General features: G+C 38.4%; 1 protein-coding gene across 4 annotated transcripts; it reads left to right on the top strand.

Annotated features, from left to right (window-relative positions):
* Positions 1-107727: 107727 nt before the first annotated feature.
* On the top strand, positions 107728-267887 carry LOC128656891 (chitin synthase chs-2-like). Of its 4 annotated transcripts, none has more exons than XM_053711059.1 (19): positions 107728-107792; positions 204954-205095; positions 205416-205598; positions 206210-207219; positions 208517-208606; positions 218694-218861; positions 219681-219861; positions 223171-223248; positions 229396-229537; positions 229748-229948; positions 230326-230610; positions 238935-239114; positions 250329-250713; positions 253346-253422; positions 259949-260013; positions 261384-261494; positions 263353-263570; positions 264416-264476; positions 266027-267886. In XM_053711059.1, exons 1-19 carry the CDS (start codon positions 107752-107754, stop codon positions 266174-266176), a joined length of 3768 nt encoding a protein of 1255 aa, XP_053567034.1. In that variant the 5' UTR covers positions 107728-107751; the 3' UTR covers positions 266177-267886. The 4 variants fall into 4 exon arrangements, with proteins under 4 accessions (XP_053567034.1, XP_053567033.1, XP_053567032.1 ...); XM_053711058.1 differs by lacking the exon at positions 107728-107792 and adding an exon at positions 128879-128962; XM_053711057.1 differs by lacking the exon at positions 107728-107792 and adding an exon at positions 172094-172193.
* Positions 267888-288358: the final 20471 nt, after the last annotated feature.

Raw genomic sequence — 288358 nt, 5'->3', positions numbered from 1 at the left:
AGCCAATCAGATTGAGCTCGCATTCTATTGGCTTTTCCGATCATGGATCCGCGTCGCCTGCTTCAAGATGGACCCGCTCCGCACCGGATGGAAGAAGATTGAAGATGCCGCTTGGAGAAGATGTTTGCCGGTCCGGATGTCCTCTTCTTGCCGGATAGGAGGAAGACTTTGGAGCCTCTTCCTCTTCTAACGCTCACTTCAGAAATGACTCTAAATACCGGCGTTAGAAAGATCCCATTGAAAAGATAGGATACGCAAATGGCGTAGGGGGATCTGCGGTATGGAAAAGTCGCGGATGAAAAATGAGCGTTAGACCCTTTAATCACTGACTCCAAATACCAGCGGGCGGCCAAAACCAGCGTTAGGAGCCTCTAACGCTGGTTTTGACGGCTACCGCCGAACTCCAAATCTAGGCCTAAGTTTCTAACATCAGATACTGCAGTATGATCTAATTGCATTTTCATAAATGCTTATTCCACAACTCTAGTAGTTAAAGGAAGTACATCTTCCAGCTGCAATGAAATAAAATGTGCTACATTCTTATAAGCTATAAGAAAATCAGAATCAAGCTTAGGATGCTGAACTAATTCTAAGTGCACTCTTTTACCATTTATTTTTACTTGTGCATTATATGAGGGATAAATACCTTCACCTTTTAAAGTCTGTATAGTTATATTGCCCAGTACATCTTCTTTTAACATATCTGATTGTACTAAAGATATTTATGCTGGTGTATCTAAATACCCCTCATAAGTCTCTCCCCCATATTCTACTGTTAATTTTACTTCATTCACCTTTAGACTCTTCTGGGATGTCTGCTAGTGATTTCTTTATTTTCCTTTCTTTTTTAGTATTAGCTGGGGCAACTGAAATTTCACCCCTTTCAGTAGAACGAATCTCACGCTCCTGATATCTATCCTGACCCCTGTACCTTTTCCTCTATATCTTACACTACCATCTCCAAATCCATACCGATCTGGAGTTTTTTTTTAAAAAAATGGTCTCAATATCCTGCGAGGAAATTCCTCATAAGGCAAATCTGAAGATTTGCTCTAAATAGTTATAAACTGATTTTCATTGGTGTAAGATGGTGGTGCTTGGGAGTAAGGTTGTGGAGGGTTAAATTTAGTTTGTTTTTGTGGATATTGTTCTCTTGCATTCTTTTTTACAAACTGAGCTCTGTTATTCTTTTGCTGGAAAATCTTTTCTCCTTTCCTTTCCTTTTCTCTGCTATTTGAAGTTACTAGTGCATCTCCAGTCAGGTCCTTACCTACAAGTGTATAAGTATGTCTTAATATATATCAGGAATTTGTTTAGGTCTCTCAGCAATAGGTACAGAGAGTATTTGTCTCTCTATATCCAAAATTAAGCCTTGTCCTTTAACATTTGGCTTTAAACAACCCCATACCATGTCGTGATTATTTTAATTGTAAATCTCAGCTCTAATAAATATGCTGCTACAATGCCACTATTTATATTCATCATTCCTAAAATATCAACAAGTGAAGCCAAAGTATCTTTACCTTGTGTCTTTACATGATATGCATAAATCACTGAATTCCACTTCCTTGCCTCAAATATAAAAACACACAAACCAGAGAATAAAATAGCATTAACTAACGTTCTATTTTGTGGAAGATAACAAGTTGGATAAACTCCAGCTAATGCATGAACTCTGTCATTTAACCACAAAGCTATGTCCTTCGGATTGTGTGGTATCACTCCAAATGTTGTTTTTATATTTCATTTAGGAATTCCTGCAGCTTCAGCAAAAAAAAACAAAAAAATTTGCTTTATGCCTGACACTCCAGACATTTTCACTATTTAAAACCTGAGCTTACATATAACCTAAAAATTGTATCACATTAAAAAGGTTTTCCCTCTCAGCTTGCTCATATTCTGCAGCTGGTATTATTTATTTTCCCTTTACTGGACTGTACAAACTAGATCTAGGAGTACCCCACATCTCAATTCTAGCTAAAGCCTTTAGGGCAATGTCTTTGTATTCCTGTAGCAATAACAGGAGGTCTGCCTAAAATCTCTACTATACCATCATAAGAAACATTTGTATTTCTATTTGTTGCAGGATCAAAATTTGCATCTATGGTGTGATATATAGGTTGTTGCAAAACTACTCCAGCAGCATTAGCAAAGTTTAAATGAATTAAACCATAACTGTATCTCCAAAGCAATAACCTCATAATTTCCAATGACTCTACCATTCTGCATTTTAAACACATAATTGAGATTTAAAAGATTCTGCAAATCCTGATTAGCCATGATATTGTAGCACCTTCCCTTACGTATAAGGGGACCCAGGTAAAATTATAATAATTATTATAAAACATATATTATCTCTCAAAACACCCAGGGATGCCAATTGTAGTGGTTCACACCTAATTCACTTATAAGGTCTTAAAGCACAGTTATATTGAAATATGAATTCCAAGCACTGACCTTTAAATATTATATCAGTGAAACAGGTCTCATTTCTTACAAAGAAAGTTTCTGAGTACAATGAAAAGAAATGGTATTTGAGTAGATAACATTGTTTAAAAATAAATTTTTATTATACAGAAAAATCAGCTTACAGAAGTAATATAAAATTAAATTCATTTAAATCCAAAGTACACACAGAGTTAAAAGACTATCAGTTAAACTTGCTTTCTATAACAATTGTTACATACCACTCAAAATGACTTCTTTGCAACCAAATCTTATCCTTAGAAATGCTCTATAATATCCTGTCAGAGTCACCTGCCTCATGTTTACAACAAGGTGTATTTATAGTTTTTTATTTGGATGACGTCATCATTTATTGTTTTCTTTTTATATGTATTTTTAGCATCATTTTAATATCAACAAAACTTGTCTAACTTGTTTTAGGAACGTGGCCTTGAAAATCTGTTATACAAGAGTTTAGACATACGCACTTGAAATTGCAATGAGCATCCATTTTAGAGCTATAAATTCAAGGTTGAATAAACCTCCATTTTAAATCACATAGCATCTTATGTTAAAACTAGTTAATTGGTTAGTATGTTAGCAGACAGATAATAAAAACCTTTTATATTGTAAAAGACTTGTTTAAACATATAAAAGTATACAGTTATACATTGTAAACATTGTAGAAGTACATCATTTAAACATATATTTGAATATAGTCATATACTTCATATATTGCAAAATAAGCATATTAAAGATTATATTTTTCACAATTTATGTGAACAGGCTCTTATAACAAGGTACAGTCTTTATGTATAGAATCTGTACATGATAGATTTAAAAGAAATCTATCATTTATAGTAAGTTATAAGTGTCTTGCTGAAAGAATGTATTTCTTACTGTTGGCATATTTATCAAGTGAATAGCAATATTAATTTGCAATCTAACATTTACATAGCAGCTTTTATTGAGACAAGCATGCTATAAACAAAGTTTATTTGCAAAGTTATGCATTGTTAACTAAAAATTACATTTACAAGCACAGGTGTATCACAGGGTTAATGAAAGCCTGTTACAGTCTATACGGCCTGCCTGATTACCCTCACCAAATATAACAACAAGGCATGCAGTCTGGGACCCATGGTAACTAGGTTGTGTTTATATTAGTACTATTCTTGGCACTTTAATCCCTTTCACTCCCCTTATCGGGGGAGGTCTATACGGCCTGCCTTATTACCCTCACCAAATATAACAACAAGACATGCGGTCTGGGACCCATGGTAACTAGGTTGTGTTAAGTCTTTACGGCCTGCCTGATTACCCTCACCAAATATAACAACAAGACAAAGTTATGCATTGTTAACTAAAAATTACATTTACAAGCACAGGTGTATCACAGGGTTAATGAAAGCCTGTTACAGTCTATACGGCCTGCCTGATTACCCTCACCAAATATAACAACAAGACATGCAGTCTGGGACCCATGGTAACTAGGTTGTGTTTATATTAGTACTATTCTTAGCACTTTCATCTCTGTAACTCCCCCTATCGGGGGAGGTCTATACGGCCTGCCTGATTACCCTGACCAAATATAACAACAAGACATGCGGTCTGGGACCCATGTTGACTAGGTTGTGTTTATATTAGTACTATTCTTAGCACTTTAATCCCTTTTACTCCCCCTATCGGGGGAGGTCTATACGGCCTTCCTGATTACTCTCACCAAATATAACAACAAGACATGCGGTCTGGGACCCATGGTAACTAGGTTGTGTTAAGTTGTACTATTCTTAGCACTTTAATCCCTTTAACTCCCCCTATCGGGGGAGGTCTATACGGCCTGCCTGATTACCCTCACCAAATATAACCACAAGACATGCGGTCTGGGACCCATGGTAACTAGGTTGTGTTAAGTAGTACTGTTCTTATTAGTTTAATACCTGTTACTCTCTCTATCGGGGGAGGTCTATATGGCCTGCATGATTACCCTGACAAAATATAATAATAAGACATGGGGTCTGGGACCCATGGTAACTAGGTTGTGTTTTAAGTAGTACTATTCTTAGCACTTTAATCCCTGTTACTCCCCCTATCGGGGGAGGTCTATATGGCCTGCATGATTACCCTGACAAAATATAATAATAGGAAGGTTGTGACATTTTTGTGCAAGATGTGCTTATCTCTCCTTTGCAGGGCTGAAGTGCCATACTAGCTCTGTGCCCCTCCATTCCCATTGGCACTGTGCATCCTATTAGTATAGGTTGATACATTGTCCTAATAACCTTGAGCCCCCTACAAGTGACAGCTTCAAGTACTAATGACCCCCCATACTTTGTCACTGACAGATTCATTGCTAAACAGACCTTCAGACAACTGAGCTAAATATATCCAAGGAGAAATCACACCAGATCTGCAGAGTATTATGCAGATGAATAGATCTTCAGGGTACTGTTCCTTTTTTTTTTTTTTTTTCAAATTTTTTTATTAATAAAAGTAAAAAAAAAACCCACTACATTATCGTGAGAACAGGTATACATAGTGCATTATAACATCATTTTCATTTTTAAACATTTCCATCTTTTTTTTTCAGATCTAATTCTACTAGTTTGAATGGCTAATTATGTCTTCAAAAGAGTACTAATCTATCTTTCTTTCACCTACAGCTCTTGAGTAAAAATCTTTGTAGGTAGGGGAATAAGACAATGAGAGAGAGAGGGGGATTAAAAAAAAAATATATATATAATGAAATATAATAGACTCATTTGACCTCTCTATTCTGTTCCTCTCCCCCTCCTTCCACTCATCATGCTATAGAATTCCATTCACCTCTAATTTGTGCTTCCAAAAAGTATTCCGTATTCCTAAAGGGTTTTAAAATTTCCTTTTGAGATTCTGTTGATTGATTTTTTACATAGAGAGACCATTTTTCAAAAAATATTCCAATTCTATTATTTACATCTGCCATGTATCCGATCTTTCTATATTAATCTGTTGCAATATAGTTTTCTTTAAGTGTCTGATCGTAGGTTTCTTTCTTTTTTCTATCCAAAATTTGAATATTAACTTTCTTGACAGTAATATAATCATTGTTATTAATCTAGTTTCTTCTTTTTTTATTTCTGCAGGTGTCTTAAAGATCAAAATGTTCTCTACTTCCAGGGTTATTTTTTTTTTAACGATTTGTGATATAAGTGTTGCTACTTGATACCAAAATTGTCTAATCTTTGGGCAAAGCCAGATATAATGTATTATATCCGGTATGTTTTTATTACATTTTATGCATATTGGTCCTACTATCCCATTTTGCTCTCCTTGTGGGTGTAATATAGTCATGATGCAATAATCTTACATTAGACTCTCTTATCCCCATATCCAGTGTTGATTTCTTCACTATCTTTATGCAGTTTGATATTTTTTCTTCCCCTATATCTATATTAATGGTCCTGCCCCATTTCCCTGTTATATTCTTTATACACAATTTTAATTCTTTCTTTATTAGTTGCTTATATAGAGTTGATCATTTGTATTTTGATTTTCTACTTCTTTCAATGATGCTCTCCATTATGTTTTCTGTTGTATTTCTCCCTAGCTTCTCTTATATTTTAATAAAGTGTTTGATTTGTAAGTAAGGTAAGGTCTGTCCCTTAAAGATGTCTATTGTGTTAGATAGTTCCGTTAATGTTTTGATTTTTCCTTCCACTTTGTTCATTACATCTTTCACTTGTCTAATTGTTGGGCTGCCATCTTTTCTTTTAAAAGGGAAGTAATTTCCTGGTTCAAATCTGGGATTACCCTGTATTGGCATATACTTTATGATCTCACTTCTTGTTTCTAATTGTTTGTTAATTTTTTTCCATGCCCATAGCGTGTCTTTTATCATAACATTATTCTTTTGTTCCTTCGTTAGTTCCCTTGCCGAGGCAAATAGTAAAAAGGATAGCTTCATTGGATTAGCGAATTTCTGTTCTAATTCTGTCCATACTGTCTGGCCCTTACCCGTAATCCATTCTATTGCGTATTTTAATAAAATTGCCCAATTATAATACTGTATATTAGGAACTCCTGCACCTCCTAGTTCTTGAGAAGCCTGCAGTTTCTTTAAACTTATCCTTGGTTTTTTATCTTTCCAAATTAAGTTTTTAATTATTTTATTTATATTTAATAAATCCACCTTTTTTTATTAAAAATGGTAACATTTGCATTGGGTATAATAACCTTGGTAGTATCATCATTTTAATTAGCTGTATTCTACCTGTCAAGTTCAAATATAATTTACTCCATATTCCTAGATCTCTTTTTATTTGTGTAATAAGCGGGTGGTAATTTATCTTATATGTCTTTGTTGGGTCATTGTTTATTTTTATACCCAGGTATGTTATATAGTCGTCTTCGACTTCGAATGGGTATTTCCTATTATCTTTTCCTCTATATAGCCAGTAGATTTTGGATTTTGCTATGTTTATTCTATAACCCGACAATTCTCCATATTGTTCTATATTTGAAATAATCTGGCTTATATTTTTTTGTGGGTTTGAGACGAACAACATAAGGTTGTCTGCGTATAGAGCTGCTTTTATCTCTAGATCTTCGATTATCCTGACAAAATATAATAATAAGACATGCGGTCTGGGACCCATGTTAACTAGGTTGTGTTAAGTAGTACTATTCTTAGCACTTTAATCCCTGTTACCCCCCCTATCGGGGGAGGTCTATATGGCCTGCATGATTACCCTGACAAAATATAACAACAAGACATGCGGTCTGGGACCCATGGTAACTAGGTTGTGTTTAGTAGTACTATTCTTAGCACTTTAATCCCTGTAACTCCCCCTATCGGGGGAGGTCTATACGGCCTGCCTGATTACCCTCACCAAATATAACCACAAGACATGCGGTCTGGGACCCATGGTAACTAGGTTGTGTTAAGTAGTACTGTTCTTATTAGTTTAATACCTGTTACTCACCCTATCGGGGGAGGTCTATATGGCCTGCATGATTACCCTGACAAAATATAATAATAAGACATGCGGTCTGGGACCCATGGTAAGTTACTCCCCCTATCGGGGGAGGTCTATATGGCCTGCATGATTACCCTGACAAAATATAATAATAAGACATGCGGTCTGGGACCCATGGTAACTAGGTTGTGTTAAGTAGTACTATTCTTAGCACTTTAGTCCCTGTTACTCCCCTATCGGGGGAGGTCTATATGGCCTGCATGATTACCCTGACAAAATATAATAATAAGACATGCGGTCTGGGACCCATGGTAACTAGGTTGTGTTAAGTAGTACTATTCTTAGCACTTTATTCCCTGTTACTCCACCTATCGGGGGAGGTCTATATGGCCTGCATGCTTACCCTGACAAAATATAACAACAAGACATGCGGTCTGGGACCCATGGTAACTAGGTTGTGTTTAGTAGTACTATTCTTAGCACTTTAATCCCTGTAACTCCCCCTATCGGGGGAGGTCTATGCGGCCTGCCTGATTACCCTCACCAAATATAACAACAAGACATGCGGTCTGAGGTTCTGACCCTGCATTATGGCTGCACCTCTCCCTAAAAGAGGGATCTGTTACAGAGTCTGTGGGCCTGTATGCAAAGAGCTAGCCTGCCTGAAAGGAGCAGTAAGGCAGAGGGATCGATTCATGCCTATAAGAAACCAGTGGGCATGATACCTGCTGGAAGTGTGCAGTGAGGCAGAGGGATCTATTCCTGCCTAGAAGCAGACAGGCAGAGGGGATGCTACCTGCCTGGGAGCCCACTGAGACCAGCCCAGCTGGGGGAGATACAGCCGCTGGCTTGACCCCGGTCTCAGCCACGATAGCCCTGGTCCCACTATTTGGAGGCAGAGGGATCAATTCCTGCCAAGAAGCAGCCTGGAAGGTGGATTTATTCCTGCCTAGAAGCAGACAGGCAGAGGGGACGATACCTGCCAAGAAAGAGCTGCAGTGCAGAGAGGATGCTACCTGACTGTGAGTCCACTGAGACCAGCCCAGCTGCGGGAGATACACCCGCTGGCTTGACCCCGGTCTCAGCAACTATATCTCTGGTCCCACTCTATGGTGGCCACCCCTGGGTTTTGACAGAGGAAGGGAGACCCCCTAGTGGAGTAACGCTACATCTGGGAGATGCAAAAAGATGCTTGGACCCCCAGTACAGGTCGGTCTCCTTCAGCCTTTTTAGACAAGGGTCCCCGACCCTCAACATAAACAACAGCATGAAACACCACATATGCCATCCTTTAGCACAATAGAGTACAGGGATGGCATCGATTTTAGGAACCCAGAGATAATTTTTAGGAACCGGGAGATGGAAAAAGATGCTTGGACACCCAGTACAGGTCGTTCTCCTTCAGCCTTTTTATACAAGTGTCCCAGACCGTCAACAGAAACAACAGCATGAAACACCACATATGCCATCCTTTTGAATAATCCAGTACAGGTATGGCATCGATTTTATGAACCCGGACATAATTTTTAGGAACCGGTAGATGGAAAAAGATGCTTGGACACCCAGTACAGGTCGTTCTCCTTCAGCCTTTTTATACGAGTGTCCCGGACCATCAACAGAAACAACAGCATGAAACACCACATATGCCATCCTTTTGAATAATCCAGTACAGGTATGGCATCGATTTTAGGAACCCAGAGATAAATTTTAGGAACCCGGAGATGGAAAAAGATGCTTGAACAGTACACCCAGTACAGGTAGTTCTCCTTCAGCCTTTTTAGACGAGGGTCCCGGACCCTCAACAGAAACAACAGCAGGAAACAGCACATATGCCATCCTTTTGCACAATAGAGTACAGGTATGGCATCCATTTTAGAAACCCGGAGATAATTTTTAGGAACCAGGAAATTGAACAAAAAAAATGATTGGACACCCAGTACACTTCGTTCTCCTTCAGCCTTTTTATACGAGGGTCCCAGACCCTCAACAGAAACAACAGCAGGAAACACCACATATGCCATCTGTTAGGGGTAATATGAACCTGATGGCAGCCATCTTGTTTCTCGCAGCCATCTTGTTCCTAGTAGCCATTTTGTAATGAGTAAACTTTATTATACTGGGTTATGATGTAGTGAGAACTATATGCATGTTATGATAGTTTCCTTAGCTGTCCGGCCTTGCCAATGTACCCTGGCCCTACGCCCAGAAATAAGATAGAATAAGATAATGTAAACAAGATGGTTCAGAAACCTTGTTGTCTCTGCAGATGGTAGTTTGTTATGACTCTGTAAGTATTGTTATGAGAAACTCATATTCCAGCTTTTCCTTGTACTTTGCTCTGTATAACTGTGTAAGATGACGCGGTCCTAACGTGTCATCCCTTTAACCCTGTATGTCACTATAAGAAAGGCTTGCACTGTGCAATAAACAGATTTGGCTTTCGATCATAATGCTGCGTGGTCTGAGTCATTCTAAGGGGCCCTTATCAGGTAATCTACATATGCCTCAGGTGGTACACTGGCCCCGTGGCTTCGGCCTGACCTGACACTTACCCCCCTGGGGGGACACCTAACAATTTTGGCGTCAGTTTGTGGGATTCGCAGTGAGTAAGTATGAGTGCTTTTACCATGCTTTCCTTCTGTGAATCTGAACCTAAATTTAGTCTGGTAATAGGTGTTGATAATATATGATAAAGGGTTAAAGGGGTTCCTGTGGTTGAAGCACAGGTTTGCAGAGGTTATAGTCCTGCCGGCAGTTGTGATACCCCTCCAGACAGGTGTAGAGTCCTGTGCTGGGATACGACAGGTATTGTGAGTCCTGTCTGTGATAAGCGCGCAAGAAATATATGAATGCCAGTTGACGGAGAGCTTTTAAGATAAGCTCCTCCGGGCAAAGGTGGCAGTGAGTGAGTCTCATGTATGTTAAAGTTTCCCATATTCATTCCCATAATAGAGTTTTGTTACCCACCTGAAGCTCATGTTGATATCTGATGCTTGCTTTGCTTTGTTTTGTTTGTGTTTTTTGATGCTGTGCGTAGAAAATATTAAGTGGCTATGCATGTTATTATTGTGGCTATTATTGTGTTGAGAAATGGGAACTGCTCATAGATAAGATTGCACAGAGAAAATTACATGTATAAGGTAAAAGAAAAGAAGAGTTAATAGTTTCTGCAAAAGACAGAAATATTTTTAAAACACTGTCAGTGAGTACTGCTGTGTGATAAATAGAGAAATTTCTGTGTGAAAGAATGTAGCAGGCAAAGAAGGGGGGCCACCACTGAGCGCGCACATAGATCAGAAGAAAAAAAAAAAAAAAAAAGACAGGAGAAACTGTTACAGCAGCTCCGTTTGTAAGACTTCTTGTTCGCTTGCAGTAAGGAAATTGGTATATTGAGATGCATAATGTGTGATGGTCTGTAGGTTCTCACTGTGGTATGCGTATAACAGATTTGCTTTAAACCAAAAACAGAATGTATTATTTGAAAATGATTGTCTCAAGCCGTGCAAAAGTGGCCATTTTGCAGGGTTTCGGAAAAAAAAAAAAGAATACATTTTGGACTTGGTGACAGGTTAATCTGGTAAATTTTATATGTATGTCGTACGCTATGAAATAGATGTTTTTCTGAGAAAGAAAAAAAGGGAGTGAATCTCTGGTATACGAGATGAAATGAGCTTGTCTGTATCGCTGTACAAATGAAACTGTTTCTTTCTGTTTCCCTGCTGGGAAATCAGACGTTTTAAGGAGATATTCGGTAATGTTATTTTATATACCTGTATTTTAAAGTCACCAGCATGTTTTAAGTAGGTGGTATTCATATGCAGTTTTAGTTTTAAGTGATAATTGTTTTTCGGCATGTAAAGATATGATATTGTTTTTGCAAGTGAAGTAACGGCTTTGAAAGTGCGATGGTGTGTGTGATTTTTTGTCACGCTCTGGTAAATATGAAATTGTTTCTGGTATGATTAATGGGTTAACGTATGTTGTATTTGTAAGGTCTGTGCACAGAGTTGGTGCACCCAATGACATATAGCTATAAGCTGTAATTGAAATTTTTTTTAAAAGTGTGTCCGTTTTTGTTGCAAGTAAATTAATCTGCAGGTCATGCTACAGTACAGAGGTGAAATTTGTGTTGTAAATCATACAAGAAGCCTAAATTATGGTTGGGATATACATATGTAATTTATGTGATGAATGGTTAGTCCTTAAAGGGACAGTCCACTGTAACAAGGTGTTGCTATTAATGTATTGTCCATGACTTGTGATACAAGCTGCATAGTATAACATATAGGAGAGATTGCATTTGCAAGTTTGTTTGTATATATATGAAGTAGCTGGTTTTATGCTTTCAAAACACAGTTGATTGCAATGGGTTGAATTTTAGATAATAAGAATATCTCATTATCTTATATTGGTCTGTAAACTCAGAGCTCAGTGCGTAGACGGAGCAATAGAAAATTGTCATTTTCTTATTTAAAGAACCAGTGCAATAACACTGTATTAGTAGTTTGCTAAATATATTTTAAGAGACTTTTCTTTGTAAATAGTTATTTTAAATCTGCCGTTTAGATAGCAGATATTTCTTTTTGCAGCATAACTTAATTCTCTCTGTAATGCAAACTGAAGTGATAAGTTGTCTACAATTTTAGTGTAGGGATCCGGGAGACTAGCGGACAGAAAAGAAAAAAAAAACGAGAAAAAACAGAGGAGTGAAAATATTTAAAGGGATACAGGAAAACTGATATAACATCTGAGAATTTAAGGGAATATTTACATAGAAGACGATGAGGTTTACTGTAAGCCTAACACTAGTATATTTCACTGTGTTAGCAGTTTCAATTAAAGATTATTTTTAGTTTGGTTAAAATGTCCCTTTAACTAGCCTGCATCCCACTGTGAGTGCGTTCTTATGCTGCTTATGCTTGTTTAGGCTATTTAATGAACGACAGTATGCATTTTTATTATAAGGATCATTGGGAATAATTTAAAGGGGAAATTGTATTAGTATTCTTTTTCAGAAAGCTTATTTTTTTGTGTTATATGCGGTTGTTATATTTGGCTGGACAACTGCAGAATGGTGAATATCAAATTATATACAACGTTAAATCCAATAATTTTGTTGTGGTTAAACTAATTAGCATTTATCAAGTTTTAGTGTGAATTTTATATTTTTAAGCAGTAAACAGTGTTTCTCCTTTAAGTAGAAATGAAACTTTGAGCTTGCCTCACTATCCTTGAGAAGAATGATAACACTGTGCATGTTTTGGTTTTCTTTAAAAAAAAGTTTCTCTGTTTGGCTTTGTTGCAGAGAGAACGATTTGCACTTTACATTTAAAGCGGCAGTACTGGTGTTCTATGTTATAAAAAATGATAACTATAAATTGCTCACTACAAAGAAACAAGTATTTATGTTATATTCTGTCACAGAATATATCTTAAAAATGATAATTTTATTTCTGTGGCTGTCAAACTGTATCTCACAGATATAACTCTTTGTTATTTAAAATAACCCCCACTGCGTTCAATAAATAAATGAGATATTATTTAATGAAGTGATTTCAGTGACACTTTAAAATATATATAGTTATTCGGTTATTAACTAGTCTACCACTGTTATTGCAATGACTTTGATTGCTGCTTACCAGCTAAGTTGTGGTCTATAAGGTGTCTACAAATAAACACCCCTAAAACAAATGATGCACATTTTATCTGATTCTACTGCATTTATATAATTTGCTAATTTATCTGATCACAGTTTTAGTTTTATTTATATGGCTTACGTGTATTTTGTATCTTGGGGTTGTAATGAGATTTACAGCCTGTGATAAGAGGCAGCCCTCAAAGGTTTAAAATTAGCATATGAGCCTACCTATGTTTGGTTTAATCTAGGAAGGTTGGTTAAAATTAAAAGTCCTATCTGAATAATGAAATTTTCATGTATACTGCAATGTCCCTTTAACAGTGGCTACCGTGGTTATCTGATCGTTCCCAAATAAGCGCAATTTTATTTGTATAATCTGCAACTGAAGTTTCTTGTGCATCTGCCGTGTTTGTACATAGTGGATGTTTATAATTGTTTGTAGTGTTCTGAGAGTGTTGTATTTCAGTGACTGTCAGAATATGTGTTGCATTCTAAGTTAATTGTGGTTGTTTGAAATTTGTGTCAGCAGCTAATGTTTTGTTTTGTGAAAGACAAGAACGATTGGTTTTCACTGTTTGTTATGTTTTTCTCTTTTGTGACTACATGTGGAAGCGTGCTGTATGGACAGCATATTGAATAGTGAAGTGTATTTCATTTTTGCTTGCTATTGAGAATTGTCTCTGCATGAGTGGAGTGCATGATTTGCCGTTTAGTTTCTTGTTATCTTGTATTTGCGTGTCACATGAGATGTTTCACGCAAACATGGGGGAAGTATTGATGAGTATTGATGAATATCTTTATGTAATGGGGGTGATTGCTTTTAGGAGGTGAACCTAAAACGTTTTGAATCTCCTCGTACAATGTTATTGTCTAACCACCAGCTGTGCCCTAAAATTTCCTTGTCTTACCCCTATGCAGGATGCACTACGTCCCTAGGATTGTCTAGAACTTTCCTTCATTGGGAATCTGGCCACGGAAAAGCATCTACCTTGCTGGCCACCCCGGTCGTAGCCTGTACACCCACACCCCACTCTTTTTTTTCCCTCCCTGGTGGATTAGATCTTTTTATTGTCTTTCTGTGTTTTATTTTGCTCTCATATTTCAGATGCCTAAAATGTTTTATTTTTCTATTTGGTTCTTAACATATTTGTATTTGCAGGATGAGAGTATGCTGTCTTCAGAGATTGAAACACACTAACTGAATTATTTTTGAGTTTCCATATTTAGGTAAAATCTGTACAGGCAAAATTCCATAAGTGCACTCTTCAAAAGATTAAAGATTGAAAGCAAGTAAACCTTTAAAGAAAGAAAAGATAAAGATGAAAGACCTTTTGTCAAGCTTGTTTTAACCACCATACTGCAGTAAAAAAAAAAGTTGCTGAACTATCTTTGGATCCATTCTTTGCTTTGCATGCTGGTACCAGCCCCAGAACTGGACTCTGGGTAATCCATGACTGTTTCCTCTGATGTGTGTCTTCAGGACATAAAGACTATCCTTCTCTGGACTGTGCCTTACCGCTCGATATGGAGGTCCTGTTATGCTGTTACAGGGTCAACCAATTAAATTAGGGGAGTATTGTTTTAACTCAATTCCTTAAGTTGCTTGTTTTGTATTCTCTTGTATTTGTTTTATTTTTTTGATCATATTGGGTATAAGACATCATATGCTTCATTGGTATTAGTGCACATTGTAGTTTATGTGCTTAACATAGTAACTCTTTAGATAAATGTAACTGTCAACTTCGCAGTATTGTACCCTATTGAATGGCCCACTGAGTATAAGAAAATAGGTTTAAGGAAAATGCTGCAACATAGCATAATATTTTAGACCCTTCACCCTCTAGAACATAAGGAGGACACGTCTAAGCTAGAAGTTTATAGTAAATATACAGAGAAATGTTTGTTCAGGGAATAGCATAATTATAGGTTATGAAAGCAAATGTATTTTTCCCTTTTATTAATTAGTATGGTATCTGCAAAGTGAATTTGGTCATTCCTGATGTTTGTCAAAGAGAGTAATTCTTACCATAAAGATGTGTTTACCTTCAAAAGAACTTGTAGTTTTAAATGATGTTCTGTTTGTATGCTTTCCTCATACAGGAGTGTGAGAGAATTTAGGTTGGAGAATTATAAACATTTGTAACGATTAATTCTTCCCCTAAATTTGAGAGAAATAGTGGAAGATAAGGACCTCAGCTGCAGGTTAATTATTTATGTGTTGGATGGGTGATGGAGAGCACTTCCCACATAGGTAAATTGGAATGTGGTAACTGTGGTGTCTCTACAATCCCCTTTCATATACTATACGGTAATGCTGCTTTCACATCTGAGATGGGAGAATATTATTTCTTTGCACAGGGTGAAAAACAGTTTAACCGGTAATTGAGTAAATGGTGATGATAACAAAGAATAAGGTATGGAAGCCCTAAGGTACTTGCAAGTAAATTAATTAATATATATGTATCGTAGAATTTCCTTACTAAGCTAGGAGAAATCTCTTTGTCAGTTATCTGGTTAAATATTATGTTATAAACAGTTGGTAATTTAGTCACATCTAGTATCCAGTAATAGCCGTTAAAGAACTTATGTAGAATGATTCCCCAAGATACATATATTATTTCAGCTGAGCTCCAGTATGATTTTCTAAATATAACTCTGTCATGTCGCTTACCGGTAAGGACGAGTTTAGTAAGTGGATAAAGTCCAGTTGAATTTAGTAGAGTTGTCTGCTGCGAGATGCGGCTAACAGGTATGCTCAGAGACGATGTCGAGTGCACTTCCGGTGGCGTGTGACGTCACACGATAGTTGCTGGGAGCAGTAGTTCAGAGAGATTCCGAATCTAAGAATGGCTTGAAGCTTGAGTGCAGTTGCTTAGAGTAGGCGGCACAAATACCAAGCAATTAGATAAGGGTAAGTTCATCCTTTATAGGAAGGTGGAAGTAGGTGTGTCGATATAGGTGCAAGAGCAAAGGGAACAAACGATACTAAAAGAACAAGACCATTCATAAAAATATGACAGGATCCCCCCCCAAATGATCAACTCCGGTGATCAGGAGCAGGACGGTCAGGATGGCGGCTATGAAACTGGGCAAGGAGTCGGGGAGCTGAGAGGTTAGCAGCCGGTTCCCAAGAATCCTCAGAGTCGGGGTAACCCTTCCAATGTATCAAATACTGTAGAGAGCCTCTGAGTAGACGAGAGTCAAGGATACTGTGGACCTCATACTCGTCTGGGGGCAGAGGCAATGAAGGTAGATGAAGATCCTGTATAGAATGTTGACGGAGAGCGCGATAAGGCTTGAGGAGGGAAACATGGAAGGTAGGATGAGTCCTCATATGAGATGGTAAGGTCAAAGTCACAGCGTTCGCATTCACTATTCTAGCAATGGGGAATGGTCCTATATAAGTAGAGGAGAGCTTCTTGGAAGGAAAAGGTAGACGAAGGTTACGAGTAGAAAGCCAAACGTAGTCACCCAGTCGGTATTCTGGGGATGGTGAATGTCTTTTGTCATAGTGGCGTTTATATCTTTCCTTGGCAAGCTTTATATTTTCAGTTGTTAATGAAAAAGCATCTGAGATAGTGTTTACCAGTTCATTCACCACTGGACAGGTGTTTTGGTTAGAGTTTTGCCAATGGAAAGTGGGATGGAATCCGTAGTTGATAAAAAATGGAGATGCTTTGGTGGAACTGTGGTAGGTGTTGTTGAAAGCGAATTCAGCAGGAGGTAGTAGGTCTACCCAATTATCCTGTCGAGCTGAAATGAAACAGCGGAGGTATTGCTCAATCCATTGATTAGTCCTTTCTGTTTGACCGTTAGTCTGTGGGTGAAATGAAGTACTGAGGCGGCTGGTGATACGGAGAGTGCGGCATAATTCCTTCCACAGTCTGCTGGTGAATTGAGTCCCTCTATCAGAGGTTATAGTTGTAGGAAGTCCATGTAACTTGAAGACATGAGAGAGTAGTAAATTGACTGTTTCAAGAGTAGTAGGAGGTTTATGGAAGGGTATAAAATGAGCCATCTTACTAAATAGATCTACAACTACTAGGATAGTGTTCTGTCTCTTGGAAATTGGTAGATCGACAATGAAGTCAATGGCAATTTCTGACCAAGGACGTTCCGGAGTGGGTAGGGGTATTAATTTCCCCGTAGGTGAGGTCCTGGAGGATTTTGAGACAGTACAAACCTTGCAAGTCCTTACAAAATTGGCTGTGTCTGATAAAAGATTAGGCCACCAGAAAAAGCGAGAAAGGAGTTCTTGAGTCTTGTTGATGCCTGGATGTCCAACCAGTAGTGACTCATGAAGAGTGCTTAAGACTTGTTCTCTAAGGACGGGGGGTACGTAAACCTTGTCATGATGATAGTATAACCCGTCGGAATATTGGTTCAAGGCAGTTTTGGGTAGTGTGGCATCTTTCATTTGTTCATCTCTGAAAAGTTTAGTATGTTTTACAGAGAGTCCTATAAAACGTTCTAGAGGGATTAAAGAAGATTCTTCAGGATGGATAAGTGGTTGAGGAAATTGGCGAGAGAGAGCATCAGCCTTTTTATTCTTAGAAGCAGGTCTATAGGTGATGAGATAGTTAAAACGGGCAAGGAATAAATTCCAACGTACCTGTCGTGAAGAGAGAGTCCGATTGCTTTTGAGGTACTCCAAATTTTTGTGATCAGTATATATCAAGATTGGTATTTCAGTACCCTCGAGTAAGTGTCCCCAATGTTCCAATGAAGCCTTAATTGCCAATAGTTCCTTATCCCCTATCGGGTAGTTCAATTCAGGAGAGGTCATAACCCTGGAGTAGAAGGCAACTGGATGTAGGGGTTCGGTGCTAGTTTGTCTTTGGGACAATATAGCTCCAAGTGCATAATTTGAGGCGTCTACCTCAAGAACAAACTGGAGTTTAGGATCTGGAAATCGTAGAATTGGAGCTGATGTAAATGCAGATTTTAAGAAGTCAAAGATTTGTTGTAATTGTTCATTCCATATGAACGTTCCCTCCTTTTTAGTGAGGTTAGTTAGTGGTCTGGTTAGGGCAGCAAAATCTTTTACAAATTTGCGATAGAAATTAGCAAAGCCCATAAACCTCTGAACATCCCTCTTAGTGGTCGGAGCTGGCCATTTGAGAATAGCAGCTACCTTATTACCTTCCATTTGTATACCATCTGGGGTTATTTCATAACCCAGGAAATTGATCCTTTTTGAGTGGAAAATACACTTTTCTAATTTCACATACAGGGAATTTTCTCTAAGACGTGTTAAGACAATTTTGACGTGCTTTATATGCTCCTCAAGAGTGGGAGAATATATCAGAATGTCATCGAGGTAAATTACTACGAAGAGATCTAGTAAGTCTCTGAATATATCATTGATAAAATATTGAAATGTGGCAGGGGCATTACATAGACCAAAAGGCATTACTGTGTATTCATATAAACCGTAGCGAGTACGGAAAGCTGTCAACCATTCATGTCCTGATTTGATTCTAACTAAATTATAGGCACCTCTGAGGTCTAATTTAGTGTAGAAAGAAGCATCTTTCAATCTGTCTATTAGTTGAGGGATTAAGGGTAGAGGGTATCTGTTTTTTATGGTACGTTTGTTTAGTTCCCTGTAGTCAATGATAGGTCTGAGAGATTGGTCTTTGTTTCTAACAAAGAATATCCCCGCACCTGCAGGAGAGGTAGAGGGACGTATGAATCCCTTTTCTAAGTTTTCTTTCAAGTAAGTTTTGAGATGTTGTAGTTCAGAATCAGACAAAGGAAATATATGGCCATATGGTATGTCTACACCGGGTAGTAGGTCTATGGGACAGTCATATGCCCTATGGGGTGGTAGAACCTCTGAGTCCTTTTTGCTAAAAACATCAGAGAATTGGTTGTATTCTTGAGGTACAGGGACAGGTTCTGTGAGTAGCAGCTGTTCATGGAAGAGGCAATTGTCCTTACAGTAGGAGGAATTAAATGTGACAGTCGAGTTAGACCAAATAATAGTGGGATCATGTTTTTTGAACCATTGAATCCCTAAGATTACAGGGAAAAGGGGTGAAGGTATTACATCAAAAGTAGCAAATTCAGTATGATGTGTATCAGTGGTTATGCGTAGTGGAATGGTATGATGTGTTATTGGACCAGTGGAAATTTCTTTACCATCTACAAAACGAAGGAGACTTGGGTTTAACTTTTTAAGTAACGGTATTTTATTTAAGTGTACATAGTCAAAGTCAATGTAGTTGTGGCTGGCACCAGAATCAAGTATTGCTTGGGTCTGCAGTCGCTGATGTTCCCACTGCAACAGAATAGGTAAAGAGCAATGGTTAGTTTGTGAATGTTTTAGGGAAAAACATATTTGTACTTTCCTATGCTTACCATTCTTACGTTGCAATTGAGTACATTCCTTGATGGTATGGTCTAATCCCCCACAGTACATGCATAAGTCGTTAGCCTTACGCCTGAGTTTTTCCTGTGGGGTTAAAGGTCCTCTTATAAAGCCAAGTTCCATTGGAACTGATGATGACTTGATGGTAGATTTGGATGGCAGTGTGGGGGTGTGGTAGACTTGTGGGTGTTTTTGTACTGTGTCTGGGTAACGTCTTTCAGATCGTCGTTCTCTAATACGTCTATCTAAGGTTATGGATAGATCTATAAGTTGGTCAAGGGTGTCAGGTAATGGTTGTCTGGCAAGTTCGTCCTTAAGGGCGTCAGACAAGCCCAAGCGAAATTGATTTCGCAAGGACAAGTCATTCCAGAGGGTATCAGCGGAGTATTTTTTAAAATCCGTTATATATTCCTCGACTTTTCTCTTATTTTGGCGTAGGGAGCGCATAGCTGTTTCAGCTGAGAGCTGCTTAAAAGGGTCGTCATAGAGTTGTGCCATAGCTTTAAAGAATTGTTCAAGTGAATAAAGAATTGGGTCATCAGTCTCAAAGAAAAAGTTAGCCCATATGCGTGGTTCTCCCCATAATATGAAATGGTGGTGAGAACCTTTAAGTGGTCGTTGGGATAGGTTTTTGGTTTTAACTGAAAGTATAGGTAACAAGAATTTTTAAATTCTCTAAATTCATTGCGGTTACCTGAGAAAGGTTGAGGGGGGTTGGGCTGTGGCTCATGGGTACTTAAAGTAACCTTAAGTGTGTCTATTTTGTCATTAATATACTGTTTAAGAGAAGTGTTCTCTGTTTGTAAGGCAGTCATTCCCTTAGTTAAATTCTCTACAGTCAGGGTGAGTGCCTCCACATGGCTGATTAATCCTGCTGGGTCCATATTCAAAGGCTTGGTATTAGTGTAACGATTAATTCTTCCCCTAAATTTGAGAGAAATAGTGGAAGATAAGGACCTCAGCTGCAGGTTAATTATTTATGTGTTGGATGGGTGATGGAGAGCACTTCCCACATAGGTAAATTGGAATGTGGTAACTGTGGTGTCTCTACAATCCCCTTTCATATACTATACGGTAATGCTGCTTTCACATCTGAGATGGGAGAATATTATTTCTTTGCACAGGGTGAAAAACAGTTTAACCGGTAATTGAGTAAATGGTGATGATAACAAAGAATAAGGTATGGAAGCCCTAAGGTACTTGCAAGTAAATTAATTAATATATATGTATCGTAGAATTTCCTTACTAAGCTAGGAGAAATCTCTTTGTCAGTTATCTGGTTAAATATTATGTTATAAACAGTTGGTAATTTAGTCACATCTAGTATCCAGTAATAGCCGTTAAAGAACTTATGTAGAATGATTCCCCAAGATACATATATTATTTCAGCTGAGCTCCAGTATGATTTTCTAAATATAACTCTGTTATGTCGCTTACCGGTAAGGACGAGTTTAGTAAGTGGATAAAGTCCAGTTGAATTTAGTAGAGTTGTCTGCTGCGAGATGCGGCTAACAGGTATGCTCAGAGACGATGTCGAGTGCACTTCCGGTGGCGTGTGACGTCACACAATAGTTGCTGGGAGCAGTAGTTCAGAGAGATTCCGAATCTAAGAATGGCTTGAAGCTTGAGTGCAGTTGCTTAGAGTAGGCGGCACAAATACCAAGCAATTAGATAAGGGTAAGTTCATCCTTTATAGGAAGTTGGAAGTAGGTGTGTCGATATAGGTGCAAGAGCAAAGGGAACAAACGATACTAAAAGAACAAGACCATTCATAAAAATATGACAACATTATAGATAGCAGCCATCCAGAATAAAGCAACACGAGGTTCTTTTATTTTTTAGAAGCGCAAAGTGACAGTGTAAAGAAATTCATTTATTTTCATTGACTGTTTTCTTTTTTCCATTCTTACTACAGGGCAGGCCTTAGCATAAGTTTTAGCATAACCATTCAGGCCCTTCATGAAGTCTAACAGGTTTTCACTTGCGTAGTATTCAAGAAGTATCATTTAAAAGTGTATAGAGAAGTTGTAAATTATTCTCTGAGAAATGTCAATGTATTTAGTTTGTATTATATATCAACAATGTTTTGTTTGATTTTAAATGACATAGGATGAAAGTGACGTTTTATTTGGACATAATTGTGATTGTATTGCGGTGTGTACTCATCCTGTACTGTTTCTGTTTGCTTCCTAGACTCCCTGTGACTCGAGTGTTTGCTTGCCATGGGTATCCACTGGTTGCCTTGTCTACCCCATGAACAAACCATCAGATTTCCAGTATCTCCCTGCGGAAGAACCGTGGATAAGCACCCCTACTGTAAATGAACTGTTGGAGAACTGTATTATAGCAAAGTGTCAAGGTGCAGCGCTCTCAAATGGACAAAGACTGTTCTTAAAGTGATCAGAGGCCACCTAGAGACAGTTGTGCTGTTGCTATGTCATGCTTTACTGTGGAAAAGGAACTGTTGGAAATATTGGGGGGTGCTAGCAATGCAGGTGGAGAGATAGACGATGCAGCATTGTTTGGGGGTAGATGGGGGGCTGGTTGGGTCTCTGTGCCGGTGGACCGGTAGTTTTGGGAAGGCTGGAAGATAGATGGAATGTATTGGAGGGATTGTACCTATATGCAGTGACAATTAGTCTATAAAAGTATATCACGACATAGGAATATTTTTCGCTTTAGTATTCTTATAGAGTTCTGTTACCATAATATAAGGCTTTACTAACTTTCTATGCCAGTCTATTTTTATGTTATTCTGTTAGTATAAAAGGATGGTATGTTAGGGGTAATATGAACCTGATGGCAGCCATCTTGTTTCTCGCAGCCATCTTGTTCCTAGTAGCCATTTTGTAATGAGTAAACTTTATTATACTGGGTTATGATGTAGTGAGAACTATATGCATGTTATGATAGTTTCCTTAGCTGTCCGGCCTTGCCAATGTACCCTGGCCCTACGCCCAGAAATAAGATAGAATAAGATAATGTAAACAAGATGGTTCAGAAACCTTGTTGTCTCCGCAGATGGTAGTTTGTTATGACTCTGTAAGTATTGTTATGAGAAACTCATATTCCAGCTTTTCCTTGTACTTTGCTCTGTATAACTGTGTAAGATGACGCGGTCCTAACGTGTCATCCCTTTAACCCTGTATGTCACTATAAGAAAGGCTTGCACTGTGCAATAAACAGATTTGGCTTTCGATCATAATGCTGCGTGGTCTGAGTCATTCTAAGGGGCCCTTATCAGATAATCTACATATGCCTCAGGTGGTACACTGGCCCCGTGGCTTCGGCCTGACCTGACACTTACCCCCCTGGGGGGACACCTAACACCATCCTTTTGAATAATCCAGTACTTATATGGCAACGATTTTAGAAACCCGGAGATAATTTTTAGGATCCGGGAAATTGAAAAAAAAAACATGATTGGACACCCAGTACACTTCGTTCTCCTTCAGCCTTTTTATACGAGGGTCCCGGACCCTCAACAGAAACAACAGCAGGAAACACCACATTTGCCATCCGTTTGAATAATCCAGTACAGGTATGGCATTGATTTTAGAAAACCGGAGATAATTTTTAGGCACCGGGAGATGGAAAAAGATGCTTGGACAACCTGTACACTTCGTTCTCCTTCAGCCTTTTTAGACGAGGGTCCAGGACCCTCAACAGGCACAACAGCATGAAACACCACATATGCCATCCTTTTGAACAATCCAGTACAGGTATGGCATCGATTTTAGAAACCCGGAGATAATTTTTAGGAACCGGGAAATTGAACAAAAAAAATGATTGGACACCCAGTACACTTCGTTCTCCTTCAGCCTTTTTATACGAGGGTCCCAGACCCTCAACAGGAACAACAGCAGGAAACACCACATATGCCATCCTTTTGAATAAACCAGTACAGGTATGGCATTGATTTTAGAAACCCGGAGATAATTTGTAGGAACCGGGAGATGGAAAAAGATGCTTGGGCAACCAGTACACTTCGTTCTCCTTCAGCCTTTTTAGACGAGGGTCCAGGACCCTCAACAGGCACAACAGCATGAAACATCACATATGCCATCCTTTTGAACAATCCAGTACAGGTATGGCATCGATTTTAGAAACCCAGAGATAATTTTTAGGAACCGGGAGATGGAAAAAGATGCTTGGACAGTACACCCAGTACAGGTCGTTCTCCTTCAGCCTTTTTAGACGAGGGTCCAGGACCCTCAACAGAAACAACAGCAGGAAACAGCACATAGGCCATCCTTTTGAACAACAGAGTACAGGTATGGCATCCATTTTAGAAACCCGGAGATAATTTTTAGGAACCAGGAAATTGAAAAAAAAAACATGATTGGACACCCAGTACACTTCGTTCTCCTTCAGCCTTTTTATACAAGGATCCCGGTCCCGGACCCTCAACAGAAACAACAGCAGGAAACACCACATATGCCATCCTTTTGAATAATCCAGTACAGGTATGGCATTGATTTTAGAAACCCAGAGATAATTTTTAGGAACCGGGAGATGGAAAAAGATACTTGGACAGTACACCCAGTACAGGTCGTTCTCCTTCAGCCTTTTTAGACGAGGGTCCAGGACCCTCAGCAGAAACAACAGCAGGAAACAGCACATATGCCATCCTTTTGAACAATAGAGTACAGGTATGGCATCCATTTTAGAAACCCGGAGATCATTTTTAGGAACCCGGGAAATTGAACAAAAAAAATGATTGGACACCCAGTACACTTCGTTCTCCTTCAGCCTTTTTATATGAGGGTCCCGGACCCTCAACAGAAACAACAGCAGGAAACACCACATATGCCATCCTTTTGAATAATCCAGTACAGGTATGGCATCGATTTTAGAGACCCGGAGATAATTTTTAGGAACCGGGAGATGGAAAAAGATGCTTGGACAGTACACCCAGTACAGGTCGTTCTCCTTCAGCCTTTTTATAAGAGGGTCCAGGACCCTCAACAGAAACAACAGCAGTAAACACCACATATGCCATCCTTTTGAACAATAGAGTACAGGTATGGCATCCATTTTAGAAACCCGGAGATCATTTTTAGGAACCGGGAAATTGAACAAAAAACATGATTGGACACCCAGTACACTTTGTTCTCCTTCAGCCTTTTTATACGAGGGTCCCGGACCCTCAACAGAAACAACAGCAGGAAACACCACATATGCCATCCGTTTGAATAATCCAGTACAGGTATGGCATTGATTTTAGAAACCCGGAGATAATTTTTAGGAACCGGGAGATGGAAAAAGATGCTTGGACAACCAGTACACTTCGTTCTCCTTCAGCCTTTTTATAAGAGGGTCCCGTACCCTCAACAGAAACAACAGCAGGAAACACCACATATGCCATCTTTTTGAACAATAGAGTATAGGTATGGCATAGATTTTAGAAACCCGGAGATAATTTTTAGGAACCGGGAGATGGAAAAAGATGCTTGGACACCCAGTACAGGTCGTTCTCCTTCAGCCTTTTTATAAGAGGGTCCAGGACCCTCAACAGAAACAACAGCATGAAACACCACATATGCCATCCTTTTGCACAATAGAGTACAGGTATGGCATCCATTTTAGGAACCCGGAGATAATTTTTAGGAACTGGGAGATGGAAAAAGATGCTTGGACAACCAGTACACTTCGTTCTCCTTCAGCCTTTTTATAAGAGGGTCCCAGACCCTCAACAGAAACAGCAGGAAACACCATATATGCCATCCTTTTGAACAATAGAGTACAGGTATGGCATCGATTTTAGAAACCCGGAGATAATTTTTAGGAACCGGGAGATGGAAAAAGATGCTTGGACACCCAGTACAGGTCGTTCTCCTTCAGCCTTTTTATAAGAGGGTCCCGGACCCTCAACAGAAACAACAGCATGAAACACCACATATGCCATCCTTTTGCACAATAGATTACAGGTATGGCATCCATTTTAGGAACCCAGAGATAATTTTTAGGAACCGGGAAATTGAACAAAAAATGTGCTTGGACACCCAGTACAGGTCGTTCTCCTTCAGCCTTTTTATACGATGGCTCACGACCCTCAACAGGCACAACAGCATGAAACACCACATATGCCATCCTTTTGCACAATAGATTACAGATATGGCATTGATTTTAGGAACCCGGAGATAATTTTTAGGAACCGGGAATATTGAACAAAAAACGTGCTTGAACACCCAGTACAGGTCATTCTCCTTCAGCCTTTTTATACGATGGCCCACGACCCTCAACAGGCACAACAGCATGAAACACCACATATGCCATCCTTTTGCACAATAGATTACAGATATGGCATTGATTTTAGGAACCCAGAGATAATTTTTAGCAACCGGGAATATTGAACAAAAAACGTGCTTGGACACCTAGTACAGGTCGTTCTCCTTCAGCCTTTTTATACGATGGCCCACGACCCTCAACAGGCACAACAGCATGAAACACCACATATGCCATCCTTTTGCACAATAGATTACAGATATGGCATTGATTTTAGGAACCCGGAGATAATTTTTAGGAACCGGGAAATTGAACAAAAAAACATGCTTGGACACCCAGTACAGGTCGTTCTCCTTCAGCCTTTTTATACGATGGCCCACGACCCTCAACAGGCACAACAGCATGAAACACCACATATGCCATCCTTTTGCACAATAGAGTACAGATATGGCATTGATTTTAGGAACCCGGAGATAATTTTTAGGAACCGGGAGATGGAAAAAGATGCTTGGACAACCAGTACACTTCGTTCTCCTTCAGCCTTTTTATAAGAGGGTCCCGGACCCTCAACAGAAACAGCAGGAAACACCATATATGCCATCCTTTTGAACAATAGAGTACAGGTATGGCATCGATTTTAGAAACCCGGAGATAATTTTTAGGAACCGGGAGATGGAAAAAGATGCTTGGACACCCAGTACAGGTCGTTCTCCTTCAGCCTTTTTATAAGAGGGTCCCGGACCCTCAACAGAAACAACAGCATGAAACACCACATATGCCATCCTTTTGCACAATAGATTACAGGTATGGCATCCATTTTAGGAACCCAGAGATAATTTTTAGGAACCGGGAAATTGAACAAAAAATGTGCTTGGACACCCAGTACAGGTCGTTCTCCTTCAGCCTTTTTATACGATGGCCCACGACCCTCAACAGGCACAACAGCATGAAACACCACATATGCCATCCTTTTGCACAATAGATTACAGATATGGCATTGATTTTAGGAACACAGAGATAATTTTTAGGAACCGGGAATATTGAACAAAAAACGTGCTTGGACACCCAGTACAGGTCGTTCTCCTTCAGCCTTTTTATACAATGGCTCACGACCCTCGACAGGCACAACAGCATGAAACACCACATATGCCATCCTTTTGCACAATAGATTACAGATATGGCATTGATTTTAGGAACCCGGAGATAATTTTTAGGAACCGGGAATATTGAACAAAAAACGTGCTTGAACACCCAGTACAGGTCATTCTCCTTCAGCCTTTTTATACGATGGCCCACGACCCTCAACAGGCACAACAGCATGAAACACCACATATGCCATCCTTTTGCACAATAGATTATAGATATGGCATTGATTTTAGGAACCCAGAGATAATTTTTAGGAACCGGGAATATTGAACAAAAAACGTGCTTGGACACCCAGTACAGGTCGTTCTCCTTCAGCCTTTTTATACGATGGCCCACGACCCTCAACAGGCACAACAGCATGAAACACCACATATGCCATCCTTTTGCACAATAGATTACAGATATGGCATTGATTTTAGGAACCCGGAGATAATTTTTAGGAACCGGGAAATTGAACAAAAAAACATGCTTGGACACCCAGTACAGGTCGTTCTCCTTCAGCCTTTTTATACGATGGCCCACGACCCTCAACAGGCACAACAGCATGAAACACCACATATGCCATCCTTTTGCACAATAGAGTACAGATATGGCATTGATTTTAGGAACCCGGAGATAATTTTTAGGAACCGGGAAATTGAACAAAAAACATGCTTGGACACCCAGTACAGGTCGTTCTCCTTCAGCCTTTTTATACGATGGCCCACGACCCTCAACAGGCACAACAGCATGAAACACCACATATGACATCCTTTAGCACAATCGAGTACAGGTATGGCATCGTTTTTAGGAAACCATAGATAATTGTTCGGAACCGTGAGATTGAAAAAGATGCTTGGTCGGTCCTCCTACTTGAAATTTGGGGCACTGCGCGTGCAATCTACTGTGCCACCAGATATGAGTGGTGTGTTAATGACTGAGTACTATTCTTAACAGTTTCATCACTGTTATGTGCCGTTTTTCGGTTTGGGTTTTGTAGCCACAGTGCAGCACCAGAGGCCAGAAAAATTAGGCATGTCCAAATGCCTGAAAAATTCAGTGCTGTAGCAGCAGCCAGAAAAATTGATGTTTGTAAAACAGTTAGAAAGTGCCCTAAAACCTTGCGGCTTGAACACTAGTTGTTGGCGGATAAGTCACGCAAGTCATCCTGCATTCTAAGAAAAAAAAAGCCAGCGTGTGTACCATTTGTAGCCCAAGGCAGCTCATCTCATCATCAGGCCTTTTTTACTCAAATGTATCGCCCAATGTCAGTCCCTTTGGGATCCATCCCTCATTCATTTTAATAAAGGTGAGATAATCAAGACTTTTTTTCACCTAGGCGACTTCTCTTCTCAGTGACAAAACCTCCTACTACACTGAAGGTCCTTTCTGACAGGACACTTGAAGCAGGGCAGGCCAGAAGTTTGATTGCAAATTGGGATAGCTCAGGCCACAGGTCAAGCCTGCACACCCAGTAGTCAAGGGGTCCATCGCTCCTCAGAGTGTCGAGATCTGCAGTTAATGCTAGGTAGTCTGCTACCTGTCGGTTGAGTCTTTCTCTGAGGCTGGATCCCGAAAGGCTCTGGCGATGCATAGGAGTTAAAAAGGTCCGCATGTCCTCCATCAACAACACGTCAGGAAAGCGTCCTGTCCTTGCCGCCGTTGTCGTGGGAGGAGGAGGAGGATTACTTTCATCTCTTCCCCTGTTAGATTCCCGTTGTGCTGTGACATCGCCCTTATACGCTGTGTAAAGCATAGTTTTTAATTTATTTTGGAACTGCTCCATCCTTTCCGATTTGCGGGAATTTGGTAACATTTCAGGCACTTTATGCTTATACCGGGGGTCTAGTAGCATGCACACCCAGTACAGGCCGTTCTCCTTCAGCTTTTTTATACGAGGGTCCCTCAACAGGCACGACAGCATGAAAGACCCCATTTGCACAAGGTTGGATGCCGAGCTAATCATGCCCCGTTCCTCATCCTCACTGATGTCACTGAAGGTATCTTCTTCCCCCCAGCCACGTACAACACCACGGGTACCAGATAGGTGACAACAACGAGCACCCTGGAATGCCTGTTGTGCTTGGTCTTCCTCCTCCTCTTCAAAGCCACATTCCTCCTCTGACGCCTCTTCCTCACAATCCTCTTCCTGCGTTGCCGCAGGTCCAGCAAGCGATGCTGATTAGGCTGTTTCTGGTGGTGATGGACACCACAACTCTTCCTCTTCACGCTCATCTACGGCCTGATCCAGCACTCTTTGCAGGGCACGCTCCAGGAAGAAAACAAATGGTATGATGTCGCTGATGGTGCCTTCGGTGCGACTGACAAGGTTTGTCACCTCCTCAAAAGGACGCATGAGCCTACAGGCATTGCGCATGAGCGTCCAGTAATTTGGCAAAAAAATCCCCAGCTCCCCAGAGGCTGTCCTAGCACCCCGGTCATACAAATACTCATTAACAGCTTTTTCTTGTTGGAGCAGGCGGTCGAACATTAGGAGTGTTGAATTCCAACGTGTCGGACTGTCGCAAATCAAGCGCCTCACTGGCAGGTTGTTTCGACGCTGGATATCGGACAAGTGCGCCATGGCCATGTAGGAACGCCTGAAATGGCCACACACCTTCCTGGCCTGCTTCAGGATGTCCTGTAAGCCTGGGTACTTATGCACAAAGCGTTGTACAATCAGATTACACACATGTGCCATGCACGGCACATGTGTCAACTTGCCCAATTTCAATGCCGCCACCAAATTACTTCCATTGTCAGAAACAACCTTGCCAATCTCCAGTTGGTGCGGAGTCAGCCACTGATCCACCTGTGCGTTCAGGGCGGACAGGAGTGCTGGTGCGGTGTGACTCTCGGCTTTCAGGCAAGTCAACCCCAAGACGGCGTGACACTGCCGTATCCAGGATGTTGAATAGTACCTGGGGAGCTGGGGGGGTGCCGTTGATGTGGAGCAAGACGCAGAAGCAGAAGAGGACTAAGCCGAGGAAGAGGTTATGGAAGAAGATGGAGTAGGAGGTAGCAGAAGGCCTGCCTGCAAGTCGTGGCAGTGTCACCTGACTGTGGGCAGATGACCAGGAACTGCTACGTAAGAGAGACTCCGTGGAGGATGGTTGAGAGGGGGCAAGGAGGACAGCAGTGGTTGACGTGGCTGAAGATGCTGGAGCAGGAGGAGGAGGGCGGCTTTGAGTTTGTGTGCTGCTTCTACTCATGTGTTCTTCCCATCGGCGTTTGTGATGTGAGACCATGTGCCTTGTACCTAGGTGGGTGTTGGACTTCCCATGACTCAGTTTCTTTTGGCACAAGTTGCAAATGGCATCGCTGTTGTCAGAGGCAGACACACAAAAAAAATGCCACAATGCTGGGCTCTGCGATGACGGCATTCTGGTGGTGGCAACAGCATGCGTTGATTGGTGTCGGTGTGCTGTCTGGCTGACCCGGGGTGCCGATGCATGCTGTCTGACTGGGCCACTAGCTCCTTGCGACGACCTCCACCTGCTTCCAACTCGTCTCCTCCTCCTCCTCTCTGTCTCCCCATCTGAACTTTCCCCCTCTTCTTCTTCTCTTCTAGCAGGCACCCACGTGACATCCACCGACACATCATCATCAACCACTTCACTTGTATCCGACACATCAACAAAGGAAGCATCAGCGGGTACAACATCATCATCATCATCATCATCACACCGTACCTCCATGTCTGTAATGCTGCCTGACTGAGACATATCACTGTTATCTACATCCTCTGTCAATGATGGTTGCACATCACTCATTTCTTCCAACTGATGTGTCAATAACTCCTCTGACAGATCAGGTGAAGCGGCTGTGGTGCTAGTGTTGGTGGTGGAGACAGGCGGGCGAGTGGCACTGGTCACTTGAGAGGTGTCCAAAGCACAGCTGGAGGTGGATGGTGCGTCAAGGTTAGGACTAGGAGTGGAAGCTGTAGAAGATTGGGTGTCCTGTGTTAGCCATTCAACTAGATCCTCCTCAGAACTTTTCGCGTCCCTGGCACCTGGCCTCTGAACAATGTGCATATTTGTAGGGTCTAAAGGAATCACAGCACCACGACCACAACGGCACCTCCGGGGTGGCCTGCCTCTGCCTGCCATTTTTTTTAAAATGTACACTTACAATACTATTAAACAAATTATGAGTGGTGGCACTGGGCAAGTGGGCACAGTATACACTGTGAGCCTGACACAAAAAAACAGACTGATGTTTCAAAGTCAAAAATGTTTATTTTTTAAATATTAAAAGTACTGTGACAACAAATATGATTGGTGGCACTAGTTGTCAAGTGGGCCTGGCACACACGCTGGGAGGAAGGCAACTGCAATTAGATTACACTAGCTGACTGATGCTTCACAGTAAAAAAAGTTTTTTTTTAAATATTTAAAATACTGTTATAACAAATATGATTGGTGGCACTCGTTAGCAAGTGGGCCTGGCACACGCGCTGGCAGGCAGGAAACTGCAATTCAATTGCACTAGCAGACTGATGATTCACAGTAAAAAAAAATAATATTTTAAATATTTTCAAAACTGTTATAACAAATATGATTGGTGGCACTAGTTGGCAAGTGGGCCTGGCATACATGCTGGGAGGAAGGCAACTGCAATTAGATTACACTAGATGACTGATGTTTCACAGTCAAAAAAGTTTTTATTTAAAATATTTACAATACTGTTACAACAAATATGATTGGTGGCACTAGTTGGCTAGTGGGCCTGGCACACACGCTGGCAGGCAGGAAACTGCAATTCAATTGCACTAGCAGACTGATGATTCACAGTCTAATTTTTTTTTATTTTAAACATTTACAATACTGTTATAACAAATATGATTGGTGAAACTAGTTGGCAAGTGGGCCTGGCACACACGCTGGCAGGCAGGCAGGCAACTGCAATTCAATTGCACTAGCAGACTGATGATTCACAGTCAAAAAAGTTTTTATTTAAAATATTTACACTACTGTTATAACAAATATGATTTGTGGCACTAGTTGGAAAGTGGGCCTGGCACACACGCTGGCAGACAGGCAACTGCAATTAAATAACAATAGCAGACTGATGTAAAAGTTTGTTTTTAAAAAAGTTACACTAATGTTACAACAGATAGGAGTGATGGCACTCAGGATAGAAGTAGGCACAGTATGTGCTGGCTGCCTGACACACAGGCTGGCACTAGTGGCAGGCTGGCCTGGCAACTAAAATTAAATAACACTAGAAGACTGATGTAAAAGTTTTTTTTTACAAAATTTAAAATAATGTTACACCAGATAGGAGTGGTGGACTGGCACTGAGGATGGAAGTAGGCACAGTATATGCTGGCAGCCTGACACACAGGCTGGCACTAATGGCAGCCAGGCTGGCCTGGCAACTAATATTAAATAACACTAGAAGAGGACTGATGTAAAAAAAAATTTAAAAAAATTTACACTAATGTTACACCAGATATAAGTGGTGGAAAAAAAGCTATTAATCACACTATATGATGTGGGCCTGACACACAGGCCTGATAGAAAATGAATTTAGATTACACTAGCAAAATGATTTAAAAGTTTTGTTGTTTAAATTTACACTAATGTTAAGCAGATATGAGTGGTCGCTGCCTGGCTGGCACAGAGCAATTAACCACAGTATATGCTGTGTGAGCCTGAGACACAGGCCTGATAGAAAATGAAATTAGATTACACTAGCAAAATGATTTAAAAGTTGTTGTTTTTTAAATTTACAATAATGTTAAGCAGATATGAGTGGTGGCTGCTGGCACAGCAATTAACCACAGTATATGCTGTGTAAGCCTGACACACAGGCCTGATAGAAAATGAAATTAGATTACACTAGCAAAATGATTTAAAAGTTTGGTTGTTTAAATTTACACTAATGTTAAGCAGATATGAGTGGTGGCTGCTGGCACAGAGCAATTAACCACAGTATATGCTGTGTGAGCCTGAGACACAGGCCTGATAGAAAATGAAATTAGTTTACACTAGAAAAATGATTTAAAAGTTTTTTTTTTTTAATTTAAAATAATTTTAAGCAGATATGAGTGGTGGCTGCTGGCACAGCAATTAACCACAGTGTATGCTGTGTAAGCCTGACACACAGGCCTGATAGAAAATGAAATTAGATTACACTAGCAAAATGATTTAAAAGTTTTGTTGTTTAAATTTACACTAATGTTAAGCAGATATCAGTGGTGGCAATAATCACAGTATATATATGCAAATAAAAATTACAAATAATAATAAAAAAAAAAAACGACTGAAGTTCTAACCCTAAAAAGGGCTTTTTGGGGTGCTGTCCTTACAGCAGAGATTAGATGAGTCCTTCAGGACTGTAGTGGACACTAAATACACTAGCCTAGCTATCTATTTCCCTATAATGTCAGCAGCAGCAACACTAAAGCTCCTCTCACTAAGAAAGCAAGATCGTAATGAATCTAAAATGGCTGCTGCCCAGGAGCTGGGAGGGTCTGTCAGGGAGTGTCTGCTGCTGATTGGCTCAAATGTGTCAGAAGGCTGTGAGATACAGGGTCAAAGTTTCCTCAATGATGACAAATAGGGGGCGGATCGAACATCGCATATGTTCACCCTCAGCGGCGAACGCGAACAAGCTATGTTTGCCGGGAACTGTTCGCGACATCACTACATAAGAATAATGTAATCAAACAACTGTGACTTAAATGGGAAATATCTATTTTACAGAGGTATTTAGATAATAAAATGATTCCAAGGGGATTAAGATTAAGGAAGAGACCAGGAAATAATTTAAACAACCCTCTCACTGAAAACTTTAAAACTAAATGGGAAAAACATCTCTCTGACTGTTCTTTTAATTTAATGAAATTGATTTTGAATGAGAACCAATTGAAACTCGACTTAATTGTTAAACAAATAGAGGAATCAGAGAAAGCATTTGACAAATGGGCCTCTAGTTATCAAGCCGTCAACCTCAAATACGCTGGAATTCCGCAGCGTATTTGTGGCGAGGCTGATTCGCCTTAGTTATCAAGCCCTAGATACCGGCAAAAGTAGAATTTTGTGACGTAAACTTCGATCCGCCGGACTCAGTCCGACACAGATCGATTCTTACGTCACTCCAGATGTTCCGCACACAAGTGCGGCACAATCTGACTACTTTTGCTAGTTATCAAAAAACTAGCAGGTACGCTCGGCACTTTTACGGCCCAGCGTACCTGGTTTTCAAACCGCCACCCTGGAGGCGGCGGATCCCATAGGAATCAATGGGAGTCTGACCATAGCGAAAGTACAAGTTCGCTGCTGCCAGACATCCCATTGATTCCTATGGGAGCTGTTTGCACCTAACACCCTAACATGTACCCCGAGTCTAAACACCGCTAATCTGTCCCCCCTACACTGCCGCAACTAAATAAAGTGTTTAACCCCTAAACCGCCGCTCCCGGAGCCCACCGCAAGCTACTCTATACATATTAACCCCTAAACCGCCGCTCCCGGAGCCCACCGCAACTATAATAAATGTCTTAACCCCTAAACCGCCACTCCCGGAGCCCACCGCCACCTACATTATACCTAGTACCCCTATCCTGCCCCCCCTATACCGCCGCCCTCTATAATAAAGTTATTAACCCCTATCCTGCTGATCCCGCACCTCGCCGCAAATAAATAAATAGTTTAACCCCTAAACCGATGCTCCCTGAACACGCCGCAACCTATATTAAATTTATTAACCCCTATCCTGCCCCCCCTACACCGTCGCCACCTATAATAAATTTATTAACCCCTATCCTGCCCCCCCTACACCGTCGCCACCTATAATAAATTTATTAACCCCTATCCTGCCCCCCACTACACCGCCGCCACTGTAATAAAATTATTAACCCCTAAACCTAAGTCTAACACTAACCCTAACTCCCCCCTAACTTAAATATTAATTAAATAAATCGAAATAATATTTCTCTTATTAACTAAGTTAATCCTATTTAAAACTAAATACTTACCTGTAAAATAAACCCTAATATAGCTACAATATAAATAATAATTATATTGTAGCTATCTTAGGATTTATTTTTATTTTACAGGTAACTTTCAATTTATTTTAACTAGGTACAATAGCTATTAAATAGTTATTAACTATTTAATAGCTTACCTAGCTAAAATAAAGAGAAATGTACCTGTAAACTAAAAACTAACCTAAGTTACAATTACACCTAACACTACACTATACTTTAATAAATTATTCCTATTTAAAACTAAATACTTACCTGTAAAATAAACCCTAAGATAGCTACAATATAATTAATAATTACATTGTAGCTATCTTAGGATTTATATTTATTTTACAGGTAACTTTGTATTTATTTTAGCTAGTTAGAATAGTTATTAAATAGTTATTAACTATTTAATAACTACCTAGCTAAAAGAAATACAAAATTACCTGTAAAATAAATCCTAACCTAAGTTACAATTAAACCTAACATTACACTATCATTAAATAAATTAAATAAACTACCTACAAATAACTACAATTAAATACAATTACATAAACTAACTAAAAAAGTATAAAAAATAAAAAAGCTAAGATACAAAAAATAAAAAAACTAAGTTACAAACATTTTAAAAATATTGCAACAATTTTAAGCTACTTACACCTAATCTAAGCCCCCTAATAAAATAACAAACCCCCCCAAAATAAAAAAATGCCCTACCCTATTCTAAATTAAAAAAGTTCAAAGCTCTTTTACCTTACCAGCCCTTAAAAGGACCTTTTGTGGGGCATGCCCCAAAGAAAACTGCTCTTTTGCCTGTAAAAGAAAAATACAACCCCCCCAACATTAAAACCCACCACCCACATACCCCTAATCTAACCCAAACCCCCCTTAAAATAACCTAACACTAATCCCCTGAAGATCATCCTACCTTGAGTCGTCTTCACTCAGCCGAGCAGCGATAGAACCGAAGTGGACATCCGGAGCGGAAGAAGTTATCCTCCAAGCGGCGCTGAAGAAATCTTCCATCCGATGAAGTGATCCTCCAAGCGGCGCTGAAGAAGTCTTCGATCCGGGCGATATCATCTTCCAAGAGGCGCTGAAGAAGTCTTCTATCCAGGCGATGTCATCTTCCAAGCCGGGTCTTGAATCTTCATCCCGCCGACGCGGAACATCCTTCTTTACCGACGGACTACCGACGAATGAAGGCTCCTTTAAGGGACTTCATCCAAGATGGCGCCCCTTTAATTCCGATTGGCTGATAGGATTCTATTAGCCAATCGGAATTAAGGTAGGAAAAATCTGATTGGCTGATTGAATCAGCCAATCAGACTCAAGTTCAATCCGATTGGCTGATCCAATCAGCCAATCAGATTGAGCTCACATTCTATTGGCTGTTCCGATCAGCCAATAGGATGCGAGCTCAATCTGATTGGCTGATTGGATCAGCCAATCTGATTGAACTTCAATCTGATTGGCTGATTCAATCAGCCAATCAGATTTTTCCTACCTTTGCTATGAAAAAAGAAGTATCCGAGATACTTCTTTCATAGCTTGGGGACTGTGAGTCCCACCCTGATAATTGACATATGCCACTGTTGTGATATTGTCTGTCTGAAAACAAATGAACGGTTCTCTCTTTAACAGAGGCACAAACTGAAGAGCTGTGAGAATTGCACGGAGTTCTAAAATATTTATTAGTAATCTCGCCTCTTGAGATTTCCAAACCCCTTGTGCTGTCAGAGATCCCCAAACAGCTCCCCAACCTGAAAGACTCGCATCTGTTGTGATCACAGTCCAGGTTGGCCGAACAAAAGAAGCCCCTTGAACTAAACGATGGTGATCTATCCACCATGTCAGAGAGTATCGTACATTGGGATTTAAGGATATTAATTGTGATATCTTTGTATAATCCCTGCACCATTGATTCAGTATACAAAGCTGTAGAGGTCTCATGTGAAAATGAGCAAAGGGGATTGCGTCCGATGCTGCAGACATGAGACCTAAAACTTCCATGCACAAAGCCACTGAAGGGAATGACTGAGACTGAAGGTGCCGGCAGGCTGCAACCAATTTTAAACGTCTCTTGTCTGTTAGAGACAGAGTCATGGACACTGAATCTATCTGGAAACCTAAAAAGGTGACCCTTGTCTGAGGAATCTAGACACTTTTTGGTAAATTGATCCTCCAACCATGTTTCTGAAGAAACAACACTAGTTGATTCATGTGAGATTCTGCAGTACGTAAAGACTGAGCTAGTACCAAGATATCGTCCAAATAAGGAAACACCGCAATACCCTGTTCTCTGATTACAGAGAGTAGGGCACCCAGAGCCTTCAAAAAGATTCTTGGAGCTGTTGCTAGGCCAAATGGAAGAGCAACAAATTGGTAATGCTTGTTTATAAAAGAGAATCTCAGAAACTGATAATGTTCTGGATGAATCGGAATATGAAGGGATGCATCCTGCAAGTCTATTGTGGACATATAATGTCCTCGCTGAACAAAAGGCAGAATAGTCCTTATAGTCACCATCTTGAAAGTTGGTACTCTTACATAATGATTCAAAATTTTCAGATCCAGAACTGGTCTGAATAAATTTTTCTTCTTTGGGACAATGAATAGATTTGAATAAAACCCCAAACCTTGTTCCTGAAGAGCAACTGGCATGATTACCCCTGAAGACTCCAGGTCTGAAACACACTTCAGGAAAGCCTGAGCTTTTAATGGATTTGTTGGGATACGTGAGAGAAAAATCTTCTCACAGGAGGTCTTACTCTGAATCCTATTCGATACCCTTGAGAGACAATGCTCTGAATCCATTGATTTTGGACAGATTTTATCCAAATATCCTTGAAAAACCTTAATCTGCCCCCTACCAGCTGAGCTGGAATAAGGGCCGCACCTTCATGCGGACTTAGGGGCTGACTTTGGTTTCCTAAATGGCTTGGATTTATTCCAATTTGAGGAAGGCTTCCAATTGGAAGCAGATTCCTTGGGGGGGGGGGATTAAGTTTTTGTTCCTTATTCTGACGAAAGGAACGAAAACGGTTAGAAGCCTTAGATTTACCCTTAGGTTTTTTTATCCTGAGGCAGAAAAACTCCCTTTTCCCCAGTGACAGTTGAAATAATAGAATCCAACTGAGAACCAAATAAATTATTACCTTGGAAAGAAAGAGATAATAATCTAGATTTAGATGTCATATCAGCATTCCAAGATTTAAGCCACAAAGCTCTTCTAGCTAATATAGCTAAAGACATGGATCGAACATTAATTTTGATAATATCAAAAATGGCATCACAAATAAAATGATTAGCATATTGCAGTAAGTGAATGATGCTAGATAAGTCAGAATCCAATTCCTGTTGCGCAAAATTCTCCAACAAGAAAGTTGATGAAGCCGCAACATCAGCCAAAGAAATTGCAGGTCTAAGAAGATGACCTGAATATAAATAGGCCTTTCTTAGATAAGATTCAAGCTTCCTATCTAAAGGATCCTTAAAGGAAGTACTATCTTCCATAGGAATAGTGGTACGTTTAGCAAGAGTAGAAATAGCCCCATCAACTTTGGGGATTTTTTCCCAAAATTCTATAGATTTTGCTGGTAAAGGATACCATTTTTCAAACCTTGAAGAAGGAATAAAAGAAGTACCTGGCTTATTCCATTCCTTAGAAATCATATCAGAAATAGCCTCAGGAATAGGAAAAAAAAACCCTGGAGAAACCACAGGAGGTTTAAAAACAGCATTTAAACGTTTATTAGACTGAACGTCAAGAGGACTGGTTACCTCAATATCCAAAGTAATTAACACTTCTTTTAATAAAGAACGCATATACTCTATTTTAAATAAATAAGTAGATTTGTCAGTGTCAATATCTGAGGAAGGATCTTCTGTATCAGATAGATCCTCATCAGAAGAGGATAAATTATTATGTTGTTGGTCATTTGAAATTTCATCAACTAAATGAGAAGTTTTAAAAGACCTTTTACGTTTATTAGAAGGTGGAAATGCAGACAAAGCCTTCAAGATAGAATCAGAAACAAATTCTTTAAAATTTACAGGTATATCATGCACATTAGAAGTTGAAGGAACTGCAACTGGCAATGTACTATTACTGATAGATACACTATCTGCATGTAAAAGTTTATCATGACAACTATTACAAATGACATTCGGTGAAATAATTTCAACAATTTTACAACAAATGCACTTAGCTTTGGTAGAACGGAAGTCAGGCAGCAATGTTCCAGCAGAAACTTCTGAGGCAGGATCAGATTGAGACATCTTGCAAAATGTAAGAGAAAAAATAACATATAAAGCAAAAGTATCTATTTCCTTATATGACAGTTTCAGGAATGGGAAAAAATGCAAATAGCATAGGCCTCTGATAGAGAAAAAAGCAAGAGGCAAACATCAATGGGGTATTGAAATAATGAAAAAGTTTGGCGCCAAGTATGACGCACAATGTAACGTAAACTTTTTGGCGCCAAAAATAACTGGAAATGACACACTCGCGTCACTAATGACGCAACCGTGTGAAAGGTCTCGGCATCAAGTATGACGCCGGAAATGACGAAGCTGCGTCATAGACGTATTTTCGCGCCAAAAATATTTTCGTGCCAAGAATGATGCAATAAAGTTTAGCTTTTGACGCACCCGCGGGCCTAATGCTGCCCGCAATTTGCAAGAAGTAGTCAATTGAAAAAAGACTAAACCCAGGTAAGAAAAAAATTTCTTTAAAAGATGTTAATATTTCCCAAATATGAAACTGACAGTCTGCAGAAGGAAATACATGAACCAGACTCAAGGCAAATATAAGTACAATACATATATTTAGAACTTTATATAAATGCATAAAGTGCCAAACCATAGCTGAGGTGTCTTAAGTAATAAAAAACATACTTACCAAAAGACACCCATTCACATATAGCAGATAGCCAAACCAGTACTGAAACAGTTATCAAAAATGAACATATCCCAATAAAGTGATATAAAAGAGCGCTGATATTTAAAATATAAAAAAGCAATATTCAATATAAAACCAGGTAATACACTTAAAGTATAGTAGATCAAGTCTACAGTATTAGTCCTGTTTATTGTCCATAAACTGGTGGTAAATTGAAGGGATAAAGGTATCCTCCTGTTTCGTGAGTAGGGCTGCTCCTCTTGATCCCAGAGAGTGTGGAACAACTGTTAAAATAGAAAGTAGAAAGAGGGCGCCACAATAGCGTGATACCGTCTGGATATGTAGGTATAGATATAAGTAAGTATTATGCTTACCAGATGGTGTGACACTGTACTGTGACCAGTGCAAGAAAGCAGGCTAGCACTTATCAGTGGCTAGTACACTGTGGAAGCCAAGCTCCAAAGGCACTTGTCCTAGTTGAAACTCTGAGTGTGTCTCCTGTTGGCTGGACTTCAGGTGCTGCAAAGGTGTAATCTTTTGTGTGTTGTTCAGTTGGTATTGATAAACCACAACACAGACAACTTCAAATAAAATGGCTTTTAATACTTATGACGCGTTTCTCAACCTCAAACAGGTTGTTTCATCAGATAAAAAAGTGAATGCCATCATTAACAATTGTTAACAATTTATGCACATTTGTGTGTCAAAAGAGGAAGTTGTCATCATATGTGTAATCCAATAGAAAAACATTTGTGTGCATTCAGCTGTGGAAACCAAAAGAGGCTCCCAGCTGTTACAATTTAAAAATTAGACAGAGTAACAAGGTTTGAATAGGGTGTGTATAAATGTAAGAATCTAAACTTTTAACCTATTGGTTACATTGTGAAAATGAATGAACAAATAAAACAATCTTATCACTTTGTTTTCATTAAAAGTTATTACATATATAACCTCACTTAATCATTTATTGTGATAGACACAATCCTTTGGAAAAAAAATATGTATAATTTAAAATGAGTGTATGTATGGAAAATACACAGTTCATTAAGTAATCAGGATCTGAATAGGAGTCTAAACTTTTAACCTATTGTTTGCATGGTGAAAGTGATGATTTAAGAAAAAATGTTATTATTAGGTTTTTGTAGAAGATAGATACTTGTATAGCCTCAATATAGTTTGTTATAATGGCTTGAAACATATTTCACCTCAATAATAGTTTGTTATAGTAAACATAATCTATTTTAAAAGGAAAATATCACTTTGTTTTCATTAGAAGTTGTTGCCTATGTAACCTCACTTAGTAGTTTATTGTGATGGACACAATTCTTTTGAATATGAAAAAATATGTTTAATTGTAAAAAAGTGTGTGTATGTATAAAAGTGTGATTCATTAAATAATAAAGATATAGATAGGAATCTTGACCTTTAACCTGTTGTTTGCATTATAAATATGAAGAATTAAAAAAGTGTTATTACTTGGTTTATGTTGAAGATAAATACTTGTATAGCCTCAATATAGTTTGTTATAGTGAATTAATGTATATATAACCTCAAAAAAAACGAGTTTGTTATAATATACACAATCTTTTTTGTAATATAAAAAGGTGTGTTTGTACATAGGGATGTGTATGTATGAAATGAGTTGTTCAACATAAACCAAGTAATAACACTTTTTTAATTCTTCATATTTATAATGCAAACAACAGGTTAAAGGTCAAGACTCCTATCTATATCTTTATTATTTAATGAATCACACTTTTATACATACACACACTTTTTTACAATTAAACATATTTTTTCATATTCAAAAGAATTGTGTCCATCACAATAAACTACTAAGTGAGGTTACATAGGCAACAACTTCTAATGAAAACAAAGTGATATTTTCCTTTTAAAATAGATTATGTTTACTATAACAAACTATTATTGAGGTGAAATATGTTTCAAGCCATTATAACAAACTATATTGAGGCTATACAAGTATCTATCTTCTACAAAAACCTAATAATAACATTTTTTTTAAATCATCACTTTCACCATGCAAACAATAGGTTAAAAGTTTAGACTCCTATTCAGATCCTGATTACTTAATGAACTGTGCATTTTCCATACATACACTCATTTTAAATTATACATATTTTTTTTTCCAAAGGATTGTGTCTATCACAATAAATGATTAAGTGAGGTTATATATGTAATAACTTTTAATGAAAACAAAGTGATAAGATTGTTTAATTTGTTCATTCATTTTCACAATGTAACCAATAGGTTAAAAGTTTAGATTCTTACATTTATACACACCCTATTCAAACCTTGTTACTCTGTCTAATTTTTAAATTGTAACAGCTGGGAGCCTCTTTTGGTTTCCACAGCTGAATGCACACAAATGTTTTTCTATTGGATTACACATATGATGACAACTTCCTCTTTTGACACACAAATGTGTATACATTGTTAACAATTGTTAATGATGGCATTCACTTTTTTATATGATGAAACAACCTGTTTGAGGTTGAGAAACGCGTCATAAGTATTAAAAGCCATTTTATTTGAAGTTGTTTGTGTTGTGGATTATCAATACCAACTGAACAACACACAAAAGATTACACCTTTGCAGCACCTGAAGTCCAGCCAACAGGAGACACACTCAGAGTTTCAACTAGGACAAGTGCCTTTGGAGCTTGGCTTCCACAGTGTACTAGCCACTGATAAGTGCTAGCCTGCTTTCTTGCACTGGTCACAGTACAGTGTCACACCATCTGGTAAGCATAATACTTACTTATATCTATACCTACATATCCAGACGGTATCACGCTATTGTGGCGCCCTCTTTCTACTTTCTATTGAAACAGTTACCAGTAGAGGTAATGGTAAATTGAGAGTATATCGTCGATCTGAAAAGGGAGGTAGGAGATGAATCTCTACGACCGATAACAGAGAACCTATGAAATAGACCCCCGTTAGGGAAATCATCGTATTCAATAAGTGATACTCCCTTCACGTCCCTCTGACATTAGCTGTACTCTGAGAGGAATCGGGCTTCAACAATGCTGAGAAGCGCATATCAACGTAGAAATCTTAGCACAAACTTACTTCACCACCTCCATAGGAGGCAAATTTTGTAAAACTGAATTGTGGGTGTGATGAGGGGTGTATTTATAGGCATTTTGAGGTTTTGGAAACTTTGCCCCACCTGGTAGGATTGTATATCCCATATGTCACTAGCTCATGGACTCTTGCCAATTACATGAAAGAAAAGATAACAAATAGACTAGAAGTCTTCCTGAAATATTTAGTAGCTTCAACATAATATTTCAAAGCTCTTACCACATCCAAAGAATGTAAGGATCTCTCCAAAGATTACTTAGGATTAGGACACAAGGAAGGGACAACAATTTCTCTATTAATGTTTTTAGAATTAACAACCTTAGGTAAGAATTTAAATGAAATCCACAAAACCGCCTTATCCTGATGAAAAATCAGAAAAGGAGATTCACAAGAAAGAGCAGATAATTCAGAAACTCTTCTAGCAGAAGAGATGGCCAAAAGGAACAACACTTTCCAAGAAAGTAGTTTAATGTCCAAATAATGCATAGGCTCAAATGGAGGAGCCTTTAAGAACTTTTTCTACCAAAATGGTTTCTTAAATCGCTTGTATTTATTCCAATTTGAAGAAGGTTTCCAACTGGAAACAGATTCCTTCGGGGAAGGATTAGGTTTCTGTTCCTTAATTTGTCGAAAGGAACGAAAAACGGTTAGAAGCTTTAGATTTACCCTTAGGTCTTTTAGCCTGAGGTAAAAAAAACTCCCTTCCCTTTAGTCACAGTTGAAATAATCGAATCCAAATGAGAACCAAATAACTTATTACCTTGAAAAGAAAGAGATAGCAATCTAGATTTAGAAGTCATGTCAGCATTCCAAGATTTAAGCCACAAAGCTCTTCTAGCTAAAATATCTATAAGACATACGGCTAGATTTAGAGTTCTGCGGCCAAAGGGGTGCGTAGCTAACGCATGCTTTTTTCCCCCCCCCGCACCTTTTAAATACCGCTGGTATTTAGAGTTCACAGAATGGCTGCGTTAGGCTCCAAAAAGGGAGCGTATAGCATATTTACCGCCACTGCAACTCTCGATACCAGCGGTGCTTACGGACGCGGCCAGCTTCAAAAACGTGCTTGTGCACGATTCCCATATAGGAAACAATGGGACAGTTTGAGCTGAAAAAAAACCTAACACCTGCAAAAAAGCAGCGTTCAGCTCCTAACGCAGCCCCATTGTTTCCTATGGGGAAACACTTCCTAAGTCTGCACCTAACACCCTAACATGTACCCCGAGTCTAAACACCCCTAACCTTACACTTATTAACCTCTAATCTGCTGCCCCCGCTATCGCTGACCCCTGCATATTATTATTAACCCCTAATCTGCCTCTCCGTACACCGCCGCAACCTACATTATAGTTATGTACCCCTAATCTGCTGCCCCTAACACCGCCGACCCCTATATTATATTTATTAACCCCTAATCTGCCCCCCACAACGTCGCCGCCAGCTACCTACAATTATTAACCCCTAATCTGCCGACCGGACCTCGCCGCTACTCTAATAAATTTATTAACCCCTAAAGCTAAATCTAACCATAACCCTAACACCCCCCTAAGTTAAATATAATTTTATTTTAACAAAATAAATTAACTCTTATTAAATAAATTATTCCTATTTAAAGCTAAATACTTACCTGTAAAATAAATCCTAATATAGCTACAATATAAATTATAATAATATTGTAGCTATTTTAGGATTTATATTTATTTTACAGGCAACTTTGTATTTATTTTAACCAGGTACAATAGCTATTAAATAGTTAATAACTATTTAATAGCTACCTAGTTAAAATAATTACAAAATTACCTGTAAAATAAATCCTAACCTAAGTTACAATTAAACCTAACACTACACTATCAATAAATTAATTAAATAAAATACCTACAATTACCTACAATTAAACCTAACACTACACTATCAATAAATTAATTAAATACAATACCTACAATTAAATACAATTAAATAAACTAACTAAAGTACAAAAAATAAAAAAGAACTAAGTTACAAAAAATAAAAAAATATTTACAAACATTAGGAAAATATTACAACAATTTTAAACTAATTACACCTACTCTAAGCCCCCTAATAAAATAACAAAGCCCCCCAAAATAAAAAATGCCCTACCCTATTCTAAAATTAAAATAGAAACGCTCTTTTACCTTACCAGCCCTTAAAAGGGCCCTTTGCTGGGCATGCCCCAAAGAATTCAGCTCTTTTGCCAATCAGATTCAAGTTCAATCCAATTGGCTGATTGGATCAGCCAATCGGATTGAGCTCACATTCTATTGGCTGATCGGAACAGCCAATAGAATGCGAGCTCAATCTGATTGGCTGATTGGATCAGCCAATCGGATTGAACTTGAATCTGATTGGCTGATTCCATCAGCCAATCAGAATTTTCCTACCTTAATTCCGATTGGCTGATAGAATCCTATCAGCCAATCGTAATTTGAGGGACGCCATCTTGGATGACGTCCCTTAAAGGAACCTTCATTCATCGTCTAGTCGTCGGAAGAAGAGGATGGATCCGCGCTGGAGGTCTTGAAGATCAGCCGGTCGTCATCGGATGGAAGAACATAGAAGATGCGGCTTGGATGAAGTTGTTTGCCGGTCCGGATGTCCTCTTCTGCCCGCTTGGATCAAGACTTCAGCCGGAGGATGGATGTCTTCAGCCCCCTCTTGGGCTTGGATCAAGACATCGGAGGCTCTTCTGGACAGATCAGGACCCGGTGTGGTGAAGACAAGGTAGGGAGATCTTCAGGGGCTTAGTGTTAGGTTTATTTAAGGGGGGTTTGGGTTAGATTAGGGGTATGTGGGTGGTGGGTTATGTTGGGGGGGGTATTGTATGTTTTTTTTTACAGGCAAAAGAGCTGAATTCTTTGGGGCATGCCCCGCAAAGGGCCCTTTTAAGGGCTGGTAAGGTAAAAGAGCTTTTCAATTTTAATTTTAGAATAGGGTAGGGCATTTTTTTATTTTGGGGGTCTTTGTTATTTTATTAGGGGGCTTAGAGTAGGTGTAATTAGTTTAAAATTGTTGTAATATTTTTCTAATGTTTGTAAATATTTTTTTATTTTTTGTAACTTAGTTCTTTTTTATTTTTTGTACTTTAGTTAGTTTATTTAATTGTATTTAATTGTAGGTATTGTATTTAATTAATTTATTTATAGTGTAGTGTTAGGTTTAATTGTAACTTAGGTTACGATTTATTTTACAGGTAATTTTGTAATTATTTTAACTAGGTAGCTATTAAATACTTATTAACTATTTAATAGCTATTGTACCTGGTTAAAATAATTACAAAGTTGCCTGTAAAATAAATATTAATCCTAAAATAGCTACAATATAATTATAATTTATATTGTAGCTATATTAGTGTTTATTTTACAGGTAAGTATTTAGCTTTAAATAGGAATCATTTATTTAATAAGAGTTAATTTATTTCGTTAGATTTAAATTATATTTAAGTTAGGGGGGTGTTAGGGTTAGACTTAGCTTTAGGGGTTAATAAATTTATTAGAGTAGCGGTGAGGTCTGGTCGGCAGATTAGGGGTTAATACTTGAAGTTAGGTGTCGGCAATGTTAGGGAGGGAAGATTAGGGGTTAATACTATTTATTATAGGGTTTTTGAGGTGGGAGTGAGGCGGATTAGGGGTTAATACATTTATTATAGTAGCGGTGAGGTCCGGTGGGCAGATTAGGGGTTAATAAGTGTAGGTAGGTGGAAGCGATGTTGGGGGCGGCAGATTAGGGGTTAATAAATATAATATAGGGGTCGGCGGTGTTAGGGGCAGCAGATTAGGGGTACATAGGGATAACGTAGGTGGCGGCGGTGTGCGGTCGGCAGATTAGGGGTTAAAATATTTTAATAGAGTGGCGGCGATGTGGGGGGACCTCGGGTTAGGGGTACATAGGCAGTTTATGGGTGTTAGTGTACTTTAGAGCACAGTAGTTAAGAGCTTTATGAACCGGCGTTAGCCCAGAAAGCTCTTAACTCCTGACTTTTTTCTGCGGCTGGAGTTTTGTCGTTAGATTTCTAACGCTCACTTCAGCCACGACTCTAAATACCGGCGTTAGAAAGATCCCATTGAAAAGATAGGATACGCAATTGACGTAAGGGGATCTGCGGTATGGAAAAGTCGTGGCTGGAAAGTGAGCGTTAGACCCTTTCCTGACTGACTCCAAATACCAGCGGGCGGTAAAAACCAGCGTTAGGAGCCTCTAACGCTGGTTTTGACGGCTACCGCCAAACTCTAAATCTAGCCAATAGATTTAACATCAATTTTGATGATATAAAAATGGCATCACAAATAAAATGATTAGCATGTTGAAGCAAGCGAACAATGCTAGACAAATCAGAATCCAATTCTTGTTGCGCTAAATTTTCCAACCAAAAAGTTGATGCAGCTGCAACATCAGCCAAAGAAATTGCAGGCCTGAGAAGATGACCAGAATATAAATAGGTTTTCCTTAGATAAGATTCAAGTTTCCTATCTAAAGGAGCTTTAAAAGAAATACAATCTTCCATAGAAATAGTAGTACGTTTCACAAAAGTAGAGATATCCCCATCAACTTTGGGGATCTTTTTCCAAAACTCCAATGTAACTGCTGGCAAAAGAAACAATTTTTTAAACCTTGAAAAAGGAATAAAAGAAGTACCAGGCCTATTCCATTCCTTAGAAATCATATCAGAAATAGCATCAGGAACTGGAAAAACCTCTGGAGTAACCACAGGAGGTTTATAAACAGAATTTAAACATTTACTAGTTTTAGTATCAAGAAAACTAGTTTCCTCAATATCCAATGTAATCAACACTTATTTTAACAAAGAACAAATATACTCCATTTTAAATAAATAAGTAGATTTGTCAGTGTCAATATCTGAGGAAGGATTTTCTAAATCAGATAGATCCTCATCAGAGGAGGATAATTCAGTATGTTGTCGGTCATTTGAAATGTCATCAACTTTATGAAACGTTTTAAAAGACCTTTTACGTTTATTAGAAGGCGGGATGGCAGACAAAGTCTTCTGAATAGAATCGGCAATAAATTATTTTAAATTCACAGGTATATCTTGTACATTAGATGTTGGAGGAACAGCAACAGGCAATGTACTATTACTGATGGACACATTCTGTGCATGTAAAAGTTTATCATGACAACTATTACAAACCGCAGCTGAAGATATAATCTCCACAAGTTTACAACAGATGTACTTAGCTTTGGTAGAACTGTTATCAGGCAGCAGGGTTCCAACAGTGATTTTTGAGACAGGATCAGATTGAGACATCTTGCAAATGTAAGGGAAAAAACAACACAGGAGGTTTAAAAACAGCATTTAAACGTTTATAAGACTGAACGTCAAGAGGACTGGTTACCTCAATATCCAAAGTAATTAACACTTCTTTTCATAAAGAACGCATATACTCTATTTTAAATAAATAAGTAGATTTGTCAGTGTCAATATCTGAGGAAGGATCTTCTGTATCAGATAGATCCTCATCAGAAGAGGATAAATTATTATGTTGTTGGTCATTTGAAATTTCATCAACTAAATGAGAAGTTTTAAAAGACCTTTTACGTTTATTAGAAGGTGGAAATGCAGACAAAGCCTTCAAGATAGAATCAGAAACAAATTCTTTAAAATTTACAGGTATATCATGCACATTAGAAGTTGAAGGAACTGCAACTGGCAATGTACTATTACTGATAGATACACTATCTGCATGTAAAAGTTTATCATGACAACTATTACAAATGACATTCGGCGAAATAATTTCAACAATTTTACAACAAATGCGCTTAGCTTTGGTAGAACGGATGTCAGGCAGCAATGTTCCAGCAGAAACTTCTGAGGCAGGATCAGATTGAGACATCTTGCAAAATGTAAGAGAAAAAACAACATATAAAGCAAAATTATCAATTTCCTTATATGGCAGTTTAAGGAATGGGAAAAAATGCAAACAGCATAGCCCTCTGATAGAGAAAAAAGGCAAGAGGCATATAGGAATGGGGTTTAAAATAATGAAAATATGTGGCGCCAAGTATGAAGCACAACACAAACAGAAAAAAAAAAATTGGCGCTAACAACATCCGGAAATGACACACTCGCGTCATTGAAGACGCAACCTTGTGAAAGGACTCAGCGTCAACTAAGATGCCGTAAGTGACGAATTTGCGCCATCAAACGTAACTTTGCGCCCTCTCGAGACTAATTCTGCCCTCAAATTTAAAATGACAGTCAATTGAAAAAGACTATACCCCAGGTAAGAAATAAATTTTTCCTAAAAAATGCATTTCCCAGATATGAAACTGACAGTCTGCAAAATAAAATATACTGAAACCTGAATCATGGCAAATATAAGTACAATACATATATTTAGAACTTTATATAAATACATAAAGTGCCAAACCATAGCTGAGAGTGTCTTAAGTAATGAAAACATACTTACCAAAAGACACCCATCCACATATCGCAGATAGCCAAACCAGTACTGAAACGGTTATCAGTAGAGGTAATGAAATATGAGAGTATATCGTCGATCTGAAAAGGAAGGTAGGAAATGAATCTCTACAACCGATAACAGAGAACCTATGAAATAGATCTCCCGTGAGGAAAACCAATGCATTCAATAGGTGATACTCCCTTCACATCCCTCTGACATTCACTGTAGTCTGAGAGGAATCGGGATTCAAAATGCTGAGAAGCGCATATCAACGTAGAAATCTTAGCACAAACTTACTTCACCACCTCCATAGGAGGCAAAGTTTGTAAAAATGAATTGTGGGGGAAAATTGTATGCTCTGACGCTCCTGGTTCCGGTGGAGGAGGAGCAAGCAGGTGAAGCTGAGCTCCAATCTCCAGTCCCTCAGCTGCTGGCGGTGATTTTTCGCGCCTCTCCCTAGGTTGGGAGTCCGCTTACAGGACAGTAATTGGCACCACTCAAGGAACCCCTATTGCGGCATTACACCCCGCTGAGCAAACAAGCAAGCTGCTAGTCATATGTTACAAATAGTTTCATATGAAAAAATCTAAGTATTGCTGCTCACATTTATCTATGCTGAGAATGCCTATTACATTGCACACCGGCTTCTCTACCTAAAGACAAAAAAGGAAAATCTGTTTGCGCTCCCACATACTCAAAAGCCATCTACTTGTATACCCTGAGCTCCCTGGAAGGCTACTCCCTTATTCTTTCCATTCTGAAACCCCTCACCTGTATCCTCCTTTCCACCTGTGTTGGTAGGTGACTCCTTGCAGCGGACTTCAACCGGATCGTGAAGAGCCATTCCCTCCCTGCTCCGCGATCACTGTGCGGTCTGACCTGGCTCCTGGCGACGCCCCCCCCCCTTCTCCCACCGGTGCTGCGTGAGAGGGGTACAAGGGGATCTTGCAAAGGCACTTGAAAGGAGGGAAACAACCTAGATTGTGAACCGGTTTAAACGGACTTACTGCCGGGGCCCCTCCTCCCTCCTCTCCCACCGTTGTTGCGTGAGAGGAGGCAGACTACAGAAACCGAGAAGGAACGCTGCGGGGGAACTTCCTGGAAGTACGGCAGCAAGTGAGTCTCCTGGCAGAAGCTTTCCGAGAAGGACCTATGGCAGCACAGTGGTGAAGGAGGTGGTGAGTTTGAAAATCTGACATTGGGAGAGGGCACAGGGAGAGACTCCTTAGTCGGGGACTATTGCGGTGGAATATTGAGCTTAAAGGGAAAGGAGCAAGAGAGAAAGCTGATAGAAAAGAAATAAGGAAAAAGTTAATTTGAACGAGCTCCAAGGAAAGCGGAGGACATTAATTCATAATAATAACTACTCTGTTGAAAACAACAGTAGGTAAAAGACTCATACAATAATACAGAACGGTATGATATTAAGCTAGTAGGAAAACTAGCTACTAAAAAGGACAATTTTGTTCTTTTTTTGTTGGGGGGGGTTCTGCTTTCCTTTGTCTGTTTCAACCATTGTTACTTTTTCCCCTCTTCCCCTCTCTTCTGGTGCAAGTTACTTAAGATAAAGGCTATAAACTGAACTAAAAAGAAGAAACTACGGTTATTTAGCTCAATGGAATAAGTTTTTGTACTCAAGAAATGAGTTTATTATACTGGCACTGAACGATGATTTTCCAGTAGAGGGGAAATTTTGTGTCTTCCTTATCCTTAACTGCCATATCCTGTGTCAGAAAACTTGTTTAGCTTCTATACAAAATGAATCTTTGGGATGTCTTATAAATAACAAGTAAACACCTACTGGGTTAAAAGCTGAAACAGTGTAGAATGTTTTCTGTCTCTCAATAGAAACAAAGTAGGCTGTTATATAATTGACACAAATATCATTACACAGGGAGACCCAAGAGGTTACTTACTGGCCTAATATAGAGACTGGGTTTCTCAGAGAACGCATCATATTATGTTAAATTGCTCTAGGGAAGATGATTTAAGCATACATTTTGAAAGGCTTTTTTCCTGTTTTTCATATAAGAATAACCCAAAGAAAATGAATATTATGAAGGGGATACAAAGTTAACTATTAAGAACTGATCTAAAAGCCCTTCTACTGCTTATGAGCTATGATTTCTTGGAGCTTTGGCTCCTGGGGCTTGTACATTTCTTTTCTTCTCTTTATTACAATTCTGTTTTTCACAAAGAGAAATAATTTCTTTCGCCTAGAGAAATATGTGCTGCAACTTGTGAAAAGTATAGAAGGTTGTTAAGATATAATAAGGGTAATAGCACACCCTGGGGTGACCAGTGAATTAGTAACACAATGCTAAATTGCCTATTTGGAAAGAGTTAAGTGTATTTACTAGTCAAAGGGTATTGCTTACGAGCTATGATACTTTGGCGCTTTTGCTGCAGGGGCTTGTACATTCCTGTTTATTATAAGAGTAATAACCTCTTTCGTTTAGAGAAATTTCTACTGCAACTTGTGAAAACTTCAAAAGGCTGTTAAAACATAATATGGGTAATAGCACACCCTAGGGCGATTAGTGAATTAGCAACATAACGTTGTACTGCCTAACTGGAAAGAGTTAAGTGCACTCATTATTCAAAAGGCTATTTGAGATAAGGAAATTGAGTCCTTATCTTATCTTGTAGATTTTTTTATAATTATAACACTATCACTTATGGTAAACCTTGCAATTTAAACTAGAGTAGTGAAGAAAGTAAAATTGCAACTGAAATAGAAATAATAGAGGCTCAATTATAAACTATTTCTATTGATAAACAAAAAATAAGCCCTGCAGAAGGGAGACTAATATTATAACCTTGAGATTTAAATAGTTAAAGAATACAAGTCCTAAAGACTTAAAATCTAGAAAACAGAAGAAATTTTTACAAGAGTGACAGTTGTTCGCTTTGACATAAGTTTGTACTATTTTACAGCTGCAGCGAGGGGGAAAGAACCCACGAAATTTACACTATTTACACTACCTACACAAGGTATAACTTACACTTCACGAAATTAACTCAGAAACACTTTTCTTTTCTCCTTTTTTTTTTTTTGTTGTTGTGCACAATTGGCTACAGGCACAAAATTACCACTTTAATATCCTATAACCTTTCCACTAGCCTACACCCCACGAATTTATATTAGAACCACCTCTTATAACACCTACACGTCTAAGACCCATGTAAGAGGGTTTTTTTTTTTTCTCCACAAATACACTATAACTTTACATAACACACTACTTATACACATGGACAAATACCTTCACAACCACTCGAAAAATTCCCCTCTAGCTATGGCTGGAAGACAGAGAGATAAAAAAAATAAAGCGACCTACGAAACTTCAACAGAAGTACACACACTTTTTACTAATCCTTCTCTAGGGGAATCATTAGATATCCAAACTATAGTAAGCAAGATCTCCGATGCCCTAGCTCCTAAATTTGAGGCTTTAAAAGTAAAGATTAAGCAAGATATAGCATCCTTAACAAATGAGGTAAAACAATTTTCTCAGAGACTCTCTGAAGTGGAGCAAAGGATCTCACACCTAGAGGACACTAACATGACCTACAAAAATAGCCTTGACGCCCTAAACATAACAGTTTCTAAAATGCAGAGCAAAATAGAAGATCTGGAGAACAGATCTAGAAGGAATAATCTGAGAATCATTGGAGTCCCTGAAGAAAAACAATATGAAAACCTAGATAAATTTCTTACGGAGACATTACCCAGACTACTTCAAATTCCAGACTCCTATCCCAAGATAGTAATTGAAAGGGCTCATAGGATAGGCACACTTACACTAAATAAAAACAATCCGAGATTAAGGCCCATAATTGCTAAGGTTTTGAATTTCCAGCATAAAATGGCAATTCTCCAAGCTTATCGCAAGCATCAACCTATTCTATTAGGTGATGTAAAAATTCTTATTTTTCAAGACTACTCAGCAGAAGTAGCATCAAAAAGAAGGGAGATTGCCCCAATATGCTCAAGGTTCATAAACCAAGGTATACGGGCAACCTTACTCTACCCAGCAAAATTAAAAATACAGAGGGAGGGATGCACATTCTTTTATGACTCAGCGCAGGACGCAGCTAAATTCTTTGAGGAGATATTCCCTTCGGGGAATGATTAAAAATAAACAAAATAATTTAGATAAATTCGACATTCTCTGTACCGCATACTGATTAGAGTATTAGAAAACAAAGGGAAGGAGGGAAGTTGGGGTAAACTTCCTCTAGCAGCTTGTTTAAAATGGTATTATGCTATATGTATGATTGTAATTTTTTTTTTTTCTCCTCTCTGAACGTCTTAATATCTCTATGTTTTAATGGCTACCGACAATAAATTTAAATTAATCTCCTGGAACATAGGAGGTCTCACCTCACCCATTAAACGAAAGGCAATATTATCCTATCTGAGGAAGAATCATGTTGATTTAGCCTTCTTGCAAGAAACTCATTTAAAAGCTGAAGAAGTGCTTAAATTGAAGACCTCTTGGGTTAAAGAAGTTTTATTTTCTGCTTCTTCAAATAGAAAGAGCGGAGTGGCGATCCTCCTGGGGAAAAAACTCTGCTTTGAGATTCTACATGTAGATACAGATCAAGAAGGAAGGTACATAATTGCAAAGATTAAAATAAATAAAATTCTTTATACCTTCTGCAATGTTTATGCTCCAAATGTTTTTAATTCTTCCTTTTGGGATATCCTCCAAAATAGGCTCATGTTATGTGCAGAGGGTTATCTAGTTCTCGGTGGCGATTTTAACATGGCCCCAATGCACCTTTTAGATAGATTAAGACAGAGCTCTCACACTAGAAAAACTAAGAGAGATAATTTGGAAACAAAATTATTTATTAAAATTTCAAATAATTTGAAGGTCTCTGACATCTGGAGACTTCAAAACCCTAAGGCTAGAGATTTCACTTGTCATTCAAGGGCCCATAAATCACTATTGCAGATAGATCTTTTTTTGCTCGATGATAGGCTCTTTAAGTCTAATGTTATCGCAGAAATCTCTTCATTTCCAGCTAAGCCCTATCTCTCCAAGAAACACGGGCTTCCGGTTTCCTTGTTTTCTAGCTACAGATATTAAGTTAAAAAATTGGCTTGTAGCCAAATATTGCGAATTCGTAGTATTTAACCGTGAGCATATCACTAAACCTGCTATTTTCTGGGAGTCAGCTAAGGCGGTCCTGCGAGGTGATATCCTAGCATATACTATAGCAAGGACAAAAAAACTTAAGGTAAGAGAAAAGGAATTATTGAAATCATTTACAAATGCTTATAACCAATATATTCTCTTGAAATCACCCGAGAACTGGATGAGGTACACAACTGCTTTAGTAGAAAGAGACTCGTTTCTTCTTTATCAAACATCTCAGAAAGATCTTAGAATACAGGCGAAATTATACCGCTTCGGGAGTAAAACTGGGAAGCTTCTTGCAAACCTGGTTAGTCGTGACAGGGCCTCTCCGTTAATAAATTCAATACGATATGAAGGTAAAACTTATAAGACAGCCGAGGAACTTCTCGGCATCTTTACGGATTACTATAAATCCACTTATGCACACAAGACCTCCGATCTTAAACAACGAGAGGAATTTTGGGGGAAAATGGAATACCCAAAGATAACCTCTGAAATGTTGGACCAGATATGTGCTCCGATAACAGAGACTGAAGTATCTGCCTCAATTAAGAAACTCGCTCTCAATAAAACCCCGGGACCGGATGCCCTTCCAAATGAATTTTATAAGATTCAAATGCCCAAAATAACACCACATCTAACTTCACTTTTTAATGATCTCTACATTAAAGGTAACACCCCTTCCTCTGACTTTGTGGCCTCATTTACTTCTCTTATTCTTAAAAAAGGCAAAGATCCAGCCGAAAAAGAGTCCTACAGACCAATCGCGCTTCTCAACACGGATTACAAACTTTTATCAGCAATATTGGCGCATAGGCTCCAATCTCATTTGTCCACTATCATACAGGAGGACCAAGCTGGCTTTTTGATGAAACGTAATTCTTCAGCCAAAATAAGAGAAGTGTTCCTTGCAATAGATTACTTCAAAGCAGGGGAGGGGCAGCGAGAGGCGGGCAGAGAGGATTCTTCAGACCTGGCAATTATATCAATAGACACAAGCAAGGCATTCGACTCAGTTCACCATGATCATATAGCATTCACTTTACAACAATTTGGGCTTACGGGCCACTTTCTGAGTTTTTTTAATAATCTATATAAGAATGCCTACACGAGAATAATAGTCAATGGCTCCCTTACTCAGGTTATAAAATTGGAGAAAGGTACAAGGCAGGGCTGCCCTCTCTCCCCGCTTCTATTTGATTTGGCTATCGAACCTTTCGCAAATCAAATTCGCCAGCAAATAGAGGGGATCAAGATTAATAGAAAAGTCCTGCAAACAGCACTTTATGCTGATGATGTACTAATATATATGTCAAACACTCATAGAAACATTCCAAAGCTTCTTTCTATAATCCAAACATTTGGATCGTTCTCAGGGTACAGTGTCAACCCTGCAAAATCAGAGCTTCTTTGGATTAAACAAACCCAGGACTCATCCACATCTATCCCCTTTAATGTTGTTCAGGACTCTTTTAAATATCTAGGCATTTGGATATCACCTAACCCTGACAACTGGTACTATTTGAACATACTTCCGGTTTTAGCCAGTGTTAAGGAAATGCTAAAAAACTGGCAGAATCTCCCACTTTCAATGTCGGGTCGTATAGCCTTATACAAAATGTCCCTCCTCCCTAGAATTCTCTATGTTCTTCAGAACACCCCTCTGCTTCTTAGATCAAAAGATGTTACATCATTTAACTCTGCTTTGCGAGCATTTATTTGGCAGAAGAGAAAACCGAGAATTTCGTTAGCCAGACTAGTTTAGGGTTTTCTCTCCCCGATCTACGTTCATATAATCAAGTATTTCTGGCACGAATTGCAGCAGATTGGTTTACCAATAGTAATTATATTATGAACGGGGAACTAGAGAGTAATATGGTACACCCATACTCATTGCTAGCATTGATCCATTGTAATAGTAAAACAATTCCTAATGAAATAAAGAAGATGAGCTCCATCCATAACCCAATCTCCATCTGGAGAAAGATTGGTCTTGCTCTTCACATAAACACTGAGGTCTCAGGACATGTTCCAATATCGAATAATCCCCAGTTTTCAGCAGGGGTACAGTCAGTTTTATTCTCCAAATGGGCATCATTGGGCCTGGTAAAACTCGAACAATTTTTAGATTTCGAGAGGAGATGCATTAAGTCTTTTGATCTCCTTAGACAGTTCCACATCCCAAATAAAAATGTCTTTGCCTATTTGCAGGTGAGACACTTTGCTCTTAAACAGACTGCTGATTATGGGTGGGTATGGTCTCTTGGAGAGCTAGAGAAGTGGCTGATATTATTTAAAAATGGGCTTACATCAATTTCTTTTATTTATCAAACTCTGACTGCTTCCAAAGGCTCTGCTACCCTGGAGAAACTCCACTCCAAATGGTCCTCAACGCTTCAACAGGACTCCTTAGATCCAGCTTTTCTTACTTTCTCGATTCAGGAGACCCTTCGAGTCACTCTCTCAGCTACTTGGAGGGAGTCACACTTAAGGCTTCTTCATATGACCTATTTCACCCCAGAAAAAGGTTCTAAATCCAGAAATGTGGGGTTCAATAAATGCCCCAAATGCTCATTTCCATCCGCTGGCCTAATGCACATGATGTGGGACTGTCCAAAAATTCATAACTTTTGGTTAAAAGTCCAATTTTGGCTTAATAATATAGTCAGGGTTCCTTCTTTTACATTTACTCCCAGGAGGATAGTCTTCCTTGCTGATAATCTCACCCCTCTACACCACACTAGCAAAATTATAAGCATGGCTATTTTAGCGGTTAGATATTTGATTCTAAAGAAATGGAAACTAAAAGCCACTCCGAGCTTAATTGAAGTCAAAAACTGCCTAAAGAAGCAATGTATCATTGAACAACTCGACACTAATTTACAAAATGATAAAGACATAAAGAACTTCTTTTCCAAATGGTCACAATTTATCAAAGCACTAACCACTAGTGAGATTGAGTATATAATCTATCCTTTTAAGGATAGTGAACTTATCCTACTAGGGATATGGTAAATCCCAAATCTAGCTCATTTCTCTTGGAACTGACGTAGCCCACCCCCCTGTTTTGTCTTGTTTTTTATTATTTTCATTATGGTTCTGTTTGTTTCTGTCATTTGTTTGTGTTAAAGTTCTACTTTGGTAGGAATTCTTGGTTTTGCTTTATGTAGTTGTGATCGACTTTGTTATATTAAGGAACCTTGCACGATCACAACTGTTTGTCTGGAAAAAAAAAATGTTTGGTTCCCGGCAAGGGGTAAATAAGATGAGCTCCAGGTTCTATGTTAGGCTATAAGGTTTTTATTTGCCAGAACTAGTGACAGACATAACCTGGTTTAAACCTTTTTTTTTTCGTTGTCTTTTTTTCAAGGGGAGAGCTCACTATGAAGTATTCATAAGTTTACAAAATGACCTTGAAAAAGGTTTTGAACTTTGTTCTTTCTTTCTATTCTTACTTTTTTTTTTTTTTCTTGGAAGCTTGACTTGTAATATACCCCCTATTTTGTAAACAATGTGTTAAACCCTGTTCTTCTTTTTGTACCCCGAACTGGATTACCAATAAAAGAATATAATTTAAAAAAAAAAAAAATTGTGGGTGTGGTGAGGGGTGTTTGGGAAACTTTGCCCCTCCTGGTAGCATTGTATATCCCATACGTCACTAGCTCATGGACTCTTGCCAATTACATGAAAGAAAACTGAAGGACTGGGCAAATAGATGGAATCTGAAATTTAATATTTCCAAGAGCAAAATTATGAATAAAGGATCCAAAAATCCAAAGGCCAATTATAATTTCAATGTTACATTATTGACTGTAACTAAAAAGTAACGGGACTTTATTTTATTATTTCAGATGCATTGGGAGAGGTATTGGTAGCATAAGTACCAATTTTCTTATGCCACTTTACAGATCATTAGTTAGGCCACATCTGGAATATTGTGTAAAGTTCTGGAGACCATGGGGCTGGTTTATTATTGCCTGCAGCGTATCATGTCCGCTAGACATCGCTGAATGCAGACAGCGTACGCTGTTCGCATTCAGCATTGCACAAGCAGTTCTGGTGAACTGCTTGTGCAATGCTGCCTCCTGCAGATTTGTCAATCAACCCGATCGTATAGGATCGGGTTGATTGCTGTACGCCACTCAGAGGCGGCGGATACAGTTAAGATCGGGCGGATTGATGTCTGCAGCCTCAGAGCAGGTAGACCAGTTAAGGAGCAGCAGTCTTAAGACCGCTGCTTCATAACTGCTGTTTACAGCAAGCCTGAAGGCTCGCGCAGAAACAGGGCGAGATGGCCAGATTCGGGACTTGTTCTATCGGCCCTGCATATCTTTAGAAGTATGTAAATAAACTAGAAACTGTCCAAAGGAGGGCTACTAAAATTGTTCACAGTCTAAAATATAAAGAAAGAATACAAAGAAATACTCTATGTAAAGGAATTTAAAAATGCCTGGGACATGCATGAGGCTATCCTAAGGAAAAAGTAACATGTAATAGGGGTAGACTTGATGGGCCTTTTTGGTTCTTATCTACCATCAAATTATATAATTTTATGTTTCTATGTCTACAGACTCCTGAATGTGTAATGGTTCATTTCATATGCTGGTGAGGGGGAACGTGTCTGCCCTCCCTACTTTCCCAACCTTTTTCAGTGGGTGTCTCAGCCTAACCTCATCAGCAGTGCTAAACTGGGAGCTTCTAAGTAAGTTTTTAAAAGATTGTATACTGTATTTTTACATCAGAATCTGTGCATATTCTTCATATGGTAGGGTCTATTACATGCAGTTATATAAAATGGGTTAATACTGTCCCTTTAATACAAAAGTAAGATGTGCTTAATATCCTTTTATGATGAACAGTATAAGTTTCAGAATAAGGGTACTACACATATTTCTATTTTATCTATGCCACAATACTAGCCAATATACCTGGGGTGAACATCTTTTGCTTTATAGCTGTCAGCATTAGGAACTTGAAGAAAAATAAAGAAGGAAATAGCTATGGCTTTCAAAAATTCAAAGACTGTTACAACTATGTTCATTTCTTAAAGGCATATGATATGTCTGTTTCATTGTTGTAATGAAAAAGTGCTAGGCTGTGGCGAATACTTAAAGGGACAGTCTACACCAGAATTATTATTGTTCAAAAAGATAGATAATCCCTTTATTATCCATTCCTCTGTTTAGTATAACCAACACAGTTATATTAATATATGTTTTACCTCTGTGATTACCTTGTATCTAAGCCTCTGCAAGACTGCCCCCTTATCTCAGTTCTTTTGACAGACATGCAGTTTAGCCAATAAGTGCAGACTCCTAAATAACTCCACGGGAGTGAGCACAATGTTAACTATATGATACACATGAACTAGTACTGTCCAACTGTGAAAAACTCTCAAAATGCTCTGAGCTAAGAGGCGGTTTTCAATGGTTTAGAAATCAGTTTGAGCCTACCTAGGTTTAGCTTTTCAAAAATACCACCAAGGGAACAAAGCAAATATAATGAGAAAAGTCAATTGGAAAGTTGTTTAAAATGGCATGCCCTATCTGAATCATGAAACTTTAATTTTAACTAGAGATAAAAAAGAGGGCGCCACATAGGGTGATATTGTTGGATCAAAGTTCAAATGGGTAATTATTATCGTCGCTTACCGGAAAACGATGCACCGTATTGTAACCGGTGCTGACAGACAGGCTAACACTTTCAGTGGTTAGCACACTGGGTGGCCTCCGGCAGGTTGTACACAGCTGGTACTCAGCGTTCACTTGATTGGTGTGCGTCTGTGCAGCTGCAGCTCACGAGTCAGACACTGTGGTGAATCAGACAATTTCAAACCTTTGTCAGGGAGGAAGCACTGCAGTGGATCAAACACTTAGACACCTTAACCAGGAAGGCTCAAAAGAGAACAGAGGACAACTTCCGTATATAAAATAAATGAATTTTATTCCAAACAAACTGCTACGCGTTTCTAGACCTACACCGGTCTTTTCATCAGGCATACAAACAATGGATACAAATTTCTTAAAATAACAATCTAATATACAATTAAAAACAATTAAAAACGGAAGTTGTCATAGTTTTCAGCAGCAACCAATGGGCTGCAAATGGATACTCTGTATCCCATTTGTGCTAATTAGGCTTGGTCACCTGTAAATATCATTAACCTTTACATTATAAATCATAAAAAACCCATAAGTATAAATGAATAAAAATAAAATAAAACCATTTCTACATCAGTTTAAAGCGTCTCATAACAATCTGCTGCAATTATCGCTGATGTGTTGGAGTAAACCTACATGAACATTTTGCAATATAATGAGTGATTCGCATATCTAAATGAAAAATAAATAAAAAGTAAAACCATTTCTAACAGGTTAGGACAATTTAAAGAGTCTCATCACAATTTGCTGCAATTAACACTGAAGTGTTGGAGTCGGCATCCATAAACATTTGCAATAAAATGTGTGATTCGCATATCTAAATGAAAATTAGATAGTATATGGTTTTGTTTTAACCGGGTTTATCTTCATATCAAACATGGGTTAAATTAAAATTTAAAATGGTCAAACAACCACTGACTGAATGACTCATGTTTAATCACTTCAGGGGTTTTTCGTTTTAGTCTTATTCTGAAACAGTAATGATAGTAACACAACATAAAACGAGCTGATGTATGTGTGAGTGTATGTAAAAAATGTGATGTGTGTTATATCTAAATTAGAATTAGAAATGTTATTTTAAACAAACAAATACAGTGATGTGTGTGTGTGTATGTGTAAGTAAAGTGTATACCCAACTAAAATTGGTTTTATGAATGGTATATAGAAAAAAAGGTGATTACCAATATTGTAATATATAGATCGTGTTCTATTAATTCAACATTCAATTTGGTATAATACACTCGATCTTATAGTGTAATGAAATTAATAACTAGAATGTAGTGCGACCCCCAACTGTGGATGGTAATACACAGAGGTTTTTTGGATGTGACTGCTATAAAATGAACAACCATGTTCATAAAACCACTAGTGTTTCATAAACAAACTCGTATTTTTGTTTCAATGTGTGTATATAATCAAACACATCTTTAGTGAATGGTTATATCATAGACCATTCATTCTTTTGCTTATTTTATTATTTGGTTGGATTTAATCCTATGATGTCTAAACTTTTGTGATCAAAGTCAGCGGATGGAAAACTCTTGTGTTTCATTCTTTTATTGGGGGAATTAATTTTAGTTGGTATTTGCAAGTTTATAAAATTATAGTGTATCTGATATGGCTAGTAAGCCGTAATTAATCATACGGTGATGCCCAATAGGATTGTTATTGGTGAAATGATAATATTATTAGTGTTTTACTTGTGTTGTTTTTTTGAAATGTATTATTGGTATTTGTGAAAAAATTATAAGAATTGTTTTATGAGTCTATGAAATCAATTTTATATTATAGATACTGGGTATATGGACTGCTTGCAGATGTTGAAATCGTATTGATGTATTTCAGAAGACCCGTATATAAACGTTATTAGGACTGGTTCAGTGTACTGTATGAATGTTCAAGCAAACAAATTCTTAGGTTAAGTTATTAGTTGAATGCTGCTAAATCTAAGTTTGCATTTAAGCCATCAGGAAAAAGTGTTTTTAACTTAAAAATCCAAAAGGTTTCTCGTTGTCTGAGTTTGTTTGTTCTATAGATTTTATCCCCAGGTCTGTAGATTACAATAGAACAAACAAACTCAGACAACGAGAAACCTTTTGGATTTTTAAGTTAAAAACACTTTTTCCTGATGGCTTAAATGCAAACTTAGATTTAGCAGCATTCAACTAATAACTTAACCTAAGAATTTGTTTGCTTGAACATTCATACAGTACACTGAACCAGTCCTAATAACGTTTATATACGGGTCTTCTGAAATACATCAATACGATTTCAACATCTGCAAGCAGTCCATATACCCAGTATCTATAATATAAAATTGATTTCATAGACTCATAAAACAATTCTTATAATTTTTTCACAAATACCAATAATACATTTCAAAAAAACAACACAAGTAAAACACTAATAATATTATCATTTCACCAATAACAATCCTATTGGGCATCACCGTATGATTAATTACGGCTTACTAGCCATATCAGATACACTATAATTTTATAAACTTGCAAATACCAACTAAAATTAATTCCCCCAATAAAAGAATGAAACATCCGCTGACTTTGATCACAAAAGTTTAGACATCATAGGATTAAATCCAACCAAATAATAAAATAAGCAAAAGAATGAATGGTCTATGATATAACCATTCACTAAAGATGTGTTTGATTATATACACACATTGAAACAAAAATACGAGTTTGTTTATGAAACACTAGTGGTTTTATGAACATGGTTGTTCATTTTATAGCAGTCACATCCAAAAAACCTCTGTGTATTACCATCCACAGTTGGGGGTCGCACTACATTCTAGTTATTAATTTCATTACACTATAAGATCGAGTGTATTATACCAAATTGAATGTTGAATTAATAGAACACGATCTATATATTACAATATTGGTAATCACCTTTTTTTCTATATACCATTCATAAAACCAATTTTAGTTGGGTATACACTTTACTTACACATACACACACACACATCACTGTATTTGTTTGTTTAAAATAACATTTCTAATTCTAATTTAGATATAACACACATCACATTTTTTACATACACTCACACATACATCAGCTCGTTTTATGTTGTGTTACTATCATTACTGTTTCAGAATAAGACTAAAACGAAAAACCCCTGAAGTGATTAAACATGAGTCATTCAGTCAGTGGTTGTTTGACCATTTTAAATTTTAATTTAACCCATGTTTGATATGAAGATAAACCCGGTTAAAACAAAACCATATACTATCTAATTTTCATTTAGATATGCGAATCACACATTTTATTGCAAATGTTTATGGATGCCGACTCCAACACTTCAGTGTTAATTGCAGCAAATTGTGATGAGACTCTTTAAATTGTCCTAACCTGTTAGAAATGGTTTTACTTTTTATTTATTTTTCATTTAGATATGCGAATCACACATTATATTGCAAAATGTTCATGTAGGTTTACTCCAACACATCAGCGATAATTGCAGCAGATTGTTATGAGACGCTTTAAACTGATGTAGAAATGGTTTTATTTTATTTTTATTCATTTATACTTATGGGTTTTTTATGATTTATAATGTAAAGGTTAATGATATTTACAGGTGACCAAGCCTAATTAGCACAAATGGGATACAGAGTATCCATTTGCAGCCCATTGGTTGCTGCTGAAAACTATGACAACTTCCGTTTTTAATTGTTTTTAATTGTATATTAGATTGTTATTTTAAGAAATTTGTATCCATTGTTTGTATGCCTGATGAAAAGACCGGTGTAGGTCTAGAAACGCGTAGCAGTTTGTTTGGAATAAAATTCATTTATTTTATATACGGAAGTTGTCCTCTGTTCTCTTTTGAGCCTTCCTGGTTAAGGTGTCTAAGTGTTTGATCCACTGCAGTGCTTCCTCCCTGACAAAGGTTTGAAATTGTCTGATTCACCACAGTGTCTGACTCGTGAGCTGCAGCTGCACAGACGCACACCAATCAAGTGAACGCTGAGTACCAGCTGTGTACAACCTGCCGGAGGCCACCCAGTGTGCTAACCACTGAAAGTGTTAGCCTGTCTGTCAGCACCGGTTACAATACGGTGCATCGTTTTCCGGTAAGCGACGATAATAATTACCCATTTGAACTTTGATCCAACAATATCACCCTATGTGGCGCCCTCTTTTTTATCTCTAATTACAGATATCTCCTTTCCGAAGACCAGAGGAGCTTTTGCCGCCAGTATATTTGAGTGCAAGATTCAGCACTATCAACTCATATGAACTTTATGGTTTGTTTTTAGACCAATATCACGTATTAATCTTTTTTCAGCGCACCCCGCACACGGTTCCCCTAGGGGTTCCCTTCTCATGACTGTTTAGTTTTCCTTTTGGTACTTTTTCGGGGTTTAGCAGCTGTTCACTACTACAACAATTGAACTATTGATTATATGAGTTGTAGTAAGTCTTTCCTTCAGACCACAGATTGTTATTTTTACCAAATTTCTTACAAATATTTTATAAATTGTTTGCACGTACGTTTGTTTATAAGTTTACTCTAATAATTGTTTTTTTCAACTGTCACAGGGCACTTTTTCCACTTTATGACACACCAGTTTAGTTTAGTTCTCTTCTCACATAAAAAAAAGAGGGCTATACACCAATCAGAGAACAAACAGGTTGGCACATTTCTTGCTATAATATTACGTCGTGCTCATGTTTATATGTTAGTACGAATTTTGCCCTACAGTTTTTTGCGAGACAAATTTTGTGTTTGAGTCACATATAATTCAGTTTATCATTTGTTCCATTAGAGATTTTTAACATAATTAACATATTATACTTCTTATATTGCACCAATACACTGGGAGCTAGCAGCACAAGAGTAATAGGGTACACACCATCAGAGGCCAAATAGGTTTGCACACTTATTTATTCAGTAGATTGTTTGTTCAATCAGAGATTATTAACACCTTTAACACACAACACCCTTTTTTTATTGCATCAATACACTGGGAGCTAGCAGCACAATATCACACATTTATCATATACAGACTTACATCTACCATTCACACATTCCTATTTTATATTAACAAGACCCCCACATTTAGAACATCAACTATAATACTGACCCATCAGGTCACATTCAAAACTTTCACATACACTGATTTTTATTAGAACACCCCATCAATCTTAGGATACCATTTCATCAATCCTACACAGTTTCACTATATATATATATTATGCAATCCAAGGAGGAACGTAGTTCTAAAAGACTTAGTTTCAATCTTTCAAAAGAAAATAACATCTCAGACACCATATTGGAAAGCAATGAAATCAAACCCATGAGAGACCTCTTCTATTTATTAGAGGAAGAAATAAACAAAGAACACCGACATTGGTGGGACCTCACAGCTTTGGAGAAATACACAGAGGTTAAATACATCCCTAGAGGTCTTAGGATTTTAAAACATTGTTCATTCAAAGATGATCCGTCACTTTTAAAAAAATGGTATGAAGCACTCAATGAGTGCTCCTTTAGTCTAATAAAAATCCTAATAGAACACAGACGCCAACTCTATAGCCAGAGCAGTACCAATATAGAAAAAATACAAACAGACCTTAGAGTCTACCAGCAGAATCCAGATTATAATAAGATCTTGAAAGAAATTAATGAACGTACAGACAGGTTTCAGGAAAACATTGTTCTAACTAAAAATAAAAAATTACAAAGGGACCATGAAGATTACATTAATGATAGTGTATACACTTTTAACCGCAAAGAGAAATTTTCTTCAACATATGACCATCAGGAACCTAGACCAATACAACACAATAGGAGTAATAACAATTATAGACCTTCTCATTCCTTCCAAAACCGATCAAATTCACATCATCACACACATTACATTCGACCACACCACAAAATAACTCAATCTGACATGGAGCAAACAACACATAATGAAGACCAACACAGATCCCACTGGGTTCCATTCAACAACAGAGCACAACACAACCAATATCCTACCCCCAAGGGCCCATACCAATCACACTCATACAATTCACAACATTATCACCAATCTTTGAATAGAGAGCATGTGCCTCATAATAACAGAGAGTTCAAATTTAGGCACAACAATAACAAGGATTCATATAACATGTCCTACCAGACAGCTCAAACATATCATCACAAAGGTTCCTATCAAGGAAATAATAGAAATCAAAATGGTAATTATAGATTCCAATCTGAAAATTCCAGTAGACATGACTACAATAGTCAGAATGACATAACACATCAGTCTAGACGACCACCAATTAACCCATCATCTAACCAGTTTTGGGTTAACAATGAGAACCCACATACCCCAACCACACCATATGACCAATACGAACAACATAATAGATTTAGTCCGCTCTTAACTATAAGAGATGACGAAAGTCCTAGTACCAGTAGCAATCCACCACCACCTTTTTTAGGAATAGGTCACAACAGAAAAATGGAAAATTTTCCAACCAGACCAGCAAAAAGACCCCACATAACAGAAAACGAGGCAGGAGGGGCAGAGGCCTTACCGCCAAGAAAGCGGAATTATCCAGATTAGACCAGGGCCTCTTCAACTTATCATCACATACATTAACTGTAGAGGAAAAAAGAGTACTCAAGAAAGGCCTTTCCTTTTGTCCACCCAATACTCCAAATATTTTCAACCTATTTGTCGATATTAACAATTTCACACGAAAGTTATCCTTACAGAAGTATTTCGCAAATAAAAAATTAGTTAAAGACCAATTTCATAACCACAATTCACAAATAATATTAACTGACAACATGTCGTCTGATAAATCAACACCATGTATCATAACAAATATTGAAGACATAACTGATCACCTTTTTGAAGGATATATACATACCAATGTGAAAAATAAATCAAATTTCAATCCCAATATTAGCAATAACAAATACATAGAATTATATCAAAATATGGTTCTAGAAGATTGTGAAAAATTACTAAAAACAACAGCTAAAAAAAACAATTATTCATTTCACAGACACAAAAAAGCTTTACATAGTTTACAAAACAATCCTAACATCATTATTCGTGATGCGGACAAGGGGGGGGGTATTATCATTCAAGATTACAAGGATTACATCAAAGAAGCAGAAAGAATCCTGGGTGATTCTAATTACTATAGAATTCTACCTAGAGATCCGACTCCTATTTTTAAACTAACGTATCAGAAATTAATAGACAAAGGCGCACTACAGGGTATTTTAAATAAAGAAGAAAGAGAATTTTTGAAAACAGAGTACCCCAGCATAGCACATTACTATCATCTTCCAAAAATCCATAAGGATAAAAATAACCCCCCCCGGACGTCCTATCATAGCAGGGATTGGCAATTTGACTTATAATTTATCCTTTTATATTGACAAATTTTTACAAAAATTTGTTACCATACTTCCCTCGTACATCAGAGACAGCACTCATCTTTTACAATTATTACACAATCTTACTCTCACTAATGATAAAAAATTTTGGATTACATGTGATGTCAGTTCACTTTATTCAAATATCACTCATGATTTAGGAATACTGGCAGTATCTCATTTTTTAGAACAGGATCCTTTTTTACCTGAGGACCAAAGAACATTCATTTTGGAATGTATCAAATACATTTTACAACATAATTATTTTTTATTTCTGGATCGATATTATTTACAGACAAAGGGAACGGCCATGGGTACCAGGTTCGCCCCAAGTTTCGCGAATCTCTTCATGGGTTTTTTTGAGGAGATCCATATACATCAAGCGAACCTTGGGGAGAGCCTGGTATTCTATGGCCGGTACATAGACGATCTCATTCTTATTTGGAGTGGTAGTTTAGAAGCAGCAGAAACTTTTATAACACAACTTAATGACAATAACATGGGGATCACGTTCACAGCTAACATCCAACCAGATTCAATAGAATATTTAGATTTGATACTCAGTTGGGGTCCTAATTGGTCTATCACATCAAAAACATTTTTTAAAGATGTTGATAGTAACAGCTATTTAGAATACCATAGCAACCATCACAGAAGTTGGATTAACAACGTACCGTATAGTCAGTTCAGACGCATTAGGAGAAATTGTTCGGATTATAACATCTTCCTTGAGCAAAGTCAGATTATTTATAATAGATTTATAGAAAGGAATTACCCAGTCCATATTTTAGATAACGCACTAACAAGAACGAAAAGATTAAACAGAAATGAGATATTATCTGATAACAACAAAAACAAAAGAACAAATAAGAGTTCAATTAACCAAGATGAGACTATGTTCATTACACAATACAACAACAGTTTTCAAAAAATTAATCAGATAATACTCAAACATTGGCACGTTATTCAAAGGGATCCGGTATTAAAAAACATTGTACAAGACAGACCTAAGATAGTTTACAGGAGGGCACCCACCTTGAGAAGTAAACTAGCACCAAGCAAAATAGTCAAACATGTACAACACAGATTCAATAACAATACACAAACCAAAAATGGCATATTTGGTCTACAAGGAACATACAAATGTGGAAAAACCAGTTGTAACTCTTGTCAATACATCAAACATGGCAGTAAATCTTTCAGGTCCCACACCACTGGTGACACATATCCGATTCAGGGCTTTTACAACTGTAATTCTTCCTTTGTAGTTTACCTATTGGAGTGTATATGCGGCCTACAATATGTAGGCCGCACCTGTAGAAAAGTCAAAACAAGGTGGGGAGAACACCTACGTAATTGTAAAAACTGTAAGAAAACAAAAGTAAAACACAGTGTGCCAAATCATTGCCTAAACAAACATCAAGGCAATCCATATACTTTCAAATATACACCTATAGATTTTATCCCCAGGTCTGTAGATTACAATAGAACAAACAAACTCAGACAACGAGAAACCTTTTGGATTTTTAAGTTAAAAACACTTTTTCCTGATGGCTTAAATGCAAACTTAGATTTAGCAGCATTCAACTAATAACTTAACCTAAGAATTTGTTTGCTTGAACATTCATACAGTACACTGAACCAGTCCTAATAACGTTTATATGCGGGTCTTCTGAAATACATCAATACGATTTCAACATCTGCAAGCAGTCCATATACCCAGTATCTATAATATAAAATTGATATCATAGACTCATAAAACAATTCTTATAATTTTTTCACAAATACCAATAATACATTTCAAAAAAACAACACAAGTAAAACACTAATAATATTATCATTTCACCAATAACAATCCTATTGGGCATCACCGTATGATTAATTACGGCTTACTAGCCATATCAGATACACTATAATTTTATAAACTTGCAAATACCAACTAAAATTAATTCCCCCAATAAAAGAATGAAACACAAGAGTTTTCCATCCGCTGACTTTGATCACAAAAGTTTAGACATCATAGGATTAAATCCAACCAAATAATAAAATAAGCAAAAGAATGAATGGTCTATGATATAACCATTCACTAAAGATGTGTTTGATTATATACACACATTGAAACAAAAATACGAGTTTGTTTATGAAACACTAGTGGTTTTATGAACATGGTTGTTCATTTTATAGCAGTCACATCCAAAAAACCTCTGTGTATTACCATCCACAGTTGGGGGTCGCACTACATTCTAGTTATTAATTTCATTACACTATAAGATCGAGTGTATTATACCAAATTGAATGTTGAATTAATAGAACACGATCTATATATTACAATATTGGTAATCACCTTTTTTTCTATATACCATTCATAAAACCAATTTTAGTTGGGTATACACTTTACTTACACATACACACACACACATCACTGTATTTGTTTGTTTAAAATAACATTTCTAATTCTAATTTAGATATAACACACATCACATTTTTTACATACACTCACACATACATCAGCTCGTTTTATGTTGTGTTACTATCATTACTGTTTCAGAATAAGACTAAAACGAAAAACCCCTGAAGTGATTAAACATGAGTCATTCAGTCAGTGGTTGTTTGACCATTTTAAATTTTAATTTAACCCATGTTTGATATGAAGATAAACCCGGTTAAAACAAAACCATATACTATCTAATTTTCATTTAGATATGCGAATCACACATTTTATTGCAAATGTTTATGGATGCCGACTCCAACACTTCAGTGTTAATTGCAGCAAATTGTGATGAGACTCTTTAAATTGTCCTAACCTGTTAGAAATGGTTTTACTTTTTATTTATTTTTCATTTAGATATGCGAATCACACATTATATTGCAAAATGTTCATGTAGGTTTACTCCAACACATCAGCGATAATTGCAGCAGATTGTTATGAGACGCTTTAAACTGATGTAGAAATGGTTTTATTTTATTTTTATTCATTTATACTTATGGGTTTTTTATGATTTATAATGTAAAGGTTAATGATATTTACAGGTGACCAAGCCTAATTAGCACAAATGGGATACAGAGTATCCATTTGCAGCCCATTGGTTGCTGCTGAAAACTATGACAACTTCCGTTTTTAATTGTTTTTAATTGTATATTAGATTGTTATTTTAAGAAATTTGTATCCATTGTTTGTATGCCTGATGAAAAGACCGGTGTAGGTCTAGAAACGCGTAGCAGTTTGTTTGGAATAAAATTCATTTATTTTATATACGGAAGTTGTCCTCTGTTCTCTTTTGAGCCTTCCTGGTTAAGGTGTCTAAGTGTTTGATCCACTGCAGTGCTTCCTCCCTGACAAAGGTTTGAAATTGTCTGATTCACCACAGTGTCTGACTCGTGAGCTGCAGCTGCACAGACGCACACCAATCAAGTGAACGCTGAGTACCAGCTGTGTACAACCTGCCGGAGGCCACCCAGTGTGCTAACCACTGAAAGTGTTAGCCTGTCTGTCAGCACCGGTTACAATACGGTGCATCGTTTTCCGGTAAGCGACGATAATAATTACCCATTTGAACTTTGATCCAACAATATCACCCTATGTGGCGCCCTCTTTTTTATCTCTAATTACAGATATCTCCTTTCCGAAGACCAGAGGAGCTTTTGCCGCCAGTATATTTGAGTGCAAGATTCAGCACTATCAACTCATATGAACTTTATGGTTTGTTTTTAGACCAATATCACGTATTAATCTTTTTTCAGCGCACCCCGCACACGGTTCCCCTAGGGGTTCCCTTCTCATGACTGTTTAATTTTAACTAGACTGTCCCTTTAATTTATATCATTGCAATATGTAGCATCTATAATTTTAAAATGATTTAACCTTTTATTTCTTTTTTTTTTTTACTTGATTTGTGCAGTGTCCATTACTTCCTTTCACAGCCCTACAGGAAGGCATATGTAGCTTGATGTCATAAATCGTTTAGAGTAACATGAGCTGGTTTACCAGTCAGTGAAAATTAGAGAGACAGCTCAGAGACAGCCCAGGCTAAGAATAAAACCTAAGTTCTCAGCATGTCTGGTAACTTATCGAGTTGTAGGCAGAGGCTACTTTGAGAATTTCTAAGAGCTCATTTTGCAAGAAAACAAGTAAGATATTTGCTGTTTTTAACAGAATCTGTTTATTTGAGTTAACATATATATATATATACATATATATATATATATATATATATATATATATATATATATATATATATATACAAAACACGGAAGGGAACTGCACTCTCATACCGGACCGGGTACACATCCCATGACCCTGCAACATGCTCAGCCCTGTGCACCCTTCCCTTGTTTTCAGTTTGTTTGGATTTGAAAGCTTGCATTGTGTGGCTGTTTTAGGGTCTCAGGTATTGGAGAGGACCTTGACGTGGTACCTGAGCTTGTCCCATTTGGCCAGATGCGGTGACTAACCTTTCCATTTTTGCTTTTAAATCTTAGCTGAGAGCTTGTAAGTGAGTGCTGGGTTTTCTCTGTGTGTTATATATATATATATATGTGTGTGTGTGTGTGTGTGTGTGTGTATGTATTCGTAACTAAAGGGGCACAGTTTCATATTCCTTTAAAGACATAAAATGACATGTTTTATTTGATTCCCAAAATTCTAAAAATATCACAATAAAGTGGTTCTAACACAAAAAGTGTATAAGTGTAAAAAAAATAAAATGTAAAAGGAACCTTACACTAAAACAATACAGACTAAACCAAATCAGAACTCATTGAATGGTGAAAGTCATTTTTTATTGAGGCATCGATACAGTCTTTTGCAAGGGTTATCCACAAAGAAATTCCTCAAAAAGAAAGACAAAACCATACTGGATAATGTGTTTAATGTAATAATCAAATCAATACAGGATAAAATGTGATCACAGAAAGTAACATTTATTAAAAACAAAGTAACCAGCTTAAAAAGATCATTAAAGGGACACTGAACCCAAATTTTTTCTTTCATGATTCAGATAGATCTTAAGCAACTTTCTAATTTACTCCTATTATCAATTTTTCTTCGTTCTCTTGCTATCTTAATTTTAAAAGCAGGAATGTAAATCTTAGCAGCCAGCCCATTATAGGTTCAGCACCATGGATAGCGCTTGCTTATTGGAGGCTTACATTTACCCACCAATAAGCAAGCATAACCCAGGTTCTCAACCAAAAATGGGCCGGCTCCTATGCATCACATTCCTGCTTTTTAAATAAAGATAGCAAGAGAATGAAGAAAAAATGATAATAGGAGTAAATTTGAAAGTTGTTTAAATTTGCATGCTCTATCTGATTCACGAAATAAAAAAAATTGGGTTTAGTGTCCCTTTAAGGGTTTGCAGCACAATTAAGCAATAACACTATTAGTGTGTAGCAGTCTGTATCTTCCATACAGCATATGTTTCAGCCACTGCTGTAAGGTTAGTCCAACCCTTCCTTCTAATCAGCCAGTAATACGGTGGTATCACCAACATACATTTCCCTATTACAGCATAGTGTTTCATGTATATAAATAAAGACACTACAAGCTGTTAGTGTGAGGAATCATATTGAACTAAAGAACTACATCCAGGTCAGAGGTATGAACAGGAAACAGGAAGTATAAAGCAATGCAATATTACCATAAACAAACAGAGTCACAGTATTTGCATAATAACTCCATAACATCTCCCCTTTTTATATTCAATCCAAAAATTGCTAACAATTTACCTAAAACAGATCCTGATCAGTCTTAAACATAACATACTACATTACTGGTAGATACACTACAGATTGAGTCTATCTGGTGGTCTTGAAACTCGACCACTACGCAAGGCCACAGGGATTTTTCCTGGGTGAAGTTGTTCAGCTCCAGAAGGTGTTAAGGAGCTGCCCTCTTTCCCTGCTGGTGTGTTTGGCACGGAAGAACTTGCTGGTATAAGAGGCTGCATTATGGCATCCTCATTGTATCCTTCTGATATGACAGCAGTATTGTCTCTGCCTTGCTTATGTGGTCCAGTAGGACTAGGTGCATTGAGAACCTCGGAATGCTCAAGTGCTGGATGCTTATAGGCTTGTGTGGTGAGATGTTCTGCCACTCACAGGTCCACTCGGTTGCGGCGGTAGAGACTGCCTTCCACATCCACAAGATATGAGCGAGGAGCAACCCTCTGAACACAGGTACCCAGTCTCCAGCGACCAGTCCTGTCACCAGGGAGCGGCTTCATACGGATTGGCTCTCCAATACTTAGTTCAGGTAAGTCTTTGGCAGACACATCATATGTCAGTTTGGAGATCTGTTTCCTCCATCGCAGTTTCTCCAGTACCCCTGTTACCACACAAGGTTCAAGTAATTTTTTTGCCACTGGCAATGAAGTCTTCAGCCTCCTTGACATCAAGTGCTGTGCAGGACTGCTGTCCACGCCTTCAGTTGGGGAGTTCCTCCAATGTAGAATGGCTGTCCATGGGTCATTACCTTCATACTTGGCCTTTTTGCAAAGATTCTTCACTATCTTTACAACTGATTCTGCTTTGCATTAGCTTGAGGGTGCCACGGGGAAGAGGTAAGATGCTCAAACCCCCAATCTGTAGAGAACCATCTGAATTGCTCACATGCAAACTGAGGTCCATTATCTGAGATTACCCTGTCTGGCTGTCCATGACGTGCAAACTGTCTTTACAACGCTTGATTGTAGTTTCAGCAGACAGGTCGGGAAGAAGCTCAATCTCCCAAAAGTCAGAATAGTGATCAACGATTAGTAGAAAATCTTGCCCAGCATAATTCAGTAAATCCATGCTTACAATTTGCCAAGGCCGTGTGGGCAGCACATGTGACATCATTGGTTCTTTCTGTTGTGCCTGCGCATATTCATTGCATGCTGAACAACGGCTAACAAAGTCTTTAATCTCATTTTGCATGTTAGGCCAATATAGGGTATCTCGTGCCTGTCTATAGCATACTTCACCACCAATGTGACTGGCATGAATACGCGTCAACAACATCTCCGATCTTAATGATTTAGGAATGATGACCCTTAACCCCTTGTACAGTACACCATCCTGAATGCTGATTTCGTCTTGGAAAGTCCAATATTCTCTTACAATTAATGGCACCTCTGCCTTTGAATCTGGCCAACCATTCAGAACAACATACTTAAGTGCTTGCAAACTCTCGTCAATTTCTGTGTGCTGTCTTATCTGAAGCAATCTTTGGTCTGTGACGTTTAAATAGTCTGAATGATTAATCTGTGACAGGACATCCAGGTCCTGTTGAACACTGCAAACTGTGTGTTGTGCACTCTCAGGTGAACCACTTGCTGCTGTAGCTCTGCTAAGAGTGCCACTAATGTACATTTCAGGTCCAGGTTTATAGACAACATTTAGGCAATAATTTTGTAACGTGAGCAACATGCTCTGTAGACATTTTGGTGCACACAAAAGTAGTTTCTTGAAAATAGATATCAGAGGCTTATGGTCAGTTTCTGTAGTGATCTCGTCACGACCATAGAGGTAGTGATGAAAGCGCTGGCAGGCAAACACAATACTCAGACATTCCTTTTTGATTTGTGCATAGTTTTGCTCAGTAAGGGTCAGTGCCCTTGAAGCAAAAGCGATAGGCTGGTCAGCTTGCAATAGGCAACACCCTAGTCCACTTTTGCTTGCATCACTTTGAATAGTTACAGGTTTTGTCACATCATAGTACTTCAGGACAGGCGTATCTGTGACCAAACGTTTGATGTCCTGCACTGCATTATCATGCTTAGGAAGCCAATGCCAAACTGCATCCTTGTCCAGAAGCCTTCTCAATGGCTCACAAACCTCTGAGAGGTGTGGTAGGAATTTTGATAGGTAGGTAACAAATCCTATGAAGCGCTGCAGGGATTTCACATTCGCCGGCTGTGGCATATCCAGTATAGCTCTGATTTTTTCTGGGTCAGCCTTCAAACCCTCAAAGGATAGTATGTGTCCATGGAAGCGGACCTCTTTTACCTTGAATTGCAGTTTTTTCATGCCAAGTCTTAGTTTCACCTGCCTACAACGATTCATTAAATCCAATAGTTTGCCATCATGATCTTGTTCTGCTTCCCTATCTGTGTCCCCACAGCCAACCACAAGGATGTCATCAACTATTGATTCAATACCACTGAGTCCAGCCAATAGTTCATGTTGTTTACGTTGATACATCTCTGGTGCAACTGATACTCCAAAAGGCAACTTGAGCCATCTTTTTCTGCCCCAGGGAGTCCAGAAGGTTGTCATGTAGCTACTTGCATTATCCAACTTACATTGTAAAAATGCATCACGGGCATCAACAAGCGTGAACAGACGTTCCTTAGGCAGCTTGTAAAAAACATCCTCGAGAGTTGGCATGATGTAGTGAGATCGCCTCAGTGCCTGATTCAAGAATTTGGGATCTATGCATATTCTTAACTTATCAGGCTTCTTTACAATCACCATGTTATTTATCCAATCAGTTGGTTCAGACACTGTTGCTAAATGTCCATCAGCCTCATACTGGTCAAGCTGCGCCTTAACTGCCTGTTTTATGGCCACTGGCACATTGCGCGGTGCGCATTGTACTGGAGGGACACTCATGTCAAGGTCAAAATGAACTTCCCCTGGTACAGATTCTACTGGCCCAGTAAAAACATCACTAAATTCCTTTAATAGCAAATGTTTTGTCAAGGGCCCTTTGAATTGATTGTCCATCACATTGAGCTCTGCGGGGATAGAGAAATGCATCAGCCCTAGACGCTCACAGGTTGAGCCGGATAACAGTGGCTTTTGGCAGGCTTCCACAATTTCAAACTCTAGCTTGTGTGTCCTTCCACGTATGACACATTCTGTCCTGAAGAGTCCTAGATATTTCATAAGCTCACCTGAGTATAACTTTAGTCTGGTGTCACTTTGCAGTAGACGTACTTCTTGTGCTAACATCATTTTGTCTCTCAAACACATTACATCACATGTTGCTCCTGAATCAAGCTGGCAGGATTGGGGCTTATTATTTAAATTTAAAGTGACAAACCATTTCTTTCCTCTGGCTTGCACAGTACCGATCACTTCACTACTGTATATAACTTCAGCGGAGTGTGGCTCTTCCTCATATGCAGATTTGTTCTCAATGGTGTGTAACTTTCCTAGTGATGGCTGTCTTTTACTTGACAAACAAACATTAGCAAAGTGATTTGTTCTTCCACAAGACCTACAAGACTTCCCATAAGCTGGACATTGCTCTTTAATTCTTTGATGAACAGTCCCACAATATTTGCATGCTGTGGGGTTTGTAGCATTTGTGCTAAACAGGCGGTGTTGTTGCTGTGGTTTGCTTATTTGTTGTTGCTGCATTGCAATGTTTATGCTGTCAGTCTGCTGTCTGTCCTGTACCATAACTTTCAGACGTCTGTCAGTGAGCTCTGCTGTACGGCATGTTTCAATGGCTGTGTTTAAAGTTAAGTCATGTTCTCTTAGTAGACGCCTGTGTGTGCTCTCACTAGCTACACTGAGAACAATTTTGTCCCTTATTAATTCATCCCTTAGAGTACCATATTCACAAGTTGCTGCCTTTTCTCTCAAGCGTGACAAAGTTTTCAAGAGATTCTCCCTCTTCTTGTTTGCAGTATCCAAACACATACCTTTCATATATAACATTTTTAGCAGGTTTAAAATAAGCTTCCAGTGCATCTAAAATGGCTGTAACATTCTCTTGCTGCTCTGCTGTGAGGGTCAGATTATGCTTATACACATGCCTGCATTCACTGCCCATGACTCTTCTCAGAGTTGCTGCCTGCACTGCTGCAGATTTCTCATTCAACCCTGTAGCCAGGGAATAATCTTCAAATTCAGCTCTGAAAGTTTCCCAATTGCTGCTGCAATCCCCACTGATTCTCATTCCCTCTGGGGGAGGTATGCAATTCATGGCAGTCATATTGTCTTTAAGTCTCTAAGCTCTCGAATATCATAAAAAAACGTTTTAGGCTGTAACTCACAAAGCTGTGCTGTATCTTAAAGCTGCTGTGCTCCAAGCAAGAGGCTCAGTCCTGATTCTAGTTACTTCTGACACCATGTTTCATGTGTAGAAATAAAGACACTACAAGATGTTAGTGTGAGGAATCATATTGAACTAAAGAACTACATCCAGGTCAGAGGTAGGAACAGGAAACAGGAAGTATAAAGCAATGCAATATTACCATAAACAAACAGAGTCACAGTATTTGCATAATAACTCCATAACACATAGCTTTTTCAAGGATACTTTATCACATCTGTTCTTTCCTGTTTAAAGTCCAAAACTGTCACTGATTGGATGTCTGCTTTAACCATTGATATTTCCTCAGATTGCTCGGTTTAAATTTAACGGCTCTGCAGTGCAGTAACCATTTTCTCAAGCAGGGAAGGAGCTCTCAAGGGGAGATGTCAATAAGGAATGTTGGTGGCCTAATGGGCAGCACTCCCAGGCTTTATGGGAATGCTGGTGACATCACAAAGGAGCTGAACCTGGATGCACCGGTAGCTGCTAGGGAGCTGGATGGGGTAGGTTCTTCAAACCCCTCGATCTCAGTTCTCTTTGCTGCTACAAACCTACAAGGCCCTTCATTTGAAAAAGCATTGCCTGCTCTTTCATATGGCAGTGATCTTGGAGCAGTATTAGAAAGCAGATGGTTTAAAACTAAATTAAAAAACCACAGGGATTTGCTTAGGGATGTTACATTATATGCACAATAAAAAAATGTATATTTAGAGACCCCTAATAAAGTTTATTTTCAAGTAGACAAGTCCCTCTCTTAAAAGGTTTATCATAATTGTCCTGAAATAGTGTTCAGCCTCTTTTAACCAGTAGCAATGGGTCCTCCTCTTGTTGATCTTCATCTGGTCTGGCCACCCAAACTAAAGTCCTGGAGCCACATCTGGTCCTCCAAGGGTTTTTGTATGGCCCTCAGTATCACTAAACCAAAAACAGACATTAGTTGTATACATTTGAATAGTATGGAAGGTAAAATTAAATGAATTAGAAGTAACTAATTTCCTGTGTAACCTTTTTAACTAATATCAGTTTATAATATATTTTATTTTATCATAAATATGTATAATGTGATGTGGCCCCTGGTCAATCCCATCATTAGTAACAAGGGGATCTGGCCTCAATTTATAAAACATTTTTTAACTTGTGAATGCTGACCCAGGTTTTTGGAGAGGTGGATGATCTGTTAAAACTGAGCCTGTCCACTCTTGATAATAACATTAATCCTGGCATTGAGGGTATTTGCAGTGGGAGTGGTTGAGATTAGGATAGCAGAATTGAGGTTGATTGGGTTAGTTATTAGGGTTTGCAGAGGTTAGGTTTAATGAACTAAATAGCCAACAACTATATACCAGGCACCAAAATCAATGTGATTAGGATCAAACTCGCCCTGAAGTGTAGTTATACCATCCACCAGAAGCCAGAATTTAGTGAGCCGTATTTGACAAGCTGTAATAATAAAAAATAGCTATGCTAGTAGGTTTAGGTTGCTTAAATAAAACTGTTTTTGCAAGATTGTTTTCATAGCAGCTCCATTATAGTGAATTGCATAGGATCTTGTCCAATGATTTGGGAAATATTTCTTTTCACGAGGGAACAGATGTGACATGACTGGAATTAGGGCCTTGGAATAGTCTGTAAAATCAGCTTTTGGTAATTCCAGAGATATTGTTACTCTGTTTGTTGTTCTTGAGACATTTTACATCCTCTTATTTTAAAGGCCTATTATAATAATTTGCTATAAAAGGGTTAATCAAAAGTTCAATTGAGGCATGAAAATTCATCAATATACACCTATTAAAGGAAATCTAAAGGATTAAAGATAGTGTTCTTATAATTTTTTATTGATTCCTGTGCCCACTTAAATTGCCATTTCCAGATCCAATTATCCTCAGAGTTGCATGACCGACATGGAGGTAAAAGCATGCGCATTCTAGCATTCATTCAGCTCTTCTCACTGATTTTTCTAAAGCGCAGGCGGCAACGCTTCCGTGTGTGATCAGCAAGACAATGCTGACTGGACATGAGAAAAGAGGGAAAACAAATGTCCATTTCTTGGGGCGTTTTGGAAAAGATGGTCAAGAGACTATTTTACCTACTTTGAGGTACCATTTAGGGTATTAGAAATACTAATTTTTAAACCAAAACTAGGTGAGTGCATTAAAAATAACTAATATAATTTAGTTGTATACACAATAGGGTAATATATTATGGACCTTTAATTTCTGGTGCTAAATAAAACAGAAAGTGAATTTTATTGCTGGGTCACCGTGATGGAGTTTGGTGTGGATAAAACATGTTGACAATAAGGGGGGTAGTTATCAAGCCGTCAACCTCAAATACGCTGGAATTCCGCAGCGTATTTGTGGCGAGGCTGATTCGCCTTAGTTATCAAAGGCTAGAGACTGGCAAAAGTAGAATTTTGTGACGTAAACTTCGATCCGCCGGACTCAGTCCGACACAGATCGATTCTTACGTCACTCCAGATGTTCCGCACACAAGTGCGGCACAATCTGACTACTTTTGCTAGTTATCAAAAAACTAGCAGGTACGCTCGGCACTTTTCCGGCCCAGCGTACCTGGTTTTCAATCCGCTGCCCTGGAGGCGGCGGATCCCATAGGAATCAATGGGAGTCTGACCATAGCGAAAGTACAAGTTCGCTGCTGACAGACATCCCATTGATTCCTATGGGAGCTGTCTGCACCTAACACCCTAACATGTACCCCGAGTCTAAACACCGCTAATCTGCCCCCCCTACACCACCGCAACTAAATAAATGTATTACCCCCTAAACCGCCGCTCCCGGAGCCCACCGCAAGCTAATCTATACATATTAACCCCTGAGCCCACCGCAACTATAATAAATGTCTTAACCCCTAAACTGCCGCTCCCTGAACCCGCCGCAACCTATATTAAATTTATTAACCCCTATCCTGCCCCCCTACACCGTCGCCACCTATATTAAATTTATTAACCCCTATCCTGCCCCCCCTACTCCGTCGCCACCTATATTAAATTTATTAACCCCTATCCTGCCCCCCCTACACCGCCGCCACTGTAATAAAATTATTAACCCCTAAACCTAAGTCTAACACTAACCCTAACACCCCCTAACTTAAATATTAATTAAATAAATCTAAATAATATTTCTCTTATTAACTAAGTTAATCCTATTTAAAACTAAATACTTACCTGTAAAATAAACCCTAATATAGCTACAATATAAATAATAATTATATTGTAGTTATCTTAGGATTTATTTTTATTTTACAGGTAACTTTCAATTTATTTTAACTAGGTACAATAGCTATTAAATAGTTATTAACTATTTAATAGCTTACCTAGCTAAAATAAAGAGAAATGTACCTGTAAACTAAAAACTAATCTAAGTTACAATTACACCTAACACTACACTATACTTTAATACATTATTCCTATTTAAAACTAAATACTTACCTGTAAAATAAACCCTAAGATAGCTACAATATAATTAATAATTACATTGTAGCTATCTTAGGATTTATATTTATTTTACAGGCAACTTTGTATTTATTTTAGCTAGTTAGAATAGTTATTAAATAGTTATTAACTATTTAATAACTACCTAGCTAAAAGAAATACAAAATTACCTGTAAAATAAATCCTAACCTAAGTTACAATTAAACCTAACACTACGCTATCATTAAATAAATTAAATAAACTACCTACAAATAACTACATTTAAATACAATTACATAAACTAACTAAAATACAAAAATTAAAAAAAGCTAAGTTACAAAAAAAAAGTTACAAACATTTTAAAAATATTACAACAATTTTAAGCTACTTACACCTAATCTAAGCCCCCTACTAAAATAACAACCCCCCCCAAAATAAAAAAAATGCCCTACACTATTCTAAATTAAAAAAGTTCAAAGCTCTTTTACCTTACCAGCCCTTAAAAGGGCCATTTGTGGGGCTTGCCCCAAAGAAAACTGCTCTTTTGCCTGTAAAAGAAAAATACAACCCGCCCCCAACATTAAAATCCAACACCCACATACCCCTAATCTAACCCAAACCCCCCTTACAAAAACCTAACACTAATCCCCTGAAGATCATCCTACCTTGAGTCGTCTTCACTTAGCCGAGCAGCGATGGAACCGAAGTGGACATCCGGAGCGGAAGAAGTTAATCCTCCAAGCGGCGCTGAAGAAATCTTCCATCCGATGAAGTGATCCTCCAAGCAGCGCTGAAGAAGTCTTCGATCCAAGCGATGTCATCTTCCAAGAGGCGCTGAAGAAGTCTTCTATCCGGGCGATGTCATCTTCCAAGCCGGGTCTTGAATCTTCATCCCGCCGACGCGGAACATCCTTCTTTACCGACGGACTACCGACGAATGAAGGCTCCTTTAAGGGACGTCATCCAAGATGGCGTCCCTTCAATTCCGATTGGCTGATAGGATTCTATCAGCCAATCGGAATTAAGGTAGGAAAAATCTGATTGGCTGATTGAATCAGCCAATCAGATTCAAGTTCAATCCGATTGGCTGATCCAATCAGCCAATCAGATTGAGCTCGCATTCTATTGGCTGTTCCGATTGGCTGTTCCAATTAATAAAATATATAATTTCCCCAGTGCACAGCCTCCATACTAGCGAGTGAAGGTATAGCCAAGCAGCCGGTAGTAGTATTGCGCAGTGACTGTCTCTCAGGAAGACAAGACATTACAAGACATTGTGACTACTCACAGATCCACTGTATTTTAGTTTCGTCCTGGGATGAAACTGCAGGTACCCAGGGGCAATGTTCCCTCTAAGGTCTTCCTTCTCTGTGTAGTGCAAGCAGCACATCAGGCCGCACAACAGAAGAGGGATGTGAAAAGTTCATTATTTTTTTCCAACAGTGCTGACCACTGGGCAGCATGACGGCAGTTAGAGCCATAATGTAAACAAAACACTTTTCACATCCCCCTGTGCACTGCCTAAACGGACCTAAACTGACTGACAGCTGTGTGCATAAATAACACAGCGCTGTCAGGGACCTGAGAATTTAAAACACGGAGAGCAGCAGACACAAAGCAGTAAATAATGACAGCCACTTCCAGCAAACAAGAATGTCATAGCAAAGAAGAAGAACTGTCCTCAATACAGCAGACACCAGAAGCAGCCGAGTAGGTGAGGTTTTTTTTCTCTCAATTCAGCATTCTTTCAAGAAAACAAAAACATGCAGAACACTATTTAACCCCATGGCTACCAAGGAGGATAGCAGTGTATTCCAGTAGAATGCACTGTAGCCCTTTTTGGCAGGCATGGGGTTAAATTATGCTCAGCTGTAAGGAGGTGAGGAGGTTATGCAAAAGATGCTGCTCTGTGTCACAAGCTGAGAGTTTTTATATATTTAGGGCAACTATATCTTTAGTACTAAATTTTTCTGAATATTTTCTTTTAAAAGAATTGATTTAGGGCCACGGCGATTTTGTTAAAAAACAAAAAACAAACGTACTTGCATTCGCTGAAAAGAAAAATAAAATTAGTCCATGTTACTACAATATGTGTTTGTATGTGATGAGAGAAGTGAGAGAGAAGTGAGAGAGAGAGAGAGAGAGAGAGAGAGGGAGACGTGTGTGAGAGAGAGAAGTGTGTGAGAGAGAGAAGTGTGAGGGAGAGAGAGAGAAGTGTGAGGGAGAGAGAGAGAAGTGTGTGAGAGAGAGAGGTGTGAGAGAGAAGTGTGAGAGAGAGAGAGAGAAGTGTGAGAGAAGTGTGAGAGAGAGAGAAGTGTGAGAGAGAGAGAAGTGTGTGAGAGAGAGAAGTGTGAGAGAGAGAGAGGTGTGAGAGAGAGAGCGAGAGAGAAGTGTGAGAGGGAGAGAGAGAGAAAAGTGTGTGTGAGAGAGAGAGAAGTGTGTGTGAGAGAGAGAGAGGTGTGAGAGCGAGAGAGAAGTGTGAGAGAGCGAGAGAGAAGTGTGGGAGAGAGAGAGAAGTGTGAGAGGGAGAGAGAGAGAAGTGTGAGAGGGAGACAGAGAGAGAAGTGTGAGAGGGAGAGAGAGAGAAGTGTGAGAGGGAGAGAGAGAGAGAAGTGTGAGAGAGAGAAGTGTGTGAGAGAGAGAGAAGTGTGAGAGAGAGAGAAGTGTGAGAGAGAGAAGTGTGAGAGAGAGAGAGGTGTGAGAGAGAGAGCGAGAGAGAAGTGTGAGAGGGAGAGAGAGAGAAGTGTGTGTGTGAGAGAGAGAGAAGTGTGTGTGAGAGAGAGAGAGGTGTGAAAGCGAGAGAGAAGTGTGAGAGAGCGAGAGAGAAGTGTGGGAGAGAGAGAGAAGTGTGAGAGGGAGAGAGAGAGAGAAGTGTGAGAGGGAGAGAGAGAGAAGTGTATGAGAGAGAGAGAGAGAAGTGTGTGTGAGAGAGAGAAGTGTGAGAGAGAGAGCGAGAGAGGTGTGTGTTTGTGAGAGAGAGAGAGAAGTGTGTGTGTGAGAGAGAGAGAGAAGTGTGAGAGGGAGAGAGAGAGAAGTGTGAGAGGGAGAGAGAGAGAAGTGTGAGAGGGAGAGAAGTGTGAGAGGGAGAGAGAGAGAAGTGTGAGAGGGAGAGAGAGAGAGAAGTGTGAGAGGGAGAGAGAGAAGTGTGAGAGGGAGAGAGAAGTGTGTGTGAGAGAGAGAGAGAGAGAGGTTGTGTGAGAGCGAGAGAGAAGTGTGAGAGAGAGAGCGAGAGAGAAGTGTGAGAGAGAGAGCGAGAGAGAAGTGTGAGAGGGAGAGAGAGAAGTGTGAGAGGGAGAGAGAGAAGTTTGAGAGGGAGAGAGAGAAGTGTGAGAGGGAGAGAGAGAAGTGTGAGAGGGAGAGAGAGAAGTGTATGAGAGAGAGAGAGAGAAGTGTATGAGAGAGAGAGAAGTGTGAGAGAGAGAGAGAGAGAGAAGTGTGAGAGAGAGAGAGAGAAGTGTGAGAGAGAGCGAGAGAGAAGTGTGTTTGTGAGAGAGAGAGAGAAGTGTGTGTGAGAGAGAGATACGAGAGAGAGAGAGAGAAGTGTGTGTGAGAGAGAGAGAAGTGTGTGAGAGAGAGAAGTGTGTGAGAGTATATATATATGTGTGTGTGTGTATATACATATATATATGTATGTATATGTATGTATATATATATATATATATTGTGTGTGTTTATGTGTGGGACTGGCACCTGTGGGACTGGCACCTGTTGGATCTTCTGAATCGCTGACCCTCTTGGAGCTGGTCTAGGGGAGACTAGACCAGCTCCAAGAGGGTCAGCGATTCAGAAGATAATCAAGGTAGGAAGCAAGTGAGGAAATAAATATATCTTTAAAAATTTATTAAAATAGTAAAAACATATGCAACGCGTTTCTCAGTGTGACACACTGTTTCATCAGGCTGTATGTTTTTACTATTTTAATAAATTTTTAAAGATATATTTATTTCCTCACTTGCTGCCTACCTTGATTATCTTCTGAATCGCTGACCCTCTTGGAGCTGGTCTAGTCTCCCCTTTAGTCACTTGAGGTGTGGGACTGGCCACTGTTGGATTCCTTTTTGCTGACTGACACCTGCCCCAAGGCGTCCCTGGACTCTCCCTAGTGAGACGAGGATTCGCCCCTGTGATCATATCCATTTGGTCTACCGGACGACAAGTGGTTCCGGACTGCTGGTATTGCACATCTGTGCTCTACATTTCGTGAGTAGGATTCTTTTGTCCTCCTTAGCCTGTAATATCATTTACCATCTGATCTGCACCATGTGGCGCCCTCTATTTTGATTTTTCTAGATTCCTTATCCTTGTGTCGTGGCATGACACTCTAGAGGAGCGGCCCTCCCGTCTGGAACATTTTTCTCTGGAACTTTACATTACGGATATTAAGGACTTTGCCGTCACATACCATCCCATTTTGGATGACAGTTTGTACATTATAGATATTATTGTCCTATCTTGCTTATAGTCATTTTAAAGATTTTTGCATTTATTTACTTTACCTGTTTCTGTTTGGTACTCCTAGGCGCCTCTTTCAAGTACCTTAGTGATATTAGTTGTCACTAGAGTACTAGTTTGTTTATAAATAGATATGTAGCATGGGTAGCCTATAATTAAAACTAAGGATGATAATTATAAAATAAGTAATTGGAAGTGCAAAAATACACAGACTTACTATAAAATGGGAACATTATAATTTAAAAAAAAAATTGAAATTATTTTTTTATAGTGATAATGTTCATGCAAGGGGAGCAAAATAAACATTTATGCTGCAATTATGTGGGTGCACTAAAATATATAAGACAGAGAAGCACTATAATGTGGCACCAATCCAACTGACATGAAAGGGAATAGCTCTAAATGCTGTTTAGCAGAGCTGCTGCCTTTCATGCTGTGCCTGCTTGTAATTTATAAAGACAATAGTGCACGTCTGAGGAGGGAGTCACGTGCACATGCAAGGGGGGGTGACGTGCACACTCTGGGGGCTCACGTGCACACTCACATGCACACAATGGGGAAAAAAATGCAAATAGGCTAATCTTGGATTGGAAGATACAATTTGTCACTCACAGTGAGCCCATCCTCCTCTAGGCATGGGAGGTGGACAAGCCTCAGAACAATTGGTAAAACAGACAGGAGAAAAGTAAGTTTTATAATAATTTTACTATCTAAGGCCTAGATTTGGAGTTCGGCGGTAGCCGTCAAAACCAGCGTTAGAGGCTCCTAACGCTGGTTTTAGGCTACCGCCGGTATTTGGAGTCATTGATTAAAGGGTCTAACGCTCACTTTTCAGCCGCGACTTTTCCATACCGCAGATCCCCCTACGCCATTTGCGTATCCTATGTTTTCAATGGGATCTTTCTAACGCTGGTATTTAGAGTCGTTTCTGAAGTGAGCGTTAGAGCTCTAACGACAAAATTCCAGCCGCCTGAAAATAGCAGGAGTTAAGAGCTTTCTGGCTAACGCCGGTTCATAAAGCTCTTAACTACTGTACCCTAAAGTACACTAACACCCATAAACTACCTATGTACCCCTAAACCGAGGTCCCCCCACATCGCCGCCACTCGATTAAAATTTTTAACCCCTAATCTGCCGACCGCCACCTACGTTATACTTATGTACCCCTAATCTGCTGCCCCTAACCCCGCCGACCCCTGTATTACATTTATTAACCCCTAACCTGCCCCCCACAACGTCGCCGCCAGCTACTTAAAATAATTAACCCCTAATCTTCCGACTGCAAATCGCCGCCACCTACGTTATCCCTATGTACCCCTAATCTGCTGCCCTAACATCGCCGACCCCTATATTATATTTATTAACCCCTAATCTGCCCCCCTCAACGTCGCCGACACCTGCCTACATTTATTAACCCCTAATCTGCCGAGCGGACCTGAGCGCTACTATAATAAAGTTATGAACCCCTAACCCGCCTCACTAACCCTATCATAAATAGTATTAACCCCTAATCTGCCCTCCCTAACATCGCCGACACCTAACTTCAATTATTAACCCCTAATCTGCCGAGCGGAGCTCACCGCTATTCTAATAAATTGATTAACCCCTAAAGCTAAGTCTAACCCTAACACTAACACCCCCCTAAGTTAAATATAATTTTTATCTAACGAAATAAATTAACTCTTATTAAATAAATGATTCCTATTTAAAGCTAAATACTTACCTGTAAAATAAATCCTAATATAGCTACAATATAACTAATAGTAACATTGTATCTAGCATAGGGTTTATTTTTATTTTACAGGCAAGTTTGTATTTATTTTAACCAGGTACAATAGCTATTAAATAGTTAAGAACTATTTAATAGTTACCTAGTTAAAATAATAACAAATTTACCTGTAAAATAAATCCTAACCTAAGATATAATTAAACCTAACACTACCCTATCAATAAAATAATTAAATAAACTACCTACAATTACCTACAATTAACCTAACACTACACTATCAATAAATTAATTAAACACAATTCCTACAAATAAATACAATTAAATAAACTAGCTAAAGTACAAAAAATAAAAAAGAACTAAGTTACAGAAAATAAAAAAATATTTACAAACATAAGAAAAATATTACAACAATTTTAAACTAATTACACCTACTCTAAGCCCCCTAATAAAATAACAAAGCCCCCCAAAATAAAAAATTCCCTACCCTATTCTAAATTAAAAAAGTTACAAGCTCTTTTACCTTACCAGCCCTGAACAGGGCCCTTTGCGGGGCATGCCCCAAGAATTTCAGCTCTTTTGCCTGTAAAAGAATAAATACAATACCCCCCCCCCCAACATTACAACCCACCACCCACATACCCCTAATCTAACCCAAACCCCCCTTAAATAAACCTAACACTAAGCCCCTGAAGATCTTCCTACCTTGTCTTCACCATCCAGGTTCACCGATCCGTCCTGAAGAGCTCCTCCGATGTCCTGATCCAAGCCCAAGCGGGGGCTGAAGAGGTCCATGATCCGGTCAAAGTCTTCATCCAAGCGGGGCAGAAGAGGATCTTCCATCCGATTGAAGTCATCATCCAGGCGGCATCTTCTATGGTCTTCCATCCGGAGCGAAGCGGCAGGATCCTGAAGACCTCCAGCGCGGAACATCCATCCGGACCGACGACTGAACGAAGAGTGACTGTTCCTTTAAGGGACGTCATCCAAGATGGCGTCCCTCGAATTCCGATTGGCTGATAGGATTCTATCAGCCAATCGGAATTAAGGTAGGAATTTTCTGATTGGCTGATGGAATCAGCCAATCAGAATCAAGTTCAATCCGATTGGCTGATCCAATCAGCCAATCAGATTGAGCTCGCATTCTATTGGCTGTTCCGATCAGCCAATAGAATGCGAGCTCAATCTGATTGGCTGATTGGATCGGCCAATCGGATTGAACTAGATTCTGATTGGCTGATTCCATCAGCCAATCAGAAAATTCATACCTTAATTCCGATTGGCTGATAGAATCCTATCAGCCAATCGGAATTCGAGGGACGCCATCTTGGATGACGTCCCTTAAAGGAACAGTCATTCGTCGTTTAGTCGTCGGTCCGGATGGATGTTCCGCGCTGGAGGTCTTCAGGATCCTGCCGCTTCGCTCCGGATGGAAGACCATAGAAGATGCCGCCTGGATGATGACTTCAATCGGATGGAAGATCCTCTTCTGCCCCGCTTGGATGAAGACTTTGACCGGATCATGGACCTCTTCAGCCCCCGCTTGGGCTTGGATCAGGACATCGGAGGAGCTCTTCAGGACGGATCGGTGAACCTGTATGGTGAAGACAAGGTAGGAAGATCTTCAGGGGCTTAGTGTTAGGTTTATTTAAGGGGGGTTTGGGTTAGATTAGGGGTATGTGGGTGGTGGGTTGTAATGTTGGGGGGGGGGCTATTGTATTTATTCTTTTACAGGCAAAAGAGCTGAAATTCTTGGGGCATGCCCCGCAAAGGGCCCTGTTCAGGGCTGGTAAGGTAAAAGAGCTTGTAACTTTTTTAATTTAGAATAGGGTAGGGAATTTTTTATTTTGGGGGGCTTTGTTATTTTATTAGGGTGCTTAGAGTAGGTGTAATTAGTTTAAAATTGTTGTAATATTTTTCTTATGTTTGTAAATATTTTTTTATTTTCTGTAACTTAGTTCTTTTTTATTTTTTGTACTTTAGCTAGTTTATTTAATTGTATTTATTTGTAGGAATTGTATTTAATTAATTTATTGATAGTGTAGTGTTAGATTAATTGTAGGTAATTGTAGGTAGTTTATTTAATTATTTTATTGATAGGGTAGTGTTAGGTTTAATTATAACAGGTTAGGATTTATTTTACAGGTAAATTTGTTATTATTTTAACTAGGTAACTATTAAATAGTTCTTAACTATTTAATAGCTATTGTACCTGGTTAAAATAATTACAAAGTTGCCTGTAAAATAAATATTAATCCTAAAATAGCTACAATATAATTATAATTTATATTGTAGCTATATTAGGATTTATTTTACAGGTAAGTATTTAGCTTTAAATAGGAATCATTTATTTAATAAGAGTTAATTTATTTCGTTAGATGTAAATTATATTTAAGTTAGGGGGGTGTTAGTGTTAGGGTTAGACTTAGCGTTAGGGGTTAATCCATTTATTAGAATAGCGGTGAGCTCCGCTCGGAAGATTAGGGGTTAATAATTGAAGGTAGGTGTCGGCGATGTTAGGGAGGGCAGATTAGGGGTTAATACTATTTATGATAGGGTTAGTGAGGCGGATTAGGGGTTAATAACTTTATTATAGTAGCGCTCAGGTCCGCTCGGCAGATTAGGGGTTAATAAGTGTAGGCAGGTGTCGGCGACGTTGAGGGGGGCAGATTAGGGGTTAATAAATATAATATAGGGGTCGGCGATGTTAGGGCAGCAGATTAGGGGTACATAGGGATAACGTAGGTTGCGGCGGTTTACGGAGCGGCAGATTAGGGGTTAAAAAAAATATGCAGGGGTCAGCGATAGCGGGGGCGGCAGATTAGGGGTTAATAAGTGTAAGGTTAGGGGTGTTTAGACTCGTGGTACATGTTAGAGTGTTAGGTGCAGACGTAGGAAGTGTTTCCCCATAGGAAACAATGGGGCTGCGTTAGGAGCTGAACGCTGCTTTTTTGCAGGTGTTAGGTTTTTTTCCAGCTCAAACAGCCCCATTGTTTCCTATGGGAGAATCGTGCACGAGCACGTTTTTGAGGCCGGCCGCGTCCGTAAGCAACTCTGGTATCGAGAGTTGCATTTGCGGTAAAAATGCTCTACGCTCCTTTTTTGGAGCCTAACGCAGCATTTGTTTGAACTCTCGATACCAGAGTTAATTTTATGGTGCGGCCAGAAAAAAGCCCTTGGAGCGTTAACAGCCCTTTTACCGCCAAACTCCAAATCTAGGCCTAAGTTTTTATTTTGAATGCTGATATACATTATAAACTTAATCCTCTATGTGGCTGTATATTTATTTTGGTTTTGGTTTTGTGTTTTCTGCTGTGTTTACTGGTCCTTTAAACAAAGAATAATTGAAGAATTAGGCTAATTAAATAATAGAAGTAAATTGGAATGTTGTTTAAAAATGTATTCTCTATCTGAAAAATAAAAAAAAAACATTTTGGGGTTTAATGTCCCTTTAATTGAGAACTTCTAAGTAAATGTTTTATACAGGATTTTTAGATCAGTATCTGTGCATATTATTCTTTATAGTTGTGTCTATTTCATGTAGTTATAGGAAAATTGGTGTATACTACCCCTTTAACTACTTATGACTCATTCCACAAACAGTACTGCTTCTGGAACCATGTGCCTGTGGCCCCCTGACAGTTGTAAATAAGAAAAATTATCATCCATTGCTATTTTAAATTTGGCAGAAATAACATAAAAGTACATTTCAAGGGGCAGAGCCTAGCCACGGAGCTGAATGGCGGTGTAAGTCTTGAGCTCTTAGGCCCGGCGATACAGATGGGCTAATAATAACAATCAGGGGCGATAATACTTATAAAAATAGGCTACCGCAATAGTGAGGGAACTTGAGAGGACAAAGTGCGAGCACCAGAGAGGAAGTACAAGAGCGAGGAGCCGCTTAAACTAACTGCCGTTAAGGGCCGCAGGCGCCGTCCATGTGGCGTAAGGCAGCGATACTAGGAGAACAGTGGCGTGAGCAAGACTCTTGGCGGTCATAAGGCTTCAAAATCTCCCGACACAGCACACAAAGCTAAGATACCCACCAGATCACTGTGAGTAACTTATACTGAACAGGGTGTCATCCTGGGGAAAAGGGCTAAAATAAGGGCCTAGTAATACCTCAGGGCCATATTTCAAACCCCTCAAAGGACTTTCCTAGCACGCAGCCCTTATATAAATACCAAAGACTTGTGCATCTCAATAGACAACCCTAATCTACAGACTCCTGCCACTTTATACTTAAAAACACTGAACCGGGCAGAAAGCCTTATAGCAGAGAGACCACATGGAGGAGATAGAACACTCAGTACTTTCGCTGTGAACTTTTACACGCAGTTCCTCACCTCTACCCCCCATGTGGATATCGGGCAGCAGTGAGTTGATAATAACCAACAACACCAAGAATATACCCAGTGGGGGCAGGGAGCATATAACCCTATCAACTATGCCACAGAAGAAGAGTCAAAAGATGGAGAAAAGCATAGTGACCAAAACTATGGGCCAGTATTTAAGGCCAGTTGAACAAGCTGCACCAGCTCAACAAGATGCAGCAGAGAAAAGACATCTCACAACAGACACACCTCAGCATAGCACTGACCACTTGCCTACTGACTATGTCACTAAAGCAGATCTCAGTTTGTTATCCTCAAAAGAAGATATTAGGGTGGCTATGCACGAGGTGAGGGCCCTATATAAAGATTTGCAAAAATATTTGACAACCATTACAGTAGAAACCCAAAACAGGTCACAATCAACTGAATTAAAACAAATCTCTGCCACAGTATCATCTCAAGAGGTGACAATAGAAACTCTAAACGAAAAAATAGAGGATCTAGAAAACCGAAGTCGTCGGAACAATCTGAGAGTCAGGGGAGTACCAGAATCGGTAAACCCACCAGCAATTGCAGGATATCTGCAGGACTTATTCAGAACCATTAAAGGAACACCCTCTGCACCTGAAATCTCCATTGAGAGAGCACATAGGGCGTTAAGAACCAAACCCCCCACCCCCCAAAGCCCCTCCAAGAGACATAGTTGTAAAACTACTTCACTTTCCTGATAAAGAGGACATTTTGAGAACCTCGAGAGCAAAACAACCGATTCAGCATGCCGGAATCCACATACAAATATTAAGTGACCTTAGCCCTACGACGCTGCAAAAACGTAGATCTCTTTCCTTCCTCACCTCTGTACTACAGACCCACAGGATCTCCTATAGGTGGGGATTTCCCGTATCTATCATTGCCACAAAAGACAATAAGAATGTGATCTACAGAACAGAGGAAGATCTCCAGCACTTTTGTTCCCAGCTTTCTATCGAAGTTCCTGCCCCTCCTGGATTCGTAGAAGACATATCATATCGCACACAAACATCAAGGAGAGAAGATCCTACTTCTCAACCACAGGCCACTAGTGGCCCTAGAGAAGCTGGTGATTAATAACAAGAAGGGACTTATTACCTCCCAAGGACTGAATATAGTGGAAGTGCTATCATACATGGGGCACGCAAGTATTTTTCTAATGTCACATAAGTATTAACCAATTGGCCCAAAATATAAGAAAAGTTGGGAGATGTGAAAATTGTAATGGTTGATAAATTGTGTGGTTTTTATTTTGCCATGCCGGAATGAAAAGAATACCAAATATATGTTGAATAACATGTAATTATTTAATAAATATGATGTATGTGCAAATAAATGTTTTTGTTTAACTTTGAACATGAGGTTGCAGTATTGTGCTAAAACCGTCATTAATTAAATATTTAAATTAGCTATTGAGCTATAAAAGTGGTGTCATCACCACATACAAGCTTCCGATGAAGCCCTAAAGTCAGCCCACTAAGGGGAGGGGCGAAACGCGTCATGCCGGACGTTTTAAGCAGCGGCAAGTGTTTGAAGTGGAGTGCTTATTTCCTGGCAGCTGGTCTAAAGTGTACCGAGTTACTATGATGTGGTTCTAACAACTGACAAGCATACAGCAGTCTTGAATAGAAGTTCTGGTTCTGTAAATACAAGGAGACATTAACCGCATATGAGCCTTTACACAAACTGCTTTGTTTGGAGAATTACCAAGGATCCGGCATGAGGCATATGCAAGGTTTGGAGTGGATCAAGTGGTAATTATACAAGCTGGTTTTGGATGATACACTGGAACTTTGTACCGCGAATGTGGTGAGGCTGCTTGCTCAGTAATTCAATTTCAAGTTGGTTTTCCAATCAGTAACGCTGGAACTGCTTCTTTGTAACATATTTCAATTACAGAGCGTGTGCTTCACACTAAGTGCTCTGTTATTAAACGGACATTTGTTATTCTGTGTCTTATTGAAAAATTGTTGCAATAATTTATCTTTCATATATTTGTTTGTAACAGCGGAAAGTTACTGTCATGATTTGTTACATAACAACAAACAATAATTTGTATGAACCGTAGTTTTACGGTGTTGTGTTAGATGTAAGGTACTCACCAGGCCTGGTTTATATATGTCACTCCTTTTACTTATACTATGGGTTTTGGTAATTTTGTTTTTGACATGTGTAGGTTTAGCAAATAAACCACTTGTTATTTATGCAATTTGAGTCCTGCCTTGTCATTCTTTTTCACAGCTTTTATTTCTAGCTTTGACTACTCTCTTTTATATTATTTTAATACTAAATTATGACTGCTAGCACCAAAAATTGATTTTGTTTGTAACCAAGATAGAGTGCACACAATTAATTCATTTGTAGTATTAACCAATACTGTGTTTAGTTAATTAGAATTTATAAAAGCTGCAGCATGTGATAGATGTTTTCGTTCATATATAACTGCTCAGAGTTCAGGAATCTTTGGTTAATTGTTTTGACCGACTTGTTATGTCTCAAGGTAGATAAACTACATATATACAGATATACAGATAAGATAATTACTTGAATGGTAACATTTTTACATGCATTTAATAGACCAATCTTTCAAATGCACAAATGTATTCTTGTCACCTCGAAAAATGTGGTTTCTCTGGAATGACATGTCATTTCTACCCATTGCATTACTGCTAGCTACATAACAAGATCACCACTAATCAGAGCGGGGTAATCCCTCCACATTTTATTTAAGCTTAGCACATTGGAATGATAAGATCATTTACTGCAATCACCATAACTGAGCAAATTTACATTTAAGGGAAAGAGCCATCACACACACAGACAGTCCCTAAGGTCGAGGGGGCAGTTTCTACTCTAAACAAGCGCACTACTATTCCTATCGAGGATAGTTGTGCTTTCAAAGATCCTATGGATAAAAAATTGAAAGGTTTGCTTAAAAAGATTTTTGTACAGCAAGGTTACCTTCTACAACCCATTTCGTGCATTGTTCCTGTCACTACAGCAGCGTGGTTCTGGTTCGAGGAACTAGAAAAGTCGATCAGTAGAGAGACTCCATATGAGGAGGTTATGGACAGAGTTCACGCACTTAAGTTGGCTAACTCTTTTATTTTAGATGCCGCTTTGCAATTAGCTAGATTAGCGGCGAAAAATTCAGGGTTTGCTTTGTTACAGCAATGTAACAAAGCATGCAAAAAAGCAATCAAATTAGCCAAAATTGAATATGAAAAATTAATTGCCAAGGATTCTAAGTCTAACCCTAAAAGGTTCTTTAAGTACATAAATAGCAAAAAAATCTAAGAAGGATAATATAGGTACATTAAAATGTGTGGAGGGTAGCATGATAAATAATGACAGGGAGAAGGCTGAGGTACTAAACCAGTTTTTTTCTTCAGTATACACAAGAGAGGAACCATTGAATGATACTTTGGAACAGAATAGAACATGCCAGTCCATACCACTAACTGGGTTTTGTTTAGAGGATATCAGGAAAAAACTAAAAAATATTAAGGTAAATAAAACTCCAGGCCCAGATGGAATACACCCAAGGGTGTTAAGGGAACTTAGCACTGTTATAGACAAACCTTTACTCTTAATTTTTCAAGACTCATTATCCTCAGGCATGGTACCCCAGGATTGGCGTAAAGCTGATGTGGTGCCACTCTTCAAAAAGGGAAGCAGGGATGATCCAGGAAGCTATAGACCAGTTAGTCTGACATCAATAGTGGGGAAGATATTTGAAGGGATTATAAGGGATTATATTGATGAGCATATTCGTGTAAACAAGATTATGAGTTCTAATCAGCATGGCTTTAGGAGAAATAGATCATGTCAAACTAATCTAATTAGATTCTACGAGGAAGTAAGTAAAAATATAGATAAAGGGGAATCAGTTGATGTGATATACTTAGATTTTGCAAAGGCATTTGATACAGTGCCACATGAGAGATTAATGCACAAAATTAAGGGACTGGGAATAGCTGAAAATGTTAGCTCATGGATAAATAACTGGATAAAAGATAGGGAGCAACGAGTAGCAGTAAATGGATCATACTCAGATTGGACAAAGGTAATCAGTGGCGTCCCCCAGGGATCAGTACTGGGCCCTGTTCTTTTTAATATTTTTATAAATGACTTGGAGCAAGGATTAAATAGCGACATCTCTATTTTTGCAGATGATACTAAGTTAAGTAAGGTCATTAGGTCAGAGCAGGATGAACTCTCTTTGCAAAGGGATTTGCTAAAATTAGAACTATGGGCAATTGAATGGAAAATGAGATTTAATACGGAAAAATGTAAGGTTCTACATTTTGGAAGTAAAAATAAGCAGGCTATGTATTTTTTAAATGGGACAAGACTTAGCCAAACACAGGAGGAAAGGGATTTGGGAGTAGTAATAGATAACAAGCTAAAGATGAGTGCACAATGCAGGGCAGCGGCTTCAAAGGCTAATAAGATACTAGCATGTATTAAAAGAGGCATTGATTCAAGGGAGGAAAGCATAATTCTGTCATTATATAAAGCCCTGGTAAGACCTCACCTTGAGTTTGGAGTGCAGTTCTGGGGACCGATTGCTAAAAAAGATATTGCAGAACTAGAAAAAGTTCAGAGAAGGGCCACAAAGCTAATAAGGGGATTGGAGAAATTAACCTATGAGGAGAGGCTAGCCAAACTGGGTCTGTTCTCTTTAGAAAAAAGGCGCTTGAGAGGTGACATGATTACTTTATATAAATATATTCAAGGCCCATATACAGAGATGGCAGAAGCTCTTTTTATTCCAAGAAAATTGGTTCTGACAAGAGGTCATAATTTAAGGTTGGAGGAAAGGAGATTTAATCTCCTGCAACGGAAACGTTTTTTCACTGTAAGAGCAATAAAATTGTGGAACTCATTACCAAAGGAGGTAGTGAATGCCAATACCATAGATACATTTAAAAATAGTCTGGATAAATTTCTGTATATAAACAAAATTCATGGATATGATTGCTAGTATTAAATGGGTCACATTTTAATGGGGTTATTTAAGCTTAACTGGAGCTTTTTGTAAGTATTTTAGATTTGTATAGGTTGAACTCGATGGACTTCAGTCTTTTTTCAACCTTATCTACTATGTTACTATGTTACTATGTTACATAGGACACACAAGTATTTTTCTAAAGTCACATATGTATTAACCAATAGTGAGAGTAGCTAGTCAGAATTTATAAAAGATGCAGCATGTGACAGATGGTTTCGTTCATATCTAACTGTTTAGAGTTTAGGATTTTTTTTAGTTAAGTATTTTAATATGCATTGATTTGTTATGCCCAAATGTAGATAAACCTTAGGTGAGGCGCAGTATATTTTGATGGATAATTATGTGTATAGTAACATACTAACATGTATTCAATATGCCAACCTTACAAATGCACAAATGTATCCTTATTATGTTTAAAAATGCGGTCTCTCAGGAGTGATGTCTCACCTTCTACCCACTGCACTACCAGTAGCTGCACAACATGATCACCACCAGTCAAAGGGGGGTATCTCCTCCACATTTTATTTAGCCCTGCACATTGATACAATAGGATCACTTGCTGCAGTCAACAAAGCCAAGCAAATTTACATCTTCACCAATGCAACTGATCACCTACTCCTGCGATCATTGAAATAACAATTTAGGCCTATCTGTGCCGCCGGGACACATCCCCATTAGTGTACTAAACCTAATAAGTACATATAAGTAGAGAGATACTCTTACTATCACTCGTATCACTCTACATTTCACATAATTAAACCTAGACCTGTATTTTGGGTCTAGAAACATTTTAGGTATAGGTATCTGTTGATCCTATACTTACGTTAATCTTACTTTTTCCAAGTCTTACTTTTTCTTTCCCCTCTTTTCTCCTCTTTTGCCCCACTCTTCTTCCTCCTCTCCCCCCCCTTTAAATAACTCTCCCCCCCCCCTTTTTTTTCCCTTCCCACTCCCTCCTACCCTATCACAAACACAAGATGAGCAATAGGTACTCTTGCAGACCAAACCATAGTATAACGCTAACGACAGTTAATGTACACGACCTCAATAGTCCGAACTACCTTTTTTGCCTCGGGCCCCTACAAAAAAAATGGGGTGGGCATTTTGATGCATAGCACCATAGCTTTTCAACTGACAACACAACATAAAGACCCAGACGGCAGATACATACTCCTTACGGGCCTCCTATTTGGGAGACCAATCACGTTGCTCAACATCTACGCCCCCAACACCCAGCAACACAAATTTTTCAAAAAAATAGCGAGACTGCTACTTGATCACGCAAAAGGCCCAATAATGATGGGAGGTGACTTTAATGTCCCAATGTGCCCTTCTTTGGACACCTCTAATTCAGGGTCTAGCGTCTCCAAGGCTATATTGAAATCCATAAAAAATACCCTCGCAGAGCTAAACCTACACGACGTGTGGAGAACATTACACCCAACAAGTAGGGATTATACTTACCTATCTAACGTGTATCATAAATATTCTCGTATAGATTACTGGTATACAGATTCTATAAGTCTCCCAATAGTTCATTCTTGCGAGATTGGCACGATATCATGGACGGATCACGCCCCAGTTGTGTGCAAAGTGGTCTGGCCAAAGGCCCCCTTAACAGACCTGATCTGGAAGCTAGATGATTATATATTATATGACCCAACAATAGTGTCATCTATTAATGCTACACTATCAGAATACTTTTCACTCAATAGATACACAGACACTTCCCTTCCCATAACCTGGGAGGCGCATAAGTGCGTCGTCCGAGGTGAGCTAATAAAAATCAAAGCCAAAATAATGAAAGAAAAAAGGGCCAAATACGAACAAACCCACTCGCTGATTCGCGACCTAGAGGACTTACACAAACAAGACCCCACTAACCACAAAGTCTCACAGGACTTACAACAGGCTAAGGGAGACCTGAAGAACATACTGGACACAGACTCAGAAAGACAAGCTTTTAACCTAAGACAAAAATACTATGACCAGGGGAATAAACCGGGCAGATTGCTGGTGAGGGCGACAAAACGTAAAAGACTTAAATCATTCATACATTCCCTTAACGATACTAACGGAGAAGAGACAAAAGACAGCAAGGGTATAGCGCGAATATTTCAGCAATATTACCGCAACTTATATAATTTAGGCATCTATGCATCGCCACCACATGCACAGGAACATGCACACACAAAAGAAGCGCTCACTATAGACTACTTAGAGAACCTCAAATTGACACAACTATCGGACGAGGACTCGGAGTCCTGGGACTCCCCTGTCACGTCTGAGGAAATCACTAAAGCAATAAAAGATCTCCCGTCTGGAAAAATCCCAGGTCCAGATGGTTTGACCCCCAGATATTATAACATCTTTCAGAATACCCTGGTTCCCCACATGCAAGCTCTATTTAATGATTTATTTACCACTAAATCACTCCCACCCTCAATGCTGGAAGCACATGTCACTGTTTTGCCAAAACCGGGCAAAACGCCGGACAGACCAAGTAATTTTAGGCCTATATCCCTCTTAAATACGGATGTGAAAGTATTAGCAAAAATATTAGCATATAGACTTAACAAATTCCTCCCAGACTTAGTTTCCATGGATCAGGCCAGCTTTGTTCCGGGCCGAGAGGCCAGAGATAATACCCTGAGAGTTCATCAAATCATCAGCCACGCCAAACATAGAGCAATTCCTATAGCTTTATTCTCGTCGGACGCCGAAAAGGCGTTCGACAGGGTAGATTGGCATTTCCTTAGGAAAGTAATGGAAAAAATGAATTTCGGCTCCCCATTTCTAAATCTGATTTTCTCCCTCTATTCACAGCCAAATGCAAGAGTCAGAGTTAATGGAACCCTTTCAGACTCATTTGCCATAACAAATGGAACACGGCAGGGCTGCCCCTTGTCCCCTCTACTATTTGTATTATCCATAGAGGCCCTGGCGGTGAAAATAAGATCAACACACTCCATATCGGGCATCACAATAGGAGATAGGGAACATAAGATGATAATGTACGCTGATGACATTCTGTTTGTCATGACCAAAGTAGAGACCACACTTCCAGATATATTAACCAAACTATCAGACTACGGCAAGGTCTCAAACTTTCATCTTAATATCACCAAGTCGGAGCTCCTAAATATAACATCCCCTACTTCGGTTGTCTCCCAGCTGGAGAAAACACTCCACATTAGTATAGCCAGGAAAAAAATGAAATACTTGGGGATTAATCTTACAAGTAATGATAATGACCTTTTCCAATTCAACTTTCAGACACTTAAAACAGAAATAACACGAGATCTCCAGTCCTGGTGCAATAAACCCATATCCTGGTTGGGGAGAATGAGTACAATCAAGATGAATATCCTCCCACGGGTGTTATACCTCTTGCAAGCTCTACCCATGCCGCTACCCACCTCTTACCTGACCGCATTACAAAATACCACAGACAGCTACATCTGGAAGGGGAAGCATAGTAGAATAAATAAACAGACTTTACACTTACCAAAGCACCGAGGTGGAATAGGCCTCCCAAATCTCCAATTATATCGTAGAGCGATCTTTTTGCAACACATTATAGATTGGAGTCATAATTCCGCACAAAAGGCCTGGGTACATTTAGATAACCAAATATTCAACAAAGGAAACACAGCAACATTGGCATGGTTAGAACCACGCCTTAGACTAGCCACATTGAAATACTACCCCATAGTAAATGAAACACTACGAGTATGGGACAGAGTAATCACCACAACCCAACACATCTCTACGAGATACTCACCACTTACTCCCATTAGGGAACATCCAGCGATACCATTAGCTCACGCCGGTGTGGCCAATAGACATCCGTACAGCATGAGGGAGGGAGTTCTATGCTTTGCGCTAGAGGCAGGTGACATAGCACCACTGACAACACTGCAGAAATGGGACGAGATCCTCTTTTCAACATGGTTCTCGCGCTCACAAATCGAGCACTTCATCACAACACACAAACACAAAAATGACATGAATAGAGATCTAACCCCTTTTGAACAACTGTGTGTCCAGCAGGCGCCCCCCCCCCCCCCCCGACACACAATATCCCTAATATTTAAATTACAGTTGGTACCGGACGAAGAAACATTACCTTCTTACACAAAAGCATGGGATAGGGAGATGGGCACAGACATACCCCCACTGGAATGGAAGAGAGCATTCCTAATAGCGACTAAGGCATCATCCTCCGCTGTAATACAGGAAATGCATTTCAAACTACTTAGTAGGTGGTATCTTACCCCGACTCGATTGCACAGGTCTAACCCACATATTCCCACAACATGCTGGAGGGGATGTGGGTAAGAAGGGACGATGTACCATATCTGGTGGACATGTCCAATCATAGCTCCCTTTTGGGAGGGCGCTTTCGCAGCAATGTCAAAGATAATAGGAATAGACCTGGCTCCGAGGATGCATATACTGTTATTTTTGCACATCCCAAAAATACAAAACAAAGTTTTAAAATCTCTCCTGATGCTAATGATAAATGGAGGCAAAAAACTTGTCCCGCTAGGATGGAGATCGGCAACTCCTCCTACAATATCAGACTGGCATAACCAGATAGAAGACCTCCTTTCTTTGGAAAAATACCATTACATGACAATAGATAAATTGGATATACATAGCCTCATGAGGGAAGCATGGGAACAATATAGATACCCACGCACCACACACACAGCAGACCAGGACTCAACAGACCTCACATGAGATATGACAGTCAACGGGGGGGGGCAAAGATGAAGCCTCTCCCCCAATCATCTGATTGGTTCTGGGGACCGGGCTCGAGGTAATACTCGAAACAAATTCCATTAAGTAAGAACAGCATGTTGCAAGCCCATGCCCCTGCCGTTGCTCTGTCCTCTAATAGCGCTAACCTCCACTTGCCTCACAATTGCACAAGCCATCCTTTTACCTCTTCCTCTTCCCCTCCCCCCCTTTTTTTTTTTTTTCCCCCCCCTGCCGCCCTTTTTCACCCCATCCTTTATTCTCATAATCTCATTCCCCCTCCTTTCTCGACCCCCATTTCCCCCACTGTTTCTTAAACTATTTACACATTCTCATCTTCTAGCTTAACCCACTTTTGTTTCACTTGTCAAACAAAAGGTATATAATACTTATTATTTACCACTCATTCAAAAATGCTTAATGTTGGACCGCTGGATTTAGAAGGAAGGAGCCATATATATATTGTAATGTGGTCAATCCTATGATTTAGGACTTTACAGCTTACCGCATATAAATAAGAGAAATGTAGATGGCATTGTCTATCAATATGAGTAGCCTTTATGAATAACAGAAAATGCCTCTTCTACGTTATATGTTCTCTAGGTAAATATTCTGTATAATTGTTTGGCGCATAGAGAAAATTTTATGCCTTAATTTTGTTTGCCTTCTGTTGTAAAACTGAAACTTTCAATAAAAAAGTAATAAATAAAAAAAAAGTAAATTTCAAGTTTCCACAGTAAAGAAACAACATGTATTACCTTCTTTCTAAATTTATCAGGTTTTAAAAAGTTCTCTATCACACAGAGATTTGAAAATGGCTTTGATTAGTTAAAGGGACATTAAACCCATTTTTTTCTTTCTTTCATGATTCAGATAGAGAATACCATTTTAAACAACTTTCTAATTTACTTCTTTTAACTATTTTGCTTCATTCTCTTGATATTCTTTCCTGAAAAGCATATCTAGATATGCTCAGTAGCTTCTGATAGGTAGCTGCACATAGATGCCTCATGTGATTGGCTCACCAATGTGCATTGATATTTATTTAACAAACAATATCTAAAGATTGCAGCAAATTAGGTAATAGAAGTAAATTGGAATGTTGTTTAAAATTGTATTCTCTATCTGAATCATCATTAATACATTTCCCCTACAGAAAAAATTGGCATTTCTCTTGTAAGGTGTATCCAGTCCACGGATTCATCCATTACTTGTGGGATATTCTCCTTCCCAACAGGAAGCTGCAAGGGGACACCCACAGCAGAGCTGTCTATATAGCTCCTCCCCTAACTGCCACTCCCAGTCATTCTCTTGCAGCTCTCTACAAGAAAGGAAGTATCAAGAGATATGTGGTGAATTAGTGTAGTTTATCTTCAATCAAAAGTTTGTTATTTTAAAACGGTACCGGCGTTGTACTGTTTTTACCTCAGGCAGAAATTAGAAGAAGAGTTCTGCCTGAGGTTTTTGATGATCTTAGCAAGTTGTAACTAAGGTCCACTGCTGTTCTCACACATAACTGAAGAGTATGGGAAAACTTCAGCTGGGGGAATGGCCAGCAGGATTACCTGCTCTGAGGTATGTTCAGTATATTTTTTTCTAGAGAGATGATAAGGTCTAGAAAATGCTGACAGTGCCTGATATATTTAAGGTAAGCCTGATTACAGTGATTTAACAAACAATTCATGCTTGCAGTAAAGGGTAATATTCATGTTTATGGCTCTTATTACTTAGTATGTAAAACGTTTGCATGAGATATAAAAAACGTTTTTTACTGAAGGTGATAAATCTTCATTTGGGGCCTAGTTTTCCACATGGCTGATTAGATTTCTCAAAGAAGTAGTTATTTATGGCCCTTTCACTTTGAGTGCATGGTGGGAGGGGCCTATTTTTGCGCTCTAATTGCGCAGTAGTTTTTGCAGTCTGAGACATCCAGCTTCCCTGAAGGAGTCCCCTGACATATAGGACCTCTGTAAAGGGTTTTTGTTGCTACAAAAGTCGTTTTAAGGGCAGGTAGGAGCCACAGTAGAGCTGTGGCAGTTTGCTGTGACTGTTTATAACGGTTTTACCATTTTTCTGATTCGTTTTTGAGCCTGAGGGGTTAATCATCCATTTGCAAGTGGGTGCAATGCTATTTTAGTCTATTATACACACTGTATACTGTTTTCAAGCTTGCTGGTCTCATTACTAGTCTGTTAAACATGTCTGACATAGAGGAAACTCCTTGTTCATTATGTTTAAAAGCCATTGTGGAACCCCCTCATAGATTTGTCCCCTCTACTAAATCTGGATCAAGAGACCAGGGATTCTCTTCTCTGGTGGCTATCTCGGGACCATCTGTCCAAGGGTATGACCTTCTGCAGGCCAGATTGTACAATAGTAACGACAGATGCCAGCCTTCTGGGCTGGGGTGCAGTCTGGAACTCCCTGAAGGCTCAGGGCTCGTGGACTCAGGAGGAGGCACTCCTTCCGATAAACATTCTGGACCTAAGAGCGATATTCAATGCTCTTCAAGCTTGGCCTCAGCTTGCTGCGGTCAGGTTCATCAGATTTCAGTTGGACAATATCACGACTGTAGCCTACATCAACCATCAAGGGGGAACAAGGAGTTCCCTAGCAATGTTGGAGGTTTCAAAAATAATTCTATGGGCAGAGGTTCACTCTTGCCATCTATCAGCTATCCATATCCCAGGAGTAGAGAACTGGGAGGCGGATTTTCTAAGTCGGCAGACTTTTCATCCGGGGGAGTGGGAACTCCATCCGGAGGTATTTGCACAGTTGATTCAACTTTGGGGCAAACCAGAACTGGATCTCATGGCATCTCGTCAGAACGCCAAGCTTCCTTGTTACGGATCAAGGTCCAGGGATCCCAAGGCAGCGCTGATAGATGCTCTAGCAGCGCCTTGGTCCTTCAACCTGGCTTATGTGTTTCCACCGTTTCCTCTGCTCCCTCGTCTGATTGCCAAGATCAAGCAGGAGAGAGCTTCTGTGATTTTGATAGCACCTGCGTGGCCACGCAGGAATTGGTATGCAGATCTGTTGGACATGTCATCCCTTCCCCCATGGACTCTGCCGCTGAGGCAGGACCTTCTACTTCAGGGTCCTTTCAACCATCCAAATCTAATTTCTCTGCGTCTGACTGCTTGGAGATTGAACGCTTGATTTTATCAAAGCGGGGTTTCTCTGAGTCGGTCATTGACACCTTAATTCAGGCTCGAAAGCCGATCACTAGGAAAGTCTATCATAAGATATGGTGTAGATATCTTCATTGGTGTGAATCCAAAGGTTACTCATGGAGTAAGGTCAGGATTCCTAGGATATTATCTTTTCTCCAAGAAGGATTGGAGAAGCGATTGTCAGCTAGTTCCTTAAAAGGACAGTTTTCTGCTCTGTCTATTCATTTGCACAAGCGTCTGGCTGATGCTCCAGATGTTCAGGCATTTTGTCAGGCTTTAGTTAGAATCAAGCCTGTGTTTAAACCTGTTGCTCCACCATGGAGTTTAAATTTAGTTCTTAAGGTTCTGCAAGGGGTTCCATTCAAACCTTTGCATTCCATAGATATTAAGCTTTTATCTTGGAAAGTTTTGTTTTTAGTAGCTATCTCCTCGGCTCGAAGAGTTTCGAAGTTATCTGCTTTACAATGTGATTCCCCTTATCTCATTTTCCATGCAGATAAGGTAGTGTTACGTACCAAACCTGGTTTTCTTCCTAAGGTAGTATCTAATAAAAATATCAATCAGGAGATTGTTGTTCCTTCACTATGTCCTAATCCTTCTTCAAAGAAGGAACGTCTATTACACAATCTTGATGTGGTTCATGCTTTAAAATTTTATTTACAAGCTACGAAGGATTTTCGTCAAACATCTGCTTTGTTTGTGGTCTACTCTGGACAGAGGAGAGGCCAAAAGGCTTTGGCAACTTCTCTTTCTTTTTGGCTAAGAATTATAATCCGCTTAGCTTATGAGACTGCTGGCCAGCAGCCTCCTGAATGGATTACAGCTCATTCCACTAGAGCGGTAGCTTCCACATGGGCTTTTAAGAATGAGGCTTCTGTTGAACAGATTTGTAAGGCGGCGACTTGGTCTTCGCTTCATACATTTTCTAAATTCTACAAATTTGATACTTTTGCTTCTTCGGAGGCTATTTTTGAGAGAAAGGTCTTACAGTCAGTGATGCCTTCCATTTAAGCGCCTGCCTTGTCCCTCCCTTCATCCGTGTCCTATAGCTTTGGTATTGGTATCCCACAAGTAATGGATGAATCCGTGGACTGGATACACCTTACAAGAGAAAACAAAATTTATGCTTACCTGATAAATTTATTTCTCTTGTGGTGTATCCAGTCCACGGCCCGCCCTGTCATTTTAAGGTAGGTGTGTTTTATTTTTAAACTACAGTCACCACTGCACCCTATAGTTTCTACTTTCTCTTGCTTGTCTTCGGTCGAATGACTGGGAGTGGCAGTTAGGGGAGGAGCTATATAGACAACTCTGCTGTGGGTGTCCTCTTGCAGCTTCCTGTTGGGAAGGACAATATACCACAAGTAATGGATGAATCCGTGGACTGGATACTCCACAAGAGAAATAAATTTATCAGGTAAGCATAAATTTTGTTTTTTATCTCTATAAGAGTGTGAGCACAGAATTTTCTTCTACTTATTGTGATTTATATTGGGCTCTAGCTTAAGAAGGATATGAAACAGTCTGTTTAATTGCTGTAATTAAAAAAAAAAGCACTAAGCAGTGGTTATACTTATGATAAATCATTGCAATACGTGTCAGTCATCATTTTAAATGGATTACACCTGTTATTTCTTTTTTTAAACTTAATTTGTGCCATTACTTCCTGTCACAGGCTGGGACCTCTGCAGGAAGGAATTTATAGCTTGATGTAATAAAACTTCTAGGGGCCCATTTATCAAGCTCCGTACGGAGCTTGTGGGCCCGTGTTTCTGGTGAGTCTTCAGTCTCGCCAGAAACACAAGTTATGAAGCAGCGGTCTAAAGACTGCTGCTCCATAACCCTGACCGCCTGCTCTGAGCAGGCGGACAGGAATCGCCGGAAATCAACCCGATCGAGTACGATCGGGTTGACTGACAGCTCCCTGCTGGCAGCCCATCGGCCGCGAGTATGCAGGGGGTGGCGTTGCACCAGCAGCTGTTGTGAGCTGCTGGTGCAATGTTAAATGCTGAGAGCGTATTGCTCTCCGCATTCAGCGAGGTCTTGCGGACCTGATCCGCACTGTCGGATCAGGTCCGCAAGACCTTTAATAAATATGCCCCTTAGAGTAACATGAGTTGGTTTAGTGGGACTAAGTCGGCAGGCATAACTCCCACTAAAACCCAAACTGGAGTAAATGGAAGCACACACAGTCATCCTTTAGGTGTGAGGAGTTTGCAATAAGTGCACTATTTAAAGGGACACTCAAGTGAAAATCAACTCTTACGATTCAAATTAAACATGCAGTTTTAAGACACTTTACTTTTAGACAAGATCCTACTGAGAATGTGCGCAAGCTCACAGGGTATACGAGTCTGTGATTGGCTGATGTCTGTCACATGATACAGGGGGCTGGACAATGGGAAAAAAAATAAATTTGTCATAAATAAATCTACTGCTTATTTGAAATTCAGAGTAGGTGTAAAATCATTGTCTTGTTATTATGCCATTTTTCATTAGGCAATTCTACTGCATTTAGTGGTCCTTAGGTTTTTCTTTGCTGAAGCCCCTGTTCCAGTTGCTATCTTAGCTCAGACTTCCTGTTGCTGATTTTTACCTTGCTCCTGTCTATGAGTTAGGATTGTTATTTTGTGCTTCTGCTGCCCAGCTACTGCTTAATTGGATCCTGTTTTTGTCTTTTGTTGCCTGTTTGACAACTCTACCCTCCTGCCAGCTACAGAGGTACATGCCTCAAGCTTACCTGCTACATAGGTAGCTGCCTCCTGCCAGCCAGCTACCTTCCTCGCTGTGGTTCCATACACAGTCCTGCCTACTTGAGGAATCTATCACAGACCAGCTTACTAGTGCACCTCTCAAAATATATATAAGAATTATTTCTGTCATATAAACAATACAATTATGGATTTGTAACCATAGAAATTAGGTTCTTTAAAATCAACTAAGATACCTTCAGATAAGAAAGCAATAGCATCCTTTCTTCCTTATCTATATTATTTTTTACGCCTGGAGTAACCTCTATGTTTGCTATGAGGCATGAAATTTTGCATACTGTTACTACAGAATGAGATCTGACTTTGCGTGTTTCTAAGACACAGTTGGCAAATAAACTTCTTTTCTCAATGTCTACTGATCTGTATTATTTCCCTATCAGTGTTATGAAGAAGGGAAAAATAAACATTTTTGTAAATCCCTTCCTACATTCAAAGCCAAACCCTTTTCATGTAAAGTACTGTTAAAGATGCTCTAAGGAAAGGTAAACCAACCTACAAACAATATGTATAATGTAATAGGCGTGATGTTTATAGACTTCCTTCTATTGTGTCTTTAAAAGGTGACCCTGAAGGCAAAATGAAATTAGTTTTCTCTTTCAAGCAAAGAACGCTGAAAAAGACAAACATAACCATGGCTTATAACAGAGACACTACTAGGGAAGATGAAGATAAGTATGTATCTATTGATTTATGTGTTAGCTTATTATTTATTTATTTATTTATTTGTCTATCATCTCATTTATATATATAATACACATTATATTTTTATATATATAAAAATGTCTGTCTCTTTTCTTATTCATATATATATATAAATATATCTTACAGGTACCAGCACTCACTCCTTCCAGCACAGCATTCGGGGTGCACTGTAAAAACGTACAAATATCCAAAAGCTACTCTCTGGTATTAAACAATGATAATCCTTTAATAAATTACTTATTAAAGGATTATAACTGTTTAATACTGGAGAGTGCCTGTGTTGCTTTTGGATATATATATATATATATATATATATATATATATATATATATATATATATATATATATATATATAAATATTCAATAATATTTTAAAAATGATTTATTTTTTTTATTTTTTTAAATCCTTATCTCTGCCTGTTTATTGTATACATTTTTGTTTTGTTTTTACTTTTAAAATGCAAATACTAGTATTTTTTATTTAAACCGACTATTACCTTTCTGATTACATTACTGTACTATCTTTCTGAAGGTACTCTGTATACAAAAGTATTTATGATATTGAACTACCATTAAGTTGCATGTATAAGCTGTATTATGACATGTAAATAGTGCGTAAATGACAATATTAAGATATTGTGTTCAAGCTGTGCGATTTTACAGATGCAAATTTACAAATATTCTGAGATCCAAACTACTTCGAAATCCAACCCTTTTAGTGTCACAAGCAGTTTGGATAAAATGTTTTTTCATCTATCTGTGTGTAAAAATATCTATATTTATTTTCATATATCTATTAATATGTAACAAAAGTTTCCATAAATACATAAAACTATTAAGCCAGATATGCAAATTTAATCACTGCATGCATATCAAAATAGATACTGATAGATAGGTAGCCAGTTCAAACAACTTTAATTTATGAGCTATATATTTAATTATATTTACTTACATTTATCTAAATTTATTCTGGTAAAATTTACCATTTTAGTTTAACTGTAAAATGTATCATGTTAGCAAAAATGCTTCCAGTTTAAAACCACATAAGCATCCTGATAATATTTAAATGTTAACTCAGTGCTCGACAAATCGGTTTAAAAATTAGGAGCCAGTAACAATATTTAGGAGCCAGACATATTTTTAGGAGCCAGACAGAAGTAATTGCATATAGATATATGGAGAATAACTCAAAAAGTTAGGAGCCAGGGATACAATTCTAGGAGCCAGTGGCTCCTGGGTTTGTCGAGCCCTGTGGTATATATTATTCCATCAGCATAAAGAAAAACAAATTGAAAAAGTTATTAAATTCTCAAGTAGGTGTAAGACTAATCTTGTGTGTACTTTCATAACATTGAATATAGATAGATTACAACTTATCAGAAAAAAAAATATTATGTGTAACTTGGAAGAAGCGGGGGGACAAGGGATCCATATTTAAAATGCATTCAAGAATTTCACATTGTACAGAACTTAAACAAACTGTTACTGTAAGAACAAAAGGAATATACAATTAGGCTATTTTAGCTTTTAAAAAACAGTCTAAAGCTCTCTGGGCTGGTGAGAATTCTTGACAACGCTTCTATTTCCATGGTGGAATTATCTAAAACAACTTTTTTCCCTTGAAAACAGTGTGTCTCGCTAACGGGCGTATACCGCATTTTCGTATAGAAAGGAGATGCATACATTACAATAGTGCACAACTAAATTTGTAATTTAAAAATAATAGGAAATGAATAATTAAACCATTCACATAAAAATACCCAGGAAAAAATGTATTGTTCAAGTGCATCAGTAATCGTAACAAAATTCTTCACCAAAAATCGTATGTATCAAAAATGAGAAATAAATCGTAATAAATATGCACAGTGTAAAACATCATTTAAAGGGACACTAAACCCAAATTATTTTCTTTAGTGATTCAGATAGAGCATGCAATTTTAAGCAACTTTCTAATTTACTCCTATTATCAATTTTTCTTCGTTCTCTTGCTAACTTTATTTGAAAAAGCTAAGGAGCCAGCCAATTTTTGGTTCAGATAGGGTAATTTGAACAATCTAACTCACTCCAGATATAGCCTCCTTCACTAGTGTAGTCTTCTCACAGGTGACTACACCAAAAGTTTTTGAAAAAAAGAGATTATAGTGGGGTAGGAAGGGGCGCTGGACCGCAATCTGGAAATGTATATAACTAAGACCTTTGCATTAATTTATATTTAGTTGGGGTCGAGAATACCAATATTAAATCTTATATGAGGTGTGATGGTAAAATAAAATAATATAATATAATATAATAATCTTCTGTCTTTTAGTTGGGGTAGAGAATACCAATAATATGAGGTTCAAGGTGTGATGATAAAAAAAATTGGTATAATAATCTTCTATCTTTGCAGTGATAATACAAAGTGTGCTGCGTAGAAAGCTACTTAGTGAAAGTGTTAATGAAAGTGTTAATCTTTTAGTTAGGGTAGAGAATACCAATATAAGGTTCAGGTGTGATGATAAAAATAATATACAATAGTATAATAATCTTCTATCTTTTCAGTGATAGTATAAAGTGTGCTGCGTAGAAAGCTACTTAGTGAAAGTGTTAATAAAATTTAAAACATGCTAATTTCTCCTTGTTTATGTAGGGCAAAAGATTATATTCAATCGTGAGAGTAAATAGGTGTGAAATTATTGTTACAGCAGTATAAGTTTAAAGTGACTCTATGTCACCAGGTAGATCTTCTGTGTATATAGTATACGTGCGGTGGGGATGATAATTGTTGTAGTGAAAAGTTGAGGTGCATAAAAATAAATATAGTTAAATATAGTTATGAGTAAATTAGTAATGAGAACTAGGGATTCCTCACAAGTTTTAGATTTGGAGTAGAAAATATGGATCCTGATTTAAAAATGAAAAAAGGGATAGTAAGCAGATCAATGTAATAATGTTAATTTATTAAGTGAGTTCATACTAAGAAATAAAAATTCCTTACAAACACTAGTAGCAGTTAAAATATTAAACAACAGTAATGTTCTAAAAAATTAGATTCTAAAAACTTAATAACACCGGTGTTACAAATGCATTAAAAACTACAATTCTAATTTAAAACTACAATTATGATTGAAAAGACTCCAATAACTACTAATATGTTAGAAGATGGACATACAATAAAGTGAAAACTAGTAGAGGCATAGGTTGATACAGTAACAATAAACCACTTATCAATCTGCAGTGGTTTATTGTTACTGTATCAACCTATGCCTCTACTAGTTTTCACTTTATTGTATGTCCATCTTCTAACATATTAGTAGTTATTGGAGTCTTTTCAATCAGAATTGTAGTTTTTAATGCATTTGTAACACCGGTGTTATTAAGTTTTTAGAATCTAATTTTTTAGAACATTACTGTTGTTTAATATTTTAACTGCTACTAGTGTTTGTAAGGAATTTTTATTTCTTAGTATGAACTCACTTAAAAAATTAACATTATTACATTGATCTGCTTACTATCCCTTTTTTCATTTTTAAATCAGGATCCATATTTTCTACTCCAAATCTAAAACTTGTGAGGAATCCCTAGTTCTCATTACTAATTTACTCACAACTATATTTAACTATATTTATTTTTATGCACCTCAACTTTTCACTACAACAATTATCATCCCCACCGCACGTATACTATATACACAGAAGATCTACCTGGTGACATAGAGTCACTTTAAACTTATACTACTCTAACAATAATTTCACACCTATTTACTCTCACAATTGAATATAATCTTTTGCCCTACATAAACAAGGAGAAATTAGCATGTTTTAAATTTTATTAACACTCTCACTAAGTAGCTTTCTACGCAGCACACTTTATACTATCACTGAAAAGATAGAAGATTATTATACAAATTTATTTTATCATCACACCTTGAACCTCATATTATTGGTATTCTCTACCCCAACTAAAAGACAGAAGATTATTATATTATATTATATTATATTATTTTATTTTACCATCACACCTCATATAAGATTTAATATTGGTATTCTCGACCCCAACTAAATATAAATTAATGCAAAGGTCTTAGTTATATACATTTCCAGATTGCGGTCCAGCGCCCCTTCCTACCCCACTATAATCTCTTTTTTTTAAAAAATTTTTGGTTCAGCACCCTGGACAACAATTGTTTATTGGTGGGTGAATTTATCCACCAATCAGTAAGAACAACGCAGGTTGCTCACTAAACGTACATTCTTGCTTTTCAAATAAAGATTCCAAGAGAAAGAAGAAAAATTGATAATAGGAGTAAATTATAAAGTTGCTTAAAATTGCATGCTCTATCTGAATCACAAAAGAAAAAAATTGGGTTCAGTGTCTCTTTAAGTACACTGGATGTACAAAATTTTACTTATAAGTACAAAATACAAAGTGTTATTGTTGTTTCTTTGAAAAATGTGCTGAACTAGGGAGTTCCAGGGGCGTATATGAAATTGTCACTCAAATCCCAGCATAATTCTGTAAAGATTTTTGAACTGCAGATCTCACAGTTTTTTCCTCACCAGTTATAAGGTTATTCCTTAATAGAAAAACACATGCATATGAAACTATAAGTGATTGTATGATGCTATACACAGAAATCAGAGTAATTTTATTTATATTGGCTGCAGGAATTAATTTTGAAAGTGCACCGCCCTGCTTCCTGCTCACTTCGTTCTATGGTTTAAGTGTCACATTTATATAGAAGCTTTCTCGCCACTCGCAGGGACTGCCCTTTTTTTTACAATAATTCCACCATGGAAGTCCCTGCGAGGGTCAGAGTGAAAAACCATATCTGGAGAGGTTTCGATAATAAGCCCCTAGATGTTTTGTTGGCAAAGTAGCATATACAGAGATATAATATTTTGTATTGACAGCATTGTATGGTAGTTTGTAGATCCAAGGAGAAATCTGGTCACCACTTAGTTAAGGAGGAATCTTTTCAGGCGCAATTGGAAATCACTTCAGGATTTTTTTTAAATTATTTTTTATATAAAAAAAGGAATATAAATGTAATGAAGTTAAAGATCATGGATGAATTTACCAGGCAGCAAGTAGAGTAGTTGAGTATGTCAGAGTTATAGACATTATGAATAGTAGCAGAAAATCAGATTCCAAACAGTCTAAATTCAACATGGGTCATACACAGGATATCAGAAGCAAATGCCGAAATCCTAATCCAAAACATAGCCCATGTTCAAAGGAGAGAAATGCTGTGACTTTGAAGTAAAAGAAAAAACAAAGTAAGAAAATGCAAATTAAAGGTGTTAACTGAGTATTTTTCCACTCATAGAAAAACTCTTACTTTAATGCATATAGCCTAAAGGTTTACTAGTATATGTCAGCAGAACTCAGCATTTTACATATTTGCAAGGTCAGAAGCCAAAATAACATAGTCTATTGCCACAACACATTCTATGTTTTGTTTAGCAGGCTTTAAAGGGTCAGTCAAGTCCAAAAACAACTTTCATGTTTCAAATAGGGCATGTAATTTTAAACAACTTTCCAATTTACTTTTATCACCAATTTTGCTTTTTACTCTTGGTATTCTTAGTTGAAAGCTAAACCTAGGAGGTTCATATGCTAATTTCTTAGACCTTGAAGGCCGCCTCTAATCTAAATGCATTTTGATAGTTTTTCACCACTAGAGGGCATTAGTTCACGTGCTTCATATAGATAATATTGAGCTCATGCACGTGAATTTACCATGGAGACAGCTCTGATTGGCTAAAATGCAAGTCTGTCAAAAGAACTAAAATAAGTGGGCAGTCTGCTGAGGCTTAGATACAAGGTAATTACAGAGGTAAAACGTGTATAATTATAACTGTGTTGGTTAGGCAAAACTGGGGAATTGGTAATTAAGGGATTATCTATCTTTTAAAACAACAACAATTCTGGTGTTGACTGTCCCTTTAATGTTTCAAATATTATCTTTTTATTAATACACTATATTTTTACATTGATTTTGTTTATTAGTAGTTGTAGATGAATTTAGTATGACGATTTAATGTTTTGTTTATTTTTTTATTTTTTAAACAGTAAAATAACTCAGATGAAAGGCTTTTGTAATTAAATGGAATATAAGGCTATAGTTTGTCTATACTAAGAATTTCCTACATTATCTTGTTAACAAGGACAGACACACATTAAATACTTCAAAGAAATGTGATGTCTGTTTCTTTAATAGACCTCTATATTGCCACTCAACTATAAATATACTTAGCAAACTACAGAAATGGTTTTGCTTTAACAGAATTAGTTGAATGTAACATATGGACTGTTTTCATGTGTCCGTGTTATTATTTTATATTTTTTACTATCTTTATGTTGTTATATGGAGCCCCTCTGCTGTGTCTCTGCAAAAAAAACAAACGTTCCCCCGATGAAATATACTGTGCTAGTATGCAAATACGTTATTTTAAACACTTACCACGATTTAACTATTTAATGCACACAAAATAAGTGTTCCCAACATTGCAGTTCATTCGTGCACATGTTATAACTGTATAATTAGGACAGCTGGTTGACTCCTTCTGTAGGCGTGTCATTGCGCAATATTGCGAGAAGTACCACGTGACCACCGCCTATGGAAGAGGAAGAACCTGCGGCCCAGGCTCCCCACGTACAAAAGAAAGAACCAGTGGCCCTAAGTATACAGTTTGATCGTGTGCACAATTAACTATTTAATGAGCACAATTTAACTGTAACATTGGCAATACTTAACTATTTTGTGCGCAAGCAACTATCAGTAAGGCGTGCACACAAAATAGTTAAATAGTGGTAACTGCTTAATATAATGTGCTCCCAATGTACAACATTGTGATCATGGTATATTACAGTAGGGGAACATTATGATTTTTATTTGCAGAGTGACACCAGAAGGGCTCTGTATAGTTATAATAGCAATGTTACCTCAACTTTTAAAGCTTTAAAGAAAATAACATTTAAATAAAATGTTTTTAAACAATTTGTCATGTTATATCTTTACCTGGTTATACAGATAAACTGTTTATGTACGTAAAATACATGCATTAAATACATTTATTGACAGCAACATTATTCTGTTACACAATTAAAAAAATAATGTATTATTTTGACTTGAGTGTCCCTTCAATTCCAAATAAAATGTATGATTCAGATAGAGCAGCAGTTTTAAGACACTTTCCAAATTACTTCCATTATCAAACTTTGCAGTCTTTTTAAACATACACTTTCTGGTGAACAAGATCCTACTGAGCATGTGCACAAGCTCACAGGGTATATGTTTACTAGTCTGTGATTGGCTGATGTCTGTCACATGATACAGGGGGCTAGAAAATGGTAGAAAAAAATATTTTATCATAAATATTTTGGGGTAGATTTATCAATGTCTGTCCGACATGATACGCTGTAGGGTATCATGTCTGACAGACATCGCTGAATGCGGACAGCTAGCATATTCTAGTGATCTGCTTTTGCAATGCCGCCCCCAATCAGCCGCTAGCAGGGGGTGTCAATCAACCCGATCGTATTCACACATATTAAAGGGACATTAAACACTAAATACATGCTAGATAGAATGATACATTCAAAGAAAAGATTAGTCCATGAGTAACATGTAGATGTATTTTTTAAAGTTTCATTAGTTGTTTAAAAAGTGACAAAACAAGTGTAAAGCTTTAGTGTCTATAAAACACTGGGAGCTGCCATATTGTAACTTGTGTTACCTTCTCTGCTGTGGCCAATTAGAGACAGTTATAAATAGGTCACTAGAGTGTGCAGCCAATGGTTGTGCTGGATTTAACAGTGTTCTGCACTTCCATTTCTAACGGGAACTAAAAAGCTCACAATTTCAGAATGGAATTACAGGCAAAGAGGACAAAATAAATAATGAAAGTATATTGCAGAGCTGTTTTATATATACACAATTGATCTTTTTATATTACCATCTCAAAGTGTTTAATGTCCCTTTAATTATGCAATTCTACTACACTGAGTGGTCCTTTAACTTGTCTAGAAGGAATCAGAATCACATAACAGGTGGGGATGTTGCCTTCAGTAGCCAGGGTTATTGAAGATTAATTATTAATTTTGGAATATAATATTTATATTAATAATAATAATAATAATAATAATAACTATTATTTATGAAAGAATTTGCTTGTGAGAAAGACAGCTTAATATAACAACGTTATTAGTCACAGCACCCAAAATCTTAGATCACACAATATAATATTCTATGCTTCTTTATATGATACCATTAATATGAGTTACATTAAATACATTACATAAAACACATTGACATAACTGCATACAATTTCTTACATCAAATGTAAACAGACATAAAAACAACCTTATAGCTATAAAGTAAATAAGTGCATAATATAATTACCTCTGGGCCCAGTAAGATGTTGTCTACTTGTCTCCTTTCTTCTCTCCCCTCTCTTCCTTCTCCCTATACCTTATATACCTTTTAAATGATAAGCCTCTTCAGCTAATACTTCCCAAAATGGATAATGGTGGGTATCCATTTTGGGTTAGTCTTTGAATGTGATTGGTTAGTATAATTCTGAGATATATTTTTGTATTTCTGCACTTCTATCTATTTCTGACTTTTGGACAGCTGCGCACATGGATTCTGGACTTTTTCACTAAACTATTTTAACTAAAGGATTTTACTGCTTTATTCTTGTCCATGATGAACAGGTGTGTCCTTGAGAAACTTTCAGCAAGCTGAACACTAAGCATTTACATCACACACATACATACATATATATATTTATATATACACTCACAAATACATATATAAATGTTGATCATATTTAGCAAATTACTCATACTGTAACAGTCCCGCCCTTGTGGCCATGAGAAATTTTTGGATTGGCCACACATTATGAGAGTAATTGCTTGTATCTTATCTGTTGAAATCCTAAATTATTATTTATTTATGAGTTTCGCTATCTAAATTATTAAAAGAAAATTACAAAACTAACAATGATCTATTTTATATATATAAACCAATGGTAATGTGTTCATGTGAGGTGAAGAAATAATTTAGCATAGAAACTGGACACGACAGACCCATATAGGCCTCTTTCTCATGTTTGGCAAAAACACTTTAGCTTCTGTAATACTTCTCATAAGTCATTGACCATGGCACCTGGAAAATGGTAATGTTCTTTTCTTTCATGTAATTAGCAAGAGTCCATGAGCTAGTGACGTATGGGATATACATTCCTACCAGGAGGGGCAAAGTTTCCCAAACCTTAAAATGCCTATAAATACACCCCTCACCACACCCACAAATCAGTTTTACAAACTTTGCCTCCTATGGAGGTGGTGAAGTAAGTTTGTGCTAGATTCTACGTTGATATGCGCTCCGCAGCAGGTTGGAGCCCGGTTTTCCTCTCAGCGTGCAGTGAATGTCAGAGGGATGTGAGGAGAGTATTGCCTATTTGAATGCAATGATCTCCTTCTACGGGGTCTATTTCATAGGTTCTCTGTTATCGGTCGTAGAGATTCATCTCTTACCTCCCTTTTCAGATCGACGATATACTCTTATATATACCATTACCTCTGCTGATTTTCGTTTCAGTACTGGTTTGGCTTTCTACAAACATGTAGATGAGTGTCCTGGGGTAAGTAAATCTTATTTTCTGTGACACTCTAAGCTATGGTTGGGCACTTTTTTATAAAGTTCTAAATATATGTATTCAAACATTTATTTGCCTTGACTCAGGATGTTCAACATTCCTTATTTTCAGACAGTCAGTTTCATATTTGGGATAATGCATTTGAATCAATTATTTTTTTCTTACCTTAAAAAATTTGACTTTTTCCCTGTGGGCTGTTAGGCTCGCGGGGGCTGAAAATGCTTCATTTTATTACGTCATTCTGGCGCGGACTTTTTTGGCGCAAAAAATCTTATCTGTTTCCGGCGTCATACGTGTCGCCGGAAGTTGCGTCATTTTTTTGACGTTCTTTTGCGCCAAAAATGTCGGCGTTCCGGATGTGGCGTCATTTTTGGCGCCAAAAGCATTTAGCCGCCAAATAATGTGGGCGTCTTATTTTGGCGCTAAAAAATATGGGCGTCGCTTTTGTCTCCACATTATTTAAGTCTCATTTTTCATTGCTTCTGGTTGCTAGAAGCTTGTTCCTTGGCATTTTTTCCCATTCCTGAAACTGTAATTTAAGGAATTTGATCAATTTTGCTTTTTATGTTGTTTTTTCTCTTACATATTGCAAGATGACTCACGTTGCATCTGAGTCAGAAGATACTTCAGGAAAATCGCTGTCTGGTGCTGGAACTACGAAAGCTAAGTGTATCTGCTGTAAACTTTTGGCAGCTGTTCCTCCAGCTGTTGTTTGTACTAATTGTCATGACAAACTCGTTAATGCAGATAATATTTCCTTTAGTAATGTACCATTACCTGTTGCAGTTCCATCAACATCTAATGTTCAGAGTGTTCCTGATAACATAAGAGATTTTGTTTCTGAATCCATCAAGAAGGCTATGTCTGTTATTCCTCCTTCTAGTAAACATAAAAAATCTTTTAAAACTTCTCTTTATACAGATGAATTTTTAAATGAACATCATCATTCTGATTCTAATGACTCTTCTAGTTCAGAGGATTCTGTCTCAGAGGTTGATGCTGATAAATCTTCATATTTATTTAAAATGGAATTTATTCGTTCTTTACTTAAAGAAGTACTAATTGCTTTAGAAATTGAGGATTCTGGTCCTCTTGATACTAAATCTAAACGTTTAGATAAGGTCTTTAAATCTCCTGTGGTTATTCCAGAAGTTTTTCCTGTTCCTGGTGCTATTTCTGAAGTAATTTCCAGAGAATGGAATAATTTGGGTAATTCATTTACTCCTTCTAAACGTTTTAAGCAATTATATCCTGTGCCGTCTGATAGATTAGAATTTTGGGACAAAATCCCTAAAGTTGATGGGGCTATTTCTACACTTGCTAAACGTACTACTATTCCTACGTCAGATGGTACTTCGTTTAAGGATCCTTTAGATAGGAAAATTGAATCCTTTCTAAGAAAAGCTTATCTGTGTTCAGGTAATCTTCTTAGACCTGCTATATCATTGGCTGATGTTGCTGCAGCTTCAACTTTTTGGTTGGAAACTTTAGCGCAACAAGTAACAGATCATGATTCTCATAATATTATTATTCTTCTGCAACATGCTAATAATTTTATCTGTGATGCCATTTTTGATATTATCAGAGTTGATGTCAGGTTTATGTCTCTAGCTGTTTTAGCTAGAAGAGCTTTATGGCTTAAAACTTGGAATGCTGATATGTCTTCTAAATCGACTCTACTTTCCATTTCTTTCCAGGGTAACAAATTATTTGGTTCTCAGTTGGATTCTATTATCTCAACTGTTACTGGTGGGAAAGGAACTTTTTTACCACAGGATAAAAGATCTAAGGGTAAAAACAGGGCTAATAATCGTTTTCGTTCCTTTCGTTTCAACAAAGAACAAAAGCCTGATCCTTCTTCCTCAGGAGCAGTTTCAGTTTGGAAACCATCTCCAGTCTGGAATAAATCCAAGCCTTCTAGAAAAGCAAAGCCAGCTTCTAAGTCCACATGAAGGTGCGGCCCTTATTCCAGCACAGCTGGTAGGGGGCAGGTTACATTTTTTCAAAGAAATTTGGATCAATTCTGTTCACAATCTTTGGATTCAGAACATCGTTTCAGAAGGGTACAGAATTGGTTTCAAGATAAGACCTCCTGCAAAGAGATGTTTTCTTTCCCGTGTCCCAGTAAATCCAGCGAAAGCTCAAGCATTTCTGAAATGTGTTTCAGATCTAGAGTTGGCTGGAGTAATTATGCCAGTTCCAGTTCTGGAACAGGGGCTGGGGTTTTATTCAAATCTCTTCATTGTACCAAAGAAGGAGAATTCCTTCAGACCAGTTCTGGATCTAAAAATATTGAATCGTTATGTAAGGATACCAACATTCAAAATGGTAACTGTAAGGACTATCTTGCCTTTTGTTCAGCAAGGGCATTATATGTCCACGATAGATTTACAGGATGCATATCTGCATATTCCGATTCATCCAGATCACTATCAGTTCCTGAGATTCTCTTTCCTGGACAAGCATTACCAGTTTGTGGCTCTGCCGTTTGGCCTAGCTACAGCCCCAAGAATTTTTACAAAGGTTCTCGGTGCCCTTCTGTCTGTAATCAGAGAACAGGGTATTGTGGTATTTCCTTATTTGGACGATATCTTGGTACTTGCTCAGTCTTTACATTTTGCAGAATCTCATACGAATCGACTTGTGTTGTTTCTTCAAGATCATGGTTGGAGTATCAATTTACTAAAAAGTTCATTGATTCCTCAGACAAGGGTAACCTTTTTGGGTTTCCAAATAGATTCAGTGTCCATGACTCTGTCTTTGACAGAAAAGAGACGTCTAAAACGGATTTCAGCTTTTCGAAACCTTCAGTCACAATCATTCCCTTCGGTAGCCTTATGCATGGAAATTCTAGGTCTTATGACTGCTGCATCGGACGCGATCCCCTTTGCTCGTTTTCACATGCGGCCTCTTCAGCTCTGTATGCTGAATCAATGGTGCAGGGATTACACAAAGATATCTCAATTAATATCTTTAAAACCGATTGTACGACACTCTCTGACGTGGTGGACAGATCACCATCGTTTAATTCAGGGGGCTTCTTTTGTTCTTCCGACCTGGACTGTAATTTCAACAGATGCAAGTCTTACAGGTTGGGGAGCTGTGTGGGGGTCTCTGACGGCACAAGGAGTTTGGGAATCTCAGGAGGTGAGATTACCGATCAATATTTTGGAACTCCGTGCAATTTTCAGAGCTCTTCAGTCTTGGCCTCTTCTGAAGAGAGAATCGTTCATTTGTTTTCAGACAGACAATGTCACAACTGTGGCATACATCAATCATCAAGGAGGGACTCACAGTCCTCTGGCTATGAAAGAAGTATCTCGAATTCTGGTTTGGGCGGAATCCAGCTCCTGTCTAATCTCTGCGGTTCATATTCCAGGAATAGACAATTGGGAAGCGGATTATCTCAGTCGCCATACGTTGCATCCGGGCGAATGGTCTCTTCACCCAGAGGTATTTCTTCAGATTGTTCAAATGTGGGAACTTCCAGAAATAGATCTGATGGCTTCTCATCTAAACAAGAAACTTCCCAGGTATCTGTCCAGATCCCGGGATCCTCAGGCGGAGGCAGTGGATGCATTATCACTTCCTTGGAAGTATCATCCTGCCTATATCTTTCCGCCTCTAGTTCTTCTTCCAAGAGTAATCTCCAAGATTCTGAAGGAATGCTCGTTTGTTCTGCTGGTAGCTCCGGCATGGCCTCACAGGTTTTGGTATGCGGATCTTGTCCGGATGGCCTCTTGTCAACCGTGGACTCTTCCGTTAAGACCAGACCTTCTGTCGCAAGGTCCTTTTTTCCATCAGGATCTCAAATCCTTAAATTTAAAGGTATGGAGATTGAACGCTTGATTCTTGGTCAAAGAGGTTTCTCTGACTCTGTGATTAATACTATGTTACAGGCTCGTAAATCTGTATCTAGAGAGATATATTATAGAGTCTGGAAGACTTATATTTCTTTCTGTCTTTCTCATCATTTTTCCTGGCATTCTTTTAGAATTCCGAGAATTTTACAGTTTCTTCAGGATGGTTTAGATAAAGGTTTGTCCGCAAGTTTCTTGAAAGGTCAAATCTCTGCTCTTTCTGTTCTTTTTCACAGAAAGATTGCTAATCTTCCTGATATTCATTGTTTTGTACAAGCCTTGGTTTGTATAAAACCTGTCATTAAGTCAATTTCTCCTCCTTGGAGTTTGAATTTGGTTCTGGGGGCTCTTCAAGCTCCTCCGTTTGAACCTATGCATTCTTTGGACATTAAATTACTTTCTTGGAAATTTTTGTTCCTTTTGGCCATCTCTTCTGCCAGAAGAGTCTCTGAATTATCTGCTCTTTCTTGTGAGTCTCCTTTTCTGATTTTTCATCAGGATAAGGCGGTGTTGCGAACTTCTTTTGAATTTTTGCCTAAGGTTGTGAATTCCAACAACATTAGTAGAGAAATTGTGGCTCCTTCATTATGTCCTAATCCTAAGAATTCTAAGGAGAAATCGTTGCATTCTTTGGATGTTGTTAGAGCTTTGAAATATTATGTTGAAGCTACTAAGTCTTTCCGAAAGACTTCTAGTCTATTTGTTATCTTTTCCGGTTCTAGAAAAGGCCAGAAAGCTTCTGCCATTTCTTTGGGATCTTGGTTGAAATCTTTAATTCATCATGCTTATGTCGAGTCGGGTAAAACTCCGCCTCAAAGGATTACAGCTCATTCTACTAGGTCAGTTTCTACTTCCTGGGCGTTTAGGAATGAAGCTTCGGTTGATCAGATTTGCAAAGCAGCAACTTGGTCTTCTTTGCATACTTTTACTAAATTCTACCATTTTGATGTGTTTTCTTCTTCTGAAGCAGTTTTTGGTAGAAAAGTACTTCAGGCAGCGGTTTCAGTTTGAATCTTCTGCTCTTTTTTTCAATAAGCTTTATTTTGGGTGTGGATTATTTTCAGCAGGAATTGGCTGTCTTTATTTTATCCCTCCCTCTCTAGTGACTCTTGCGTGGAAAGATCCACATCTTGGGTAGTCATTATCCCATACGTCACTAGCTCATGGACTCTTGCTAATTACATGAAAGAAAACATAATTTATGTAAGAACTTACCTGATAAATTCATTTCTTTCATATTAGCAAGAGTCCATGAGGCCCGCCCTTTTTGTGGTGGTTATAATTTTTTGTATAAAGCACAATTATTCTTATATACTTTTTTCTTATCACCCCACTTCTTGGCTATTCGTTAAACTGATTTGTGGGTGTGGTGAGGGGTGTATTTATAGGCATTTTAAGGTTTGGGAAACTTTGCCCCTCCTGGTAGGAATGTATATCCCATACGTCACTAGCTCATGGACTCTTGCTAATATGAAAGAAATGAATTTATCAGGTAAGTTCTTACATAAATTATGTTTTCTTCCTTTTCTTTTTGCAAGGCTTTCCTTCTTGATAATGTCTGTAATCACCCGTGTCACAGAGGCTCTTTCTCACTGTTGGCAGCAACAAATAAACTTCTGTAACCCGTATTTTCACGTTTAATAAAGCATAAAGTGGGAATGTCCTTTTACTTTTCAGAAAGCTTTTCTCCTTAATGACTTCCGTAGTTTCACAAAGGCTCTTGTTGATGCAGCAATTATATTGGAAACTTCTCTCACCTACAGTTGGTCTGGGCTTTTCTTCTAAGTCTTTACCCAGTTAATGTGCTTCCCTCTTGTGCAGATGGTGAGGACTTTGATTTGCAGGCAGCATCCTTTTGAAACAATCTCTTACTTTGGGCATTGCAGTCATCTTTTTGGAGTAGCTTATTGCTTGTTGCTGGTAGTAGACTTCTCTCTGGTCTGTGGTTGCTTGTTGCCACTACTGGCAGTACACTACTCTCTTATATGGAGCTGGTCTGTGCATTTCTTGTTGTCGCTGCTGGCAGTACACTTCTCTCTGGTCTGGAGCTGGTCTGTGGGTTTCTTGTTGTCACCATTTTGAAGGCTGATGGATGAGCATCTACTGTCATAATAGTGGAAAACTTGTGAGAAATATTTTTCTTTATCAGCAAAAGATTGAGGATTATATTTGAATGTGGTGTCAGAGTCTATGTGGCCAATGTTAGGGTAGAAAAACCCTATATTTTTCTCCTGAGAATTTCCTAGTCTCATTCACCTCATTCCTAATTTAGGATTGAACAGAACACCATTTGGTACTCTACAGAAACTGTATAAATCAAACACATACATTCATGCATATATCCTGTACCTAAATAGACACCAGTTAATAATTACAATAGAGTCTATTTAATGCCTACACTAATATCCCTACATCTACATACTGTATATCTTATTTTTCTGAAGTGGGAATTATTGCATCTTTAACACTGACTGATTTCCATTACATATGATTGCCATATATATTCAGCCGTTACTGAGAAATACCAGGTAAATAGCTTAACATAATATTTAACAGGACTGTAGCAATGATGATTTAAAAGGATACCCTTCTTGAATTAAATAAGCAAGAAATAATTACCAATTTTAAAACTATGTTGTTTAATTATTTTATCTTAAGACCTAGAAATTCTAAAGATAAAATAATAATCTGTAAATTTAGACTATTAAACTATAGGGTATATCATTCTGCTTAGTTTACCTGAGTCCTGTTAGCACCTATTGTGATTTTACATGGAATAGTATGATGAACAATGAAAACCTGCAGGGGTAATACTATGGTACCATATACATTTTGTAAAAATATATATTTACATATAAGAACAGTAGTTTAATCATCATAGATATGTGAGAGTTTTCAGTAAATGCTGGAACAAGGATTAATTGACTCATTGTAAAGGTACTTGTTAGTAACCTTTATATGGTTATGTTCTATTACAAACTAAATTATAGCAATCAGCTTTAGTTCTGTTATTTTAAGATGAAGATTCTCTAGATGCAATTGTGCCTCTGGTATCTGATGTCAGTCATGGCTCTGCTTTTTGCTTTTGGTATCAGTCATTCCTTATTTGTAATACCTGTTAAACAAAAATATAAAATGTAAATCTACATATAATATATACATTAAACTAACTTGGGGTTTGGTCTGTCCTGTATCTGTCTTACAAAATAAAATGGTGTTTGAATGGCCTAAGTTTTACAATACTCAATTCAGGTACAGACTATTTTGTTGTTAACATTTAGCAAATAAGAGTGCCCAAATGGGAACACTCTGTTTCAAGTAAGTGACCCTCTCCCCCCCATGGGCACGATTGTTGCTTAAAACAATTTTCTTTAAAGAAATGGGGATAGCTAACTATATTTGGGACCAAATGGTATATTACTATCAGGAATGACAACAATATCAATGCACTCACCGTAGTTGAAGGCATACTTCCTATTTCTTTTATGTCCGTAGATGAGCGTTTGCAGTGCCTGTGCTGCTGTTTCATTCCATTTCCTGAGTGTTTTTCATACTTTCTAGGGCAGACAGTTTAGTGAGAATGATCTTATATTCTGCATTTAATTCTGGGTGACCATGTGATACATCCAAGCACCAAGTGTATTTTTGTGTATCCAAAGAATGTAGAAAAATACACTCACAGTGTGGATAGTGTTTACACAGCATCAGTGTAAAACCATTGACTGTGTCCATTATGTTTACCCATTTGTTGCTCTGTAAATCATTTTTTAAAGCATTTAGCTCTAGAGGATTTGACATTTCTAGGCCTTTTTCTGGTGGATTATTTGCATTTTTGACATTTGCAGAATTGTTGGTTGTTTTAGGGGATTGTGTGTCAAAGGTTTGAAAATGAGTCAGGCATGCTGTTAGCTGTCTCACACTTATATTTTCTAACTGTGTATTCTGACCACCAGTAGGAGGACACACAGATATTACAACAGCAGGGGATTTATTTATGTTTTTAAATTCTCCATTGCCACTATATACTGTATCCATAATAATGGAACAGTCCCCTGTGAGTTTGCTATTGGCTTTACTTGTGGCAAGAGGTAAATCATAGCTGAATTGGCTAAATGAAATGCATTCCCCACCACTCCTTACTGTGTCATTATTGTCTGTTAAACATGCAAATGTGAAGGTGGAGGAATCATCATTATTTTTAGCACAAATAACTGAAGTGCTTGGCTGCAGCACATTAAAGCACTTGGAATTTTCAGCAGAATTCCCCAATTTTATATTTTCCAATTCATTTTGTACCACAGAATATGCATTACATATTTGATCCTTTTCTTTTTCTGTTTCTGTCTTTGCAAATCTCTAATTCTTTTTCTGCATTTAAGCAGTTTTTATCACTCTCCTGTTTGGATTTGTTAATTTCACAATTGAGGGATGTTAGAGATTGCACTTGAATTTCTAATTTGTCAATCTCTTTTTCTTTTTTGTTTATTATATTTTTGGAACTTTGCAGTTCATTTTTCAATGCTTCTATTTTGGCATTCATTGCCAAGCATGCTACAAACATACTTGCAACTGCTTTTCCTTTTGTCTTTTTGGACTTTTGTGAGATATTAATCTCTTTTTCAAATACATCCTGGACATATTTCCAGGGATTCTCTTTGTCATAAACATCACAAGCATAATCATTACTTTTATGGCTTGTGATGTATGTAGCTACAGAGCTTTCCAAAGCAGATGATAATGTAGCCATCTTGAGTAAAAAAAAAACTTAAAATAAAAATTATTGATTCCCTTTTTCTTTGTTTGTATATCCTCCCCAGTAAGTTGGCCGGCACTTACAGGTTCTTCTAATATACTTATATGCTTTAAAATATTATTTGGGAAATTTTACTTTTCAGTGTAGATTCTCTCCCTTATGTTCACTAGTCGTAAGGGTTACTCTAATCAAACACTTTTTAAACAAAGAACTATATCGTGATTTTGTTAGCGTGGGGTAGGTTTTTAAATCCTTTCCATCACCTAATATTCTATCCGTTAGGTTTTCTTCCTTACCGAGATAGGCGTTGTTCAAAATTATGCTTAATTTCTCACAGACTAAATTATTTATTAGAACAGTTTCAAAACAGCAAATCACATAATATACAATACTTTAGGCATATATATTAATGCAATAGTAATTGTTTTATTTCAAGGTGACAATTTAGCGTATGTCCACAAGATTTTAACTATTTATTTACATAGCTTCCTGTGGCTCATTGGAAAAATTAACAATTCAATACTAATTAATCCAGAAGTATATACATACAGTACATGACCATGCATGATATAACTATATAAATTCTGGCTTATTGTTTTAATTAGAGGGGCCGCAATACAATATTTCTATAGTATGGGACTAGATATTTCTATATCAAAGCAACATGTGCAGCTTACAAGTAAAATGACTAGAATTTTATTCCACACAAATGTGTGACTATTGCATAAACATATATAAATGTATATTTAAACCCAAATAAATATTGTATTAAAATAAATATTATAACCAAATTTAATCTGTGAGGATTCTTTGAATAGAAGTAATCGTTCCAAAAAGATATAACTTACTATTAGAACAATAAGCAGAATATGCTATGATTCTGTTATTGGTGATGACTGAAAACAGCCCAAAACCTCTAATAGCCTCATCATATGTATAAAACATACATGCCGGATCTTATACCTTAATGGACACGACAAGTTCTAATACCCGAGTGGTCTCCAATTATTGAAGATTAATTATTAATTTTGGAATATAATATTTATATTAATAATAATAATAATAACTATTATTTATGAAAGAATTTGCTTGTGAGAAAGACAGCTTAATATAACAACTTTATTAGTCACAGCACCCAAAATCTTAGATCACACAATATAATATTCTATGCTTCTTTATATGGTACCATTACTATGAGTTACATTAAATACATTACATAAAACACATTGACATAACTGCATACAATTTCTTACATCAAATGTAAACAGACATAAAAACAACCTTATAGCTATAAAGTAAATAAGTGCATAATATAATTACCTCTGGGCCCAGTAAGATGTTGTCTACTTGTCTCCTTTCTTCTCTCCCCTCTCTTCCTTCTCCCTATACCTTATATACCTTTTAAATGACAAGCCTCTTCAGCTAATACTTCCCAAAATGGATAATGGTGGGTATCCATTTTGGGTTAGTCTTTGAATGTGATTGGTTAGTATAATTCTGAGATATATTTTTGTATTTCTGCACTTCTATCTATTTCTGACTTTTGGACAGCTGCGCACATGGCTTCTGGACTTTTTCACTAAACTATTTTAACTAAAGGATTTTACTGCTTTATTCTTGTCCATGATGAACAGGTGTGTCCTTGAGAAACTTTCAGCAAGCTGAACACTAAGCATTTACATCACACACATACATACATATATATATTTATATATACACTCACAAATACATATATAAAAGTTGATCATATTTAGCAAATTACTCATACTGTAACAGGGTGGGCAGTCAGTCAGTACTGCAGTAATTAGCGTTAGGGCAGGGAAGCAGACACAGATTTACAAACACCAATACTATTTTACCCCAGGGGTAAATACCATATGCAATATATCAGAATTTAGACTGGAATTCTTTAAAATGTGTTACAGCTCAAGTGAAACCTAATGTCTTTTTTCATGATTCAGATAGAGCATACCATTTTAAACAACTTTCCAATCGTTTATCAATTTTGCAACATTCTCTTGGTATCATTTATTGAAGAAGCAGAAATGCACTGCTGGGAGTTAGCTGAACACGTTAGTAAGCCAATAATAAAAGGTATATATGTGCAGCCGCCAATCAGCAGCTAGATCCCACCTCATGAGCCTACCTAGGTATAGTTTTCAACAAAGGATACAAAGTGAACAAAGCAAATGAGATAATAGAAGAAAATTGGAAAGATGTTTAAAATGGTATTCTCTATTTGAATCATGAAATATTTTGGGGGGAATTTCATGTTCCTTTAACTATGTGCAGACTATCTATCCTTAGCATTTAGTCACTTTTTCTCCTATTTTAGCAATCTCTTCCTTTGAAAAAATGTCTCTTCTATAATTCTCCCCTCACAACATATCTCTCATCTACCTCCTTCCATCTCTGTAAGGTTATATTTTATACATTTAAGTTTTATGTAAACTTATTTTTTATTACGTATATAACTATGTTAGTCCATAAACTTACAAAAAAGTCAGCAGCGAATAAGTTCGTTATGAGAATAAAGGAACATAAAAATACAATTTGAAATGAGCTTTGTGAAGTTGGCACCCCATGTAAATACAATGGCCCATATTTATCAAGCACCGTACGGATCCCTTCCTGCATTCAAAGCCAAACCCTTTTCATGTAAAGTACTGTTAAAGATGCTCTAAGGAAAAGTAAACCAACCTACAAACAATATGTATAATGTAATAGGCGTGATGTTTATAGACTTCCTTCTATTGCGTCTTTAAAAGGGGACCCTGAAGGCAAAATGAAATTAGTTTTCTCTTTCAAGCAAAGAACGCTGAAAAAGACAAACATAACAATGGCTTATAACAGAGACACTACTAGGGAAGATGAAGATAAGTATGTATCTATTGATTTATGTGTTAGCTTATTATCTATCTATTTGTCAATCATCTCTCTGTTTTCTCATTTATATATATAATACACATTATATTTTTATATATATAAAAATGTCTGTCTCTTTTCTTATTCATATATATATATATATAAATATATCTTACAGGTACCAGCACTCACTCCTTCCAGCACAGCATCCAGGGTACACTGTAAAAACTTACAAATATCCAAAAGCTACTCTCTGGTATTAAACAATGATAATCCTTTAATAAACTACTTATAAAAGGATTATAACTGTTTAATACTGGAGAGTGCCTGTCTGCTTTTGGATATATATAAATATTCAATAATATTTTAAAAATGATTTATTTTTATTTTTTTTAAAATCCTTATCTCTGCCTGTTTATTTGATACATTTTTGTTTTGTTTTTACTTTTAAAATGCTAATACTAGTATTTTTTATTTAAACCGACTATTACCTATCTGATTACATTACTGTACTATCTTTCTGAAGGTACTATGTATACAAAAGTATTTATGATATTGAACTACCATTAAGTTGCATGTATAAGCTGTATTATGACATGTAAATAGTGCGTAAATGACAATATTAAGATATTGTGTTCAAGCTGTGCGATTTTACAGATGAAAATTTACAAATATTCTGAGGTCCAAACTACTTCGAAATCCAACCCTTTTAGTGTCACAAGCAGTTTGGATAAAATGTTTTTTCATCTATCTGTGTGTAAAAATATCTATATTTATTTTCATATATCTATTAATATGTAACAAAAGTTTCCATAAATACATAAAACTATTAAGCCAGATATGCCAATGTAATCACTGCATGCATATCAAAATAGATACTGATAGATAGGTAGCCAGTTCAAACAACTTTATTTTATGAGCTATATATTTAATTATATTTACTTACATTTATCTAAATTTATTCTGGTAAAATTTACCATTTTAGTTTAACTGTAAAATGTATCATGTTAGCAAAAATGCTTCAAGTTTAAAACCACATAAGCATCCTGATAATATTTAAATGTTAACTCAGTGCTCGACAAATCTGTTTAAAAATTAGGAGCCAGTAACAATATTTAGGAGCCAGACATATTTTTAGGAGCCAGACAGAGGTAATTGCATATAGATATATGGAGAATAACTCAAAAAGTTAGGAGCCAGGGATAAAATTCTAGGAGCCAGTGGCTCCTGGGTTTGTTGAGCCCTGTGGTATATATTATTCCATCAGCATAAAGAAAAACAAATTGAAAAAGTTATTAAATTCTCAAGTAGGTGTAAGACTAATCTTGTGTGTACTTTCATAACATTGAATATAGATTACAACTTATCAGAAAAAAAAAATATTAAGTGTAACTTGGAAGAAGCGGGGGGACAAGAGATCCATATTTAAAATGCATTCAAGAATTTCACATTATACAGATCTTAAACAAACTGTTACTGTAAGAACAAAAGGAATATACAATTAGGCTATTTTAGCTTTTAAAAAACAGTGTAAAGCTCTCTGGGCTGGTGAGAATTCTCGACAACGCTTCTATTTCCATGGTGGAATTATCTAAAACAACTTTTTACCCTGAAAACAGTGTGTCTCGCTAATGGGGCGTATACCGCATTTTCGTATAGAAAGGAGATGCATACATTACAAAAGTGCACAATTAAATTTGTAATTTAAAAATCATAGGAAATGAATAATTGAACCATTCACATAAAAATACCCAGGAAAAAATTGTATTGTTCAAGTGCACCAGTAATCGTAACAAAATTCTTCACCAAAAATCGTATGTATCAAAAATGAGAAATAAATCGTAATAAATATGCACAGTGTAAAACATCATTTAAAGGGACACTAAACCCAAATTATTTTCTTTCGTGATTCAGATAGAGCATGCAATTTTAAGCAACTTTCTAATTTACTCCTATTATCAATTTTTCTTCGTTCTCTTGATAACTTTATTTGAAAAAGCTAAGGAGCCAGCCAATTTTTGGTTCAGAACCCTGGACAACAATTGTTTATTGGTGGGTGAATTTATCCACCAATCAGCAAGAACAACCCAGGTTGCTCACTAAATGTGGGCCGGCATCTAAACGTACATTCTTGCTTTTCAAATAAAGATACCAAGAGAAAGAAGAAAAATTGATAATAGGAGTAAATTATAAAGTTGCTTAAAATTGCATGCTCTATCTGAATCACAAAAGAAAAAATTTGGGTTCAGTGTCTCTTCAAGTACACTGGATGTACAACATTTTTTACTTATAAGTACAAAATACAAAGTGTTATTGTTGTTTCTTTGAAAAATGTGCTGAACTAGGGAGTTCCAGGGGCGTATATGAAATTGTCACTCAAATCCCAGCATAATTCTGTAAAGATTTTTGAACTGCAGATCTCACAGTTTTTTCCTCACCAGTTATAAGGTTATTCCTTAATAGAAAAACACATGGATATGAAACTATAAGTGATTGTACGATGCTATACACAGAAAGCAGAGTAATGTTATTTATATTGGCTGCAGGAATTAATTTTGAAAGTGCACCGCCCTGCTCCCTGCTCACTTCGTTCTATGGTTTAAGTGTCACATTTATATAGAAGCTTTCTCGCCACTCGCAGGGACTGCCCTTTTTTTTACAATAATGCCACCATGGAAGTCCCTGCGAGGGTCAGCGTGAAAAACCATATCTGGAGAGGTTTAGATAATAAGCCCCTAGATGTTTTGTTGGCAAAGTAGCATATACAGAGATATAATATTTTGTATTGACAGCATTGTATGGTAGTTTGTAGATCCAAGGAGAAATCTGGTCACCACTTAGTTAAGGAGGAATCTTTTCAGGCACAATTGGAAATCACTTCAGGATTTTTTTTTAAATTATTTTTTATATAAAAAAAAGGAATATAAATGTAATGAAGTTAAAGATCATGGATGAATTTACCAGGCAGCAAGTAGAGTAGTTGAGTATGTCAAAGTCATAGGCCTAGATTTAGAGTTTGGCGTTAGTCGTGAAAACCAGCGTTAGAGGCTCCTAACGCTGGTTTTAGGCTACCGCCGGTATTTGGAGTCACTCAAAATAGGGTCTAACGCTCACTTTCCAGCCGCGACTTTTCCATACCGCAGATCCCCTTACGTAAATTGCGTATCCTATCTTATCTGGTATTTAGAGTCGTGTCTGAAGTGAGCGTTAGAAATCTAACGACAAAACTTCAGCCGCAGGAAAAAAGTCAGTAGTTAAGAGCTTTCTGGGCTAACGCCAGTTTCTAAAGCTCTTAACTACTGTACTCTAAAGTACACTAACACCCATAAACTACCTATATACCCCTAAACCGAGGTCCCCCCACATCGCCGACACTCGAAATTTTTTTTTTAACCCCTAATCTGCCGACCGCCACCTACGTTATCCTTATGTACCCCTAATCTGCTGCCCCTAACACCGCCGACCCCTGTATTATATTTATTAACCCCTAATCTGCCCCCCTCAACGTCGCCTCCACCTGCCTACACTTATTAACCCCTAATCTGCCGACCGCAAAGCGCCGCCACCTACGTTATCCTTATGTACCCCTAATCTGCTGCCCCTAACACCGCCGACCCCTATATTATATTTATTAACCCCTAATCTGCCCCCCACAACGTCGCCTCCACCTGCCTACACTTATTAACCCCTAATCTGCCGACCGGACCTGAGCGCTACTATAATAAAGTTATTAACCCCTAATCCGCCTCACTAACCCTATCATAAATAGTATTAACCCCTAATCTGCCCTCCCTAACATCGCCGACACCTAACTTCAATTATTAACCCCTAATCTGCCGACCGAATCTCGCCGCTATTCTAATAAATGTATTAACCCCTAAAGCTAAGTCTAACCCTAACACTAACACCCCCTTAAGTTAAATATAATTTAAATCTAACAAAATAAATTAACTCTTATTAAATAAATTATTCCAATTTAAAGCTAAATACTTACCTGTAAAATAAATCCTAATATAGCTACAATATAAATTATAATTATATTATAGCTATTTTAGGATTTATATTTATTTTACAGGTAACTTTGCATTTATTTTAACCAGGTACAATAGCTATTAAATAGTTAAGAACTATTTAATAGCTAAAATAGTTAAAATAATTACAAATTTACCTGTAAAAGAAATCCTAACCTAAGTTACAAATAAACCTAACACTAGACTATCAATAAATTAATTAAATAAACTACCTACAATTACCTACAATTAACCTAACACTACACTATCAATAAATTAATTAAATACAATTGCTACAAAGAAATACAATTAAATAAACTAGCTAAAGTACAAAAAATAAAAAAGAACTAAGTTACAAAAAATAAAAAATTATTTACAAACATAAGAAAAATATTACAACAATTTTAAACTAATTACACCTACTCTAAGCCCCCTAATAAAATAACAAAGCCCCCCAAAATAAAAAAATGCCCTACCCTATTCTAAATTACTAAAGTTCAAAGCTCTTTTACCTTACCAGCCCTGAACAGGGCCCTTTGCGGGGCATGCCCCAAGAAATTCAGCTCTTTTGCCTGTAAAAAAAACCATACAATACCCCCCCCCAACATTACAACCCACCACCCACATACCCCTAATCTAACCCAAACCCCCCTTAAATAAACCTAACACTAAGCCCCTGAAGATCATCCTACCTTGTCTTCACCATACCAGGTTCACCGATCGGTCCAGAAGAGCTCCTCCGAGGTCCTGATCCAAGCCCAAGCGGGGGGCTGAAGAGGTCCATGATCCGGCTGAAGTCTTCATCCAAGCGGGCCAGAAGAGGTCTTCCATTCGATTGAAGTCTTCATCCAAGCGGCATCCATCCGGAGCGAAGCGGCAGCATCCTGAAGACCTCCACCGCGGAACATCCATCCTGGCCGACGACTGAACGACGAATGACGGTTCCTTTAAATGACGTCATCCAAGATGGCGTCCCTCGAATTCCGATTGGCTGATAGGATTCTATCAGCCAATCGGAATTAAGGTAGGAATATTCTGATTGGCTGATGGAATCAGCCAATCAGAATCAAGTTCAATCCGATTGGCTGATCCGATCAGCCAATCAGATTGAGCTCGCATTCTATTGGCTGTTCCGATCAGCCAATAGAATGCAAGCTCAATCTGATTGGCTGATTGGATCAGCCAATCGGATTGAACTTGATTCTGATTGGCTGATTCCATCAGCCAATCAGAATATTCCTACCTTAATTCCGATTGGCTGATAGAATCCTATCAGCCAATCGGAATTCGAGGGACGCCATCTTGGATGACGTCATTTAAAGGAACCGTCATTCGTCGTTCAGTTGTCGGCCAGGATGGATGTTCCGCGGTGGAGGTCTTCAGGATGCTGCCGCTTCGCTCCGGATGGATGCCGCTTGGATGAAGACTTCAATCGGATGGAAGACCTCTTCTGGCCCGCTTGGATGAAGACTTCAGCCGGATCATGGACCTCTTCAGCCCCCCGCTTGGGCTTGGATCAGGACATCGGAGGAGCTCTTCTGGACCGATCGGTGAACCTGGTATGGTGAAGACAAGGTAGGATGATCTTCAGGGGCTTAGTGTTAGGTTTATTTAAGGGGGGTTTGGGTTAGATTAGGGGTATGTGGGTGGTGGGTTGTAATGTTGGGGGGGGTATTGTATGTTTTTTTTTACAGGCAAAAGAGCTGAATTTCTTGGGGCATGCCCCGCAAAGGGCCCTGTTCAGGGCTGGTAAGGTAAAAGAGCTTTGAACTTTAGTAATTTAGAATAGGGTAGGGCATTTTTTTATTTTGGGGGGCTTTGTTATTTTATTAGGGGGCTTAGAGTAGGTGTAATTAGTTTAAAATTGTTGTAATATTTTTCTTATGTTTGTAAATAATTTTTTATTTTTTGTAACTTAGTTCTTTTTTATTTTTTGTACTTTAGCTAGTTTATTTAATTGTATTTCTTTGTAGCAATTGTATTTAATTAATTTATTGATAGTGTAGTGTTAGGTTAATTGTAGGTAATTGTAGGTAGTTTATTTAATTAATTTATTGATAGTCTAGTGTTAGGTTTATTTGTAACTTAGGTTAGGATTTCTTTTACAGGTAAATTTGTAATTATTTTAACTATTTTAGCTATTAAGTAGTTCTTAACTATTTAATAGCTATTGTACCTGGTTAAAATAAATACAAAGTTACCTGTAAAATAAATATAAATCCTAAAATAGCTATAATATAATTATAATTTATATTGTAGCTATATTAGGATTTATTTTACAGGTAAGTATTTAGCTTTAAATTGGAATAATTTATTTAATAAGAGTTAATTAATTTCGTTAGATTTAAATTATATTTAACTTAGGGGGGTGTTAGTATTAGGGTTAGACTTAGCTTTAGGGGTTAATACATTTATTAGAATAGCGGCGAGATTCGGTCGGCAGATTAGGGGTTAATAATTGAAGTTAGGTGTCGGCGATGTTAGGGAGGGCAGATTAGGGGTTAATACTATTTATTATAGGGTTAGTGAGGCGGATTAGGGGTTAATAACTTTATTATGATAGCGGTGCGGTCCACTCGGCAGATTAGGGGTTAATAAGTGTAGGCAGGTGGAGGCGACGTTGTGGGGGGCAGATTAGGGGTTAATAAATATAATATAGGGGTCGGCGGTGTTAGGGGCAGCAGATTAGGGGTACATAGGGATAATGTAAGTAGCGGAGGTTTACGGAGCGGCAGATTAGGGGTTAATAATAATATGCAGGTGTCAGCGATAGTGGGGGCGGCAGATTAGGGGTTAATAAGTGTAAGGTTAGGGGTGTTTAGACTCGGGGTACATGTTAGAGTGTTAAGTGCAGATGTAGGAAGGGTTACCGCATAGCAAACAATGGGGCTGCGTTAGGAGCTGAACGCGGCTTTTTTGCAGGTGTTTGGTTTTTTTTCAGCTCAAACAGCCCCATTGTTTCCTATGGGGGAATCGTGCACGAGCACGTTTTTGAGGCTGGCCGTGTCCGTAAGCAACTCTGGTATCGAGAGTTGAAGCTGCGTTAAAAATGCTCTACACTCCTTTTTTGGAGCCTAACGCAGCCTTTATGTGGACTCTCGATACCAGAGTTATTTTTATGGTGCGGCCAGAAAAAAGCCGGCGTTAGTTTTTCGGGTCGTTACCGACAAAACTCCAAATCTAGGCCATAGAAAGTATGAATAGTAGCAGAAAATCTTAATCCAAAACATAGCCCATGTTCAGAGCAGAGAAATGCTGTGACTTTGAAGTAAAAGAAAAAACGAAGTAAGAAAATGCAAATTAAAGGTGTTAACTGAGTATTTTTCCACTCATAGAAAAACTCTTACTTTAATGCATATAGCCTAAAGGTTTACTAGTTTACGTCAGCAGAACTCAGCATTGTACATATTTGCAATGTCAGAAGCCTAAATAACATACGCCTAGATTTAGAGTTCTGCGGCCAAAGGGGTGCGTTAGCTACGCTGGCTTTTTTCTGGCCGCACCTTTTAAATACCGCTGGTATTTAGAGTTCACAGAATGGCTGCGTTAGGCTCCAAAAAAGGAGCGTATAGCATATTTACCGCAACTTCAACTCTCGATACCAGCGGTGCTTACGGACGCGGCCAGCTTCAAAAACGTGCTCGTGCACGATTCTCCCATAGAAAACAATGGGGCAGTTTGAGCTGAAAAAAAACCTAACACCTGCAAAAAAGCCGCGTTCAGCTCCTAACGCAACCCCATTGTTTCCTATGGGGAAACACTTCCTACGTCTGCACCTAACACTCTAACATGTACCCCGAGTCTAAACACCCCTAACCTTACACTTATTAACCCCTAATCTTCCGCCCTCGCTATCGCTGACCCCTGCATATTATTTTTAACCCTTAATCTGCCGCTCCGTACACCCCCGCCACCTACATTATCCCTATGTACCCCTAATCTGCTGCCCTAACATCGCCGACCCCTATATTATATTTATTAATCCCTAATCTGCCGCACCCAACGTCGCCTCCACCTAACTACACTAATTAACCCCTAATCTGCTGACCGGACCTGAGCGCTACTATAATAAATGTATTAACCCCTAATCCGCCTCACTCCCGCCTGAATAACCCTATAATAAATAGTATTAACCCCTAATCTGTCCTCCATAACATTGCTGACACCTAGCTTCAAGTATTAACCTCTAATCTGCCGACAGGAGCTCACCGCTACTCTAATAAATTTATTAACCCCTAAAGCTAAGTCTAACTTTAACCCTAACACCCCCCTAAATTAAATATAATTTAAATCTAACGAAATAAATTAACTCTTATTAAATAAATTATTCCTATTTAAAGCTAAATACTTACCTGTAAAATAAACCCTAATATAGCTACAATATAAATTATAATTATATTATAGCTATTTAAGGATTTATATTTATTTTACAGGTAACTTTGTATTTATTTTAACCAGGTACAATAGCTATTAAATAGTTAAGAACTTTTTAATAGCTAAAATAGTTAAAATAATTACAAAATTACCTGTAAAATAAATCCTAACCTAAGTTACAATTAAACAACACTACACTATCAATAAATAAATTAAATAAACTACCTACAATTAAACCTAACACTACACTATCAATACATTAATTAAATACAATACCTACAAATAACTACAATTAAATAAACTAAAGTACAAAAAATAAAAAAGAACTAAGTTACAAAAAAATAATAAAATATTTACAAACATTAGAGAAATATTACAACAATTTTAAACTAATTACACCTACTCTAAGCCCCCTAATAAAATAACAAAGACCCCCAAAATAAAAAAATGCCCTACCCTATTCTAAATTTAAAAAGTTCAAAGCACTTTTACCTTACCAGCCCTGAAAAGGGCCCTTTGCGGGGCATGCCCCAAAGAATTCAGCTCTTTTGCCTGTAAAAAAAACACATACAATACCCCCCACCAACATTAACGCACCACCCACATACCCCTAATCTAACACAAACCCCCCTTAAATAAACCTAACACTAAGCCCCTGAAGATCTTCCTACCTTATCTTCACCTCACCGGGTATCACCGATCGGTCCTGGCTCCAAAATCTTCATCCAACCCAAGCGGGGGCTGGCGATCTATAATCCTGCAGCTGAAGAGGTCCAGAAGAGGCTCCAAAGTCTTCATCCTATCCGGGAAGAAGAGGCGATCCAGACCGGCAACCATCTTGATCCAAGCGGCATCTTCTATCTTCATCCGATGAGGAACGGCTCCATCGTGAAGACCTCCAGCGCGGATCAATCTTCTTCCGACGACGTCCAACTGAAGAATGACGGTTCCTTTAAGGTACGTCATCCAAGATGGCGTCCCTCGAATTCCGATTGGCTGATAGGATTCTATCAGCCAATCGGAATTAAGGTAGGAAAATTCTGATTGGCTGATGGAATCAGCCATTCAGAATCAAGTTCAATCCGATTGGCTGATCTGATCAGCCAATCAGATTGAGCTCGCATTCTATTGGCTGTTCCGAAAAGATAGGATACGCAATTGACGTAAGGGGATCTGCGGTATGGAAAAGTCGCGGCTGAAAAGTGAGCGTTAGACCCTTTAATGACTGACTCCAAATACCAGAGGGCGGTAAAAACCAGCGTTAGGAGCCTCTAACGCTGGTTTTGACGGCTACCGCCCAACTCTAAATCTAGGCCATAGTCTATTGCCACAACACATTCTATTTTTTGTTTAGCAGGCTTTAAAGGGTCAGTCAAGTCCAAAAAAAACTTTCATGTTTCAAACAGGGCATGTAATTTTAAACAACTTTCCAATTTACTATTATCACCAATTTTGCTTTTTACTCTTGGTATTCTTAGTTGAAAGCTAAACCTAGGAGGTTCATATGCTAATTTCTTAGACCTTGAAAGCCGCCTCTAATCTAAATGCATTTTGATAGATTTTCACCCCTAGAGGGCATTAGTTCACGTGCTTCATATAGATAACATTGAGCTCATGCACGTGAATTTACCATGGAGACAGCTCTGATTGGCTAAACTGCAAGTCTGTCAAAAGAACTAAAATAAGGGGGCAGTCTGCTGAGGCTTAGATACAAGGTAATTACAGAGGTAAAACGTGTATAATTATAACTGTGTTGTTTATGCAAAACTGGGGAATTGGTAATAAAGGGATTATCTATCTTTTAAAACAACAACAATTCTGGTGTTGACTGTCCCTTTAATGTTTCAAATATTGTCTTTTTATTAATACACTATATTTTTACATTAATTTTGTTTATTAGTAGTTGTAGATGAATTTAGTATGACGATTTAATGTTTTGTTTATTTTTTTATTTTTTAAACAGTAAAATAACTCAGATGAAAGGCTTTTGTAATTAAATGGAATATAAGGCTATAGTTTGTCTATATCCGATCAGCCAATCAGATTGAGCTCGCATTCTATTGGCTGTTCCGATCAGCCAATAGAATGCAAGCTCAATCTGATTGGCTGATTGGATCAGCCAATCGGATTGAACTTGATTCTGATTGGCTGATTCCATCAGCCAATCAGAATATTCCTACCTTAATTCCGATTGGCTGATAGAATCCTATCAGCCAATCGGAATTCGAGGGACGCCATCTTGGATGACGTCATTTAAAGGAACCGTCATTCGTCGTTCAGTTGTCGGCCAGGATGGATGTTCCGCGGTGGAGGTCTTCAGGATGCTGCCGCTTCGCTCCGGATGGATGCCGCTTGGATGAAGACTTCAATCGGATGGAAGACCTCTTCTGGCCCGCTTGGATGAAGACTTCAGCCGGATCATGGACCTCTTCAGCCCCCCGCTTGGGCTTGGATCAGGACATCGGAGGAGCTCTTCTGGACCGATCGGTGAACCTGGTATGGTGAAGACAAGGTAGGATGATCTTCAGGGGCTTAGTGTTAGGTTTATTTAAGGGGGGTTTGGGTTAGATTAGGGGTATGTGGGTGGTGGGTTGTAATGTTGGGGGGGGTATTGTATGTTTTTTTTTACAGGCAAAAGAGCTGAATTTCTTGGGGCATGCCCCGCAAAGGGCCCTGTTCAGGGCTGGTAAGGTAAAAGAGCTTTGAACTTTAGTAATTTAGAATAGGGTAGGGCATTTTTTTATTTTGGGGGGCTTTGTTATTTTATTAGGGGGCTTAGAGTAGGTGTAATTAGTTTAAAATTGTTGTAATATTTTTCTTATGTTTGTAAATAATTTTTTATTTTTTGTAACTTAGTTCTTTTTTATTTTTTGTACTTTAGCTAGTTTATTTAATTGTATTTCTTTGTAGCAATTGTATTTAATTAATTTATTGATAGTGTAGTGTTAGGTTAATTGTAGGTAATTGTAGGTAGTTTATTTAATTAATTTATTGATAGTCTAGTGTTAGGTTTATTTGTAACTTAGGTTAGGATTTCTTTTACAGGTAAATTTGTAATTATTTTAACTATTTTAGCTATTAAGTAGTTCTTAACTATTTAATAGCTATTGTACCTGGTTAAAATAAATACAAAGTTACCTGTAAAATAAATATAAATCCTAAAATAGCTATAATATAATTATAATTTATATTGTAGCTATATTAGGATTTATTTTACAGGTAAGTATTTAGCTTTAAATTGGAATAATTTATTTAATAAGAGTTAATTAATTTCGTTAGATTTAAATTATATTTAACTTAGGGGGGTGTTAGTATTAGGGTTAGACTTAGCTTTAGGGGTTAATACATTTATTAGAATAGCGGCGAGATTCGGTCGGCAGATTAGGGGTTAATAATTGAAGTTAGGTGTCGGCGATGTTAGGGAGGGCAGATTAGGGGTTAATACTATTTATTATAGGGTTAGTGAGGCGGATTAGGGGTTAATAACTTTATTATGATAGCGGTGCGGTCCACTCGGCAGATTAGGGGTTAATAAGTGTAGGCAGGTGGAGGCGACGTTGTGGGGGGCAGATTAGGGGTTAATAAATATAATATAGGGGTCGGCGGTGTTAGGGGCAGCAGATTAGGGGTACATAGGGATAATGTAAGTAGCGGAGGTTTACGGAGCGGCAGATTAGGGGTTAATAATAATATGCAGGTGTCAGCGATAGTGGGGGCGGCAGATTAGGGGTTAATAAGTGTAAGGTTAGGGGTGTTTAGACTCGGGGTACATGTTAGAGTGTTAAGTGCAGATGTAGGAAGGGTTACCGCATAGCAAACAATGGGGCTGCGTTAGGAGCTGAACGCGGCTTTTTTGCAGGTGTTTGGTTTTTTTTCAGCTCAAACAGCCCCATTGTTTCCTATGGGGGAATCGTGCACGAGCACGTTTTTGAGGCTGGCCGTGTCCGTAAGCAACTCTGGTATCGAGAGTTGAAGCTGCGTTAAAAATGCTCTACACTCCTTTTTTGGAGCCTAACGCAGCCTTTATGTGGACTCTCGATACCAGAGTTATTTTTATGGTGCGGCCAGAAAAAAGCCGGCGTTAGTTTTTCGGGTCGTTACCGACAAAACTCCAAATCTAGGCCATAGAAAGTATGAATAGTAGCAGAAAATCTTAATCCAAAACATAGCCCATGTTCAGAGCAGAGAAATGCTGTGACTTTGAAGTAAAAGAAAAAACGAAGTAAGAAAATGCAAATTAAAGGTGTTAACTGAGTATTTTTCCACTCATAGAAAAACTCTTACTTTAATGCATATAGCCTAAAGGTTTACTAGTTTACGTCAGCAGAACTCAGCATTGTACATATTTGCAATGTCAGAAGCCTAAATAACATACGCCTAGATTTAGAGTTCTGCGGCCAAAGGGGTGCGTTAGCTACGCTGGCTTTTTTCTGGCCGCACCTTTTAAATACCGCTGGTATTTAGAGTTCACAGAATGGCTGCGTTAGGCTCCAAAAAAGGAGCGTATAGCATATTTACCGCAACTTCAACTCTCGATACCAGCGGTGCTTACGGACGCGGCCAGCTTCAAAAACGTGCTCGTGCACGATTCTCCCATAGAAAACAATGGGGCAGTTTGAGCTGAAAAAAAACCTAACACCTGCAAAAAAGCCGCGTTCAGCTCCTAACGCAACCCCATTGTTTCCTATGGGGAAACACTTCCTACGTCTGCACCTAACACTCTAACATGTACCCCGAGTCTAAACACCCCTAACCTTACACTTATTAACCCCTAATCTTCCGCCCTCGCTATCGCTGACCCCTGCATATTATTTTTAACCCTTAATCTGCCGCTCCGTACACCCCCGCCACCTACATTATCCCTATGTACCCCTAATCTGCTGCCCTAACATCGCCGACCCCTATATTATATTTATTAATCCCTAATCTGCCGCACCCAACGTCGCCTCCACCTAACTACACTAATTAACCCCTAATCTGCTGACCGGACCTGAGCGCTACTATAATAAATGTATTAACCCCTAATCCGCCTCACTCCCGCCTGAATAACCCTATAATAAATAGTATTAACCCCTAATCTGTCCTCCATAACATTGCTGACACCTAGCTTCAAGTATTAACCTCTAATCTGCCGACAGGAGCTCACCGCTACTCTAATAAATTTATTAACCCCTAAAGCTAAGTCTAACTTTAACCCTAACACCCCCCTAAATTAAATATAATTTAAATCTAACGAAATAAATTAACTCTTATTAAATAAATTATTCCTATTTAAAGCTAAATACTTACCTGTAAAATAAACCCTAATATAGCTACAATATAAATTATAATTATATTATAGCTATTTAAGGATTTATATTTATTTTACAGGTAACTTTGTATTTATTTTAACCAGGTACAATAGCTATTAAATAGTTAAGAACTTTTTAATAGCTAAAATAGTTAAAATAATTACAAAATTACCTGTAAAATAAATCCTAACCTAAGTTACAATTAAACAACACTACACTATCAATAAATAAATTAAATAAACTACCTACAATTAAACCTAACACTACACTATCAATACATTAATTAAATACAATACCTACAAATAACTACAATTAAATAAACTAAAGTACAAAAAATAAAAAAGAACTAAGTTACAAAAAAATAATAAAATATTTACAAACATTAGAGAAATATTACAACAATTTTAAACTAATTACACCTACTCTAAGCCCCCTAATAAAATAACAAAGACCCCCAAAATAAAAAAATGCCCTACCCTATTCTAAATTTAAAAAGTTCAAAGCACTTTTACCTTACCAGCCCTGAAAAGGGCCCTTTGCGGGGCATGCCCCAAAGAATTCAGCTCTTTTGCCTGTAAAAAAAACACATACAATACCCCCCACCAACATTAACGCACCACCCACATACCCCTAATCTAACACAAACCCCCCTTAAATAAACCTAACACTAAGCCCCTGAAGATCTTCCTACCTTATCTTCACCTCACCGGGTATCACCGATCGGTCCTGGCTCCAAAATCTTCATCCAACCCAAGCGGGGGCTGGCGATCTATAATCCTGCAGCTGAAGAGGTCCAGAAGAGGCTCCAAAGTCTTCATCCTATCCGGGAAGAAGAGGCGATCCAGACCGGCAACCATCTTGATCCAAGCGGCATCTTCTATCTTCATCCGATGAGGAACGGCTCCATCGTGAAGACCTCCAGCGCGGATCAATCTTCTTCCGACGACGTCCAACTGAAGAATGACGGTTCCTTTAAGGTACGTCATCCAAGATGGCGTCCCTCGAATTCCGATTGGCTGATAGGATTCTATCAGCCAATCGGAATTAAGGTAGGAAAATTCTGATTGGCTGATGGAATCAGCCATTCAGAATCAAGTTCAATCCGATTGGCTGATCTGATCAGCCAATCAGATTGAGCTCGCATTCTATTGGCTGTTCCGAAAAGATAGGATACGCAATTGACGTAAGGGGATCTGCGGTATGGAAAAGTCGCGGCTGAAAAGTGAGCGTTAGACCCTTTAATGACTGACTCCAAATACCAGAGGGCGGTAAAAACCAGCGTTAGGAGCCTCTAACGCTGGTTTTGACGGCTACCGCCCAACTCTAAATCTAGGCCATAGTCTATTGCCACAACACATTCTATTTTTTGTTTAGCAGGCTTTAAAGGGTCAGTCAAGTCCAAAAAAAACTTTCATGTTTCAAACAGGGCATGTAATTTTAAACAACTTTCCAATTTACTATTATCACCAATTTTGCTTTTTACTCTTGGTATTCTTAGTTGAAAGCTAAACCTAGGAGGTTCATATGCTAATTTCTTAGACCTTGAAAGCCGCCTCTAATCTAAATGCATTTTGATAGATTTTCACCCCTAGAGGGCATTAGTTCACGTGCTTCATATAGATAACATTGAGCTCATGCACGTGAATTTACCATGGAGACAGCTCTGATTGGCTAAACTGCAAGTCTGTCAAAAGAACTAAAATAAGGGGGCAGTCTGCTGAGGCTTAGATACAAGGTAATTACAGAGGTAAAACGTGTATAATTATAACTGTGTTGTTTATGCAAAACTGGGGAATTGGTAATAAAGGGATTATCTATCTTTTAAAACAACAACAATTCTGGTGTTGACTGTCCCTTTAATGTTTCAAATATTGTCTTTTTATTAATACACTATATTTTTACATTAATTTTGTTTATTAGTAGTTGTAGATGAATTTAGTATGACGATTTAATGTTTTGTTTATTTTTTTATTTTTTAAACAGTAAAATAACTCAGATGAAAGGCTTTTGTAATTAAATGGAATATAAGGCTATAGTTTGTCTATACTAAGAATTTCCTACATTATCTTGTTAACAAGGACAGACACACATTAAATACTTCAAAGAAATGTGATGTCTGTTTCTTTAATAGACCTCTATATTGCCACTCAACTATAAATATACTTAGCAAACTACAGAAATGGTTTTGCTTTAACAGAATTAGTTGAATGTAACATATGGACTGTTTTCATGTGTCCATGCTATTATTTTATATTTTTTACTATCTTTATGTTGTTATATGGAGCCCCTCTGCTGTGTCTCTGCAAAAAAAACAAAAAAAATCAAAACGTTCCCCCGCTGAAATATACTGTGCTAGTATGCAAATACGTTATATTAAACACTTACCACTATTTAACTATTTAATGCACACAAAATAAGTGTTCCCGAGGCGCGGCGAGCAGCCGACCAAGATGGCTGCAACACACTGAAGCTCTGTGAAAGAGCTGGATATGAGAGAGACTAAGGACTGTTACAATTGCGACAGATGGATGCAGGGCAGCTAATTTAAGCCCGGAGCACTAGTGGAGCATTTCCATATACCTGTTTACAGTTTGCCTTAACCTTGAGCACAATTCTGAGGCCATACGGGGGAACTCTGAACTCTCGATAACTGTGCCACGCAAGCCGCGTGAGAAGGACAGGACAACTTTTGATTCCCACAAGCTACATGCTTAGCGCCAACAGAAGGAGACAGAAGGTGTATAACATAGCAGCGCAAGCAGAAGAGACACAGCAGCTTGCCTCCACGCGGTATCCCTTGCCGTTTTGAGGTCCGGCTACTTCCAGGACTGTGCAGGCTGAGGCGGTTACCGACATATTGTGGCAGAATCGCAGGGACTTATGTGAGTACACCGTGCATAAATACAAGCAGCTTACTTGTGCACACTCTCTCTAGCTTGGCCCCAATTGGGATACGCTATGGCTGACACTGACCCCTGCACAGGCAAGACACGATAAATAACTACGCCCTCCACAGCACCCCAGTTGCCTATACTCGGGCCTCTCTCCATCTGCATTGGTTTTAAACTACCAGCTAAATCGCTGAATCACATCTAGAACCGAGGGATACAGAACTTTTGTACATGCTTATCATAGTTTAACGCTCTTACAACAAATATTACCAACAGATTCCAAGCAGGATACACACTCCCCCTCCCTTTCCCACTACTCCTTGTGGTAGTGGGTCATATCCAATCTCCTTTTACCGTTATCGCTCTGTGAAAGCAAAAGGCCCTGGGGAGTGTTGTATACACCATATCTGCGGCTATTTTTCACACACTGGAAAGCCTTCCTAACCTCTAAATATGTCACAAAGGAAGTTAACAAGAAACGAGAAGTCACTGAAGATATCCTCAGGGAATCAGGGGGCTGTAAACTCCTTTTTTAAACATGCTGGGAAAAATAAGCCTAGCACAGACTCTGAATTTACCCAAGTCTCACAAGATGATAGCTCATGTGATGCGGCCGATACCATATCAAACCCACCAACAGCACCATTAGAAGCAGGCAAAGAAGACCCTATCACTTATGGCGCAATAGAGGCTCTTATTGAGCAGGTCAAATCTTGCATTAAAGATGAGTGCGCAGACATCAAAAAAGACATCTCTGAGCTATGCCATAGGGTCGACTCTCTGGAAGAACACGAGTATGTGATATCACAAAAATTAGCAGGTTTAACCGCCAAAACTTCCCAACACCAGCAAAACCTAACAGCTCTAGAAGACAAGTTAGACGACTTGGAAAATCGCTCAAGAAGGAGCAATCTAAGGTTTAGGGGGATTCCCGAATCGGTTCTTAACAATGAGATACAAGACTACCTGCAGGCTTTCTTTATAGAGCTGGCGAAGAATAACTCCTCGGACCCCCAGGACATAATCCTGGATAGAGCCCACAGATCTCTACGACCTAAACCTGCTGATGGATCACCACCCAGTGATATCATTGTTCATTTCCAGTGCTTCAAGCATAGAGAGGAAATATATAATTATTCTAGGAAACAACAAGCAACTTCGTTTCAAGGTCAACGAATACAAGTGTTCCAAGATCTATCAGCGCGGACCCTCCAGAAGCGTAGGGAACTTTCTATGCTAACTTCTCATCTTCGTATGCTGCGGATTCCATATCGATGGGGTTTTCCAACATCTGTGATAGCAGTTAAAGATGGCAGGAAAATTGAGTGCTCCTCTCCATTAGACATTGAACACTTTTGCCAGTCTATGAATATTTCAGCACCTGAAACACAGGACATTCCGCCACAATCTTCATCTTCAACAAGACAAGACATCCCCAAGCCTCAAAGGCGACCATGGCTGGAATCGTCGATGAAACAAAACAAGAGAAGACAAACCAACCAGACTAACGAAGATATTAATCCACCTTGACCAGGGACACGTAAATATATTACTTTTATTTGTCATTTTACTAAGTTTAGCTGTGGACATTACAATATGTTTCTCAATCTGGGCTGTATGCCCACAGTTCGTTAACCCACACTGAATTGTTAAAGAGACTCATGGCCCTCAAGAGATGCACACTTTTGTTAAGATATATTATAGTTATGCACTCTAGACTTGTTTTTGAATTGTTTTTATGTTTATGTTTAGCTCTTCATATATTAAATGAATATATGTCACCTGTTTTGTAACCTAAACAAACTATATACCATCCATAGCCTTTAATTAATCTCTACTGGGTACTAATCAATTGATATGCAGGCCCGCTTTAAAGTTGTGAGAGAGTCCAGGTCTTCAATACTTACTTTTAACTACTTAAATATAATGTGGTTATTGATGTTAAAATTATTGCTCTAGACTTCCGGTGGGCGGGCCAAGCGAGCAGTCGACTCCACACAGAGCTCCACTGGTCGGACCATAATTGAGTCAAAATCGGGCATTTTGCTGCCGGGCCCCGCACGCCAGACTTGCTGGGCTTACAGGTGAGGCAGAGTACCAGCTGTCTAAAATAGTGCGCAGAGCATATTCCACCCGCTCCGGAAAACCGGAGGCCACAAACTGTTAGACGCCATTACCAGCCAGCTCCATCTTGGAGTTCCCCCAGACGCAGGTAACATCGGCGGGGACCGAGAGGGGAAAGGAGAGATAAAGGCTGATCCTCACAGCATTCTTCTATACAGATCGCAGTAAATACCGTGCTGGAAGCGGTGGGGAAACATCTAGTGACAAGCCACACGCGGAGAGAAGAGGGGAGTCAGACAAGGAACCGGGTATTGTAACCATGCTGCATCGGAGCTTGTACGCACTTTACTGTTAAGGGGATTAAGTGAGACTGCGTGGGCAGTTCTGCTGGCATAATAGACCACTTGGGACTTTATAAATACTACATGGAGACTGCAGCTATCACTTATTCTTAGTCTGCACCAGACAATTAGACCCACGTAGCAGCGCTTCCATGCTAGAACTGTGTTGTAGTAGTAAAAGCACACATGGACCAAAAGCAACAAACAAGCAGCCCATAAGCATTTATATATCCCTGCTCCCCACGCACACCGCAGTGGTTCTACACAATCTACTGTAAAAAACGTCTAGACATTACTTCTTGGCAGGTGTGTCAGCATATTTGCCCCCCGGCACTCCAGCCAGCCGCTAATAAACTGCCTAGGTTAAAGAGACGTCTGCCTGCACAAATCCATCCAATACTGCAGGTATAGGTTTGAACCTACAGACACTGTACCTGACTTGTTGGCATCTACAAAGATCCCCTAGCCCCCCCCCCACTCTAATGAAAGTAGATAAGTACTTCTATAAGCTGTCTCCTGCTATCAAACCTGATATGACCCACAGATCAAAAACCAATGAAAAGAGGCTGAAACACTCTGCTGACTTACAACCAGAAACCTCGACCTTGTCGGATCATGGAGGGGTCTTAGACCCTGACTCACAATCTTCTCTTTTACAAGAATTGAAATCTTTTTTCCTCCCCAAAATGGACTCTCTGCAATCAGGGGTAGACACGCTAACAAGCGAGGTGCGGCAGTTCTCTTCCCGACTCACCCAAGCTGAAACCCGTATCTCTGATGTAGAAGACAGGCAAGTTGCCTCAGCAACTACAATCAAGCAATTGGTAAAGAAAACCCAAACACTCCAAGATCGCATAGATGATTTGGAGAATAGAAGTCGTCGCAACAATTTGCGTATTGTAGGAGTCCCAGAGTCCATCAAAGGCAAAGACTTGCTTGAATTTATGGCACTCAAATTTCCGAAGATGCTGAGCCTACACCCTGATATATTACTGATAGATGTGGAGCGGGCCCATCGTGTGGGTCCAGAGAGAGCCTTGGATCAGGCAGGAACAAGACCTAGACAGGTCATATTCAAGTGTCTAAACTTTCAAGAAAAACTGAAAATTTTAAGGGCCTACCGCTCCCACAAAGAACTTCTGTATGAAGGTTCGAAATTGCTCCTATTTCAGGACTTTTCCATGGATGTCTCCAGACAGAGGAAGGAATTTGCCCCACTATGTACCCAACTACATGAACAGGGAAGGCAGGTGGCACTGCTGTTCCCTGCAAAGTTACGTCTTCAAACCCAATATGGCGTAAAGATCTTTCATTTACCTCAAGCTGCGAGAAGCTACTGAAAATCAACGTCCACCAACCTGAGGAGTCCAGGCCGGGAGGCTGGACGATTGTTTTCTCCGCTATAGGACTCAAAGGCTAGGAAATGGCGGAATCTCTTTTTTGCTTCACTCCCTCTGGGAATGGAGGGGACTATTGCCCTGAGGGGCTTCTGGACTCCGGTAGGAGGCTGGACGATGCCTCTTGGGTAATGTTGAATATTGACATGTTCTACTGGTTCTATTTGTTATTTGCTTTGTTTGCTAAGTTATTTGTATTTAGAAGGTTCTTAATGTTGTCATTATGTAGTACTGTCAGGTTAACACCTCAACCACTTATGGTCAAGCATGCAACTCCTCATTGTGTGGGGCTATTCATTGGTAATGCCCACAGACCACTTGGCCGGATTACACATGGATGGCCCATGACTCTGAACACAGGCACTTACTGGAGCTGCCTTGTAATACTATACATAGTGATTACTTAAATCTTTGCTGGAAAATATCACTACTATAAATGCCCCGGTGTACTTGCCACTTCCACAACCACCACTGGTTTGCATGCCCCCCATTTAAACATGTCTGGTAGTCTGGTGCCCCCAACATCCTTGGCACAGTCATCCACTTCACCCCTGGGCGCTGATATAGAACGACTAGGTATCATTGGGGGGGGGATTCACATTCGCATTCATATGCTGTTGAACACTGCAGTATTCAATCTAGGCTGTGATGTCATGTGCACATCACATCACTTTATGTATTTTATATTAGATCTACACTTTATCGATGATTTTGATATGTTTTGTTTGTTTTACCTGTTATTTATGTGGTTTAGCAAGCTGTCTGCATTTAGAAGGTATTCAAGGCTGCTATTATCTGGCATTGCTGGGTTAAAGCTCCAACTACTTGAGATTAATTATGCAACACCGCACTATGCGGGGATAGCCATTGGGGGGGTATCAGACCATTTGGTGGGTTTACATATAGATGGCCCATAGTTCAGAAAGCAAGCATTTACTGGCGCTACCTTATAATACCTTATAGACTGGTTACCTTAATATTTGTTAGAAAATGTCACTATAGCAATTGCCCCGGTGTACTTGCCGGTAACACGCATATCCCTAACTTGAATGCCCGTCATCTACATACGCCTAGTAGCCTAGTGCCCCTGACACCCTTGGCACAGTCCCACACTTCGCACCTGGAGTCTGGTATAGAACGATTAGGTATTACTGAGGTGGGGACCCACATTATGTTGAGTACTTCTGTACTTAAACCAGATTGCTACATCATGTGTGTATTACATCATCATATATATTTTATACTGGATCTATGCCTTCTTATATGTCGAGCGCAGCTTTGTTATATGTTATATTATTGTGCTGGTACCCCACCTCCGTCCTTGCTCTTTCCCTCTTCCCTCTTCACCTCCCTCCAAAACAACCTCCTTTTTTTTTTTTTTTTTTTTTTTCTCGTTTTGTTGCTGGTATACTCTTTATAGCTTGACATGTCTCTAAAAATAGTGACCTGGAATGTGGGAGGTCTTCACTCCCCTATAAAGCGTAAGTCAATTCTCACACATCTTAGGAAATTGGGAACTGACATTGCCTTGTTACAAGAGACACATTTAACAGACGTAGAACATCAGAAGTTACAGAGGGATTGAGTGGGACATATAGTATTCCTATCACATACTAGTGCCAGTCGCGGCTTGGCCATTGCATTTGGAAAGAAAGTTTCAGTCAAGGTGGATAATTCCTACTTTGATAGGGACGGTTGATATATGATAGTACAGGCTGTGGTAAATTCAGAGAGATATGTATTTTGCAATCTCTATGCCCCTAATCATAGAGCGATGGGCTTCTGGACAGACCTGACACGACATCTAGCTCCGCATATAGGCTCAAATCTGATAATTGGGGGGGATTTTAATATTTCGCCCACACACACTTTAGACAGACTTTGGCTGGAACCACACTCTTTACGGGATCCCAAAACAAACTACAAAGCTAGGTATGAAACAAAAATCTTTGGTATGCTGGAGGCTGACCTGGGGGTATGTGACATTTGGAGGTTGCAAAACCCTGAGGGAAAAGATTATACATGCTTGTCCAAAGCTAAACACACATTATTATTATACCTTTTTATGACGGCCTGTAACTTAATCACCCACATTCACATGTGTAAAATACATAACATCCTGTTATCAGACCATGCACCTGTGGAGCTAACACTTGGAACCCGGGGGCCACAGTCCAATAGTAACATACTTAGATTTCCCACATACTTATCTACTTCAGAGGCATTTTCTACATTCTTGCGACACACTTGGACAGACTTCGCTACAGACAACGCTGCTCATGCAGATGACACACAGCTTTTTTGGGAGACGGCGAAAGCGGTGTCTGCAGGGGCCATAATCTCTTATGTTTCGAAACTGCAACATAACACACAATATAGATATAGAACCCTGCAGAGACAGTTGGGACTGACTTACCAGTCCTACCTACAAGCTAAGACAAAAACAAACTATGAGACCTATATAGCGAGTAAAGCAGAGCTAGAGGCCTTTATGAAGCAACAAACAGCGTCTGGGCTACTAAAGACAGTGGGTAGATATTACAGATTCGGGAGCAGAGCAGGTACGATGCTAGCGTCTTTGACAAGACCGCAGACATCTAGGACCAACATAGCAGCAATAAGATCACAAGGCGTGACATACACTAAGCCTGCTGACATAGCACAATGCTTTGCACATTTTTACGCAGAATTATACACAAAGCAAGACAGAGCCCCGTAGGGCATCTAGGCTCAGTTCTGGCAATCGGTACAACTCCCTCAAATAACACAAGAGCAGAGTGATGCACTAAATGCCCCCATAACTGTGGAGGAGTTGACATCTACCCTGAGATCTCTGCCGACGGGCAAGGCGTCGGGCCCTGATGGCCTACTGGCTGAATTCTATAAGTTGCTTCAGCCTCAGATCGCACCCACCTTGACCAGTCTGTACAATGCTTTCCTACATACGGAAGCATCTCCCTCCAATAATTTCACGGCGGCACACATTACACTTATTCCCAAGCCAGGGAAGGATCTCTCCTTACCAGGGTCTTACAGGCCAATATCGCTGCTGAACACGGATTACAAGCTGTTTATGAAGATCCTAGCGAACAGGCTAAAAGTAATCCTACCAGACATAATACACCCTGATCAAACGGGTTTTGTGTTCAAACGTTCCTCGTGGTGAATCTCCGCAGTGTGCTGCAGGTAATAGAGCACTATTGGGTAAAGGGACAGGAGAGAACTGATGGGGTCATATCGGAGGCCTTCCTGCTATCCTTGGATGCAGAGAAGGCCTTCGACAGGGTGGAGTGGCCTCACCTATTAGATTCCATGTACAAATTCGGCTTCAGGGGTCCATTCCTAGAGATCATAAACAAAATGTATCAACACCCAGCAGCACGGGTTATGGTAAATGGGCTTTTCTCATCAGATTTCCAGTTACAGAGGGGCACCAGACAAGGGTGCCCTTTGTCGCCGTTGCTTTTTAACCTGGCATTGGAGCCCTTGGCATTGAAATTGCGGCAAATCTTTCCAGGAATAACGATAAAAGGGATCCCTCTACACTTGGCGTTATACGCCGATGACATGCTGCTCTTTGTGGATACACCATCCACGCATATACCCCATATACTATGCACGATCACGGACTTTGGCACCTTCTCGGGCTACAGAATAAACACCGCTAAGTCGGAGGTTTTGTGGCTGCAGAGACGCCAGAATGTGAACCACTCCTATACGTTTGTAGAGATGTCGGGAGGACTTACCTACCTGGGTATTAAATTGCACCGGGACCCGTCCAAAATGTATGACCTAAATATATCTACCAAGTGCTCGGAGCTGGTCTCCCTGCTGACGAATTGGGCCAACCTCCCTTTGGGCTTATCAGGTCGTATCAGTCTGACTAAAATGACGATCCTACCCAAGATCTTGTATCCCCTACTCATGTTACCATTCCTGGTCACAAAAAAGGATTTAAAGATCCTCTCCCATGCAGTGTCACGATTCATATGGAGGGGTGGCAAGTCACGGATCGCTACAGACAAATTACACCTCCCATTCCAGGGTGGAGGTTTGGGTCTTCCAAATCTAAAGCTTTACAACTGGGCGGCACTGGCCAGACTGGTAACTGACTGGCAACTAACTACGAGTCACTTTTCCGAGCCGGTTCTGGAGGAAACGATTCTCGCACCTTTGAAGCCGACCTACCTTCCGTATGCAAAATTATCATCCTTGCCACCTGCAATTGCCAGTAGTGTACTATACCGAGACCCGCTGAGAGCATGGCATTTGATTCACAAGTTCTTGGGGGTGGCCAGCCCTCCCCCTAAATATATACCCATTGCCGGGAATGCGGACTTCCCAGCAGGAAGCGAGCATGAACCATTTCTTATATGGAGAACCCTCGGTATCAGAGTTTTGGGGGATGTTCTGGACCCCCTGTTCCGCACTATACGCTCCTTTCAGGAGCTACAGGCTAAATACCGGATCCCGCACCGGCATTTTTATGCATATCTCCAATTGCGACACTATGCAACGTCCCTACAGGCATCCAACGCTGGTTTCTGGGACCCATCACCCTTTGCCATAGCGCAGACACTATTCCAGGTGGGGAGATTTTCTCTATCGCACTTCTACGCCCGCATAGTGAGACAAACGGAGACTCTAATTCAAACTAATATGCTGACGAGACTGGTCCCGGACCTCCCCATGGCGGTGACGGTACAAGACTTAACGGACAGCCTGGATCTTACAAGATGGGCTACAATTGTGATTACTCTTAGGGAGGCGCAGGTCAGACTGCTACACAAAGATTACATCACGCCTCATAGACTATCAAAATGGAATGATCGGTACCCCAATCAATGCATTAAATGTAGTAGTGTATCCCCTTCTTTCCTACACTACTGGTTTGCCTGCCCGATTGCTAAACGCTTTTGGGGCCATATGCAATATTGGGTCAAAACCACGTTTAATATAGAGATCACAACAGCGGAAATTTACCTTAAGTGGGGTGACGCACATAAACGGCACCATCAGATACTAACATTATGCATGTTGCTGGCGAGGAAGTGCATCCTATCTAGATGGATTTCCAAACAACCTCCAACAATAGCTCAGTTTAAACACTTGCTGATCAGACAGCTATACATAGAGCAATATGATGCACGGTTAGATACGATGCGTAGACTAAGGCCATTTTGGAAAAAATGGTGTCCGCTTATAAACACCCTGCACAGGGATCTAAAAGACCAAATCCTAAAACCGTTCTTGCAATCCGAAATATTACCCTTACTCAATTTAGGTGAGGGCGGTAATGCCTTGATAGTACAACCCGATCCTCCCAATGAGCACGCTAGTAGCGCGTCACTCCCAACGGAGATTATGCTCTTTTAAAAAAAAAAAATCCCCTCTCTGCCTCCCCTCCCTTTTTCTCTTTTTCCTTGTCCCTCTCCCATAAGGGGTAACCTCGTGGTAAAGTTAAGGCCTTGTTGTTAGTATGTTATGTTATGTTTTGTTTAAATGTTTTAAAATAAGGGCAGATATGACGGACTCCAACTTGTGATTGCAAAGAGACTTTATTGAGATGCATCAAGGTTGAAAGAGACATTCTCTGGAGCACGACCTACTACTCATCATCAAGTCTAACTTTGTTAGCGCGCCCCTCCATGTCGTGCTTTAGGAACCTGTATCACTATGATGTACTTGTTACCATGTATCATGCATTTGCCATTGACCTCGCATCTGAATGTTCCGTTTGTTTCTGACTAATAAAAAAGAATAAAAAAAAAATTATTGCTCTAATGTTATATGTTCTGTGACTTCTACACTGTTTTAATTGTTGGCTTGGTCTGCCCTGCTCAATTATCGTCCCACCCGCCTTTGGTGAGATGACGACAGTATGTTGCCACCTGGAAAATATCAGCCCACATTAGTTAACGGACTGGTTAAGCAAGCTAGACTTCGACTTCCCTCAAGCTATCAAAAATTTAAGGTATGCCTAGTTAGCAAAATTGTCCTGTATGCCAGCACTCCTTTTCATACTAAATGATCTTTTCTCTCATTCTTTTCACGCACCTACCTCAATGCTATAGAAGACCTCACACTAAATTTTTAGCGCCTTATCACAACTTAGCAAAGCTACAGATTATCCTCCACTTAGAAGTACCTGCATCCACCTTTTTCTCCCTAGGTACCTTTTACTTTACAGTCAATTTGCTGTCAATCTTGTATCCAGCTCTCCTAGCAGCCTCATATCTTACACTACTTTCAAATGTCTATCTTTAGATAACAAACATATTCTGCATTTTTCTACTTAATAGATCTATTCAGGAGCCTTTTCCCGCCTCTTACCCCTCCAACTCCCGTCAGCCCCAACCCTTCTCATTAGCCTCTCTGTGTTTTACTACTTAATTTTACCCTGACCAAACACCCACTTGTTACCGTAGAAATGACTTCTTCACCGCACGAAGGCACTATACAGATCGCAACACAGAATGTTAAAGGGTTTCTGTCAGCAGAAAAGCGGTCTATAGCACTGCACGACTTTCACACAAAAAAATTGGACATTGTAATGCTCCAAGAGACCCATTTCAAGAAAACTCACGAACCAAAACTTCCATCTAGATACTATGATCGGCATTATTTGAATTCAGGCCCTACTAAGCATAATGGAGTTTGTACATTATTTAGACGCAACACACCATTTGACCTACTGCAACAATTTAGTGACTCAGAAGGCAGGATCCTAATACTAGTAGGGCTCTACTATGGCAGACCCATTACTTTGGCGAACTGCAGATGTGTTTTTGAGAAAAAGACTGTTAGTGGGTGACTCTATTTTGAGGAATGTGTATTTAGGTGAAAGTAAAGGAGAAACAAAGGAGGTTAGATGTCTTCCAGGAGCTACTGCTCACAGGGATAAGAATCGTATTTTGAGAATTGTTAAGGCAGCAGGAAAGGGAAGTGAGTTAGATGTGATTGTTCATTTAGGAACAAATGATCTGGCTAGTAATCATGTTGCTGCTGTTCAGAAAGAGTTTTGTGACCTAGGTAATCATTTAGAGACTGTGGCATCAACTCTATCATTTTCTGCTATTTTACCTGTGTATGACCAGGAAGCAGGAAAGATGGAGCGGATAACAACATTTAATTCTTGGTTAGATAAGTGGTGCAGGGAACGAGGATTTGGTTTTATTGGCCATTATAGCTCTGTTTGGAAAGATACTAGGTTATTTAGGAGAGATGGCTTGCATTTGGATGCTAAAGGAACAGAGTATCTGGGAGAGGAGTTCAAATACTTTATTAGAAATCATTTAAACTAATAAAGGGGGGGTAGCATTAATATATCCACCTGCCCCCCACAGCATGACAAAAATGTTAGTCCAAGTAACAATTCTAGAAATTCTAGTAGAAAAATTCTTCGTGCCATGAGCACAAATGCTCGCAGCTTAGGAAATAAATTACCTGAACTCATTTCAATAATGACTAGGGACAACTTGGATTTAGTAGCTATAACAGAAACATGGTACAATGATTTGCATGACTGGGACATAGTCATACCTGGATACAGGTTATTTAAAAAGAACAGAGTAGGAAAGAAAGGTGGAGGAGTTGCTTTGTATGTAAATGAAAATATAAAGGTTACTGAAATTGTAGGAACAAATGATGAGGTGGAAAGTATTTGGGTGACTTTGGAAATTGGAGATAAAAATGTTTTTAGAATAGGGGTTGTATATAGGCCTCCATTGCAGGATGAAAAACTGGACAATCTGTTATTAGATGAAATAACCAAAATGACCATGAAGGGTAAGGTTATAGTACTGGGGGACTTTAATTTGCCAGATATAGACTGGAAGATTCCTTCTGCTAGATCGGCTAGAAGCAGGTATATTCTTGAATCTCTGCTAGGGGAATCACTTGAACAATTAGTCAAGGAACCAACTCGTAAGGAAGCTATATTAGATCTAATACTTACAAACAGTGATACAGTTTCAGATGTGTCTGTAGGTGAGAACTTAGGATCCAGTGATCATCAATCTGTTTGGTTTAGTATTCATGTTCAGGAACTGTCCACCCAGACTAAAACAAAAGTTTTAGACTTTAGGACGGCAGATTTTTCATTAATGGGAGAATACCTAAAATACTATTTAAAGGGGAAAACTCTTATTACAGGGGTTCAAGAACAGTGGGAATTTGTGAAAGGTGCCATTTTAGATGCAACCGCACACTGTATTAGACATGTCTGTAAAAGTAAAAGAAAGCGGAAACCAATTTGGTTTTCCAAAGAAGTAGCACATGCTGTAAAGACAAAAAAGATAGCTTATAAAAATTACAGACACACACAAGCAGATGATGATATGAAAATATGGAGACTCCAACAAAAAAAGACTAAGCAGTTAATTAGGAAGGTTAAAGCTCATGCAGAAGAGAAGATAGCACAGTCAGTAAAACATTGGGACAAAACATTCTTTAGATATATCAGTGAAAGAAGAAAAAATAAGGTAGGAATAGTAAAATTGAAATCAGTTGATGGTAGAATAATAGAAGGAGATAAGCAGATTGCAGACTGTCTCAATGATTACTTCTGTTCTGCTTTCACTAAAGATTGTGAAGATACAATGTCTACATTAAGGGATGCTACGCAAAATAGAAACAAGCTTAGCAGTAATCTTTTTACAGAGGATGAGGTTTTGTTAGCATTATCAAAAATAAATGTTACAAAGGCAGTGGGTCCTGATAATATTCATCCAAAGGTTTTAAAAGAACTTCGATCAGTGCTAACTGTCCCATTAACTGATCTGTTTAATCAGTCACTATTAACAGGAGCTGTCCCAGATGATTGGAGAATAGCAAATGTAATACCTCTTCATAAAAAGGGCAGTAGAGAAGAATCTGGCAACTACAGGCCAGTTAGTTTAACTTCAGTAGTAGGTAAATTAATGGAAAGCCTCTTAAAAGAAAGAATTATGACTTACATAAAGACAAACAATTTAGAGGACCAAAATCAGCATGGTTTTACTTCAGGGAGATCATGTCAGACTAATCTTATTAACTTCTTTGATTATGTAACAAAAGTATTAGACAATGGAGGAGCAGTTGATGTAGCATATCTAGATTTCAGCAAAGCATTTGACACCGTCCCACACAATAAACTTATTCACAAACTATATCTCCTTGGTCTAGATTCAAAAATTGTGAACTGGGTGGAATGCTGGCTTAAGGACAGAAAACAAAGTGTCTTAGTAAATGGAGTTCATTCAGCAGAGGGGGCTGTTACTAGTGGTGTTCCTCAGGGGTCAGCTCTGGGGCCTGTTTTGTTTAACATATTTATCTGCGATATCAGCAAAGGGCTACAGGGGAAAGTATGTCTCTTTGCAGATGATACAAAAATTTGCAACAGAGTGGATGTTCCAGGGGGGGTAGACAAAATGAGAAGTGATATACAACAATTGGAGGATTGGACAAACGACTGGGATCTAAAGTTTAACACAGCAAAGTGTAAAATAATGCATTTAGGGAAGAAAAATCCAAATGTTAATTACAGACTCAATGACACTTTACTGACTGTTACAGACGAGGAACAGGACTTGGGAATTATTATTTCAGATGATTTAAAACTTAGTAAACAATGTAGTAATGCAGCGAGTAAGGCTAGCAGAATGCTTGGATGTATTGGTAGAGATATTTGCAGCAGAAATAGTAAGGTTCTTATGCCACTTTATAGATCATTAGTTAGGCCTCATCTTGAGTATTGTGTGCAGTTCTGGAGACCATATCTTCAGAAGGATATTAACAAACTTGAATCTGTGCAAAGGAGGGCTACCAAAATGGTACATGGTCTAAAAAATAAAACTTACCAGAATAGGCTCAATGACCTAAATATGTATAGCTTAGAGGAGAGAAGGGAAAGAGGTGATATGATAGCAACTTTCAAGTACATTAAAGGGTTTAGTAAAACTGAGGATGTGGGTATTTTACATAAAATGGAAAATTCAAGAACAAGGGGTCATGAGCTCAAGCTAAAGGGTAGTAGATTCAGGAGTAATTTGAGGAAGCACTTCTTTACAGAAAGAGTGATTGATTTATGGAATAAACTTCCTCAAGAGGTAGTAGCAACAAACACTGTGGGGGACTTTAAAAATGCATGGGACAAGCATAGAACTATCCTACGAACTAGATAAGTTTATACTGTTAGGTAAGGTCGGGCAGACTTGCTGGGCCTATGGCTCTTATCTGCCGTCAATATCTATGTTTCTATGTTTCTATGAATATTTATGCACCGATCAAGCCTACCCATAATTTCTTCCGCAAGGTTATTAATAAACTTCTTGATATTGCCAAAGGTCCGATTGTAGTTGGTGGAGATTTTAACTTCCCATTAAACCCAGCCCTTGACACATCGACAGGCAAGTCATACCTCAGAAACACCCAGATTAAGAGTAACGTTGAGTTGTTGCAATCACTTACACTGATGGATACGTGGAGAACAGCCCACCCTACCACTAGGGACTATACCTTTTTTTCCTACCCACAACACACCTACTCAAGGTTGGACTATATACTATGTGATCAAGCATTCCTCACTAGTCTAGTAGATTCTAAAATCTCACACACATCATGGTCAGATCATAGCCTAGTCAAAACTACCCTCAGTTGGTCAACTAAACCCAGACACAGACTAAACTGGAGAATTAATGAACGGATACTTACAGATAACGACATTCTAGACCAAATAGCCAAATACACAGACGAATACTTTTCCTTTAACAAATCCAGCAACACCACAGTTATGAACAATTGGGAATCATATAAGTGCTATGTAAGAGGAATTATAATACAGCTCTCAGCAAAGCTTAATAAGCAAAGATCAACATTATATAATTCTTTAACCACCACCCTCTCAAAAATAGAGTACTCTCACAAACAAAACCCACAATCCACTCAATTACTCAACGAGTTAAAAGAAGCCAGAGAAAACCTTAATAAATTCTTGATAGAAAATGCAAATTTACGAGCTATGACCTCTAGAACCAAAGTCTTTGCTGATTCTAATAAAGCTGGCCGCATGTTAGCCAGATCTCTAAAAAAACAGAGGCTTAGCTCTTACACTCACTCCATCAAGCATCACTCGGGGGTAATTCATACCAAAAATGAAGACATAGCCAATGACTTCGCCTTATACTATTCCTCATTATATAATCTTAATACGGTAAATGACCAAGAGAAACACGCTAAAATGACAGCTTATCTAGACTCCATAGAGGTCCCCGAAATTCAAGAGGAGGACTTGAAAATATTAGACTCCCCGATAACATCACAGGAGATAATAAATACCATCAAATCTCTCCCCTCTGGCAAGTCACCCGGCCCGGATGGCCTTACAACAAAATTTTATCAACTACTTATAGGAAACATCTGCCCGCACTTATTAGAGCTATTTCAATATATCGATCAGGGACAATCTTACTCCCAACCTTTATTAGACGCTATGATTACGGTTTTACCCAAACCTGACAAGCCTAAAGATATAGTCAGTAATTACAGACCCATATCATTGTTAAATGTAGATATCAAGGTCTACGCCAAAATATTAGCTAATCGTCTAAGTCCCATACTTCCAAAAATTATCCATCCGGACCAAGTCGGGTTTGTGGGGGGGCGCGAAGCCAAAGATAATACTACAAGAGTACTTCACACATTATATACCTCACATAATAATAAAAACCCCTTAATTCTCCTTTCCACAGATGCCGAGAAGGCATTCGACAGGGTCGACTGACACTTCATGTGGGCGACTCTGTCGAAGTTTGGTCTCTTGGACAAATTTATCAACAGAGTGCAGGCCCTTTACAACAATCCACTAGCCAAGGTCAAAGTGAACAACACGTTATCCCAACCTTTTCAGATTTCGAATGGCACTCGCCAGGGGTGCCCCCTTTCCCCCCTGCTATTTGCCATTACTGTAGAGATTTTAGCAATCAAGATAAGAGAAAATGTGAAGATAGTGGGTATACCGTTTGGGAATATAACACAAAAATGCCTCCTATTCGCGGACGACATTATCTTTTCGTTGCAATCACCATCAATCTCCATACCGACGCTTTCACATGAACTAGAAGCATATAAACAATTTTCCAATTATTCAATAAACATGAATAAGTCGAGTATAGTGCATACTCACCTTGATAAAGTGGATGCGGAATACCTCACATGTAATACTCCTTTCCAAATTTCAAATTCTCTTAGATATCTGGGTCTGACCATCCCAAAGAACCCCCGAGACCTATTCCATGAAAACTTTGTAAAACTTCAAACTAATATATATACTTTATTACATAATTGGCATAAACAGGGTCACCTATCTTGGATGGGCAGAATTAATACGATAAAAATGATGGTGATCCCCAAATATCTGTACTTATTCCAAGCACTGCCTATCTCAGTCCCGAAAAATTACTTGTTTACCCAACAACGTATGTTGGAGTCATTTATCTGGGCTTATAAAAAACCGAGAGTATCCCGTAATACTTTGTACCTAGATAAAGACGAAGGAGGGTTAAATATGCCGAACCTACTTCTGTACCATCAGGCGGTACATCTTACATGAATAATAGCCTGGAACCACGGCTCACCATTTAAGCTGTGGGTCCAAATGGAAGCCACTCTAATTCAACAACAAACTATGAGAGACGTTTGTTGGATACCCAGGCCGCATAGAACCCCCTTAACCGCCGAAAATGAATGCATTAAAACGACATTAATGATTTGGGACAAACTTATTCAGCGACCTAATAAACTCTCTACCCCAGTCTCACCCATGACTCCTTTATTAAACAACACATTGTTCTTTAGCCAACACCAATTTCAATATAGTTCTGACAACATACAGCACAAAAATTTACCCATATACATGCTGACGGAATCTTTACAAATAAAAGACAGGCTAACTCTAAGGGACACACTGGGCCCTCCATTCCATAGCTGGTTCTCCTACCTTCAAATAAGACATGCAATAGTGGAATGCACATATAAAAATGATTGTCTGCGCATGCTTTATCCCTTTGAACAACTGTGTACAAATATAGATATTGGAAGAGCGCACCTATCCATCTCATATAGAATACTAAAAAACTCTACCCTTCACGAGCTTCCCACATTTACCCAGCTATGGGAGTGCGAACTTCAAACCCAACTCCCAAGAGAGGCTTGGAGGAGAGCCTTCCGCTTAACTCATACAGCCTCTATCTCTCTAACTATAGCAGAATCAAATTATAAAATTCTCTCACGGTGGTATCTGACCCCACATAGATTACACGAGATATTCCCGGGGGCAAACTCGGGCTGCTGGAGACGATGTGGCGAGGTTGGTACTCCATCCCACATATGGTGGTCTTGCCCAGTGCTCTTACAATTTTGGTCTGAACTCGAAAGAAGCATTAATCACACACTAAGCACACAATTAGCCCTCTCGGCCCCTATGATTCTACTTAACCATATTTCCAATGTGGGATGTGCATTTCGTAAAAAAATATTACAAATTCAGCTTACATGTGCCAAACGCATTATCCCTAGACTATGGAAACAGCAGCAACCACCCACACTTCAATAATGGGAAGCCGAGGTGGACTATGTCTTGTCTCTGGAAAAAAGACATTCATGCTTTGCAGGCAAAAAAGATTTTATACTTAATGTTATCTTTCTTTGGGAACAAAGGACGAGACAATAAATGACTATCAGGTGAATCTAAACCTAATAATAAGCAATCAGACTTTACACAGAGAGGTTTCCCCCTTCCCTCCCTCCCGACCCTTTCCCTAAGACTCCTCTACATTTCTGTTTCTATTCCTAACTTTATACATCTTTACTATACACAACAAACTTATTTAACGGTCAGTTAATGAGTAAACAGTTGACCTTATTTCCAATCATCCTTTTTTATAACAAATTCCCCCAGTAATGATAATTAAAGGGAAATTGCAACGCAAATTGATAATAGACAGGCTATGTTTACCCTTATGTCTTTGTTATATGAGAATTTGTATGTTTGCATAAGTTGTTATGGAATATGTTAAGAAAATTTCAATAAAAATTATTTAAAACAAAAAAAATAAGTGTTCCCAACATTGCAGTTCATTCGTGCACATGTTCTAACTATATAATTAGGACAGCTGGTTGACTCCTTCTGTAGGCGTGTCATTGCGCAATATTGCGAGAAGTACCACGTGACCATCACCTATGGAAGAGGAAGAACCTGCGGCCCAGGCTCCCCACGTACAAAAGAAAGAACCGGTGGCCCTAAGTATACAGTTTGATCGTGTGCACAAATTAACTATTTAATGAGCACAATTTAACTGTAACATTGGGAATACTTAACTATTTTGTGCGCACGCAACTATCAGTAAGGCGTGCACACAAAATAGTTAAATAGTGGTAACTGCTTAATATAATGTGCTCCCAATGTACAACATTGTGATCATGGTATATTACAGTAGGGGAACATTATGATTTTTATTTGCAGAGTGACACCAGAAGGGCTCTGTATAGTTATAATAGCAATGTTACCTCAACTTTTAAAGCTTTAAAGAAAATAACATTTAAATAAAATGTTTTTAAACAATTTGTCATGTTATATCTTTACCTGGTTATACAGATAAACTGTTTATGTACGTAAAATACATGCATTAAATACATTTATTGACAGCAACATTATTCTGTTACACAATTAAAAAAATAATGTATTATTTTGACTTGAGTGTCCCTTCAAATCCCCAAAAAATGTATGATTCAAATAGAGCAGCAGTTTTAAGACACTTTCCAATTTACTTCCATTATCAAACTTTGCAGTCTTTTTAAATATACACTTTCTGGGTAACAAGATCCTACTGAGCATGTGCACAAGCTCACAGGGCGTATGTTTACTAGTCTGTGATTGGCTGATGTCTGTCACATGATACAGGGGGCTAGAAAATGGTAGAAAAAAATAATTTATCATAAATATTTTGGGGTAGATTTATCAATGTCTGTCCGACATGATACGCTGTAGCGTATCATGTCTGACAGACATCGCTGAATGCGGACAGCTAGCATATTCTAGTGATCTGCTTTTGCAATGCCGCCCCCAATCAGCCGCTAGCAGGGGGTGTCAATCAACCCGATCGTATTCACACATATTAAAGGGACATTAAACACTAAATACATGCTAGATAGAATGATACATTCAAAGAAAAGATTAGTCCATGAGTAACATGTAGATGTATTTTTTAAAGTTGCATTAGTTGTTTAAAAAGTGACAAAACAAGTGTAAAGTTTTAGTGTCTATAAAACACTGGGAGCTGCCATATTGTAACTTGTGTTATCTTCTCTGCTGTGGCCAATTAGAGACAGTTATAAATAGGTCACTAGAGTATGCAGCCAATGGTTGTGCTGGATTTAACAGTGTTCTGCACTTCCATTTCTAACGGGAACTAAAAAGCTCACAATTTCAGAATGGAATTACAGGCAAAGAGGACAAAATAAATAATGAAAGTATATTGCAGAGCTGTTTTATATATACACAATTGATCTTTTTATATTACCATCTCAAAGTGTTTAATGTCCCTTTAATTATGCAATTCTACTACACTGAGTGGTCCTTTAACTTGTCTAGAAGGAATCAGAATCACATAACAGGTGGGGATGTTGCCTTCAGTAGCCAGGGTTATTGAAGATTAATTATTCATTTTGGAATATAATATTTATATTAATAATAATAATAATAATAATAACTATTATTTATGAAAGAATTTGCTTGTGAGAAAGACAGCTTAATATAACAACGTTATTAGTCACAGCACCCAAAATCTTAGATCACACAATATAATATTCTATGCTTCTTTATATGGTACCATTAATATGAGTTACATTAAATACATTACATAAAACACATTGACATAACTGCATACAATTTCTTACATCAAATGTAAACAGACATAAAAACAACCTTATAGCTATAAAGTAAATAAGTGCATAATATAATTACCTCTGGGCCCAGTAAGATGTTGTCTACTTGTCTCCTTTCTTCTCTCCCCTCTCTTCCTTCTCCCTATACCTTATATACCTTTTAAATGATAAGCCTCTTCAGCTAATACTTCCCAAAATGGATAATGGTGGGTATCCATTTTGGGTAAGTCTTTGAATGTGATTGGTTAGTATAATTCTGAGATATATTTTTGTATTTCTGCACTTCTATCTATTTCTGACTTTTGGACAGCTGTGCGCATGGCTTCTGGACTTTTTCACTAAACTATTTTAACTAAAGGATTTTACTGCTTTATTCTTGTCCATGATGAACAGGTGTGTCCTTGAGAAACTTTCAGCAAGCTGAACACTAAGCATTTACATCACACACATACATACATATATATATTTATATATACACTCACAAATACATATATAAAAGTTGATCATATTTAGCAAATTACTCATACTGTAACAGTCCCGCCCTTGTGGCCATGAGAAATTTTTGGATTGGCCACACATTATGAGAGTAATTGCTTGTATCTTATCTGTTGAAATCCTAAATTATTATTTATTTATGAGTTTCGCTATCTAAATTATTAAAAGAAAATTACAAAACTAACAATGATCTATTTTATATATATAAACCAATGGTAATGTGTTCATGTGAGGTGAAGAAATAATTTAGCATAGAAACTGGACACGACAGACCCATATAGGCCTCTTTCTCATGTTTGGCAAAAACACTTTAGCTTCTGTAATACTTCTCATAAGTCATTGACCATGGCACCTGGAAAATGGTAATGTTCTTTTCTTCCTTTTCTTTTTGCAAGGCTTTCCTTCTTGATAATGTCTGTAATCACCCATGTCACAGAGGCTCTTTCTCACTGTTGGCAGCAACAAATAAACTTCTGTAACCCTTATTTTCACGTTTAATAAAGCATAAAGTGGGAATGTCCTTTTACTTTTCAGAAAGCTTTTCTCCTTAATGACTTCCGTAGTTTCACAAAGGCTCTTGTTGATGCAGCAATTATATTGGAAACTTCTCTCACCTACAGTTGGTCTGGGCTTTTCTTCTAAGTCTTTACCCAGCTAATGTGCTTCCCTCTTGTGCAGATGGTGAGGACTTTGATTTGCAGGCAGCATCCTTTTGAAACAATCTCTTACTTTGGGCATTGCAGTCATCTTTTTGGAGTAGCTTATTACTTGTTGCTGGTAGTAGACTTCTCTCTGGTCTGTGGTTGCTTGTTGCCACTACTGGCAGTACACTACTCTCTTATATGGAGCTGGTCTGTGCATTTCTTGTTGTCGCTGCTGGCAGTACACTTCTCTCTGGTCTGGAGCTGGTCTGTGGGTTTCTTGTTGTCACCATTTTGAAGGCTGATGGATGAGCATCTACTGTCATAATAGTGGAAAACTTGTGAGAAATATTTTTCTTTATCAGCAAAAGATTGAGGATTATATTTGAATGTGGTGTCAGAGTCTATGTGGCCAATGTTAGGGTAGAAAAACCCTATATTTTTCTCCTGAGAATTTCCTAGTCTCATTCACCTCATTCCTAATTTAGGATTGAACAGAACACCATTTGGTACTCTACAGAAACTGTATAAATCAAACACATACATTCATGCATATATCCTGTACCTAAATAGACACCAGTTAATAATTACAATAGAGTCTATTTAATACCTACACTAATATCCCTACATCTACATACTGTATATCTTATTTTTCTGAAGTGGGAATTATTGCATCTTTAACACTGACTGATTCCCATTACATATGATTGCCATATATATTCAGCCGTTACTGAGAAATACCAGGTAAATAGCTTAACATAATATTTAACAGGACTGTAGCAATGATGATTTAAAAGGATACCCCTCTTGAATTAAATAAGCAAGAAATAATTACTAATTTTAAAACTATGTTGTTTAATTATTTTATTTTAAGACCTAGAAATTCTAAAGATAAAATAATAATCAGCAAATTTAGACTATTAAACTATAGGGTATATCATTCTGCTTAGTTTAACTGAGTCCTGTTAGCACCAATTGTGATTTTACATGGAATAGTATGATGAACAATGAAAACCTGCAGGGGTAATACTATGGTACCATATACATTTTATAAAAATATATATTTACATATAAGAACAGTAGTTTAATCATCATAGATATGTGAGAGTTTTCAGTAAATGCTGGAACAAGGATTAATTGACTCATTGTAAAGGTACTTGTTAGTAACCTTTATATGGTTATGTTCTATTACAAACTAAATTATAGCAATCAGCTTTAGTTCTGTTATTTTAAGATGAAGATTCTCTAGATGCAATTGTGCCTCTGGTATCTGATGTCAGTCATGGCTCTGTTTTTTGCTTTTGGTATCAGTCATTCCTTATTTGTAATACCTGTTAAACAAAAATATAAAATGTAAATCTACATATAATATATACATTAAACTAACTTGGGGTTTGGTCTGTCCTGTATCTGTCTTACAAAATAAAATGGTGTTTGAATGGCCTAAGTTTTACAATACTCAATTCAGGTACAGACTATTTTGTTGTTAACATTTAGCAAATAAGAGTGCCCAAATGGGAACACTCTGTTTCAAGTAAGTGACCCTCCCCCCCCCCCCCATGGGCACGATTGTTGCTTAAAACAATTTTCTTTAAAGAAATGGGGATAGCTAACTATATTTGGGACCAAATGGTATATTACTATCAGGAATGACAACAATATCAATGCACTCACCGTAGTTGAAGGCATACTTCCTATTTCTTTTATGTCCATAGATGAGTGTTTGCAGTGCCTGTGCTGCTGTTTCATTCCATTTCCTGAGTGTTTTTCATACTTTCTAGGGCAGACAGTTTAGTGAGAATGATCTTATATTCTGCATTTAATTCTGGGTGACCATGTGATACATCCAAGCACCAAGTGTATTTTTGTGTATCCAAAGAATGTAGAAAAATACACTCACAGTGTGGATAGTGTTTACACAGCATCAGTGTAAAACCATTGACTGTGTCCATTATGTTTACCCATTTGTTGCTCTGTAAATCATTTTTTAAAGCATTTAGCTCTAGAGGATTTGACATTTCTAGGCCTTTTTCTGGTGGATTATTTGCATTTTTGACATTTGCAGAATTGTTGGTTGTTTTAGGGGATTGTGTGTCAAAGGTTTGAAAATGAGTCAGGCATGCTGTTAGCTGTCTCACACTTATATTTTCTAACTGTGTATTCTGACCACCAGTAGGAGGACACACAGATATTACAACAGCAGGGGATTTATTTATGTTTTTAAATTCTCCATTGCCACTATATACTGTATCCATAATAATGGAACAGTCCCCTGTGAGTTTGCTATTAGCTTTACTTGTGGCAAGAGGTAAATCATAGCTGAATTGGCTAAATGAAATGCATTCCTCACCACTTCTTACTGTGTCATTATTGTCTGTTAAACATGCAACTGTGAAGGTGGAGGAATCATCATTATTTTTAGCACAAATAACTGAAGTGCTTGGCTGCAGTACATTAAAGCACTTGGAATTTTCAGCAGAATTCCCCAATTTTATATTTTCCAATTCATTTTGTACCACAGAATATGCATTACATATTTGATCCTTTTCTTTTTCTGTTTCTGTCTTTGCAAATCTCTAATTCTTTTTCTGCATTTAAGCAGTTTTTATCACTCTCCTGTTTGGATTTGTTAAGTTCACAATTGAGGGATGTTAGAGATTGCACTTGAATTTCTAATTTGTCAATCTCTTTTTCTTTTTTGTTTATTATATTTTTGGAACTTTGCAGTTCATTTTTCAATGCTTCTATTTTGGCATTCATTGCCAAGCATGCTACAAACATACTTGCAACTGCTTTTCTTTTTGTCTTTTTGGACTTTTGTGAGATATTAATCTCTTTTTCAAATACATCCTGGACATATTTCCAGGGATTCTCTTTGTCATAAACATCACAAGCATAATCATTACTTTTATGGCTTGTGATGTATGTAGCTACAGAGCTTTCCAAAGCAGATGATAATGTAGCCATCTTGAGTAAAAAAAAAACTTAAAATAAAAATTATTGATTCCCTTTTTCTTTGTTTGTATATCCTCCCCAGTAAGTTGGCCGGCACTTACAGGTTCTTCTAATATACTTATATGCTTTAAAATATTATTTGGGAAATTTTACTTTTCAGTGTAGATTCTCTCCCTTATGTTCACTAGTCGTAAGGGTTACTCTAATCAAACACTTTTTAAACAAAGAACTATATCGTGATTTTGTTAGCGTGGGGTAGGTTTTTAAATCCTTTCCATCACCTAATATTCTATCCGTTAGGTTTTCTTCCTTACCGAGATAGGCGTTGTTCAAAATTATGCTTAATTTCTCACAGACTAAATTATTTATTAGAACAGTTTCAAAACAGCAAATCACATAATATACAATACTTTAGGCATATATATTAATGCAATAGTAATTGTTTTATTTCAAGGTGACAATTTAGCGTATGTCCACAAGATTTTAACTATTTATTTACATAGCTTCCTGTGGCTCATTGGAAAAATTAACAATTCAATACTAATTAATCCAGAAGTATATACATACAGTACATGACCATGCATGATATAACTATATAAATTCTGGCTTATTGTTTTAATTAGAGGGGCCGCAATACAATATTTCTATAGTATGGGACTAGATATTTCTATATCAAAGCAACATGTGCAGCTTACAAGTAAAATGACTAGAATTTTATTCCACACAAATGTGTGACTATTGCATAAACATATATAAATGTATATTTAAACCCAAATAAATATTGTATTAAAATAAATATTATAACCAAATTTAATCTGTGAGGATTCTTTGAATAGAAGTAATCGTTCCAAAAAGATATAACTTACTATTAGAACAATAAGCAGAATATGCTATGATTCTGTTATTGGTGATGACTGAAAACAGCCCAAAACCTCTAATAGCCTCATCATATGTATAAAACATACATGCCGGATCTTATACCTTAATGGACACGACAAGTTCTAATACCCGAGTGGTCTCCAATTATTGAAGATTAATTATTAATTTTGGAATATAATATTTATATTAATAATAATAATAATAACTATTATTTATGAAAGAATTTGCTTGTGAGAAAGACAGCTTAATATAACAACTTTATTAGTCACAGCACCCAAAATCTTAGATCACACAATATAATATTCTATGCTTCTTTATATGGTACCATTACTATGAGTTACATTAAATACATTACATAAAACACATTGACATAACTGCATACAATTTCTTACATCAAATGTAAACAGACATAAAAACAACCTTATAGCTATAAAGTAAATAAGTGCATAATATAATTACCTCTGGGCCCAGTAAGATGTTGTCTACTTGTCTCCTTTCTTCTCTCCCCTCTCTTCCTTCTCCCTATACCTTATATACCTTTTAAATGATAAGCCTCTTCAGCTAATACTTCCCAAAATGGATAATGGTGGGTATCCATTTTGGGTTAGTCTTTGAATGTGATTGGTTAGTATAATTCTGAGATATATTTTTGTATTTCTGCACTTCTATCTATTTCTGACTTTTGGACAGCTGTGCGCATGGCTTCTGGACTTTTTCACTAAACTATTTTAACTAAAGGATTTTACTGCTTTATTCTTGTCCTTGAGAAACTTTCAGCAAGCTGAACACTAAGCATTTACATCACACACATACATACATATATATATTTATATATACACTCACAAATACATATATAAAAGTTGATCATATTTAGCAAATTACTCATACTGTAACAGGGTGGGCAGTCAGTCAGTACTGAAGTAATTAGCGTTAGGGCAGGGAAGCAGACACAGATTTACAAACACCAATACTATTTTACCCCAGGGGTAAATACCATATGCAATATATCAGAATTTAGACTGGAATTCTTTAAAATGTGTTACAGCTCAAGTGAAACCTAATGTCTTTTTTCATGATTCAGATAGAGCATCCCATTTTAAACAACTTTCCAATCGTTTATCAATTTTGCGACATTCTCTTGGTATCATTTATTGAAGAAGCAGAAATGCACTGCTGGGAGTTAGCTGAACACGTTAGTAAGCCAATAATAAAAGGTATATATGTGCAGCCGCCAATCAGCAGCTAGATCCCACCTCATGAGCCTACCTAGGTATAGTTTTCAACAAAGTGAACAAAGCAAATGAGATAATAGAGGAAAATTGGAAAGATGTTTAAAATTGTATTCTCTATTTGAATCATGAAATATTTTGGGGGGGATTTCATGTCCCTTTATGTGCAGACTGTCTATCCTTAGCATTTAGTCACTTTTCTCCTATTTTAGCAATCTCTTCCTTTGAAAAGATGTCTCTTCTATAATTCTCCCCTCACAACATATCTCTCATCTACCTCCTTCCATCTCTGTAAGGTTATATTTTATACATTTAAGTTTTATGTAAACTTATTTTTTATTACGTATATAACTATGTTAGTCCATAAACTTACAAAAAAAGTCAGCAGCGAATAAGTTCGTTATGAGAATAAAGGAACATAAAAATACAATTTGAAATGAGCTTTGTGAAGTTGGCACCCCATGTAAATACAATGGCCCATATTTATCAAGCACCGTACGGATCCCTTCCTGCATTCAAAGCCAAACCCTTTTCATGTAAAGTACTGTTAAAGATGCTCTAAGGAAAAGTAAACCAACCTACAAACAATATGTATAATGTAATAGGCGTGATGTTTATAGACTTCCTTCTATTGCGTCTTTAAAAGGGGACCCTGAAGGCAAAATGAAATTAGTTTTCTCTTTCAAGCAAAGAACGCTGAAAAAGACAAACATAACAATGGCTTATAACACAGACACTACTAGGGAAGATGAAGATAAGTATGTATCTATTGATTTATGTGTTAGCTTATTATCTATCTATTTGTCTATCATCTCTCTGTTTTCTCATTTATATATATATAATACACATTATATTTTTATATATTAAAAAAATGTATTTTCTTATTCATATATATATATAAATATATCTTACAGGTACCAGCACTCACTCCTTCCAGCACAGCATCCGGGGTACACTGTAAAAACGTACAAATATCCAAAAGCTACTCTCTGGTATTAAACAATGATAATCCTTTAATAAACTACTTATTAAAGGATTATAACTGTTTAATACTGGAGAGTGCCTGTCTGCTTTTGGATATATATATAAATATTCAATAATATTTTAAAAATGATTTATTTTTATTTTTTTAAAAATCCTTATCTCTGCCTGTTTATTTGATACATTTTTGTTTTGTTTTTACTTTTAAAATGCAAATACTAGTATTTTTTATTTAAACCGACTATTACCTTTCTGATTACATTACTGTACTATCTTTCTGAAGGTACTCTGTATACAAAAGTATTTATGATATTGAACTACCATTAAGTTGCATGTATAAGCTGTATTATGACATGTAAATATTGCGTAAATGACAATATTAAGATATTGTGTTCAAGCTGTGCGATTTTACAGATGCAAATTTACAAATATTCTGAGGTCCAAACTACTTCGAAATCCAACCCTTTTACAGTCACAAGCAGTTTGGATAAAATGTTTTTTCATCTATCTGTGTGTAAAAATATCTATATTTATTTTCATATATCTATTAATATGTAACAAAAGTTTCCATAAATACATAAAACTATTAAGCCAGATATGCCAATGTAATCACTGCATGCATATCAAAATAGATACTGATAGATAGGTAGCCAGTTCAAACAACTTTATTTTATGAGCTATATATTTAATTATATTTACTTACATTTATCTAAATTTATTCTGGTAAAATTTACCATTTTAGTTTAACTGTAAAATGTATCATGTTAGCAAAAATACTTCACGTTTAAAACCACATAAGCATCCTGATAATATTTAAATGTTAACTCAGTGCTCGACAAATCTGTTTAAAAATTAGGAACCAGTAAAAATATTTAGGAGCCAGACATATTTTTAGGAGCCAGACAGAGGTAATTGCATATAGATATATGGAGAATAACTCAAAAAGTTAGGAGCCAGGGATACAATTCTAGGAGCCAGTGGCTCCTGGGTTTGTCGAGCCCTGTGGTATATATTATTCCATCAGCATAAAGAAAAACAAATTGAAAAAGTTATTAAATTCTCAAGTAGGTGTAAGACTAATCTTGTGTGTACTTTCATAACATTGAATATAGATAGATTACAACTTATCAGAAAAAAAAATATTATGTGTAACTTGGAAGAAGCGGGGGGACAAGGGATCCATATTTAAAATGCATTCAAGAATTTCACATTATACAGAACTTAAACAAACTGTTACTGTAAGAACAAAAGGAATATACAATTAGGCTATTTTAGCTTTTAAAAAACAGTCTAAAGCTCTCTGGGCTGGTGAGAATTCTCGACAACGCTTCTATTTCCATGGTGGAATTATATAAAACAACTTTTTACCCTGAAAACAGTGTGTCTCGCTAATGGGGCGTATACCGCATTTTCGTATAGAAAGGAGATGCATACATTACAATAGTGCACAATTAAATTTGTAATTTAAAAATCATAGGAAATGAATAATTGAACCATTCACATAAAAATACCCAGGAAAAAATTGTATTGTTCAAGTGCATCAGTAATCGTAACAAAATTCTTCACCAAAAATCGTATGTATCAAAAATAAATCATAATAAATATGCACAGTGTAAAACATCATTTAACCCCTTAATGACCGGACCATTTTTCAATTTTCTTACCCTTAATGACAATGGCTATTTTTACATTTCTGCAGTGTTTGCGTTTAGCTGTAATTTTCCTCTTACTCATTTACTGTACACACACATATTATATACCGTTTTTCTCGTCATTAAATGGACTTTCTAAAGATACCATTATTTTCATCATATCTTATAATTTACTAAAAAAATGATAAAATATGAGGAAAAAATGGAAAAAAACACACTTTTTCTAACTTTGACCCCCAAAATCTGTTACACATCTACAACCACCAAAAAACAACCATGCTAAATAGTTTATACATTTTGTCCTGAGTTTAGAAATACTCAATGTTTACATGTTCTTTGCTTTTTTTGCAATTTATGGGGCAATAAATACAAGTAGCACTTTGCTATTTCCAAACCACTTTTTTTCAAAATTAGCGCTAGTTACTTTGGAACCCTGATATCTGTCAGGAATACCTGCATATCCCTTGACATGTATATATTTTGTTTTAGAAGACATCCCAAAATATTGATCTAGACCCATTTTGGTATATTTTATGCCACCATTTCACCGCCAAATGCGAGCAAATAAAAAAAAACTTAAAATTTTTCACAATTTTAGGATTCTCACTGAAATTATTTACAAACAGCTTGTGCTATTATGGCAGAAATTGTTGTAAAAGCTTCTCTGGGATCCCCTTTGTTCAGAAATAGCAGACTTATATGGCTTTGGCGTTGCTTTTTGGTAATTAGAAGGCCGCTAAATGCTGCTGCGCACCACACGTGAATTATGCCCAGCAGTGAAGGGGTTAAATTACGTAGCTTGTAGGGAGCTTGCAGGGTTAATTTTAGAGATCAGCCTCCCACCTGACACATCCCACCCCCTGATCCCTCCCAAACAGCTCTCTTCCCTCCCCCACCCCACAATTGTTCCAGCCATCTTAAGTACTGGCAGAAAGTCTGCCAGTACTAAATAAAAGTTTTTTTGTTTTTTTTAAATAAAAATAATAAAATATTTTAGTTGTGATGGACCCCTGCCTTAGCACCAACCTCCCTGATCCCCCCCTCCAGTTCTCTAACCCTCTCCCCTACCTAATTACCGCCATCTTGGGTACTGGCAGCTGTCTGCCAGTACCCAGTTTGGCCCCACAAACCAAAGTATTTTAATTTTATTTATTTTTATTATAACTTTTATTTTTATTTCTGATTATTTCTGTAGTGTAGCAGCCCCCCCACAATACCCCCACCCCCTCCCAGATTTTTTTATATGTAAAAAAAAAACCAAAAAACTTTTTTTTCCCCTTCCTTCATTGGTGTCAGTGTGGCTAATGTGTGCACGTGCACGTGCGCCCCCTGTGCACGTCCCCGTGCACGCGCGCACGCATCGTGCACGCGCGCGCATTGTGCACGCGCACACATGCTCCCTCCTCCCACCCGGACAACGGCACCATCGGCACCATCGCTACCGGTGCAGAGAGGGCCACAGAGTGGCTCTCTCTGCATCAGAGGTTTGTAAAGGGGTATTGCAGGATGCCTCCATATCGAGGCATCAATGCAATACCCTCAGAGCTGCTGGAAGCGATTGTGATCACTTCCAGCACTCTGTTAGACAACTGACGTACCAGGTACGTCTATTGTCATTAACAGTTCGTTTTTGCATGACGTACCTGGTACGTCAGTTGTCACTAAGGGGTTAAAGGGACACTAAACCCAAATTCTTTTCTTTCGTGATTCAGATAGAGCATGCAATTTTAAGCAACTTTCTAATTTACTCCTATTATCAATTTTTCTTCGTTCTCTTGCTAACTTTATTTGAAAAAGCTAAGGAGCCAGCCAATTTTTGGTTCAGACCCTGGACAACAATTGTTTATTGGTGGGTGAATTTATCCACCAATCAGCAAGAACAACCCAGGTTGCTCACTAAATGTGGGCCAGCATCTAAACGTACATTCTTGCTTTTCAAATAAAGATACCAAGAGAAAGAAGAAAAATTGATAATAGGAGTAAATTATAAAGTTGCTTAAAATTGCATGCTCTATCTGAATCACAAAAGAAAAAATTTGGGTTCAGTGTCTCTTCAAGTACACTGGATGTACAATTTTTTTTACTTATAAGTACAAAATACAAAGTGTTATTGTTGTTTCTTTGAAAAATGTGCTGAACTAGGGAGTTCCAGGGGCGTATATGAAATTGTCACTCAAATCCCAGCATAATTCTGTAAAGATTTTTGAACTGCAGATCTCACAGTTTTTTCCTCACCAGTTATAAGGCTATTCCATAATAGAAAAACACATGCATATGAAACTATAAGTGATTGTATGATGCTATACACAGAAAGCAGAGTAATGTTATTTATATTGGCTGCAGGAATTAATTTTGAAAGTACCCCCGCCCTGCTCCCTGCTCACTTCGTTCTATGGTTTAAGTGTCACATTTATATAGAAGCTTTCTCGCCACTCGCAGGGACTGCCCTTTTTTTTACAATAATTCCACCATGGAAGTCCCTGCGAGGGTCAGAGTGAAAAACCATATCTGGAGAGGTTTAGATAATAAGCCCCTAGATGTTTTGTTGGCAAAGTAGCATATACAGAGATATAATATTTTGTATTGACAGCATTGTATGGTAGTTTGTAGATCCAAGGAGAAATCTGGTCACCACTTAGTTAAGGAGGAATCTTTTCAGGCACAATTGGAAATCACTTCAGGATTTTTTTTAAATTATTTTTTATATAAAAAAAAAAGGAATATAAATGTAATGAAGTTAAAGATCATGGATGAATTTACCAGGCAGCAAGTAGAGTAGTTGAGTATGTCAAAGTCATAGGCATTATGAATAGTAGCAGAAAATCCTAATCCAAAACATAGCCCATGTTCAAAGCAGAGAAATGCTGTGACTTTGAAGTAAAAGAAAAAACAAAGTAAGAAAATGCAAATTAAAGGTGTTAACTGAGTATTTTTCCACTCATAGAAAAACTCTTACTTTAATGCATATAGCCTGAGGGTTTACTAGTTTACGTCAGCAGAACTCAGCATTGTACATATTTGCAATGTCAGAAGCCTAAATAACATACGCCTAGATTTCTGCGGCCAAAGGGGTGCGTTAGCTACGCTGGCTTTTTTCTGGCCGCACCTTTTAAATACCGCTGGTATTTAGAGTTCACAGAATGGCTGCGTTAGGCTCCAAAAAAGGAGCGTATAGCATATTTACTGCAACTTCAACTCTCGATACCAGCGGTGCTTACGGACGCGGCCAGCTTCAAAAACGTGCTCGTGCACGATTCCCCCATAGAAAACAATGGGGCAGTTTGAGCTGAAAAAAAACCTAACACCTGCAAAAAAGCCGCGTTCAGCTCCTAACGCAGCCCCATTGTTTCCTATGGGGAAACACTTCCTACGTCTGCACCTAACACTCTAACATGTACCCCGAGTCTAAACACCCCTAACCTTACACTTATTAACCCCTAATCTGCTGCCCTCGCTATCGTTGACCCCTGCATATTATTTTTAACCCTTAATCTGCCGCTCCGTACACCCCCGCCACCTACATTATCCCTTTGTACCCCTAATCTGCTGCCCTAACATCGCCGACCCCTATATTATATTTATTAACCCCTAATCTGCCGCACCCAACGTCGCCTCCACCTAACTACACTTATTAACCCCTAATCTGCCGACCGGACCTGAGCGCTACTATAATAAATGTATTAACCCCTAATCCGCCTCACTCCCGCCTCAATAACCCTATAATAAATAGTATTAACCCCTAATCTGCCCTCCCTAACATTGCTGACACCTAACTTCAAGTATTAACCCCTAATCTGCCGACAGGAGCTCACCGCTACTCTAATAAATTTATTAACCCCTAAAGCTAAGTCTAACTTTAACCCTAACACCCCCCTAAATTAAATATAATTTAAATCTAACAAAATAAATTAACTCTTATTAAATAAATTATTCCTATTTAAAGCTAAATACTTACCTGTAAAATAAACCCTTATATAGCTACAATATAAATTATAATTATATTATAGCTATTTAAGGATTTATATTTATTTTACAGGTAACTTTGTATTTATTTTAACCAGGTACAATAGCTATTAAATAGTTAAGAACTATTTAATAGCTAAAATAGTTAAAATAATTACAAAATTACCTGTAAAATAAATCCTAACCTAAGTTACAATTAAACCTAACACTACACTATCAATAAATAAATTAAATAAACTACCTACAATTAAACCTAACACTACACTATCAATACATTAATTAAATACAATACCTACAAATAACTACAATTAAATAAACTAACTAAAGTACAAAAAATAAAAAAGAACTAAGTTACAAAAAAATAATAAAATATTTACAAACAGAAAAATATTACAACAATTTTAAACTAATTACACCTACTCTAAGCCCCCTAATAAAATAACAAAGACCCCCAAAATAAAAAAATGCCCTACCCTATTCTAAATTAAAAAAGTTCAAAGCTCTTTTACCTTACCAGCCCTGAAAAGGGCCCTTTGCGGGGCATGCCCCAAAGAATTCAGCTCTTTTGCCTGTAAAAAAAACACATACAATACCCCCCCCAACATTACAACGCACCACCCACATACCCCTAATCTAACACAAACCCCCCTTAAATAAACCTAACACTAAGCCCCTGAAGATCTTCCTACCTTATCTTCACCTCACCGGGTATCACCGATCGGTCCTGGCTCCAAAATCTTCATCCAACCCAAGCAGGGGCTGGCGATCCATAATCCTGCGGCTGAAGAGGTCCAGAAGAGGCTCCAAAGTCTTCATCCTATCCGGGAAGAAGAGGCGATCCAGACCGGCAACCATCTTGATCCAAGCGGCATCTTCTATCTTCATCCGATGAGGAACCGCTCCATCGTGAAGACCTCCAGCGCGGATCAATCTTCTTCCGACGACGTCCAACTGAAGAATGACGGTTCCTTTAAGGTACGTCATCCAAGATGGCGTCCCTCGAATTCCAATTGGCTGATAGGATTCTATCAGCCAATCGGAATTAAGGTAGGAAAATTCTGATTGGCTGATGGGATCAGCCATTCAGAATCAAGTTCAATACGATTGGCTGATCCGATCAGCCAATCAGATTGAGCTCGCATTCTATTGGCTGTTCCGAAAAGATGGGATACGCAATTGACGTAAGGGGATCTGCGGTATGGAAAAGTCGCGGCTGAAAAGTGAGCGTTAGACCCTTTAATGACTGACTCCAAATACCAGAGGGCGGTAAAAACCAGCGTTAGGAGCCTCTAACGCTGGTTTTGACGGCTACCGCCCAACTCTAAATCTAGGCCATAGTCTATTGCCACAACACATTCTATTTTTTGTTTAGCAGGCTTTAAAGGGTCAGTCAAGTCCAAAAAAAACTTTCATGTTTCAAACAGGGCATGTAATTTTAAACAACTTTCCAATTTACTATTATCACCAATTTTGCTTTTTACTCTTGGTATTCTTAGTTGAAAGCTAAACCTAGGAGGTTCATATGCTAATTTCTTAGACCTTGAAGGTCGCCTCTAATCTAAATGCATTTTGATAGATTTTCACCCCTAGAGGGCATTAGTTCACGTGCTTCATATAGATAACATTGAGCTCATGCACGTGAATTTACCATGGAGACAGCTCTGATTGGCTAAACTGCAAGTCTGTCAAAAGAACTAAAATAAGGGGGCAGTCTGCTGAGGCTTAGATACAAGGTAATTACAGAGGTAAAACGTGTATAATTATAACTGTGTTGTTTATGCAAAACTGGGGAATTGGTAATTAAGGGATTATCTATCTTTTAAAACAACAACAATTCTGGTGTTGACTGTCCCTTTAATGTTTCAAATATTGTCTTTTTATTAATACACTATATTTTTACATTAATTTTGTTTATTAGTAGTTGTAGATGAATTTAGTATGACGATTTAATGTTTTGTTTATTTTTTTATTTTTTAAACAGTAAAATAACTCAGATGAAAGGCTTTTGTAATTAAATGGAATATAAGGCTATAGTTTGTCTATACTAAGAATTTCCTACATTATCTTGTTAACAAGGACAGACACACATTAAATACTTCAAAGAAATGTGATGGCTGTTTCTTTAATAGACCTCTATATTGCCACTCAACTATAAATATACTTAGCAAACTACAGAAATGGTTTTGCTTTAACAGAATTAGTTGAATGTAACATATGGACTGTTTTCATGTGTCCGTGTTATCATTTTATATTTTTTACTATCTTTATGTTGTTATATGGAGCCCCTCTGCTGTGTCTCTGCAAAAAACAAAAAAAATCAAAACGTTCCCCCGCTGAAATATACTGTGCTAGTATGCAAATACGTTATATTAAACACTTACCACTATTTAACTATTTAATGCACACAAAATAAGTGTTCCCGAGGCGCGGCGAGCAGCCGACCAAGATGGCTGCAACACACTGAAGCTCTGTGAAAGAGCTGGATATGAGAGAGACTAAGGACTGTTAAAATTGCGACAGATGGATGCAGGGCAGCTAATTTAAGCCCGGAGCACTAGTGGAGCATTTCCATATACCTGTTTACAGTTTGCCTTAACCTTGAGCACAATTCTGAGGCCATACGGGGGAACTCTGAACTCTCGATAACTGCGCCACGCAAGCCGCGTGAGAAGGACAGGACAACTTTTGATTCCCACAAGCTACATGCTTAGCGCCAACAGAAGGAGACAGAAGGTGTATAACATAGCAGCGCAAGCAGAAGAGACACAGCAGCTTGCCTCCACGCTGTATCCCTTGCCGTTTTGAGGTACGGCTACTTCCAGGACTGTGCAGGCTGAGGCGGTTACCGACATATTGTGGCAGAATCGCAGGGACTTATGTGAGTACACCGTGCATAAATACAAGCAGCTTACTTGTGCACACTCTCTCTAGCTTGCCCCAATTGGGATACGCTATGGCTGACACTGACCCCTGCACAGGCAAGACACGATAAATAACTACGCCCTCCACAGCACCCCAGTTGCCTATACTCAGGCCTCTCTCCATCTGCATTGGTTTTAAACTCACAGCTAAATCGCTGAATCACATCTAGAACCGAGGGATACAGAACTTTTGTACATGCTTATCATAGTTTAACGCTCTTACAACAAATATTACCAACAGATTCCAAGCAGGATACGCACTCCCCCTCCCTTTCCCACTACTCCCTGTGGTAGTGGGTCATATCCAATCTCCTTTTACCGTTATCGCTCTGTGAGAGCAAAAGGCCCTGGGGAGTGTTGTATACACCATATCTGCGGCTATTTTTCACACACTGGAAAGCCTTCCTAACCTCTAAATATGTCACAAAGGAAGTTAACAAGAAACGAGAAGTCAATGAAGATATCCCCAGTGAATCAGGGGGCTGTAAACTCCTTTTTTAAACATGCTGGGAAAAAAAAAGCCTAGCACAGACTCTGAATTTACCCAAGTCTCACAAGATGATAGCTCATGTGATGCGGCCGATACCATATCAAACCCACCAACAGCACCATTAGAAGCAGGCAAAGAAGACCCTATCACTTATGGCGCAATAGAGGCTCTTATTGAGCAGGTCAAATCTTGCATTAAAGATGAGTGCGCAGACATCAAAAAAGACATCTCTGAGCTATGCCATAGGGTCGACTCTCTGGAAGAACACGAGTATGTGATATCACAAAAATTAGCAGGTTTAACCGCCAAAACTTCCCAACACCAGCAAAACCTAACAGCTCTAGAAGACAAGTTAGACAACTTGGAAAATCGCTCAAGAAGGAGCAATCTAAGGTTTAGGGGGATTCCCGAATCGGTTCTTAACAATGAGATACTGCAGGCTTTCTTTATAGAGCTGGCGAAGAATAACTCCTCGGACCCCAAGGACATAATCCTGGATAGAGCCCACAGATCTCTATGACCTAAACCTGCTGATGGATCACCACCCAGGGATATCATTGTTCATTTCCAGTGCTTCAAGCATAGAGAGGAAATATATAATTATTATAGGAAACAACAAGCAACTACGTTTCAAGGTCAACGAATACAAGTGTTCCAAGATCTATCAGCGCGGACCCTCCAGAAGCGTAGGGAACTTTCTATGCTAACTTCTCATCTTCGTATGCTGCGGATTCCATATCGATGGGGTTTTCCAACATCTGTGATAGCAGTTAAAGATGGCAGGAAAATTGAGTGCTCCTCTCCATTAGACATTGAACACTTTTGCCAGTCTATGAATATTTCAGCACCTGAAACACAGGACATTCCGCCACAATCTTCATCTTCAACAAGACAAGACATCCCCAAGCCTCAAAGGCGACCATGGCTGGAATCGTCGATGAAACAAAACAAGAGAAGACAAACCAACCAGACTAACGAAGATATTAATCCACCTTGAACAGGGACACGTAAATATATTACTTTTATTTGTCATTTTACCTTGTACATCTAATATACTAAGTTTAGCTGTGGACATTACAATATGTTTCTCAATCTGGGCTGTATGCCCACAGTTCGTTAACCCACACTGAATTGTTAAAGAGACTCATGGCCCTCAAGAGATGCACACTTTTGTTAAGATATATTATAGTTATGCACTCTAGACTTGTTTTTGAATTGTTTTTATGTTTATGTTTAGCTCTTCATATATTAAATGAATATATGTCACCTGTCTTGTAACCTAAACAAACTATATACCATCCATAACCTTTAATTAATCTCTACTGGGTACTAATCAATTGATATGCAGGCCCGCTTTAAAGTTGTGAGAGAGTCCAGGTCTTCAATACTTACTTTTAACTACTTAAATATAATGTGGTTATTGATGTTAAAATTATTGCTCTAGACTTCCGGTGGGCGGGCCAAGCGAGCAGTCGACTCCACACAGAGATCCGCTGGTCGGACCATAATTGAATCAAAATCGGGCATTTTGCTGCCGGGCCCCGCACGCCAGACTTGCTGGGCTTACAGGTGAGGCAGAGTGCCAGCTGTCTAAAATAGTGCGCGGAGCATATTCCACCCGCTCCGGCAACCGGAGGCCACAAACTGTTAGACGCCATTACCAGCCAGCGCCATCTTGGAGTTCCCCCAGACGCAGGTAACATCGGCGGGGACCGGGAGGGGAAAGGAGAGATAAAGGCTGATCCTCACAGCATTCTGCTATACAGATCACAGTAAATACCGCGCTGGAAGCGGTGGGGAAACATCTAGTGACAAGCCACACGCGGAGAGAAGAGGGGAGTCAGACAAGGAACCGGGTATTGTAACCATGCTGCATCGGAGCTTGTACGCACTTTACTGTTAAGGGGATTAAGTGAGACTGCGTGGGCAGTTCTGCTGGCATAATAGACCGCTTGGGACTTTATAAATACTACATGGAGACTGCAGATATCACTTATTTTTAGTCTGCACCAGACAATTAAACCCACGCAGCAGCGCTTCCATGCTAGAACTGTGTTGTAGTAGTAAAAGCACACGTGGACCAAAAGCAACAAACAAGCAGCCCTTAAGCATTTATATATCCCTGCTCCCCACGCACACCGCAGTGGTTCTAAACACAATCTACTGTAAAAAACGTCTAGACATTACTTCTTGGCAGGTGTGTCAGCATATTTGCCCCCCGGCACTCCAGGCAGCCGCTAATAAACTGCCTAGGTAAAAGAGACGTCTGCCTACACAAATCCATCCAATACTGCAGGTGTAGGTTTGAACCTGCAGACACTGTACCTGACTTGTTGGCATCTACAAAGATCCCCTACCCCCCCACTCTAATGAAAGTAGATAAGTACTTCTATAAGCTGTCTCCTGCTATCAAACCTGATATGACCCACAGATCAAAAACCAATGAAAAGAGGCTGAAACACTCTGCTGACTTACAACCAGAAACCTCGACCTTGTCGGATCATGGAGGGGTCTTAGACCCTGACTCACAATCTTCTCTTTTACAAGAATTGAAATCTTTTTTCCTCCCCAAAATTGACTCTCTGCAATCAGGGGTAGACACGCTAACAAGCGAGGTGCGGCAGTTCTCTTCCTGACTCACCCAAGCTGAAACCCATATCTCTGATGTAGAAGACAGGCAAGTCGCCTCAGCAACTACAATCAAGCAATTGGTAAAGAAAACCCAAACACTCCAAGATCGCATAGATGATTTGGAGAATAGAAGTCGTCGCAACAATTTGCGTATTGTAGGAGTCCCAGAGTCCATCAAAGGCAAAGACTTGCTTGAATTTACGGCACTCAAATTTCCGAAGATGCTGGGCCTACACCCTGATATATTACCGATAGATGTGGAGCAGGCCCATCGTGTGGGTCCAGAGAGAGCCTTGGATCAGCCAGGAGCAAGACCTAGACAGGTCATATTCAAGTGTCTAAACTTTCAAGAAAAACTGAAAATTTTAAGGGCCTACCGCTCCCACAAAGAACTTCTGTATGAAGGTTCGAAATTGCTCCTATTTCAGGACTTTTCCATGGATGTCTCCAGACAGAGGAAGGAATTTGCCCTACTATGTACCCAACTACATGAACAGGGAAGGCAGGTGGCACTGCTGTTCCCTGCAAAGTTACGTCTTCAAACCCAATATGGCGTAAAGATCTTTCATTCACCTCAAGCTGCGAGAAGCTACTGAAAATCAACGTCCACCAACCTGAGGAGTCCAGGCCGGGAGGCTGGACGATTGTTTTCTCCGCTATAGGACTCAAAGGCTAGGAAATGGCGGAATCTCTTTTTTGCTTCACTCCCTCTGGGAACGTAGGGGACTATTGCCTTGAGGGGCTTCTGGACTCCGGTAGGAGGCTGGACGATGCCTCTTGGGTAATGTTGAATATTGACATGTTCTACTGGTTCTATTTGTTATTTGCTTTGTTTGCTAAGTTATTTGTATTTAGAAGGTTCTTAATGTTGTCATTATGCAGTACTGTCAGGTTAACACCTCAACCACTTATGGTCAAGCATGCAACTCCTCATTGTGTGGGGCTATTCATTGGTAATGCCCACAGACCACTTGGCCGGATTACACATGGATGGCCCATGACTCTGAACACAGGCACTTACTGGAGCTGCCTTGTAATACTATACATGTCAGCCGTATTTGGTCAGTTCAGGATTTAACCCAACTGCTAGCGTGGATATTAAAACACACGCTAGCACACTGAGAAATATCCAGGACGTGACCCACTCAGGAAACAAAATAAGCAGGGTATCAGAACTTCCCAAAAGAATATTAATTCAAAATATCTTCTTGAGGATAGAATTATTTTACAGGAGATAGCGTTCCTTTCTCAGGAAAATAGAAACAAACAAAGCTTATGTCCCTTTAAGCAGGTTGATAGTGGATAAATGAATATGCTTCTTTCTTGCAGGTTTGAAACAAACTAAGAATGTCCCTTTAAGCAGGTTTATAGCAAACAAAAAATAATAATGTCCTTTTAGCAGAAATAAAGCAAACAAAAAATAAAGTCCCTTTAAGCAGGTGTCCGCAAACAAATGTTAATGTCCTTTTAAGCAGGATTGTCAGCAAAGAAATGATAATGTCCTTATTGGCAGGATTAAAGCAAACAAAGATAATGTCCCTTTAAGCAGGTGTCAGCAAACAAATGATAATGTCCTTTTTAGCAGGATTAAAGCAAACAAAGATTATGTCCCTTTAAGCAGGTGTCAGCAAACAAATGATAATGTCCTTATTGGCAGGATTAAAGCAAACAAAGATAATGTCCCTTTAAGCAGGTGTCAGCAAACAAATGATAATGTCCTTTAAAGCAAGATTGTAAGCAAACAAATGATAAGGTCCTTATTAGCAGGATTAAAGCAAACAAAGATTATGTCCCTTTAAGCAGATGTCAGCAAACAAATGATAATGTCCTTTTAGGCAGGTTAGCAGGCAATCAAGATTTGGAAGCAAGAGGCATTGGCAAAACAAAGTTGAGGAGGATAGGGTCAGGTTTCAAAATTGTACTCACTCAGACAGGGACCGGCAGAAGAGAGAGAGAGAAAAACAAACGGGCACCGAGTAAATCTCCCGCCGAGATTTTAAAGGCAGAGAGAGGCCGCCACGTCATAGGGGTTGTCAGAGAATGCGTCACGTTGCCTAGCAACGTGACGTAGAACCCCAGAAGAGATCCGGGAGCCGCGGCGACACGGCGATGAACGGTAATTCATGACATCACCCCCCCCTCAAGGACCCCTCCGGGGGACAGGACCAGGCCTAGTAGGGTGGAACTTGTGAAAGGCCTTAATTAAGGCAGGGGCATGCACCTGCCGGGCAGGTTCCCAAGATCGTTCAGTAACAGGATAACCTTTCCAATGAACGAGATAATACAGTGTCTTCCCACGAAGTTTGGAATCCAGGATGTGACTGACCTCAAATTCAGGTAGGCCTTGAACCAAAAGAGGTGGAGGTTTGAGCAGAGGTTTAGAATACCTATTAGATAATACAGGTTTCAAAAGAGATACGTGAAACACCGGATGGGCTTTGAGGGTCTTGGGCAGAGCAATTCGGTAAGCAGTAGGACATACTTGACCCAGTATTCGGAAAGGACCCACATATCGTGGCCCCAATTTGGTGGAAGGCTGTTTGAGGCGAAGATGACGTGAAGAAACCCAAACCTTATCGCCAGGCCGATATTTGGGAGCCCTCCGTCGCCGAAGATCAGAATAGAACTTATAACGTTCAGAAGCCTTGGAAAGAAGAAGGTGTATTTTCTTCCAATGACGAGTTAACCTCCTGGCGGATAGATCAGAAGCAGGATTTTCAGTGGAAGAGGTGTGTAGAGGAAACGTTCTGGGTTGAAATCCATAGGCTGCATGAAAAGGAGAGGTCCGAAGAGAGGAGTTGTAACGTGTGTTATGAGCCAATTCTGCTAGTGGAAGGTAACCAGTCCAATTAGAATGATGATGATCCACATAATGCCTCAAATAAGTTTCAAGGCACTGGTTAACCCTTTCGGTTTGGCCATTAGACTCCGGATGATGTGACGTAGACAAAGAGATAGTTGTTCCAAAGTGTTTGCAGAGTGACCTCCAAAACCGAGAAACAAACTGTACTCCTCTATCCGAAACAATGTTCAGAGGGAAGCCATGTAATCTCACAATGTGTAAGAGAAAAAGTTCGGAAAGTCTTTTGGCAGATGGTAAACCAGGTAAAGGAATGAAGTGAGCTGTCTTAGTGAACCTGTCAACAACCACCCAGATAGTGTTGTTTCCAGCTGAAAGAGGAAGATCGGTGATAAAATCCATGGATAAATGGGTCCAAGGCTGATGAGGAATGGGTAACGGTTGAAGCAAACCGGAGGGAAGTTGACGAGGAGTCTTATTGCTGGCACACTGTGTACATACTGAGACATAATCTGTAACATCTTGAGACAGAGTAGGCCACCAGACATGTTGCTTGAGCTTTCGAGCGGTGTTACTGATGCCAGGATGTCCAGAGAGAGGACTGTCATGAGCCCAATATAGAATCTTGGAACGAAGACGTTTAGGAACAAAGAGTAGGCCATCAGGAGGTTTGCAAGACAAAGGAAGATCCTTTTGAGCAGATTGTAAGTCATGTAACCACGAGGTTGATAACTGGGCTAAGACTTTATGAGGTTGAAGTATGGTACCAGTTTCAGGAGTTGAAGTGTCTTGAAATTGTCTGGAAAGGGCGTCAGCCTTGATGTTCTTAGAACCGGGAATATAAGACAGATTGTAATGAAAACGTGAGAAGAACAGAGACCAACGTGCTTGTCTGGAGTTCAGTCGTTTGGCCGTTTGAAGATAGAGAAGGTTTTTATGATCTGTGAGTATAGTAAACGGCAAAGAAGTGCCTTCCAACCAATGCCTCCATTCATCCAGTGCCATTTTAATAGCAAGTAACTCCTTATTACCTACATCATAATTTAATTCAGAAGGAGAAAATTTCTTGGAGAAGAATCCCACAGGGTGGATCTTTCCTGTGTCAGGTATACGTTGGGAAAGAACAGCCCCAGCAGCAACTGATGAAGCATCCACTTCAAGAATAAATTGAAAATCCGGATTTGGGTGACGCAGGATAGGTGCAGAAGAGAAAGCTTTTTTGAGAGAATCAAAAGCTTCAACAGCTTCAGGAGGCCAATCTTTACAGTTTTGTCCTTTCCTAGTGAGAGACGAAAGAGGTGACGTTATAGTAGCAAAACCTTTGATGAATTTCCTGTAATAACTGGCAAATCCCAGGAAACGTTGCAGAGCTTTAAGAGAATCAGGTTTAGGCCACTCCAAAATGGCAGAGAGTTTAGTTGGATCCATTTCAAATCCTGATTCAGAGATTACATATCCCAAAAAGGGAATGGACCTTTGATGAAAAGAACATTTCTCCAGTTTGGCAAATAGATGGTTATCTCTTAAACGTTGAAGTACTTTCCTGACGTGATGTATATGATCTTGGTAGTTCTGAGAAAAAATTAATATATCGTCAAGGTAAATGATAACAAAAATATTCAAGAAATCCCGAAAAATCTCATTCACGAAGTGTTGAAAAACAGCAGGGGCATTACACAGCCCAAACGGCATGACAAGATACTCATAATGCCCAAATCTAGTGTTAAAGGCTGTCTTCCACTCATCACCCTTGCGCATACGGATAAGATTGTATGCTCCACGGAGATCGAGCTTGGTAAAAATGGTGGAACCTTGAAGATATGTGAATAATTCAGGTATTAGGGGTAAAGGATAACTGTTCTTGATGGTGATTTGATTTAAGCCTCTGTAATCGATACAAGGTCGCAGTCCGCCATCCTTCTTTCCCACAAAGAAGAACCCAGCCCCTACAGGAGAAGAGGAGGGTCGAATGAATCCTCTGGCCAAATTATCTTTGATATATTCTTCCAAGGCTACATTTTCAGGCCTAGAAAGTGGGTAAGTTTTGCCTCGAGGATAAGGAGCTCCAGGGAGAAGATCAATAGGGCAATCAAATGAACGGTGAGGAGGAAGACGTTCTGCTTCTTTTTTAGAAAAGACATCGACAAAATCTTGATACTGCGTAGGTAGAGGACCAGAAGTATCGGTAGTAAGAGCAATAGTGAGTGGTATTTTAGTAAGTGGTTGAAGACAGTTAGTATGGCAAGATAATCCCCAGGAGGTGAGTTCACCATGGGTCCAAGAAAAGGTAGGATTATGTAACTGAAGCCACGGAAGACCCAGGATTATGGGAAATTGAGGAGTAGTAATCACATCAAAACATATCCTCTCACAATGAAGTACTCCGACAGAAAAAAGTATGGGTATAGTAGTAAACTGGATGAGTCCGGAACCCAAAGGATCTCCACTAACAGTAGAGACGGAAAATGAAAACTTCTTTCTTAGTAAGGGAATAGTGTGAGTGGACACAAAAGTGGAGTCAATGAACACTCCTCCAGCACCAGAATCAATAAGAGCTTGGGTATGAATCTTGTTATCACCCAATTGAAGGGTTACAGGAACAAAGAGTTTATTAAAGAGGGAATGAACATGTTTTTGGCTTAACTTAGTTCCCTGGACAGAAGTTAAGCCCTGGCTTTTACTGGCCTGGTAGGACAATCCCTTAATAAATGCCCTTTAAGGCCACAGTATAGACACAGGCCAAGAGAACGTCTTCTCAACCGCTCAGTTTCGGTTAATTTTATGGTTCCTACTTCCATAGGTTCAGCTTGATCAGGAGAAGGAGAGGCAGTTGTTACCGGGTTAGAAAAACGAGGAGCCAGACGAAAAGGAGTTCGAGTTGAGGACCTCTGATTTCTTTCTCTTTCTTGTTGGCGTTCACGGTATCTAGAATCAAGACTGATGCAAAGATTTATTAAGGCTTCTAGGGAGTCTGGAAGTTCCCGATACACCAATTCATCTTTGAGACGTTCTGAAAGTCCTTTGCGAAAAGCTGCTCTAAGAGCTCCCTGATTCCAATTAGTTTCAGATGCAAGAGTGCGGAACTCAATGGCATATTGAGACACTGATTGACCACCCTGACGTAGGTCTAATAGAGAAGCTTCAGCAGCGGAAGTCCTTCCAGGTTTGTCAAACACGTTAGAAAAAACAGAAAGAAAAGCATCCACATCCTGAAGTATAAGATCATCTTTTTCTAACAGAGGTGATACCCAGGCCAAAGCTCTTCCTTTCATTAAGGAAATAAGGAATGTAATCCGAGATGAGGGAGTAGCAAAAAGGGTAGGACTGTTACGAAAGTGAAGTCGACATTGATTCAAAAAACCCCTACAATCTTCAGGATTCCCATCATATTTATCTGGAAGAGGAATCCTAGGACTCAAATGTCCTTGTGATTGGTTGTTGGGAATAGGAGGAGAGGATGCCTCAATGTTAGGATTGGGAGGGATAGGAGCAACCAAGCTCTGTAATAATGTAGTGATTTGATCCAGCTTAGTATCCAAGGATTGCAAGTGGGTAGCATGAGATCCCAGTAACTGTCCCTGGTGAGTCACGGCCATGGATAATTCAGTGGGGTCCATTTATGGCCCGTTTGTAATGTCAGCCGTATTTGGTCAGTTCAGGATTTAACCCAACTGCTAGCGTGGATATTAAAACACACGCTAGCACACTGAGAAATATCCAGGACGTGACCCACTCAGGAAACAAAATAAGCAGGGTATCAGAACTTCCCAAAAGAATATTAATTCAAAATATCTTCTTGAGGATAGAATTATTTTACAGGAGATAGCGTTCCTTTCTCAGGAAAATAGAAACAAACAAAGCTTATGTCCCTTTAAGCAGGTTGATAGTGGATAAATGAATATGCTTCTTTCTTGCAGGTTTGAAACAAACTAAGAATGTCCCTTTAAGCAGGTTTATAGCAAACAAAAAATAATAATGTCCTTTTAGCAGAAATAAAGCAAACAAAAAATAAAGTCCCTTTAAGCAGGTGTCCGCAAACAAATGTTAATGTCCTTTTAAGCAGGATTGTCAGCAAAGAAATGATAATGTCCTTATTGGCAGGATTAAAGCAAACAAAGATAATGTCCCTTTAAGCAGGTGTCAGCAAACAAATGATAATGTCCTTTTTAGCAGGATTAAAGCAAACAAAGATTATGTCCCTTTAAGCAGGTGTCAGCAAACAAATGATAATGTCCTTATTGGCAGGATTAAAGCAAACAAAGATAATGTCCCTTTAAGCAGGTGTCAGCAAACAAATGATAATGTCCTTTAAAGCAAGATTGTAAGCAAACAAATGATAAGGTCCTTATTAGCAGGATTAAAGCAAACAAAGATTATGTCCCTTTAAGCAGATGTCAGCAAACAAATGATAATGTCCTTTTAGGCAGGTTAGCAGGCAATCAAGATTTGGAAGCAAGAGGCATTGGCAAAACAAAGTTGAGGAGGATAGGGTCAGGTTTCAAAATTGTACTCACTCAGACAGGGACCGGCAGAAGAGAGAGAGAGAAAAACAAACGGGCACCGAGTAAATCTCCCGCCGAGATTTTAAAGGCAGAGAGAGGCCGCCACGTCATAGGGGTTGTCAGAGAATGCGTCACGTTGCCTAGCAACGTGACGTAGAACCCCAGAAGAGATCCGGGAGCCGCGGCGACACGGCGATGAACGGTAATTCATGACAATACATAGTGATTACTTTAATCTTTGCTGGAAAATATCACTACTATAAATGCCCCGGTGTACTTGCCACTTCCACAACCACCACTGGTTTGCATGCCCCCCATTTAAACATGTCTGGTAGTCTGGTGCCCCCAACATCCTTGGCACAGTCATCCACCTCACCCCTGGGCGCTGATATAGAACGACTAGGTATCATTGGGGGGGGGATTCACATTCGCATTCATATGCTGTTGAACACTGTTGATGTCATGTGCACATCACATCACTTTATGTATTTTATATTAGATCTACACTTTATCGATGATTTTGATATGTTTTGTTTGTTTTACCTGTTATTTATGTGGTTTAGCAAGCTGTCTGCATTTAGAAGGTATTCAAGGCTGCTATTATCTGGCATTGCTGGGTTAAAGCTCCAACTACTTGAGATTAATTATGCAACACCGCACTATGCGGGGATAGCCATTGGGGGTGGTATCAGACCATTTGGTGGGTTTACATATAGATGGCCCATAGATCAGAAAGCAAGCATTTACTGGCGCTACCTTATAATACCTTATAGATTGGTTACCTTAATATTTGTTAGAAAATGTCGCTATAGCAATTGCCCCGTGTACTTGCCGGTAACACGCATATCCCTAACTTGAATGCCCGTCATCTACATACGCCTAGTAGCCTAGTGCCCCTGACACCCTTGGCGCAGTCCCCCACTTCGCACCTGGAGTCTGGTATAGAACGATTAGGTATTACTGAGGTGGGGACCCACATTATGTTGACTACTGCTGTACTTAAACCAGATTGCTATATCATGTGTGTATTACATCATCATATATATTTTATACTGGATCTATGCCTTCTTATATGTCGAGCGCAGCTTTGTTATATGTTATATTATTGTGCTGGTACCCCACCTCCGTCCTTGCTCTTTCCCTCTTCCCTCTTCACCCCCCCCCCCCCCCCTCCCTTTTTTTTTTTTTTTTTTTTTCTCGTTTTGTTGCTGGTATACTCTTTATAGCTTGACATATGTTTAAAAATAGTGACCGGGAATGTGGGAGGTCTTCACTCCCCTATAAAGCGTAAGTCAATTCTCACACATCTTAGGAAATTGGGAACTGACATCGCCTTGTTACAAGAGACCCATTTAACAGACGTAGAACATCAGAAGTTACAGAGGGATTGGGTGGGACATGTAGTATTCCTATCACATACTAGTGCCAGTCGCGGCTTGGCCATTGCATTTGGAAAGAAAGTTTCAGTCAAGGTGGACAATTCCTACTTTGATAGGGACGGTTGATATATGATAGTACAGGCTGTGGTAAATTCAGAGAGATATGTATTTTGCAATCTCTATGCCCCTAATCATAGAGCGATGGGCTTCTGGACAGACCTGACACGACATCTAGCTCCGCATATAGGCTCAAATCTGATAATTGGGGGGGATTTTAATATTTTGCCCACACACACTTTAGACAGACTTTGGCTGGAACCACACTCTTTACGGGATCCCAAAACAAACTACAAAGCTAGGTATGAAACAAAAATCTTTGGTATGCTGGAGGCTGACCTGGGGGTATGTGACATTTGGAGGTTGCAAAACCCTGAGGGAAAAGATTATACATGCTTGTCCAAAGCTAAACACACATTATTATTATACCTTTTTATGACGGCCTGTAACTTAATCACCCACATTCACATGTGTAAAATACATAACATCCTGTTATCAGACCATGCACCTGTGGAGCTAACACTTGGAACCCGGGGGCCACAGTCCAATAGGAACATACTTAGATTTCCCACATACTTATCTACTTCAGAGGCATTTTCTAGATTCTTGCGACACACTTGGACAAACTTTGCTACAGACAACGCTGCTCATGCAGATGACACACAGCTTTTTTGGGAGACGGCGAAAACGGTGTCTGCAGGGGCTATAATCTCTTATGTTTCGAAACTGCGACATAACACACAATATAGATAGAGAACCCTGCAGAGACAGTTGGGACTGACTTACCAGTCCTACCTACAAGCTAAGACAAAAACAAACTATGAGACCTATATAGCGAGTAAAGCAGAGCTAGAGGCCTTTATGAAGCAACAAACAGCGTCTGGGCTACTAAAGACAGTGGGTAGATATTACAGGTTCGGGAGCAGAGCAGGTAAGATGCTAGCGTCTTTGACAAGACCGCAGACATCTAGGACCAACATAGCAGCAATAAGATCACGAGGCGTGACATACACTAAGCCTGCTGACATAGCACAATGCTTTGCACATTTTTACGCAGAATTATACACAAAGCAAGACAGAGCCCCGGAGGGCGTCCAGGCTCAGTTCTGGCAATCGGTACAACTCCCTCAAATAACACAAGAGCAGAGTGATGCACTAAATACCCCCATAACTGTGGAGGAGTTGACATCTACCCTGAGATCTCTGCCGACGGGCAAGGCGTCGGGCCCTGATGGCCTACCGGCTAAATTCTATAAGTTGCTTCAGCCTCAGATCGCACCCACCTTGACCAGTCTGTACAATGCTTTCCTACATACGGAAAAATCTCCCTCCAATAATTTCACGGCGGCACACATTACACTTATTCCCAAGCCAGGGAAGGATCTCTCCTTACCAGGGTCTTACAGGCCAATATCGCTGCTGAACACGGATTACAAGCTGTTTTTGAAGATCCTAGCGAACAGGCTAAAAGTAATCCTACCAGACATAATACACCCTGATCAAACGGGTTTTGTGTTCAAACGTTCATCGGTGGTGAATCTCCGTAGGGTGCTGCAGGTAATAGAGCACTATTGGGTAAAGGGACAGGAGAGAACTGATGGGGTCATATCGGAGGCCTCCTGCTATCCTTGGATGCAGAGAAGGCCTTCGACAGGGTGGAGTGGCCTCACCTATTAGATTCCATGTACAAATTCGGCTTCAGGGGTCCATTCCTAGAGATCATAAACAAAATGTATCAACACCCAGCAGCACGGGTTATGGTGAATGGACTTTTCTCATCAGATTTCCAGTTACAGAGGGGCACCAGACAAGGGTGCCCTTTGTCGCTGTTGCTTTTTAACCTGGCATTGGAGCCCTTGGCATTGAAATTGCGGCAAATCTTTCCAGGAATAACGATAAAAGGGATCCCCCTACACTTGGCGTTATACGCCGATGACATGCTGCTCTTTGTGGATACACCATCCACGCATATACCCCATATACTACGCACGATCAAGGACTTTGGCGCCTTCTCGGGCTACAGAATAAACACCGCTAAGTTGGAGGTTTTGTGGCTGCAGAGACGCCAGAATGTGAACCACTCCTATCCGTTTGTAGAGATGTCGGGAGGACTTACCTACCTGGGTATTAAATTGCACCGGGACCCGTCCAAAATGTATGACCTAAATATATCTACCAAGTGCTCGGAGCTGGTCTCCCTGCTGACGAATTGGGCCAACCTCCCTTTGGGCTTATCAGGTCGTATCAGTCTGACTAAAATGACGATCCTACCCAAGATCTTGTATCCCCTACTCATGTTACCATTCCTGGTCACAAAAAAGGATTTAAAGATCCTCTCCCATGCAGTGTCACGATTCATATGGAGGGGTGGCAAGTCACGGATCGCTACAGACAAATTACACCTCCCATTCCAGGGGGGAGGTTTGGGTCTTCCAAATCTAAAGCTTTACAACTGGGCGGCACTGGCCAGACTGGTAACTGACTGGCAACTAACTACAAGTCACTTTTCCGAGCCGGTTCTAGAGGAAGCGATTCTCGCGCCTTTGAAGCCGGCCTACCTTCCGTATGCAAAATTATCATCCTTGCCACCTGCAATTGCCAGTAGTGTACTATACCGAGACCCGCTGAGAGCATGGCATTTGATTCACAAGTTCTTGGGGGTGGCCAGCCCTCCCCCTAAATATATACCCATTGCCGGGAATGCGGACTTCCCAGCAGGAAGCGAGCATGAACCATTTCTTATATGGAGAACCCTCTGTATCAGAGTTTTGGGGGATGTTCTGGACCCCCTGCTCCACACTATGCACTCCTTTCAGGAGCTACAGGCTAAATACCGGATCCCGCACCGGCATTTTTATGCATATCTCCAATTGCGACACTATGCAATGTCCCTACAGGCATCCAATGCTGGTTTCTGGGACCCATCACCCTTTGCCATAGCGCAGACACTATTCCAGGTGGGGAGATTTTCTCTATCGCACTTCTACGCCCGCCTAGTGAGACAAACGGAGACTCTAATTCAAACTAATATGCTGACGAGACTGGTCCCGGACCTCCTCATGGCGGTGACGGTACAAGACTTAACGGACAGCCTGGATCTTACAAGATGGGCTACACTTGCGATTACTCTTAGGGAGGCGCAGGTCAGACTGCTACACAAAGATTATATCACGCCTCATAGACTATCAAAATGGAATGATCGGTACCCCAATCAATGCATTAAATGTAGTAGTGTATCCCCTTCTTTCCTACACTACTGGTTTGCCTGCCCGATTACTAGACGCTTTTGGGGCCATATGCAATATTGGGTCAAAACCACGTTTAATATAGAGATAGAGATCACAACAGCGGAAATTTACCTTTTTAAGTGGGGTGACGCACATAAACGACACCATCAGATACTAACATTATGCATGTTGCTGGCGAGGAAGTGCATCCTATCTAGATGGATTTCCAAACAACCTCCAACAATAGCTCAGTTTAAACACTTGCTGATCAGACAGCTATACATAGAGCAATATGATGCATGGTTAGATACGATGCGTAGACTAAGGCCGTTTTGGAAAAAATGGTGTCCGCTTATAAACACCCTGCACAGGGATCTAAAAGACCAAATCCTAAAATCGTTCTTGCAATCCGAAATATTACCCTTACTCAATATAGGTGAGGGCGGTAATGCCTTGATAGTACAACCCAATCCTCCCAATGAGCACGCTAGTAGCGCGTCACTCCCAACGGAGATTATGCTCTTTTAATTTTATTTATTTTTTTCCCCTCTCTGCCTCCCCTCCCTTTTTCCCTTTTTCCTTGTCCCTCTCCCATAAGGGGTAAGCTCGTGGTAAAGTTAAGGCCTTGTTGTTAGTATGTTATGTTATGTTTTGTTTAAATGTTTTAAAATAAGGGCAGATATGACGGACTCCAACTTGTGATTGCAAAGAGACTTTATTGAGATGCATTAAGGTTGAAAGAGACATTCTCTGGAGCACGACCTACTACTCATCATCGAGTCTAACTTTGTTAGCGCGCCCCTCCATGTCGTGCTTTAGGAACCTGTATCACTATGATGTACTTGTTACCATGTATCATGCATTTGCCATTGACCTCGCATCTGAATGTTCCGTTTGTTTCTGTTGTATCTGTTTCTGACTAATAAAAAAGAATTTAAATTTTTTTTTTTTATTGCTCTAATGTTATATGTTCTGTGACTTCTACACTGTTTTAATTGTTGGCTTGGTCTGCCCTGCTCAATTATCGTCCCACCGCCTTTGGTGAGATGACGACAGTATGTTGCCACCTGGAAAATATCAGCCCACATTAGTTAACGGACTGGTTGAGCAGGCTAGACTTCGACTTCCCTCAAGCTATCAAAAATTTAAGGTATGCCTAGTTAGCAAGATTGTCCTGTATGCCAGCACTCCTTTTCATACTAAATGATCTTTTCTCTCATTCTTTTCACGCACCTACCTCAATGCTATAGAAGACCTCACACTAAATTTTTATCGCCTTATCACAACTTAGCAAAGCTACAGATTATCCTCCACTTAGAAGTACCTGCATGCACCTTTTTCTCCCTAGGTACCTTTTACTTTACAGTCAATTTGCTGTCAATCTTGTATCCAGCTCTCCTAGCAGCCTCATATCTTACACTACTTTCAAATGTCTATCTTTAGATAACAAACATATTCTGCATTTTTCTACTTAATAGATCTATTCAGGAGCCTTTTCCCGCCTCTTACCCCTCCAACTCCCCTCAGCCCCAACCCTTCTCATTAGCCTCTCTGTGTTTTACTACTTAATTTTACCCTGACCAAACACCCACTTGTTACTGTAGAAATTACTTCTTCACCGCACGAAGGCACTATACCACGGGTGTCAAACACAAGGCCCACGGGCCGAATCCGGCCCACCAGACCTTGTCATGTGGCCCGTGTAGCCGCCGCTGGCCTCCAGCCTTCACCCCTGATACCGCGATTCAGTAATATAAAATGTTAAGCACATAATTTTCTTCAACAGGTGTTTTTTTTTGTTTTTTTTATTATTATTATTATGCATAGCAACCGGCACATTTTTACTTTCACATTATTGGCTGCCTCTCATGAAATTGATACATTTTATTAGATGCTTTGCTTATAACTTAATGTTACTTTTAGCCGCCAGAACATCTGCTTCTGCGACTGAGGAAAGTGTGCAGCCAGGGATGCGCGTTAATAGCAGAAAAACCCTTGTAACCCTTCTCCTCCCGGGCTCAAAGTGTTAATAGCACCGCACAGGAAAAAAAAAAGTGTTATCCCTGCTGCGGTCTGCTTGTGAAGACTGTTAGCTGAAGAGATGTGTGTGGGTGGAGTTCCGGGAATTGCTGATTCCCATTTTTCATAATCCAATCACCATTGCCAAATTAGACACACAACCAACTGGTATAAGCTTTCACGGTAGTGTTGTAAAAAAAGAACATGAAGGCTGAAGCTAGCGCTGCTGAATACTGAGGCGGTTCCCCCCCCCCCCTCTACTGAAGCCCGCGCCCAGGCTGTAAACATTTGTTTGTGAATGTGCACGCGCTAGCTTCACCCTTCATGTTCTTTTTTTACAACACTACCGTGAAAGCTTATACCGGTTGGTTGTGTGTCTAATTTGGCAATGGTGATTGATTATCAAAAATGGGAATCGGCAATTCCCGGAACTCCACCCACACACATCTCTTCAGCTAACAGTCTTCACAAGCAGACCGCAGCAGGGATAACTCCTTTTTTTCCCTGTGCGGTGCTATTAACACTTTGAGCGGGGAGGAGAAGGGTTACAAGGGTTTGCAGAAAAGGCAGCTGGGGGGGGGGGGATCTCTAGATGTCTCACGTACCGATGTTCGGCCCCTCCCTCCATAACGCAACACTGGAGTGCTATGTTTTCTGTGTGATATCATAAAAGCATATAAATGATAATAAAGAGTGGACACATAGTCCTATACAACCGGCCCTTTGAGGCCCTTTGAGGGTGACCAAACTGCTGATGTGGCCCCCGATGAATTTGAGTTTGACACCCCTGCACTATACAGATCGCAAAACACAGAATGTTAAAGGGTTCCTGTCAGCAGAAAAGCGGTCTATCACACTGCACGACTTTCACAAAAAAAATTGGACATTGTAATGCTCCAAGAGACCCATTTCAAGAAAACTCACGAACCAAAACTTCCATCTAGATACTATGATCGGCATTATTTGAATTCAGGCCCTACTAAGCATAATGGAGTTTGTACATTATTTAGACGCAACACACCATTTGACCTACTGCAACAATTTAGTGACTCAGAAGGCAGGATCCTAATACTAGTAGGGCTCTACTATGGCAGACCCATTACTTTGGCGAATATTTATGCACCAATCAAGCCTACCCATAATTTCTTCCGCAAGGTTATTAATAAACTTCCTGATATAGCCAAAGGTCCGATTGTAGTTGGTGGAGATTTTAACTTCCCATTAAACCCAGCCCTCGACACATCGACAGGCAAGTCATACCTCAGAAACACCCAGATTAAGAGTAACGTTGAGTTGTTGCAATCACTTACACTGATGGATACGTGGAGAACAGCCCACCCTACCACTAGGGACTATACCTTTTTTTCCTACCCACAACACACCTACTCAAGGTTGGACTATATACTATGTGATCAAGCATTCCTCACTAGTCTAGTAGATTCTAAAATCTCACACACATCATGGTCAGATCATAGCCTAGTCAAAACTACCCTCAGTTGGTCAACTAAACCCAGACACAGACTAAACTGGAGAATTAATGAACGGATACTTACAGATAACGACATTCTAGACCAAATAGCCAAATACACCGACAAATACTTTTCCTTTAACAAATCCAGCGACACCACAGTTATGAACAATTGGGAATCATATAAGTGCTATGTAAGAGGAATTATAATACAGCTCTCAGCAAAGCTTAATAAGCAAAGATCAACATTATATAATTCTTTAACCACCACCCTCTCAAAAATAGAGTACTCTCACAAACAAAACCCACAATCCACTCAATTACTCAACGAGTTAAAAGAAGCCAGAGAAAACCTTAATAAATTCTTGATAGAAAATGCAAATTTATGAGCTATGACCTCTAGAACCAAAGTCTTTGCTGATTCTAATAAAGCTGGCCGCATGTTAGCCAGATCTCTAAAAAAACAGAGGCTTAGCTCTTACACTCACTCCATCAAGCATCACTCGGGGGTAATTCATACCAAAAATGAAGACATAGCCAATGACTTCGCCTTATACTATTCCTCATTATATAATCTTAATACGGTAAATGACCAAGAGAAACATGCTAAAATGACAGCTTATCTAGACTCCATAGAGGTCCCCAAAATTCAAGAGGAGGACTTGAAAATATTAGACTCCCCGATAACGTCACAGGAGATAATAAATACCACTACTTATAGGAAACATCTGCCCGCACTTATTAGAGCTATTTCAATATATCGATCAGGGACAATCTTACTCCCAACCTTTATTAGACGCTATGATTACGGTTTTACCCAAACCTGACAAGCTTAAAGATATAGTCAGTAATTACAGACCCATATCATTGTTAAATGTAGATATCAAGGTCTACGCCAAAATATTAGCTAATCGTCTAAGTCCCATACTTCCAAAAATTATCCATCCGGACCAAGTCGGGTTTGTGGGGGGGCGCGAAGCCAAAGATAATACTACAAGAGTACTTCACACATTATATACCTCACATAATAATAAAAACCCCTTAATTCTCCTTTCCACAGATGCCGAGAAGGCGTTCGACAGGGTCGACTGGCACTTCATGTGGGCGACTCTGTCGAAGTTTGGTCTCTCGGACAAATTTATCAACAGAGTGCAGGCCCTTTACAACAATCCACTAGCCAAGGTCAAAGTGAACAACACGTTAGCCCAACCTTTTCAGATTTCGAATGGCACTCGCCAGGGGTGCCCCCTTTCCCCCCTGCTATTTGCCATTACTGTAGAGATTTTAGCAATCAAGATAAGGGAAAATGTGAAGATAGTGGGTATACCGTTTGGGAATATAACACAAAAATGCCTCCTATTCGCGGACGACATTATCTTTTCGTTACAATCACCATCAATCTCCATACCGACGCTTTCACATGAACTAGAAGCATATAAACAATTTTCCAATTATTCAATAAACATGAATAAGTCGAGTATAGTGCATACTCACCTTGATAAAGTGGATGTGGAATACCTCACATGTAATACTCCTTTCCAAATTTCAAATTCTCTTAGATATCTGGGTTTGACCATCCCAAAGAACCCCGAGACCTATTCCATGAAAACTTTGTAAAACTTCAAACTAATATATATACTTTATTATATAATTGGCATAAACAGGGTCACCTATCTTGGATGGGCAGAATGATTACGATAAAAATGATGGTGATCCCCAAATATCTGTACTTATTCCAAGCACTGCCTATCTCAGTCCCGAAAAATTACTTGTTTACCCAACAACGTATGTTGGAGTCATTTATCTGGGCTTATAAAAAACCGAGAGTATCCCGTAATACTTTGTACCTAGATAAGGACGAAGGAGGGTTAAATATGCCAAACCTACATCTGTACCATCAGGCGGTATATCTTACACGAATAATAGCCTGGAACCACGGCTCACCATTTAAGCTGTCGGTCCAAATGGAAGCCACTCTAATTCAACAACAAACTATGAGAGACGTTTGTTGGATACCCAGGCCGCATAGAACCCCCTTAACCGCCGAAAATGAATGCATTAAAACGACATTAATGATTTGGGACAAACTTATTCAGTGACCTAATAAACTCTCTAACCCAGTCTCACCCATGACTCCTTTATTAAACAACACATTGTTCTTTAGCCAACACCAATTTCAATATAGTTCTGACAACATACAGCACAAAAATTTACCCATATACATGCTGACGGAATCTTTACAAATAAAAGACAGGCTAACTCTAAGGGACACACTGGGCCCTCCATTCCATAGCTGGTTCTCCTACCTTCAAATAAGACATGCAATAGTGGAATGCACATATAAAAATGATTGTCTGCGCATGCTTTATCCCTTTGAACAACTGTGTACAAATATAGATATTGGAAGAGCGCACCTATCCATCTCATATAGAATACTAAAAAACTCTACCCTTCACGAGCTTCCCACATTTACCCAGCTATGGGAGTGCGAACTTCAAACCCAACTCCCAAGAGAGGCTTGGAGGAGAGCCTTCCGCTTAACTCATACAGCCTCTATCTCTCTAACTATGGCAGAATCAAATAAAAAAATTCTCTCACAGTGGTATCTGACCCCACATAGATTACACGAGATATTCCCGGGGGCAAACTCGGGCTGCTGGAGACGATGTGGCGAGGTTGGTACTCCATCCCACATATGGTGGTCTTGCCCAGTGCTCTTACAATTTTGGTCTGAACTCGAAAGAAGCATTAATCACACACTAAGCACACAGTTAGCCCTCTCGGCCCCTATGATTCTACTTAACCATATTCCCAATGTGGGATGTGCATTTCGTAAAAAATTATTACAAATTCAGCTTACAAGTGCCAAACGCATTATCCCTAGACTATGGAAACAGCAGCAACCACCCACACTTCAACAATGGGAAGCCGAGGTGGACTATGTCTTGTCTCTGGAAAAAAGACATTCATGCTTTGCAGGCAAAAAAGATTTTATACTTAATGTTATCTTTCTTTGGGAACAAAGGACGAGACAATAAATGACTATCAGGTGAATCTAAACCTAATAATAAGCAATCAGACTTTACACAGAGAGGTTTCCCCCTTCCCTCCCTCCCGACCCTTTCCCTAAGACTCCTCTACATTTCTGTTTCTATTCCTAACTTTATAAATCTTTACTATACACAACAAACTTATTTAACGGTCAGTTAATGAGTAAACAGTTGACCTTATTTCCAATCATCCTTTTTTATAACAAATTCCCCCAGTAATGATAATTAAAGGGAAATTGCAACGCAAATTGATAATAGACAGGCTATGTTTACCCTTATGCCTTTGTTATATGAGAATTTGTATGTTTGCATAAGTTGTTATGGAATATGTTAAAAAATTTCAATAAAAATTATTTAAAAAAAAAAAATAAGTGTTCCCAACATTGCAGTTAATTTGTGCACATGTTCTAACTATATAATTAGGACAGCTGGTGTCAACTTCTGTAGGCGTGTCATTGCGCAATATTGCGAGAAGTACCACATGACCATCGCCTATGGAAGAGGAAGAACCTGCGGCCCAGGCTCCCCACGTACAAAAGAAAGAACCGGTGGCCCTAAGTATACAGTTTGATCGTGTGCACAAATTAACTATTTAATGAGCACAATTTAACTGTAACATTGGGAATACTTAACTATTTTGTGCGCACGCAACTATCAGTAAGGCGTGCACACAAAATAGTTAAATAGTGGTAACTGCTTAATATAATGTGCTCCCAATGTACAACATTGTGATCATGGTATATTACAGAAGGGGAACATTATGATTTTTATTTGCAGAGTGACACCAGAAGGGCTCTGTATAGTTATAATAGCAATGTTACCTCAACTTTTAAAGCTTTAAAGAAAATAACATTTAAATAAAATGTTTTTAAACAATTTGTCATGTTATATCTTTACCTGGTTATACAGATAAACTGTTTATGTACGTAAAATACATGCATTAAATACATTTATTGACAGCAACATTATTCTGTTACACAATTAAAAAAATAATGTATTATTTTGACTTGAGTGTCCCTTCAAATCCCCCAAAAATGTATGATTCAAATAGAGCAGCAGTTTTAAGACACTTTCCAATTTACTTCCATTATCAAACTTTGCAGTCTTTTTAAATATACACTTTCTGGGGAACAAGATCCTACTGAGCATGTGCACAAGCTCACAGGGCATATGTTTACTAGTCTGTGATTGGCTGATGTCTGTCACATGATACAGGGGGCTAGAAAATGGTAGAAAAAAATAATTTATCATAAATATTTTGGGGTAGATTTATCAATGTCTGTCCGTCATGATACGCTGTAGCGTATCATGTCTGAGAGACATCGCTGAATGCGGAAAGCTAGCATATTCTAGTGATCTGCTTTTGCAATGCCGCCCCCAATCAGCCGCTAGCAGGGGGTGTCAATCAACCCGATCGTATTCACACATATTAATTATGCAATTCTACTGCACTGAGTGGTCCTTTAACTTGTCTAGAAGGAATCAGAATCACATAACAGGTGGGGATGTTGCCTTCAGTAGCCAGGGTGGGCAGTCAGTACTGCAGTAATTAGCGTTAGGGCAGGGAAGCAGACACAGATTTACCCCAGGGGTATATACCATATGCAATATATCAGAATTTAGACTGGAATTCTTTAAAATGTGTTACAGCTCAAGTGAAACCTGATGTCATTTTTCATGATTCAGATAGAGCATCCCATTTTAAACAACTTTCCAATCGTTTATCAATTTTGCGACATTCTCTTGGTATCATTTATTGAAGAAGCAGAAACGCACTGCTGGGAGTTAGCTGAACACGTTAGTAAGCCAATAATAAAAGGTATATATGTGCAGCCGCCAATCAGCAGCTAGATTCCACCTCATGAGCCTACCTAGGTATAGTTTTCAACAAAGTGAACAAAGCAAATGAGATAATAGAGGAAAATTGGAAAGATGTTTAAAATTGTATTCTCTATTTGAATCATGAAATATTTTGGGGGGGATTTCATGTCCATTTAACTATGTGCAGACTGTCTATCCTTAGCATTTAGTCACTTTTCTCCTATTTTAGCAATCTCTTCCTTTGAAAAAATGTCTCTTCTATAATTCTCCCCTCACAACACATCTCTCATCTACCTCCTTCCATCTCTGTAAGGTTGTATTTTATACATTTAAGTTTTATGTAAACTTATTTTTTATTACGTATATAACTATGTTAGTCCATATACTTACAAAAAAAGTCAGCAGCGAATAATAATAATACCATTTGTTAGTGCTATGTGCAATTAGTAATTTCTCAACACAAATCTATTACATACGTATATTCAAACAGCTATTCATGAGAATATATTGGCAACTATGTACCTTATAGGAATTTTATTGAATTATTTTGAAAACAGGTTCAGCAGAAGCTGGGATCCATTTCTGGTAAAACCAGTGTTCGATGAGGAAGAGAAAACATCAAAATTTGTTATAGGACTTATTAAGATTATTTGTACCATAGTTGGACTTCTGGTTTTAATTTCTGGAGCTTTAAGCAAGGTATGATTTATGCTTATTATTATTTTGAGGATTCCTCTCATTTGTATTTTGCATGCATTATTTTATCATTAATCCTCTTTTAATAATCACTACAACATTTACAAAACAAGAAACATATTCAAGTTAAAAGCTATATATATATATATATATATATATATATATAAAATCCACCAAAATATTCAGTATAGAAACGAAAGGTAACAAAAATAAATAACCTGTAAAGTAAATTGTGTTAATATCATGAAACAACGTGTACTTAATTAAAACATAATTCTGTTATGGATTAAGCAGATATTAACCATTCATTATTTTCTTTTTAGGCTTCTCTATTACTTCTGATAATGATGAATGGAGATTATTCATTGCATGTTTCAAATAAACCGTTGGCAGCCATTATCATTGGAGCAGTGTTGGTAGCACCAAACGTACTAACGTTACTTAAGAGCCTTTGGAAGGTTTCATTTACCACTTCTTCATGCCCTCCTAGAAAAGACTTGTTCATGGTAAGGTCACTTTAATGGCATTATAGATAACAGCGGAACCTCACATTTTGCAATACTATTCTAGGATAATAATATTAGTTTGTGTCTATTAAGATTTTATTTATCCTAGGACCAGTTGAATAAATTGGTCCTCCAACTTTTTTTTAATTAGATTTCATTTCAATAAAGTTTATCTCTGATTGAAAACATAATATTAGACATAAAATGGACACTTTAGGCCAGTGGTTTTCACCCTCCCCAGGGGGGGCAATAGAGCATTTAAGGGGAGGTGCAGGACCAGTGACACTTTACACTATCCAATGGAAACCACAAGCAACAGCTGATGGTGTTAATGCCTCCCTTGGAATATAATTGGGGGTTATACACTCTTTCCATGATTGCAAGCACTTGTGAGTTTTTGGTAAATAGTATAATAGAGACACTGAGTGCACCCCTACCATTTTTGTTTTTATAGCTAAAATTTAAGATACTAATATTGATTTACCATAACCACTAGAAAACATATAGATAAAATGTCTGTCTATTGACCAATCACTCTATCAATCTTTTTATGTATCTATAAATAATCTGTAGTGATTTCATTAGTAACTGATTTGTGTTTCTTTCTACAGGTTTGCCTTACTCAGAGCTTAGTTGCCCTTGGAACATCAATGCTGATATTAGTGGCAATGCCTCACTTCAACATTATAAGCAACATCATGATCCTTAACAGTGTCTGCTTGATTCCTTCATTTTTTCAAATAATTGACCATGTTAAGAGGCCAACTTGGAAATTGACTATTCCAATTTTATCTGTAGTGTTTCTCATAGCTGGCTACATAATGTTCTTTATAGGATATATCAACATGAACCTTCCAAACATCTATATCTATATCATAATCGCATTGATTGCAGCATTTTTAATATCCATAAATTGGGTTAAATTTGTTACAGATATCTTTGACCAGAAGAATGACTGCAAAAATATGTTGTACATTTTCAGCAGTCTGGTTAGAATCCTTGTGACTGCAGTTTTTGTAGGAAGCTATATTCCAATTATTGGGGAAGACTGGTCTAAGATAAAACTTGCTACGGCTAAGGAACTTCACCTAGTGATCAGCCTCTTTTGTATCCAAGCTGGGACTTCTGTAATTTGTCATTGGTTTGGAGTTGTGGCATGTAAAATGCATTCAGTTCGAAGAAGTTTTGCTTTGCCTCTAGTGACTACTCCCATTGCTGTTATTATTGCAGTTTTTTGCATTTTTTTTACTTCGGAAGCAGCTAAACAAAGCACTGGTGGGACAGGATATTTAAACATTTCTGTTCTGTACAACAAAATTAAAGTAAATGACAGCCTCAGTGTGGCCCAAAATCTATTCATGGAAGTGTCCAATAATTTATGTCAAACATTGTCTTTCAGCAGTGTTTCAAATCTTGTTATCATAGGCCTAGCTGCACTATGTTGGTACATTGGGTTCATCCTTTGCACTAGCAATGTTTGGAAGTTAAAATTACAAAGGATAGAAAGGACAACTCAGCTTTTTATACTCCGCTTATATGAAGCCGCTTTTGTCGATCAATCAATGTTGCTTAACGTAAGAACTCAACCAATAGAAACTGAACAAAATGAAGACAACAGGAGGTAATTACAAGATGATACTGAAAATACCAGTAGCTTGTTTATGACATATGCTAAGCTTTGAAGACATGAAAGGGGTAAAGAAAGGCGACCAGTGGCATATTATGGTTTAGGCCAAATAGGACTGTACCTAGGGCAGCAGATTATGGAGGAAGCAAATTTGGAAGGGTCAAGTCATGATGCTTTCATTACTTCAATAGTCTCCAAAATTATTTATTGATTTATTGCAAATTTGTGATTCATGGTGATCTAGTGAGGGCATGTGACCCCCTGTGTATCTCTGGCATCTGACAGTAAGAAACATATAAGACAAAAAGTTTAAATGATTGGAGATGGGAATTCAAGGATAGCAGATTTTCATTACCTAGCATAGCCCAAACACTACATACACCACTAAAGGCAATGGAGCCGATTTATGAAGCAGTCAAGCTCGTCGGAATCATAAGACCGCTGCTCCTTAACTCGTCTGCCACCTCTGAGGCAGTGGACTGCAATCAGATGGCCGCGAATGTGCAGGGGGTATTGCACAAGCATTTCACGCTACAACGGATCATGTCTGCCCAACACTTGATAAATCGGCCCCAATGGGTCAGTGATTGTTTATTGTATACAAAAAAAAACACATTTTATAGTTTGTAATTAGCCATTTATATCTTATTGTGCTTCATAAATGTTACATTGAACAAGAAAAACATGTGAGATTGTTGCATGTAATCTATGAAATCTAATGAATTAGATAAAAAATATAGCTCAGGATAAGATCCAAATGTAAATGTTTACTAGATAAAACAGCTTATTTATATGACAATTATATCATAATATTTTTGTCTGCTAATCTTTCCCCCTATCTAAATCTATAGATATTTCCATAAGCACATACTGAGGTAAGCTCAAGATTGTAAACATGCTCTAAGCACTATAGTGGAGCACTATTGATAGCACAGGATGAGCTATCAATATCTTGGGCACGCTCGCAGAATAGCTCACAAATTGTTATAACAGGCAATAAGCGTGGCCTATACTTTCAATAGATAATGCAACCCTGCCTGCTAAACATCTCTCATATTACAAACATTTTGCGCAACTGGAGATATGAAGTAAAGTATAACAAAATACATGTAAAATATATTAAAATAAAGTATTACACTCATATAGTTATGCATTTTAAATGTCCCTTTAAATCAGCTTTGATTTCCAAAATTTCAGAAACTCATCATCAGTTAAAGGTTTGCTCCTTTTTATAATGCTTTACAAAATTTATAGAAATATATATTTATTATTCTGTTTCATTTTCTTACAGATCTCAGGACAAAGTCATGATCTATTTGTGCGCTACCATGTGGCATGAGACATTTGATGAAATGCTAAAGATTATGACATCATTGTTCAGGTATTCTCTTTATTTGCCAACAAAGTAGTAGAAGTAGCCTAATTTGACAGTTCACTGGTGAAAAAAAGTAATATAAAAACTGGACATGGCAAAACATTCTACAGGCGTGATCTTTTTTTTTCAAATGTATACACATAATTAATGTTTAAAAGTGACTGACAAGATATAGGACTCCATTTACCAAGCTAAGAGCGACCTGAAATGCTAGTTGATTAGCAGCAGTCTGTCCACGACATTTTAGGAGGCTGATTGAAATCATTTCAATCTGATCAGATTGGGATGATTGACAGCCCCCTCTTGTGTGCGATTGGCTGCATGCAAGCAGGGGGTGACATTGTACAGCGGATTGTGCAATGATAAATGCGCGTAGCATACTGCTGCCCACTTGCAGTGAGGCTATGTGAATAAGGTTCTTGATAGCGAACCTTGTCCACCCGCTGAATGTTAAATGGAGTCCATAGTCTACTTATGTCTGTACAGGAAACAACACAGTTAGTTATCTCTGCAAATGTTTAAGATTGTCACAAACTTAAAGAGACATTAAATTGCTGACAACTACAGTAGGATGATCACTACTCATTGTGCTATTGATTTCCTTCTGTATCTGCAGCTTTTTATAGCAACATAACTTTAACAAGCCTCATGGAAGATATTTTAGAAATACACTGATCAAATACAATATGGTTAATTCTGACAATTAAATATTGGTAGTAAACTAAACCACAATAAGATTGTTTTAAAAAGTGATATTACATTTAAAATTTAAAAATATCAAAATACAGTTTAAAATTTAAACATATCAATTTACAAATTTAGAACTTGCTTTTCTGCAGTTTGCTGGATATTTACATAGATTAACATTTGCTAAATTGTTTAAAATGAAATTGCTGTAAATTATGTTTTAAAAATTCTTTTTATTAATAATTATTGTACATTTTCTATTTGTTAAAGGACCAGTCAACACAGTAGATTTGCATAATCAACAAATGCAAGACAATGCAATAGCACTTAGTCTGAACTTCAAATGAATAGTAGATTTTATTTTTGACAATTTTAATAGTTATGTCTATTTCCACTCCCCCTGTACCATGTGACAGCCATCAGCCAATCAAATGAATATACGCTTATTCTGTGAATTCTTGCACATGCTCAGTAGGAGCTGGTGACTCAAAAAGTTTAAATATAAAAACACTGTGCACTTTTTTTAATGGAAGTAAATTGTAAAGTTGTTTGAAATCGCATGCTCTATCTGAATAATGAAATTTTAATTTTGACTTGAGTGTCCCTTTAACTATGTATTATGTAGTTTTTGTAATCTACCATCATGATGTAAGTTTTCATCATGTCCCTGATGATCAAAGAATTCTCCATCTTGTAGATAAATTACAATGCAGATTTCATAGGGGCTGAACTCACTGAATGCTAAAAATTTTTTTTTTTCATTTCTGTATATAAAGAAGAAATAAGCCAAGTGCAATATAGCACTGCATGACAAGAAAGTTTTGTTACACTTTGTTCTTTGTACTTTATATTACTTTACACTTCAGATGCGGTCCTTTCAGTCGTATTGCATTTAAGCTTTCCACTTTCTCTTTTATATTTTAATATATTTAGATTTAGATCTAGCAGTGATTTTACAATTTCTGAATATGTTTTGAAAATTTTTGTGTTACAAATTAGAATTATACTTTGTATAATTTCTGTGTATCTTTTACAAAATACATTTTACTTTGTATTTGCTCCATTGTAAACTTAAAACTGACAGTTTCAGAAAATGGAAGGGACAGGGCAATTCCCTGGGCTGAACAGAGGATTTCCCAGATGTTTGAAGCTCTTTCACATTTCTTGAGAAATTATGTAAGCATTTTAAACAAGCTGATCCGACTTATTTATCTCGTCAGCTGTATACAGTTGAATGTTGCTTAAAATTCAAAAAACATTTATTTTCAAGAACAGAAAAGTAATACATACTAAAATATAGACAAAGGTAAGTTAAATTGTAGTGAAAACATTTCAGTTTAATTTGTAATTGATGCAAACTGAGCATTTATATCAGCTCCAGGTGTTCTCCAGTTACATTCTCTCGCCAATGTGAAATTTTGTATCCCAGAGAGCTTCATTACTTTTTACAGAATACAGTTCTTGTCTCCCTGGAACTACCAGGTTTCACCCTTTTTGTTAGAAAATTCAGGGAGTTCAACCCCTGTGAAGGCTGCACGATACTTTCTCTCCAAACCAGAGACTGTTTGATTATCTTGCCCATAAAAATTAATGAAGCGACTTCCGGTGGGAGGGGCATCGGGCTGGAAGCAGGACACAGGAGCTCCGCAACTTCGTCTCCAACTTTATTCTTTACACCGCTTCCAGCCGACCCCTGTGCCTCAGCATTGCTTGTTAAAGCGGTTTTAATGCCGCTACCGCATCGGGGCTACAAGATATCCCTGCACAAACGACTTTAACATCAGTCCTAGCCCACGGAAGACAGGAGGAAGAAAAGGGCGCGAATGGCGCCATATTGGAGACAAAAAAGTTTTACATCCCGGATCCCCCCCCCTCTCGCAGCTGCATATATCGCCCAGCACAGGGACATTGGAAAAGGCTGCATCTCTACACAGCTCCTTTTATGAGAGTGCTGGCTGGTCGGATTGATTTGAAGAGAGCGACTCTGCTGGTGGCCGGTCTGGGTGAGCTATATGGGGGCTGTACTGTCTTTGCACTACATGACAAGAGACGCTCAGTTAATTTAACCTGTTCCTTATTAATTTGGATGCACAAGACACCATTGCGGAGAGGGGTGACATCTTATGCACTGTTTTTGCACATACTGGAACTTTCCACACATTACTGCTGTTCCTACTGGTTCTTGGATGTTTTTTTTTCTACAAGGTACCTTGTTGATTGCCCCTTTGCTATCTCTACATAAGCTATCGTTGCCTCCTGGTGGGCTGTGACTGTGAGTGAAGAGGGAAGTTTATTTACTGCTGTGTGCCCCCTGAGATCTACTGCTGTTATTTGTTTTTCCAGACCCCATGCAGTTTGGTTTATTCTGCTTCTTTTTTGGAGAGTAACAGCACCAGCTAGTGAATAATATATATCTCTGCAAACTCATCATCCCCTTCTTACTTTATTCTATGAATGTTGATGATTATTTTCAAAGGTTGCCACCGCCTATAAAAAACACCATGAGTCAGAGATCTAAAAATCAAGATAAATGACAGCGGAACGCCATGGAAGCGCAAGTGACCGCCTCACTTTCTGATGTTGAGGGTCAGCCCTCAGGAGATCATATTTCATTGCTGCAGGAGCTTAAGGCATTTTTCTTGCCTAAAATGGACACTTTACAGGCTGGAGTGGACACATTGACCAGCGAGGTGCGTCTGTTCTCCACACGTTTGTCCGCGGCAGAGCAGAGAATCTCTGGTGTTGAAGATAGGCAACAAGAATCCGATATATCCTTAAAACACCTGCTGAAGCAAAACCAACAGCTTCAAGACAAAGTGGAAGATCTAGAAAATCGCAGTAGGCGAAATAACCTAAGGATTATTGGAGTTCCGGAATCTATCAAGGATAAAGATTTATTGGAATTTGCTGCCATCACTCTGCCTAAACTCCTGGGAATGCCTCAGGATTGCATACCGCTAGACATTGAAAGATCACACCGCATAGGCCCAAACAGATACCTGGAAAACTCCAGGGAGAAGCCACGCCAAGTCATCTTTAAATGCCTGAACTTTCAGGACAAGCTAGCCATCCTTAGAGCCTACAGAGCAGCGAAAGAAGTCACCTATGAAGATCGCCGTCTCCTGTTATTTCAGGACTTCTCTGTGGAGGTTACTAAGAAGCGAAGGGACTTTGCATCAATCTGTTCCAACCTACATGATCAGGGGAGAAGATTTGCCCTTATGTTTCCTGCTACATTAAAGATCCAAACTACGTCTGGTCCTAAAACCTTCCATATTCCAGCAGCAGCACAGGCCTTCCTGGCATCGGAGCGAAGACAGGACAATGGCTGAGAACTCGGAATTAAGTATCATTGTTTCAAACTTAGCTCACACTGTATTTCAGGATGAATGCTATTTTTTTTTTACAGGGGTTACTCTTCTTGCTGCTTGGTCCACTCCAGAACCTATACACCTGGGGTCGGGGATTGGGGCGCTGCCGCGCCGGGGTGTTGCTAAGCCGAAACCTATGGTCCTTCTCAAAAATGTCTGACCGTGATTATTCCCCCCCCTGGTTGCGGTGGCGCCCCTCTCCCTGCCTTCACATGCTGTCTGGATTGTGTGGGACCCAAAGTCTCACAGATGTTCTATTTAATTTGTTATTGTATTGTTTCTGTTGTTCTTAATTTCTATATGCATGACTGTTTTCTTTTATTGGTTTTGCTTTGCACCTTATGCTTCATTGGCCTGTATGTAGTGCAGGGGTTTCTATGTAAATATCTAGTACTCTATGGCCTGTGTCACCCTGTGCACATGAATAACCTCATACTCCTGCCCCCCTTTGAAACCCCTCAGAGAAGAGTATTTCTTGAAGTGAGACATGTCACCCATATACTCCCTCATATTGTATTGTCCTTTAGCCTTCCCCCTGGGAGTGGATCTGTGGATTCACATCATTGGGTTATTCCTTTTGTCATGGGAAATCTCTCATACCCACAGCCCAGATGCATTTATACTCCCTTTTGGCTGTTATTTCAATCTGCTGATGTTAATATGTTCTGGAGAATATTGTATTGCATTATTTATGCCTTTCTCTGTATTCGCTTTTTTTTTAGAGGTTCTGATGCCGCTGCCTGGACGCCTCTGGTCTCCCCTACAGATCTGCATCATTGTAACTTGAAGATCTACTTGCTTTGTCGCACCACTGTAAGTCAGAAAGCACCTCACACTTCTCATGCACCAATGATCCGAACAAATTTGCACCATCTATCCTGGGAGGGACACATACTCTTTCACATAGTTGTAAGTCTTTTTACATTTCCTACACTCTATATGCTGATACTTGAGTTAGGCAGGGTTGACTTTCCTGATAGCTTGCTTTTTACCTGCATGAGCTTTATAAATGACCACCCCTTGTAGGATTGTCTCCTGGAATTTAGGGGGCATCTCGTCCCCTGCAAAAAGGAGTTTAATACTTCAACACTTAAAATCGCTCCGTGCCGACATAGCTCTGCTCCAGGAGACTAAATTGACGGCAGAGGAGCATGAGAAGTTGAAATCTCGCTGGGTAGGTCACATTATATGTTCCCCTACAGAGGGTAGGAAAAGAGGGGTGGCCATTTTAGTACGGAAAGGTCTTGCAGTTTCCTTTTCCAAATTAGAAATAGACCAGAGAGGCAGATTTATTGTTGCTTTTTTCCATATTGACAACTTTACTTTCACCTTATGTAATGTGTATGGCCCCAACGTATTTGACTCTACCTTTTGGACTGACTTGTTAGCGATCCTCTCTACATACGATGCTCCTATAATCATGGGGGGTGATTTTAACTTGGCCCAAGCTCTCCCACTAGACAGATTCAGGGATCCTACTGTTTCGGGGGTCTCTGGGGCGCATACAGGTAGATATAAGCGTGAAGCAAAACTAATTACATCCTTTAAGGACACCTTGGACTTGTTGGATGTGTGGAGGGCAAGAAACCCAGATGGCAGAGATTATACATGCCTATCAAAGACACATCATACTATGTCTCGCATTGACTACTTTTTAACCTCCTCAGCCATAACACCACAGGTTTATTCTTCTGACATAGGACAGATTACTATTTCGGATCATGCCCCAATCACTTTGGTTTTGCACCCACAACCTCCCAGGCCTTTCACCAGGTCTTGGAGGTTCCCTTCCCATCTGTATAACAATATAGATTTTCGTAGGCACCTTAAAGCCTCTTGGACGCATTATGCATCAGACAATGCCGCTCATATTAACACCCAAGACTTATTCTGGCATGCTTCAAAAGCAGTAATGAGAGGCCACATAACTTCTTTCTCAGCGCATTATAATCAGAGTCTTAAAAAAGTGGATAGGGATCTTCTTTCCCAGCTTACAGATTCTTATAACAACTATCTATCTAACCCCACACCCTCGTCCAGGAAATCCTATTATGACCTCAAACAAACTAGAGACACATTCCTAGCTCAGCGAGACAACAAACTCAATATTCACAGACAAGGCCGTTATTATAGACACGCCAACAGGGCCGGTAAACTGCTAGCCAATCTAGTTAAATCCTATACCCCCAAATCCCACATCCTTGCCATTAAAGCACAGGGCCAGTTAACCACTAATTCTAAGGAAATAATGTCTGAATTTGTAGACTATTACACATCTCTGTACTCTAAACAAAAAATTGATTTAGAGGCAAAGCAACGTTTCTGGGAGGCGGTGCAGCTGCCGGCTCTGACTGACGAGCAGACTTCACTCCTTAACTCACCAATTCAGCCGCAGGAAGTACTAAAGGCCATGCGTCATAGTAAATTAGGAAAGGCTGCAGGTCCGGATGGCTTACCTGCAGAATATTATAAATTGTTAGATGAGGAGCTCGCCCCAATCTTGTCTTCGTTATTTTCAGCCTACTTAGCAGGCAGTGAAAAGATGGACTCTAGATTTTCTAAGGCTAATATCTGTCTTTTGCTCAAGCCAGACAGGGATCCTACCCAAACTGCGTCATACCGTCCAATTTCCCTACTAAACGGGGACTACAAATTATTATCAAAAATCCTGGCGGACAGGCTGGCTTGTGTTCTGCCTTCTATAGTCCATACGGATCAGACTGGCTTCGTAAAGGGTAGATCTTCAGTAGTAAACATCAGAAAAACCATTGGTATCTCTGCACATTATTGGTACAATTCTCACTCACATTCTCCCTCCCTTCTGCCAGATGCTTGCCTTTTGGCGCTTGACGCTGAGAAGGAGTTTGATAGGATTGAGTGGGATCACCTACACACTTCCTTGATGCATTTTGGTATAGATGGGAACTTTTCTAACTTTCTTCAGAGGCTGTACTCTGCTCCCAGGACTTCTCTCATAATCAATGGTGGGCTCTCCGATTCTTTTACTCTGCAGAGAGGTACGAGGCAGGGGTGTCCGCTCTCTCCTCTCCTTTTCGACCTGGCCATCGAACCGCTAGCATCATTTATCAGACAACACTGTGCGGGATTGGATGTGGGTGGACAAAGACATCACTTGTCACTATACGCAGAGGACCTGTTGCTCTTTGTGGGAGACCCTCTGAGAAATCTACACCCCCTCATGGATATTATTAATAGCTTTGGTACATTCTCAGGTTATAAGATTAACGTGGATAAGTCCGAGGTCACTTGGTTGCAAAATAATGGTAACATGTCCCTAGCGGATACAGGTCTTAGGACTACCGACGGTAGCTTTAAATATTTAGGCATAGTTATCCATGTAAACCCCCATAAATTATACTCTCTAAACATTAGTGGTATTATTCATGGCATCAAAAGAATGATGCAGGGTTGGTTAAGGCTTCCCCTTACTCTTTCGGGTAGAGTACACCTCTTTAAGATGGTTGCTCTGCCCAAACTTCTTTATCCGTTACAAATGCTGCCACTTCTTTTAACTCAGCGGGATGCCAGTTCCTTGCAGGCTTCTGTTGGGAATTTCATTTGGCAGGGTAAGAAGCACAGAATCAGCAAAACTCGTTTGGTAATGCCACCGGGTGGGGGCGGACTCCGCCTCCCGAACATCTGCTGGTATAATTGGGCTGCCTTGTCCAGATTCGTACTGGACTGGTTGGTGGGAAATGAATGTTACACTGTTCCTGGCTTGGAGTCTGCCCTTATTAAGCCACTGCATCTGGCCTTTTTGCCTCATGCTGACCTTAGATCCTTGTCTCCTTCTGTCCAGAACCATATACTCTTTAGGGATCCCCTGAGAGCCTGGGCAAAAGTTTGTAGGCTATGGGGGATGCAACGTTCGGTGAGTAAGTATCTTCCAATTCAGGGCAACCTTAATTTCCTGCCTGGATACACCACTAAGATATTTCAACTGTGGCAGCAGTCACAGCTCACTAGGCTTCATCAACTTCTTCACCCTTTGACCTTTAAGATAGTGTCATTTCAGGACTTGCAGATCCATTTTGGCCTCCCATCTACCCACAAGTTTGCATATTTCCAATGCAGACATTATATTTTTCAATTAGTTACAGCAGGTCTACTATCTAGGGAAACATCTAATTTAGATAGGCTGTGTGTCTTGGCAAAATTGGGCACCTTCAGACTCTCCCATACCTATAACCTTCTACTCCACCACTTTGAGAACTCCACTCTACGTGGGATTGTATTGAAGTGGTCGCATTATGGGGAGTTGGTTGTCGACACGGACTTGGTTGCAGCAAGCTTTGAGAAGGCAAATCTTTGTACTGTCTCTGCTAATCTGAGAGAGCCTCATATGAAGTTCTTACACCAGGCTTATGTCACTCCTAGTATGCGCTCTAAATGGGTACCTGGGGCTCAGAATCTTTGTAATAAATGTAGTTTTGACTCCCCTGACTGGATCCATTTGTTATGGGAATGCCCTAAGATACGGAGCTTCTGGCATAAAATTTCCTATTGGCTCACCAAATTGACTAAACAAAGGGTACCCCTCACACCTCATCATATTATTTTTTTAATTCCAAAAGACAGGACTTTCATACATGACATTTTTATTACTACGGTTCTCATGCTAGCCAAACAGATCATCCTACAGGAATGGGTGAACAACCGGTCCTTACCCTTTCAGCAACTACTCAGGAAAATACACAATCAAATGCTAATAGAGCAGGCAGATACTAAGGGAGATCCTGAGAAGAGAATAAAGCGCTTCCTTCTTAAATGGGAGGCTTACCTACTACATCTCCCAGCAGTCGTGAGGGATAGAGTTATTTTACCCTTTAAAAATAGCTTGTATGCCTTAAACGAGAATCTTAGGGGTAATTGGTGTATATCCTCTGATTGGGTCCTGCTTTACTCCCCTTTGTGCACATAACTGGAAATATAGCTACATCATAGACTTTCTTGGGAGCCTCTCTGGGCTCCTACTGTTTTCTTCTTGCGGATCTGTGTGGGGGGATCCGGAGGTGTTCTGGGTAAGTACGGTTCCCATTTTAGATCATGTGTTTTTTGTTAATATGTTTCTTTTTTTGTTTGTAAGAAAAACTCAGAAAATTTTGGATCCAATTTGCATGCATGAAATCTGCATCTTATTTGTCACCTTGTACTACAGTCTTTGTATTACTATTTTATATGTATTTGTTTATGACCAAATATTTGAACTTTTGTGACTGTTATTCCCATGCATGCCTTGGATCTTCTTATAAATAAAGTTATTAAAAAAAAAAAATTAATGAAGCACTCTGGGAAACTAAAGCTGACAGTTTTTCAGTTTTATTTTAAATAGAAGAAATGCAAAGTGCAATGTAATTTGTTATAAATACACATAAATAAACAAAATATGATTCTAATTTGTTAAAGTTACGCAGAAGCTATAAAAGCATAATCAGAATTTGTAAATTCATAATCCTAAATACACTGCTGTATACGAAATAGTGCAAAGTTTAAATGTAATACAATTTAATCTGAAGTGTAAAGTATTATAAAATACAAAGCATTGTGTAAATGCAGCAGAACGGTCATGTCATTCAGTGCTATATTGCACTGGGATGGCCTCTCCTTCACATACAGAAATGCAGGGAATGCCCCTTGGAGAAGTATAGCAAAAGTTGCCTTTTGAAAACTTCACTAGGGATCTCTAGGTGCTGAAGGATCATTTTATATCATCTCACCTGAACGGAGAGCTTTTGATCATCAGGCTCTAAATATCCAAATTCTGTTATAATTAGTCATCTCATTGATTTTTGTGTGTAATAGATTTGGAAATACTGTTTTATTATGTTTTCTTTTTGTTCTCTTGGTAACTTTATTTGAAAAGAAAGAATGTAAGCTTAGGAGCCGGCCCATTTTTGGTTCAGCACTTGCTGATTGGTGGCTTAATATAGTTAAATACAAGTAAGACACATTTCTTTGCCATCTTTTGTAATACAATATGCTTTGCATGTTCTCCTGTTATCCTTTTGCTTTAGATTGGACAAATACAAAGCTCTTAAAAACAAGGAAGCTTTTGATTTTGAAGCACATATTTATTTTGATGATGCTTTCACTGATGTTTCCGAAGACCAAACTGGAAAGAAGACAAGAAGCGTCAACAGCTATGTAGAATGTCTTGTGTCTGTGATTGAGGAAGTGTACACGTAAGATGATAATAATGGAATAAATTTATATCTATATATTGATTTTATCTGTCTTTCTGTATGTCAGTCTGACTCATCTATCTGTCTATCTATCAGTTTAATTATTATTATTGGTATCAGTATCTGTCTGTTTCTATCTATCTATCTAGCTACCAATCTATATCAACCTATCTATCTGCTGTCAATTGTATTATTATTGTTTTTGTCATCATTATCTGTCTACTTTTAATTCTATCTATCATCCGTCTATCTATCTATCTATCTATCTATCTATATCTAGCTATCTATCTATCTACCTACCTACCTACCTATCTGCCTCTCTATCTTAAACTGTGTCAGTTTAATTTGATTGAATTTTTAGTATTGTTATTTCATCATTATCTATTTTTCATGCTATTAATCAATCTGTCTGTCTAGCTAGCTAATTATATTAAACTGTGAGCTTAAGATAGCTTAAGCTTGCATAGCTTAATTTAATTGCATTGTTATAATAATAGTAATAATAATAACAAGAAGCAATCATATTGTATCCTCTCTTATGGAGTAGAGCAGATTCTCTCTGAAATATAGTGTTTGTTTTGCATTATTTAGGAGAATGTTTATTTTTATGATATCAATATACAATTAACTCCATAAATAATAATACATCTCAATAACATTTGAGTCTATACTAATGCAATCTTACAACCCAGCAACCAAGATTAAAAATGTATCAGAACACATTATACATCTTTTCTTTTTTCTTCTTGTGCTTATAGTTCCTTTATGACTTCTCAAATAATTTCCTTTGATATAAGTCAATGCAATTTTGTATTTCAGTGTGTTCACATTTGACAAACGTGAAGAGCTTTCTAAGAAAAATACCACATATGTTGTACAGCAGAAGATTATAGCGACACCTTATGGCGGTCGGCTGTGCTACACACTTCCACATGGAAACTTCCTATATGTACACCTGAAAGATAAACATAGAATCCGACATAAGAAGAGGTGGTCTCAGGTATTAATACATTGATAAGGTTTTGTTTCTGGAATTACTGTAAATTTAAACTGGCTTTCTTTAAAACCTTAAAAAAAATCATGTAAATAATTAAAGGGACACTGAACCCAATTTTTTTTCTTTCGTGATTCAGAAAGAGCATAACATTTTAAGCAACTTTCTAATTTACTCCTATTATCACATTTTCTTCATTCTCTTGGTATCTTTATTTGAAATGCAAAAATGTAAGTTTAGATGCCGGCCCATTTTTGGTGAACAACCTGGGTTGTTCTTGCTGATTGGTGGATACAAAAAGTGCTGTTTAGAGTCCTTAACCCAAAAAAAAAGCATAGATTCCTTCTTTTTCAAATAAAGATAGCAAGAGAATGAAGAAAAATTGATAATAGGAGTAAATTAGAAAATAGGAGTAGATTAGAAAAAATTTGGGTTCAGTGTCCCTTTAAAATGATGATAACGTTTATGATGTTGCTCGATAGATTATTAATCGGTGTCTTGTGTTTCATATGCATGCATATTTTATACCTTTAAAGGGATACTGAACCCAATTTTTTTCTTTCATGATTCAGATAGAGCATAAAATTTTAAGCAACTTTCTACTTTACTCCTATTATCAAATTTTCTTCATTTTCTTGGTATCTTTATTTGAAATGCAAGAATGTTAGTTTAGATGCCGCCTTATTTTTGGTGAACAACCTGGATTGTTCTTGCTTATTGGTGGATAAATTAATCCACCAATAAAAAAAGTGCTGTCCAGAGTACTGAACCAGAAAAAGCTTAGATGCATTCTTTTCAAATAAAGACAGCAAGAGAACAAAGAAAAAATGATACTAGAAGTAAATTAGAAAGTTGCTTAAAATTGCATGCTCTATCTGAATCACGAAAGAAAAAAATTGGGTTCAGTGTCCCTTTAACATGCAAATATATATTATAATTTATTTTACAATATATAAATGTACCCCCCCTCCCAACTGGTCCCCCTTAATGTTCTATTTTTTTATTAGGGTGCCATTTAAAGCATTTAACTAGTTGTGCTTGTTGTTGAACAACTTGCTTACTTCAATGGACATCATGACACAGTAGATCAACACACGTGCTCTTTCTCCCAGAGTCTTGGTTATATCATTAAAGTGATAGTAAATTTCAGACTTTAAAAGGACAAGGCCATTTTTCAATTTCCAGGGTTATTTTTAAATTTCTGCGGTGTTTGTGTTTAGCTGTAATTTTCCTCTAACTCATTTACTGTACCCACACATATTATATACAGTTTTTCTCGCCACTAAATGGACTTTCTAATGATTCCATTATTTTCATCATATCTTATAATTTACTATTAAAAATATTATAAAATATGAGGAAAAAATGGAGAAAAAACACACTTTTTCTAACTTTGACCCCCAAAATCTGTTACACATCTACAACCACCAAAAAACAACCATGCTAAATAGTTTCTAAATTTTGTCCTGAGTTTAGAAATACCCAATGTTTACATGTTCTTTGCTTTTTTTGCAAGTTATAGGGCAATAAATACAAGTAGCACTTTGCTATTTCCAAACCACTTTTTTTCAAAATGAAGTTTACATTGGAACCCTGATATCTGGCAGGAATACCTGAATATCCCTTGACATTTATATATATATATTTTTTTAGAAGACATCCCAAAGTATTTATCTAGGCCCATTTTGGTATATTTCATGCCACCATTTCACCTCCAAATGCGATCAAATAAAAAAAAAAATTTTCACAAAACTTTTTCACAAATTTTTTCACAAACTTTAAGTTTCTCACAGAAATTATTTACAAACAACTTGTGCATTTATGGCATAAATGGTTGTAAATGCTTCTCTGGGATCCCCTTTGTTCAGAAATAGCAGACTTATATGGCTTTGGCGTTGCTTTTTATAATTAGAAGGCTGCTAAATGCCACTGTGCACCACACGTGTATTATGCCCAGCAGTGAAGGGGTTAATTATGGAGCATTTAGGGAGCTTGTAGAGTTAATTTTAGCTTTAGTGTAGTGTAGTAGACAACCCAAAGTATTGATCTAGGCCCATTTTGGTATATTTAATGCCACCATTTCACTGCCAAATGCGATCAAATTTAAAAAAAAACGTTAAATGTTTCGCAATTTTAGGTTTCTCACTGAAATTATTTACAAACAGCTTGTGCAATTATGGCACAAATGGTTGTAAATGCTTCTCTGGGATCCCCTTTGTTCAGAAATAGCAGACCCCCCTCCCAGATCACTTCGATTATGAATATTACAATTTTTATTCACCCTCTCTCCCACTAAATTTAAACAAATTGTTCCATACTGTAATGGTTCCCACCCACTCCCTCCCCGCGCACGCCCGCCTCCCCTGTGCACGCGCACACGTCCATGCGAGCCCCCCAGCTACCCCGCCCACCTCTGCACACAGAAAGCCATCGATGGCCGCCCACCCGCCTCCCACGTCGGCTCACACTCACCAACGATTGCGGCTATCGATGTCCGGTGCAGAGAGAGCCACAGAGAGGCTCTCTCTGCATCGGTTGGGGAAAAACTGTTATTGCAGGATACCTCGACATCGAGGCATCACTGCACTAACCGGAAAGCGCCTGGAATCGATCAGGATCACTTCCAGCCGCTTTAATCCCCAACGTCGTACAGGGTACGTCGCTGGTCTTTAAAGACCAGTTTGTGCAAGACGTACCCTGTATGACGTATGTCGTTAAGGGTTTAAGAAAGATGCAATGAAAAATATATTAGTGTACAAGCAAAACCTCATAATTCTTTTATATATATATATATATATATATATATATATATAGATAGATATAGATATATATATATTATAATACTATAAGACTTATAATCCTACTTGGTATCTTCTGTTTCTCTGCTCCCTTCATTTCCTCTTTTGGCTGGGCTGTGACATAGAGAGCAGTCCAACCCACTCTCTACTTAGGATTCCTAAGGGCCTTCAAAGGGCTGGACTTCAAGAGTGCCATATGACACACACACTGATTGGATGTTCATTAGAATTGTGATAAAAAAAAAAATAGAGTCTATCCCTGTGGATCAGCATAATATTGTAATGGAAACTTTACTTATATGGAGTTTGGTTAACTAAAGTTTACCATCACTTTCAATTTTAACAGTCATGCTAATTTGATAACCACTATTAAGTGATTTTATTTATGATGCAATTGATTGTTTTAATCTGAAATTATTAATATCAATACACAGTGCTTAACATATACGGTACATATTGAATGTAAAATTATTGTCTTTGTCTAATATGATACTATTTAATATTTTATCATTTGCAGATCATGTACATGTATTATTTGTTGGGATGGAAGTTATATCGGAAATATTTAAATTTATCAGACAAATCTGAACTTGAGGTAAGTTGTGCTGATAAATTCACTGAGAACATTTTAAATGGTTGTTGGGTTTAAATAACAAATATACGCCTAGATTTAGAGTTTGGCATTAGCCGTCAAAACCAGCGTTAGAGGCTCCTAACGCTGGTTTTGGGCTACCGCTGGTATTTATAGTCTTGTAGGTAAAGGTCTAACGCTCACTTTGCAGCCGCGACTTTTCCGTACCGCAGATCCCCCTATGCCATTTGCGTATCCTATCTTTTCAATGGGATCTTTCTAATGCCGGTATTTAGAGTCTTGGCCAGTGACGTGCAGTGAGGTCAGAGGCAGGTGAGGCACTGGCTAGGATATGCCTTCATTCTTTAGATATCCTTTGTTGAAGAAATAGCAATGTACATGGGTGAGCCAATCACATGAGGTATCTATTGTGCAGCCACCAATCAGCAGCTACTGAGCATATTTATATATGATTTTCAACAAAGGATATCAAGAGAATGAAGGAAATTAGATATTAGATGAAAATTGGACAGAGGGGGTGGGAGAGACAGGGAGAGAGAGAGATAGACAGAGAGACAGAGGGGGAGAGAGAGACAAAGAAACAGAGGGGAGAGAGAGACAGAGGGGAGAGAGAGAGAGAGAGAGAGAGAGAGGGGGGAGAGAGAGACAGAGGGGAGAGAGAGACAGAGGGGAGAGAGAGAGACAGAGGGGGAGAGAGAGAGAGACAGAGGGGAGAGAGAGAGACAGAGGGGAGAGAGAGAGAGAGACAGAGGGGAGAGAGAGAGAGAGAGAGGGGGGAGAGAGAGACAGAGGGGAGAGAGAGACAGAGGGGAGAGAGAGAGAGAGAGAGAGACAGAGGGGAGAGAGAGACAGAGGGGGAGAGAGAGAGAGGGGAGAGAGAGAGACAGAGGGGGGAGAGAGAGACAGAGGGGAGAGAGAGAGACAGAGGGGAGAGAGAGAGACAGATGGGAGAGAGAGACAGATGGGAGAGACAGAGGGGAGAGAGATACAGAGGGGAGAGAGAGAGAGAGAGACAGAGGGGAGAGAGAGAGAGGCATACAGAGAGGAGAGAGAGACAGAGGGGAGAGATGCAGGGGAGGGGGAGAGAGACAGGGGAGGGGGGAGAGACACAGGGGAGGGGGGAGAGACACAGGGGAGGGGGGAGAGACACAGTAACACACAGGCACTTCAAATTTAAGCAGAGGGGGGGCAGGCCAGGCAGGCACCCACCACTACCCGGTCCAGACCCAGTATTTTTTTAACTTACAGTATACTCTCTGTCTCTCTGTACAAGACGCTTGGGGTTAACGTTGTATAACTTGTAAGTTGTACACTTGTAGTACAAGTTTCCAACTTACAAGTTATACAACGTTAACCCCAAGCCTCACAATAAAAAATATATATACATAATATTATATGATATAATATTATTACAGGCAGCAGGCTGTACTAGTACACTAGCTACTGAGATCATCACACTATCACACACGGCTGTCATTCTTTATGACTTACTTGTGTGAGTGTGACAGACTCAGTGTGACCCCACTTTGGCTCCTTCCTTCAGCAGATGAGTGCGGTACTGCGGTGACACTCAGGCTGAGCTGAGCGACAGGTCCTCGCGGTCAGGCAGGGGCAGCAGCTGCGATATGCGGTGTCTGCAGTGTGAGAGAGCAGAGAGTCTATAGAGATCGGGCAGCCTACTCCGAGTCCTCCACTATTCGCTACTTGGCTGTTGGCTCAGAGGTGTCAAGCAGGAATGAGTGGCACTCTGTGACTGGCTGTTGTTCCCGCCGCCGCCGCGCTGCTCTTCCCTTGCGCATGCGCAGAAAACCTCCGTCTCAGTACTAGTGCAGCAGGGCCAGGGAGTCAATCAACAGTAAAACCAGTGTTGATTGGATGAGCGTGAGCCGGTCTCCCAGGAAACAGTCGAGGCCTCATGAGAGATGCCTCATATAGTTATTTTCTCTGCCGCGCTGCTCCTGCAAATCACCACCGGGTGATGCTGCAGAGCAGCTAGATATCAAACACACTAGAAATATTGCGCAATAGAGAAACACCAGAACCCAGTGCCTCTCTATTGCGCAATATTACTTTGACAAGTAAAAAAAAAACAAATTTCACTTTTTTTTTTTTTTTAAATAAAAATCTCTATTTGTTTTTATTTTGGCCCAAATGGCAGGTGCGGCACTGCCTCACCTGCCTCCAATGAGTGCACGTCACTGGTCTTGGCTGAAGTGAGCATTTGAAATCTACCGACAAAACTCCAGCCGCAGAAAAAAGCCAGGAGTTAAGAGCTTTCTGGACTAACGCCGGTTCATAAAGCTCTTAACTATTGTGCTCTAAAGTACACTAACACCCATAAACTACCTATGTACCCCTAAACCGAGGTCCCCCCACATCACCGCCACTCTATTAAAAAAAATTAACCCCTAATCTGCCGACCGCACACCGCCGCCACCTACGTTATCCCTATGAACCCCTAATCTGCTGCCCCTAACACCGCCGACCCCTATATTATATTTATTAACCCCTAATCTGCCGCCCCCAACGTCGCCTCCACCTACCTACAATTATTAACCCCTAATCTGCCGACCGGACCTCACCGCTACTATAATAAATGTATTAACCCCTAATCCGCCTCACTCCCGCCTCAATAACCCTATAATAAATAGTATTAACCCCTAATCTGCCCTCCCTAACATCGCCGACACCTAACTTCAAGTATTAACCCCTAATCTGCCGACCAGACCTCACCGCTACTCTAATAAATGTATTAACCCCTAAAGCTAAGTCTAACCTTAACCCTAACACCCCCCTAAATTAAATATAATTTAAATCTAACGAAATAAATTAACTCTTATTAAATAAATTATTCCTATTTAAAGCTAAATACTTACCTGTAAAATAAACCCTAATATAGCTACAATATAAATTATAATTATATTGTAGCTATTTTAGGATTAATATTTATTTTACAGGCAACTTTGTATTTATTTTAACCAGGTACAATAGCTATTAAATAGTTATTATTTAACTATTTAATAGTTACCTAGTTAAAATAATTACAAAATGACCTGTAAAATAAATCCTAACCTAAGTTACAATTAAACCTAACACTACACTATCAATAAATTAATTAAATACAATACCTACAAATAAATACAATTAAATAAACTAACTAAAGTACAAAAAATAAAAAAAGAACTAAGTTACAAAAAATATTTTTTTTTTACAAACATTATAAAAATATTACAATTTTAAGCTAATTACACCTACTCTAAGCCCCCTAATAAAATAACAAAGCCCCCCAAAATAAATAAGTGCCCTACCCTATTGTAAAATAAAAATAGAAAAGCTCTTTTACCTTACCAGCCCTTAAAAGGGCCTTTTGCGGAGCATGCCCCAAAGAATTCAGCTCTTTTGCCTGTAAAAAAAAACATACAATACCCCCCCAACATTACAACCCACCACCCACATACCCCTAATCTAACCCAAACCCCCCTTAAATAAACCTAACACTAAGCCCCTGAAGATCTTCCTACCTTATCTTCACCACACCGGGTATCACCGATCCGTCCAGGCTCCGATGTCTTGATCCAAGCCCAAGCGGGGGCTGAAGACGTCCATCCTCCGGCTGAAGTCTTGATCCAAGCCCAAGCGGGGGCTGAAGACGTCCATCCTCCGGCTGAAGTCTTGATCCAAGCGGCGGCTGAAGAAGTCCATCATCAGGCAGAAGTCTTCATCCTATCCGGGCAGAAGAGGAGATCCGGACTGGTAGACATCTTCATCCAAGCGGCATCTTCTATCTTCTTCCATCAGTCGACGAGCGGCTCCATCTTCAAGACCTCCGGCGCGGATCCATCCTCTTCTTCCGACGTCCTAACACAGAATGAAGGTTCCTTTAAGGGACGTCATCCAAGATGGCGTCCCTCGAATTCCGATTGGCTGATAGGATTCTATCAGCCAATCGGAATTAAGGTAGGAAAATTATGATTGGCTGATGGAATCAGCCAATCAGATTCAAGTTCAATCCGATTGGTTGATCAAATCAGCCAACCAGATTGAGCTCGCATTCTATTGGCTGTTCCGATCAGCCAATAGAATGCAAGCTCAATCTGATTGGCTGATCCAATCAGCCAATCGGATTGAACTTGAATCTGATTGGCTGATTCCATCAGCCAATCAGAATTTTCCTACTTTAATTCCGATTGGCTGATAGAATCCTATCAGCCAATCGGAATTCGAGGGACGCCATCTTGGATGACGTCCCTTAAAGGAACCTTCATTCTGTGTTAGGACGTCGGAAGAAGAGGATGGATCCGCGCCGGAGGTCTTGAAGATGGAGCCGCTCGTCGACTGATGGAAGAAGATAGAAGATGCCGCTTGGATGAAGATGTCTACCGGTCCGGATCTCCTCTTCTGCCCGGATAGGATGAAGACTTCTGCCCGATGATGGACTTATTCAGCCGCCGCTTGGATCAAGACTTCAGACGGAGGATGGACGTCTTCAGCCCCCGCTTGGGCTTGGATCAAGACTTCAGCCGGAGGATGGACGTCTTCAGCCCCCGCTTGGGCTTGGATCAAGACATCGGAGCCTGGACGGATCGGTGATACCCAGTGTGGTGAAGATAAGGTAGGAAGATCTTCAGGGGCTTAGTGTTAGGTTTATTTAAGGGGGGTTTGGGTTAGATTAGGGGTATGTGGGTGGTGGGTTGTAATGTTGGGGGGGTATTGTATTTTTTTTTTACAGGCAAAAGAGCTGAATTCTTTGGGGCATGCCCCGCAAAAGGCCCTTTTAAGGGCTGGTAAGGTAAAAGAGTTGTATTTATTTGTAGGTATTGTATTTAATTAATTTATTGATAGTGTAGTGTTAGGTTTAATTGTAACTTAGGTTAGGATTTATTTTACAGGTAATTTTGTAATTATTTTAACTAGGCAACTATTAAATAATTAATAACTATTTAATAGCTATTGTACCTGGTTAAAATAAATACAAAGTTGCCTGTAAAATAAATATTAATCCTAAAATAGCTACAATATAATTATAATTTATATTGTAGCTATATTAGGATTTATTTTACAGGTAAGTATTTAGCTTTAAATAGGAATAATTTATTTAATAAGAGTTAATTTATTTCGTTAGATTTAAATTATATTTAACTTAGGGGGGTGTTAGGGTTAGACTTAGCTTTAGGGGTTAATACATTTATTAGAGTAGCGGAAGGGTCCGGAAGGCAGATTAGGGGTTAATAATTGTAGGTAGGTGGAGGCGACGTTGGGGGCGGCAGATTAGGGGTTAATAAATATAATATAGGTTCGGCGGTGATAGGGGCAGCAGATTAGGGGTTCATATGGATAACGTAGGTTGCGGCGGTGTACGGAGCGGCAGATTAGGGGTTAAAAAAAATATGCAGGTGTCAGTGATAGCGGGGGCGGCAGATTAGGGGTTAATAAGTGTAAGGTTAGGGGTGTTTAGTCTCGGGGTACATGTTAGGGTGTTAGGTGCAGACTCAGGAAGTGTTTCCCCATAGGAAACAATGGGGCTGCGTAAGGAGCTGAACGCTGCTTTTTTGCAGGTGTTAGGTTTTTTTTCAGCTCAAACTGACCTATTGTTTTCTATGGGGGAATCGTGCACGAGCACGTTTTTGAAGCTGGCCGCGTCCGTAAGTACCGCTGGTATTGAGAGTTGCAGTGGCGGTAAATATGCTATACGCTCCCTTTTTGGAGCCTAACGCAGCCCTTCTGTGAACTCTAAATACCAGCGGTATTTAAAAGGTGCGGGGGGAAAAAAAGCCAGCGTTAGCTATGCGGGTCGTTACAGACAAAACTCTAAATCTAGCCGATAGATAACTACAAAGAGGGGTTATAGAAATTACCTGCTAAGCAAATATAGCTGGGGGGGGGGGTTAAATGATCAAATCAGTCAGTCACTTAATCAACCAATTAATGTTTCTTTCTATGTATCCATTAAAATATACTTAAAAAATAGTTTTTAGGTCCAAACATTTCAGGTTCTATTGTAATTTTAGTACTAACTTTTATTCATTGGATAACCCAAATGTCAGTTATTTTACAGTATATGCCAATAATTTGTTATTATTTTTGGGAAAAACTTTTTTATGATATGTGTATAAAAATATGTTTTCAAAGTTCTGCTTTTTTTAATTCTAGAAAGCAAAATCAAACACCTATATTCTTGCACTGGATGGAGACACTGACTTTCAGCCATCAGCTTTATTGCTCTTGGTGGACAGACTAAAAATGTATGAAAAAGTCGGTGCAGCCTGTGGAAGAATACACCCGACGGGCACAGGTATTCATGCCAATATGTATACTGTATACATTTATACATTAATAATGTGTGTATACATGTAGATATATATATACAGTATATATATATTCTCTTAAAGAATACCTTCAACTATGGGATATGCCCCGTTTGTTCTTGTTAATATGCCCTGCTGTGCCATTTCACTTTAAATAGATCTGATTTATTTTTGTGCACTTTTCTTCACTTTGTTAGGTCCTATGGTTTGGTATCAGAAGTTTGAATACGCTATGGGCCATTGGCTGCAAAAGTCCTCAGAGCACGTTTTTGGTTGTGTCCTCTGCAGCCCAGGATGCTTTAGTTTGTTTAGAGCATCTGCACTTATGGATGACAATGTGCTGAAGAAATACACCACAAAAGCAACCGAAGCTTCTCAATACGTCCAGTATGATCAAGGTATTGTTTAACTTATCACCAAATATATGGTTTATTGGGGGAACAGGAGACTCTAATATTTGATGATCATAAAAGAAACAGAGGGTAAAGTTTATTTGTCCACATAGAACTTCACTTGGAATGATTTTAGAGCAGTAATACAGCATACAATGTAATTGGGGTTTTATGAAACTTCACAACAAAGTAAAATAATCTATGAGATTCAAGTGGATTTAGTGGATGTGGCAATTGAATGAGGTAGAATAAAAGTTCAAAAACTTTAAGATTAGATTTTTTTTAAAAGATAAAAGTTATTCATTTTAGGAAAATGTACTTTTACTGAATAAAATAACTTTTCATGTAATTACCCAATGCTATCTCACTTTGTATATTATAAGGTGAAGATCGTTGGCTCTGTACGTTGCTACTTCAACAAGGCTGGCGTGTGGAATATAACGCTGCATCCGATGCCTACACAAATGCTCCACAAGAATTTGAAGAATTTTATAATCAACGTAGACGTTGGGGACCATCAACTATGGCCAATACCCTTGAACTACTGAATAATGGAAGAGAAGCAGTAAAGAAAAATGCATCCATCTCAACTCCCTATATCATTTACCAGATATTTACTATGACGTCATCAATACTAGGGCCGGCTACTGTCTGCTTAATGATTGCAGGTATTGCTAATTATACCGTAATTCTACTGTTCAATCATATATTTAATTTAAAAAAAAACTGAATAATGAATTTAGTTCTTCACACGTCCATGGTAACATTCTCATATACTGTTGTAATGTATTGTTTTTTTTATACTCTAATTTTATGAAACTATAACACAAGACATCTTATTCTTCTGTATAACTTCAGTCTGACTTAAAGGGACAGTCAAGTCAAAATTAAACGTTCATTATTCAGATAGATCAAACAATTTTAAACAACTTTCCAATTCACTTCCATTATCTAAATGTGCACAGTCTTTTTTTTTTTTTATTTTATTTTAAAAGTTTTATTGGGTTTTTTATCCATATACAATCATACATTCACTCTTGAAATTAAAATAACAAGGTAACAATCAAACCTTTAAAAGTACAGTTTACATAATAGTCAGTGTTCTTTAATATTAACATATTATCGTATTATGTGCCACTCTATTCCCCTGCAACACCCCATTTTTATTGAGTCTCGATTACATTAATTTGACCATAAAGCTTGTGTCATGTACCAGGGCTGGTATTCATATAGGTGTCATGTGTGTTTAAATATTCAGACTTAGTCAATTCCCAGTACATCTTGATATCTAAAAATACTGCCTGTTTCTGGGATTTAAAGTATCCATATTCCTCTAATTTAATAGTGTCTTCCACATGATCCAACCAATCCTTCGGGGCAGGGGGCACAGGTTGTTTCCATCTCTTAGCTAGTAAGGATTTAGCTGAGTTTAAGGCAAACTGTAATACCCTCTGTCTAAGTTTACAGATATCAGGGGGAAGTGCATTCAACAGGTCCATTTTTGGGGACAGATGAAACTTGGGGCCTAGTAAATGTCGAAGGAAGCTTTCGATTTCTCGCCAAAAGGAACCTATGATGGTGCAACTCCACCATATATGAGGTGCGGAGCCTCTCTGGTTACATCCTCTCCAGCAAAGATCTAAAGAAGTAGGATAGATACTTTTTAAACGGGAAGGTGTCAGGTACCACCTTGAAAGAACCTTATAGTTAAGCTCTAGTAGTGCACAGTCTTTTTATGTGTACAATTTCTGAGGCACCAACTCCTACTGAGTATGTGCAAGATTCACAGAATATACGTGTGTGCAATTTTTGGATTGGCTGATGGCTGTCACATGATGCATTAGGAAGGAAAATGAAACTAACTTTGACATTTGTCAGAAAAAAATCTACTACTCATTTGAAAATTAAACTAAGTGATTTTGCATCTTTATTATGCATTTATTGATTACTCTATTTTATTGTGTTTAGTGGTCCTTTAATTTCACTAGAAACCAAGTAAGCGCAGAAACTTTAGATCTTAGAACACAAATGGAAGAATGAGAACTGATGTACTGGCAAGTAAACTAGAAAAGGGAACATAATACAAGAACTAGACAGATCTTGATCATCTGACAGACTTACTTGATATTTCAGTCATTAAGGGAAGAAGATGAATATGAGAAATTACAGCTTTTGAAATCCCATTGTTTAGATCACCATTAAAATACCTGAGAACCCCAACTCTAAACACCACACACAGCTATTTAACACATTTAATAAACACACATCTATTTCTGGTGCTAGTTACATTTATGTAATTTACAGAACACACTTCTAAATAGACCAATCTCCAGAATTCACAGAGGAATAAGAAATAAAATCAGAAAAAAACTACATATAATCCTATACAATTAAGAATTGTGAAAGTGATGGAAGGTGTTTTAGTAGAGGTGGTAATTAGAGATGGGCGAATGTGTTTATATTGGAATTGGAATGTTAGAATAAATGTTATTGTAGAAATTCGATTTACATAATCAAATGTTGATAAGAACGAATATTCTTAAATATTTTTTTTTTTTTTTTTATAATTTTTATTGAGGGTTTTTCAAAATGATAACATAAAACCATGACATATACATATTACAAAACATAGCAGTGATTGTCTTAACAACAATATGACAGGAAAAGAAAACATAACATGAATGTCAAAATATATCTGAAACCCTCCTTTTATGTTTTTTATAGGATACTGTGAGTAGCTATTATTCCAGGCCCTAGTGGTAAAAGACGCTCTAAAAGAACACTGTAGCTACTAGATAGACCCAATTTATTGTTAACGGCAGGGTCATGATATCAAGAGCAAAATAAAGAGCAAGGGGGAAATTAGGGAAATGTCAGCGGGTAAGCACCGCTTATACAAATGATTTTTCTATGTGATTATATTATTACGTACTTAAGTTATTTGATGAAAATAATAGGGATAGCAATGTAACTAGCTATGGTCAACAATAATGGGGGGGCGGAAGACCATAGAGATGTTAATTGACTAGGTCAATTATCTATTATAACATAATGCGTGGCGTGCAAGACTAAGCTATACGGGAGTTAATAAATTTACGGATATCCCATATCATATAAGAGGTTTAACAAAAGTTGGGATTTTCCCCTAGTAGGACATATTTGTATAAGCCTGGGATAAGGTCAAGGCACATAGAAGGTTATTTGAAGTATTTATGTTATATAAGTAACAATAAACCTATAAGTAATGCACAATAACCATAGATGTCATGGGCCATAAAGATTCTAAGGAGTATGTGGGGGCGGAATTATATATCACAAAGCTTAGGTCAACATTAGCAAAAGAAAAACACCTTATATAGGAGTAATCCTATCTAGCTTGGGAACTCCAGTTTGTAGGATGCAAGCGATAAGATATTTAGTAACATCTCTAAAATATATAGAGTAACATATGACATTGCAGTATTACATAACTTTGTAAGAGAGAGTTGTCATTAGACTAATAGGAAGTAGTTAATATAGAACAGTGGTAGTAATTATAACTTATGCAAACAAAATTACTGTTATATCTGTTATAGGTGGAAGCAAAACGATTATAAGGTACAACCATATAGTGAGTAGAATGGTTCCGCATATTGGGGGAACTACCCATCAGGCAATATAACAGAGACATAGAGGTGTAGATAAAAAGCATATGAATATTAGTGAGCTCTGAATACGCCATCAGCCTATCAATGAATTCCGTTATTAATATATGTACAGGTGACATATGTACTAAACTGAATGGAGAGTAAACCTTCTAGTTATAAGACTAATAAACAGAGATGGGTTCAGTAGTAAAAGGTAGCTATCTACTATATCACGATAGTACTGTGAAACAGTTGTTAGCCAGTATGTGCATATATTAATATATCAATCCTAAATGCTATTGTAAAATAAATACTACATCTAGTCTTAAGCTAAGCCGGGCATAAATCTAACATTTATATTCAGGTTAGTTATGATTCAAATGCAAACTTGAGACCTTTGATACATACAGAACATGGTATTAAACTACAGCACGATACAAGAGGAACTAAAAGTTAAATACGTGATATAGGTCAGCCACTGGTATATGTCAGATATTATACTACTGGGGCTTAAACAAACCTTTTGGAGCATGAATATGAATATAAAACATCTTAATACAATATTTAACAGAATTGGTAATAGGTGGAAGCAAAACGATTATAAGGTACAACCATATAGTGAGTAGAATGGTTCCGCATATTGGGGGAACTACCCATCAGGCAATATAACAGAGACATAGAGGTGTAGATAAAAAGCATATGAATATTAGTGAGCTCTGAATACGCCATCAGCCTATCAATGAATTCCGTTATTAATATATGTACAGGTGACATATGTACTAAACTGAATGGAGAGTAAACCTTCTAGTTATAAGACTAATAAACAGAGATGGGTTCAGTAGTAAAAGGTAGCTATCTACTATATCACGATAGTACTGTGAAACAGTTGTTAGCCAGTATGTGCATATATTAATATATCAATCCTAAATGCTATTGTAAAATAAATACTACATCTAGTCTTAAGCTAAGCCGGGCATAAATCTAACATTTATATTCAGGTTAGTTATGATTCAAATGCAAACTTGAGACCTTTGATACATACAGAACATGGTATTAAACTACAGCACGATACAAGAGGAACTAAAAGTTAAATACGTGATATAGGTCAGCCACTGGTATATGTCAGATATTATACTACTGGGGCTTAAACAAACCTTTTGGAGCATGAATATGAATATAAAACATCTTAATACAATATTTAACAGAATTGGTAATAGGTGGAAGCAAAACGATTATAAGGTACAACCATATAGTGAGTAGAATGGTTCCGCATATTGGGGGAACTACCCATCAGGCAATATAACAGAGACATAGAGGTGTAGATAAAAAGCATATGAATATTAGTGAGCTCTGAATACGCCATCAGCCTATCAATGAATTCCGTTATTAATATATGTACAGGTGACATATGTACTAAACTGAATGGAGAGTAAACCTTCTAGTTATAAGACTAATAAACAGAGATGGGTTCAGTAGTAAAAGGTAGCTATCTACTATATCACGATAGTACTGTGAAACAGTTGTTAGCCAGTACGTGCATATATTAATATATCAATCCTAAATGCTATTGTATAATAAATACTACATCTAGTCTTAAGCTAAGCCGGGCATAAATCTAACATTTATATTCAGGTTAGTTATGATTCAAATGCAAACTTGAGACCTTTGATACGTACAGAACATGGTATTAAACTACAGCACGATACAAGAGGAACTAAATGTTAAATACGTGGTATAGGTCAGCCAAGGGTATATGTCAAATATTATACTACTGGGGCTTTAACAAACCTTTTGGAGCATGTATATGAATATAAAACATCTTAATACAATATTTAACAGAATTGGTAAATACTATAAAAACTGTGGAGGGATAACCAGACATGTGGTCTAAGCTAGTGCTGTTCTAACTGGAAAAGGGAAATTGGCCATAGAATAGCTAAATAGCTACAACTGGGGCTTAGAAAACACCACATTATACAGTTTAAGCATGGGCAAACATATGACCTTCAAATTTTACAATGAATCCTCTATGGCATATAAGAGAACTAGGCCCCACAACAGAACTATGCAGAATTAGATGTCCTGAAATATGCAGGAAATAGGAGCAAGTGGAGGGAAAAAGGACAGAAATAGATTTGCTATTCTCCAACATCTGATATCCCAAGGGAAGGAGCCGGTAAAGCAAAATAAACTTCACTAACCACCATTAGCTATACAGAAAAAGAGATATGCTTAGGTTAAAGGCTAGGTGACAAAAGTATAATAGTGGTCTAGGGAGTTAGGATGTATAGCATTAAAAAACACAGGGTTCCTTATTATTCAAGTAAGTTATATCAGCCCATTGAAAAGAAAGGGCAATGACCTTAAGATAAAGGACAGCTCTATATAGCTTAGGTTTCATTATAAAGATATAAGGTTAAAGTGTTCCTAAGGGCACAATTGTTCTAAATTTTTTCCAAAAATTAAGGGAGCATCATAGTAAACATTTCCAAGGGTTAACTTTACATTGAAGATGTAGAACATTTAGGGTAATAAAGTACATGGGGGGCAGTAACAATAAATCCAGAGGTAAAGAACATCAACATTAATACCAATGCAAGCTTACAACTAAAGGAATACAGTGGTAGTCAGTCTGTAGAGAACAAATGCAGTAGATAAGAGGGAACTCTGCAAAGGATTTCAATGCCAGTTTTGTCGAGATCTGCTGCAGTTAAGATAAAGTCATCCTATACCCCCTTTCTCCAAATAGCTGCTATGGTGCTTATGAAGGCGTTTTCCCAGTGGCTTAATGTTGTCCCAAATATGGCCCCATAAACGGAGGGTGTCAGACAAGTTCAATTCTTGTAACCGAACCTCCCTGTGTAAAGTTAACAGAAACTCCGGCCCTGCAAGAGCCTTAGATGAGAGGCGCTTTATAAGCTCAGATGTACTAAGATCGGGTGCTTCCCCCCTATGTAGCAGCAGTGTGTCTCTTAAGTCTGGTAACTCACGAGGACTAAGTTTTCCTGAATGGAGAGCTGAAGGTCTGCGCAAGATGCGTGTGGAGCGGGACCTGTATTTAGTGATGCGATGTTGAAAGGCTGTGACTTAGAGCCAGCTTGTGCCCAATTAACTCCAATGACCGGCCACATCACTGGAGAGCGAGAAGTTAGTGTCTCTGTGTCCGCCTTAGGAATAGGAAGTTGTGCCGCCATCACGTAGTATTCAGAGAATGACAGCTTAATGTATGGGGTTGTCTTGCTATCATGTCGCTTTTCTAGACTATTTTGCCCCTCGAGATCAGCGGCATAGGGTCCAACTTGCTTCGTCTCTCCACATGAGCCAGATAAGGGCTGTGGTAGAACATCGGTTGTAGTCTCATCTGGTTTGCCGCCATGCTCGCACCTCAATGTTCTCACGAGGGAACCAAAATGTTCATCCATCTTATGTGCCAGCTGCTGTAAGAGATCAGCAATCTCCATCATGGTTCTTGGTCTTTTTCTTTTTTTTCCCCTTTTCTTTACCCCTTGGAAGATGTTGGTTAATATAAAGGAACTTTGTCCCCTTCAGGGATTTATACGTCTAGGCAGTAATACAGAGTGCCTGCTGATTCTCCGTGTACACTTCTCAGGCTGAGATCTAAAAAGTGCCGAATAGGCCTCAGAATGCAGCGTTGTTATGTGGTGATTCCTGAATATGTTTAAGCCAGAAAAGGAAAATTACAGGTTTCACTCACTCTTCCAGCAATCAAATTTATTTTATGCGTCGTTTAGAGAAGTTAATATAGCATTTTGATTAGTTAATGCTTTAGTTATAGCTGGAGCTCCAAAAAACTGCGTCTGCTAGCTTCAGCTGTTGGCTCCGCCCCCCCCTTAAATATTCTATAATCGAATGCTATTGACATTTTTCCAATTTCACTTTCGATTTCGAATGTTTATAATTAGATCGAATGTCCACATTCAAAATTTATCATGTAACATTCGATTTAATACTATTCAATAGTTCATGTGGTAGGGAATTTAGTAAATAGATACATAATAGATACAAATATATCAATTCTAATGATTCTTTTTCCAATATTGCATAATTTAAATATTACATTTAAAGAGCCCATTAGAAATACTATTACAATATCAATTCACATTTTTCAAATTTGAATATTGCATAATTCAAATCGAATTATTAGAAAAATTTAAATTGAATATTACATTTAAACAAAGAATTAGAAATACTATTACATTAAACAAATTTGTTGTACAAACATTCGAAATTCAAAATGAATGTGTTAAAATTTGTTTAATTTTTTGAATATTGCGAAACATTTGCACATCCCTAATGGTAATCCAGTAGATCTCACCAATTGAGGTCCTATAAAATTAATCAATACTATGCAAGACAGTGACAGTAATGAAATAAATACAAAAAACATAAGGAAAAAATCAGGTTATTGGCAAATTCAAAGGGATATGACTGCCCTTAAACCCAGAATGTAGTTATTACGTGAAGTTGGTGATTTGATAAGGAAAATAAGATAAGAAAATTCACCAGCTGTGAAAAAAGGTTTCATATGAAGATGCAATTAATGATCATCTTAAGTAATAAAACCCACCAGTATATGAATCATGTGTTACCATGGAACAATTTTAATCCTCTAAAAAGACCCTGAAACTTGTTTAAATATATGTTTTAGAGCAACCTTATGAAAATATAAAGCTTTTGTGGATCTAATAATATGTTATGTGCTTGAGATTACAACTGACATAAATACTGAAAATATACACAAAACAATATATGTGCCCCAATATAGTTTACAGTAAAAGTATATATATAACAAATAAAATGCACAATGGCATTTTTCTCTAATTTTTATTTGACATTAAACGGACATTAAACACTTTGAGATGGTAATATAAAAAGATAAATCGTATATATAAAAAACTGTGCAATATACTTTCATTATTTATTTTGTCCCCTTTTCCTGTAATTCCATTATGACCTTGTGAGCTTTTCAGTTGCTGTTAGAAATGGAAGTGCAGAACATGCCATTGGCTGCACACTCTAGTGACCTATTTATAACTGTCCCTAATTAGCAGAGAAGCTAACCTAAGTTACAACATGGCAGCTCCCATTGTTTTATAGACACTATTTAAACAACTAATGAAACATTATAAAATGCACCTTTATGTTATTCTCAGACTAATCTTTTCTCTGAATGCATCATTCTATCTAGCATTTATTTAGTGTTTAATGTCCCTTTAATACTGAGCCAGTAAGGTATTGTTTGTCTAACTATGCCATTAAAATGAATGTTACTTAAGTTATATCTATTTTCCTATTAAATACTGTACATAGTAAACTATTAATAACACATTGGCTTTGTTTTATAGGTTCATTTTCCTTTCTCTTTCAATGGAATGCAAATGTCAGTTTAATATTAGCAATAACTCCTCCAGCTATGTACATTGGTGTCTGTTATCTAACAAGTACAAAAACCCAAATAAACATTGCTGCAGTGCTCAGTGTGCTATATGCTTTTCTAATGACCGCAACCTTCCTGTGTATTATAGGTAAGTAGATGATGGCTTTTTTTGTTTGCTTTTTTTAACTTTGTAAATAGCGTGCTATTGCTTATTTTAAGGGTCATTCTGCTCAAAATAAACTCCATAAACGTTTTAAAATATATTTAAACAGAATGAAATATATATGTATTGCTTTAAAGGGACAACTAAAAGGGTGGAAGAAGTATACACACTTTAAAAGCTGCATAGGGCAGCTATTGTGTAATGTAAACACACATCCAATGCTTTGCAAGTTAGTTTAGAATATAAAATTACAATTCTGTTTGCCAAAAGTTGTACCACTCCATACAACACTCTAGACTGCCCTTTCCCCGAGCAATTCAGCCAATTGTGGCTCTTATGATAATGAACAATTTGCATATTCATCAGGACCAAGACCCTCTTCCACTTGCATTTTAAAGGGACAGTATATTCCAGAATCATTATTGCTTAAAAAGATAGATAATCCCTTTTTCTCTTGTAAGGTGTATCCAGTCCACGGATTCATCCATTACTTGTGGGATATTCTCTTTCCCAACAGGAAGTTTTGAGAGGATCACCCACAGCAGAGCTGTCTATATAGCTCCTCCCCTAACTGCCACCTCCAATCATTCTCTTGCAGCTCTCAACAAGGGAAGTAGCTAGAGAGATGTGGTGAATTAGTGTAGTTTATCTTCAATCAAAAGTTTGTTATTTTTAAACGGTGCCGGCGTTGTACTGTTTTTTTACCTCAGGCAGAAATTAGAAGAAGAATTTGCCTGAGGTTTTTGATGATCTTAGCAGGTTGTAACTAAGGTTCACTGCTGTTCTCACACATAACTGAAGAGTATGGGGAAACTTCAGCTGGAGAACGGCCTGCAGAATTAACTGCCCTGAGGTATGTTCAGTATATTATTTTCTAGAGGATGATAAGAACTAGAAAATGCTGACAGTGCCTGATATAGTTAAGGTAAGCCTGATTGCAGTGATTTAATAAACGACTGGCATCATGCTTGCAGTAAAGGTTAATTTTCATATTACTTTCTATTATGGCTTAGTATGTAAAACGTTTGCATATATATAAAGAACGTTTTTTACTGAGGTGATAAATCTTTATTTGGGGCCTAGTTTTCCACATGGCTGTTATTTTACTCCTAGGAATAGTTTTTTAAGGCCCTCTGACTTTGAGTGCATGGTGGGAGGGGCCTATTTACGCGCTCTAATTGCGCAGTTGTTTTTACATTCTGAGACATCCAGCTTCCCTGAAGGAGTCCCCTGACATATTGGATCACTGTAAAGGGTTTTTGTGCCTACAAAAGTCGTTTTATGGGAAGGAAGGAGCCACAGTAGAGCTGTGGCAGTTTGCTTGTGACTGTTATAATGGTTTTTACCGTTTTTTTGCTTAGTTTTTGAACCTGAGGGGTTAATCATCCATTTGCAAGTGGGTGCAATGCAATTTTAGTCTATTATATACACTGTAAAAATTTCATAGAGTTAACTGCTTTTTTCACTGTTTTGCAGTTTTTCGGCTAGATTTAGAGTTTTGTCGGTAACGACCCGCGTAGCTAACGCTGGCTTTTTTTCGCCCGCACCTTTTAAATACCGCTGGTATTTAGAGTTCACAGAAGGGCTGCGTTAGGCTCCAAAAAGGGAGCGTACAGGATATTTACCGCCACTGCAACTCTAAATACCAGCGGTGCTTACGGACGCGGCCAGCCTCAAAAACGTGCTCGTGCACGATTCCCCCATAGAAAACAATGGGGCAGTTTGGGCTGAAAAAAAACCTAACACCTGCAAAAAAGCAGCGTTCAGCTCCTAACGCAGCCCCATTGTTTCCTATGGGGAAACACATCCTATGTCTGCACCTAACACCCTAACATGTACCCCGAGTCTAAACACCCCTAACCTTACACTTATTAACCCCTAATCTGCCGCCCCCGCTATCGCTGACCCCTGCATATTATTTTTAACCCCTAATCTGCCGCTCCGTACACCGCCGCAACCTACATTATACCTATGTACCCCTAATCTGCTGCCCCTAACACCGCCGACCCCTATATTATATTTATTAACCCCTAATCTGCCCCCCACAACGTCGCCGCCAGCTACCTACAATAATTAACCCCTAATCTGCCGACCGGACCTCACCGCTACTATAATAAATGTATTAACCCCTAATCCGCCTCACTAACCCTATAATAAATAGTATTAACCCCTAATCTGCCCTCCCTAACATCACCGACACCTAACTTCAAGTATTAACCCCTAATCTGCCGACCGGACCTCACCGCTACTCTAATAAATGTATTAACCCCTAAAGCTAAGTCTAACCCTAACCCTAACACCCCCCTAAATTAAATATAATTTAAATCTAACGAAATAAATTAACTCTTATTAAATAAATTAATCCTATTTAAAGCTAAATACTTACCTGTAAAATAAACCCTAATATAGCTACAATATAAATTATAATTATATTGTAGCTATTTTAGGATTTATATTTATTTTACAGGCAACTTTGTATTTATTTTAACCAGGTACAATAGCTATTAAATAGTTAAGAACTATTTAATGGCTACCTAATTAAAATAATTACAAAATTACCTGTAATATAAATCCTAACCTAAGTTACAATTAAACCTAACACTACACTAGCAATAAATTAATTAAATAAAATACCTACAATTATCTACAATTAAACCTAACACTACACTATCAATAAATAAATTAAATAAACTATCTACAAATAAATACAATTAAATAAACTAACTAAAGTACAAAAAATAAAAAAGCTAAGTTACAAAAAATAAAAAAATTAATTACAAACATAATAAAAATATTACAACAATTTTAAGCTAATTACACCTACTCTGAGCCCCCTAATAAAATAACAAAGCCCCCCAAAATAAAAAAATGCCCTACCCTATTCTAAAATTAAAATAGAAAAGCTCTTTTACCTTACCAGTCCTGAAAAGGGCCTTTTGCGGGGCATGCCCCAAAGAATTCAGCTCTTTTGCCAATAAAAAAACATACAATACCCCCCCACCAACATTACAACCCACCACCCACATACCCCTAATCTAACCCAAACCCCCCTTAAATAAACCTAACACTAAGCCCCTGAAGATCTTCCTACCTTGTCTTCACCATGCCAGGTATCACCGATCGTTCCAGGCTATGAATTCTTCATCCAAGCCCAAGCGGGGGCTGGACATCCATCATCCGGCTGAATTCTTCTATCAAGCGGCGGCTGAAGAGGTCCAGAAGAGGCTCCAAAGTCTTCATCCTATCCGGGCAGAAGAGTAGATCCGGACCGGCAACCATCTTCTTCCAAGCAGCATCTTCTATCTTCATCCGATGACAAGCGGCTCCATCTTGAAGACCTCCGGCGCCGATCCATCCTCTTCTTCCGACGTCCTAAGTCCGAATGAAGGTTCCTTTAAATGACGTCATCCAAGATGGCGTCCCTCGAATTCCGATTGGCTGATAGGATTCTATCAACCAATCGGAATTAAGGTAGGAAAAATCTGATTGGCTGATGGAATCAGCCAATCAGATTCAAGTTCAATCCGATTGGCTGATCCAATCAGCCAATCAGATTGAGCTCGCATTCTATTGGCTGATCGGAACAGCCAATAGAATGCAAGCTCAATCTGATTGGCTGATTCACTCAGCCAATCAGATTTTCGCTACCTTATTTCCGATTGGCTGATAGAATCCTATCAGCCAATCGGAATTCGAGGGATGCCATCTTGGATGACGTCATTTAAAGGAACCTTCATTCGGACATAGGACGTCGGAAGAAGAGGATAGATCCACGCCGGAGGTCTTCAAGATGGAGCCGCTTGTCATCGGATGAAGATAGAAGATGCCGCTTGGAAGAAGATGGTTGCCGGTCCGGATCTACTCTTCTGCCCAAATAGGATGCAGACTTTGAGCCTCTTCTGGACCTCTTCAGCCACCGCTTGATAGAAGACTTCAGCCGGATGATGGATGTCCAGCCCCCGCTTGGGCTTGGATGAAGACTTCGGAGCCTGGAGCGATTGGTGATACCTGGCATGGTGAAGACAAGGTAGGAAGATCTTCAGGGGCTTAGTGTTAGGTTTATTTAAGGGGGGTTTGGGTTAGATTAGGGGTATGTGGGTGGTGGGTTGTAATGTTGGGGGGGGTATTGTATGTTTTTTTTTACAGGCAAAAGAGCTGAATTCTTTGGGGCATGCCCCGCAAAAGGCCCTTTTCAGGGCTGGTAAGGTAAAAAAGCTTTTCTATTTTAATTTTAGAATAGAGTAGGGCATTTTTTTATTTTGGGGGGCTTTGTTATTTTATTAGGGGGCTTAGAGTAGGTGTAATTAGCTTAAAATTGTTGTAATATTTTTATTATGTTTGTAATTAATTTTTTTATTTTTTGTAACTTAGCTTTTTTTATTTTTTGTACTTTAGTTAGTATATTTAATTGTATTTATTTGTAGGTATTTTATTTAATTTATTTATTGATAGTGTAGTGTTAGGTTTAATTGTAACTTAGGTTAGGATTTATTTTACAGGTAATTTTGTAATTATTTTAACTAGGTAACTATTAAATAGTTCTTAACTATTTAATAGCTATTGTACCTGGTTAAAATAAATACAAAGTTGCCTGTAAAATAAATATAAACCCTAAAATAGCTACAATATAATTATAATTTATATTGTAGCTATATTAGGGTTTATTTTACAGGTAAGTATTTAGCTTTAAATAGGAATAATTTATTTAATAAGAGATAAGAGTTAATTTGTTTCGTTAGAATAAAATTATATTTAACTTAGGGGGGTGTTAGTGTTAGGGTTAGACTTAGCTTTAGGGGTTAATACATTTATTATAGTAGCGGTGAGGTCCGGTCGGCAGATTAGGGGTTAATACTTGAAGTTAGGTGTCGGCGATGTTAGGGAGGGCAGATTAGGGGTTAATACTATTTATTATAGGGTTAGTGAGGCGGATTAGGGGTTAATAACTTTATTATAGTAGCGGTGAGGTCCGGTCGGCAGATTAGGGGTTAATAATTGTAGGTAGGTGGCGGCAACGTTGGGGGCGGCAGATTAGGGGTTAATACATATAATATAGGGGCCGGCGGTGTTAGGGGCAGCAGATTAGGGGTACATAGGGATAACATAGGTTGCGGCGGTGTGCGGTCGGCAGATTAGGGGTTAAAAATTTTTATTAGAGTGGCGGCGATGTGGGGGGACCTCGGTTTAGGGGTACATAGGTAGTTTATGGGTGTTAGTGTACTTTAGAGCACAGTAGTTAAGAGCTTTATGAACCGACGTTAGGCCAGAAAGCTCTTAACTCCTGTTTTTTTCTGTGGCTGGAGTTTTGTCATTAGATTTCTAACGCTCACTTCAGCCACGACTCTAAATACCAGCGTTAGAAAGATCCCATTGAAAAGATAGGATACGCAATTGGCGTAGGGGGATCTGCGGTATGGAAAAATTGCGGCTGCAAAGTGAGCGTTAGACCCTTTCCTGACTGACTCTAAATACCAGCGGTAGCCCAAAACCAGCGTTAGGAGCCCCTAACGCTGGTTTTGACGGCTAATGCTAAACTCTAAATCTAGCCGTTTGTGTTTGTTTTTTCCCTTAAAGGCACAGTACCGTTTTTTATATTCTGCTTTTTCACATTAATTAAAATGTTTTCAAAGCTTGCTGGTCTCATTACTAGTCTGTTAAACATGTCTGACATAGAGGAAACTCCTTGTTCATTATGTTTAGAAGCCATTGTAGAACCCCCTCTTAGAATTTGTACCAAATGCACTGATCTTACTATAAGTTATAAAGATCACATTCTGGCTTTAAAAGATTTATCATCAGAGGAAATTGACAAGGGGGAAGTTATGACGACTAACTCTCCCCACGTGTCAGAGCCTTTAACTCCCGCTCAAGGGGCGCCAAGTACATCTAGCGCGCCCATTGCGTATACTTTACAAGACATGGCGGCAGTTATGAATCATACTCTTACAGAAGTATTGTCCAAACTGCCAGGGTTACAAGGAAAGCGAGACAGCTCTGGGGCTAGAACAAATACAGAGCTCTCTGATGCTTTAGTAGCTATGTTTGATATACCCTCACAATGTGCAGAAGCCGAAGCAGGAGAGCTTCTATCTGTGGGGGATTTTTCTGACTCAGAGAAAACACTTCAACCTGATTCTGATATGTCTACATTTAAATTTAAGCTTGAACACCTCCGCATGTTGCTCAGGGAGGTTTTAGCAACTCTGGATGACTGTGACGCCATTGTAGTTCCAGAGAAAAATTGTAAATTGGATAAATACTACGCAGTGCCTGTTTACACTGATGTTTTTCCAATACCTAAGAGGTTTTCAGAAATTATTACTAAGGAATGGGATAGACCAGGTGTACCGTTCTCTCCCCCTCCTGTTTTTAAAAAGATGTTTCCCATAGATGCCGCTACACGGGACTTGTGGCAAACGGTCCCTAAGGTGGAGGGAGCAGTCTCTACTCTAGCGAAGCATACAACTATCCCTGTCGAGGACAGTTGTGCTTTTCTAGATCCAATGGACAAATAATTAGAGGGTTACCTTAAGAAAATTTTTATTCAACAAGGTTTTATTCTCCAGCCCCTTGCATGCATTGCCCCTGTCACTGCTGCTGCGGCCTTCTGGTTTTAGTCTCTAGAAGAGGCTCTACAGGTAGGAACCCCATTGGATGATATCCTTGACAAGCTTAAAGCTCTTAAGCTAGCCAATTCATTTGTTTCTGACGCCGTTGTTCATTTAACCAAACTAACGGCTAAGAACTCAGGTTTTGCTATTCAGGCGCGTAGGGCGCTATGGCTTAAATCCTGGTCAGCTGACGTTACTTCAAAGTCTAAGCTTCTCAACATTCCCTTCAAGGGGCAGACCCTATTCGGGTCTGGACTGAAGGAGATCATTTCTGATATTACTGGAGGAAAAGGTCACGCCCTTCCTCAGGATAGGTCCAACAAATTAAGGACCAAACAGTCTAATTTTCGTGCCTTTCGAAACTTCAAGAGTGGCGCAGCTTCAACTTCCTCTAATACAAAACAAGAGGGAAATTTTGCCCAGTCCAAGCCGGTCTGGAGACCTAACCAGGCTTGGAACAAAGGAAAGCAGGCCAAAAAACCTGCTTCTGCCTCTAAGACAGCATGAAAGATCAGCCCCCGATCCGGTAATGGATCTAGTAGGGGGCAAGAGATGTCCAGGATCCCTGGGCGTTGGAAATTGTGTCCCAGGTATATCTTCTGCACTTCAAAGCTTCTTCCCCAAAAGGAAGATTTCATCTCTCACAATTATCTGCAAACCAGATAAAGAGATAGGCATTCTTACATTGTGTTCAAGACCTCCTAGTTATGGGAGTGATCCACCCAGTTCCAAAAGAGGAACATGGGCAAGGCTTCTATTCAAATCTGTTTGTGGTTCCCAAGAAAGAGGGAACCTTCAGTCCAATCTTAGATCTCAAGATTCTAAACAAATTTCTCAGGGTCCCATCCTTCAAGATGGAGACTATTCGAACCATCCCACCTATGATCCAGGAGGGTCAATATATGACTACCGTGGACTTAAAGGATGCTTATCTGCACATTCCGATACACAGAGATCATCATCGGTTTCTCAGGTTCGCCTTCCTAGACAGGCATTACCAGTTTGTGGCTCTTCCCTTTGGGTTAGCTACGGCACCAAGAATCTTTACAAAGGTTCTGGGGTCACTCCTAGCGGTCCTAAGGCCGCGGGGTATAGCAGTAGCCCCTTACCTAGATGACATTCTAATACAGGCGTCGAATTTTCAAATCGCCAGGTCCCATACAGACATTGTTCTGGCATTCCTGAGGTTGCATGGGTGGAAAGTGAACAAAGAAAAGAGTTCTCTATCCCCTCTCACAAGAGTTTCCTTCCTAGGAACTCTGCTAGATTCTGTAGAAATGAAGATTTACCTGACAGAGGCCAGGTTGTCAAAACTTCTAAATTCCTGCCGTGTTTACTCTCGCCCTTCAGTGGCTCAGTGTATGGAAGTTATCGGCTTAATGGTAGCGGCAATGGACATAGTGCCATTTGCCGGCCTACATCTCAGACCGCTGCAACTCTGCATGCTCAGTCAGTGGAATGGGGATTACACAGATTTGTCCCCTCTACTAAATCTGGATCAAGAGACCAGGGATTCTCTTCTCTGGTGGCTATCTCGGGTCCATCTGACCTTCCGCAGGCCAAATTGGACAATAGTAATGACAGATGCCAGCCTTCTGGGCTGGGGTGCAGTCTGGAACTCCCTGAATGCTCAGGGCTTGTGGACTCAGGAGGAGACACTCCTTCCGATAAACATTCTGGAACTAAGAGCGATATTCAATGCTCTTCAGGCTTGGCCTCAGCTAGCTGCGGTCAGGTTCATCAGATTTCAGTCGGACAATATCACGACTGTAGCCTACATCAACCATCAAGGGGGAACAAGGAGTTCCCTAGCAATGTTGGAAATTTCAAAAATAATTCTATGGGCAGAGGTTCACTCTTGCCATCTATCAGCTATCCATATCCCAGGAGTAGAGAACTGGGAGGCAGATTTTCTAAGTCGACAGACTTTTCATCCAGGGGAGTGGGAACTCCATCCGGAGGTGTTTGCACAGTTGATTCAACTTTGGGGCAAACCAGAACTGGATCTCATGGCGTCTTGTCAGAACGCCAAGCTTCCTTGTTACGGATCCAGGTCCAGGGATCCCAAGGCAGCGCTGATAGATGCTCTAGCAGCGCCTTGGTCTTTCAACCTGGCTTATGTGTTTCCACCGTTTCCTCTGCTCCCTCATCTGATTGCCAAGATCAAGCAGGAGAGAGCTTCTGTGATTTTGATAGCTCCTGCGTGGCCACGCAGGACTTGGTATGCAGATCTGGTGGACATGTCATCCCTTCCACCATGGACTCTACCGCTGAGGCAGGACCTTCTACTTCAGGGTCCTTTCAACCATCCAAATCTAATTTCTCTGCGTCTGACTGCTTGGAGATTGAACGCTTGATTTTATCAAAACGTGGTTTCTCCTAGTATTGATACCTTAATTCAGGCTCGAAAGCCTGTCACCAGGAAAATCTATCATAAGATATGGTGTAAATATCTTCATTGGTGTGAATCCAAGGGTTACTCGTGGAGTAAAGTCAGGATTCCCAGAATATTATCTTTTCTCCAAGAAGGATTGGAGAAGGGATTGTCAGCTAGTTCCTTAAAGAGACAAATTTCTGCTCTGTCTATTCTTTTGCACAAGCATCTGGCGGATGTTCCAGACGTTCAGGCGTTTTGTCAGGCTTTAGTTAGAATCAAGCCTGTGTTTAAACCTGTTGCTCCGCCTTGGAGTTTAAATTTAGTTCTTAAAGTTCTTCAAGGGGTTCCGGCTCGAAGAGTTTCAGAGTTATCTGCCTTGCAGTGTGATTCCCCTTATCTGATCTTCCATGCAGATAAGGTAGTTTTGCGTACCAAACCTGGGTTTCTTCCTAAGGTGGTATCTAATAAGAATATAAATCAGGAGATTGTTGTTCCGTCACTGTGTCCTAATCCTTCTTCAAAGAAAGAACGTCTTTTACACAATCTGGACGTGGTTCGTGCTTTAAAGTTTTATTTACAAGCTACTAAAGATTTTCGTCAAACATCTGCATTGTTTGTTGTCTACTCTGGACAGAGGAAAGACCAAAAGGCTTCAGCAACTTCTCTTTCTTTTTGGTTAAGAAGTATAATCCGCTTAGCTTATGAGACTGCTGGCCAGCAGCCTCCTGAAAGAATTACAGCTCATTCCACTAGAGCGGTGGCTTCCACATGGGCTTTTAAAAATGAGGCTTCTGTTGAACAGATTTGTAAGGCGGCGACTTGGTCTTTGCTTCATACTTTTTCTAAATTCTACAAATTTGATACTTTTGCTTCTTCGGAGGCTATTTTTGGGAGAAAGGTCTTACAGGCAGTGGTGCCTTCCGTTTAAGCGCCTGCCTTGTCCCTCCCTTCATCCGTGTCCTATAGCTTTGGTATTGGTATCCCACAAGTAATGGACTGGATAGACCTTACAAGAGAAAACAAAATTTATGCTTACCTGATAAAGTTATTTCTCTTGTGGTGTATCCAGTCCACGGCCCGCCCTGTCATTTTAAGGCAGGTGTTTTTTATTTATAAACTACAGTCACCACTGCACCCTATAGTTTCTCCTTTCTCTTGCTTGTCTTCGGTCGAATGACTGGAGGTGGCAGTTAGGGGAGGAGCTATATAGACAGCTCTGCTGTGGGTGATCCTCTTGCAGCTTCCTGTTGGGAAGGAGAATATCCCACAAGTAATGGATGAATCCGTGGACTGGATACACCAGAAGAGAAATAAATTTATCAGGTAAGCATAAATTTTGTTATTACCCATTCCCCTGTTTTGCATAATCAACACAGTTATATTAATATACTTTTTACCTCTATGATTACCTTGTATCTGAACCTTTGCAGACTGACCCCTTATTTCAGTTCTTTTGACAGACTTGCATTTTACCCAATCAGTGCTGACTCCATGGGAGTAAGCACAATGTTACCTATATGGAACACATGAAATCGCTATGAAAAACTGTCAAAATAAACTTAAATAAGAGGCGGACTTCAAGCATATGAGTCTACTTAGGTTTAGCTTTCAACAACAAAGCAAATTTGATGATAAAAGTAAATTGGAAAGTTGCTTAAAATTGCATGCCCTATCTTAATCATGAAAGTTTAATTTTGACTAGACTGTCGCTTTAAGTGTTCATTTGCTTCCAAGCATAATTAAAACCTCTGCACTTCTGAAGGAGTTTAAGACATTACATAGAGGAGCACTTGCCATATATTTGCTTTTGTAAACATAATTGAGAACTAGTTCAAAATAGGTGATTTTGGAAGTGGTATCAACCGCTGTATTGTAAGCATAGGCTAGACTCATATACACTCTCTCTTCCTATGCACACAGAGAGAAAGTTTACAAGGAATGTATGTTTTATATTCCTCCACATTTGCAAAAATTATTCAAATTGTGTTTAGCACAAAATGGCTGCCTAAGTGCATGTAATATCTTTGAATTGGTTAAACAGCTAATGTACACAGTACACTTATTATAAAAACTCAGACATTAATAGGCTTAGCCATATCTGAAAACATATACCACTACTATATACATGACTGGATAAAACTGTTGTGAGATATTATTAGCATCAATAATAAAAGTACCATTGTTACATATGTTGTTTTGGTTGCTTTTTAGGTGACATGGTTAAACAAGAAACCTTTGTGACACCTACTGGCATATTTCTCATTTCCATGGCTTCAATATACATTGTAACAGCTTTAGTTCACCCACAGGAATTCCATTTACTAATCTATGGACTTATGTACATTATTTGTGTACCAAGTGGCTATCTCCTATTAACTATATATTCCTTGGTTAACATGCACATAGTCTCATGGGGAACCCGTGAGACTGCTAAACCAAAAGAGAAAAATAAGGAAGAAAACAAGAAAGTCAGATATAGAAAGAATTTTAAATGTTTGTGCTGGGACATAGAGATATCAGTTAATGAGAAAAATGCTAAAGAGAATAGTCAAAAACAAGAACAGAAAGATAATCTTCAGCCTCTCACCATTCAAAGGTATGTAATCTATATGTTTATATATTGTTGTATGTTTTATATAAAAGAAAAATCAGAGGACAACTTGACCAACAGGACATGTTTTTACTGAATATTGAAAGTAGTAAACTGTGAAATAACCAAAACTGGTTTTATAAATCTGGAGTTCTAGGCACAAGTTAATCATGTGAGCCCTGTGCAAAATCATTGTTGTAAGTCTACAATCATACACATGCTTAAGAAGATACTATATGTTTTCCTTTACAGGTTCTGATTAAAAGCTACTTAAAAGGTTTTTAACAACATTAAAATGTTGAATGGCTCTGTGCAAACATTCTACTCCTTAAATTCTCAATTTCAAAATCATGAACTTCTGAACAATTGTGCCCTATCAAAGGCTGAACAGATAAGTTTGCCGTCTGCGAACCCTATCTGTCCGGCATCTGAGAGTTAACATTGCACAAGAGCAGGGCTTGTCAATCATCCTGATCAGATCCAGATGATCAGACCCTTGAAGCTAAGTAGTTGTGGTCTTAGGACTGTAGCTACACAACTAGTGTTTAAGGCCCGCTCATGCGAGACTGGAACGCTCAGGCCCAAAGCTGTGTCCACACCTTCATAAAGGGGCTCATAATGTTATGACTAAATTTATTACTGATTAAGGTACAACCAAAATAAATCAACTTTTTTATATTGGAATGCATATATATATATATATATATATATATATATATATATATATATATATTAGAGATAAGTTAAACAGAGACATTAGAACATTTGTTTCTCTAGAAACCTATAAAAGATCATCAATAAATCTCTTAAAAATAATACTAGTCTGCAATGTATTTTAAATCAATGTATTTTAATCTCCAAAAAAAAGTGTTTGAGCTCTTAAGGGTTCAGCCCTTTTTCTTTTTGATTTTAAAGGGACACTGAACCCAATTTTTTTGTTTCGTGATTCATATAGAGTATGACATTTTAAAGGGACAGTCAACCCAAAAATTACTGTTACTTATTTAGATTAGTTAATTAACAATCTTTACATCAAACTCTAGCCCAATTTTCATCTAAATAAACTTTGGCAGAAAACACACTTACTAGATCTCATCTGGCTGTTTTGAAATGGCCACCTGACTCCTCCTTCTCTGACGTCTCCCAAAAGCTTGAGCTGCAGCACTAGTACAGGAACTTTTTGTCCCTGCTCGCTCCTTTCATTCAGCTCCTTTCATCAATCTCATGGCTGACTGATATGACAAAGATCCCACAATCTAATACTTTATAGAGGAGAGGGAGAAAGAGAGCTATATCTACAAGATGCTTCTTAATAAATTAAAAACTAATAAGTAATAATAATTGTAGACAATGTTGTATCACAAAACTAAGTGTATAGAGTTGCACACACTGCAGAGCTTTATAAAAACAATCTGATTTTAATTTCACTTTGTTCCGATTGCTGCAGGCTTATGGATAGATCTATGGATACTCTACCACTGTGGGCTGCATATTTGTTACGACTAGTTTGGAAGATATTTACTATAGTAATACGTATCATTATACAATAGGCTCACTTGATGGTATGCTGTATTGTATTATAATTATAAAGAGAAAATTAGTATTTTTATTAGTGCTGTTATGGTTAAAATACCCCCGCGTTTATTCATATTGTGTAGTCTGGTATACAAACGACAAGTGGTCATTGTTAACCGTATTAACTCGTTTTTTTGTTAATTAGCAAGCATTTAATGTATACACAAATTAACATTGTGCATTATTTGGCAATTAACAAGAATGAGAAATACATATTTATCTTATGACCCCTGCTCAAGCATTGGAACAAATTTGTTACGGGGTTAGGGTATAGGGAGGGGGTAGAGGAGCTCTCTGTCATCTTTATACCCGGGCATCAGTCAGAACAGAGTGACTGTCAGACCGGGTCACTGGGAGCCATGATGGTGCCAGTGCACAGCCCGGAGTCAACAAGCAGCGAACACCCCCCCAGAAAAAGACAGCGGCTCACACATCTCAGCCCAGAGGAGAAAGCGCGCTCAGGAGGTGCGGTTTCAGTCTGAATATAATGTCACTTGGGAATTTGACTAAGGGGGGTAGTGTGTGTGACGTTATTCTGTAATATTCTGTAATAGTAACATACGGCCCATTAGATCACACAGAATAACGTCAAAGGGAATGACATCTCGTCAGTATATTCTAGAAAGCTGGATATATATATATATATATACACGTTCTATGGAAGTACGTTCTCGTGAGCTCAAGGAAGCTTCCAGGAAATGCGAACACGAGGTTGCATTTGTATAGCGCTTGAATTATTTTACCAGCGCACATTTGTTAGCATAGCATAATTTACAAGGATTTGCAAATCAGTTAAAGTAATGGGAAACACCTCTTGAAAAGCTTGTTGGAATCAACTTTTTTCATATACATACACATAGATATGTGATATAGATATATACGTGATATATATATATATATATATATATATATATATATATATATATATATATGTGTGTGTGTGTGTGTGCGAGTGAAAATAATGTTGTTTTACTTTAATATTTAGAAATATGTTTAGATTTAGATTTTATAACATTTTATTTAATCATTTTTTTATTTAATCATTTTAATTTTATTTTTTTAGCCAAGAATATGAAAATGACATCGAACAAGGTAGCCACACGAATGAAAATGATGTTGCACAGGAAGCTTATGAAGAAAGTAAGTATATATTATTTACAATATGGATAGGGAAAGGGAGACTAGTCAAACCTTAAATATAGAACTTACCTCGAGCTGCAAAACAATGCTCAGGTGAAAATAAAACCTTATATGAAGGAAATAACCCGGTGTGCAGACCCTTAAACTAAATATTTATTCACAGTATAAAGTGAGATAGAATAACAACCATAATTAGGTTGTTATTAGGAAAGACAGGGATTTCAGCACAACCTTTAACCCCTTAACGACCAAGGACGTACGCCACACGTCCTCAAAAAAAATACAGTTAATGACCGAGGACGTGTGGCGTACGTCCTTGGTCTGGAAAGCAGCTGGAAGCGATCCTGCTCGCTTCCAGCTGCTTTCCGGTTATTGCAGTGATGCCTCAACATCGAGGCATCCTGCAATAACCCCCCTTGGCCATCCGATGCAGAGAGAGCCACTCTGTGGCCCTCTCTGTACCGGACATCGATGGCCGGTTTCGTTGGTGGGTGGGAGCCAGTCTGGGAGGCGGGTGGGCGGCCATCGATGGGCCGTATGATGTGGAGGGGGGCGGGATCGTGGGCGGGAACGCCGGGTGCGCGCGCGAGTGCGCGCGCGTGCACGAGGGTGCGCGCACGGGCGCGCAGGGGTAGGAAGCGGGTGGGAACCGCTACACTACAGAAAATTTATGGGAGAAAAGTGGCAGTGATTGCCAAATATATTTGTATATATATCGATCTAAGAGATCTGGGAGGGGTGGTGGGTTGGTCTTTTGGGGGGGGGCAAGCTACACTACAGAAAATTATTTTAAAAAAATAATAAAACAATGTTTTACTATAAACTGGGTACTGGCAGACAGCTGCCAGTACCAAAGATGGCTACTAATAAGTTAGAGGGGGATGGGTAAAGAGCTGTGTGGGGGGTATCAGGGAGGTTGGGGGCTAAGGGGGGATCCTCCAGAGCAGCATATGTAAATATGCCTTTTTTTTATTTATGTTTTATCAAGGATAGCTTTTTTTTTTAGTACTGGCAGACTTTCTGCCAGTACTTAACATGGCGGGGACAATTGTGGGGTGGGGGAGGGAAGAGAGCTGTTTGGGAGGGATCAGGGGGTGTAATGTGTCAGGTGGGAGGCTGATCTCTACACTAAAGCTAAAATTAACCCTGCAAGCTCCCTACATGCTACCTAATTAACCCCTTCACTGCTAGCCATAATACACGTGTGATGCGCAGCGGCATTTAGCGGCCTTCTAATTACCAAAAAGCAACGCCAAAGCCATGTATGTCTGCTATTTCTCAACAAAGGGGATCCCAGAGAAGCATTTACAACCATTTGTGCCATAATTGCACAAGCTGTTTGTAAATGATTTCAGTGAGAAACCTAAAATTGTGAAAAATTTTACTTTTTTTTTTATTTAATCGCATTTGGCGTTGAAATGGTGGCATGAAATATACCAAAATGGGCCTAGATCAATACTTAGGGTTGTCTACTACACTACAATAAAGCTAAAATTAACCCTACAAGCTCCCTACATGCTCCCTAATTAACCCCTTCATTGCTGGGCATAATACACGTGTGGTGCGCAGTGGCATTTAGCGGCCTTCTAATTACCAAAAAGCAACACCAAATCCATATATGTCTGCTATTTATGAAAAAAGGGGATTGCAGAGAAGCATTTACAACCATTTGTGCCATAATTGCACGAGCTGTTTGTAAATAAATTCAGTGAGAAACCTAAAGTTTGTAACAAAATGTGTGAAAAAGTGAACAATTTTTTTTATTTGATCGCATTTGGCGGTGAAATGGTGGAATGAAATATACCAAAATGGGCCTAGATCAATACTTTGGGATGTCTTCTAAAAAAAAATATATACATGTCAAGGGATATTCAGGGATTCCTGGAAGATATCAGTGTTCCAATGTAACTAGCGCTAAGTTTGAAAAAAAGTGGTTTGGAAATAGCAAAGTGCTTCTTGTATTTATTGCCCTATAACTTGCAAAAAAAGCAAAGAACATGTAAACATTGGGTATTTCTAAACTCAGGACAAAATTTGGAAACTATTTAGCATGAGTGTTTTTTGGTGGTTGCAGATGTGTAACAGATTTTGGGGGTCAAAGTTAGAAAAAGTGTGTTTTTTTCCATTTTTTCCTCATATTTTATATTTTTTTTTATAGTAAATTATAAGATATGATGAAAATAATGGTATCTTTAGAAAGTCCATTTAATGGCGAGAAAAACGGTATATAATATGTGTGGGTACAGTAAATGAGTAAGAGTAAAATTACAGCTAAACACAAACACTGCAGAAATGTAAAAATAGCCTTGGTCCCAAACGGACAGAAAATGGAAAAGTGCTGTGGTCATTAAGGGGTTAATATAAATGCTAAGCAAATGCAAAGCTCCACATTTAGCGGTATGTGAAGTCCATTCTCATCATCCACAGACTTCCAGGGCATACAAACAGTGACTTATTTTCCTATACAAGACACATGAACCAAATAAACAAAGAAGCACTGATAGACGTTATGCATGAAACAGTGTTTGCTGTCAAATTTTATTTAATATTTTGCAATAGGTTAGCTGAAAGTTTTGAAACTATATTGTGGAAGGACTCTACTCTTCCATCCCACATAATGTGGGTTTGGGAGCTGCCAGATTTTTTCTGGAAAGTAGAGGTCAAGCCTATAAAAAACATAGCTACAACATTCTGTTGACTTTTGATGCTAACAAACTCACTTTTCTAGATGTAAAAATCAAGAAAGAGGGAAAAGTCTGGCAACGGAAATATTTCGTAAGGCCACTGCCACGAACAATATTTTAGAGGCATCTAGTCATCATCCCAAATCTTTAATTCGGGGTATCCCTGTAGGACAATTTTTACGTCTAAGGTGTAATTGTTCAAGCCTAACTAAATTCGATGCACATGCAATTGAAATGTTTAATAGATTTGAAAATAGAGGCTATAAGAAACGTAATCTGAGATATGCACTAAGTAGAGCTAGAAAAGCAGACAGGGACAGTCTACTCTATAAGACTAAGCAAAAATCTGAAGATAAAAGAGTGCGTTTCGTTACCCAATACAACTGTCATTGGGAAAAGATTCGCACAATTTTAGATGAAAAATGGCAATTTCTAAAAGCTGATGAGACGATCAGGAAAATAGTTGGAGATAAACCCTCTTTGGTTGCTAGGAGGGCTCCAAACTTAAAGGATAAATTAGTAAAAAGTCATTTCATAAAGAGTCCAAGTGAGAAAGATTGGTTGGAGGAACATGGATGTTTCAAGTGCGGACACTGTGTTGTCTGCAAATTTGTTGTCCGCACAAAAACTTTTGCCACAACCTCCGCTGTCTACCCTATAAAACAGTTTATCAACTGTAAGACTGAAAATGTAATCTATCTGTTATCTTGCAGCTGCCCGACCTTCTATGTAGGAAAAACAAGACGAATGTTGAAGGATAGGGTCTCTGAACATAGGGATGACATAAAGGCAGTGGAGGAGGGTGACATCAGAAGCGGAGTGGCGTATCACTTTATGAAACACCACAACTGCAACCCCTCAGCTTTAAAAGTAACAGGCATTGAATCTTGCTCACTTTTTGGCAGAGGGGGGGACATTGATAATGTACTCCTTAAAAAGGAAACCGAATGGATGTACAAGCTACAGACATTAATGCCTAATGGGCTTAATGAAAAATTTGAGTTTGCTGCATTCCTAAAATAATAATACGTAATGGTGACTTATAGAATTGCTCAATTTCTACTTGTGAAATCAGCCAAATAATTCTTCTACGTCCCTTTACTCAATTAGTAAACTTCTCAAAAAATGCTTCTCTGGAAGTGAGACACAGTATCTTTATTTCCCTTAAGACTTTTAGGATTAAAAAGGTACATCTAAACGATATCTAATAATGACCAAAATTAAACATGTATTTATACCTTATCCAAGACACATGAACCAATGTACATATAAGTATATGCTTTGACAATCTTTTGAATTAGTGCCAAGTTCATGAAATAATTTAAAAGGTAACTTTCATATTATCTTTATAATACATGCTTAATGCGTATAAAGTGCATGTGTAATTTCTTCTTATTTCATCTTGCTTTATGTACTGAAGGCTCTTTTAAAAGTTGACTGTTTATAAAAATGTTTACAATATATTTTTTCACCTGTTCCTCTTATGTGTATATACTTGGGCAGTGGCACTTCAAACGACTCTGATTGGCTACTGGTTGGTTTTGAATCTCCCAATGAGCAGCGGGAAGGAGAGATATAACGCGGCTGCTTCTAGACTCAGTATCCGCTCTGCCCTGAGGAAACCCCTGTGATCTTGTGCGGTCACGTGGGGGGTGAAACGCGCGTCGGCAGTGACGTAAGAAGTGGAGGTGGACGTGGTTGTTTGACAGACCGCTGTGGCGTCCTCACTGATTATACCGGTTCGGTGGTGAACCAAGGATGCTGATCCAGTTTGCTTAATAACGGAATTGAGAAGCCTGTTTGCTGAAAGGAAAAATACGGTTGTATAACAAGCTGAGTTTATAACTTTGATACTCCAGACCGTTACCATACCCGGATTTCTGAGCGTCTTTGATGCACTATATTGAAATACGGCACTGTTTATCTGGATATATCTAAGACTGTCTGCTGGTGTTATTTATACACTACTTTAACAACAACTTGTGTGCAAACACTTCATTACTGATATAGTTTGATATATATTGTATGACAATGTATGATACTATCTGCATAATATAAACTGTAAAGACAAAACGACTCGCTTTGGGGCTGTTAAACATAGATCCAGATACTATATTCATGACACCTTTTATCATATTGGTGGTGTCCGCTGAATACTGGAGTTGCTTTTTTCACCCCCATAGTCCTTTTTTGTCTTGTCACATATCAGTATTAAGGAAACTGTATGTTTAAATCAAAGCTGTTAGCACTCAGTTAGACTGTATCCTGGGGTTGTTAAACATAGATCCAGAATACATTTTCATGACACCAGATACCTCTTATTATATTGGTGGTGCACGCTGATACTGGAGTTGCTTTTTCATCCCCCACAGTCTATACTGTTCTCTGTCATAAGATTAAGGTATGACTACATAAAAATATTTGCTAAATAACGTATTGTGCACAATACTTAGAGCTACCCATTAGCTCCATTACGTATGATTTAGCTGTTCAACGAATTTATGCTGCTTGTCTTAGGTTTTAAACACGTTTTTGTGTATTGGCATAGATCCTCAAGGATCACTATGGTGGCTAATTTTAGGTCTAGTACTCTTTACAGTTTCAAAACTTTCAGCTAACCTATTCCAAAATATTAAATAAAATTTGACAGCAAACACTGTTTCAAGCATAACGTCTATCAGTGCTTCTTTGTTTATTTGGTTCATGTGTCTTGTATAGGAAAATAAGTCACTGTTTGTATGCCCTGGAAGTCTGTGGATGATGAGAATGGACTTCACATACTGCTAAATGTGGAGCTTTGCATTTGCTTAGCATTTATATTAAAAAAGATCGTGCTGAAATCTTGTCTTTCCTAATAACAACCTAATTATGGTTGTTATTCTATCTCACTTTATACTGTGAATAAATATATATTATTTAATTACAGACAGACAATGAAATAAGAAAAGGGGCTGAGTATCCTACAAGCTGGAATCTGCTTCAAATAGAAAAAATGAAAAAGCAGCTTGCATTTCCAAATAAGAACACACATCATTGTTAAACCTTCTTTGCAACACATTTATCAAAATAACACATTTATAAAAAATTTAATGGTTTCAATTTAAATTGCATTTGCTACAAATCTCCTACACATTATCATTCCTATCACTTTAAGGCTCTGATATTCAAAACCTCACCGGCATGGAGAGAAATCAGACAAAATCTTTGGGATTTTTTTAGACCTTGTATTATAATGTAGGAGTCTCTGTGTCACATAAATAACGCTACATAGCAACATAAACACTTCTCAAGATACAATGTATGTTTATAAAAATGTTTTAAAGGCCTCGCCTTAACGACGAAACTTCTTACAATATCTTACCTGAGTGTCAAGGTTTTAAATATCAGGCCCTAAATCCATCTAATGATCTAAAGTTCTCCACTCCATCAAGAGTTCTATGGGATCCTCAGTTCTATGGGATCCTTCAAAGAATTTTAGAAAGGCAAATTATACATATATGATTTAGTTATAGTATACAGTTTTAAAAAACTTTCCAATTTACTTCTATTATCTAATTGTGTTTTGTCAGTATCCTTTGTTGAAAAGCATACCTAGGTAGGCTTAGAAGCTGGGATCTAGCTGCTGATTGGTGGCTGCACAAATGCCTCTCGTCGTCGATTTAACAATTGTGTTCATCTCCCAGTAGTGCATTGCTGCAACTTTAATAAAGGATACCAAGAGAATGAAACACAATTCATAATAGAATTAAATTCAAAGCCACAACTTTAAGTATAGATATGATTATTTTTTGTTTTCTTCCTATGAAAATCATAGTTTCATTTATACATTTTTCTACAAACAGGATGGATACAGCAATTACAATCAAAATCAAGATACAATGTACTAAATGAAGAACAATTAATGGAGGTGAGTAATATGATTAATTAGTAGTAATGTATGCACAATATGTATATAACAGATAAACAATGCACAGCGATTCTGAAATTAGAGGCTACAGAAACAATTGAATACACTTCCATCTTGAGGAGCATCATATATTTGTCTCAAAAAATAATTTCTCTTTCTTATTAATTTCCTTAAAGGACCATTAAATACAAATTGCATAATAAAAAGACAATGTGATATTACTCTGAATTTCAAATCAGTAGTACATTTTCTTCTCTCTGACAAATGTATAGTTCCCCCATTTGCCGGCCCCTGTATCGTGACAGCCATCAGCCAATCACAGACTAGTATATGTATATACTGTGTGCACATGCTCAGTAGGAGCTGACGCCTTAGAAATTATGCAGATAAAAAGATTGTGCAAAATTGAATAATGGAAGTAAACTGTAAAGTCTCTTTAAATTGCATGCTCTTTCTGAATCATTAATGTTTAATTTTAACTTTAGTGTCCTTTAAATTTAAACTTCTGGATTTTTTTCTCCTCTATATTCTACATTATATTTCACTTTTAAACTGAAATGTGCTACTCATCAAATGATGTTGACAAAAAAGACAAACTAACCCACAATAGTAGTTTCTGCTCAGTTAAAAATACTAGAACTAAGATCCCTTAGATCCCTATTTATTAAAGTAAATGCGCACAGGATTCCCAGACAGGGAACCTGTACACCGATGTTCAGGGCCACTAATACAGCATCCCATGCCAGAATGTCATTCTTTTTTATTTTATTCTAACATAATTATATTATGTTTTATTTAATTTTTCTAAAATATATGCAGCTGAAATGGACATTAAACACCAATTTTCATATAACTGCATGTAATAGACGCTACTATAAAGAACAATATGCACAGATATTGATCTAAAAATTCAGTATAAAACTTTATAAAAACTTAGCACTGTTGATGAGCTTAGGCTGGGACACCCAGTAAAAGGGGCTGAGAAAGCAGGAAGAGCAGACCCCCTCCTCCCTCCCCTGCATATGAAAAGACAGATTACACAAACAGGAACAGCAGAAATATGTAGACATCAGTATACATCTAAAACATTGGGGCTTGGTTAGGAGTCTGAAAATCAGAACAATGTTATGAAAAAGTAAGCAAAACTATACATTGTTACAAAATACTCTCAGATGGGCTATATACATGGATCATCTACAAAACATTTATGCAAAGAAAAATCTAGTGTACAATGTCCCTTTAAATCTTTGTATAGTCTGGGTATAAACAGTGTTCTCCCTCAAAAAGTCTAAAATGCAGTCATTTTATTAATGTATAATTATCTCCAAAAGTTTAGATCATGCTAAAATGTGTTGTAACTGATCTTTAAGGAGGAAGTTCCATTTTGGAAAACTCTTATAAAGGATTACTTGGAGCCTCTCAATGAAGATAAGAAAAAACAAGAACAAATTGCAGAAGATTTAAAGTCATTAAGGAACAAAGTAATTTGTTTTGTTGTTTTTTTTCACAAATAAATATAAACATTGCGCTATAAAATGTGCTTTAAGGTTTATAAGTTCTATCTGCTTTCTATGCGCTTAAGCACTATGTAGCTGATGTACATTTGAATTCAGACAAATAATAAATACAAAAATCACTAATATGCTGTATTCTATACACTCAATGGAAATTAGAAAACAAGTGGCCCTATTAACAAATAAATGAACAAATGCATGTGACCAAAAAAAATAATTGTTGATTCGTTCATGCCATTAAAACCGAAACACTTAAAATGTACAGTTTTAAACTATTAGTTAGTGAGTGATCCACCAATGTACTTGTCAGCTGATTGATCCTGTGTCAGCTGATAAGTGTTGTTTTAGTTCTTGACAATCCTAAGGCTATTTAAAAAAATAAATGCATTTTAAAAGAAACAAATGAGTTTGTGTGTTGCTGCTGGCTTGTAGCATTAGCACTAGCTATCACTTTATAACTTTATTTAGGTTTAAGCTGTTGTCCAGCTTTGCCTCTGCTGCCCTGAAGACGTTTCTCATAGAAAATATTATTATTATTTTTAAATAACCCCTTGAGTGCTAATGACAGCTCAGAGCCGTCGCTAGCACTCAACCACCTTTAGAGCAATCTAGGGGCTCCCACCTCGGGGATTGGGCCTGTATAGTGACAGGCATCATTGGGGCTTCCCGTTACGTGCAGTGACGTCACGCGCAATGACGTGATGACGTCACCGCTCAACTTTATTTAAAATTTACAATACAAAGTATAGGGAAAGGGGCATGCTGCTTAGAAGCCTGTGTCTCAGGCATCTAAGCAGCTACAGACCCCCAAGTCTCACCGTTGGAAAGATAATCGCTTAACCTTTCCAACGTTATAAGACTTGGGGATCTGAAGGGGGGGGGAGTCAAATATTTTTTTTTAAATAGTAAAAAACAGAAAAAAATTAAATCCAGCTTAGCACTCAAAGGATAAACTAATTCTTAAAATGGCCCACTGGTGGCTATAAGATGAAATAAAATATAAATATTTATTTTTCTTTTTTTCTCGTGATGAAGGATTAGTCCTAAATGATTTTTTTTTGTCTTTCTTTTACTGGAAGAAGTGCATCCATCTTCCTAAATATTGTCCTGTAGAGTTTAAATACAACAAAAAATATAAAAAATGTCAGTAAGATACTAATACAAATTGAAAACTATTCAATTTGTAGAGCATTGTTGGTTATAAACTACTTTTTTTTTTCTTTCTTCAAATACTGTGATTTATTAAGTAGTTCACACTACAATATTTCAGAAGACATTTAACATGTGGCGATGAGTAAAACTATGCAAGAAAATTTCCCATCAAATTTAGCACAAAATGTGCACCGCATCAGTGTGACTAGGTCCTGCATAACCTTCCCTTTCGAAAACCCTAATCCAATGGTTTTTAAACCTGCCCTCAGGCCTCCCCAACAGGCCAGATTTTCAGGATTACCTTGGATGAGAGCAGATAAAATAACCATGGTTACTAATCATCTGATTATTTCACCTGTGCTCTAGTTCAGATATCCTCAAACTCTGGCCTGTTCGGGGGGCCTATGTACAGGTTTGAAAACCATTGGTCTAACACCAATATCAAAGTCTACGCAGGCATAGAAACTTGCTTTCTTTTAGAAACCTAGATTAGATATTGTTTGAAACGTTTTATTCATAATATTGAAATTATATTTTTAATTAATTTTCGAACATCTGTTTTCATTGAAAGTTTATTAAAGTTTTTTTGTTTTTTTTTTCAGTTTTCTTTTGTCTAAAGATAAATGTTTGAGAAGATTTTGTTCATCTATTTTTATTCTTATTATCCCTACAGGTAACCTTTGTGTTTTTCATGATCAATCTGTTGTGGATTGTGGCTACTTTCTTTTTGCAAATAATTGGCTCTTCGATCACCATAAAAATACCCAAAGTGTTTGTCAATGGAACCATTTCAGATTTAGAAACATTGCCTGTGGAACCCATTGGATTTATGTTCTTGATATCATTTGCCATCTTAATTCTATTACAGTTTGGTGCACTTCTATATCATAGGTACGTTTGCAAATACTCACAAGGGAATAGTACATCACTAACCGTCATTGATTAAAAGGCCTAATAATCAAAAAATTACATGCTCATATTTGTTAGACTATTGACCCTGCAGTACTGTGTGTTTAATCCCTGCAAAGTTAGTACTGCTTCGGATCCACAAAGCACTGCAGGTCCCGAGCGGAAACCACCTCTGATACAATCAGCAGCGCTAGTTACACATCTTCGTCATGCGACTAGCACTGCTGATTGTAAGGGTTAAACACAGTAGTGCAGGGTCACTAGAGGATGTCATTTTACGGCTATAGGATTAGAGCATGTAAATTTTCGACTATTAAGACCCTTTAACAGACAAAAGTCAGTCTAGTTAACACATTTTTATTATAGACAGGTATATATTTAGGCATATAATACTGAAACAACATAAGCATTTGCCTCGTATTCTTTTTAAATCTACTGTTAAGGGTTGCAAAGCACTAAAATTCATTCACCAGATTGCACATGACCAGCGGCAGGTACAGCTACAGCTCATGACATTATCCCTTTGCATCCCGCCTCGTTTCATGCTCATTGGTCTAGAACACTGGTTTTCAAACTTGTCCTCAGCCTTTCAAACAGACCAGAGCATATCACAGAGGAGAAAATGTTACAGCGCACTGTCCCTTTAATGTAAAAGGATAAAGAAAAAACGATATTATATTTTAGAATATCCTCTTTTAGTTGGAACAAGCAAATGGGCCTTTCATTGGATATTTTCATTACTTACCATTTTCTTAAGTGTTTGTAGTTTTGGTTCAAACCAACTGCATTAAGCGCATTTTAAAGTCTTCTTTTTTTATTTTTTGCAGAATCTATACTTTAATTCATTTCATTGCTTATCAAGAAACTGAAGGGATGATAAACAGAGAGGTGAGTAAATATATTTTAGTAAAGTTGATATTGTCATTATTGTGCTTGGTCTTTGATGTAAATCATTCAAATACAGGCGCATAATTTATATAATAAAGTGTATATTAAAGTGAGAACTAAAAAATCTTTATGTTCATGATAATTGTGATGAAAGGATATGTGACCACCTATCAAGAAACAATGCTGAAGGATAATATCCTAAGATAAAATATTCATGAGGAAAATAAACTTATTAAAATGTAAACAACATATGTACGTTTGAGTTATCGCTATTGTCTGAAAATTGTCAATAAAAATTATTTGAAACAAACAAAAAAAAAAATACCATTAAAATGTTTCAAGACAAAAATGCTTGTTTTTATATGTGATTTTATTATTATTATTATAAATGATGCTTTCCCACGCTCCCTAGAGAGACTGCAAAACAAATTCAGTAAGCTAGGCTTTCAAATTGCTGCAAATCAGATATCTGGTTTAGGCAAACCTAGGTTATAGGGTTTGCTTTTTATGCCCTCTAGGAAGTGTAGCACAATGTGTTACACAAAAGGTCAATAAAGTCATCAGGACCCTTAACAGGCCAGAGTTTAATTATATCTTAACTAGAGCACAGGTGAAATAATCACCTCTGGAGAGCAAAGTTTGGACACCCCTGAAGGGTGAGAGCAGGTTAGTAACCATGGTTACTGAACAGCTTATTATTTCATCTGTGCTCTGGTTAAGATATAATGAATATGTGGCCTGTTAAGGGTCTGGAGGACTGGAGTTTAGAAACACTGATTTAGATAGAACATTCAATGTACTTCTATTATTACATTTACTTGTTCTTTTTGTATCCTTTGTTAAAAAGCATACATAGGTAGGCTCAGGGTCAGCAATGCACTCAACCAGTCTGTTCATCAGTAGTGAATTACTGCTATAGAGCTCATCTTTTTTTATGTGTTTAAACTTTTTTTGCAGCAAAATATGTAAGCAATAGTGCAACAATAAAATACATTGCAGCATTTTCTTTGTTTTACTTGTATGTTCCTTTATAGGGACAGTGAAGTCAAAATTAAATTTTAATGATTCAGATAGAGCATACGATGTTAAACAACTTTCTAATTTACTTCTGTTATCAAATTATCTTTGTTCTCTTGGTATCTTTATTGAAGAGTAAAGCTAGGTAGGCTCATAAGAGCTCAGGATTGTGCACGTGTCTTTAGTATTCTATAGCAGCAGTGTATAACAAAGCTACAAATAATGTTGTAAAACGCTGCTGCCGTAGAGTACTAAAGACACGTGCACAATCCTGAGCCTACCTAGATTTACTCTTCAATAAAAGATACAAAAAGAGTCAAAGCAAATTTGATAACCAAAGTAAGTTGGACATTTGTTTACAATTGCATGCTCTATTCGAATCATAAAAGTTTAATTTTGAATTTAATGACCCTTGAATTTAAGAGGGCTTCTTTTGTCTCAGAATAAAAGTATACTGTCATAAATATAATGACAGCTTTTAGTTTAAAATGTATTTTTATTAAAGTTATATCTTTTTTTTTTTTGCTTTACAGGCCTTTGGAGATGAAAACAAATACAAAGAAATGAGCAATGGAATTAACGAAAATCAAAATATTTATGAGAATCCCATTGTAATAATTGCAGAAAATGAGACAGGCCAAAGTGCTATCCCTTCTCTAGAAATGCATCTTGTAACAAGTTGATTTTTGCACAGACAGTCAGGAACTGCACTAGTGAATATATAGGCTCACCATATGCACGCTATGTCTGGGTCTGGCAATAGGCAGTAAATGATAGTGCTGATATCACCAAGCACAAGTGGATCAGAATAGTGGAAGCATCTAATTCAGGGTTATTCCATACTTTAGTGGAATGGGGTCTATTTTTTTAATGACATTTGTCAGTGTGATTTACTTATGTATGTGCTAAGCATAAGACATTCTGAGCTTTGTAAACAAAGTTGATCTTTTTTTTTATCACAGGGACTAATATTCCTATGCTGAATCACCCTGTTTTAACTGATGACGTTTTATTGGTGGAGAGTTTATTTGTACAAAACACATTTTTACATTTTCTTTAACTTGAGCTTGTGCTATCACTACTGGCTGAGAGAGAAATGTGGACTTATCCAGCAGACTTGTGATCTACTGGTAGATCGCAATCTGAGCACATCTGATCTAATTACTCAGTGATTAGGGGCACTGACCATATAAGTGGTCTGCTTCTATTATGTAGTAAATGTCTACATAAATTGCAAAGAACAATATTAATACAACTACAACAACCATAATCAGAGTCATTCCACTGGAATCTACATGTGCAACACATAACTAAATCTAACATCTTTACTATTAAAAATGCTAATTTTCCTTGTGTGAGAAGAGAAAACTTAAAGAATTTCTCAGCAAAACAATTATGGCTGTCATGATATTATACACCTGCTAGAATATACTGAAAATCTGGTTTGAAGAAAGCTTACAAATTCCAGCCTATTACTCTGCATTTTATTTCTAAAGGTCTTGGACTAATTAGATTAATACTATTAGTGTTGTTTAATTAATAAAACAAATCGATATAGCATTTTACATTAAAAGGGACATTATAATCATATGCTAAATCACTTGAAAGTGATGCAACATAGCTGTTAAAAGCTGACGTGAAAGTATCACCTGAACATCTCTATGTAAAAAGGGAAGATATTTTATCTCAAAAATGTTTCTGAACAGTTATACGTCAGCTGCTGTCCAGCTGCAAGTTGGAAAAAAAATAGTCAATCAGTATCAGCAGTGCTGAGGTCATGCTTTGCTGTGATCTCAAGAGATTTCATATTAAACATTCTTATACTGAATAGGAAAATAACATGACTGTGCCTGCACATGCCTGATGGACACTCCCTTTCAAGTCCTGGGACTAGTATCCTGATTGGCTGCTTACAGTGGGGTGTGATACTTAGGAAATTTTTGAAGTAAAATATTTTCCTTTTATACATAGAGATGTTCAGGTGATATTTTCTAGCCAGCTATTTACAGCTATGCTGCATCACTTTCAAGTACTTCAACAGTTGGGTATCATGGCCCTTTAAACTAGAGAATTTGCCAAGTAGCTGAAACACAAACAGTACATAGTGGTAAAAAGATTGATAAACAATGCAACAAATTTATTTTTAAAAACATGTTTTTAGCTTTGATTAATAATTTTGACTCCAGTAGGATAAGGTTAAATACGGTTACATAAATTATGATGAGTTATTTAACTTTTGAAGAAAAATGTTTGTTATAGAAGTAGTTATTCATTTTTTAACTTATAGCGTATTCCTGTATATATTTATAATAAATTAAATAACACACAGGTAAGTTATTAAAAAATGCTAAACAGTGCGACAGATTTATTTTTTAAATACATTTTTAGTTTTGGTTTAACTCAGTATAATACAGTAAAAAGTGCAATAATTATAATATTTATATACATCATTATTGCACTTTTAACTGTATTGTACTGAGTTAAACTAAAACTAAAAATGTATTTTGAAAATAAATATGTTTATATTTTTTTTAAATAACATATTTATTGCACTTTTAACTGTATATATATTTATTTATGCTAATTAGTTAGTTATTAGTAATTTAAAGTATTAATAATTGTTATAATTAAGTAAATCTTATTTGCATAAGTAATAAAAAATTATGTAAATGCTTTGTATATCTTTTATATACCTGATTATTGCAACTTTTAGAAGTTTTTATTTTTGCATAAGTTAAAGGCACTTGAAACTCAAAAATGGGTTTCATTTCCCTTTGTTTAAATTATTGTTTTGAGATTTTAGAAAAATGTGCCATAAGTTCACTAAATATTTGATGGTTATTGAAAAGCGTTGTCTTTACAGCATTTTCATATAAAGTTTTATAATATTTATAAAACATGTAATCAAATGATTGATATTTGATAATGCAGTTTTGTATATATGTATATATATCATAATTCTTTTTATTTATTGCTGCAAATTTGAAAAATAAATTTATTTTAAATACTAAATAACACTGATATGTGTACTTTATTTTGTATTAATTGTAAAACTATATGCATATATAGATAGATAGTTATAGTGTACATATATATATATATTAATGACTTTTATACTTTGTTATACTTTGTTTATTACCCTTAACAGGCCAGATATTCATTATATCTTAACTAGAGCACAGGTTAAATAATCAGCTGATCAGTAACCATGGTTACTAACCTGCTCCCACCCTTCAGCTGATTATTTCACCTGTGCTCTAGTTAAGATATAATAAATATCTGTCCTGTTGAGGGTCCTGTGGACTGGAGTTGAGAAATGCTGTTTTTTTAGACATGTGCACGTCGGAAAATTTAGTTTCGTATCGATTCAGTATTTTTTTTATTTTTTAGTTTCGGATGCATTCCGATTGATTCGTTATAGCAGTCATTCGTTTCAGATGTATTCGGAAGTTCGTTATGTTATGTTACTTTGATTCAGATGGTTTCAACCAATATAAAATGAATTATTTCACTGTTATATCTCACTATATTTAATTGTAATATTTCTCAATTTTTTTTTTTTTTTTTTATAATAAATATGGAACAGCAAAGGAATTGTGATCAGTCCAGAAAGTCCAACTATCGCGCCATGGCCATTTGAATAAACCGAATGGATCCGAACTAATTTGGATGTTTCATTATAATTTAATTTGAATTAGTTTAGTTCTGTTACTAGGGTGATTCGGAGATTCGGATACATCCGAATCACCCACATTTCGTCCAAATTTTGATTTGGAACGAAACAAATTGCACGTCTAGTTTATATCATTAACAAAGCTGGATCTTCCTTATGACCATTAAGGCTCCTGCTTAGCTAACTAACATGCAAGACCACATCCATCTACTAATACTAACAGAGATTGAGAAACAAAACTAAGTCAAAGCCTGACTAACAATATTACTTAACTCACTCCAGTAATGTGCATCAGCAACTTGCCTGATATGTGAAGAATACAGCTAATAAAATAACCACAAGCCAGCACAGTCAAGAACCATTTGATGTGATGCGCATGTCTGTATGCCTATGCCACTCATAGAAAAACAGCATGTTGGCCAACTCAGGACAAGTATGTTACAACAATATTGGCCATATGAAGTGCTAAGTGACCCCATACATTAATCACTCAAGACTCTGGTTTTTTTCAAGTAGTTCAGTAGTAGTCATGCACATGCATCCGGCTTACTTTAAAAGGATACAAAACTCAACCTTTTTTTCACGATTCAGATAAAGCATGCAATTTTAAGCAACTTTCTAATTACTCCTATTATACATTTTTCTTTTAGGGCTAACTGACAGGCGCAATACCCTGTAAGGTGCAGATTGTTAAGGGGTTAAGTAAGGTCTGTGATTGTAAAATTATTTTCAACTGGGAGATTATTATATTTTTTGACAAATTATCACCTAGATTTAGAGTTCTGCGTTAGCCGTAAAAAGTAGTGTTAAGGGGTCCTAACGCTGCTTTTTAACGCCCGCTGGTATTATGAGTCAGGTAGGTAGAGGTGTACCGCTCACTTTTCTTCCGCGACTTTTGGCTACCGCAAATCCCCTTACGTCAATTGCGTATCCTATCTTTTCTATTGGATTTGCCTAACGCCGGTATTACGAGTCTTGGAAGAAGTGAGCGGTACACCCTCTAACGACAAGACTCCTACCGCCTAAAAAAGTCTGTAGTTAAGAGTTTTATGGGGTAATGCCGGAACATAAAGCTCTTAACTACAGTGCTACAAAGTACACTAACACCCATAAACTACCTATGAACCCCTAAACCAAGGGCCCCCCACATCGCAAACCCTATAATAAAATGATTTAACCCCTAATCTACTGTCCCTAACATCGCCGACACCCACGTTGCCCCTCCAACGTCGCCACCACCTAACTGCAATTATTAACCCCTAATATGCCGACCGGACATCGCCACCACTATAATAAATGTATTAACCCCTAAACCGCTGCACTCCCGCCTCGCTAACACTATAATAAATTGTATTAACCCCTAATCTGCCGTCCCTAACATCGTCGCCACCTACCTGCAATTATTAACCCCTAATCTGCTGCCCCCAACGTCGCCGCTACTATAATAAAGTCATTAACCCCTAAACCTAAGTCTAACCCTAACACCCCCCTAACTTAAATATAATTTAAATAAAACGAAATAAATTTACTATAATTAAATAAATTATTCCTATTTAAAACTAAATACTTACCTATAAAATAAACCCTAATATAGCTACAATATAACTAAGAGTTACATTGTAGCTATTTTAGGATTTATATTTATTTTACAGGCAACTTTGTATTTATTTTAACTAGGTACAATAGCTATTAAATCGTTAATAACTATTTAATAGCTACCTAGTTAAAATGATTACAAAATTACCTGTAAAATAAATCCTAACCTAAGTTACAAATACACCTAACACTACACTATCAATAAATTAATTAAATAAATTGCCTACAATTACCTAAAATTAAATACAATTAAATAAACTAAACTATAGTACAAAAACAAACAAACACTAAATTACAGAAAATAAAAAAAGAATTACAAGTTTAAACTAATTACACCTAATCTAAGCCCCCTAATAAAATAAAAAAGGCCTCCAAAATAATAAAAGTGCCTACCCTATCCTAAATTACAAAGTAATCAGCTCTTTTACCAGCCCTTAAAAGGGCTTTTTGCAGGGCTTTGCCCCAAAGTAATCAGCTCTTTTACCTGTAAAGAAAAATACAATACCCCCCCAACATTAAAACCCACCACCCACATACCCCTACTCTAAAACCCACCCAAACCTAACACTAACCCCCTGAAGATCTCCCTACCTTGAGTCGTCTTCACCCAGCCAAGCCGAATTCTTCATCCAAGCGGGGCAGAAGAGGTCTTCCATCCGGTAGAAGTCTTCATCCAAGAGGGGCAGAAGAGGTCCTCCATCCGGTTTAAGTCATCATCCAAGCAGCATCTTCTATCTTCATCCATCCGGAGCAGAGCGGCAGCATCCTGAAGATCCTGGCCGATGACTGAACTATGAATGACGGTTCCTTTAAATGACGTCATCCAAGATGGCGTCCCTCAAATTCCGATTGGCTGATAGGATTCAGCCAATCGGAATTAAGGTAGGAAAAATCTGATTGGCTGATTCAATCAGCCAATCAGATTGAAGTTCAATCCGATTGGCTGATCCAATCAGTCAATCAGATTGACCTTGCATTCTATTGGCTGTTCCGATCAGCCAATAGAATGCAAGGTCAATCTGATTGGCTGATTCAATCAGCCAATCAGAATTTTCCTACCTTAATTCCGATTGGCTGATAGAATCCTATCTGCTAATCGGAATTTGAGGGACGCCATCTTGGATGACGTCATTTAAAGGAACCATCATTCGTAGTTCAGTCGTCGGCCAGGATGGATGTTCAGCGTCGGAGGTCTTCAGGATGCTCCCGCTCCGGATGGATGAAGATAGAAGATGCAGCTTGGATGAAGACTTCTACCGGATGGAAGACCTCTTCTGCCCCGCTTGGATGAAGAATTCGGCTCTGCTGGGTGAAGACGACTCAAGGTAGGGAGATCTTCAGGGGGTTAGTGTTAGGTTTTTTTAATGGGGGTTTGGGTGAGTTTTAGAGTAAGGGTATGTGGGTGGTGGGTTTTAATGTTGGGGGGGTATTGTATTTTTCTTTACAGGTAAAAGAGCTGATTACTTTGGGGCAATGCCCCGCAAAAATCCCTTTTAAGGGCTGGTAAAAGAGCTGATTACTTTGTAATTTAAGATAGGGTAGGGACTTTTATTATTTTGGGGGGCTTTTTTATTTTATTAGGGAGCTTAGATTAGGTGTAATTAGTTTAAACTTCTTGTAATATTTTTTTATTTTCTGTAATTTAGTGTTTCGTTTTTTTGTACTATAGTTTATTTAATTGTATTTAATTTTAGGTAATTGTAGGTAATTTATTTAATTAATTTATTGATATTGTAGTGTTAGGTGTATTTGTAACTTAGGTTAGGATTTATTTTACAGATAATTTTTTAATTATTTTAACTAGGTAGCTATTAAATAGTTATTAACTATTTAATAGCTATTGTACCTAGTTAAAATAAATACAAAGTTGCCTGTAAAATAAATATAAATCCTAAAATAGCTACAATGTAACTCTTAGTTATATTGTAGCTATGATAGGGTTTATTTTATAGGTAATTATTTAGTTTTAAATAGGAATAATTTATTTAATTATAGTAAATTTATTTTGTTTTATTTAAATTATATTTAAGTTAGGGGGGTGTTAGGGTTAGGTTTAGGGGTTAATAACTTTATTTTAGTAGCAGCGACGTTGGGGGCTGCAGATTAGGGGTTAATAATTGTAGGTAGGTGGCGGTGATGTTAGGGAGGGCAGATTATGGGTTAATAAAATTTATTATAGTGTTTGCGAGACGGGAGTGCGGCGGTTTAGGGGTTAATACATTTATTATAGTGGCGGCGATGTCCGGTTGGCAGATTAGTGGTTAATAAGTGTAGGTAGGTGGCGGCGACGTTGGGGGCGGAAGATTAGGGGTTAATAAATATAATATAGGTGTCGGCGATGTTGGGGGCAGCAGATTAGGGGTTCATAGTGATAATGTACATGGCGGCGGTGTCCGAAGCGGCAGATTAGGGGTTAATAGTATAATGCAGGTATCAGCGATAGCGGGGGTGGCAGATTAGGGGTTAATAAGTGTAAGATTAGGGGTGTTTAGACTCGGGGTTCATGTTAGGGTGTTAGGTGTAGACTTAGAAAGTGTTTCCCCATAGGAAACAATGGGGCTGCGTTAGGAGCTAAACACTGCTTTTTTGCAGGTGTTAGGTTTTTTTCAGCCGAAACTGCCCCATTGTATCCTATGGGGAAATCGTGCACGAACACGTTTTTCCAGCTTAACGCTACCTTAAGCAACGCTGGTATTGAGGGTTGAAGTGGCGCTACATTTGGCTCAACGCTCACTTTTCTGAGGCTAACGCAGCCATTCAGAAAACTCATAATACCAGCGTTGGCTTAAGGGTGTGCTGGAAAAAAAAGGAGCGTTAAGGGCCGCAGGTTTTTACCAACTAAACTCTAAATCTAGCCGAATGTTATTTAGAAAAATATAGTATATTATTCATAATAATTATAAGAGCACTTGCTTAAAAATGGATTTTTAAAAGATGGATTAATTCTAGGTCCTCAATTGTAAGGAACTTAAGCAATGAGATTTGGACCCAAATTATTAAAGAACCTTATTATGCTAAAAAAAGACCCAGATAATAGAATAGAAATATATAATGGAAGTAAATACTTACTAATACTAAAACTCTTAGTCCAATACTGAGATTGGAAAACTTTTATCTCTGAAAAGCACAGTAATGGTGAAGGGCACAAATGATGGCTTGGATTGATGATAGTATACCCACTATCCAAACCAACTTCCTTAGATGAAAAGCTTGTTTGTGTAAGAGAAATGTTTACTTCTTTCTTTATCGCCTTTATTTTCTCTGTGGGCAAATTTAAAGGGACATGAAACCCAATGTGTAAAATGGTGGCAACAAAACCTAAAAACATCTCCATAGATAATTGTTTTAACCACACAATGCAATGGAAACTAGGCCTAATTTTTTTTTAGCTATGTTTTATTGGGAGAAGTTATTATCCAGAAAGAGCATGCCATTTTTAACAACTTTCCAATTTACTTCTATTATCTAATTTGCTTAATTCTCTTGATATCCTTTGTTATAAAAAAGCATATCTAAATAGGCTCAGGAGCGGCTGATTGGTGGCTGCACATAGATGACTAGTGTTATTGGCTCATCCATGTGCACTGCTATTTCTTCAACAAAGGATACATAAATAATGAAGCATATTAGAAGTAAAATGGAAAGTTGCTTAACCCCTTTACTACCGGGACTTTCAGAGAAAAACTTGCACAAAATACCGGATAATTTTTAGCATTTTTGCTATTACTCCATTTAAACAGAAATAGAGCCTTGTTTTTTGTATTTAACTGTCAAAACTATATATATATATATATATATATATATATATATATATATATATATATATATATATATGTGTGTGTGTGTGTTTAAGAAGTCAGACTAAGGTATTGTTTTATGCCCATTTTGGTTTATTTTATGCCACCATTTCACCACCAAATGCGATCAAATAAAAACCGGAATTTTTTTTCACAAACTTTGGGTTACTCACTGAAATTATTTAAATAGTGCTTGTGCAATCATGGCACAAATGGTTGGAAAAGCTTCTCTGGGATCCCATTTGTTCAGAAATAGCAGACATATATGGCTTTGCCATTGCTTTTTCATCATTTGAAGGCCGCTAATTTCACTTGCGCGCCACACTTCTATTATTTCCAACAGTGAATGGGTTAATTAGGTAGCTTGTAAGGTTAATTTTACTTTAGTGTAGAGATTACCCTCCTATCTGACACTTCCCACCCCCTGATCACTCCCAAACAGCTCTCTTCCCTCCCTTACCCCCACTGGTCACCCCATGTTAACTTTTTTTTTTTGCAGGGTAGTATTCCCCCTTACCAACAATATACTGTGAATATTTAAATTAATCCTAAAGGGTTTATATATGTTAATACATTTATAGTAATGATCGTTAACAAACTTTTAAACACTGACTTTTCTTTTTAAGTATTGTAATGTAGATACAGCTGGATAAAAAAACATATATATATCTAGTTCAGAAGTATTCTGAATGACAAAACTAATAAATTGAAATTTACTAATTTGTTATATTTTGATATCTAACAAATTATTTTAAACTATCCATTTTTCATAGAAATTGTATTTGGAAAGGGATTTTGACATAAAGGAAACCACTTCCTAGAAAATCTTGCCAAAAGATAATACATATTCACATTTAATTTACCCAGGAAGCACACATAGTTTATTTCTTCATTCATTCCTACGGGTGTAAGTGATCTTAGGTTATAAATAAATTTACATCCATTTTGAAGCAATATCTTATCGATATTGCCTCCTCTATCTTTGAGGTCTATTTTCTGGAGGCCCCTACATTTGAGTTCATGTTTATTACTGTTATGACTATAAAAAAGTGCCTTGCCACACTACTGGTATCAATTAATTTATTCTTTATATCTCTTTTGTGTTCCTTTATCCTTTCTTTTAGCTCTCTGTAGGTTTTCCCTACGTAATAATATGGGCAGTTACAGTAAATCAAATAAATTACTCCTTCGCTCATACAGTTTATGTGTCCCTGAATGTGCTATTTATTCCTAAATGTATCAATAAATTGATTTCCTATTGTCATGTTTATGCATACTGAACATTTTGAACATTTAAAATTCCCATCAGTATTTTTATATTTAGATAGCCAATTATTACCTTTATCTAGTTGAAAATGGCTTTTAACTAGCTTATCTTTGAGGTTTGGTGCTTTTCTAGCTATCATTTGTGGAATCTCACCTACACATTTAGCTATTAACTAGTCTAAGGTTAGAATGTGCCAATGTCTTAAGAGAATCGCTCTTATTTTGGCCCAAGAGTTATTATAAGTGCTTATGAATCTAACTGTTGCCTCTTTTTGTTCGTCTTTTCTTGTCTGTCTAAGTATCTGGCTTTATCTTGCTTATTGTAGGCCTTTTTTAGGCAGTTTTGTGTATAACCACGTTCCTTAAATCTCTCTTTCAATTCCCTTGCTTCAGTTTTAAAAGTTTCTAGTTTAATACAGTTTCGTCTATGTCTAAGATATTGACCTTGTGGTATGTTTTTAAGTAACTGTTTTTAAGTAAATGTGCTGGATGGTGACTATCAGCTCTCAGTAGGGTATTTCCTGCTCTTAGTTTTCTATTGGTGGCCGTTACAATTGATTGGTTTTCATTTCTTATGATGAGATCCAGAAAGTTAATTTCTATGTTACTACTAGTGTAAGTAAACTTTAAATTGTAATCATTTATATTCAAAGAATTCATGAAGTCTGTTAAACTTTCCTCTGTACCTTCCCAAAGCATAAATGCATCATTTATGAAGCGAATCCACAATCCAATATTATCTTTGAAAAAGACATACCAAATTACTTATTTTTCCCAAAATCCAAGGTACAGGCATGCATACGTCGGAGCACAGCATGTGCCCATGGCTGTACCTAGGATTTGCTCATAGATTTTATGATTAAAGATAAAATAATTATGTCTCAGTAAGAAGTCCAAGAGGGAGATAACAAAATCAGTGTGTTCATTATATTGGTGGCCTCTTTGCTCCAGAAAGTATCTACAAATTTCTACTCCTTTATCATGTGGAATTGAAGAGTATAATCCTTCTACATCAATTGCTACCAGCAAAGTATTTTCAGGAACAAAGAGGCCACCAAGTTTTTTAAGAACATCTAATGAATCTTTGACATAGGATGGTAGTATATCAAGGAAGGGTCTAAGGCAATAATCAACATATTCTGAGATTTTTTCTGTTAATGAGCCGATCCCAGATATTATGGGTCTACCTGGTGGAGGTAGTTTAACCTTATGTAGTTTTGGAATAGTATAGAAAGTAGGTATGGTTGGAAATTTCACTTTCAGGAAATCAAGTTCCCGTTTATTGATTATGCCCTTTTCAAGGGTTTCCCCCAAGATTATATTTAATTGGTCAGAGTAAAGTTCAGTAGGATCTTTTTTTAGAAGTTTATAATGTATTTTATCACGAACTTGTGCCATGCATTCATTTAAGTAATCTTTTGTATTTAGGATATCAACATTGCCGCCCTTATCTGAGGGCTTAATGGTAATGTTCTTATTAGCTTGAAGTTCTTTGATTGATAGCTGTTGTTTACCTGTTAGATTTTTATTTTCTGTTATTTTGTCATCCATTTCTCTTATATCCTTTTCTACAAAGTTATGCACACTGGGAACTGTTGAAAGTGAAGGCATGCAAGTAGATTTTTATTTTTAGTACTAAATCCTATATGGGATAAACTCTGTTGCTCTTGGGTATTAACCTCTGAGGATAGCTCTTACAGACACTTTAAGGCTTGACGATCTCGTATGTCAAGTACATTATCCTTTAATTTTTTTTTCAAATGTCTTTTTTTAAATTAATTTTCTAGCAAATAAATTTAGATCTTTTACTACTGTGAATTTATCACATTTATTTGTAGGTGCAAAGGATAATCCCTTGCCTAGCACTTGAATTTGAGAGTCTGAAAGATCTACCTCAGAGAGACTGACCACTTTTTTAGTTCTAATTACGTTTTCTACTTCTCTTTCACTTGATTTCTCAGTGGATATTTCTTGCTTTCTTGTTATAGTTTGTTTTATGTTTCCTGCCTCCCCTCCTGGTTCTTTTATTTCCTGTTGTTTCTGGCCTAAAAAATCCCTCCTACTCCCAAGTCTTTGCCTAAATCTTTGTTTGTTAGTATTATCAATTAGTGATCTCCCTGATTCTGAACTGCTTGTCTGGTTAAGAGAATAATTATATACTTGATCTTTTTGGTAGTCATCCCAGTCTCTATCAAATTTTCTCCTTTTCCTGAATTTAATTGTGTCTTGAATTTCTTTTACAAGATATAACGAGTCCACGGATATCATCCTTACTTGTGGGATTTATCCTCCTGCTGACAGGAAGTGGCAAAGAGCACCACAGCAGAGCTGTATATATAGCTCCTCCCTTCCCTCCCACTCCAGTTATTCTCTTTGCCTATGCTAGTACTAGGAAGAGGCAAAGTAAGGTGTTAGTTTAGATTCTTCAATCAGAGTTTTTTATTTTAAATGGTGCCGATGTGTACTATTTTTCTTTAGGAGCAGTTCTGGAAGTTATGGTGATGGTAACTTGTGAGGTTTTATCTTGCACTGTGCCTCCCATCATTATACTGCTCCTCAGTATTGGTCTTAGTGAGAATCAACTAAGGCCTATCTGTCTTCACAGGACCTCAAGAGAGAGAAGAGGCCTCTTGACACTGTGGGACATCTTCATGCTGTTATGAAGCATTGAGGTAAGTGCAGACCTTCTTTTTCGGGTGATAAGCTCTCAGACATGGCTATACACTTATCTTTGGCTGGACAGATGAGCTGCAGAGTACAGGGCTCCTTGTCCATAGCCTGTGGGTTCTCTTAGACTTAGGTAGCACTCACTATTGTATTTATTCTCCCTTAAGCTACGTGCTTACTAGGATGACATATTTATTTGCAGTATTTGTACCACATGGTACAATATTTATTTGGCTGGTGCTGTTGATGGGTCTCCTTGTTACCGGAACCATCCGATTTACTTTTAAAAACTTATGTGTGTTTCACTATTACGGCGCCGTCATGACCGCATGGGCTTTATTCAATCTGGCCCGGTCTGACACTATGGCCGTCTTACTTGTGCTTTGGGTTGTTACTCACGCCCACGATAGGCGGGGCTTCCTTGGCGCGCTGGGGCTGTAATTTTGCAGCGCGCTGTTAATTTCTGGTAGTTCCGGGATAGTAGTGTAACATTTCAACCGCATGGATTAGAAGTGAGCGGTTTGCAGCGTCGTCGGGCTGATCGGAGCCGATTTCAGTGGCGGACTGACTGGTGTTCGCTTGAGGGGGCACAGCAGCACTTCTTTCAGTTCCAAGCACGCTTGTTGTCCTCTGGTGCAGACGATCGTGGGTCTTGACAGGTGGAGGTAAGAGCCGCAGCAGAGCTGCAACGGGGTGACTAAGTTTAGTTTTTTTTTTCCCCACATAATTCTGTACTATTTGCCCCCTTAAAGCTATATGACTCAGCAATAATAAAAATAAATACCTTTTTGCCTGCTCTGTTATTAAATTTTTAAACAACCAACTTGCCTGTTTTTGCTGTTTATTCATATCATGGAGGATACTGAACACTAATGTCCTATGTGTCAAAATGCCATTGTGGAACCCCCTGTTACCCTATGTGACACTTGTTTAGAGAGGGCCTTACAATATAAAGAGAGGATATTTTCTAATTCAGATATGTCTGGAGATTGCTCTCAGACCAATGAGACTCAGTGTACGCCGCTAGTTTCTCCCCAAGCATCACAGCCTTTAACGCCCACGCAAATGACGCCATGTTGCTCAACGGCGTCTGCTGCATTTACCTTGCAGGATATGGCTGCAGTTATGTCATCCACCCTCACAGAAGTTTTGTCTAAGTTGCCAGTGTTACAGGGCAAGCATAGCAGGACTCAGACCCATGTGGTCCCTGCAACTTCTGACGCCTTTATGGCTATCTCCGATGTACCCTCACAGGGATCTGAGTTGGAGGGTAGGGAACTTATGTCTGAGGGGGAGCTCTCTGATTCGGGGAGTGCATTACCTCAGACTGACTCGGACGTCATGTCCTTTAAATTTAAGCTGGAACACCTCCGTCTGTTACTTCGGGAGGTTTTAGCGACTCTGGATGATTGTGACACTATAGTGGTACCACCAGTGAAATTGTGTAAGATGGACAGATATTTAGAGTTACCTGTTTACACTGATTTTTTCCCAGTTCCTAAGAGAATTTCTGAGATTATTAAAAAGGAATGGGACAGACTGGGTATCCCATTTTCACCGTCCCCTAATTTTAAAAAGATGTATCCCATAGCTGACTCTGTTCGGGACTCTTGGCAGACAGTTCCCAAAGTGGAGGGAGCTATATCTACCCTAGCTAAGCGTATGACTATTCCTATTTAGGACAGTTGTGCTTTCAAAGACCCTATGGATAAAAAATTGGAGGGTCTGCTAAAGAAGCTATTTATTCATCAGGGTTTCCTTTTACAACCAACGGCCTGCATTGTACCAGTAACCACTGCGACAGCCTTCTGGTTTGATGCCCTAGAAGAGTCTCTAAAGGTTGAGACTCCCTTAGAGGATATTTTAGATAGAATTAAAGCCCTTAAGCTAGCTAATTCTTTTATTACAGATGCCGCCTTTCAGATTGCCAAATTGGCGGCTAAGAATGCTGGTTTTGCCATTTTAGTGTGTAGAGCGTTATGGTTAAAATCCTGGTCTGCTGATGTAACATCTAAATCTAAGCTTTTGGCTATTCCTTTTAAGGGCAAAACCTTATTCGGGTCTGACTTGAAAGAGATCATTTCTGACATTACGGGAGGTAAGGGTCATCTCCGACCTCAGGATAGGACTTCCAAACTGAGGGGTAAACAAAATAATTTTCGCTCCTTTCGGAATTTCAAAGGAGTCCCCTCTTCTTCCTCTTCTTCCGCCAAGCAAGAAGGGAGTTTTGCTCAGGCCAAACCCGTCTGGAGACCCAACCAGGCTTGGAACAAGGGGAAGCAACCCAAGAAGCCCGCTGCTGTGACCAAGACAGCATGAAGGGGCGGCCCCCGATCCGGGACCAGATCTAGTAGGGGGCAGACGTTCTTTCTTTGCCCAGGCTTGGGTAAGAGATGTGCAGGATTCTTGTACACTGGATATTGTGTCCCGTGGATATCAGCTGGAATTCAAAAGTTCTCCCCCAAGGGGGAGGTTTCTTCTTTCACGATTGTCTGTAGACCAGACAAAAAGAGAGGCGTTCTTGCATTGTGTAAAAGACCTCTCTACTATGGGAGTAATTTGTCCAGTCCCAAGACTAGAACAGGGACAGGGGTTTTACTTGAATCTTTTTGTGGTCCCCAAGAAAGAGGGCACATTTTGACCCATTTTAGATCTAAAAGGTCTAAACAAGTTTCTCAGAGTCCCATCCTTCAAGATGGAGACTATTCAAACAATTCTGCCATTGATCAAGGAAGGTCAATATATGACTACCATGGACTTGAAGGATGCATATCTTCATATTCCTATCCACAAGGGTCATCACCAGTTCCTAAGGTTTGCCTTTCTAGACAAACACTTTCAGTTCATGGCTCTTCCCTTCGGGTTGGCCACAGCACCCAGGATCTTCACCAAGGTTCTAGGATCCCTACTGGCGGTTCTCAGACCGTGGGAGATTGCAGTGGCGCCTTATCTGGACGATATTCTGATTCAGGCGTCATCTTACCATCTGACAAAGTCTCATACAGACATAGTTCTGTCCTTTCTGAGGACTCACGGGTGGAAGGTGAATCTACGAAAGAGTTTGCTGGATCCACAGACAAGGGTTCCCTTCCTGGGAACTCTGATAGATTCCATATCTATGAAAATGTCTCTGACGGAGGTCAGAAAGTTAAAGATTCTGAATACATGCCGATCCCTTCAGTTCACTTCTCAGCCATCAGTGGCTCAGTGCATAGAGGTAATAGGATTGATGGTAGCAGCAATGGACATAGTTCCTTTTGCTTGTTTTCATCTCAGACCGCTACAACTGAGCATGCTCAGGCAGTGGAATGGAGATTATGCAAATTTGTCTCCTCAGATAGACCTGGATCAGGAAACAAGAGACTCTCTTCTTTGGTGGTTGTCGTCGGATCATCTGTCCCAGGGGACGTGCTTCCGCAGACCCTCATGGGTGATAGTGACAATGGACGCCAGTCTACTAGGTTGGGATGCAGTCTGGAATTCCCTGAAGGCTCAGGGTATGTGGAATCAGTTGGAGTCTCTACTTCCAATCAGTATTCTGGAGTTGAGAGCAATATTCAATGCACTTCAGGCGTGGCCTCAGTTGGCGTTGGCCGGGTTCATCCATTTTCAGTCAGACAACATCACGACTGTGGCTTACATCAATCATCAAGGGGGTACAAAGAGTCCCTTAGCCATGACAGAAGTATCAAAGATAATTCAATGGGCGGAGGCTCACTCTTGTTATCTGTCAGCAATCTACATCCCAGGAGTAGACAACTGGGATGCTGACTTTTTAAGCAGACAGACATTTCATCCGGGGGAGTGGGAACTCCATCCGGAGGTATTTGCCACTCTGATTCTCAGATGGGGCAGACATGAATTGGATCTAATGGCATGTCATCAGAATCCCAAGCTCCCGAGATACGGATCCAGGTTGAGGGATCCTCAGGCAGAACTGATAGATGCCTTAGCAGTGCCTTGGTCATTCAGCCTATCTTATGTGTTTCCACCATTTGCTCTCCTTCCCTGGGTGATTGCTCGGATCAAACAGGAGAGGGCTTCGGTAATTCTAATCACACCTGCGTGGCCTCGCAGGACTTGGTATGCCGAACTAGTGGAAATGTTCTCTCTGCCGTCGTGGAGGCTTCCATTTAGGCAGGACCATCTCATTCAGGGACCATTTCAACACCCAAATCTAGTTTCTCTGCAACTGACTGCTTGGAGATTGAACGCTTAATTTTATCTAAGCGGGGGTTCTCTGATTCGGTCATTGATACTTTGATTCAGGCACGAAAGCCTGTTACTAGGAAGATTTACCATAAGATATGGCGTAAATATCTTTATTGGTGTGAATCCAAGGGCTACTCATGGAGTAGAGTTAGGATTCCCAGAATTCTGTCTTTTCTCCAAGAAGGATTAGAGAAAGGGTTATCAGCAAGTTCCTTAAAGGGACAAATCTCTGCTTTGTCAATTTTACTACACAAACGTTTGGCAGATGTTCCAGACGTTCAGTCTTTTTGTCAGGCTCTGACGAAAATCAAGCCTGTGTTTAGGCCAATTGCTTCATCATGGAGTTTGAATTTAGCTCTTAATGTTCTTCAAGGGGTTCTGCTTTAACCCATGCATTCCATAGATATTAAGTTATTATCTTGGAAGGTTTTGTTTTTGGTTGCCATTTCTTCTGCTCGTAGAGTTTCTGAGCTTTCAGCATTACAATGTGACTCGCCTTATCTTATCTTTCATTCTGATAAGGTGGTTCTACGTACCAAACTTGGGTTACTTCCTAAGGTTGTTTCAAATAAGAATATTAATCAGAAAATTGTAGTTCCTTCATTATGTCCTAATCCTTCTTCTAAGAAGGAGCGTTGTTTGCATAACTTGGACGTGGTCCGTGCCTTGAAGTTTTACTTGCAGGCGACTAAAGAATTTCGACAATCTTCTTCTTTATTTGTTGTTTTTTATGGAAAGCATAGGGACCAGAAGGCTACGGCTACCTCGCTTTCTTTTTGGCTGAAGAGTATCATCCGTCTGGCATAAGAGACTGCTGGACAGCAGCCTCCTGAGAGGATTATGGCTTATTCTACTAGGGCTGTGGCTTCTCATGGGCATTTAAAAATGATGCTTCTGTTGAACATATTTGCAAGGCTGCTACTTGGTCGTCTCTTCATACTTTTTCCAAATTTGATACTTTTGCTTCTTCTGAGGCTGTTTTTGGGAGAAAGGTTCTTCAAGCAGTGGTGCCTTCCGTTTAGGTTCCTGTCTTGTCCCTCCCTTTCATCCGTGTCCTACAGCTTTGGTATTGGTATCCCACAAGTAAGGATGAAATCCGTGGACTCGTCATATCTTTGTAAAAGAAAAGGAAATTTATGCTTACCTGATAAATTTCTTTCTTTTACGATATGACAAGTCCACGGCCCACCCTGTCATTTTTAAGACAGGTATATATTTATTTTTATTAAACTTCAGTCACCTCTGCACCTTTAGCTTTTCCTTTCTCTTCCTAACTTTGGTCGAATGACTGGATTGGGAGGGAAGGGAGGAGCTATATATACAGCTCTGCTGTGGTGCTGTTTGCCACTTCCTGTCAGCAGGAGGATAAATCCCACAAGTAAGGATGAAATCCGTGGACTCGTCATATCGTAAAAGAAATAAATTTATCAGGTAAGCATAAAATTTCCTTTTTTCTAACTTCTATTTTTGCCACATTAATTTTTCAGCTTGCTCATTGCTCTTCCATTCATCAACTTTCTCTTTCGCTTCTATTAATTCAGTTTGAATCTGTTTTAGTCTCATCCAATTAAATGCACATTCAGTTGCATAATTATCCCATTTTTTCTGAAAATCCTCAAGTAAAGGTTCATTCAGATTAGAGCCAGGTCTTTTTCTAACATGTAAGCCTCTAGGTATCATTTTTTCTTCCAAATATTTGTTTAAACTAGAAATTTCCCATTTTAATTTCTGCTCTTTTAAAATTTTTGTTTTGTATGTTTTAAAGATTTTAAAGATACTCGGGCTTTCTTCTGAATTTGTTTTAGTATCAGCTGTACTGCCTGGTAAAGAAAAAGTTTAATTCATGTCAAAATCCCACTCTGTTTTATCAAAACCAACCATATCTAAATATACTTATTTGTTGAAGGTTTGACAGTAGATAAAGAATTATGTATGTAACAAGCTTTGCAAGGCAACAAGAAAGACCACTTAAATGGTGAGAAAGTCAATTAACATATATATGTTGTGCAGTATGATAAGCAAAGTACTGCACAACGTATATATAAGTCTTGTTGGAAGAAGGGCTTAAAGTTGTATTCTCTGTCTGAATCATGAAAGAAACATTTTGTATTTCATGTCCCTTTAAACTGGCTATTTGAAATATCTGATTTAGCCTGTAGTATCCCTACCTATACTGAAGTTTCTATACTTAGATATAGGTTATTGACAAACCATGTAAACACAGCCAATAGAAGACATTTCACTCACAGTGGGAGCTGGAAGAGATACGGCTCTAAAATGTCCATTTTTAATTGTTCCTTTTAAGTATTGTACAGAGATTAAAAAATGAAGTATTTGAGTGACAAGATAACGAGATCTGATCTGTCAGCATGCCAAGGCTTTTTTGATGGGCTGTGGTTTCAAAGAGTAAATATAGCTATTTATTTTGTAAAAAAAAAAGCATAAATTTCTCATTAATTTTATACACTGAGCTGGTATAACAAGTCATGGGGAACACATTCAGGGAAAACAATCTTGCAGTGAACTGTCCCTTTAATTCTATTTTTTCTTGAAAGGAAACTACAATTTGTAGATGTTGATAAAATAATTTGCAATCCTGACACATTGTAGCGGATCATGTCTGCCGCACATCGATAAATTCTGACAGGTGGCGGACGAGTTAAGGAGCAGCGGTCTTCAGGCAGACCTGAAGTGGAGTGGGACGGAAGCATCATCCACTGCTTCAAAAATCGACCCCATTGTCTAAAAAAATTATCAAATTCCAATTAGACTTTACCAAGCAACCGCACGCTTCATAAGTTTAGTGAATACCCAAGATTCTGAGGAAAGTCTAAAGGAGAGACAAGAGAATTGCCATGCGGTTTTATACCACAGGAATTTTAAACATTTTCTGAAATCTATGTGAATAGATGTAATCGATTTAACATCTTTTAAGTCTTAGCGAACAACACAGTCTTGATTCATAGTGTATTCTCTCAATAGATGGATCCATCATTTTGAAGGGCTGATATCAAATAAATGAATTGGGGGATTTCAAATTTATCACAGATTGAAATTTACCATTTTTCTTTTTCACTAAAAAAATTTCCTGAGAAAACCATCTTGTGAGGGGCTTTTTCTATTGCTCATTTTGAGAAAAGTTCTGCAATTTCCAAATTTACTTGTGTTCTGTCTTTCACAATCCTACTAGAAAATAACTTCTTCTACTAGTTACTAGTAAAGATGATCTTGTATACATAGGTAACCTTTAAGTAATGAATGTATGCAGGTAAGGAAATTAGGTTTTATGGTAAGAAAAACTCAGAAACAGACCTGCAATTTATATAGACAAGTTTTACTATTTTATGAAAAATAAAGCCCAACAAAAGAATAAGAGCTGCAGAAGTAAAACAAGGCAGTCTAAGATAATGGAAACTGATATAAATACAAAAATAGGAGACAAACAATTTGAATTAAGAGAATAAAGTCCCGGCAAAGGTACAGGTATATGCAGGACAAACTGATGGAGTATAAGTCCAGTGTAGCAGAAAAAATAAAAAATGAAATAATGTCCACAAAGCATAAAGTTAGATCAATCAGGAAATTGAACTTTAAACAGGCAGGATTTTCTAAATAAGCAGGATGGCAAGGGATTACCTTAGAGAGTGAGGAAGAAAACACTGAAGGTAGATCAATCAGCTGGAGTAGAAAATAGATCCGGCTGTTTGTAATAAAAAAAAAAAACTGCAAATAAACTTTAAATGTACTCACTGAGAAAGTAGTTTCCAACAGGACTTTAGGCAGATAGAATTATGCATGCATGGAAATGGAATAAACTGCAAGAATGGTTTCTCCTGAAAAACTGCAGAGGAAAAAAAGATACAGCTTAAGCACAGGCAGTAAGGTTCTCTGAGAAAAGACACAGGCAAAGCTAGGTAGCAGTAATGATATCCAAGCACTTCCTGTATGAAGGAGGTGCTATTTATTAGGAAAACTGCAGACAGGTAAGCAAATAAATTTAAAGGAACAGCAGAAATGTGACATGACCCCCTTCTCAAGGACACCCTCCTGGACGTGCAGCAGGTTTAGTGGGATGGAAAGCTCTAAGCAAGCGTGGAGCATGAAGATGGGTGGCAGGAATCCATGAGTCCTCAGAGGAGTCATACCCCTTCCAACTCAAAAGGTATTGAAGTTGACGTCTGTGGATCCTGGAATCGAGAATACGTCTGACAACATACTGAAGCTCACCATCTACCATTACTGGGTCAGGAGGAGGTAAGGTCCGATGCGGGTAAGGATTGGGTACAAACGGTTTGAGTAAAGAAACGTGAAAGGTAGGATGTATCCGGAGAGAAGGAGATAATTTCAATATGACGGCATTCTTATTGACTATTCGAGAAACAACACAGGGTCCAATGAACATCTTACTCAGTTTCCTGGAGGGAGTTTGGAGTTTCAAATTCTTAGTGGACAACCACACTTTATCACCAATTTGGTAAGACAGAGGAGTAGACCTGTGATTGTCATAATATAATTTGTCTTCTTTGTACATTAGCAATGCTGACTTGAATAATCTGCATGGTGTCCTGAATTTTTGATAAAGTCTGTCCTACTGCATAGTTACGAGATGAACGGTTGGTGAGAGTGTGGAATACAGGATGAAAACCATAATTAGCAAAGAATGGAGTGTATTTGGTTGTTGAACTGTAGTTATTATTGAAGGCAAATTCTGCCAGAGGTAGTAGAGAGTACCAATTGTCTTGAAGATGGGTCGTGAAACATCTTAGGTACTGTTCTAGCCATTGATTAGTTCTTTCTGCTAAGCTGTTAGTCTGTGGATGGTATGCACTGCTAAAACTATTTAATATGGATAGAGATTTGCATAATTCTCTCCAAAATTTAGAAGTGAATTGTACCCCTCTGTCGGATATGATGTTGGATGGTAAACTGTGTAATTTAACAATATTATGAATGAAAGCTTCAGCAGTCTTTGGTGCTGAAGGGAGACTTGTCAGGGGAATAAAGTGGGCCATTTTTGTGAGCTGGTCAACCATTACAAAAATTGTGGTGTAGCCTTGTGAAGGTGGAAGGTCAACAATGAAATCCATTGATACTGAGGACCAAGGACGAGAAGGAATTGGTAGAGAGGATAATAGGCCATATGGTGGAGTTCGACTTGCTTTGGATGTGGAACATACTTGGCAAGAGGTGATGTATTTCTGAATATCCTCAATTATTTTTGGCCACCAGAAATCACGTTGTAGGAGTTCATGGGTTCTTTGTATACCGGGATGACCAGATAATGGTGTATCATGAATTTGTTTAAGTACCTCCACTCTCAAGGTTGGTAGAATGTATAATCTCTGATCCTTGTAAAATAGGCCATCACTGGCTTTTAGGAGGTGAGAAGGTAGAGTAAGATCTGTACTAAGGCTGTCTTTAATTTTAGAAGTGAAATCTTTAACAATCCCAATGAACCGACCCTCTGGGATAATAGAAGTGGGAGTTGCAGGTAATGGAGCAGTGTACATTCTTGATAGAGAGTCAGCCTTACCGTTTAATGTACCAGGTCTGTAAGTGATTTGAAAATTAAATCTTTCAAAGAAAAGACTCCAACAAACCTGTCTTGAGGAGAGTGTCTTGCTGGATTTTAGGAATTCTAAATTCCTGTGGTC

This window comes from Bombina bombina, chromosome 4 (assembly GCF_027579735.1).
Source record: "Bombina bombina isolate aBomBom1 chromosome 4, aBomBom1.pri, whole genome shotgun sequence".
In the NCBI taxonomy this organism is placed as follows: domain Eukaryota; kingdom Metazoa; phylum Chordata; class Amphibia; order Anura; family Bombinatoridae; genus Bombina; species Bombina bombina.
This window is presented reverse-complemented; position numbering and strand designations above follow the sequence as displayed.

Excerpts from the sequence above, each read along its gene's own strand:
- LOC128656891 (XM_053711057.1), top strand. The coding sequence starts at position 172,099 with ATGAAATTAGTTTTCTCTTTCAAGCAAAGAACGCTGAAAAAGACAAAC. Across the intron at positions 253,423-259,948 it reads ACAGGAAGCTTATGAAGAAA|GATGGATACAGCAATTACAA; the intron begins GTAAGTATATAT and ends TTCTACAAACAG. Across the intron at positions 260,014-261,383 it reads ATGAAGAACAATTAATGGAG|GAGGAAGTTCCATTTTGGAA; the intron begins GTGAGTAATATG and ends CTGATCTTTAAG.